We start from the raw sequence: 288358 nt of genomic DNA, 5'->3' as shown, positions 1-288358 counted from the left end.
CTTGTTGAAACAGCTTCACTGGCTGCTGGTTCATTTCTGGGCACAGTTCAAAGTGCTGATTATGATTAATACAGTCGACACAGCTTAGGTCCAGATTATCTGAGAAATCATATATCACCATATGAACTTGCTAGCGCCCTAAGATCTTCTGGTAAAGGCTTTCTTTTGGCACTGCCACCATCACATGCTTGCCTGATGAGGACACAAGAGAGAGCCTTCTCAGTGGCTGCTCCTGCCCTCTGGAATGCCCTTCCATGAGAAGCAAGGCTGGCCCCCTCTTTGCTTGCCTTTCGTCAGCAAGGAAAAACAGCTCTATTCAAGCAGACCTTGTGGCTTCGGTGTTTGTTATATAGGGTGGATACCATGGTTTTAGTGTGGTTTTAATGTCTATAATTTTATACTGTTTTTAGAAGATACTTTAATTGTTTTATTGTATTATGTTTTTAAATTTTATTTGTGAGCTGTCTTGGGTCCCTTCAGGGAGAAACGTGGGATAGAATTCAAATCAAATAAATAAAATAGTAAATAAGAAGGATTAGATAATCTGTAATAGAAAAAAAGACTCTTTTCTTATGGACAGATCCTTTTTGCAAGCCTCCCTAAAATAATTTGATAGGCTGCAGTCACAAGGTACCCATAGATTGAATAGTCTAAGTTTGAACTAGTCTAAATTGAAGTTTCCCAAAGTTTGTTCCTCAGGATGTTTTGGACTTCAGCTCCCAGAATTCCTGACTTTTGGCAAAGCTGCCTGGGGCTTCTGAGAGTTGCAGTCAAAAACACCCGGAGGACCAAATTTTGGGAACCACTGCTCTAGACTATCCAGGTGCTTGGGTAATTGTCAAAGACCACTCCCCTTAGCCAAGCTGTAGAAATATTAAGCATTAAGGAATTTGAGGTTTAACTTCTGAAAGCTCAGAGGACATCAAACTGAGAAACACTTTCTGCAATACTCTCAGAACACAAGGGGCAGTTTAATTCTTGTACATTCACAAAATGTGGGCAAGAGTTTATTAGTGAAAATTTTTAGAGCAATAGCTCATACAATAATGCTACCTAATGTCAGAGTATAATATGACATTTATAAAGGTAGAGGAGAAAAAATGGGAAAGGAAGACACCAAGTCACATACAATCAGATTAGAAAAGAAACCAAAGGCTCAGCATAATGTAGCTCGATACATTAATTTTTTTCCAGCAGAATTTTGGCTTTTAAAGCACAGGGATAGGTCCTTGTAGAAAAAATGGTCTGAGAGGTTTCACCTGGTCGACGGTTATAACAAACATAATGCTGAGCTGACAGTTAACATATTTATGGCAATCTGAGACCAGTATGACATCCTGTAAACAGAGAGAGACTGCTGTTTTTTTTCAAAGGTATTTGCAGATACATCTCTGGTGTACATATGCCAGTTAAGCCAATCATATATTTATTTAGAGATAGTTCCCATCTACTTAACAATACTGTCTTTGCACAAAAGAGTTAGTGCCAATGAATTGAGGTTTCATAGTGGTGGTGATGGTGGTGGAGGAGCAGCAGGAGGAGATTAATTTTAGGATATCAAATCAAAAGAACATTGAAATGAAATCACTCTAGTGGATGGTGTTGGCTAAAACGCTTGTCAAAACATTTTATATCATTTCCCCAATGTGAATCTCTCCAAAGCTGCTGTTCATCTTTAGCTTCATTCTACATCTGACTTTTTCTGTCATAAACACTTGTTGTGGCTTATCCAGTAAGCTAGACCTTTGTCTCCACTTTCTCTTTACAGTTCAGTGATTCCAAATACTGAAGGTTGCTGTGGAAGTAATGTTGTGCCTTTTTTGACACTGGTAACTAACTGAAGAAAAGAAAAGAAAACCTTCATAAATATAGCTTGACATTAAAGAAAGGCATAAAACTACAACAGCAGAGAGACATAATGAAAGCATAATGCATATTTTGTAAGTAAAAAACCCAAGTTTAAACCAAAGCATTCCCCATAGAAGGGTGGGCATGACTCCCCTATGTAAAACCCTGAAAAGCTGTTTTCAGTGAGTATGTAAAGGGGCCTTGTAGCATCTTTGAGATTAACTGAATGAAATAAATTGTAGCATGAGCTTTCATGACTTGGCCTATCTCCTTGGATGCATCTACAAAAGCTTATGCTACAATTACTTTCACTTGGTTAGTCTCAAATTATGCTACAAGATCCCTTTGCATACTGATATTCCAGACTAACATAGCTATGGAGATTTTCACATGGCCAAAAGTGATGGGAGCATAGTGGGATGCTCCCATCGCTATTGTGCAGTTGCTTGAAGATTAGCAGACAACGTTGTGCGATGTCGCCATAACCGTGTCATTATCCTGAGAACAAAGAGTAAATCTAGTGCTACTTTTCATTCATGGGACAAATATACTGAACACCACTATAATTCAAAGAGTCAAGTACAGGGGTGAAAATAATGCAGGTCTTCAGATGTTATTGGAGTCTAGCTCCAATCATTCTTCACCATTGGATATGTTGGCTGTAGATGCTAGGAGATGAAGTTCAACAACAGTTGTAAGACTATAGATGTCCTACCTCAGTCTAGTGTCAATTGTAGGATATGGCAGGTGAATAAATGGTAAAACCACTTTCATTCAGAACTTCATCCTGGATGAATATGCTGACCTGGCATATATCATACAGACCTGGCTGGAAGAGGCTGGGGGTGGGGTAACTTCCATCAGATTTTTCCACTGTGCTTTTCAGTAGAGCAGAAAGTGAGAAAGTGAGCAGAAAGGAACAGTCGCCTGCCTCGCCGGGCAGACCGTTTTGCCGCTAGACGCGGCTGGACTACAAGAGTGTTCTGGTGCTTGCCCGGCTCCCTATTGGTGCGCGGGGGTGGAAGGGTCGGCTCTTCCGCTCCGCGACACTCTGGGAGCCGGTCTCGTTGGTGCGGGGCTTCCGGTCCTCCAAGGCTGCCCATTGGTGGGCTGGGCCTTGGAGGCAGGGCCCCGCACAGCACGCAGGGAGGGAGGGGCCTAGGCCTATATAAGGCCGTGTTGCTGGCCCCTTCCCTCAGTCGGTTGCTTGGCTTCGAGCAGAGCGGAGCCATGCTGTGGAAGGGAGCAAGTCTTGGTGCTTCTCCCGCCCGCCCACCACTGTTGTTAGGTGGTTTTTAGTCACAACTTGGCGGCAGCATAGGCCAGGATCTGCACGTTGTGGTACCAGGGCTATGGAGCTCTGGTTTGGGAGTCAATAGGTACCCGGGAGCGAATAGGGCAGGCGTTTGGCCATTGCGGGGGCCAGAACGCAGGAGCGCCTCCCGGTGACTAGGGGCTTTGTGAATTGGTGAACGCAAGACAAGGTTTGCGGTCAAGTTGTGTTCCTTAGCCCCTAGGTCATCCCAAGCACCGGGTGGGTGCCTGATTTGGATAATCAGACTACATCGGGTGGTTTGATTGCACAGATCCTGACCTTATGCTTTGTGCCAACCCTACCAATTGTTTGCAAATAAAGTTGTGGCCTTACTTCCAACATGTTGTACTGTGGTTATTTGACAGCAACATCTGAGGCAAGTGAGACTGGGGTGGGGAAGTGAACTTGCATCCTGTGAGAATTCCTGCTCCCTGACCATGTGCCCTTTCCCCAATCTGCATGGTTGGAGTGTGTGTATTTAAAGCTGGGTGCCTAGGACAGAACAGGAAGTCTGTTTGTATACTGCCCACTTCACTGCTCAACAGTCTCCCTTCCTGAGCTAGTCAGGGTGGCCTTGGGGTTGTGTTAGACTCCTCTCATCTTGTGATGCATGAAAATAATCTACCCTGCCTCCAGGTCTTGCTGCTGCTTTGCCAGTGTCAGAGTCTGCACTGGGGTCCTGGAGGCAGGGTAGATTATTTTCATGCATCACAAGATGAGAGGAGTCTAACACAACCCCAAGGCCACCCTGACTAGCTCAGGAAGGGAGACTGTTGCCAGAGGCAAAGGGTGAGACCCCACAGCAGCCATAGCCTGACATAGGCACAGATGGAGATATAGACCTGGGGGTAATGGGCCCAGCAAGTATCATCAAGAGATGGAGGGGTGGAGATACTCTGAGACTCAGCAATCAAACAGCACCTGTGGGAGACTTCCAGACCATAAACAGCCCAGTATCTTCCTCAGGAATTTGTTGTTGATTACTGAATTTCTTGTTAGTAACACCATGTTTCTGTTTGTGCTTTTGACCTTCTCTGTTTGTTGACTATGCTCCAGGATCTCCCTTTTGACTGGATGTATTGTTGGGCTGTATATGACCTGGACTGAACTGACTTTATTGCTTCTACCTCCTTGCTGGAGAGACATATTCTCCCTGTGTTTCTCTTAGCTGTATATTTTCCTGTGTTCCCTTTCTGAGGATCTGATCATTTGCTGAGATGAAACCAAGACATGAACTTCAACATCCATGCTAAGATTTCCCTGTGTGATTGTGTCAGGTTCCTTCCTTGCCATTATGATTATGAGTCTGTCCCAAGTAGTATCTGGCCCCATTCAAGCATCTGGACATACCCTGGACCTCATTTTCTGTTCGGGGTTGAGTGAAGGGGATCTGAGAGTGGATGAACTGTCTATAACTGTGTTGTCATGGACATTGCTTTCTAGGATTTAGCCTTGCTTGCACTCAGAACCTCTACAGGACTTTAAATGAGGACCTCCTCTGTGGAGGTTTATGAATCCAGATAGGTTTCCTGGCAGCTCCTGGGAAGTTTCCAGCTGACATGGCAGGTGATTCTGTTGAAGCTGCTATTAACCGCAGACGTTATCAGACAAGGGAAACTGGAAGTATAATCCAATGGCAATCCAAACACAATCATGGGGTTTAACGTTATTGTGTGATAGCCTACCACACGCAATTTCGGGCATTGGGAAGTTAGTCCAGATGCAATCCTGGGGTTTCACGTTATTGTGTGAGAGGTGATCACATGCAATTTTGGGCAATGGCAAGCTATTTTCAGGCAATGGGAAGTCAATTCAAACACAATTCAAATTCACGTAAATTACCTGAACTAGCGAATTCACGTGAATGCATTCTGGCCCCACTTTCTTTTCATTCGAAATTAAGAGAAATTCCTCCTGTGTGATAAACTCCCACTAGAATTGAGAAATGACCAAAGCAATTGCTCCTGAGTGTCCTCTCTCACAGAGTGGAGCCAAACTAATCTCCATTTTCCCATAGAGCTAGTAATGATTAAATGAGTCAGAAGATAACTAGATTAATATTGGCAGAAAATTTGGAATGGGGACAATTGAACACAAGTGGCTAGGGGTCTTTTACTTATGATCCCACAAGAGGAGAATCCAAACCATTCAACAGCTCACTGCATTGCATAGTACTTTGCAGACAAAATTGCTTTGCTTCATTCCGATTTGTATTGTACAATGAATACAGATCAAGTGGATGTAAATTCAGCCCCTGTTGATGATGATGTTTCCTCCATTTTAATTCAGTATTAAAGCTTGAATTTTCCTTTTCATCAAACTAAGGTACACAAGTATGATTTTTTAAGAAACCCTCCAAACTGAACCATTTAATAGATTAATTGATGTTAATTGTAAAGGTTGAAGGCATATTTCACTTGCAAGGTGAATAGGTGATAGTGAATCTACAAGGATGCCATGTTTGTGCCCATGACAAAACGGGAGGTAATTCATTGTCTCTGTGAAAGACTGGATATTCAAACCAATGTGTGTGTGTGTGTGTGTGTGTGTGTGTGTGTGTGTGCACGCATGCGCACACACAAGATTGCATATTCAAACAAAGGTTCAAATACACAGCCTCAAATCAAGTGAAAAATTACCTGTACCTTAAAAATAACAATTCTCCAGGTGTAGTGGTTTGAGTATCAGACTGCAACGCTAGAGACCAGGGTTCGATTTCCAACTCAACCATGAAACCCACTGAGTGACCTTTGGAAGGTCACATGCTCTCAGCCTCAGGGGAAGGTAATGGCAAATTGCCTCTGAACAAATCTTGCAAAGAAAACCCCATAATAGGTTTGAATTAGGGTGACCATGAGTCAGAAATGACTTGAGGGCACACAACAGCAGCAACAAAATCCAGCTGGTAGTCTGAATTGGAATAGTCTCATTGAATCAAAGTGATTTTACACAAATGTAGATCTACAATTATCACAAGGTGGGTCATCACATTGAATACCCTATAACCCTGTCTTCTTGTCTCTGATTATTTTAATATATATTTTAATGTTTAATATGTTGATGTTTAAATGTTACTTATTATAATGTTTTAAGGGATGGAGGGAATAATCGAGATTACTTTTGTATGGTATGGATTTTATTGTAAACTGCCTTGATCCTGATGGAGAGGAGGGGTAAAAATAAAGATTATTATTATTATTATTATTATTATTATTATTACAATTAAGCAATTAATGCAGCAGATCTACTCTAGATGAGTAATTGGATTAAAAGACATGTTAGCAGCTGAAACATGTCCTTTTTATAAAGCAAAGTCATTGTGCCTTTGACATGCACAATAAATATTTAGGTCCCTTTTATAGTGAAGGTTATAGTGAGCTAGTTTTGAAAGTACACCACTGGTTGACCTGAATACAACATTCCATACTTTAATGAAGAGCCTGTTCAAATGAGCAATGTATCATCACTTGCTAAAAACCACTCCCTTCTTTTCCATGACCTAGAACTTGCAATTTTCCATTCCACAGAAGAGGCAGTCTTGGATTTTTCAATACACGGATGGCTTCAGAATATGATGTGAATGAGCAGGTTTCTCCCTGTGTGCTTTATGTGCTAATCACATTGCAAAAATAATCCAGTTTGAGACTAACCTTTAACTGCCCTTTCTCAGTGCTAGGGAATCCTGAGAAGGCTAAATGTCTCAGAAAACTAAAGTTCCCAGAATTCCATAGCAGTGAGCCAGGGTAGTTCAAGCAGTGTCAAAATAGATTATTTATGCAGTGTGTTTTGAACCATGGGATCCAAACTGGATCCACAAGGGATCGATCCCTAAAACCCTGGGGGGAAATGTCTGTGTTTTACTGACTTTGCCAGTGCCTCTTACTGATGGGTTCTTGTTTTTATGACGACCTGACTTTATGGTAAGAATGCTTGCTTCTACAGTACGCTATTTTTCAGCTCAGAGTCTTGATTGTATTCTTACACAATATTTGCTAAATCCATCTTAGTTATGCCCCTATTGTTGTCATGCTCTATGGGAACAAATAAAGCAAATCTAGCAATCCATATTGTGTATTTAACATCATCCTGGTATGGTCCTTCTCTAAAATCACTCTTCATGGTAGCTGTCTTTGGCAGCAAAAACAGACAGATGGTTAAGCAGAGAATCTGCCAATCTAGATAAGAACAATACAAGGCTGAGAGGAAGAAGGAAGAAACCCCTCTAAGGATGCTTGATCAGCATTACAAGGGCACTATTATTTAAACCCCTAGAACAGCCCAATTGCTTACATTTTGGAGGGGAAAGAAAGCCCCCCTTTAAACAAGAAACTAAAAGTGATGATTATGCCAAAAGGTGCTATTTTAATTAGCATAATTTCAAGTGTGCGACAAGTAGCAGTTTTGTTTATTACAGTAAATCTTTTGAGGGCAAAGCATTTGGGCTGAATCTGCTCATTTCTCTATATGAATGCAAAAAGACTATTTATCATCATAATAGATGCTGCAAACCTTGACATTTGAGGTTGAGGGAAGAGTGTTGTTCTAAAGGTTAATTGTGTTAGTAAATACTTCAAATGTGCTAATTTACTAGGCTGTTAAATGACAAGGCTCTACATTTAAAAAACCTAAAATAAATAAAAGCAGCTCCCCATACAATCTTGTATCTTTCTGTCATGCAGGAAAAACATATTGTACATCACTTAAAACTTGATTTAATGGTGAAATTGGTTTAGGAATTGTGGATGCCATGTCTCCCAAAAAGCATCTGCCCTAAGAACATTTTGGCTGAATCCAAATCTCTCTTACCTGCTAATTTCAAAATTCCACTGCATTGTAAAAATTACAGTACAGGTTGACAAAGCAGTTTTGGAAACTTATCACACACCCTCCCCCCCCCCCCCTGAGGATGCTCAGGGCCGCACGTGACCTGGAAAAAATGGATTTTATCGCACAGCAAATCGTCCTCAAAAGGGCCCAGTTCCATCCCCCGGCACCAATACGTCCCCATTCAGTGCTGAGGAGTGTTAAATGTTCTGGTCAGAAGTCTTCTGACTGAGGAAAATGGCTCCCCTCAGCACTGAATGGGGACGGCTTGGCGCCGGGGATGAAACGGGGCCCTTTTGAGGATGATTTGCTGTGTGATAAAATCTGTTTTTTCCAGGTCCCGAGAGGCCCCTTCCAGTTCCCATAACGAGGAAAAAAGGTGGGCGATAAGCTTCTTGGTTTCTTCTGATGACACATAGGACTAAGCCTGCAAGGAGTGAGGAACTTTACCAACCTCATTCGTGTTGTTATTTGCCTTGCAGTCATTTCCAACTTATGACTACTCTAAGGCAAAACTATCACCAGGCTTTTCTTGGCAAGATTTATTTAGTAGGGATTTGCCATTGATTTGCTGTGAGTCTGAGAGACTGTAATTTGCTCAATATCACCCAGGCAGAGAGAAGATTTGAACCCTGTGTCTGGTTTTGTTTTTGGTTAGCAAACCAGAAGGTTCAGAGTCCCAGCAGTTTTAAGGAGAGAGAGAGAGAGAGAGAGAGAGAGAGAGAGAGAGTCCGAGTCCAAGCTCACCAAAGTCTCAACTGAAAAACAGAGGTTCTGGTCCCAGATGTTTACAGGTCAGTCTTTAGTGCAGGCAGGCAGTCCAAAGTATTGTCCAGAAGAGTAGTCAAAGTCCAGGCAGAGTGGGAGTAGCTGCTGGGAACTGTACTACTGGGAACTTGCTGATGTCTCTGTCCCTATGAATGCTGGAGGCTCTCTGCTTGTGGTTGCAGATCTGGCATGTCCTCTGAGCTCTCTGGCTCTAAATCAGACCTTTCATTCTCAGATACAGAGTCTTTCCCAAGCTACTGGAGGTAGGACATGAAACCCTGGTCTCCCAGAATCTTAACCCAAAATTCATACTACTACACTACATTGGCTTGCAACTCCAGTTCACAATCTCTCCCCCTAAAAACTGGGGGAAATACCATGGAAAGCACACCTGAAATCTCTTGCATTTGGTAGAGGAAGACACATCCCAAAGCATCTTCTCAACATATTGCCAGAAAGAAATGTCTGAAAAGGCTTTGCAAATTTATGTTGGTGGATGAATGGTAAAAGGGGTTAACATATCAGGTATAGTGCATATACAAAGCATTTGCCAGAGCCCTTGAGGAATCTTCCTTGGTATCAAGATCAGGCCAGCCCTACCATAAGACTGTATGAGCCAACTGTCCCAGGCGGCAAATGCTGGCATAACTCTGGCTGTTCCTCTTGAGTCTTTATATATTTATTTATTTATTTCATTTTATTTTTACACTGCCTTTCCAACTTCTGCTAGAGTACAGAGTTGTGTGTGCCACATGATATGTCCTGATTCCCTAACTTGCAAGCTATGTATATTTATGGTGGAAGATACTGTCCAAGTGCAGCAGTGAATTAAGATTATCCTGGAGGACTGTCAGTTTTATATGTCAAATGGGATTGAAAGTGCAGACTTATCTCTATCTTCCCACTAGGACATCTCACTATAGGTAGTCGGATTTACTCCCAGGTAAATGCACATAGTATTGCAGCCTGAAAGTGACAACCATCAAATTAATGCAAGCCAAACTAGAAACTTGGTTTTACTTCTCCCTAATTGGCATCTCACAAGTTCAGGCTTCTAAGCTACTGCTGACATGTCTTTGGGATATTAAATTGATCATTAGAAGTGGGATTTTTGCCCTGTGGAGATGGAGCCAAAATAATAATTCATTTAAGATGAACAATTCCTACAAGGCAACACACAGATAACAAAGTCTTTCCGGTGGGTTAGTAACCAGTGGGAACAGCAGACACAGGAAAAAAATTGTAGGTTGATTGTCAAAATCAACTATACTATGCCTATACTATTTCCTAATTTCAAAGGACAGAAGAAAGCCTGTCATAGTAAAATGACAGTAATGCAGCTGATGCTCTTTAATAGCAGCAAAAAGAAATCTTCCCCACTCAAACCAATCATAAATAGGAAGCACAGAACAAACATTGGAAAACAAAATGATACATTCAAAGAGTATTCTTGTTTAAAAAAAGTAACAAAACTTCTTACTTAAGAATTAGATGAGTTATAATCAGCTGTCAAAGGCAGAATGGAAAAGGAAATAATGAAAAGCTCATGGATGCCTTGGAATCCATTCACATATACAAAGTTGGCTGTGAAGTTTTTACATTCAAGAGTTCCTCTGAGACCAACAGAAGTTCTGGGAAAAGACCTACAAAGATGTGAAGCTTCTGCTGTCTGCTAGGGATGTAATTCCTCATTGCATTAACAAAATAAGCAGCAAGGAAATTTTGCAGTTTTCTTCCAGTAGTAAGAAAATATTATTTACAAGTCAGGGATCATTCTGTGAAAATGTATAGATAGATAGATAGATAGATAGATAGATAGATAGATAGATAGATAGATAGATAGATAGATAGATACCAGCATTTTCTTCAGAGATGGTAGTAATTCTGCAAAGAAATATAATTTTCTCTCCAGAAAATGCTCTGTCCTGTACAGAAAATGTTGGTGTTCAAATTCTACACAAAATCCACGTAGGGTTTTTGTGGAGGGTGTGTGTGTGTGTGTGTGTGCATTCACAGCTATGTATGAGCTTTTGCACAAAATAAGTCCTAAACTTTGAAGATTCTTATCCATCCATGATTCTGCTTGGTTTTCTTACCAAAAGATATTAGATGCAAAACAAATCTAAATCAGTGCCATCCTACTAAAAATGTTTTTAAAAAGAAGTTCTACTAGTAATTCAACAGGATGTTAACATATCTATATTCTGAGCCCCAAAGTTAGACATTTAGTAATGTTATCCCTGAGCAACATAAAGAGTGAATTAGAGTTTCTATTGTAATTGGTCCATTATTCTTTGTTAATTAAAAATCTTCAAAACAGGGAATTTAGGCAGAAGAATGACTCACATAAGCCTTATTTGTAGTTCACTCTTCAAGTGAACGTAGCTCACCAAACTGATGTTGAGCTGAAGAATCTTTTCAGATCAAAAAGGAGTCTTCTTTTCCATTCCATTTCAAGAGTCTAGATGCTCCAGAAAACCAATCAGCTGGGTCCCCCCACCAAATAAAAATGATATCACATATACATAGGTCCAGCAGGCAATTCCATTTAAAAGTGGAATAGTAAACTTTATTAATAAACATGCAGAGAATTGAGATTTCATTATTATTTTGCTCATTATAGTGGGTTTTTCATTTTCACCTGCATTATCCTTACTCTGTTTTGCATAAGGATGTCTTTTTGAGATGATACAATTGGTATGATACAGAGAGAACACAGATTGATAGTATCCTGGTATACACAGTTCCTCTCAGGCACTCTTTTTAAGGGTTAGCTAAACCATGTTGTAGTCATTTGGGTTTTGAACTATGACTCTGGAAATCAGGGTTTGCCTTCCAGCTCAGCCATGAAACCCATGAGGTGACCCTGGCACCCTTTCAGCCTCAGGGGAAGCCAATGGCAAACCTCCTCTGAACAAATCTTGCCAAGAAAACTTCATGACAGGTTTTCCCTGGGGTGAAATGACTTGAAGTCACACAACAAAAACAATATGGAAGGGGAGAGTATCCTAATTGGTCCCTATCCATGACTGTGTTTCTCATATGTAGAACAAATTTGAAATGGAAAGCCTAATATGCATGTGTATGGAGAATATTCACATAATCCAGAAAGCTGAAAAATCAGGGTTCAGAACTGTATGGAGAGCTTCCAAGAGAAAAGACTTTCCTTTAAACCCACTTTTCACATACTTATGAGAGCAAAGAAGCAATGGAGGATTCAGGGCTGGTATACTTTCCGCCTCATGTGTTTAGTTCATGCAGACAGACTAAAGCTATCTTCTCTTTGCCTATTTGAACAAAACAGGTCTGAATTTCTCATCAGTTAATTTCTTAGAAAGCAAGTCAACCACTACTGGTTAATAATGATACCTTATAAACAACACACGCACATAAATACAAATGATAATTCATCCTCTCACTGCATCCTTTATGATCCTAATACCACTGCAAGTTAGATTAAAAGCAAGTTACTAAAATGGCTCTAAATTTAAACAGACTGTCCTTGTCTTCATGGGTTTCCCTTTGCACAGCAATAACTTTTCTGTACTTTTACAGAACACATTTTTAGTTTAAGATTTTTTTAAGGTGTGAGGATGGACGTAGCCAGTCTGAGATGGAGATGAGAATCAGGATAAAGTAAATGTGAATGATTGATAAATTGATGTGTTTCAAGGGTCTTTCATTGTAATTTATTTATTTATTAAATTTATATCCCTCCTTTCTCCAAAATGGGATTCAAGGTGGCTTACAAAAATGTAAAAGGTACAGTGAAACATTAATTTTCTAATGTTAAAAAGGAAGTAAATATAAAACAGTTAAAACACATAAACATAGATAAATCATTGTTTCAATTAAAATAAAAGAATTTGAAAACAACACACCATTTAACACATACTACAGTTCCATCAAATTTATAGAGTTGAATTCACACATGCACATTGTAACACTGGTATAGGTTACAAAAAAAAAAGAGTTAAAGCCTCATTTTAAGATATGTCCACCAAATTTCAAGTAAATCCAATGTTTGAAGTAAGACCAGAGCAAAACTGAATATAGGGTCAAATGTCTTTGTTACTTTTGTTCAAAAGACACAATTCAGAATAACATAATATCCTAAGTATCTTTAATAGACCAGATGTGCCAAAAGCATGGTGAACCTTCCAAGAAATGCTGGCCATGATTTATATTAGGAACAAAATCTCATTTTGTTACACAGTATTCACACAATCCTAATAGTGACAGTACAAGGCATGCTTCTTTAAGGTTGAGTGAGTGGATATTAGACAGTGATAATGCTCCTTCATCATACCAACCATGATTTATTGTTATATCGTTCCAAAAAGCACCTCTAGAGAAGGTGATAACTGATGAGGAATTATGCCACCTTGCATACCGAACCTCCAAATTTATGTACAGAACTAGCAGTGTATCACCAGCTCTTGGAGGCACTACTTATCAAATTAAAGCATGATTTAAAATGGATTTAATGATAAAAAGTAGTGGCCTTAGTGCTGTATTCTTCCAGCATATGGCCAATTTTTTTAAAGGTATCTTTTACTTTAATATGTAAATAGGATGTGTCTGCAGTATGTCAGAGAGTTTTGAAGGTGGTCCAATATACTTTCCGATATGAATAAGGTATCTCATCTACTAGAATGCAAGGGACAGTTGTTTGTTTGCATCCTTTTGAAATCCTCGAGAGTTCAGCAGTTCTACAAGCATATTAGAAACAGGTGTTAGAAAGGACTATTGGGGCACTGATTCTCGTCCTCTTTTAAAGGGTCTACTTCTGTTAGATTTTCAAAAGAAAAAAAATAATCAATACTAGAAAGTGGAGGGGGTGCAGGAACAAATACAAGAAAAAACAATTAATTACCCATTACATATCCCTTAGGACAATTTAGCCTTATTTCCAGCTCTAAAAAAGAAAAGAAAAAGTCAACACCCAACATAAGAAGCCAATTCTTTTCAACAGTAAATAAATCATATTTGGGGGAGGGAAAAACAGAAGGTCAAACTTTTCTGTCTCCCTTGCTCCTAAATCATATGTTTAAAATGGAGGACCAAACACTTCTTCCTTTTTATTGTTTGTTACCAGTTCCATTTTAGGTTTCTGCTAGAGTAACTGCTATTTATATTGATGCTTAGCATGCCTAACAGTTATTCTAACTAAAACCTAAAACCACCACCTGAAATGGCACATAGTGCATCTACACTGTAGAAATAATGCAGTTTGACACAACTTTAACTGCCATGGCTCCAGCCTACAGAATCCTACAGTTTTGTGAGGCACAAGCAGTCTTTGGCAGAGAAGAGACTTTATCACACTGCCTCTGGTGCTTGACTTACTTCTTCTGAATTTGAGCCAAATTCGGAAGTTGTGCTGATTTTATTGCACTGACTTTCCCCTCAAAACTGCTTCCCATTGCCTCCAGTGTTGAATTTGGTCCCCATAAGTCACTTCAGAGTCCATTTTTTTCCAAATCAGAAGCTTCAGAATTGGAAAAAATGGCCACTGCAACAACTTACGGGGCCCAAATTCAACACTGGAGCCAATGGAAAGCTGTTTCGAGCTAAAAGTCCATGTGATAAAATCAACATAACTTTTGAATTTGTCTCAAATTCAGAAGACATATCAGGCACCAGAGGCGGTGCGATAAAGTCCAAGGCTAAAGAACTTGTAAGCTACAAATCCCACAATTCCATAGGATGGAGCTATAGCACTTAAAGTGGTGTCAAACTGCAGTATTTCCACAGTGTTATTCAAATGTTTGCTAACCTCTTTATTCATCCCACCTGAGAACCTAATGAAGATCTCATTACTTTAATATGAAGTTTTCACCCCATCCCATGCATGGAAACCTCCGTTATTCAAGAAATGGCCACTCCGTGAATGCTTTGACAATGAGAGAGAAGCAGTACACCTCAATGACGATTAAGAAGCATGGCCGGCTATCCCACTGTCGCTCTTCAGGAATGCTTCTGGAACATTTTGGAGGCATTTTAATAATCATTAAGTGCCACCGTGTAAAAGCTGGTGGTAAAGGAATGGTTTTCTGTATTCTTCTTCTTCCAATCTGTTTGGTTTCTTGCACAGAAAGAAAGCCAATCCTTTAACTCTGTCCCTCTTCTCCCAGAGCATCTATAGAAGGCCTTATTCTTGTTAGCTTTCTAAGTGGCTCTTTACAGTGCAAAGAGCTTCCTATTCTCTACAGCCATTGTGTAGAAACAGATGTTGCTGGACATAGCAGGCTAATGAAAATCATGCAGGCTAGTATCTTTTGGGTGCATGTATGATGCTGTTATGTGCAAGTATATATCTATTTCAGCACCACATCTTCATACCTAATCTTCTCTGTGCCTTTCATCCAGCTTTGCTTCATACCTAATCACCTTTTGTCTAATAGCTGGTTCAAATCTTGCATGGAAGTGTGTGTGCGGGAGGGTGGAATCAAAACTCAAGTGAGCTGAAGTTCTGCTATCCCTATTTTTGATAAGACCTGTGTATAGTGCTCATAGATCACAAGTCTTAGAACCTAACTACATATTACACTAAATGTATCACTTGTTATAATGTCTTTTTCAATAATATTCATAGCAGCTACAGGAGAAATTTGATGTATAGGGAGCTCTCTCTCTCTGTTCCAAAATTGCTTTTTTATCCCCCAAGTATGTCCCAATGAAAATTTGTTGCCCATACCAAGCCAATCAGCTGCTTTTAGCAGTCAGATGAAAGCTCCCATTGGCAGTAAAAACCAAAGAATCTGGAATTGAATTTTGAATGAACATTAAGTGGAAAGAGCAGAAGTGTGATATACAGAGCCACATTCCTGTACACTTTCATTAGGTATGGAGGAGAATTATGTGTCACTTCATTGTTATAGGAACTTATCAAAAACTACGCATTTCTTTAGGTTTAAGGTGGAAAGATTGTGCAAAAATTCAAATGGCAACAACAACAGGTTTATTGATTAGTCAACTGACAACATCAACAAGGGAAAGCAAAATATCGAAATACTTACAAAAATAAAACTAGGTCACTCCTAAAACTCATTTAAAATTAGCTAGGAGATTAAAACACATAAATGTTGAATACAAACAAATTTGATAATAGAATACAAGATAAAATATAGAATAAAAGAAGCTAAAACAGGTGGGAATGAAGGAATTCAATAGGGGTGTTTAAATGAACTCATCTCCATGGCACAAAACCCCGTGTTGTGTGATAAACTGATCTTTCAAATGAGCAGCTTTTATAATACATTTTGCAATAGAACACATTAAATGTAAATTCTCCCTAGAAAAGAGGTGTGAAAATTTATCAATCAGATTCCAGTTGGACATTCTAACCAAAAAATAGTTGTAAGAAATGGAATCTCTCCTTGTCATATATGCAACAATCAAACAGGATATGTACAATGTCCTCTACGACTGAAGCACCACAAATATACGTTATATCTTGGCAGGGTATTTTTTGGAACCATCCTGATTTTACCATAGAATTTAGTGGCTCAAATCTAGCTCTGGTGAAAGCTGTTCTCTGACTCTGTGTTAGGTGCAACCTAAGATATTTTTCTAAGCCAAATGAACTTTTATTATTGGCTAACCATTTTAGAGATTTACAACCAGCCAATGATGCTATGTCTGTTTCAAATGGCAGAAATACCCAGAATAACAGATATTGTCCATCTGGATCCAGGGTTTTCAGTGTTCAGTTCTTAAAAATCTAGATTTGTATTCCTGTGTATTCACTTATGTACATTCTCAATTAGGACAGCCACCTCTTGTGACAGGGGAGACTTCTCATCTTTAACAACTATATAGCATAGTCATTTATATGCTAAAAATATCTGTAGCTGTAGAATTTGGTCAATGAGGGAGAATTCTGCCTCAGTTAATTTTGGTGAGGAAAAATATTAACATTGGACCTATTTCTTCACATTTGGATCTGGCAAGAAACTGAAAGTGAAAAACAAACAAACAAACAAAGTGCAACTGTCAACTATATTCATCCCTACCTATGCAAAAAAAAACCAGTCTTCATGAGTACAGTTCAGTGCAACTGTACTCCTACTTCCAGTTCCATGTGCATGGGTTTTCAGTCTCACTTTGAGTTCTTCTCTTCCAAACTTTTTCATCTATTTCATTTTAAAAGGCTTCAAAGTGCAACAGTCCTTATTACTGCTGTGGACTCATGAGGCTCTTCTGGAATTAGGTCACTGGATCATCAGCCTTATCCTAGTATTATCATCCTCACACAACTCCAGCAAGCTGATTTATGGCTGATCTCCTATTTTTTCTTGAAAGCTATGGCTGTATTTAAATTAAGCTGTGTCCTTCCTTCCTTCCTTCCTTCCTTCCTTCCTTCCTTCCTTCCTTCCTTCAAATTTTTACTGCTTGTTTCAGCCTTCTAGTGACTAATGTGGTTTACAAAAACCTAATATATTAATGCACCTCAGTGCATTTTTAATCTGTGATTTTTAACCAAGGAATATATACTTGTGTTCTCCTAACTTAGTAACTGAGTCTGAATAGGCTTTATGGCTGCCACCTACTGGAAAAAGGATTAATTATAGTTCCAATATCTATGTACTGTAGTCCTGTTCAGTTTAGTAGTCCACACCACACACCTAAACATACAACCCCTCTCACCACAAATCTTGGAAAAAATCCATTGAAGTCTTGACCCATATCTGTTTAAGGTTAAACTGTAGTGCTGTATCCTTTTCTCACAATATTTACAATACTTAAAAGTGTCCCATGGAACATCATCAGTAAAATCGTCTTGGCCACATATCTTCCTCAATGCTAAAGAATATGATTCTAAAACAAAACATAGCAGCTCATCAGAAATCAGTGCATGCCCACTTCAATTTCTCACAAAACAAACAAACAAACAAAAAACCTGCCTAACCTCCCTCTCCCTTCAAATCACCAGTTTTCAAGCATGAATTCATATCCACACATTTTTATCAATTTCATGCCACATTATAACTACTGTACCTATAGCAATAGCTGTCCTGAAGAACTGAGGGAATGATAATTCAATGACAGGCAGAGAATTCCATTAGAAATCACTTATAATCCTCCACATTATCATCTAAATTGTTGTTAAACGTAATAATAGTAACTATTCTGTTCTCTTATTCAATAGTAAACAGAACGATTTGTTTTGTTAGTGATGGCCATCCAGCCTAGATTTTTGGTCTCATGTCACATCCTTGCAAGGGGACCTGCTGATTACTTTTACATGACCTTAGCTATGCCCTTAGCCTTTTCCATGAGGATTTTTCATTCTTCGGGAAATGGACTGCCTCAAAACTGTTTGGTACATGAGGCAAATCATGATGTGATTCTTACATTCTATCTTATGTACAAAACTAGAATGGGAGATTAAACTTTTTCCAGTACTGGGGATCTGACAAACATCCTCCACTGTACCTGACAACAGTAAGCTAGATTTTGGGGTGCAGAACAAACCTTGTCGCACACATTAATTCTTCCCAACATTGCTGAGTGGGTTTAATGGCTGCACCAGTCCTGTTTAAAATGACTTCGAAACAGAGGTGGCAAATGGTGTCATGTCCGTGTCACCTCTTTGCTGGGTTTTATTTCAGCCTGTGAAGGAAAAACCCAAAGTGCTGGTCCTATTTTGATTATAGGATTCACTTCCTTAGACAGTTCTTCCAAAACCTGAAATATAAACCACACTTGGCTTCAACAAAATTCTGACAAGGAAACCACCATTTCCAAATCTGTAACCTTACATTCTTGCTAATGAATACTCCAAATTACAGATATTAAAGTATTTCTTATATTACACTATTTCATCTTTGTTTCTGTTTCTTAAAATGTGAGCAATTTATTCTACATCACAATTACCACATTTTAAATTCCAGTTGTCATTTTGTCTCAGCGATTTCAGTCTAGCCATATTAGCTTAAGCGTGTTTATGGACCAGAACCTTAAATGCAAATATGCAGTTTAATTTTATCCATATAGTAGGATTTACTTCCAGCTAAGTTGATTCTGAATTGTGTTCTTAGATGGACACATGAATGATCGATCTGCTTTCAAGCAATTATAGCACACCAACTTTGAAGAAACAAAGAACACTTCCATTAACTCTAATTGGCATTCCATCTCTTCTTCTTCTTTGATGTTTGAAACCAAAGCTTATGACTTACAGTCCCTCATTGTTTTAGTCAACTGTGGCTTTAGGATTCAGTCCCCTGTTTCTAAGCAGATGTCATGCTTAGGAACTCTACCCATCAAATGTTCCCAGTTATTGCAAAATTGATCTTTGATCTCTCCATCACAGCTATATGCTGGTGCATAACGCTGTATGATTGTCATATTCATGAGTCGTGTTTGAAATCTAGCATAAAGTAATTGACTGCTAATTGGTTCCCAGTGCATGAGTATTTCTTGTGCATCAGGGGCTATAATTAAGAGTTCTTCTTCAATATAATAACTCTTTCCCTTCCATAATATATAAAGTATGACTTCAATTACTTGATTTAAATTCATTTTCAAAAACTCTTTTGGATGCCATAAAGGCCAAATTCTACATGGGATAGTAATTTTGCACACCATCAAATTTCACAAGAAATATTTCTGCTGGCTTACTTTAAAATGTTTGAGAGAAAAGCATCAAGGAGCAGTTTTGACATAGCATTAAAGATCAGGAAATTGTGCATTATTTAGTTTGTCATATATTTACCACCAAAGTGGTGGGAGGAGTTGCATCTGGATTTTTTGCGCTAGGCAATAAAATGTCTTTGGCCACTTCTGAGTGAAGTTAATGGCTCCACATATTTGATTTCATCACATTCAAACATATGACCAAGATCCTGCATTGGGAAAGTTATTATGTCTCAAGTAGCTGTATCTACACAGCTATATCTTACAATGGAAACACAGTAGAAATAATCCAGTTTGAGACTGCTTTAACTGCCCTGGCTGAATGCTAGGGAATTCTGGGAACTGTAGTTTTATGAGACATTTAGCCTCCTCTGTCAGAGAGTTCTGGTGCCACAATAAACTACAGTTCCCAGCATTCCCTAACGCTGAGCCATGGAAATTAAAGAGGTCTCAAACTGGATTGTTTCTGCAGTGTGTTTTCGACTAATGCTACCACTCCAAAAAGCCACCTTGTAAGCTGTGCAGCCCTCACCAAACCATCAATTTTTGAGTTGTCATGAAGAGAGGGTCAACAGTGATACATCCAGCTATTTCCCTTAAGCTAGACAAACTGCAAAATCACCTGCAGAGACTTCCAGGAGTCCTTAGGACATCCCTGCAGATGACATATTTGCACCCTGTGCAGCTAAAAAAAAAATCCTCCCAGTCTGACCTCCCTGATGTCCAACAACCTGGAAATTGTCATGTTGGGAGACAGCTTGCAAGGTAACTTGGTCTGCTGTTGTATTGTCCAAAGGGAATTCTGACCTATACAATGACCAATAGCTGTGATGCATTAGTTGGGTTTATGCCATCACAAATCACTAACAATATGCCCACCACATATGTAAGCCTACATCTTTATAAAAACAGCCTTCAGAGCCACAGAGGTCCAGGTATACATGTTTAACACTCCAGATTCTCATATATCTGCTGATGTAGGAAACCTCCCTAATCCAAACATATACTGGTATAGTTGTTTTTCATAGGATTAGTGCCACTGATTAGTGTTACTATTGTAGATGTTTTGATTATCTTCTCCTTTCATTCCACACACCTCTGGCATCTCCTGTCTACCATAAGACACTGAGTAGACTGCACTACTGGTGTCTATGATCCACCAAGTAACTTTATATTCATCAATCCATGTGTTGTGTGGTCCACAAGGGGCTAGATAGCTCTTCTGAACTTTCCTGCCTATCTAGGGCATGAAAACATGAAAGGCTGTTAAACACCCAAAAGGCCAATATACTGTCTGTAGGACAAAACATATGGCCCCATTGCACTAGAACCACAGTGACAACATGGCCTGCTTCCAAAGTGCGTTATTTGAATGCCATGCCCCAAAAGCAGCTAGAAGCTGCCTTATTTGGCCTATATGTTCCAGGCCTGTGTGTGCAAACCTCCATTAGCAGCTCCTTGTTAGATTATCTTAGAGAACTTATATTTACAATTCTGTTACGATTGCAGGAGAACAAGTATGAATTTTTATCTTTATAGTCTGCTTTCAGGGCTCAGGGAATAGTCAAGGAGCATCTGATGTTGGAGCATAGTTGAACCTAAGCAAGTATGAATTTGATTAGTGGCTGAATACAGAAGACTACTAGTTTTCTGAACAGCCTGAATCTTCTTTGTGAAGGGAAAGGGAAAGTGGAGTATAAAAATATGAAATAATTGGAGTTCTGCTTAGAAAATTCGGACCTAGGACATTAAAAAAAATTCTTATATCTCCTGTACCCATTTGTTGATCTGGCCTAGAATTTCCAGAATGACATTTTCTTCTTTTGAAACATGACTACAAGTTTTTTCCTGCAAACTGGGAGAAGGAAAGGTACATTAGTATAGCTGGCAATAGTCTGTGATCTGAGAGCCCTCTCTGAAAATCTATACAGATAGACAATTCCCAAAGGAACAGGAAGTAATTGGTCTGCCTTTCATTCACCTCTCACTTTTCAGAGTTCACCATTGCAGGGCTGCTCTTTTCCCTTCTAATTTCTTTCAGTACCTTTTAAAAATGTCTCTTTTTGACAGAGACCTATCAGTTACACCCTCTCTCCCCTTATTTTTTGGTCTAGGAAGGGGGAAAACATTTGTGAACCTGGTTTCATTGACTACTTTCAACTTCTTCAACAGACCAGCTATGGACTATTACTGCTCTGTCCTCTAGGTTGAACTATTATCACCTCCAGTATTTTTCAGACCCAAGAAAATGTTTTAATTGTATTTTTTTCTTCCAGTGCATTCTTTCACTCCCCCTCCCCCTCCCTCCCTCCCTCTCTCCCTCTTGTCTACACTTCAGAAGACAATTGTTGTGGTATCAGTGTAGTAACCCATCTATGAATTATATCTCACTTGTCCATCATACCTAGAATTGATACTAGATCAAATCATTACCAGGAACTCAGCTCCTATGAGTTCTGTCTTGATATCAGCACTATTAGCTCTTTACACTAGGCAACTCTGTATGGTATCCACTTGCAATTTAATCCCCTCACATAATATTAAGGGCTTGTCGGAAATTTAAATGGTGCCTCAAAGCTAGTTGTCATTTACTGGAGCATTGTTATGCTTACCTCCTGGATAATCTCTCCAAGGTTTACTAATGTGCAAAGGAACCCCCAAATCTAGAAAGATAACTATGGCACAGTACAGACTGCCCAAAAATGGTGGTCTGCAGATGCCCATTTTAACTCCAGAGGGACGCTGCAGCCACCAGACTGTGTGACATCCCTCCAGAGTAAAAAGAACCCGGTTCCTCTGGGTTCTTTTATCAGCACCCAGATTATGTCATGAGTACGCCATTGTGCACTCGTGACTTAATGGTCTCGCGGCCATTTGTGGACACTGCACGTCCCTTACGTTAAGATGGCAGCGCCCATGTGGACAGGATGCCACCATCAGGCCACCCCCATTACATACTAGGGTTCTGGAATGTGCGGTTGCTGCACGGTCCGGAACCCTAGTAACGCCGCCGCCACTCCCCTTTTGGCTTGTCTGTCTCAAGCCTGTGATCATGGCACAGGACTTCTGTTATCTGCAGTGTTAAGTTTCACTGTTTTAAAAGAATACCCCGGCCCACCATTGCATGCACGGTCCTTGGATTACATAAACTGCTACAAGATTTGCTTAATGACGGACTCATCATGTTTCTGTCCACACTATTGATTAAAAAGTCCAACTGTTTTAGAAATGAACAGACACTATACAACTCAACTGCATTTTGGAACATTTATTGTGCAAAAGGAAATAAAAGTACAAGACAGAAAGAAGAAAGAAAATGATACCATGGTGCTATTTAACATAACTGAGAGCCTGAAATGAAAAAAAATAAAAATAAAAATAAAACAAAACTATGTAGGATTGAAGAAAACAGTTCAGTACTGTTCAGTATATTACCCTTAAGAGCAAATACCTCCAGTGGTGATACTGAGAGGCACTAGCTTTCCCCTTTATTTCATGTATGACTTTGCCCCAACTAGCTGATTCCCACACATGGCCATTGGGAGTATGTAGACTTATAATTTCTGTATCTTTCTGCTAAATGCACACCCTCAAAGGAAGTGAAAGGGAGGAGACTTCCGCTAACTTTCTGCTTATAAAAAAGGCACATCCTTGGCCCAAAAAAGGGCCCAGGGGTCTATAAATATAGCAAAAGAAGCCCCAATGCCCCCTACTGGGTGTTATGGGTTATCTGGGGTCAAAACCTTTTTTGTGAAAGGTGCAATGGGGAGTACAGTCCTCCAGTGTCTGGGGGTGGTGGTGGTGGTAATATGACCCCTTAACTTTCCATACTTGTCTGTTTCTGGTTTAAATAATAAATGCAACAAGCATTATGATTCACATGCCTTATAGTCTATAACTTTGTCTAACCACAAAACTGAAAGAGCTCCTTCTCATTTTTTTTCCTCCACCTTCATTCTTCTACTTCCTTTTTCTGTGCATAATATAGACCTTTCGTAGAGTTCCTGCTCAGTCACTAAGATGTACATTATGGGCCTTAGACTCTGACTAAGTACTTTTAACTATGGGCCTAACGTCTTTTCTTAAACTCATCCCTCATCTTCTATATTATGGAGAATCACCTGTTATGGAGAATAACACTTCTAATCTCAAAGGGGTATTGTGGAATTCACATAGTTTCCTCACACTGACTTTATATCATTGCCTGTGTCAGTTCATCCCACATATTTGTATAATATGTATAATATTGTATAATATGTATACTATGTATGTATAATATGTATAATAATGTATAATATGTATGTACAGTACATCTGGATCAGTCTGTGGAGCACATACATGGAAACCTCAGTCACAACATATATCTCAGCCATTGATATGAGTCCCAACACAACGAGCCTAATACAGTGGACCAGAAGTACTACTATTTCCTTATCTCCTGTGGTTTTATTCCAGGACTTGGGTGCCAAAATCTGTGCATGCTCAAGTACTATTAAATGCAATGGTATAGTAAAATGCTGTCCCTTATACAAAATGTGGAAACAAAGGTTTGCTTTTAGAATTTTTTAAAAAAATCTTTCAAGTCATGGATGGTTAAATTCATAGATGCAGAATCTGTGGATATGAAGGGATGACTATGTACACCTTATATTCTTCTGCTCAACTGTCCAAGCAATCCAGTTACAAAGGTCACATTTATTAGTTTGGTGGACATTTTAAAAGCCAGGGAAAAAACATGAAAAAAGATAATTTAATTAAAAAAGACACATTGCTTGATATATTTAACTGGTTAAAATGTGCATGCATTTATGGATTCTTTAAAAAAAAGGTGTTCTTACTTGTGTTATGAGCCATGACCTAAAGCTTACTGGTTTTAATACCCTAGGATAAGCAGCTATTTAATAACTTTTCACAGGAGTGTGTTACCAGGAATATAAAATGATCTTTTAAATGTTTCAGTGAGTGCATTTATATTTAACAGGAGATATGCACTTTGATTTTAAGAGTAAACTTAATTTAGAAATATTTTTTATTTGAAAGGGAAGGTATTTCTTTGCTTTTAGTTCTTTTTACCTCTTGGGATTTGTTAGCAATTTGCAAACAGAGAATCATTTTTATGGCTGCAAAAGGAGTAAGGGAGATGAGGAATTTGGTGTGCAAAATTATAATAATAAATTGAATAAATAGTACTTAAGTGATGTGGGGTGCAACTATGTGAACAGTTGGTCTCCGGGACCAGTATGAAATTAAACCAAATATTAAGCTGACATACAGAGGCCTGGCATGATATACCCGCAGTCAAATGACCTATAGAATGATGCTGAGGATAGGCTTTAGGGGACAACAAACATAGAGGCAACCAGAATCTTAGCAGAGTCCAGTTAGTCAGACTAGGGAATGAAACAGACCACCCTAAAGGGTCAGCTTCAAACTGCCCCTTCCAAAGCTGGATTGGGGCCATGGCAAGCACACGCCATGGCCCCAATCCACCTTGAAGCTGGCCAAAAAAGGAGAGGCAAAGACCTGCTCCTTTTTTGGCTGGCGAAAAGCTGGTTTTGCCCTCTGCACCACTGCCGAAAGCTGGCTTCGTGATGCTCCAGTAGCATGCGGAGTGTAAACACAGTGCCCCTGGAACACCCGGAAGCTGGCCCGTGACTGGATAGCTGGGCAGCTTGAAGCTGGCTTCTAGGTGGGTTCATAGCATGTCTCTTCAAAATGCTGTGCTCTGAAGCTGCCCGGGAGCAGGCTTTTTTTGCCCAACTATTTGGGCCCTATAATACATCAGTATTATATTAGCTGTATCCATGTTCATACTTAATTTGAAGTGCTAGTTTTAACCTGTAAATCCTTATCTGGTTTGGATCCCCAAAGATACCAGCTTTTAAATGGACCTTTTAAATGTGTACATTTGAGACTGCATTTTATGGAAATGTTGTGTATTTAGCTTGTGCAGTGCTGTATTTTAAGAGTTTTTGTGATGTCTTGGTTTTGACCTGCTGTGTATTTAATGATTTAAACAACCACCCAACTCTAGTGTCAACTTCTAAAAGAATCTTTACAGTGTATACATTTTAGACGGCATTTTATGGAAATATTGCATATTCAGCTTTTACAGTGATTTATTTTAAGTGGTTTGGTGATTTTATTTCCTATTGTGTATGTTATGCTGATTTATATAGTTTTTAAGACAGTGTTGTTGTTGTTGTTGTTGTTGTTGTTGTTGTTGTTATTGTTGTTTTCTAAAGACATATAACTCCTTATTGAAACAGCTTCACTAGCTACCAGTTCATTTTTTGGCAGAATTCAAAGTGATGGTCATGACCTATAAAGCCCTATAAACTTCGGTCCAGATTAGAAAGACCATATCTTCCCATTCACAACTGCAAGAGTCCTAAGATCTGCAGGGGAAGGCTTTATTTTTGTCCCACCACCATCACAGGCTTGCTTGGTCAGGATATGTGAGACAGTCTTCTCAGTACCTGCTCCCACCCCTTGGAACTCCCTTCTGCAGGAGGCTAGGCTGCCCCCCTTCCTGCTTTCCTTTCTCCGGCAAGTAAAAACATTTTTATTTAGGTAGGCTTTTAGTATATAATCATGCCAGGGTGGCTTTTATATGGGCTGTGTGCTCTAGTTATTTTTTTTTTTTTAACTTTTGTATGTTTTATGTCATTTTATACTGTTTTTAGCTTGATGATTTAGGCCTGGTACAGGATGAGAGCTGAGTGTCCCCATGCTCAAAGCCCTCACCACACTGCCCGGGCACCATTTTGGCATGCACCCATTTAGATGTGCATGTGATGATGACACCCCTTGATGTAAAGGGTATGATGAAGCCACATGGCTCCTTTTTGTGCTCTGCAGAGGCTGGGTTGGTGCCGCAGTGTGCATTTGCCACAGCACCGATCCGGGGCAGAAAGGGGTGGCATACCGCTGCCACTTCCAGCCCATCTGTACACCCCCTTTAACTGTTTTTACATTTTTATTGTAAAGTTTTTTAAATGGTTTTATCTGTGAGCCAGCTTGGGTTCCTTTCTGGGAGAAAGTCAGCACAGGAATGAAATAAAATGAAAAGAAATAAAGATTGCATGCAAATTTCATCAATACAGGCTTTCAAGTGACTCCTACAGACTCACCTGTTTACCTTAGCCTATATACCCCCAGAATGCTGTGTATATGCTACAGTCTGCATTTAATCATTCATTTTGTTTGTACTATATCTATATGATTTTACTATTGCTATTATTATTATTATTATTATTATTATTATTATTATGTTAATTGATTATTGCCTTAAGAGGGTCTTATCTTAAAAGGTGGATTACTAAACAAAGAGACAAACAAACAATGCTTTGTTATATGAAATGAATGATCATGGGTTGGAGGATGGCAATGACAATTAGATGGAACTACTGCATATCTGTCCAGAAGAGAGAGTGTGTGTGTGTGTGTGTGTGTGTGTGTGTGTGTGTGTATATAGCAGTTTGGGAGCAGATCTGTTTAAAGTATCCAGGAAAATGGAGCTAGAAGGCAAAATATCCATATTTTTATCCCTATCTTGCTCCTCTCCTTTCCTCCTTTCCTTTGTCTCATGCAGCTTTTTGGGAATTAAAAAATTAAGAACAAAAGGTGATGAATGATTAGTTGGCCAACTGAACAAAATCAGAAGAAAGATATTGTCCCATCATGGTACACCTGAAGACACACATCAATACATAGCTTTTTGGTCCATTACAGTGTAATATTCATTGAGCCATCTGGGATATGTATATAAATATACATTATTCTAAAGACAGTGTATACTTGATAAAACAGACTTCAGAATAATGTGTAAAGGTCTTATTGAAACAGCTGCCTTTATTCTGCCTGCTTCCTGTCTTACAGCATAGCTGAAGGATAGAGTCAAGGGTCTGTTAACAGATAGATGCTGAACCTGTGGGTTCACATGTTGTGCAGATCTGTTTTAAAAGAGTAGAATATGAACTGAGTTTTGTGAGTTGATTTTTATGATTGTAGAACTCTGTCAGGATTTGACAGAAGGCTAGATTTGTATATTTGTTATATGACTGGATTTAAAAAATGACTTGTATATAAGGCATTTAAAATTTTATCTTACCACTTATCAAAGAATGAATAAAATCTTTTTATTTTCTCTTGGTAAATTGTAAGGGAAAACTGTAATTGTGTTCAATGCCTCCAGCATTACACATGATCTGAGTATACTATATTCCACTGCAAAAATTTAAATAATAACCCCTAGGTTGGACAGGCCTGTTTAAAATTTCTGGGATTTTGACATGCAAATTTTGCTCCCAATAGCTGTTAATAGTTTCAGAGTTCTTCACATACATGAGTTCAGCTGATAATCTTGCTTGAGGTTAATTACATTTGAGTCATGATTTAGGCAACATATTACTTTCCTGAGAATATGGAGTAACACATTCCTTCTTAGGAAAGAAATATTAATTTGGTCTCACTTGACAAAAACAAAGCCAGTTTTTAATATGCACTATGTGAGTAGCTTACAGCTTTTAGGGACAATCACCAGGATTTTTTGTTTATTTGTTTGTTTGTTTTAAAGCATATTGAAATAAATAGTGTCTATATATTCCTGCCATTATGATTAATTTTTCCAATTGTATTTTAATAATTTTTGGTTTTGTACAATTTTCTCCCAGAAAAGCTTTTGGGTTGTACTGCCAGTAGTGTGAGGGAAAGATGCTTGTTAGTGATCTTTCTTTCCTTCATTCTGTCCACATAAAACCATCTACAGCTGATCAGGAGGCTTCTTAAACAGTTACTGTCCCATATGAAGCTGCCATGTAATGGAAAAATGACCTGAAGTTTAGAATGTCTCTGCTGAATTTCAGGTAATTTTTCATCGCATTTTTCCATTCCTATCTTTCAAATAAGTCGGAAAAGATCCATTGGAAATACTGGAGATTCTTACAGCTGAGAGGAAATTTTGTGATTTTCTGATCCCTTTGGCAAACCACCTTGGCTAGCTTTGGGTTATACACACTTTAGCTTGGATGAATAGAAGAGACCATCATCTGTCTTAGGATGGTCCTCTTCTTTCAGACTTGTTATGATTCATTTGTACCATCAATCAAACATCGAAGGACATCCATAGCACTACAAAGCTCATAAGAGAAAATCAAATAAGCAAAAGAATAGGACAAAAAAGGGGTTGGATGGAAGAGAAGCTAGAGAGTAAAAGAGAAAAGAACAATGCAGAATCCATAAATTCCAGATGGTCCTGCCTTCTTTTATGCTGCAAATTTATGACCATCCACTTTCCCTACCCAATATTTTTTTTTCAAATTGGCTTTTATGATTTATTTTTCATATCATGTTTCTTTGTCTAGGACATGCCCAGATATTTATGTCTAGTGTGGTCTTATCTTTTCATTTACCCCATGCAGAATCTTGGTTTTGATCTTTTAGCAACAAGCAGAAACATGAATACACTCACAGGAGACTTCCATCACCGACTAGGGTTGGATTGATCATTCTTACACAAAGTTCTCATATACTGGACAGCTCATTGTCTTTTTTTTAGAAATCATACTTCATAGCTTTTTCTGAAGAAGTGAGATCTAAAAGGTTTGATCTGAGATCTAAGGGCTTTTAGCTGTTGGTGTTGTTTGGTGGGTATCTACTCTGGGTTATTTGCACCAAGCAATCCTTCTTTGTAGTCAGCAGTTGTAGGATGCATGCTGTGCGGTAATGCATCTATAAGCCAACTCCACAAGCTTCCTTGCAAAAATGTGCACAATAAATAATTAAAAGGAATCAATGAGTTTGTCAGGCTGTAAAAGAACTGGAAAATGCCTACTGGAGTTGATTAGTCTGCAGAATTATGTTGAACACTTAAAAATCTGGGAAATAATTTTGTTGGCTAAAAATATAGGCCAGAATTCAGTAAGGGAGTTGGGAATGAGTAACCTGGAGTTACACATTTTTGACTAGTTTAGTGAATATGTAGGGGCTGTGAATGTACCTGGTCTGCAATTACCAGGCATCAGCCATTCTGATCAACAGGGGGAGGGGGGGTCTGTCAATTGGGAAGCAGGTGACTGATGTCCCTATCACCCCTTCATGTAAGCAATCTCTGGTGCAAGAGTGAATTGCAACACAGCCTCTTCTTCTGGCTGTTGCAGTGGAGATTGCTTATAGAGAAGGTGAAGGGGACACCAGATGCTACAAGGAAACAGCAATCTCAGGAACTGTTACCTGGTAGGTGGGGATTGGTGGGTGGTGGGTGGGTTTAGGCTGGGAGGTATTATGTAGCTATGTAACTATGGTGGTTATGTATATATAAGTACGTTAGAGAATTACAGCCATATATGCTTCACTAACCTCAGCCTTAAAATCAGTACAACATTTATAGGGTACATAGTGCAGCATTCTATGGTTAACTTAAAATTTGCATAATTCAAAATGGTGTCAGAGTATACTTCATATCAGAATAGACACTATGCCTATCAACATTTTACTAATAGGGTGTTTTCTTTTGGGGGAGGGTGAGGCTTTTGTTACTATTTTAGAGAAGGAGAAATTCACCACTGAAAAATTGTGACTACCAAGGCTACCCGAGACGTCCTTTCATGAAATAGGACCAGGGGTCATATTTCCAAGTAATTGTACAACATGATCTACTTCACTAATCATCAAAACTAGCAAGGAGAAAAACCTATTGTGATATCTTAATATCAAGTTACTAGGGAAATTCACACATCCTGAGACTGAATACTGTTATCATATGTGAAAGTATTTATTTGATCATGATTGCACTGTAAAGTAGTCCCACAGAAATGCATAGATGTTGTGAAATATTGAGTTAGATGAAATTTTCATGTAAAATTTAAAGAGTGGTGCTTATATTATTCCTATTACAGCTAAAGTAACAGAATGTTATGGTACAGGTTTTAATGGAGTGCAGTCCACTCGGCCAAAGATATTTTGCTGCCTAAGGCAGAATAACAAATGATACTCCCCCATACAAATATAAATTTCATAATACCTAAAATTGGAGAGGCAACTTTGGTACATGAAGTGGAAAATCCAATAAGCAACTCTTCCCATCCCTGGCTGTAAACATACAGAAAATAAAAATACAACAAGTTGTCTGAGGCAGCTGCTTCACTTTACTTAATGGTAAGGATGGCCCACATCTACTTTACTAATATAACTTTTTATGCATTTGGGGAAATGAACTGTAGTACCTGTGTAATGCCTATGAGTATTGCTTTGACCCAGTTGGTGGTAAAACCCACTTATGCAGGGTTATGCAGTTAAGTTCATTTGAAGAAGCTTACTCTGCCCTATATAAAATTGGGCTATGGTTGATAATAATGTTTGGTAACATTAGATGCAGCAGGAGAAGACAGAAACTGCATTATGCATGGTGTGACTCAATAAAGGAACACACAGCCCTGCAATTGCAAGACCTGAGCAGGGCTGTTACTAAGAGTGTCCCTTGGAGCTCTGATTTATAGGAACACCACAGGTCAATGGACAGCTCATAGCAACATACAGTGGGCCCTTGGTATCCACTGGGGTTTGAGTACTGGATCCCCTGTGGATGCCAAAATCTGTGGATGCTCAAATCCTGTTAAATAAAATGACATAATAAAATGGTGTCCCATATATAAAATGGCAAAATCATGCTTTGCTTTTTGGAATTTATATATTTTTAAAAATATTTTTATGCCATGGATGTCAGAATCTGTGGATACGGAATCTATGGATACAAAGGGCGGACTGTACTTGACATTCTTGACATTCAGTCAGAGAACCAAGCCAAATTATCAACATCAATTTTGCTCTTTCCCTTGTAGATTCTTTTTCCCTTTGCCCACCCTCTTTTTCTCCAGGTGGATTTCACAGCCAGGTGTTTTTTCTAGTTACTGTGGGAGTATGGATGAAGCAAGGATGGACTAATCGCCTTATTTCGAGTATGTTTTCTCCCTCTACCTTCCCCCTTGCTTCTTTTTCAATATCTGGCAGCAGGCTGTGCTCTCAGGTACACATCTGCTACCAAACATCAAGTTTAATTCTATCATGTCTGTCACAAGAACAGTTCCTGTGTTTATTCCTTTCTACTCCTCCCTCCATCCCCCTTTTTCAATGCATTTGGGGAGGCAAAATGCTGTTCTGATATCTGTATTATTGGTTAGAGTAGCAGATTACATATGCATTTTATGCTGTCTCCAAGTGAAGAAATTTTAAATATATTCTAATTGCTTAGTTTTACAGCTATGTAGGGGATGTTCAATTATAACTATCCTTTTTATCCCCAAAAGCAGCTTGCTTGACATTTACAAGCACACCAGATGCGTGCAGACATTTTTTCCTGTTGCTGGGCATAACAATTTTACTGTCTATATATGAACAGACGACCTTTCCATCTCAACTGGGAACTTCAATGTTCCTCAATAAAAATAAACAGATTCTTTACAAGAAGAGAACAACATCCGGACATAAAGTACCTGAAACATCAAAATAATGCAAACAGAGGGAAAGTGCAGACATATATCTAAAACCAGAATTCACTGTAATCTAGTGGAACCGTTACCATTCTGCCATTGGCAGAATGATCTCTTAAGGATCCAGCTCATGGGATATAGTTGTATTAGTTGGCTACAGGACCAGAAAAGTATTCATTTGGTTGCATCACTGGACTGTTTGGCTGGGATCTCATGAAAAAGAGATGCAATGCCCTCTATGGCTTAGAATCAGGCTCTCTGTAAGTGTATGTGCTTCCATATGAACCTGCTCATTATTCAATATATTTATCAGAAGGGTGCACAGTCAACCCACCATATCCACAGATTCAAACATCCATGGCTTCAAAATATTTCAAAAATAAATAAATAATGATAATTCTTAAAAGGAAACCTTAATTTTGTCATTTTATAGAAGAGGCACCATTTTACTATGTCATTGTATATAATGGGATTGGGGTGTGTGTGTGTGTGTGTGTGTGTGTGTGTGTCTTGGAACCAAACTCCAGTAGATACCAAGGGCCCACTGTATTTTTCCCCTTTTTGTTGTTCAATAGGAAACAAAAGGAAATAGGGTGCCCTGGATGTTGGCATTCTGATATTCAGTTGGCAACTTTTTGTGCCCCCTTAGGCCTCAGATAAAAACAATCTTATTTTTCATATTCTCGCAACATTTTAATTGGCTACGATTGTCTCTATGAATGATTTTATTGTTACTAGTTCCTGCTCCTAAAGGTATTTCATCAAAATTAGAGCATAACTATTAAAAACTAATAAAATTAAAAATATTTTAATTTTTTTTAAAATGTATTAATACATTCTAAAACAAAACATGACAACAAACACATATTAAGTGCCCCATTAGTTATACCTTACTTTAGCAAACACTCAGATTGAAAAAGAAAATCTTGTATGTATAAAAACATCTCTGCCAAGATTTTGAACCATTTCTTCTTTTTATGGTTTAATAATTTTGTTAGTGTAGCATGTGTACAGACTTAGAGGTTACAACGGCTTACAATGGCTCTGAGGTTTGATCTTCATTGTGAAAGTGTTGCAACAATATTAGTTATTTGATAGAAATTCCCTTTTACCTTTATCCATCTGACATAATTCAAAAAGTAATCCAAATAAAGTTTGAGAAATATTATCATAAAATTAGAAACTTGCCAATAATACCCTGTGATAGGTTTGTTTTAAGGTTGTCATAACTCAGAAATGACTTGAAGGGACACAACAACAACAACAACAACAACAAAAGTATTTTTTTATGTTGTGTCACATCACATGTCTTTGTGGTAATGGTTTCCTTTAACTAAATAAGTTAAATTATATGATACATATATTATTATGATTTAAGACAAGATTGTTATGTTCAATAGATAGATAGACAAGTTTTTCTCTATCTACTGCTTGACAACCTACACCATGAGGTTCTGTTGTTAGACATTCATTGTGGATGGCCTCTACAAAGAATCCTCTGTAAATGAATTTAAGTTCAACATCTTAATAAAGATGTCAGTTACATCTATTTCTGGAATCTTTATAAGCAACAAACATTATTATTTTTTAAAAAGACATCCTCAATCTGTGATCACCATTTAGTAATCATCCTTTGGCCCATTCCATTATCATTTTGTGTATGTAAAAACCATTGCATTTGAAGAAGAGAGCTTCTATGTCCATGGATGGTCTCCATGGAGCCAGAAGGTGTCAGGGGAAATCAGAGTTCTAGTTCATGTGGAGAACTGTCACAAGTAGAAAACTTTCTCCTCTTTGGATTTGTCATTTTCCAAGGCAGCAGAACAATGATGGAAAATATGGGACTAGTGTACCTTCCTCTTTGCATGTTGAGACAACACACTTAAGGATGCCTAAATCAGGCTTTGGTCTCAAATCCAGTCCTGTAAATAGACTGAAATTTATCTAGAGAATCTAGAGTGTATGGGATTGTAAAGCAACCATCTGCTTGATCACTTTGTCAAAGAAGATGCTAACTAGACTCTTATCTACCCTTGTACTCTCTTGAAATACCCAAGTAAACTTGAAACAATGCTTTTATCAGCATTCTGAAGCAGATGGAAAGTAATGCCATTATTAATAATATTTGCATTGTTCCAATGATTGATAATTGTTATCATTGTTGGCAAATAAGACCTGTGTAAACAGTTTCTGGACTACTCTGGACATTTACACTATCCATTCTTCAAACACAATGTTGTTGTTTTTTTAAAGCAAGGAAAATAAAATACATTGACCACAGGTTCCTATCCTGAGCCCAGTTATGCATGAAATCAATTGCATTGAAGCAAGCATAAACTGGGTTTGTGACCAGAGGCTCAGTGATGAACAGCTAAAACAGAGAAAGGTGAAAATTCAATACATGTATTTAAAGGCATTTCCTTTTCTGTATCACATTTTCCTTTGCTCTGTTTAGACCTACAGCTAATTACCAGTACTATCACCTGGAGATTTGGGGCACTGACATTTACATCTAACCTTTAGGATATGCAATTCTGTTCCAGAAATTAAACCTTTAAAAACGAACTTATGTGTGCATCATTTAAAGAAAGATATTAAGACTAGAAAATAGTTTGTGTCTGCTTGTGTGAATAAAATGCCTTCATTATACTGTGTGAGTTTAACTTGCTCTGAAGGCAAGATTTTTTTAAAAAAAAATCTGGTTAATTGTTTCCCCCCTATGGCACTAGATATCCTCAGCTTATTTAGAATAAACCTAACCTTCATAGAGGTATAGTGGTAGAATGTGTTAAGATGGCACCAAAGTACAAGCCCTACCAATGGAAGAACAACAGTGGTCTCTAGTTATTATTATGAAAACCTTAACAGTAATAGATTTATTGGTGCGTTACAGACGGGCCCTTCCAGCACCCGCGTCATGTGCTAGGGGTTGGCCGAGAACCTAGCGTCCACACCAGCCTCGCCCCAGCACATGACAGGGGCGTAATAATGGCCGGCGCCCTATACACACGGGTGCCGCCATTATTACATGCCAGATGCATAGCGTCCACACACCGTGCCCCGGATATGATGCCGCATCACAACCAGGGCACAAGAAGAAGCGCCATTTCGCTTCTTATTTGCAGCGCATAGGAGTTGCACGGTTTGGCTGGCTTCTGCGACTCCTCTGCGCTGCAACCAGCAGCGGCGTGAGACCTCCCCTTCTGGGCGGTCTGTAACGAGCCATTATCACCAATGATTCTGTGGGAAAAAAATACATCAAAGAAAGTGGGAAAGGGGAGGCTAGATCCAAAGTATTCCCAAGTATTGTATGGAGTTGTGCATAGCATCATGGCACCTTGGGGGGGATTTGGGGCATGTGTAATAATAATAATAATAATAATAATAATAATAAAAATTATTTAAGTTTCCCCGCCTCTCCCGGTGGATCGAAGCGGGGTTACAGGCTTATGTGAATACCATGTCTGACACCCACTGTAGGCGGGCCTTAATGACCGGTCTGAACAGGGCCTAAGTCAAATTGAATGCAGTGGTACTTTAATTAACTATGCATGAGATTATATAAGATGTTTTAGAGGCCCATCTGTTATATGTAGATTGTCATGGTAGAGCAATTTAAGGAGATACCTACACTACAAACATATTGGTTTTACACTAAGTTGATGCTTCCCAAAAGAATCATGAAAACGTTTGTTTGCTTAGAGTGTCTAGTATTCTTGCTTTCAGTTGAACTATAGTTCTCAGGATTGGTGGGGTGATTAATTTCTTCACTTTAGATCAAGCAGTTTAAGCTTAATATACAGGTTTTATACAAGTTTTGTATTTCTTCAGCCATAGATACCCAAAGTGAAAGCACTATCCAGTTCAAAGAAAATACTCTCTTGATAATGATCCTGTCCTTATGCTTCTCACTGAAGACAGTATTACAACTATGGTTTCTTGATTGTTTTGTTTTGGTCTTGTTGCACTGGTACCAGTACTAACGTGTTACCACATATGCATAAAAAGGGAGTACTGCTGGGCTGGTTCTATCATTAGTCAGAGAACAGTGACCACTCTGGCAGCAGTTTCTGGTGAGTGCCAAAGGTAAAGTGCTGAAGGTACATTTTTGGAAGTGTACCACATAGCCTTTCCTGTGATCCTAAATAGGATTGCTGTCTCAATTTGCAGTATCAGGTGTTGTCCCACTGCATGAGCTGATGTAAGATTTAACTGCCAGGCTGGTGAGCATCTGGAAAGAGGTTAGCTTCTTGTTCATGTAAGGAGCTATTGGGAAGCTGAGAAAGTAACTGCTAAAAAGTCCAAGATGTTTTAGCATGCAGATATTTTCTTTTACCAGGAAATGATGCCAGAGTCCATTTGATTAGAATTTTTTGCAGACTTTTTATTTTGTCTCTGATAAAATATCCACAGGCCAAATCTTGTTGGCTCTTTTGCTACTGTCATCTCAACTGCCTTAAACAGGGTCTTAGGCCAGTCCTAGTTTGCTCCCAATTTGTCCCTGCTGCCAGGACAGGGTTGCAGTGACCAGTTTCTGCTATATTTCTTGGAACTGGGATGAGGAGAAGGCTCTCTAACCTAAAGGCCACAGGATCAAGAATGAGAGAGTATAGGTATCAGGGGGTAGAAGGTGTGCAGAAGATATAACGTGAATTTAATTTTCCCCAGTTTTTTTCCATTATAAATGATTCAGTGCATTTGAAACTGAATCAAAACCTCTAGCACTGGCTGAGGTTTGTTTGTTTTTTAATGCACTATATACCATTTTCTCCTTTTTCTTTCAGTTCAGTACTCATTGCATCACAATGTGGAGATATTATGATTTTGCAATTCAGTTTGTTAACCTGCCTGGAGATATGAGCTGCATTACATTCTTCCACCAATCTTGTCTTCTCAAAAACTACTGGGAAAATGGGGAAGAACTATGTCACTGCCAGGGACAATACAATCTCAGCAAAATGTGCCCTGGACCCACATGTCAGAAACTTGGAATGTCTGTCATTTCATTTGCAATGCATACTGTTAGCTTTGGCAAATGTTGTGTCTGGTTTGCAACATATTCAAAATCATTTTATTTTCACAGTGAAATAATACCTCATAAGGACAAGTGAGTCAAAAAGACAGGTTGCTGTTTTACCTGCAGGAATTGATATATTGTGTGTGGCGAAGCCAACACTGAATGGAATAACAAATAAGTCAGGAAAAATGGAAGAGGATCACTCTATGGCAACTAACATTCTATTTTAATGACTATCCAAATTTCTAGGGGAAAGCTATCCTTTTCTTTTTGTTTGACTGATGGGCATATAAAATAATCAGTTTACCCAAGGGGAAATGTATATATGGTTAGTAATCAATCAAACTTAATGAAAAGGAGAAAATGAAAACCTATCATTAATATACTTAGGAAATAGCTTTCTCCTATCAAAAATTAGATGTCTGAAAGTGCAGACAGTTCTCAAACAGCCCGTCTCTGACTACATTCACCAGTGAAAAGACATTGGTTACTTCAGTCTGATCTCTGGACAAAATGAGGAGGTATAACTATGTACAAATGTCTTATCAAATGCCACCATTCAGTCTGTGGGCAGAAAAGGGTTTTTATTTGGGAGAAGGAGTGGGGAGTGACAATCTTCCCCATATTTTTCATGGTCTTGAATTTTCCCAACATTTTATTTCCTCATCTACCACTTTTCTGCTTTGCTCCCACGGCCCTTTAGAATTTCTTTTGCTGATTTTTAAAAAAGTGTTCCATAGCATTGCAAGGTTACCAAGGATACTGCATTTGTGTTTTTTTCCTTCTTTCTTTCTGTTATTCATCTCTTCATTACTCTGCAGCTTCTCTGTCTGCCCACACATCCTTATCTGGAATAGGCTTGTAGGAGGAGTTAGCATATAACATCTTCCTCTGGGTTTTATTTGAAGTGGGTAGCAGTAGTGGAGGCAGCTACCCCTGAGATGACTTTACATCAAATGCCAGGACATTTCCACTAAATAAATAAGGGCAGATTAGCGAAGGGAGGGAGGAAAATGGTTAAACATAGAAATGTAAATTTTGTATATGTATAAAAAAATCTCCAAAATTTTCTCCTCAGTTGGATTTAAAAAAAAAAAAAATTGAAAGAAATTTGTTTTAAAGGGGAAAAAAAAGAATGTTTTTTTTTTTAAATGTGCTTTTTCTCCCAGCGGAGCCTTAGATGCAGGGTATTGTCCTGCTACAGGTTTTGAAATAAGAGTCAACTGCCTGATTACTTTCTTAATGTGGAGTGTTGAGGAAGTGAGCATTTTCTCCTTTGCTTCAGACATCAAAATGCTTTACACCTTCTTTGGACAAAGACCCTTGAATACCACTGTTGGGGGGAGGAAAAAAGGTAGACAGTGGAAGGGACTTGTTGCCTTCATGCCTTCTTTGCAGGAATATCTGGCTACTTACCACAGGTAGTTAGTTGAAGCCTTGTCTGCATCTCTGCTACAGTTTGACACCAGTTTAACTGCCATTGCTGAATGATATGGAATTCTGTGATTTGTAGTTCTGTGAGATATTTAGTGCCTCTATCAGAATGCTCTGGTTCCACAACAAACTACAAATCCCAGGATTGTATAGGATGGGGCCATGGCAGTTAAAAGGTGGGTCAAAGTGCATTAATTCTGCAGTGTGGCAGCAGCCTATGTTTTGATTTGGCCATCTTGTTATATCTTACTTTTTGAATAATCCTCACTAATTTTGAGAATCACCTTAGTCTTCTTAAGTCCATATGTCTTCCTTTAGAAATGTTCATTTTTTTTCTTATGTCCCCTCCCCAAATTTCCCCTTTCTGCATTGGTTGTTTCTAATGCTTTGCCTTGCATATCAGTCTCTTTTACCTTCCTGTTGTCAGCATTTAGCTTGTAAATCTTGGGATCGGACATATGGATTGAAAAAAAGTCTTAAGTTGAAGGGTATCATATAATTATGTCACTTAAAATGCCACTAGATATCCTTCTCAACACAGCTTCTGCCATAATGAAAAGAGGAAAATGATTTGGTGAAATAAATAGACTCTCATAAATGATCCATTTCCACGGAGCTGGTGAAAAGAGCAGGGGTGGGAATGGTGCACCTCTCCGTGTGATATCATCAGCCCTAGCCAGCATAGTCTACAATAGTAGGAGTTGCAGTTCAACAATTTCTAGAAGATCACATAAGTCCCACCGGTGGTCTAAATGACACATGAGGAGGAAAGAAAAGTGGTGCTCTTCAGAAAAAGCTGGGTAAAGAGAAAACCTCTTTACCCAACTAACACACATTTTTACAGCTCTGGCAACAATCTTTACACGGAAAACACAAAGAGAAACTTTTAAATTCAGCTGATGGCTTTTTTCTGCATCTGACAATACCGATTCCTAATAGCTTCTGGGTTTAATAATAATTTGTTTTATTTATATACCGCTATTCCAAAGATCATAGCAGTGAACAGCAAGTAAGCTAATTAGCAAGTAAGCTAATTTGCCCCCAACAGTCTGGGTACTCATTTTAGCGACCTCGGAAGGATGCAAGCCTGAGTCGAGCTTAAGTACATATGTGTGACAAACAATGGATATTCAAAAGAATTTTAATGAGATGGGTTTATATACTGATTTGCTAATCTGATATCAATGCCCATTTTTGCATTGGTGCTATAGGCTAGACTCAACAAGCAGGGCATTTCATTGTCTATATACAGTATCCCTTAGTGCTTTGAGGATAGATTGCCTTTAATGTATTAAAGATATTTAGGGAAGTTCACGATATTAAATTTTGAAAAATAGCTACCTTGCATTCACAGTTGTTACTTTTCATAGCGTCCTTACATAATCTTGAAACACTCATAAATGTTTTATGAAGACTTGCAATGCCACATCCCTATAAAGTGTTTCAAATGTTCTTTCCCTGCAACTTCTCAGGAATATAAAATGAGGACTGCAATGTGTATGAAGTTTTGGCTTATAAATCTTCATCAATATTTCATCAGCTGCTTATATGACCTCACAGTCAATGGCCAAAAAGATAATTTCAGCTTCTAATGAGAGCTTCAGTAAACATTCCTTAAAGGGAGGCATAGACCTGTAACAAAACATTTTAATTAAATAGTTCCAGATCAAATTGTGCAAAGTGAGTTGCTTATATACTCTTTAGTGAAAATAAAAGAACGAAATGAAAGCCTTAGTTCACCCATACATGCTTATCATTTAATGGATATCATATTCCATAGTTCTGAATGTTCTTGAGTTGAACATAAGTGCCAATGGCAGTCCTTCCCATACTTCCTCAAGTCTTAAAATTTAAACTGGTGGGTGAAAAGGTAGTTATAGCTTGTGGAGACGTTCTTCAGATGTTGTTACCACAATTGTTCCTTTCGTATCCATATAGACAAGTCATTGAGAATGCAACAAAAATTGACTTCCTAGGACTTGGGAAATGATGGCTGAAATCAATGATTGCATGCTACTATGCTGGCATAGGTGGTGGTAGCAAGAGGATAGAGGACTGAAGTAGCCATACAGAAAGTAAGGCATTTGAAGAATGAAAAAGAGCTGCTTGGAGCCAGCAGGTTTCCCCTTTTCCTTTGCATTTCCACAGAACTGCAACGCCTACAACAGTGCACCTCTAGGATTATGGTTAATGTGTGTCACTTTCATACAAATTGCCAAAAAATGATATATAGAGGAAACAAAGGGAAGAAAATCATCCCATCCATTTCAGATACCCACTCCTGTCATTTTCAGCAGATGGTTCACAAAGAAGAGAGTATGTTCCCTTTTTAATAGCAGCACCACCCTGACCCAAAAGGGTGTGTGTGTGTGTGTGTGTGTGTGTGTGTGTGTGTGTGTATCCCTATATCCCTATGATTTTATTCATGGCTTGCCTTTGTCAGCCGATCAGTATATTTCTTGAGTATGAATATACACTAGAAGAAAATGAGCCAAATCCTCTACCTTCTGGTAAGCTGCAGGAAAATATCTACTAATCTTACACTGGCTATTTCATTGGCCTCTTTAGCTCTATCAGCTGCAAAATTAATATGTTGAACTGTCTAAATATGTTAAACTAGCCTTAGAGAAGAAGAAAGCTTTTGAAATCAAACTTCTAAAAACACGGACCATACATACCTACTTGTAGACCCACTTCTACCCAATTGTAGTCTGACTCAAAACCAATTTGAACCAAAGACAATTATTTTCTAAAGAACTGAATTTGAGTCTGAACTGAAATTTTGATCAATGTTTATCTCAGTTGGTCCTCCATAACCACAGATTCTTTATCCATGGATTCAAAGATCCATGGGTTGAAAATATTAAATATATATATATATAAATTCCAAAAATCAAACATTGGCCCTAGACAGTCCACCCGAAAATGGCGGTCTGCAGGTGCCCATCTTAACTCTGGAGGGACGCTGCAAGCTGCCAAACCACATGACGTCCCTCTGGAGTAAAAAGAACCCGGTTCTTCCGGGTTCTTTTGCGGCACGTGGGTTACGTCGCAAGTGCACCACTGTGCACTCATGATGTAAGTGACCAGGTGGACGCTGCGTGTTCCTTACATCAAGATGGCTGTGCCCGTGTGGACAGGCTACCACCATTAGGCTGCTGCCATTACATACTAGGGTTCCAGACCATGCGGTTGCTGCGTGGTCCGGAAGCCTAGTATTGCTGCCGCCACGCCACTTTTGGCGCATCTGTCTCGGGACACTGATTTTGCTGTTTTATATAAACAACACAATTTTACTATGTCATTGTATTTAATGGGATTTAAGGATCTACAGATTTTAGTATCCATTGGGGTGAGGGGGTTCCTGGAACCAAATCTCAGTGTATTCCAAAGGCACACAATACATACAAAAACAATCCTCAAATTTCCTTCCTTCCTTCCTTCCTTCCTTCCTTCCTTCCTTCCTTCCTCCATGCCTCTTTCCTGTCCTGTCATTTCCTGTCCTGTGCTGTCCTCCCGTAAGAAATAGATTTTTGTTGGGATAAGAAAGAAGTGGCAAAACTCCATTGATTTAAAACTAGAGTATGCTGAATGCTCTATAAAACTTCATTAACAAAGCCTGACACTTCCACATTAAAGGTCTCACATTAATACGTGTCCATTATGGCAATGTGGTCATAATTGTGGCACTTTTTCTCCATCAATATGATAGCTGAGGTATGTACAGAGGAAAGACTTTCACACTAAAATGACTATGGAAAGATGCAATGCATCAAGACCTTTTGCCCTCAGGATGCTCAAGACCATGTCTCAAGAATCATTTGTTTACATCAGAGGTATACTTAGGGCCACCACTAAGATTTAAAGAGGATCATGTGATGATATGTTTGGGTTGTGATTTAAAATTGCTCACTGGCTCTGGTGCCACAAGTTACCTTAGTCATCTGTCTGCTCATATTCTCCCAGCACAGGTTCAGTTTCTTGATCATTGTAGTGTGCACTGAATTTTCTTGGCAAAAATAAGAATACAAATAAATGTCAGGCTCCTGCTCCATTTGAGGTTTGAAGAAACAAAAAATTACAAAAGGAAGAAAACAGAAAATAAAATGATAGAGGGAAGGAAATGGTGGTGGAAGATATTTGCCTCTTAGGAGATTATTGCACGGTCATTTTTGTCCTGGCTGTGCATGGGACAGGATCGGGACGGAAAGGGGAAAATATGGGTGTTGGGGAGGCGTTACAAACCGCTGCTTTGCGGCGGTCTCCCGGCGCTGCTGTTTGCTCCGCGAGGGAGCCGCCGCAGCCAAACAGCGCGGCTCCCTTATGGAGCAAAAAAGAAGCTCCAAAATGGAGCTTCTTCTGGCGGCGTGCTAATGACGCCGCGAGGCGCCAATGGTGCACTCTCAACATCATTAGCGCCGCGTGACGTGTGGACGCACAGCATCCATTACGTCAAGATGGTGGCGGCCGTGTGGAACGGCCGCTGCCATTTGTTACAGACAGAGTCCGTAACAGGAATAGGGCGTCTGGAAGAGATGCCCCTTTTTTAAACTGGGACGTCCTGAGGATGTCCCAAGTGGCAGTTTGTAACCCGCCATTGTATAGAAAATTGCTGCTGCACTGCCACCTGACCATCACCTGTCCCCCAGGCATGCTCTGCCAGCCAATTTTGATGGTACAGAATTGCAGCAGCAATTTTCTGTGTGATAACACCTGTTTCCCCCCATTACGGCCTGATCCCATCCAGTGCATGGTCAGGGCAAAAATGGAGGTGCGATAATCTCCTTATCCTATAGAACTTGAAGGCCAACCATTCATTCATTGCCTTCATTTCCTACAGAAGATGAAGGAAGGGATTTGTCCCTCTCCCTCATTTCTCATTCTCACACAAGTTACTGACTTGAAAAGTTTAAAAAGTACTAGCAGACAGGTTTAAATACTTTAAGGGAAAGAAGCAGTATGCAAAATTCTGAATATGAAAACCAGAGGACAGCTATGTTCAAATTCCATGCAGATTCAGGACATGTAGTATTGGTAAGTATTAATTAAAATGTGAACTGAACAAAAATTTATGTCATCTCTATGCTGAGGGCAGAGGAAAGAAGGAACATGGCATAAATACCTGCAGAATTAATGCAGTTTGATACCACTTTAACAGCCATGGTTCAATGTTATGGAATTCTGGGAATTGTTTTGTGAGTTATTTAGAGTTCTCTGTCAGAGTGCTTTGGCATCACAATAGACTGCAAATTCTATGATTCTATAGGATGGAGCCATGACAGTTAAAGGGGTGTCAAACTGCATTAATTTTGGAGTGTGGCAGCAACTCTCCACTACCAGCCTGCTAACTTGTCTGCACTGAACACCTAATTCCTTGTCTCATAGCTATCAGGCTAGTTCTTTAAGCAAGGCATGCTTGGTAGTAAAGAAAGGATCTCTACCATAGGAATGGATGAGAATTCTACTTCAGTGATTTTAAATAAAATAAGAATTTAACAAAAGTCAGGATGTAAATAACCAAATAATTTAAAAAAATGAAATATAAGACAAACTCAACTAACAAGTTCATATGTCTAGGCCCAAGGCTTTGACTGTTCAATTCATAAAAGTATGGTTTTGAATTCCTGTGTATTCAGCCATGTTTATAGTGCTGAATTAAAGCTGCAACTTACTTTTTTCTGACAAGCTGCTCATCTTTAACAAGTAAATGGCGGTGGGGGGGGGGGGGGGAATATGATCTTCTCCATACTCTGTGTACCTACAGAATTTGGCCAGTAGAAATAGGGAAGAATTTTTACTTTTACCTTCAAAAATTCACACATTTCTTCATGTTTGGAATGGAAGAAGATCTGAAAAAATTAATAGTGGGAGAAGGTAAAACTGCCCTATCCTGCATTGGTTCAGAAACACATCATTTAGTGAATAGCATGTGTCATACATTAGCTTTAACAATAACATGTTGAGAATACAATAAAAGAATAATACCACAAAGGAGTAATACCACAAAAGATTAATACCTTTATTGGTAAACCCAAATGTGTAAATAATGGTATCACTCTTTTGTGGATTTTTATTATTATTTTTTGTTGTATTTTTGCTGCATGGCCAATTTATGGCCCTGGGTATGTTTTCTAAGCATGTTGAGAATTATATTAAGTACTCCATATGTGAATATAAAAAAAAAAATAATCAAGTGAAAAAGTGAGATTCTGCACTCCACATCTCAATCCAACAATGAAAATTGTGTATGATTCCAATATTACAATATATGCTATCACAGCTTTCAGGGATCAACTCAAACACAATACAGTACTGACATCCATACTCTACCTGAAGTGAAGAAATTCTCACCTGAAAAAGAAAGCATTCAGATTCCTTCCCACAGAGAGAACAAATGATGAGCTGGTTAAAAATATGCCCACAAATATAACTTCTGTAATTAGATGTATGTTAATGACTTGCACTGCCTTGAAGGTTCACTTTCTTCTTATCTTGTGTTCCTCACACTTTCCTGTTTTACTACCTATATAAAATTATAACTGATGCTATCAAAGTGTGTGTGTGTATATATATGTGTGTATGTGTGTAGCATTGCTTACTTTTATTAAAACTGAGTCAACAAATTTAGAGGCTGTGTGTTGTGCCTTCTGAAATTATAGGAAGGAGTTGCATTTAGTGTAAGTTATTATGCCCCAAAGGGTCTATAAACCCAAGTACATAAGATGAACAGCAGCAGTGGTAAATTAAATAAAACATGCAGTTTCTTACCTTTCATGGGTCAGTTTGGTATCCTTTCGATCATAGACAAGTGCTAGAGTGTATTTAACTCAAAACCTCTTGAAGAGTCCTGGTGGCACAGTGGTTAGATGCCTATACTGCAGCCACTTGCTCACAACCTTGTGAGTTCAATAGCAGCCTGTTTTCACCTTTACTCCTTTGGAGTAACAGTAATATTGTATTTCTTGTATATGTTCATGCTAGCATATGAAACATATTTAACTCAACAGCCTCTCCTGTACGTAGCCCTGTCTGCTTATTTATACTTCCCATTGGTAAATAAACACTAAGTTAAAAGGGAGAAAACCACATATCCACTTCTTCTTCCAAATACATTGAAAATGCCTGAGCAAAATTTTTTGTCATGGCAGTCCCCATGTCAGCGCTTTGGGAACATGGGAACAGACAGAAGCTACTCCTGTTGAGCTCAAAGTTGGACAGCACATATGGAGGCACATTTTGTGACAACCAGTAATTTGGAAGTTGGGAGGAGGCAATCTTCATGCAGTGACTGGTCTTGCATTTGTGTTACCAAGGTTGAACGTAACACACAAGGATTGACAGATAAACTCCAATCTGCTCCATTCACCTTCTGTGAAACTTTCATTATTGTCTAATGCATAATTTGGAATACTAATTTTTATCTCCCTACCTTTATTGACTACTTTAAACACTCTTTTTTTTATAAATGTCTACATGCATGTCCACACCAATAAAGAATGTTGTGTGCTATATGGAACTCTGTGCACAATATGCTACATTTCAACTGGCACAGATGAGACTTTAAAAATGTAAGTTGATGGAATCAAAGCCTTACTTTCTGATTGTACAAAACCATAGGCGGTCATTTGAAATTGGGTCCATGATGGATTTATCTACTTCCTCTGATCACACACAGATCTTCAGCATGATGGGCTAGTTCTATGCAAGTGGTGGCTCCAGTATCCTGGTGACTACCCAGTTCCATACTCACTGATGGTCCCGGTATGCCTCTGAAGTACTGAAGCACCTCATGGAAATTGGTCCAAGTGATAATAGCTGAAGATAGATCTAAATAGTATCCATTCACTGGTATGCCATTGATCAGCCCATAAACTGTGGACTCCAAACAGAGAAGAAGTGAATTTACAAGGCAGATAGGCTTAAATTATTCACACAAAGTCTTCCTACACACACACACACACACACACACACACTTATTTATTAGTATTTCTATCTTGCCATTTCCCCAGTATGGAACTCAAAGCAGTTTACAATGAATTTAAAATAAGATTAAATGATCAAAAAATTAAAATTAGATTGAAATCTATAGCATTCAAACCTACACACATATATAAATACAACAAATAGCAAGATCCAGCACAGTATTTTGGTGTGACAAGCCTGTCATCAAACTTCCTTCTGAACAGAAAAGTTTTTATTTGTCTGCAAAAAGAAAGTATGTGTGTGCCAGTCTAACATCTCTGAGAAGGGAGTTCTAGAGCCTGGGGCAGCTTCTGAGAAGGCCTTCTTCTGTATTACACACACACACATCTGCCATGGAAGAAATCAAAGATAATGACAGTAATAAAACAGAATAACAATGGATGCATTCAGATTATTCAGTAGAATGCCATATCTGTATTGAGGCTGCAGTGATACACAAGATGGCTCTGATCACTCAAAATTAAACTACCTATTGTTCTTGCAAAGGGATCTTGTAGTACTTTTGAGATTAACTGAGGGAAAGCAGTTGTAGCAAACGTTTCTCTGGATTTGGTCTACTTCCTCAGATGCATATATAAAAGTCTATGAAAGCTTGTGCTAGAACTTCTTTCAGTCAATTAGTCTCAGAGGTGCTACAGGATCCTTTTGTATGTTGATATTCCATAGCTGTGTCTTTGAATTATACCTAATGTACTGTTACTTCTGCCCGAGACACACCTTGCTGCTTAAGCCCTAGGCCTGGTTGTTTCTACCACAAATGTTAGATTATTGCTCTTCCAGACCCTTTAGTATGCTCTTTTGAAGCATCTCATTAATTCTCCACTGTTCATTTCTTGATGTAATTTAGGTTTTTGTAGCCAGTATGGCATTGTGGTTTGAGATGGACTACAACCTTGGAGACTAGGATTCAATTTCTCACTTGGCTGGGTGACTTTGGACAAATGGCATGCTCTCAGCCTAAGGAGAAGGCAAGGGAAAGCTTCTTTAAACAAATCTGCCAAGAAAACCCCTTAATAGGTTCACCTTAGGGTTGCCATAAGGTGGAAATGACTTGGAGGCACACAATAACAACAAACACGACAAAAGCCTTCCCACACTCTCATTAGCTTTTTATTCTGTTGATGTTCCTGCAACTAGAAAATGAAGTTCTGCCTTCTGTGGTGCTTTTTCTTACTTTCACTGAGATATATCTTTCTAGACATGACCCCTAAAACATTTTGGTGAGCTTTGACAATGCCATGTGTTCTCAGCTAGTGATGGTAGTCCTGAGTGTTCTTGCTATTAGGGCTTAACCATAATAGGATGTTGTCTGGAGGGAAAGGATAGAAAAAATTAGCTTCATTTTTTGAAGTAGGACAAAATGAATGCATTTATTCAGAAACCCCAGAAGGAATGTGACAGAAACGCACCGGGGTGAATGCAAAATCTGATTTTTGACGTACTCCAGTGTTATTTTCATTTTTTTCTTTTCTTTTTTACAGTTGAAACATTCTAATTTTAGAGAACAATTAGAAGAACTCATTTCAGCACTTTATTTAGTTTCTCCTACCATATTACCATGGACTGTGTCATGAAGCAAATTAGTTTATGAGTCTTAGCACTTACCAATCACTGTGGTAATAAATTAAAATAATGATATTTTCATACGGTGGTGACAGATATTCTGCTACTATGGAAATTACCATATTGCAAGGAAGATATTATCAAAGTCACTGCCACAAGACTAGTTAAAAACTGAACCAACACACGTATATTTCTTATGCAAAATGACACTGTTTGGACATTTAAAAATATTCCCTTCACATTCAGTGTCACTACTTAAAGCATTTCAGTCTGATATTATAAGGATACGTAACAGCTGGAGGTCAGCATCAGCTTCAATAAAACATGCAGTGCCATACAATTTGCTACCTCTTGGTTATAATTTCTCAGCAAAGGCAGGTTGAAGACAAAGGACCTTTGCACTATGTTTTTCAGAACAATTTTTAAATATCATTTTGATTATGTTTTCTAGACTTGGCACTGTATTTCTTTTATGCAGTTGTTATCTATGTGACTCAAACCTTCCCACACACAGAACATTTCTACATTTCCAGTAAAATTATTTTTTAAAAAAATTATTGTGAGGAAGCTGGATTTAAATTTATGTCCAAGAGATTGGGCTAGTCACTTTTAGCATTATTAAAATAAAACCATTTAAAGGCTGCTATGAAATACTGCAGATGCATTTTTCAGCATGTGATCCTAGCCCACTGAGTTTAGTGGGACTGACTTTTAAGCTTCATATGCATAGGAACTGGCTGCACATATATTAAAATTCCCCTGGAAATATTTTTTTCTGCTACTAATATACAGTTAACTTCAGTGAGAAAATAGAAAGCCAATAGATTTTAAATATACACATAAGTACATACATAAAGTAGACATAATGTACATACACACACTACATTTCCAAACTATTTGTAGCAAAATGACTCTCTCTCTCTCTTTCACACAAACACATACAAACACACACACTGAGTATATTAATGCCGTATATAATTGAATGAATAATTTTACATTCACATACTGTTAGACTATTGTTTCTCAGAATTCATAGCTGCATAAAGTGATCAGTTTCTTAAGCTCATGACTTTTCCAAGATATGGCAAGGATCATTTCTCAGAATAGAGGGCATTATTTGCATGCAAACATTCCCAGTTTACATCTTTCACATCTCCAACAAAAGGTGGCAAACTCTGAAGAACCATTGCCAGCTGAAGTAGACAGGACAAGACAAGACAGGTCCATGGTTTGACTCAGCGTAAGGCAGTTTGGGTCAGTAATAGTGATGAAAGATGAAAGAAAGAATTCAAACTAAAGAGCATAAAAGGCCTGTCTAATTTCTTGTTGGATATGATGTCTTCTAGGAATTGCACTGAAGAAATGACCTCACAGATGTAACTCACAAGAAGACTTTTATTATTTATAATTAGCACATCAGAGAAACACATTGAATGGCCTAGGATCAATGGAAAAGTCTTCTGCATCAGTAATGGACACCTGCAGAGATGGCAGTTTTTGACCCCAGCACACCCTGAAAGCTGCTCATGTGTGCCCAATGAGACTGGGAGTGGAATCACATCTTTTTTTGTCTGTGTGGCCTTTCTGGCCAATTTGGGGTATTTAAACGTTTTTTTTTTAGTAGTTTTGGGATGAAAAATAGCCAGCAATCTTTTTAAAGGGAGAATCTGGGGTTCTTTTGAGGCTTCAGGGGCCATGAAATGGGGCAGACTTTCCTTAATCCTGCAAAACAAAGGGGGATAGTGGTCCTATGGAGAAAGCTTTGGCAAAATCACCACCTACCAAAATAAAGTTTTCCCCATTGATCTCATGCCAAGAGGGAAAATATAGAAGGATGTACTCAGAGCTGTCTAGAGCAGTCAGGGTTTCTGGATGTCATAACTGCAAAGGAGGACTAGGCACTGAAAATGTAGGGCATTCAATAAAATGTGGGACATTCCAAAATAAATGCTAAAAACACTAATTTAAATGTAAATTTATGCTTCATCGGAGATTATCACACTGGCTGTTTTCTCCCAATCTGGGCATGGGCTGAGACAATGTATAAATGCATGTTATTGCACAGCTACATGCCCAGATTATAGTCATCCTGTATCCGATCAGGACTTGTCTCATACATAGCTAAAAACTGTACTTTTTTGTTCATTGCTAAGTATGGGACAAGTCCCGATCGGATATGGGATGCCTCTGATCTGGGCCCGGAGCTGTGCAATAACATCTGTTTATACAAAGTCTCAGCCTGTGTCTGGATCAGGGCAAAAGTAGTGTGATAATCTCCTTAGTCATGCTCAAAATGGAAGACATTTTGAAATTCCCAGACAAAAGGTTGAAATGTAGGACATTTCCTGGAAAAGGAAGACATCTGGTCACTCTGAGAGCAGTGCTTCTTAAGATATCTGATGCAGGATATTGGTGATCCCCCCTTTGCAGTACACCAGGGATCAGTACATATCTATGTCCATTGACTACACTTGTTTCATTCTTTTCTGGAAACTCTCTAGACACCAGCAAGCAATGGTTCAAGAACTGGAATACATCCAGGGACTACAACTTGGAGTAGCACTGAATTTCTGAGATGTTAGTATCCTTGAAAATTCACACATGGTTTGTTATTTTTGGAAATTCACCCATGCCAGGCCACAATTTTGATGAGCATTATAAAGGAAATGAATTCTCCTGGCTTAACTGAAGTTTACGAATTATTCTGTGAATATGCATGCCACCTGCCAGAGAGCATTTAAGCTTCAGTCATGTTAGACTTTGAATTACCAATTAACATAAATGTTCAAGACCTGGGGAGAGGCGGAAATAAGATGGGAGAAATAAAAAGCTGGAAAGCCATGCTGGGCAGCTGGCTAGTTGAATTCTAATAACTTCTGCCTATCTTTCCCCCCTTAGAAATGTCTAAGTTCTAAATAACTAAACTATCATATTTATTGGTGTAGTGTTCACCACCATGGCACAACTATAGTGAGTCACTCTCTGGAATAATCTGAACACGGACATTTTTCAGCTAGTGATTAATCTACCAGCTGTTCTTTTTCAGTATAGAAGAATCTATAATCAATAACAGCAGGTTCAGGTGAAAGACAGGTCCCTTTCAGAAGGTTAAGGGCCTTTGATGTCTGCTTTCCTTTCAGAGCCATACTAAATGGAAAATATTTGTGTTCTTCTTATCCACTTTTTCCTTTTCCACCTCCTGGCAAACTCAACAAAGGCAGACCCAAAATGAGGGGAAAAAAGATATTTAGCATTCTGTAGAATATGAACATAAGGAATTCTTCAAAACAGAGGAGGGAAACTTGCTTTGCGAATAAACTGTTGTAGGATAATCATCAGAATGTAACCTGAATTATTCCTTCAATGGCATGTCATTCCTCCTGGCATGATTAAGATGATCTCGATGGATTGTCAAAAATATTTGGAGCAATCTCTTAAGATTGTTTTGGGATGACCTATAAAATAATGGTTGGTCATATAGAAGGTTCCTCTTTTTAACCCTCAGAATAAATATTTCTTTAAAAGATTCTCAGATAGTAGAGTAAAATGGCTGTTTATTCCTGAGAACTTGAAGATCTACCAACCATCTGAGAAAAATCCACATCTGGACCAGACAGTAGTAATGGATACATTAATCTAAGGAAGTGCGTTAGTATAAGGCAGTTTTATAATTCCATTTGGTTAAAGACTGGTTACAACATACTAGAGTCACTACTTCTAACATTTATTACAATGTTGACTTATTTCCTGACAATATGAATCTTTGTCCAGCAGCAAATCCTCTTTTTGGAAGCCTCAGTTACCTAACCCTTCTGTTTATGCAAACAGTTTGATGTTAAAAATTATGTTTTATAAGGGTGTAAGAAAAATCTTCTGAATTTAAAATGGAAAACTTGACATTTGATTAAAGAAATGTTCCATGTGAGATATTAGTCTAGATGAATTCTCCTGCTAACTTTTAAGCAACTTCTTCAGAATAAGTGTCTGAAGACTATGGTGTAAGCTTTTAATGGTTCAGAATTTTTAATAAATCAAAACCAATCAGTTTTTTGTGGGGTTTTTGGGCTATGTGTGTCAGAGTATAGCAGAGTGTCTGGCGAATCTTTGAAGCGTGTTCACAGCCCTCAGTGAAGATAACAGCAGAAGGATGTCTTCCAGAAGTGATGGAATGCAGGTCACCGGGAACTGTCCAGCTTTCACTGCGAGGCTTCTGCTGATTAACGACCAGACAAGCCAAGCTCCCGAAAGTGCTTATCTTTATTTACAAAGTGCAAACCAAATAACCAATGTGACTTTTACTATACAGAACTCACAATCAACTCCTCTCTCAAAAACCCACAACAATTACCGGAAGTCCCTGAGTTTATATAGACACAATGCCATGTAGTCCTACAAACTCAGCCTCTTCCTGTCCCACAAAGAAACTGTCCCCTTGTCTAAACAGACACATGTTCATCTTCAGGCTTCCTGCACTCAGGCAGTAAAATGACCTTGTTGCTATGATCAGCAGCTGTAGCTCATCAGCTTCGTCCTCCGGGTGCTGATTGCTCATGGTCACCACACATCTAAACATCTCGTGTTAGCTGGCTTTTAACCCTTAACAATGTGGCCATCAATTTTGTTCTTTTTATTATTTTTTCTGCTTAAACCAATGGCTGCAGATGGAAATACGGAAATAAAAATATTTCTGCTTACTGTCATTATAATCTGAAGTCAGAAGACTGAAGGAAGAGAAGACATGTTGACAAAGAAGGGTTCAGTGATACCAGAATATACCAAATAATAGAGGTTATTATGATGAATATTAATACATCCTTCATGTATTCCTACTGATTTTTTACTTGAGTTGGTGTCAAGAGCACATAAAACTAGTTCTGAAAATCATCAATTTAGTGAACCACTTACCCTTCTGGTAAACCAGCAGGACTGAAGACACAGAGTTGTCAAAGCTATAAAGATGTCCTCCAAGGCTTCAGAATGTCTCAGCCTATTCAAGCAATCAGTTATCTTCTTCTGACATGGAATAGCTTCAGAGTCACATTAGTCCTTTTCCTAAGCATCAGATTTTTTAAAAAAGTTATTTGATCATATCTATTTTAGTCATATTATGAGAAAGCATGACTGTCTAGAAAAGATATGAATGCTAGGTTAGGCAGAAGGCAGGAGGAAAAATGGAAGAACTCATTACAGATGGATAGACTCAATCAAGGAAGCCATGGCTCTGAGTCTGCAAGATCTGAACAGGGCTGTTGAGGATAGGGGACCCTGAAAATATGTCATTCACATGGTAACCATAAGTTGACTTGAGGGCAGTTAACAACAACAAAATAAACTTTGCACTTGACTATATGAAGGCATGCTACGTTGCCTACCTATTGGATTCCTCTAAGGTTCTGTAAAGCCAGAATTGGCTTAAGTCATTTTATCTGCCTGAAGTGGATCAGGATATTCTACCCAAACCTCCTAATCATGTATAAGTTTCTAAAGCCAACCAAGCAGTTTCTGGCATCAACAAAGTAATTTTGACACCTGAGATAGAATATTCCACAAGAACATGTCTGTATCTTCCTGGAATTAAAACTACTGTTCCAATAAAAATACTGTCATTTGCTGTTATTATGTGTCACCAAAACTGACTTCAACATACAATGACACTATGAATGAGACACCTCCAAGATATACTGATGCTGGCAACCCTGCTCAGGATTTGCCAACTGAGGGCTGTGGCTTCATATATTGAATCAGTCCATTTGTCATGCAATATTCCTCTTTTCTTACTGTCTTCAGCTTTCCCCCACACTACTGTCTTTTCCAGTGAGTCACATTTTGATGTTTCCAAATTCTCAGTTTAGACATCTTTGCTTCTAGTTACATCCCAGGCTTAATTCTGACCCATTTGTTTGATTTTTGGTTTTCTTTCAGTTTGCCAGCCCTAAAGTTTACCTACAACACAATATTATCCTGTTTCCATATTTCATTAAAATGTCATGTGTATTGAAAGTGGAGGTAAATATAATTCTGAGGAGTGAGGGGAAACTGAATTGGAGAGGAATTCAATTTTAATTTTTGATTAAGTAGACTAACCAATTTTCAATAAGTAACAAGGAACAGATTTCATATTCTGTGTCACTGGCTGAAAAGCTGAAGTAATTTATTCTTGCTAATGCTAAACCAAAACCACTAATAATCTGAATGATAAAACATGATATAATGGGTGCAAATCATATTCTTATCTTGGATTATTTACAAAGAAGCCAACAAAGTATTGTTTGTAGTTGTAAATGCATTATTAAACAGAGAACAACGCAACATTCAGTGAGCATATGGCAATTTCAAAACTTGGCCTGCCACAGCTGCCATATTTTATTAGTGTTGTAATAAACTATTATTGCATTATAATAAAAACAGCATGTGGGAAATAATATTATTAGCTGAGATCCACTCTACTTTCAGTTGTCACTGATTTGTATCATTTTTCATTGATTATGTAACCTATCTGATGGCATCTTTGTGCTCAAAATACATTCTTAGTCAGGTCTGGGATTGTATTATGGTTGGATACCATTTGATACCATATGTTTACACATATGTTCTATGTTAGTTGATGCAAATAATTTGTATTATATATACCTGCCAAACAAGACAACTGGGTGGCACCACTATTGGAACAGCCAGTGTGCACCATGGAAAGAAGCTATCCCATATATTTACTTGACAATGACTCAATGACACCAGTAAAGCTGAAATGATATTCATGGAATCATAGAGCCGAAAGGCACCCAATGAGCCATCAGGGATAACATCCCTGATCATTACAGGATCTCTAGCTAAAGCATCCTCAGGTAGCTGTGCAGCCTCTTTTTGAAGACATCCAAGGAAAGAAACCCTACCACCTCTCTAGAAAATTAGTTCCATTTCTGAACTGCTCTCATTGTAATATGAATAGCAATCAGGTAATACTTTTTGGAATATTAAATACTTCTATAATAAAATATTACAACTCTACTAATGAAAAAATGTTACAACAGTGTAGGTATGACAAACTATAACATTTTAGCAATATAAATACAACTAACATTTTAACAATATAAAAAAAAGCAAACAACTTCATTAATATACTGCTTCATATTGAACTAACAGTGTCTAAGTGGTTTACAACTGTAAGCTAATTGCCCCCAACGATCTGGGTACATATACATGAAACATTATCACTGAAGTAGAAATGATACTTTCCAATTTACTGACAACCATGATGCCATTTATATCTAGGGTCTATGTTCACATCTAGAAAAGAAGAACTATCTATATATAGCTGTAGACCATGTTGATAATTGCAACACACCCTTCCTTCTGTAACTGTGGCCTGATACAGATGGGCAGAAAGGAATGCCGAGATGCCACCCCTTTCTGCCCTACATGGAGGTCACAGCAATCAAACACCGAGGCATCTGGGAGTCCTAAAAAGAACCTGCTCCTGGTGGGTTTTTTGTAGGGTGCGCGTGTGGCGCCATTGGCACCCTCGCACGTGCTGATGACATCCGCATGGCATGACACCATTTGAGTGCTGAGCCGCACGTACGTCATCATGGCGGCCCCCATATAGATGGGGCCGCACCATTATCACGTGTTAGGGCTTGGGAGCGTGCAGTCGCTCTGTGCTCCCGAGCCCTAATTTCAACTCCATTTTTTGCCCGTTTGTATTGGGCTTGTGTTTATGGAAATCTTGTAAGCAGTCCTTTAAGCAATAATTATGTTGGAGCATCCAAAAGTCACAGAGGCAAGTGGTTCATTCAAGGAATGGTGCAATAAATCAAATAGAAATCAAATAATTCTCATGTACTGTACTGCAGAAAATGTTCAAGCAGCCCATAAACCAAATAGCATGTCAAGACATGCAAAAGCAGCAAAGGTGAACAGCTCATTAGTGAAGCAATACAGTGAATGAAGTAGAGGCCATCCCACTAAGTCTCTGTTATACCTATAAAATCATATTTACCTTCTTGCACTAGGACTTCAAGCTCATCTTGTTTGTTTCCCACACTATGTGCATTGGTATATAGACATCTAAAGCATTATTTTGTCTAATTTTTTATTCTGCAGTTTTACTGTAGGTCCCATTCTCTTCCTTAGCTTCTCCGCTAGAATTCACATGCTTGTGTTTAGAGCGTTGTTTTGGATAGATGTTTAAGCTATCATCTCCAACCCCTCCAAGGACTGACGCCGAAACAGACAGCCAGAAAGAGGTGGCTTGAATCTATCCCTGCCCAAGATGCTGCAGGACCATGGCAAGCACACATTGTGGTCCCAGGGCACCCTCCCCTGCTGATCCAAATAGGAGCAGAAAAGATCCACTCCTTTTTGGGATAGGTTTGGGCAGCCTGGAAGCAGCTTCAATGTGGCTTCTGTGCATCTTGGGGGTGTGCATCATCTAATGGCCATGCCCCCAAGCCGTACAGAAGCTGGCTTTTTCAGTCTGTCCATTTGGGCCCTTAGCCTAAAGTCCTCTTGATGAGATTTTGCCAAGTTTTAAACAAAGATATTTTTCCCATGCCTTGTTTACACAGACCAGAAGACCTTCTCAACCCCACCCCCATTCTAGCATTGTCCTGTTCAGATGATGCACAAACCTGGGTTTGGTGCAAGCAGTCTGAATAACATCCATCATGTTCTACATCAGGACTAGAGGACAGAAGCCTTGAAGAAGTTTTCAAGAACATACCTGTTGCCCTGGATCTCCCACATGTGATAATCACTGAGCATCTTGTTCTGATCTCAGAAGTGAGTGACCGGCAGCAGCAGTGGATGTGCTGGGTGACTCAGTGGGATGCCTGTGCAGACAGCTACTGTGGTGCAGGAATGGAGGACCAGATAATGGAGACAGGTTGGGGCAGCTCTGGGGCCAGGATAATCCAAATTGCCCCTGGAGTATTCTGGCCCATGCACACAGGGCCCCAGTCTTCTCTTTTCTTCTTGCTGCACTTGTGTTTAGGTTGGCTCCTTCCATGGCATGCAGTATCACTTCCTGTTGATCTCTTGTTTGCACCTCTTCACTAGTTAACCTAAGCAAAATGTGGGAAGAGATTGCTTAGTTGTCCCTTGTACATAGTCTGCTCCTGATGGTGACAGTCCTCCAAAATGCTCCCTCAGTGTTACAGCCTTTTTCATTTTCTCTGGCAGTTTCTTCCTGTTGGTTCTGTAGGACCAATTCTCCTTTTGTTCTCTCCAGGAAGTCCTCATATTCTCTGATGTGTGCTGAAAAGTCTCAACATGTAGCTGCACTGACCCAAGAGAGACACCAGTTTGTACTTGCTGCAAATGTAGTCAGAGAGGTTTTCTGGCAAGAAGACAAACATCACACACAGGCAATGATAAAATCCTTCTTCCTCAATCCCTGAAGTTATAGACTAATATAGACTAATAACTTTTACAGATATGACTCAATGTGCTGCAGGACCTCAGAGACTGAGCTCCAAATACTTGGGGAGCTTTTGTATAGCTGCTAGCTCCCCCCCCCCCCCCGCAAGTCAATAACTCAGAAGAAGCCCCACCACTCAGGGACAGCACATGGCCAAAAACAAACAACTCTCCCCAAAAAAACCTTCAAAAACACACAGTCAAAGAGTCAAGGAAAACCCCTGAAACACAGCTCAACTTCTCCTCTCTCCTCATTTATATTAAATAAATGAAGAGAGGAGATACCATCACCATTTTTTGAAATACAAGGCCACTATATATCTTTGCATGATGGAATCACACCAGATCTTGGAAGGAATTATTTTCATGGAGAGCCTTAATGCCTCAACAGCCCTCAGAAAGTAATAGCTGAAGCTCCATATGGATTGCATAGAAACAGAATGTTCAAAGGACATTCTGGGTTCCCCACACACACACACACACACACACACACACACACACACATGGAAATTTGTGTAGTTATCCTGTACTCATTTTCCTTTTGGTAGTATCAGTTGCTAAACACCTTTTTTCCCCTGCAAACATTCCATTTCTTGGCAGTAAGTATGGGTTTTCAGCTCTTATCTGGGGTCCACCAAAGATTTCAAGGTCTGAGTAGCTCATATGGTAGAACCATTCTTCCACTAGCTGAGATCAAAAGTGCAGAGGGCTCTATAGGGCATAACCAGTAATTTGAATTATGCCCAGAAACAGACTGACAGCAAAGAAGCTGTTGTAACAAAACTTGTGGACTCCATGTAACCACCTTCAGTCACTAGTGTAATTATAGCTCTTTGGCCCAGCTGAAGTTTCTGAACACTTTTCAAAGGTAACCCAATATAGAATGTATTTCAGTATATCAAACAAGGTATAACTAAGGCATGTGCTAATTTATCCAAATCAGACATGTCCAGGAATTCTGCTGGTGCATTAATAATAGTTTTAATATGACAATAAATATAATCAAGACATGACTCTCAATATAGTGTTTAATGCTAGATCTTGAGGATTCAGCTTTTGCTAAATTTTTAATACATTCTATTTTTTTAAAAAAGAGAAAAGGTAAATTGTCTCCAGTCATTTCTTTAGCCCCATTAGAGAGCATGCTTGCAGATTAACGAGATGTAAAAATACCTGTAACATCTAAATTGCTCTTCTCAAGTACATGATTTTATTTCCACAGACTTTAGTAGATCATGCTGTTAGTGCAGGTTCAAAACACCGCTGTCTATTAATTCAGAAGTAGAAGCTGAATGTGCGACACTACTAGATAAAACCCCAGCTATATCTGAAAAAGTTCACTGCTGTTAGGATCGATCAAAAGTATTTCCACTCAAAGAATTAAAAGAGGAACAGTCATCCGAGCATGCATAAAAATATTTGGGCTGTTCTCATAAGATAATCTAGACCATCTGTCTGAAGCCAGTTTATAATGCATTTGTGCCCTTTATTCAATATGCACTTTTTGGAGTGCAAAGTATAGATAAACCTTGATGGAAATATAGGCAATGGGAACAGTTGTGGCTGCAAAGTGTTAGCTAACCTTCATTTAAATTGCACATACACACACACACAAATTAAAAGAAGTGATGCATCAAATTCAAACCATCATCTGCTATATCCCCAAACAGATTCAAGTTAAATGAGATTTCTAAAAGTTGCAATAGGGAACTACAGCTTGTGTCTGATTATCCTGCTGTACCAGTGTAGCTGCACAAGTTGCTGTGTGCCTTCAAGGGATAACTCATTTATTGCAACCCTATCACATAGGGGTTGGGTTTTTTTTTTTTTTTTGGCAATATTTGCTCAAAGATATTTTGTCATTGCCTTCTGCTCAATCTGAGAGAGTGTGACTTTACCAAGATCACCCAGTGGGTTTCTATGTCTATCTGGGCATTTGAATCCTGGTTTCCTGGAGTTCTAGCCCAACAGTCAAACCACTACACTACACTACACTGTCATCTTGTAGCTGTACTTACTGCCTTCTTTTTTTCAAGATGCAGCATCTAACCTTTCCAGGGGGGTCCCCCTAAATCACCTTGATATAATAAAATAATCATCTATAGCAAAAATATTCTGAAAGGGTCATTTTGAGATTAGCCAGCATTTAGTTCACCCCTTTCAAATCCCAAGGCAAAACAATGACTACACACCTCCCTTTGGTAAATGGTAGTGGGTATAGACCTCCAAAGGTAAAATGGTTAGTTACTGTTTTTCTGTGGCTGGATGATTGTATTACAGTACTATATCACTACTTATGGAAGCTCAAGCAGTTATTTATTTAATAAATTTATATTTTGCTTTTCTGCCAGAAATGGTAGCAAAGACAGCTGACTTTAAAAATACAGATTGAAAACAGTATCTTTGTCCTGTGCCCAAAGAGACAGGTTAGCATAGGGAAAGCAACTACAAGCAAACCAAGCCAGTGCACCTCATGCACAAGTAATCCAGGAAATTCACAAAAAAAGAATGGAGACACAGGAAGGTCTCAACCAGACCAGAATCTGTTATACAAAGCCAGTATTTCAGGTACCCAAAGCCAAAACAATAAGACAATGAAATGTTAAACACAGCCAGTACAGAAGTCATGAAAATTAAGAATTCATGAGCATAGAGGGCATCGCCAGCTGTAAAGGTTGTCAGGACAAGATTTATAGGAGCTGACTATGGACACCAAGTGCTTCATTACTCAGAATTTAAGGGACATTGACTCCCATGAGGTGGTTTCTATTGTTTTTGCCAGATTTCACAGGACTGGGGTATTTGATCAGGGTCCATCATGTCCTGATGAGAAGGGAGCCCCTCATCCTTTTGGACCCTCAAATTTGAAAGGGAGCATTCACCTGGAGCAAGAAAACCTCATGATCCAACTCCCCTGAATCAAATTCCTCAGATTCCATGGGGTGAGTTATGATAATCTCAATTGAAATATAAAAATAAATAAATTAGGATCACAATTAAAATTTATATAGGACTAAGGGGCTGGACAGATGGGCAGAAAGAGACACTGCCCCTTTCTGCCCCAGATGGAGGCCACAGCAGCCCAATGCCATGGCCTCCAGGAGACCTAAAAAGAACTTGCCCCCGGTGGGTTCTTTTTAGGCCACACATGGGGTGCCATTGCCGTGCTCATGCACCATGATGACATCTGCATGGTGCAGTGTTGTTTGGACTCGGCACCGTACGGATATCATCATCGTGCGCCCTGTCTGTTTGGGGACATACCAAGATAGTGCCCGGGGTGTGCGGTAGGATTGCTGAGTGTGTAAACGCTTAGCCCCCGTGCACTCTTAGTTCAGGCCGAGGCCGGTGCAAAGCTAACTGAAAAAAAGAAGCAGGTAGCATGAGCTTCCATAGACGTGAGTCTGCTTCCTCAGGTGCATTTAAGGAAGTTGACTTAAGTTTACAAAACCTCATGCTTCCAGTTTCTTTCTTTCAGTTAGCCTCAAAACCCTTTGCATACTGATTTTGAATTAAACCCTTTGAATTAAACATTTCTGTAATTAAATGAAAACCATCATCTAGCCAGCAAAATCCCTGCTATTCAATAAACTGGCTTAAAAACTACTTTGTATAAAATCATATTTGTAAGATGGCAGAAGGATAACAAAGAGGAAGCCAACTTGGCTTCCCTTGGAATGGAGTTCCAGAACCTTTGCCATTCATGAAAATACAAATGAGAGAATGGCTTTCACCCTGATTTTAAATCAAGATAGGTTCTGACAGGAAATTTGGCTTTTCAAATAGTTTAACCCAAATATATGAGAACCCGTGTGGGATAGTGGTTTGCATGTCGGGTTATGACTCTGGAGGCCAAAGTTCAATTTCCAGCTTGCCCATGAAACTTGCTGGGCAACCTTGGGCAAGTGACATGTGCTCAATCTCAGGGGAGGGCAATCGGACATCTTCTCAACTTTTCCTTGGGTGAAAACACCAGACTCCAAGTATAATCCAAAGGGGATTGGTTGCTACCTTAGCCTGTCATCTTTGGAAGGTCAAAACTTGGAGATCTCCCTCAAAAGGCACTGAACTTGATAAGAGGGGGGGGGGGGGGACAGATTAGCTCCAAGGATAGTCTCTTTCCCGCACACCCCAGTTGCTTACCCTATGGAGCAGTTCCAGAGACCAAAGTTCCACCACAATGGGGATGCCAAGGTGTACTGCTACCTGCTAAGGATGGAATATCTACTTAAAGACACCACCTCAAGCCAAGTAACTAAGTCCCAACAGATACAGGCAAAAAACCCCAGGTAATGGGGGGGGGGGGGGGTTCCTACTTTGCCCCTAGATGACCAGCAAAATTCACACTGCACTTAGGGGATGTGGGTAGGTCACAAAAATAAAAGAAGAGCTGATCTAGGTGGCAACAGCCTTAAATAGCCTTCTCATGCCCCCTATCATGTGGCACAGCTGATTGGACAAGATTTTTGCTGTGCAGTTCTGGCACCAAATGTGAAATATTAGATTGCTAAAAAAATAGTGGCAAAAATGTGTAGGTATGAATTGATTCTGTCAGAAAGGGTCTTAGTTTCTCTTTATTTGGAACAACCAGAAATAGAAACAACCTTGAGGGTAGAACTGCCACCACCCCTTCTGTCCAACAGTCAGAGGGTACATCTACACTGTAGAAACAATGCATTTCCACACCACTTTATCTAACATGACTCCATCCTACAGAATCCTGGGATTTGTAGTTTTGTGAGGCACCAGCACTCATTCACAGATTTCCATAGGATGGAGCTACAGCACTTAAAGTGGTGTCAAACAAGAGCCCGGGTGGTGCAGTAGTTAAATGCCAGTACTGCAGCCACTCACTCACAGTCTCAAGGTTGTGAATTCGATACCAGCCAGGGGCCCAGGGACAACTCAGCCTGGCATCCTTCCAAGGTTACTAAAATGAGTACCCAGCTTGTTGGGGGAATTAGCTTACACATTGTAAGCCACTTAGGGAGTGCTTAAGTGTACTGATCAGTGGTATAGAAATGTACTTCCTATTGCTATTGCTATAAACTGCATTATTTCTACAGTGTACATGCACCATGAGTCTTATTTAACATGGCTTTGGCTCCTTGGCAGAAGCAAAGCTCTTCATTATTTGTTCCTAGGTTGCAATCCAATTTTTAAAATTAATATTCAATAGCACTGGATAAATTTTAAACTGTATTCTTTCTAATCATGCACACACTAAAAAAATTAAATTCAGATTATATGGCAGCAAATTGATTTATGAGGATAGGGAAGTAAAGGAAATTACTGAAACAAACAAGATAGAGAAATCAGAGTAGCATTCAGGAAACCATACAAGAGGCAAAAATAAGAGACCTCATTATCCTAGCTCTAACATATTTCTGAAGCATAAGCATGGACCTTCTTGCTGAACAAGATTTAAGACCATAGTTTCAGTACAGAAATAAAAATGAAGGATCTAGGGGAAACAAAGCCAAAAAGGAACTGTATTCTGTTTTATTAAAAAAAGAAACCTGACCATAGCTCTGGTGCACTAAGATAAACAATCAAGTCCCTTAGAGGACTCAACGTTTGAAACTTTTGGCACACAAATGAGTTCTTTCCAAGCACAAAGCAAATGAATGCACACAAGGGTTTTGAACATCCTTGGATAGTTCACAAAAAAGAGATAATGCAGATATTTTAGGACATTATGTTATGCTGGAATAGTTTCTTGAAGGTTACATGTCTACAAGCTGGTACAATATGTAAATTACAGTTTAAAAAATTAGAAGAAAGACAGAATTTCTTTACATACACCAAATTAAAAAGGACTATTTACAAGTAGCACAGGAATGACAGGCTGAATCTACACAGGTGTTATTTCATGATTCACAGGTGAATAGGTAATGTATAGCTACTGAAAATTGTTTTTGTGATCCATCCAGTAATATGGGTGAGATGAACCTGTGATAGATAACTTAGATATGCAAAGTCATACATGATTATGGTGGTGGTGGCGGTGACATCAACTTATAAAGTCCTTAAAATTTCTTAGAATTTAATGGCAGTGACAAGAAAAAACAATCCTGTTTACAATCTAAAGTACATGAAACAAAATGAAAAGCAAACAGGAAGGAAGAGCAATATTACAACTAGTGAGCCATAAACAGTTATCTGTGAATCAGCCATAAGCCTACAAATAATTGTTGATGTAAGCAGTGTCACAGGTTTTTCCACAAGTTTTGAAAGAGAAAGCTTGGATTAATACTTAACTGTTCTAACTTTCTGATATCAAACCCCCAGGGAAAATGTGACATTTCTGTGATTCTTTTCATTTAATCAGTTGTAAAAGGTTTGTGATTTATTTCTGTTCAGAATATTCCAACTTAAGATAATAGCTATAGAATTGGGTTATAACTCTGGTAGAGCAAAAAAGATTTACACCCTCAATTCATAACCCAGTGAAGTTCAAATGCTTGGATCCACTGAAGATGAAAAGCATCTTCAGATATGGCACAAGGCACATGGCAAGAACGAACCTTTATGTAGTATGCTTATCTTCTCAATGTAGTAGGTGTTTTCAATGTGGAGAAAATGTGTCATATATACACTTGGACCAGTATGACTGCCCTGTGTGGAGGACCACACTGGTAAATTCAAGCATTTCATTTGTGAAATCCTAAAAAAGAAAAAAGGGGAAAAAAGACAAATATATCTTCATAAATGAAGTCTGGTCTAAATTGTAGATAAGGCTGTGAGAAGAAAACACTTCATTGTTTGAAAGACCATAAAAAAAATCAAAGGACTTTGAAAAAGAGGAGAGAATGGATTCACTATGAACCATAATACATTGCTCCAAACACTGTAATTGCTTTGTGATTCATATGTGGTCTTACCATGGCTGGAGACTACTCTAATCCACCTGTTCATTGCATTGTTGTTTGGGTTGCAGGGGAAGGTGAGCTGCTGCAATAAGTAATACCAGGAGAACCATTTGGCAGGAAAGGCCACAACTTTATTGAACACCGATGGCAAGTAAGATTGGACCAACTGGATAGGCATGGATCTGTCATTGACCAACCTGCCTGTTGTTCGATGAAGCCAATAGTCCGGTCACGACTGGGCTTCTGGATGACAGAAAAGGTAATCAATGGTGTGTCTTCACTTCCTTCCCCCTGTTCCGGAGTTGCCCCAGCAATGTCAACACCTCATCACTCCGAGCACCCCTGGGTCCCCTTCGGACTCCCGATCCTATGCTCTGCAGTACAAGAAACTATGCCCACCAGATCATGTGAGCACCCTAAAATTTGTGACAGCACCCCGGGAAAAAAAACATGGCCCACCTAGAGGGAAGGAGGGTGGGGAGAGCCCAACTGGAATGGTGAGGATTCACCCACCCACATGGCCCTATATAGGGCCGGCATCCAATCAGGGGCAATGTCAGGGGCCTCCCATACAATCAGGGGCCCCCATCTGGCACCAAAGGGGGGACGTCCAGCCATAAAGGCAGCTGGAATTTGTAGTCCAGCACGGTTGCCAAAAGTCCCTCCCCCAACAGACCCGGGCAACCAATCTGGACCCAGGAAACAGCTCCCAGTGCATCCTGAGAGCCAGCTAGGGCCTGGCCAGGCTGGGAGGGCAGCCCAGCGGCTCTCCATCTCCTCCCCAGAAGCAAGGCCAGCCTGGGTGAATCGGGCAGTCTCATTTTTTAAAAATCACAAATAATTCTGAAATTGTTACCTGTTAACATTAATACAAAGCTAATAAGGAGCTTTTGATCTCTGAAAAATTAATGTATTTAACTAGAATATGTCCTATTTCACTATACAAATAGCACATTGACATAATGGGTTGGAGATATCCTACAGAAATAAATGTGCCTTTTTAGAAGTAAATTGATTCATTGATTTTGCTGGGGTTAATGTGTGACTAAACACACCTAAGTTCCTTAGAGCCCATACAGACAGGCCAAAATAAAGCTGCTTCAGGTCACACTGGAGGTATGCTATTTGAATGATGCGATAATAATAATAATAATAATGTATTTATTGCCCGCCTTTTCCTTGAAGAATCAAAGTGGGTTACAGAATACAATAAAAATACAATAAAATTATCATTCTAGAGAAATTCCCTTCTCCAACCCCCATCCAATCATAAAAATAACAACAAATAAAAGAAAAAATAATAAAGAGGAAAAATAATGCTAACATATTGAGTGACAATATAAACTAAATTAAAACTTTAAATTCAAAAAAGAAAATGCATTCGTCCTAAAAGGCTGGAAACCATGCCAAAGCCACGCTTCAGTCCAAAGGACTGGAGCACAGCTTTGGAGCAGCTTATGGCCTTTCAAGGTGTGTGCATCATTTAAGCAGTATACCTCCAGAGTGACCCGAAGCAGCTTTATTTTGGCCTGTCTGTATGGGCCCTTATTTTCCAAATGTAAATGCTGCTGTATAACAAAACATTTTCAGGTTGAACAGGACAGAGGGTTTAATCTAATCCATTCTAATCTAATTCAGTTGTTTGTCTGTCTAGTTTTCCTTTGTAATTTCCTTCTTTGGGGACTTTGAGGTAAATCCAATATTGTATGTCCAGGAAGGTTAACCTCCCCATGTGGAAAGAAAGTAGAGACCCATTTCAATTATATTCCTATATGTGTAACCCAGTTCTAAGAATTTTGGGTTCAGACTATTTTACTAGAAGCAAAACTAATGTTAAAATACTTTGCAGATTTCTTTGAAAACCATTAATTACAATGGTAAGGTTGACACCATTTTCTAACATGTATTATTACTGTTGCCAAGCTATTGGTTGCATCCTTGGAGAAAAGAATGCTGAAACCACATATATTTCTAAAGGTAGGCAAACTGTTCAAAGCTGGTCTTGTGTTCTTGAATTTTAAACAAAAACAAACAAACCTTTTTAGTTCTGTTTAAAGGTCTCTGACGTAATATATTCTTTTGTGTATTTCTGTTTATATTGAAAAGTGCCACTTTCCTTCTCTAATTGCAGGAGTGATAATAGCAGGGAACAGTATATAAGAAAGCATGTTATTCAATTTGCTAAAAATTGCTAAAGACAATCATTTTTATTGTTGTTTATTTTAACGCCTTTTTGATCCATTAGATGTTCTTGAAAACTGTTTTTAAAGTTTAATCTTAAGAATGCTTATGCTGAAACAAATCCCAGTTCCTAGTAAGTGCAATGAGGTTTGAGACAAGCAAATATGTTTAGTGCCTCTGTATGTAAGAAACAAAAAAGCAACAAATTCAAAACAGTGATTGAAACAACAGTGGGTCAAAAAAGAAAAGTAAATAGTACAAAGGCCAAAGGTTTGCCAGAATAACATTTGTCTGCCTATAGTGGAACATGGGTAAAGGAGGGGAGATAAATCATCATCATCATCATCATCATCATCATCATCATCATCATCATCTGGAATCAACAATGTCCACAAGTTGGGTAATCTAACAGAAAATGCCTTTTTATGTGTCTCTGTCACTCACATCTCAAAGAAAAGTAAGCTATCAGAAATTATGATTATTGTTATTGTTATTATTCTTTCCCACCTCTCCTCAAGGTTTGAGGCAGGGTACAGTATATTAAAATATGAAACACAATTTAAAACAAAAACCCACAGTTAAAATGCAACACTATAAAATCATTAATATATTCACATAAGAATTCATATGCAGATTAAAAAATCATGATTTAAAATTGACTGACTAGGCCTGCCAGAACATATATGTTTTTTATGTTGTTTAAATGCTGTTAGCGTTTTCAGCTTTTTTATCTCTTTAGGCAAGTATTCCAATATCTGGGGGCAGAAGACAAAAAAACCCTCTTGGAAACTATTACCGGTCTAGTCCTCGCCAGTTGGAGCAAATATTTCCCAGAGGACTTGAGTACAGAGAGAATTGTATGGTAGGAGGCAATCCTGTACATAACCTGGACCCGAACCATGTAGGGCTTTAAAGGTAATAACCAACATTTTGTGCCTTGCCCAGAAACTAATTGGCAGTCAGTGGAATGCTTTTAAGATCAGTGTAATATGATTACTCCTTGATGTCCCTGTAACAAGTTGGGCTGCCATATTCTGAACCAGTTGCAGTTTCCAGACTTGGTACAAAAGTAGCCCAATGTAGAGCACATTGCAGAAATCCAGTCTTGAGGATACCAGTGCATGCACTATCATCCTTAGGTCCTCCGATTCTAGATCTGGGCATAGTTGGCATATCAGATGAAGTTGATAACAGGTGCTCCTGACCATTGCATCTATCTGAGCTGACATTTGGAGGGATAGATCCAGGAGCACTCCCAAACTGCAAACACAGGCAATCAAGGGAGTGTGATCCCTATCCCGAATTGGATGACACACCTCCAGCCCCAAATTAAGACCCTTAATAGTAAACATCTATGTCTTGTCTGGATTCAGTTTCAATTTGTTTTTCTTTATTCAGTCCATTATCTCTTCCAAGCATTCATTCAGAGGAGATACACTACCTAGCTGAAGTTGTTTCTGAAGGCATAGAGAAATATATTTGGGTGTCATTAGCTTACTAATACCATCCCACTCCATGCCTCTGGATGATCATTCCCAGCAGTTTCATGTAGATGTTGAATAGCATTGGGGATAGAATGGCAACTTGTGGTACATTATATAATAGATCCCTTTTGAGGAGCAGCTATCCCCAAGCACCACTATCTGGAACCTACCTGAGAGAGAGGACTGAAGCCCTTCAGGTGTTCCAGTAGGATACTATGGTAAATGGTACTGAACTCTGCTGAGAGGTCCAAGAATACCAATAGTGATACACTCCCCCTGTCAATGCTCAGGTGAAGATCACCCACTAAGGTGACCATGGCAGTCTCAGCTCCATATCCTGTGCTCAAGCTGGTTTGAAATGGTTTGAGCAAGTGTGTGTCATCCAAGACCACTTGAAGTTGGGAGGCAACTGCATTTTAGATCACCTTGCCCAAAAAAGGAAGATTTTACCACTGTCTAAGCACTGTCTCTTTTAAACAAGATGATAAGTTCCCTTCCCTATGAGATGCATTCATTATATTTTGTATTTGAAGCATCTTGTCCTGGACAGCCAGCCAAGAGGGGTCAAGAAATCAAGTTGTCTTCCTTACTTGCCCCAGCAGCTTGTCCACATCAACAGTATTCACCAGTTGAAACTGATCCAGTGTAATCCCATTCACTGAGTCACTGGACACCTCATTATTAACTTCCACTCCAAGATGGCATTTAAGTCAGTTCTTATGCGAGAGATATAGGAGCCCTGGTGGTGCAGTGGTTAAATAATGGTATTGCAGTGAAAAGGTTGTGAGTTCAGTTTGCCTTGACTCAGCCTTCCATCCTTTTGTAAGTTGGTAAAATGAGTACGCAGCTTGGCAATTAGCTTACAGATTGTAAACCACTTAGAGTGTGCCAAGTTCACTGATAAGCGGCATAGAAATGAACATGCTATTTTATCTGCAAAATAGTTATTAAAAGTGTCACAGTGAACTACTGAAGGCTCTAACATCAGGTTTAGATGTGTGTGTGCTTGAGTTAGACCTCTCACCACCCTGAATAGCTCAGCTGGATGTAAATTCACAGATGCAATTCTTGCAGAAAAGAAAGCTTTCTTTGCTGCACGTATTGCCACTTGTTGTGGATCGCACACCCCACTCCCACCCCTGTGGATACAAAACAAAGTGGGACCTCAAGTCCCATTCTCTCTTATGGTGGCATGATGTGCTTGTGTCTGCTAGCATGCCCATATGTACGTGTGGCCATTGGGGACAACAGGGCTTACCATCTATCATCAAATCTGCTGATGACAAACCTGCAGATACAGAGGTCCAACCGCATGGACAAAGTTGTTCTCTACATCATGTCTTGTTGTATAGGAGTTGAACTTTCCACCATTTGTGCTCTAGTCATTGTCCATCCCACTATTTCAATTCCCCAAGGAACTCTGTATACTGAGGAGCTTGTTTGTAAATGGGTCAGAGAGGGTATTTGGGGGTGACCATGTCAATAGCCCTGGTTAAATTTTTGGCTGACTTTTCTGGCTGGCTCAGTCTGCTGAAAAATAGGCAGTAGGCGAACACATCATAAACTAACCTGAACATAGAATGTTATTTGAAAACACTGAAATTCTGGATCATGCCAACAACTACCATGTCAGCATGGTCAGGGAGGCCATTGAAATCTACAAACACCTGGACAACTTCAACAGGAAAAAAGAAATACTGAAAGTAAACAAAGTTTGACTAACAAGTCCTGAAGAACACCAAAATGAATACTCACTTCATGCAAATGAACAGCACCCAGACTCAGGGGAGTTCCCAGCAGAAATTTGGATTGCTAATTAAATAGACATGCATCCACCTTGCGTATCTTCCCATGCTGAGGCTTGCCATTCAACAACAGACTAACACAGAGATTAACATGTAAATCACTTCCTCCCAACCAAGGGTCACAGAAGTATATATCTACCACAGACACTTCCATGTCACCACCATCTGAAAATGCCAGCCACAGATGCAGGCATAACATCAGGAATAAATTCTTCCAGAACATGGCCACATAGCCTAGAAAACCCACAGAAAACTATGGACGGCGGCCTTGAAAGCCTTTGACTTCGTCTTGTAAAATTGTTTTGCATCATTTCTGAGGTATTTTCTGATGCAAATTAGAGTATAAGGTACGGTATAAAATGCCTCATGTCTTAAAGTGTATTTCTGTATGCAGAATCAAATATGTTCTGCATAAAGTGATTTCTGTTTTAAACTGGAGTTCCCAGTAATTCAAAATAGTGGTTCAAAACACCCAGTGGACTCATTTAAGTCTGTAATTTCCCAGAAAACTAGACTGGCTGCCACATACAATTGTATTATATGTTACTGTCTTCTTTAGGCATTGGTTCTTGCAAATTGTAAGCTTTGAATTCTTTATATGGAGGATTGCGTTGTTTGTTTTTTAACTTGTTATATGTTTATATATGACTACTTCTATATTTAAAGAGGGTAATTTTATGTAAAGCTAATCAATTTAGGGCTGAAGTTCTTCATAGTTAAGTTATATTCATATCTTTGGATATGATATGGATAACTGAGTGTGGGTTTGAGAACGTGCTATCTTTTTTTCCTTGTTAGGAATCATATGGGTCTCAGATCTGGATCAGTATGACCATAAACAGAGAGTGGAAGGTAGTATTTTAAAAATATGTTCCAGTGTATTTTATACATGTACTGTATTGTAACAATCCTTGCATCAATCCTGATTCATGGTGACCCTGTGGATGAGACATCTCCAAGAATTCCAGTCTACTACTGCTCTGCTTAGATCCTGCAAATTCATATCTGTGACTTTTTTATATATATAAATATGTATAAATGATCATAAGTAAATAAATAATATTGGCCTAAATCTGTACTAGAATAGACCTGATAAATTAATTATTGAATGTTGAGTCAATACTAATGTAAATACCATTGCTTCAATATGTTTACTCTAGCTGGGGCTATCAATAGGGATATCAATAGGACTGAAGCCCTAAAGATGAAAAATTTCTTTCACTTTCTATCACAACCATTATAGGTTTTTTTTAAAAAAGTTCTTTAAATTATAAATATTGAAATATTTATAGATTTCGGTAAATTATTATTAAAAATATACTAAAATAAATTTCTCTTCAGTCCCTATTACTGTAAAGGATCCTTCCGCATTCTGGGAATGGAATGGAAAGAAGAACCTACAAAACAGAATTATTTCTGTGTCTATAACAAAAGGTATATTTTGATGTTACCTGGATGAATATATTCTCTTGCCCTGTCCTAAATACTCAAGGATTTAATATTTTGGAAAGTACAAAAGAACAACCACAGCAATAAAGCATCTAGAAAGGATAGCATGTAATGTCAGCACAAGAATGTATCAAACATCTTCCCTGTAATCTCTTTCATTATCAGTGAATATTTCCCCAGTTCTTTCCATGCCTAAGAGCTGAAATTGAAGTTTCCAAACTATTTATCAAACTTGCTTTTGCTCGGTGTTGCAACAATCCAGGCAATCTGTAGTTTTAAATCCATACATTATTCTTTATGCATTTTTCATGTGAAGATGTACTGCATCTTGGGTGTTGTGCTAATGATATGAAAACAGTAATCTCATGCATATATAGTATCCTGTTCTTTACTAGAGTGGACCAATAACACTTGATTTTCCATGCATTAACATGATGGTGGCTTCTTATGCTTAGCATGGGTTACAAATCAGGATAAACAAATGTTGTGGCATTACCATTTCTTTTTGAGCAATTGACAGTATAAACTGTAATTGGCAAATCCAAAATTCAGCAATGTAGGCACACAAGTCTTAAAATATTGATTATAGGCTACTTGAAGGGATTTGTGGTAACATAAAGACAGCAATGGCTGGAATACCACAGCTCAGACAACATCCTATTCCTTTTAATACATTAAGGAACCACAATGTTTCACCTGGAAGAGAAGCTAGCTAGGAGCTATTCATGCTGGTTTATCTAGAACAGTGGTCCCCAAACTTTTTGGGGCTACTCTCCCCCTTTTCTCTTGGAAGACAAACCTAGCACGCCCCAACAAGTATTTCTTGATCTTAGGTCTAATGTTCTACTGCAGATTCCAAACAGCCAATATCAATCTCTACAGCCTTTGCCACCAGGTCACCCTTGGAAGAGCAACCAATGAGAGTCTTAGAAATGACTGAGAAGCCTCTCACCTGTGCTGACCTTGTGGCAGTGGTATCATGACAGGGCATGCAGGGTGACACCATAAGTGAGTTGACCCCATGATATCAGGTGATACGAGTCCTAGTGACACCACTGCCTTGTGCCAAATGTCAGCCTTTTAGTCACTGCTCAGTCAGCTATTCAATTGCAGCTCCCAAGAAGACCAGGTGCAAAGGGAAAAGCTCTTCCTCAGTAAGGAAGGACTTGGGGATGGATGTGGGTACAGATGTCAGGGGGTTACAGAGGCCACATGTCCTGGACTGGAGATGAGCATGGATGGGGAGAGGAAAAGATTTTAACTACTGGAGCTGCTTCAAGGCAAAAGACTCTTTCCGAGAATAGACTCAGATATTCCTCCCACTCCTTGTACCTTCCCCACACAGCCTCAAGTACATTGTTTCTTTTGTGTCCTCTTCTCACGACCTGCCTGACAAAAGAAAGCAGAAACAGCAGTGCAACTCCAACCTGCCAACCAAGCCCTGGAAAAGCTCACAAAGCATAAGCAGGATCCCAAAACAGAAAGCTCCTTTTTGCTAGCACTTCTCACTGGCCACCATGAGCTCTAACATGTGGCTCCAATCAATCAGTCTGTCTCAAAGCCACAGAAGTGAAATCCGGCATCCAAGCCTTGTGGGAGTTTCCCAGCTGCTATTACTAGTGAAGGATGCAACTATGGAAGTGTGCTTGTGTGGGGAGGTGAAGAGCAAGAAACATGAGGCTGTTTTAAAGGACTCTGAAAAGAAGTTTCACGCTACCCTCATCCATACCATGGTTCTATAGGCTGCTGGTTATCCTTGTCTAATATTTTAACTGAAGGTCCCCTCTGCTGCCTCCCCTTTTCTCCTCACTGCCCCTCTGGATCTATTCACTGCCCCCAGAGGGGGTGTATTATCCACTTTGGGAATCACTGATCTAGAATTTAGTCAGAGTTAAGGAGACCAAAGAGAATGGGGAGAATGCATAGCATGCTGTAGCTCTGTGGTTTAGTGATACCCAATCTCTCCACTTATGAACATTTACAGCATCAACACAACTAGTCAGAGTCTATAAAATTTCCCTCAGTATAGAATGTGTGAAAATATTGAGTGTGTTGAGTGAGAGTACCCTAATGCTATAAACGTGATTATGAGCCCCCCCCCCCCCCCCATTTCCTAACATATCTTTGGTATGTAGCCAACAAATGTATCCTGATTTCAAATGGGTTCATGCTAAAGCTGCCATGCCTGCAACCCTCTAAGCAAAATAATGGTGAATGGAGCATGTAATTAGATATGAAGAAATAATTTCACCAACTTCATATTTCACTGAGCTCAAAGTCAAAAGCAAGAGAGAATTTATTTTTAAAAAACACATTTCAGTATTTTTATTTAATCTGGAAGTCAAGAGACACAGATATAAATTACTTGATATTGTTTCATATTTTTTTTAAAAAAATGAAATCATTTATTTTACAGAAATTTGATATTGGTATCACTTCCACTATTATCTATTAGCTAATCATCACTGGGACCATGATAGAGGTTATTCAGACACTGTTGTTTTTACCACAACTATGGAAATATTCACACTCATGCATTCCGGTTTTGTTGTTCACTTTTTTTTTATCAGAACTATATCAATGTGCATCTCTATGAGTTCTGTTGCTCATGTGCATCAGACTGTGAATAAAGAAGTAGATGATGTGGATGTATTCAAAACATGTTCAGCGCATGAAGAATTTTATCCTGGTTTATCCCAGGTCTATTCATATTGGTTATTCACACAGTTGACAATGCCAATCTTTGAGAGAAACTCGGTAAAAAACTGAGATTTATTATTCCAGGTTAAGTGGGGGTTTTTTTTGGCAGATCTCCCTCCAACTTAATTGGATGATTTGAAATGCATGTGAACAACAAACATTCACCCCACATTCTATCAGGATTATTTTCACCATCTGAATAACCCCATAGTTTCCTACCAAGGCCCAGTAAAATTAACTGGGAACACAATAGCTCTCACATAACTGCCACAGAGTTTTCCTTAATAACTCATTGCAGCATCGGCAATAAATGCCCTGTCTTTAATATTTGTTTTAAAGTGATTTTTTTTTACTTGTTTCATCACTGAATGGTTAAAACAAAATCATGACATGTGGAAATTCATAGTATAACTGCTATGGAACAAATCAATATTTAAAATGCAAAATTGTGATTTTTCTTCCCCTGAAAATGGGCCCATTTTCTCATTATAACAAAACACATAGCTTTTTTTCTAGAAACAAGGGCAACTCTTAACAGAAGGCTGTAACTGGATTTACTAGCTTGGTGATAAGTCAAAAAGAACTGAAACCGTTGTCCCAGGTACTTAGCATCTGTGCTTTACAAATAGGGTTTTGAAGCTGTAGTTTATTCATGAACAAGGCACAAAAATTTTCCTAGATGTGTTAAGAAAGTCATTCCTCACCTTGTGCCAACTGCAATAGTATGAACTTAGTATGATACTCTTTTGGTTTTACTTTGGAGGAAGAATAAAACTTCTTTAAACTGAAAAAAAGAAGACTTGGAACAAATTTTATGTATTTTTCCCACAGAAGCAGAGTCCTTTACTCCTCCAAATACACAATTTCAGTAAGAAAAATGGTCTGTAGCTTTTGTGTGTATCACTTTACAGTCTTTTGTGCATTTTATATGATGATTTATGAGCTGGAAGGCATTGCCATGCCATACTCTTTTCTCTTTTAGTTTCTTTTTTTTTTAAATATATTTATTTATATTTATAAACATAAACATCTATTTTTATCCAGATATATTTCTCTCCTAGTTTCTAACCACAATGTATTCATTCTATACACATGCTCCAATTCAAAATGCCTCTGCTCAGGTGAGTAAATGTCACTAAGCCATAGTCTATGTCGTGAGAGAATAGAATATTCACAATTGTCTACCCGCATTAAAAATGGCAAGCAGAAAGCTAAGTAGCACACTCCCTCTGCATTTTCTGTCTACCCTACTTATTGTGTTCTCCTCTATTGAATATCTCTTCCTACAACAAGAAAGTAAGGCCATAACACTAATTAATGGATCTTGCAGGAAAAGTCTTTAACCTATAACCTGATCCCGATCGTTGAGCATATGATTGATACTCCTGCTTATGACTCCAGCTCTTTGAATTTCCATTTTGTGGTTGTGCATTTTTATTGCAGTTTATGACCATGTAAGCTGTCTTGGAACCAGTTAAAAAGAATGTGATAGCTACACTTGTCAGATATCTCTTGATAGTAAGTAGCAAGCTTGATTTTTTGACTCAGTCCTTAAAGAGTGCATCTTTAAACTTTTCTCAGCAATAGATTTTCCACAGGAGTGATTCCTCCCATTTTTTAAAAAATAAAACATAACTTTAAGCCCTCAAAAATGCTCCCTAGGCAGTTTACATCCATGAAATTAAGTACCCAAATGCACACAGAATAATAAGGAAAGTTAAAAGAGAGTTAATATATTATTCTGGAAGCAAAGATCAAGAAAACATTCTGTCAGCAGGAGATGGCATTTGAATAAATGAGCACTGAAACAAACCAGTAGTTGTTGTTTTCTGGAAAGCATAAAGAGAATGGGCGAACAAGTATTTCTGGAATAGAAGTTTCCTAAACTGGGTGCTGCAGCCTATAAGCCCCTGCTCCCATAGTCATCATCATGCTATAATTATGGAGAAATTCACATTTGTTCACTGTCTCCTTTTTAAACAAAGATATGGCATATCCAATTCAAGGTCAGTATCAGAATAATAGCTAACCAATGGTACCACTTTTGCAATGGCACTTTTACATTTCTATACCACTGTGAACGAAGCATTCTCTAAAGCAGTTTACAACATGTAAGCCCATTGCCCCCACAATCTGGGTACTCCTTTTATTGACCTACAAAAGGATGGAAGGCTGAGTCAACCTGGAGCCCTGTGGATTTGAACTCACAACTTTGTGGCTGCAGTACCAGTATTTAACCTCTGTAATGGTGGGCGATATTCAAATTTCATTGGTGGAAGCAGCATAATTTTTAGTGTGATTGACAGGCTAATTATTACATTTATTAAAGATTATGCCACAAAGCAGAGGCTGCTTACCCCCTCTCCCCACTAAACACACAGTTCATCTCAAGTGTGTTATGTTTCTTTATAATATCCCATTATTAGGAAAGAAAGTATTATAACTATTCCAGGATAAAGAATCAGCTTCTGAAACGAAAAATGACTTGCACTTTTGGGCCATGTGCCCAATACCTGTGCCCATTTAATTTATTACTGTATTTAACTTGCTGCTTAGTACTAATATGTACAAATATATGTCTGCCCGAGAAACAACTATGTGATATCTGAAACAAAGAGGGAAACTCACACATCACTTTCTAAAAGTTAGCCTTGCTAAACCATAAAATATAATTGATGGTGTCTTTAAGTCAGAATACTCTGACTCCATGCAAAGACTCCAGATTATCAGTCAGGGCCATTTCACACATTAAAGACTAATGGTTCCTCACATTTTCATTGTGAGTTGATTATCTTTTTTCACCTGTCAACCTTTATAAAATGTTCAGTATGTCTGAGGGTTGAAAAGAAATACTTAATCTCCTATTTTGAGATGTCATGTAAAATGGGAGACACAGATGCTCTTCAGATCCCATAGAAAGAATGTAATGTGCGAAGCCGGCATACAGAAGCTCACATTTATTGAAATGTGGGAAGTTTATCTCTACTTATTTATTTATTTGGGAAAATACCTGTTCAACAACATTTCAGTTTACCAGAGTGGATTATAAAGAATTCTTCCTTAGTTTTCAAAGACCTACCTAGTTTCTGTACATTGTTTTACCTCCATGTATGATAAAGAAAGAAGTATAAATATCTGTAGTAAGATGATTATTCTCCATAGGCATGCTTTCAGAAAGGTTCCTACAGGTTTACATATAATAATACTATCCGAATGGAACACTTCCAGATTTGTGGTGATAATTTTACAATTCTGCTGAGTCTTGTTCACAGATCTTGGCTGCAAAAATTTACAGGGTTTTTAAACGCAAACATAACTTTCTCCTTCTGTCCTTTAAGGGAGGAACAACCAATGGGCATTGTCAGGCTGGAACTTTCCTTGAAGGATTTTCATTCCTGCCAAATGGTCATAGAGCAAGAAAAGCAGGAAAAAATGTGGTTATACAGTTATCAACCATGTAAAAGCAAACAAACAAACAAACATACACCTTAAAACAAGATAGGTTCGTAGAGGCTTATATGGGAAAAGATTGTGCTACACTTGCTGTCAAAGTTATCACCATCAGTCAAAACTCAGAAAAGGTGGGTAACAACAACGAGAAGATGGGAATGCAATGGAATAATAATAATAATAATAATAATAATAAATTATTATTATTATTATTATTGTTGTTGTTGTTGTTGTTGTTGTTGTTTCTTCACATGGATCAAGGTGGGGACTCTGCACTGTACACTGTAGAGTATGCAGTGCAGTCTCAGCATGGTGTGGATCCTTAGAAATAAATAAACAGGGTTATAGCATTAGCATGAGAGGTAAACATCGAAGCTTGTGTTATTAGGTTGTAACCCACAATAGATCCATTTGTGGGGATCCAGCTGCCAGGTAACGTCTGCTTCTAGTGGAAACATACAGCACATGATCAGATCCTATGATCAAGCCATCCCCTGGCTTAGAATAATAAAATCACAGAGTTGGAAGAGACCACAAAGGCCATCCAGTCCAACCCCCTGCCATGCAGGAACTCTCAATCCAAGCATCCCTGACAGATGGCCATCCAGCCTCTGTTTAAAGACCTCTAAGGAAGGAGACTCCAATACACTCTGTTCCACTGTCGAACAGCCCTTACTGTCAGGAAGTTCCTCCTAATGTTGAGGTGGAATCTCTTTTCCTGCAGTTTGCATCCATTGCTCCGGGTCCTAGTCTCTGGAGCAGCAGAAAACAAGCTTGCTCCCTCCTCAATATGACATCCCTTCAAATATTTAAACAGGGCTATCATATCACCTCTTACCCTTCTCTTCTCCAAGCTAAACATCCCCAGCTCCCTCAGTCGCTCCTCATAGGGCTTCATGATTTCCAGACCATGCATGGCTTGCTTTGAGCCTCTCACCATGAGCGGCAGGAGAGACTGAAAGTTGCTGGGATTCTCTTTGGTGTCTGGGCAAACTGACCAAAAATCAGGAAGAGGTTAGGGATGTGCCTTTGGGGGACAGTGTTGTTGTTGTTGTTGCTTTTGTTTTAGGACACGAAATATTTTAAGACATTCTGAAGAGCTGTGATATCTGCAATAATCCCGGATAGTAATTATTATTATTATTATTATTATTATTATTATTATTATTACACCAGATTTCCCCTCTCAAATTGAGGGTCCTCTCCGCCCCCTCCAGCCCAAGGCTGCTCTGAACATCTGCAGCCTTTTCTTGGCGGGGCGGGAAAGGAGGAGGAGGAGGAGGCTTCAGCCAGGACCCTGGCAGCTCTCTCTCTCTGTGTTTGTGTGTGAGAGAAGACCCCCCCTCACCCCCATTTCCCGCCTATAAAGCCAGCCCCGCCGCCTCCCGCCTCGGCCAAGGATCCCTCCTGGGAAAGGCGACGCAACTTTCAAGGGAGGAAGAGGAGGAGGAAGAGGAAGAGGGAGGGAGAGAGACTTATAACTCCAGGCTCTTTCCTCACTTGAGCGCTGCTTCTGCTGCTGAAGAAGAAGCAGCAGCAACAGCAGCTCTAGCAGCAGCTCTAGCAGCAGCCACCTGCTCTCCTCAGAAGCTGGTGCTGAAGCGGAGCTGGAGAGGGAAGGAGAGGAAGCTGTAGCCTCCCCGCCGCCATCCAGGAGAGCTTTTTCCCGCCATCCCTCCTTCTTTGGCCCCTTCTCCCCCTCAGCTCTCCTGCTCCATCTTCCAGCTGAGGCTCTGGGAGGTTTCTGAATTTCCTAAAAAAAAACCACAAACCTCCACCCTCTTTTTCCCCCTTTCCCTTTTCCCTTCGCCTTTCCCCAGAGGCTTGCTTCCTTGCCTCCTTCCTCCTCCAACCGAGGAAGGGGACATTGGCCTGCGCCACCCTTCCTCCTCCTCCTCCTCTTCCTCCCCTTCTTCTTCTTCTTCCTCCTGCTCCTCTTCTTCCTCCTCCTCCTCCTTCTCTTCCTTCTCTTCTTCCTGCTCCTCTTCCTCCCCTTCCTCCTCCTCCTCCCCTTCTTCTTCTTCTTCTTCTTCCTCCTCTTCTTCCTCCTCCTCCTCCTCTTCCTTCTCTTCTTCCTCCTCTTCTTCCTCCCTTCTTCTTCTTCTTCCTCCTCTTCCTCTTCTTCTTCCTTCTCCTCTTCTTCCTCCCCTTCTTCTTCCCTTTTTTCTTCTTCCTCCTCCTCTTCCTCCTCTTCTTCTTCTCCCTCCCCTTCTTCTTCTTCTTCCTCCTCTTCCTCCTCTTCTTTCTTCTCCTCTTCTTCCTCCCCTTCTTCTTCCCCTTCCTCCTCCTCCTCCTCCTCTTCCTCCTCCTCTTCTTCCTCCCCTTTTTCTTCTTCTTCTTCCTCCTCCTCTTCTTCCTCCCCTTCTTCTTCTCCTCCTCCTTCCTCCTCCTCCTCTTCCTCCTCTTCTTCCTCCCCTTCTCCTTCCCCTTCCTCCTCCTCCTCTTCCTCCTCCCCTTCTTCTCCTCCCCCTTCCTCCTCCTCCTCTTCCTCCTCAGGCACCATGTCGAACTCGAGCAGGAAGGACTTTGACGTGAAGCACATCCTTCGCCTCCGCTGGAAACTCTTCAGCCACCCGGCGGCCTCCTCGGCGGGCGGCTGCCTGCAGCCGGACAGCAGCTTCGAGCACTGGGGGCCCAGCCAGAGCCGCCTCCTCAAGAGCCAGGACAGGGACAGGGACCGAGGAGGAGGAGGCAGCGCCTTCTGGAAGAAAGCCTCCTCTTCTTCCTCTTCGTCGTCGTCCTCCTCCTCCTCCTGCGCTGCCTCCTCGGCGCCCCTCAACGGGGCCACCCGGCTCCTCGGGGCCCCCGGCTCTTCTCTGCTGCCGCCCCCGCGGACCCTCTTCTACGTGGAGAGCCTGGAAGAGGCGCCCGAGAAGGCGATGGTCCTCCGGCAGCTCAAGGAAGAGCCCGCAGCGCCCTGCCCCGAAGGAGGAGGAGGAGGAGGGAAGGCGGTGGCAGGGGAAGGGGCAGCCCCCCACAGGTAACAGCCCAACAAGAAGGAAGGGGCCGCTTCCCCACCGCTCCAGCTGCCCCTGGCTCCATGCTCTGGCCGCCTGGGCACTGGGGCTGGTGGGGGTGGCACCAGAGCTTGGCTTTGATACCATTTGGACTGGCTCCATGCTCTGAGCATGCTGGGCATTGCAGTTGGTGGTGCTGGCACCAGAGCCTGGTTTGGCACCACTTTTAACTGGCATAGCTCTATGCTCTGGCATTCTGGGCTTTGTGGTTGGTGGTGGCACCAGAGCCTGGTTTAACACTACTTTAACTGCCACGACTCCATGCTCTGGGATGCTGGGCTTTGGAATTGGTTCTGGCGCCAGAGCTTGGTTTGACATCACTTCAGTTGCCATGGCTCCATGCTCTGGCGTTCTGGGCACTGGGGTTGGTGGTGGCATCAGAGCTTGGTTTGAAACCACTTTTAACTGGCATATGGATTCTGGGCATTGGGAGTTGGTGGTGGTACCACAGCTTGGTTTGATACCATTTTCACTGCCATGACTTCATGCTATGGGATTCTGGGCATTGGAATCGGTTGTGGCACCAGAGCCTAGTTTAACACCACTTTTAACTGGCATAGCTCCGTGCTATGGGATTCTGGGCTTTGTGGTTGGTTGTGGCACCAGAGCTTGGTTAGACACCACTTTAGCTGCCACGACTCCATGCTCTGGCATGCTGGCAGCGGGAATGGTTGTGGCACCAAAAGCTTGGTTTGATACCATTTTAACTGTCATGTCGCCATGCCCTGGAATGCTGGGCTTTGCAATCGGTTGTGGCACCAGAGCTTGATTTGACACCACTTTAACAGCCATGGCTCCGTGCTGTTGAATACTGGGCATTGTAGTTGGTGCTTTGAGCACCAAACCAGAGCTGCCTCCTGAAGAGCTAGGAAAGAGGAGGAGAAGGAGGTAGAGGCACCTGGTAGCTACAATGTCCAGAATCCTGTACCATGGAGTCATGGCAGTTCTAGTGGTGTCAAACTGGATTTGGTGGGGGCATCCCAGTATTGCAGTATTTAGAGGGAAGGGAGTCTCAAATGCAAGCTGTGCCCACACTCCTTGGGATGGTCTCAAGGCTTTACCTCTTTGGGTTTGGGCTGGAGGGTTTTGATCTCCTCACAGCAGGGAAGCATTGGTAGTCACCCTTGATCTTCTACTGACTCCCAAACTCTGGCCTTCCAGGTGTTTGGGCTAACAGAATCCAAGACCATTAGTCACAATGGCTAAGGCTTCTGGGAACTGAAGTTCAAAGCATCTGGCAGACCAGAGTTTGGGAATTGGTGTTCTAACACGAGGCACTCCAAGTCCAGGACACTGAAGGATGGAGAAGGCCTATGTGTTCCTTCTTTATCCTTCCAGCAAGCCCTGCTGAAGAGAGTCTATAGCTCTCATGAGGCACTGGTTCTTCCTAAGTTCACTTCCTTGGCATGAACAGCTTGATGGTGTGTATATGTGCTGGGAAGCTGAACTCTGTGGGAGTCCCTCACAGGTAATTGCACACACACTATCGCAGACTTGACTGTAGACTGTGTTCAGTGGGGCATACTCTGCTGTGCGTGCACAGCATTGCAGCCTTCCCTGCTTTGAAATCCGTGGAACTTATACTAACTGGTCAGCAAGGATAGAAACTGGCTCCACATCCTAGTGCATTTAAAGGGAGGGATTTCAATTCATGCCTGGCAACCATGAAGGTAAAATTTGCTTAACTCTGACTGGGTCATCCCTTTATCCATTTATTTCCTAGCATTACCTCTGTGCCAAAAAGTAATAGCATGTTTTGCCTGCAAATTCTATCTCAAATGCACTAGTTCAACAAGACAGATACAGTGAGGATGAATATGTTACAGTTTACTGATATTGTAGGAAGTGAGCTGAAACTAAACCTAGAGAGATCCAGATACATGATGTGGAAGACTTTAGACTTAGTCCTGTTGTTACTGTCGGCTATATTTCTGATGAAGAAAGTGACAAAGCCACCATTGAGTATTTCTTGCCTAAGAAAACTCTATTCATGGGGTTGCCATTAAGTCCACAGGCAATGTGAGGCATTGCGCACATGCATGCACACTCACACACAGACACATTTGTTTTGTGGTTCTAAACTCACTGCATGCACTTAGTGCCCATTGAATTTCACACACCAGATGGATATAGAGTTCTTATGGAGGATAGTCCCTGCATTTAAGGGGTCAATATTTAACTAAAAAATATGACTGTCCATCTGATGCTGTATAATTTTAAATGAAATTACTTTAGGTGACAGTTAGGCTCATGTGTAAATCAATCCTCTTGTGAGCTGAAGGATTTCAAAGTGCTTAACTTTGCCTGGACTCTGCCTACTCTGATTTGCTGAGGATACTTAATTCTCCTCTCTCTCATAGGAGTTTTAGAGCAAGAATGTTCCATCTCTTTTAAATCATGCTGTAAGAATAGGCATCTTCCAAGAAAGGACTCAGCAGCATAACTCTTAGTCACAAATTCAGATGGCCAATGTGACACCAATATCTCTCCCTTTGTCCTTTAGGTGATGCTTACAAAAAAAAAGTATGATGTCTGTAGTTCAATTTTAGTCAAACTCAAGTGGAAACTTGCAACACAATTTATTTCAATTCCAAGATTTAGCTCTGGGACGCAAGAAGTAGTATTAGACTCCAAGTGAAGGAAAAGTGCACTTCTTTTTAATACATGCAAAATTCTATGAAGCGTGTAAAAGTTAACCTTTGGACCCCAAACTCCTGAAAAAAACATAGTCACCTGTTTCATCTCAGTATAGCCCCACAGAAGGACTAACATGTTAGTAGACATAGAGTGTATTGGCTCTAAGTTATAACACTCAGGGCCTAGAGACGTGGAACTGGGTGAACTGGACAAAGGGTGCAAACATGACTCATTTCTCATTAAACAGAAAAAAAAGCAGTGCTGTCTTTTAAATCTTTAGGCATGTTTACACATACACACACACAATTGCCAAGGCCATAAACAACCCAATGATTTGATCAGAGTTCTTGAATCTGAGCTTTCTAGATTAGACAGATGAACTCACTGAATAATATTTGTTTGTGGTAAAAAAAAATCCAGTTTTCAAAAGCTATCAAAAGTTATTAAAATCCAGTTATTAAAAAAGTTCCTCATTTTTTTCCAATTTTCACTCAGGAGCCAATTAGCATATCTTATTAAAAATCATAGTCTCAGCTATTAACAGTGGCTTCAGACATTCTATAAAATATGTAGGGCTTCTGCCAGTTATTCCTTAAGGGTACAATACCGTATTTTTTTACTATGCCACAAATACATCTGGAATTAATGTGACTTGCTTCATATATATGCTTTGAGTTGAACTTTACAAGTCATGCAAGTAACAAGAATGCACATTTTTTCATTTTGTCTGATTTTTTGTTTGTATTTCCTTTTGCTATGACACTCAGGTAATTGAGGACTGTACCTGGTTCCCTTTTAGTTTGCAAGATTAACAGGGGAGGAAACTATTTAATACCTTGCTAGTTATTTTAATTTACCCCAGTTAATTCTGGTATTGGGAAATTGAGTGTCAAATAAGGGGTAGATTTTTATCAGGCATCTGACAAGTGTCATTACGTCATGTTAAGCACATTTAAACTACTGTTTTCAGTGGCTAAGCCTATCCTTAGAAGTCTCATATTCAAATGAATTCAAATTAAATTCAAATTAAAGGTACTTAAATTTAGCTGTGCCAATTGATTTTTTTTTTGCGGGGGGGCACCAATTACTCAAATAAGTAAATAATGACTTAAGGTTCTTCAGTGCCACTATCAGTTTTTATTTTTGCAGATAGGTGCCTGGGAATTTACTATTAATCAAGACTGGGGTGACTTGTCAATGTTGTTGTTTTTAAGCCATTGTTCAATTAGACATTTTCTATCTGCACTGATATATAAGTGGGTTTTGTTCAGATATTTCACATTTGTTTAGATTGCTCCACCATTATGTCTAGGTGTCAAAAAGATATTTAGCAGGTCTTTAATGCTATCGGTGAAGCTTTGGGAGTTTATTATTGCATGCTTGCCAGATTCACTAATGTTAATCCCAGACCTGAAGTTATCTGCGTATCCTTGACAAACGTGCAACAGTTGTTAGTGTCCAATTCTTCAGTTCTTATTTTTCCATGATTTTAGATTAACAGAGATTCTTTCCCAAAAGGTTAAGGACATAAACTGCTAAGCTTCTACTTCTTGAATTCAAAATCTTTTTTTGTTTTGTTTTGTATCTTCAGCAGTACTCTATAGAATTTAGTCATCTTCACTCTGAAGACAGAATGAGGAGAAGTCTGTGTTACCCCATTTCACCTTTATATTCAGGCAGTTATCCATGCTGCAGTCTTGCATAAGTATAAGTAATGTTTAAGTCAGTCAGGAGGAAAGTTCCTGTACATTTTCAGATAGTAGTAATTCAGAGTAGAAGGTACTGAAACCAAAAGAAATGTATTGTGACACAATAATGGCTTGAACATAGGGAAATATTTTGGAGCTTCCTTCAGCATCATTGTCTTTTATGTGTATGAAACAGAAGTATGAAATAATGTTGTTTGTAAAGGGGAAAATGTCCTTCCTTCCCCCATAACAAACAACCATCCCTTTTTGTATTTTGCAGACTGAATTAGTTATTGGAAAATGTCAGACTGGGAGATGAATAACTTGTCACAAAACTAGGAGCACACCTAAGCAGTTATGAATGTGCTGTAAGTCTTGTAATGTATGAATTGGCTTTCAAGGTGGAACCACAAGTTCAGCAGAAAACTCAGGTTTCCCAATCATGTATTTCTTTCCATATATACTGTGTGGCTGAGCTGGAGGGAGAGGGGACATGGACATTGGCAATGTGAAGGTGGATGCTAAACATGCTGGCTTCCCCTTGCAGCTCTCCTTTCTGACACTTTTTAGTTCTTTTGCAGAAAACGTGCTTTGGAACCTAGGGAAATGGAGAAACATAACTTGCAGATAAAGACAATAAATGGAGAATTAATACATTCAAGTTTGTGGGGTTTTCCATACATTTCCCAGTAACCAGTACTATTTGGAGTGTGCATGTTGCCCTATGTATTTACTGTCATTGCTTTCATTTGAAATACAGAAATGATGGCTGACTGTCAAAGAGAGAGAACAGGCTTTTGTGGGGTAGCAGGTGGGAACCTGTGTGAGGTCCCAGCTTCATTGCTAGGCTACTCATGTGAGTAGAACACCTAGGTAAGCAGTTATTTGTGCCTATAACAAAATATGCATCAGTTTCAAAGCTGTGGAGGTGGGGAGTGGAATTCATACAATTTGACTTTTATGCTGGAAAGTTTTACAGGTATTCATTTATTTTTCATACGTTGGGAGCACCAGAGCATTTGTAGCTGTGGTGGTGATTTTGCAAAATGGAAAAGGCGAAATAATGGCTTCTTTTGGATTAGTTAGTTCAGTCATGTTTGAAAGCTTTGAATGTAGAATTCTCCTTCAGGCATAAGTATTTAAATGACCAGCACAATGGAATATGTTTTTACAATTGCTGGTTACATTCCTGGATGAAACTCCAGTCATAGTGTAAATTGTTTCGATTTCTGTAAGGGAGATCAGTGTACATACGCAAAACAAAGATTCAATCCCATTTTGCTCATTCATTTTCCCCTGTGTATGTCTCTGTCACAGTTAATGCTAAGACTGAAAATGTTATTGCCCACAAAAATATGTAAGGCTTGTAAAAGATGTAAAACACCATTACATTACATTACATTATGTTACAAAGATGTAAGTACCAAATATGCCAGAAGGACCAAAAATTTTCCCAAAGGATCTCCTCCCCAACTTTTATTCCTAAAGGTGCTATTGCCAACAGAAGAAAAATTGCTGGCTCAGGGTGAATGCCAACAGGTAAACTATGTGTAGAAAGAGTAAGATTGCCCACATCCTATGTTTCAGTCCTGATCCATATTAGGACCCACTCATGGCTTGTAGTTGTTAAGAAAGGACTATTTTTGTTATTTGCCTTCAAGTTGACTTTGACTTATGGTGACCCCTGTGGATGAGACACCTCAAGAGCACTCTGTCACCAACTGCCCTGGTCAGGTCTTGCAAACTCAGGGCGGTGGCTTCCTTGATTGAATCAACCCACCTATAGTGCAGTCTCTGTCTTTTCTTACTGCTTTCCACTTTACCAAGCATTGTAATGTTTTCCAGTTGATTATGACAAGTCCTAGAAAAGCTATTTCAAACTTGCTGTTATCATCATCTGTAGACTGTAGTTAGGCCTAAAGCCGTAGAGATGGGCAAATTGTTTCTTTCCTATGAATCACACTGGATGACATCTGACTGTGTCCTCCTCCATTTTGGTGCTGGAGGGGTGACTGCATGGCTTTCCTGGCTGCTCCTTTGCTGGGCTGCCTCCCGGGTGGGTGGGGGGGGGGGCTGATGACCGAGCAGCAGGAGAGGCAAACGTGTGCCTTTCCCAGCTGCTCTGCCACTGGGTTGCCTTGCTGGGCAGTGGAGCAGCCGGAGGGGTGAATGTATACTCTTTCTAGCTATTCTGTTGTCAGGCTGCCTACCTGTGGAGGAAGCCTAGCAATGTAATGACAGGAGAGCAAAACATGCACCCTCTCTGGGTGACACACTCCACATCAGGTGACACTCCAACCACTGGCATCACTAAGATTTGTGTCACCTGGCATGTGTGGAGAAGAAAACAGCCTTGCCCTCTCCTCCATCCAATAAGGCCACTGCAGCCCTTCCCAGAGGTCAGACTCAAAAGGCAGTGCCCCTGCCACAAGCCTTCTGAGTCCATGCTGGACTCGGAAGGCAGTGCCCTCCCATGTACCACCCTCTAGTGATGCCACTGACCCCAGCTAGTGACACCACTGTATCTACTGTTGTTCTGCATCTCCTCCCAGCCCTTTCCCATCAGACATACTGGCTAGGAAGAGCTAACTGAAATCACATGTGAGCATGCAGACATTGTTGCTTTCCAAAGGCACAAACTATGACTATACCATAGTTTCCAGTTTTCTTAAATAATGTTTTAAAGGTGGAAGCCTAAAGCTTGAATGACTAAAGAAAATAAAATTAGGTCTGTTTCTGCTTCTCCTTTGATAAAGTATGAGGCAAACATACCCTTGTTTTGCCTTATCTTGTCAGTGCCTTAAAATTAAATCACTTTATTGACTTAGGATGGAAATGAATTTATATCTTGTCAGTACCTTAAAATTAATATCTTTGTATTTGCTTAGGATGGAAATGAATTTGTAGAAACATCCTACTTTGGTACCTTTCCTGGTTGGTTGGAGAGTGCTAGTGAGCTCTCTTAGCTTTGTTTAAATTACTGACCTGTGATGTAAGTGTGTGTGTGTGTGTACAGTACACAGAAAGAGAGAGAGCAAGAGAGAGAGAGAGAGAGGTCCAAAACATACTGCAGAAGTAATCCAGTTTGAGACCACTTTCACCATCCTGGCTGATTACTAAAGAATCCTGGGAATTGTAGTTTATTGTGGCACCAGAGCTCTTTGACAGAGAAGGCTAGACATCTCACAAAACTACAGTTCCCAGAATTCCATAGCATGGAGCCATGGCCATTAAAGCAGTGTCAAACTGTATTATTTCTGCCATTCAGATGAGGTGTGTGAGAGAAAGGCAGCGAGAGAGACAGAGAGACAAGGAAGGAGGAAGAGAGATAGCTTTCTCTACAAAGCCTATCTATTTAAAATAGATAGGAATCTTTTGCTTTGCAAAAAGAGCTCTAAGTATGTTCATATCTTCATCGGTTCCACAGCAGGTGATCAGCTAATGCACAGCTTAAAGTAACTGTATATGCATCAAGAGTGTGGGATTCAGCCACCACTGTATTTCTTCTTCTTATTATTATTATTTTGAGTATTTATACCCCGCTCTTCAGCCATAATGGCTCTCAGAGCACCTTACAATTTTTTCTAATTATTCAGTTCCCTGCTCTAAGGCATACAATCTAAAAAGACACGAAGCAAAAGGATAATGGAATGGTGGTAGGGAAGGGATCAAGTTCATTGTTTCATCTGTTCCTCTGGGCCATGAGTGTATACTACTGATCAGTAGAAAAAGAAGCAAAGAGAGAGGCCCCCAGGGCCCCCCCCTTGCTTTAGTTCAGTTTCTTTTAAATTTTTGACAAATTGTAATTGCATAATCTCCTATATATTTTTTCTTGCTCTTAAATAGTGACTCTGTGGCAGCATTTGTGGATAAAAGTATGTGCGATTACTCTTTTGCTTGGCTTTCTAGCCTTTATATTAAAAATAAGATATAATTTGTTAATTTTTTGATACAGTAATATATCCATAGAGTGTAACCTGCCTATGAAAAACAGCCATTTGATGAGAATTAGCTTGACACAAATGTTAAAATTTGCAATGCTATTGATTCTGGAAGAAAAGTGGTGTTTAATTTGCTTGAAACAAGCATTTAGTATGCTTATCAATGAAACAATTAATTTCAGAGCAACATTTGCAGAAATAGTGCTAATAGAAACATACTAGGTGATAAGGTGTCTGATAATATTGTTCAGAATGAAAAGGGGAACACTTAATATGATGTTGGGAATGCAAACATTTGCGAAATGCATTTACATAATCTCACCTGTTTTTTTTTTAATAGCAACCATTGTTCTGATTCAGGAAGGGGCTATCCATGTTGCAGGGTAGAATCTCTTTGAATTAGTTGGATGTGGGTTTGTTGTTGTTGTTGTTGTTGTTGTTGTGTATCAAAATTAGTGTGGTTATTGGATTAAAATTAAAGTTCAGTGAGTGTTGGACTGAACCCCAGCTCAATTCCCCACTCAAACATGAGGTTTACTGTGTACTCATGAACTAGTCATGATCTCTTAATGTAACTTATTTCCCATGTTTATTGCCTGGAGTCCCTTAGAGATGACAGGCTATATGTGTATTAAATAATAATAAACACACTTGAAGATGCACATCTCCATTTAGGGCTGTTAGCTATTATATCTGATTAGTTGCTGACATCTAGAGATGTGCTGAGGCCAATAATAGAACTGTCACAGAGTAAAGAAATCAGATTAGTTTAATTCTTAAAAAAACCAAAAACCCTACCCTAAATATTTGTTGTTTTTGTAGTTGTTCAGCAGTAGCTGGATTGGCTATGCAGCGCAGTTCAAGGAAATCCAAAACCCAGAACCTTTATTGGCCAACCAAAATGCACAAAGCCACTCGCATGATGTATTTTTTTGCATTTGATTGGCCAATACATTTATTGTTCTTTTGTATATTTTGTATATTTTGCTCTTGATATTTGATATCTACAGAGTAACAAACAATTGAAGCCCCTACCTTGTGCTATGTAAATGTTTAGCTTACAGTTTAAAAACTGACATAAAGAATTCATTTTATTCAGCCCCATGTGCTTAGTTTTCATCTTTACAGGCTATGAGGACTCTTGTTTCATAAAAAAGCACATGAAGACAGAAATAGTAGATTAAGGCAACTTACACAGTCACCCAAATGTCTTGTATAGGGATCCACCTTTATTTGCTTTGTAATTTGACTTAACAGTTCTGGAAAGTATCTATCTTCTGACTGAAGCAAAGGACCCTCCTTAGTCCTGTATGGGAACGGCTTGGCACCAGGCCATTTTGAGGACACTTTGAGGTGCAGTAAAATGCATTTTTTCTCAGACTTACATGCCCCCGAGCATCCCCTTCCCATACCCATAACAGGGGGAAATGTGTCCAATAAGGTTCTGTATCTTGTCAGTGCCTTAAAATACCATGCAGTATTACAATCTGGGATACAAGAATCCCATTTCGAGAAGTTATTTAAGACTATTTCACTTCTGTACAGTCTCTACTGTTATAATTAGACATTGCATTATTTGGTAAATTTTGATTCCCAATTTACATATTATGGCTTGAATTATATTTTTCACTTGAAGGATTCTTGCAACATAATAATGAGTGATGCTGCCCATAAGTCTTGAGACTGCAGTGGTAGATCTGTATAATAAAAACATTATTGTAAAGATTTAGATTTTATTAATATTTCAATATTTTTCATTGATAACTACAGTTATCAATTTATGTTATTCTTGAAATATACATTATTATTATTATTACAACATCATCTTGCTGTTATTGTACCAGTATAAGAATTGCTTTATGTCAGTGAATATAACAGTTCGATTAATAGCATTTATCAACCACCTAAAAAGCCCATACATCTTTGTGTGAAAATAGATAGGATTTAAAGCAATATTGTAGATATTCAAAATAATCATATAATTTTTCTTTGAAATTATATAATTCTTCTTTGAAATCAGTATAATAGTGACTGTAAATAGACAAAAGACTCCATGACTAGTTTGGTAGTATAAAAAAGTACTGTTTCTTGTTAAATACATACATCTATTTCTCCTTATTCTTTTCTTTGGCTGAACAGGTTTAGGGATAAAATATGTCCAGAACTGCGAACAGAAACCCTTGCTTTTGACCTGTTCAGTAAACATGAGAAGATGGGTGTGAAATCAGGGCACTTCCATTGTCCCCGCTTGTAATCTCTATGCATTCAGCAAACTTTCAAATAGAACCTACATGCATGCAGACAATATAAGTTTCTCTGAGTGCTGTCAATGGCCTTGTGAAAATTAGGGTCTTCATTCATAGGTTCGGTTGTATAACAGTAGAATCAGGCCAGAAATTTAGGCAGTATATGCATAAACTGGTATAGACGTACTGTACTGATATATCTGGCTACTTAGTTATCTTTGCTGTCACTGAACAGCATATGCTATGTTGGGATAGAATGGTGTGAGCATTCAGATATTGTTGAACTTCAGTTCTTCACCATTAACTACATTGGCTAGCACAGTTGGCAGTAGCAGTCAAACAACACCTGGATGACCACAAAAGTCTTGCTCCTGTATTAGATACGAATTACACTAGTGGGATAAATGTTCAAAAGCCAAATGGTTCTGTCATACCATTTGCAGATTATGAAAAAGAAAGCTGTATTGGATGAAATCTCATGTCTGGTTAGGCATGCTGATCATTTATTCCTATTTGGCTTCTTCTCCAAAGAAAAGTTCTAAATAAGCCAGGTCCCCTTGTCCATTGTTTGTTTAGAGTGACATCTGAACTAAAACCCCTAGTTTGTTATACTCTTAACATTGCAGAGTCATAATCCAGGATTGTGCTTTTATGACTTCAATTTATTATGAGAGGAAAAAGACAAAAAATCATCACACTACACTACATTACACTAAACAAACCAAAGACTGAGTGCTCTTGCTTTAGGTATACCTGCTGGTCAGAACAGCAAAGTGGGTGTGATTGAGCAGCATGCATCAGCATACTTGCTCCTTTACAGGAAGCCAGAACACCTCATTATGATGTCCTGATACAGTCATTGTCTTCAGCTTGTTCTTGCTACAGCATTTTCCACATGGTTTTTCATGGGGAAGAAGGGTCTTCACAAACTGAAGAGCCCTCTTCCCTTCTGTCTTGGGAATTTAGAAACCACATAAGTTTATAATAACATCTAACTTTTCATTTACTATCTAGATTTCCTGTGCCAGTTACTCTGCCATGACTCAAGTTGTAGTATTGTGTTCACTCAAAAAACTGTGCATTCTGCTGTACGTGCTCTGATTTGTACAGCCAATTAAATCATAGTCGTCTCTATTTAGCAAAGACAGAAGCACTGATTTTTATTAATAAACCTAAGATAACATAGCTGAGCCTTCAATATGGTATATACACTTTTAGAGGGTAGACAGCCTACTGCTATGATCACCTAAACTATTCTTTCTTTTTCTGTTAATACATAGCCATAACAAACCTTTAGACTAAATGAGCATTCTTTATGTGCAGATATTAGTTTTATGTTGGCTTTATGTTGGGCCACTATATTTTGTTTTGGTTTATATACCATACATTTTTACAAATTCTTCCCAAACTTAGAAAACTCGCTTGGACAATTTTATTAATACAGCAACTTATAAAGACTCAGTATTCTACTGAAGAGAGAGTAGGAGCCATTCTCTTGAAATCATTGTTAGGTTCATTAGTACGTGCCTTCAAGTTATCTCTGACTTGTGGTGACCCAAAGGCAAACCTATAACAGGATTTACTTGCAAATATTTGTTCAGAAGGAATTTGCCTCTGCCTTCCTCTGACACTCGTTGGCTGAGTGGGGATTTGGACCCTGGTGTTCAGAGTTGTAGCCCAACACTCAAACCTCTGCACCAACAGTGACTCCCTTTTTGGCTTCACTGAAGAGATTGCTACACAATCTCTTAAATAGTGGTTGTACTTGGGAAAAAGTGGCTTTGGTGATATTTGTTGCATGGTGTTGCCTCCAACCAGTAGCTGTTGCATCCTGCAAGCACATTCATGATGTCCCTTTTTACTGACATGGGGAACCTGTAAATGAGCTGTCAACAGTGCAAAATGCTGCTGTTGGGGCAATTGTGAGAATGCCAATCACTTGGTGTCAGTAGCCACTCCTCTTCCACCCTTGCTATTCCCTAGTAACCCAGTTACCTCCTCCGTTCTTTCCTTCTTAAAAAAACAACTTTTTAAACCGACATCACTGTAACAGATATGAACTAAAAGAAAAATAAATAAAATTAAAATTAAAAAATATCAAAATGCACACTGGGTAGGCTATTAGATAGGGAGGCATGGTTAAACAGGACTCAGGAAGAGAGCACAATGACAGCAGCAGCCCCGGTTGCATGATTCTGAAGAAGTGCAATATTGGGGCTCTAAATGTGGTATGTTTCCTCCCCCACCACACACATGATTACTGAGAGAACATGGCTTGTGTAGTAAAGCGCTGAGATTCAACTAAAGATGAAATGTTTGGAGCATTGTATGTATTTGATCTAGGCTTCACTAAAAATTGTGCATAATTTTTTTTTATGGGGGATATTTGAACACAAAGCCCTAAATACCCTAAAAAGGCACTAGACCCCTTTTGATTGTGGAAACTAAGCATAGTCAGCTCTGGCTAGTGCTTGGATGGGAGACTGCCACCAAATAACAGGTGCTGTAGGCTGTATTTCAGAGAAAGGGACTGGCAAAATCACTTCTGAAGATTTCTTGCTTAGGATAACCCTGTAAAATTCATGGGATCACTATAATTCTCAAGGCAACTTGAAAGTACATACACACAGATTTGAACATAGGACTGCAATTTTATTTTATTGCCTCAAATTGCTTCAAATAAATGTGAGTTCTCATTGTAATGCAGTAGAACATTTGACTCTTTTCATCTCTGAACCAGCTCAACATTGAGTGTACATGCTTCCTTTGATTAGCTAGTTGCAATATATTTCCTTTTTCTCCCAACCAATTTCTTCCCTCCTTTTTGCTTTAAATAAATGTGGTCCCACTGTTCTCTCAACCTTATTATAGTAATAACCCAGCTCTAGTAACCTTTTCCATAGAAATTATTTCAAAGCAAAGATGCTTAGAAAAAGGGTTTTATATGTCTCTTCCAAATCCTAAAATGAATAAGGAAGTAAAAGTTAAAAATAAACCTTGGCTTGCTTCTTAAGGACTATCTGCCTAATTACCAATTCACTACTAGGTGTAGGTGTAATTTTATAAATAAGAAATTTCAACCATATAGATTGGCTTCTGAATTTTTATGCCCAGAACTAACTAAATAAAGTTGTTTGGACGTGGTTTCCTTCTCTCTAAAATTCATTTTAATTATTCTGAATATAAACTGCACTAGAAAAAGAAAAGTACAAATAAGCTTTTTCATGTGATGGAGGGTAGAATCATAGAATCATAGTGTTGGAAGAGACCGCAAGGGCCATCCAGTCCAACGCCCTGCCATGCAGGAACTCTCAGTCAAAGCATCCCCAACAGATGGCCATCCAGCCTCTGCTTAAAGACCTCCAAGGAAGGAGACTCCACTACACTCCGAGGGAGTGTGTTCCACTGTCAGACAGCCCTTACTGTCAGGAAGCTCTTCCTAATGTTGAGGTGGAAACTCTTTTCCTGTAGCTTGCATCCATTGCTCCGGGTCCTAGTCTCTAGAGCAGCTGAAAACAAGTCAGCTCCCTCCTCAGTATGACATCCCTTCAAGTATTTAAACAGGGCTATCATATCACGTCTTAACCTTCTCTTCCCCAGGCTAAACGTCCCCAGCTCCTTAAGTCGTTCCTCATAGGACATAGTTTCCAGACCTTTCACCATTTTAGTTGCCCTCCTTTGGATGTAGGATGGAACGTATGACTGGCTCATGGGTCTTGGAATAGGAACTTTGTGTATTTGCAACAGTACATCTATTTGCAGTGCAGCACAGTGTTCAGGCAGTAGTGGCATGGCATTGTTTTTGCAAAATTGCATTGCTACAATTTACCCCATCTTCAGCTTGTTTTATGGCACAATAAAATCTTGGATACACTTTAGCTTGATTCAGTTTTGATTCTGGCTTTCCATGCCATTGAAGCCACAGTGATTAAATGTGGATCATGCCATAAATCTTATTCTCACTATAAAGTTTTTCTAATATCAGGTTTAAAGTCAAACTCAGTATTTTATCGTATCTTCTTAAATAAAAAAGCAATCTAATTCTAAAATGTTCCATGTACATTCAAGTCCAAATAATTGGGGCTTATGCTTAGGGGAGCAATCTGATGATCACAATAAATCCTGTGCCAGAATATATAAAATTATCTTGAGCTAAATTGTTTTTTCTCTGTATTTTTGGATGCTCAGTTTGGTCATGCTCAGTTTGCAGAGTTTTTTTAAAAAATAATTATACTTTTTGAAAGCATAATTACAAACTAAAAAGGGGGGGGGGAGAAAGAGGAGGAAAAGGAAATGGAAAAAATAAGGGTGAAGGTAGTGCATAGAATATGAACATGGACCGCTTAATGTAAGATGGTCATATTTCCAAAAGCACACTTTCTTGAAGTTGTTTCTATAATATACACATCCACACATAGTTCAGTCAGTAAGATCTTTTGATCATTGAATAATAGAAAGAAGATTAATCTTTTCAAGCCAGGAGTACAAGTACTCTAGCAACAGTTAGAGCATGCAGGGAAGCCAGTGTGGTGGAGTGGTTTGAATGTAAAACTCTGACTCTGGAGACCAGGGTTTGAGTTCTGTAATAAAGATTTTTCACAGTCTTCTATTTAGGATTCTCCCATAGAGTGAGTTTGGAATGACCATATGGATAAATTATAATCGACAAGATCAAATGCCAAGCTACCTTGGCAGTGGAAATTGCAGGTGGTACCATCCATTCTTCCTTAAAGTAGAAGAGCTTGAGACAATTAATCCAAAAAGAAGATTCCAGATAAATAAGTTTTAAGGCTGTGTGTGTGTATCTGATTTGGGTTGTAGTTCCTGATTATTTATACAAATCAACAGATATGCCTTATGTTATAAACTGAAATATCCTTCTTCCAAAAATGACAGTTGCATCTTTTTGAGTAAATAATGAGGCAGTGGAGACCTCATATACATCTATTAAGTACAGTATTAAGTTTATGAAAACAAAGCCAACTCTTTTTATTATACTATGTTTTTATGCACTCTCTTATTGTTTATGTTCCACTTTATTCTTTAAACACTTCTCTTTAAAGAACACTCATTAGTTGCCCAAGGACCCTCTCAGTCCTCGTTTGGATACTTTGTATAACCTATTCCTAAACCAGCCACCAAGGCTCTGTCTATCACTCAGGATACTTTATAAGAGTAACTCCCCCTTGGAGTTCTGCTCTTTACAGAGTCCTTCACTAACACTAACTATCCCTCACTGGACATGACAGAACCTTCTTGGTTTGACACCAAATCCTTAACTCTTTTCTAGCCCTCAAGCTAATCCTATCCCTCAGGATATCAAACCAGCAACTCTCTCACTTGTAGTGCTGTATTGGAACAAGTCCTTCACTCCTGAACTTGTTCCCTAACCCAGAGCTAAGTCGTTTCCTTCTCAACTTTAGCTCCCACATTTTAGTGGCTGGATCTCACTGACTGTTGATTTGCTGTCTCTAGCCTGGCCTAAATCTGCCTGTTGTCACAGTGTGCTGCTAACAGGTGAACTTTTGACAGGGACAAAGTCTGCTGGCTCTAACAAGCCAATTGCTCCCGTTACATTACTCTCAAGGCTCTCAGGATGGAGTTTTCCCTCTTGCCACCACTGCCTGCGTCAGCATAGTTAAACTAGTGTTCTTCACTAACAGGATTGTGACCAATTACTCTGACTTTCTCACTTTTGTTCATTTTGTGTTCCTCTCCTTATAAACTAGATGTCCACTTAGGAAAACTGTGGGGAACAAAAAGCATTTGGCTCTCTTGCTTTCTGTTTCTCTTGCATCTCTGGAATTCCAAAGTCACTCCAGTAAGAAAAAAAAAAAAGCTTTCAGACATTTTTTCTTCCTTCTAAATAATAATGATAGTAAATGCAAACATGTTTTTTTCTTGAAGTGTGCCTGGAAGCCACACATTCACAGTTTTGCTTCTTCTCCTTCTCACATTGCATCTTGTCTCAATTGTTTATTCTCCAGTATTTTTTTTTTAAATGGAAACATATCCAGATGTTCAGCGAGAGTGTGGTGGAAGTGTGGGAAGGTTTTTCTCTGCTTCCTATCCTGTTTTAAATTAATTCCCAGGGAGTAAGACAGAAGTAAAGGAACCCAGTGCCAATATGGGAAACTTTTCTATGGTCCCACTCCACTCCTCTGGGCTGGATGGGACCCCTTGGGATCACCTTTAATCACCAAAACAACACACTGCCACCACCCAATGATTAACCTGTTACACCCCAGCAATGCATTGGGGCATTGCTGGGCCTTCTACTGGTAACTGATAATCAGAAAAGCATTAGCTGAGCTAAGGCCATTAAAAGGAATGAAGAAAGAGGCAGAGTACTGAAGAAAAATGAATAAGGAAGTAAAAGTTAAAAATAAACCTTGGCTTGCTTCTTAAGGACTATCTGCCTAATTAACATTAAAGAGCAAAACATGGAGGACAACTGATCCTCCAGGCACAAACTGAAAATTAGGTTACAAAATAATAATCAGCCAAACATAGCTAAGCCTGAATCCCTGACTAAGAGAAAGGCCAACAGCCAAGGCTTTTCTTTCCCTTGGGTCTTCTTACTTTCAACTCCTCAACTGTTTCAACAGTCTCTCTTCAGCAACCATCCAGAAGGTTCTTTTCTAACTTCCACATGATTGGCTGGTTGCCCTCACAGTATTGTTATGTCATAAGTCCTCTTATGTTACAGTACCCCATCCCACAGGAGAAAAGGCCCTGATAAATGAAGGGACAAAGTGTCTATGTAAAGAAACTCTAGGTCTTAACAGAAGGAAGTACATGGCTACTTAGAGGCATCTATATTAATGGTAAACCAACATTGAATGAATGGATGCAACACTGAACAAAATACATAAAACAGACCAAGAGAGATTGCAAAAGCAGAGTGTGCATAACCTTTGAATTCCTCTAGAATTCTTGCATGTGTGAACGCTGGTTATTGATATTTGATTATTTTAATCATCATCTCATTGCTATCTCAGCTAGAAACCTTCGAACATGGCAAGTGTTTCATTTTATATGTCAGATTTTTTTAGACAAATATCACTGTCAATTTGAACTGCTAGTTTAAATTTCTTTTGTTTTGATCCTTTTATGATTTTATGAAAAGCAGTGTGGGAGAAAGTAACGGAAAGTCTCTTTAAATGAAACGTTTAGTTAAGTATGAATTTTCCGTTCTGGCATATAAACAGATACTTCCTTTTAAACTGAAGATTGCAGACACTGAACCACAAAGTTAAAAGTTTATAACCTTAAGCTTTATAAAACTTTAAATTTGAGAATAAAATTTTAATTTAGCCCACAGAATCCATGTTGAATTGAAATGTTTTGAATACTTCTTAGCACAGAGAAGAAGGCATTAAACTGGTTTCATTTAAAAAAAAAAAAACTTCAGTTTGCTTATTTATTTATCTGCTATACATGTATTTATAGTGCCCTCCAGATACAGGACTTTATCACATGTTTGGAAAATTGGCAGTTTAAATGGGTATTATCCAGTGATATTCTTGTGATCGGGTGAAGATTAAAGATGGCTTATTCTGGGAATAACCAGGGAATAAACAGCAACAAATCATTCAAGTAAAATCCTGTGAATGATTTGTTGCTAGTTATTTCCTGGTTATTCCTGGGATAAGTCATCTTTAATCGCGATGGTGTGTGAAAATCTTTCCTGTGATTGCATGACTATCACTGCATAATGCCCATTTAAACCCCTGATTTTCCCAGTGTGATAAAATCCATATATTCAGGATGGTTCTGTTGGGTAGTTTTGATCAGATAAAAGTATAATGTTAGAATATGCCTTTTCCAGGAAATATATCTAAAGGATTTTCTTCCATAATGAAATAAAAGGAAAACATATCTTTAGAATCACAGCAGAATAACATCCTTACTATTTAAACTGCAACTTTTCTTTTTCAAACTCTGGTTCTAGGTTGAAAGAGATCCTACAACTGTACTAAAGCAGCATGAGAAATAGTGTTAACTTGTTTTAAGGCCTGCTTCAGACTTTATTTAACTGATTCATTATCTCAGATTTTCAACTTCTTGTCTATAAAATGAGAAGAGTAACTTACCTCATGTGACTGTAGAGAAGAAACAAGGAAAAATATTGTAAATAAATGTAAACAGGTGGATCACAGTTGTTAGTATGAAACAAGTTGTTAGTCCCAACTAGAGTAGGGCCATTGTATCAATGAAATTTACATAAGTGTTGCTCTATCAAGTTCCTATTGATGTCATGAACACCATTTAGTTGGCACCAACTGTAGGATTTAGGTTTCTTTGTTTTATTTTTCATTGGGAACTTTTTCCTTATATTACTCACCCAGTTTATCGTCCCAGTGTTCAGAGTTTATTGCTATTTGATTTTCTTAAACCCTACTTCAAAAGGTAAAAGCCCCCCAGCCCCCCGCTCTTCAAATTACAATGCCTTCTGTAAGGAGTAAGGGAGAGGTGGCATGGAGGCTTTGCAAGATTGATCCCAACTTGTAGTCTGATGGTGGTACCTTCTTGGATCAGTGATGACGAACCTATGGCACGTGTGCCAGAGGTGGCACTCAGAGCCCTCTATGTGGGCACATGTGCTATCGCCCCAGCACAGAGTTTGCTAGAGTTTGCTAGTAGAAAGCCAGAGGGACATGGCACTTTGCAATAAATAAGTGGGTTTGGGGTTGCAGTTTGGGCACTCATCCCCTAAAAGGTTCACCATCACTGTTCTAGGTCTTATTTTTAAAGCAGTATTATGACATGCTTTATATCTTGTTCCTGCCAACTTTATTGAAATTAATGTTGAGTCATGTTGACCCATTTCTGGATTTCAATAGTATTCTGTTCTAATTACAAGTACATCCCTGTACATCATGTGTGTGCATGTGTATGTGCGTGTGTGTGTGTGTGTGTGTGTGTGTGTGTGTGTGTGTACATGCCTTCAAATCATTTGTAAACATATCACAACCCCAGATAGTGAGTATGAGAAATATGGTGTGGAGACAAATTGATGTTGTGAATTGAAGTGCCAGAACAGATACTGAACAAGATGAGGCAAACAAGTTATATTCCTTGTCCCTAAATGTGAACATTTTCAAATAAGGTCTTTGTAATTGCATTTGTTTTAGTGAAAATATACAAGCAGCTTGGAGTCAAAATTTTGCTTTCATTGTTTTAGTGTTCACTGCAATTTATGATTAATGAAATTCCTAACATTTTTAATGGCAGAATTATTTTTTGCAGTATTAAAGTAATTTTGAAAAACAGAAATATAATTAAGTATCAACAACCAGATAGCTTGTAAAATATTAATGCACAGCAGATATGATCAGTATTAACACTGAGCTTATCGTTTTCTTTGCTTGGTGTATTTTTGCTGATGTAACTGCATTGGAAAGTGGTTCAAAACAATGTCAGGGAGCCACAGCTCCCTTTCCATCTCTAGCCATGACTTGAAATGAAACTTTGGTCAGAACTTCTCATCCATGCTACAGTACCAGCAATGTCTTAACTAAATATATTTCAACTTAAATGTTATTGTATTATCTTGTGCTACAGACTTAGAATTTATTTATTCTTGTCAGGATACAAACACTGGCATAGTAATTTCATGGTAAAGAACAGTTTTAATTATACATTTTTTTTAAAAAAAATGTTTGTTCATAGAAAAGGAAAAGGGAAAATTATAAGAAAAAACAACAACATAAGAAACTGCCTCTATTTTTCAGTCTGCTCTAACTCGTAATGGGCTTCAAAGGTTACAGAAAAAAATAATTGCTTATTTTAGTTGCCTGAAATAATTTTAGTTTGAGGTGCTGCAGCTTAGTCTGGAAGGATATAAAGGTTGAGTATCCCTTTTGCAGAATTCCAGTATCAGAAATCCAAAATTGTCCACATGTTGGCTGAGATAGTGACAAACACTATTTCATATACGAAATTATTTAAAAATCATTTAAAAACATTTAATTTAAATTAATTAAATAAGAGAAAAAACGCGGATGCTCAAGCCCCATTCAAATGAATGGGAAGCCCCATTCAAATGAATGGGGCTCGTACCCATGGCGGCGCAGCAGCGGTGCAGTGGTGGTGCACAGGGCGCATGCCATGGGAGTGCACCCTGTTCATGCAAATGGGACGCGCCACCTCCGCGTGCCCCGCACGGCTTTGAGCATATGCTCCAAGCTGCATATAACGCAGGTGCACTGTATTCTGGTGGAGCCACATATCGTTCACAGGTCTACTTTACTCAATAATAATAATAATAATAATAATAATAATAATAATAATTGTTATTGTTATTATTTATATTTCGCTTAATCACTTGGAATTCAACCGGATTACACCAATAAAATGAGATACAGTTTAAAATTCTAAAAACCTCTATCCCTGCCTGCCAGTTATAAAAGCATAGTAATACTAAAAAGAGATTAAACCAGAAAGACATTCAATAGTATAAAATAACAGTTAAAATCAATAGAAGATTTGTAAGAAATTTATAGCAGGGTCCAGATAGGATGGAAAAGGGGATGGAGAAAAGAGGGAGGGAGGCAGGTAAATAGAGGTGGACCTAGTCTGGAAAGGCCTACTGGAAGAGATCGTCTTAATAGCCTTCTTAAAGGTTTCCAAGGTGGTAATCTGATGGATCTCATCCGGCAGGTTGTTCCAGAGTCTAGGAGCAACTGCTGAAAAGGAACTAGACAAGATAAGCAGAAAGGATTGTACTGTCACCCATCCACATTCTGCTGTTACTGCTGCTAACAATGGAAAATAAATTTCAGTAATCTTTCTCGGAGGTGCATGTGTTACAGCTGCTAAACACTATCTACAAATAATAATAATAATAATAATAATAATAATAATAATAATAATACCCTCATTGTTAAATATCAAACAGTGAAGTTGTGATGGACTTGGCTTTGAAACCCCAGGGATTCTATAGCATTGTACTGTAGTAGTCAATGCTGGGTTAGACAGACCAAATTCTGATTACTTGTTCTCAGAGATGTGTGGCATGGGCCATGTCTGCATGGGCTAGGATAGTCCGGGGGCAGCCCAGAGAATCTTGGTTCTGTAGCTGCCCTGACATGCCCCAATTACTTGGAACTCTGTGTCCATGCCACAACAGCTGTCTGCGTAAGCATCTTACAGAGCCACCCAGTGCATCTGCCACAGATTGCTCACTTCTGACCTTAGAATGAGCAACTTGCAATGGCTGTGGGTGCACCAGTTGGCTCAGCAAGGTGCCTATGCAGACAGCTGCTGCAGCACAGGAATTGAGGGTTCCAGATCTTCCCAGGTATATATAAAAATAATGGGTGTATTTTTAAAAAGCATTTTAAGGGTGTTATTTTCTCATTTGAGTGCAGAATGTGATGGACATCATCCAGCTAACTCATACCAGAACTGGGATTTGGGCCATGCATCATCTGAACAAGACAACACTAGAACAGGGAGAAAACAGGCCTTTTAGCACAGGCATAGTTTTCCTCATTTTCATGTAGCTCATGATTTTCTTGTGAAAAGAAAGGCACATCCTTTCCTTTCAAATTTGTTTAAAATAAAAGATTTGAAGAAATCTCTAGGTGGTACTGAGTGTTAGTTTTTATAATGTTCTTCTATTCCTAACTGTTCATTATTCCCTTTAGTTAAAACAAACAAATAAAAGCAGTAAAAAAGACTTCAAAACATAATAGACTGGATTAAAAGACTAGCAAGAGAATTATATAATCAAAACTAATTACCTCCTCATAAGTATGATGTAAAAAACAACAATAACACCCTAAGATTTCTTCATGTTTTAATCCTATTTCAGTAGATGGGTCTAAGTAGAGAAGAACAAATGATTAATCGTAACGATGATAACAACAACAACAACAACAAAACATTTATTTCTTACCCACCTCTCCCCATGGATCAAGACAAGGAACAATAGCAGTTAACAAACAACATAGGTTAAAACCAATCAGTCAAAACACACATCAATTTTAGAGGAGGTGACAGTGAAGATGAAACCCGGGAAAGCCCCAGGTCCAGATGGACTCACATCTCAATACTTCAAAGTCTTTGCAGCAGAATTAACATTGCCACTATTCAGAACAATACAGAAAGCCTCTCATGGGGAGACTCCAGAATCTTGGAAGAGTGCAATGATATCCTTAATGCACACGGCAGACCAAGATCCAACTGAGGTCTCGAATTACAGACCTATCTCTTTGCTAAATATAGATTATATGATCATTGTAACAGTACTGGCAGAGAGATTAAAGAAAATATTAATAAACTGGATACATTAAGCTCAATCTGGTTTTCTCCCCAGAAGACAATTAAAGAATAACACAAGGACAGTATTGGATATAATAGAATCTTACAGAAAATACAGTGAAAAGAAGTTGGCAATGATCTTTCTGGACACAACAATAGCCTTTAGTAATCTAAGATGGGAATTTATGAAACAGGTTTTATCAGAGATGAAGCAGGGAGAGAACTTTCTTAAGTGAATTAATAACATCTACTCATAATAACAGTGACACCATTATTAATACTAGCAGAAAACCTCCCAGAACTGGAACAACTACTAAGAAAGATCAAGGGGAAAAGTGGAAAAGCAGGCCTATTGCTGAACATAAAGAAAACAAAAATAATGACAATGAAGAATCTTGAAAAATTCAACCTAGACAATGAAGAAATAGAAGTGGTAAAGAGTTCTCATATTTGGGATCAAACATTGATAAACATTGATGCAACTGTCATCTTGCAGCCTGAAGGGAGTGAGGGGGCGGGAAAGGGCTAATTTGAATTTTTATTATATTCTGTATGTATTTTTATTTCTGTAACCCACCTGGATTCCATGTGATTGGGCGGGCTATAAATAAATAATTTATCATTATTATTATTAATAAAAATAGGGACTGCAGCCAGAAAATCAGAAGATTAAGAATGGGAAGAGTGGCTATGAAAGAATTAGAAAAGATTCTAAAATACAAAGATATGCAACTAAACACAAAAGTGAGAATTGCACAAGCCATTGTATTCCCTATTACCATGTATGGGATGTGAGAGCTGGACAGTGAAGAAAGTGGATAGGAAGAAAATCAATTCATTTGAGATGTGGTAGTGGAGAAGAGTGCCTAGGATCTCATGGACAGCCAAAACACCAAATGAATGGGTCCTGGAGCAGATCAAGCCAGAGATCTCCCTGGAAGTCAAGATGACAAAACTGAGGCTGTTGTACTTTTGGGCACATCATGAGAAAGGAGAAGTCACTGGAAAAAACCAATAATGTTAGGTAAGGTGAAGGGAAGTAGAAAGAGAGGAAGGCCACATGCTAGATGGATGCACTCTATTAGGGAGAACATGGCTATGAGTTTACAGGACCTAAGCAGAGCAGTGGAGGACAGAGAGTCTTGGAGATGTTTCATCCACAGGATCCCATGGGTTGAGATTGGCTCAAGGGAAGTTAACAACAACAACAACAACAACAACAACAAACCAAAGTAAAAATGCTCAGAACCTTGTAAATGGGGAAAAATCTAAAAAGATGTGAGATAACTAAAGGCACATGCCAAGGCTGTCATATATCCCCACTTCTGTTCATAATAGTCATTGCAGTTTTAACTAGGAAGATCAGGAAGGACCAAATAATCAAAGGGTTAAAAATCCAGGGTGAATCATATAAACAAAAAGCTTTTGTAGATGACTGTGTGGCTGTACAAACAGCCCGTTCAAGGGTAGCTCCATGCCACCCCAGAACGAGCTGGATTGTGGATGTGGCAGCTGCTAGCTACACCCCCAACCCACTGGAAAAAGAAGCCCCCAAAAGTAGTTTCTTTTCCTGGCATTACAGGGGTGCCATAAGGGCCATGGTGCACCCATATGACGTTCGCATGCACAGCGCCATCATGAGCAATGTCATCATGATGTGCACCATCTGTGCGAGCACGCTCCAAGATAGAGCCCGGGGTACACGGTAGAGTTTCTGAGCGTATAGAAACTCAGCCCCTGGACAACCCTACTTTGGGCCCAGGCGAGCACAAAGTGCCAGTCTGTCCAGGCCCTTAGTCATCTTTTTAGATGGTCCATGTGAGAGCATCATCAAATTAATGATGCTGCTAAAATAATTTGGAGAGATGTCAAGAATCAAGGTGAACAAGTCCAAAAGCTGAATCTCACCAAAAATCTGAACAAAGAAGAAGAATTGGCATTAAGTGGAAGATCAGGTCTGGAAATAGTGGATAAGGTAAACTACCTATGTTTACTAATTACAAAGAAAAAATTATAACTGTTTGACAGTAATTATAACAGAGTATGGAATACAATTAAAAGAGATCTAAAGAAATGGACAAAACTGAGCTTATCATTATTAGACAGGATCTCCGTGATCCAGATGTGTGTACTGCCAAAACTATTTTATGTGTTCCAAAATATACCAATAATAACTAATGACAAACCATTCCAACAGTGGGACAGAGAACTTTCTAATTTTACATGGTGTGGGGAAAAAACAAGAATCAAAAGGAAAACTTTACAAGACAGTAGAAACAGAGTTGGTTTGGGACTCCTAAATAAGAAGATATATTACCACGCATGTGCACTCTGTTGTATTAAAGAATGGATCATGCGAGAGAATAAGAGATTGTTAAAATTAGGAGTGGATTTATACTTCAGCTGGCATGCTTTTCTATGCTATAATAAGCTGAATGCCAACAAAGAGTTCAATAACCACTACATGAGGAAATCCCTCTTGAGAATATGTTACTAAAGAAGGAAGATGGAAAATATCAAATAAAGATAAGAGAAGAACAAAACCTAGAAGGACTAAATTGGCATTGATTTCTTCACTGTAAATTGCTAGAAGACTTTAGAAGAGATACCAAATTAGACGGAAGAAAAATAGGGAAAACGGAATGGACATACTTTTACAATCTGAAGACAAAAAGATGATAACAAAAATTTACAAATTATTCATGTCAATAGAAAACGAAGAAGAAACAGTGAAAACGAATACTGTGTCCTGGGCCTGGAACATCAGCGAACCAATTCAATTAGAAGAATGGTTTAAAGTCTGGAATAAGAACTTGAAGTTCTCAAAGAGAATTATTGTACAGTCTTCCATAGGTGTTATCAAATATCAACCAAACTAACAAAGATGAAAAGAGTCCAAATCCACCTGCTGGAAATGTGGAAAAAAGGAGGGCACCTTCTATCACATGTGGTGGCAATGAGAGAAGGCAAAAAGCTTCTGGAAAGTTATATACAAGAAAATAACTGAAACATTAAAAATCAATTTTAAAATGTCACCAAAGTTGTATCTCCTAAATATGCTGACAGGATAGATGGCAATTTAGAAAGGAGATAGAGGAAAACTTTCTTTATATGGCGACGGCGCGAGAATCATACATGCCAGAAAGTAGAAAGAACAGAAGATCCCTAGCAGTGAAGACTGATTTATAAAAATGTTAGATATGGCAATAATGGACAAAATTTTAAAAACCATCTAAATAACAACCTTACCAAAAATATGAAGATAAATGAAAGAATATAATCATGTTGTGGGAGAAAATTCCAGAAAACCCTTTGAAATAAGAGCTAAAACTGTAAATAGAGGAACTAACATAGAATCCAAATTCAAAATAAAATATAAGAAATAGGAAAGAAGGCTGTAAATTAAAGATGATAGATCTCTTTTGGGTTACTGCTGTTATTAATATTTTTTCAATGTTAGTGACAAATGATAAGATATATAACTAAAGACAATATAACTTCTATATACAGGAAATAGTCAACCCAGGTCAATTGAGCCAGAAAATCTTTGAGAAGGAAGGGGTATGAAAGATGGTGTGATTAAAAGTAAAAGGATATGGAAGATGACGAGAGTGAGTGATTTCAAGATTGATTATCAAGGGGTGAAATAGAACGCCTCTTTGCACCACCATCCAGGCAGCTTCAGAGTGCAGTGTTTTGACACACATGGGCTGTCCTCCGAGCGTCTTAGGGCTGTGGTGGTTACACACCACAAGCCCCCAACATGCTGGGAAGCCACTTCAGTGCTGTGGAAAAGCCGCTAAAAGCAGATTAGGGCCTCAGCATGTGGCTGCCATGGCCCCAATCTAGCTTTGTCAGAGGCAGCTTAAAACCACCCATTTGAGGCAGTCTGTTTCACCTCCAAAACTCTTTTGTCTACACAGCTACAATGTAATGAACATTGTAATTTTTTTATACAGTCATATGTGGGCACGCTATATGTGGATTTGAGCATATGCTCAAACCTGTATAGAGCTGCGGGGGCACAAGAGGTGGCACATCCCATTGGAATGAATGGGGCATGCGTCCGTGGTGCGCACGTGCATCGCTCTGCCACATGCATGAGCCCCATTCATTCCAATGGGGTTTGAGCATGCGTGGAATTTGGCTTACGCGGGTGGGGGGCATCCGGAACGGATCCCCCACATAAGCCGAGGGCGCACTGTACTATAAAATATATAAACATTTATATTAATTTAAAAAAACCATCAATTTAAAAGGACAAATAAAATATACACAAATTAAAACAATCCACATCTAAAATTAGTAATTTAAAATACACAATTTAAAAATAATCTCGATAAGCTTGCTAGAACAGATTACTTTTTAATGCTTTAATGCTCTTTTAAATTCAAACCGCATATTCAGCTGTTGAATCTCTTACGGCAGGTCATTCCACAGTCTAGGGGCAGCTGAAGAAAAAGTCCTTAGGCTGACAATTACCAGATCCTGGCTGACTGGAGTAGATGTCTGCTAGAGGACCTGAGTGTATGGGACACATTATATGGGAGGAGGTGATCCTGTAGATAACCTGGACCCTAACTATGTAGGACTTTAAAGGTAATAACCAACACTTTGTACCTTGCCCAGAAACTGACTTCTGGTGAAGTGATTTTAATATTGGTGTAATGTGGTCACTCCTGGATGTTTCAGTAATCAATCTGGCTGCCATGTTTTGAACAACCTGAAATTTCCAAAATTGGTACAGAAGTATTCTAATAAATAGGGCATTGCAGAAGTCCAACCTTGAGGTCACCAGTATGTGCACTACCATCTTTAAGTCCTCCAGAGATAGGTAGGGACATAACTGGTGTAACAGCCAATGCAGATAGTAAGCACTCCTGGCTGTCACATCTATCTGAATTGTCGTTTGGAACAATGGATCCAGAAACACCCCCAAACTGCAAACACGGTCTTTCAGGGAGAGTGTAACCCCATCCAGGACTGGTTAACACACATCCAAACCCAAGTTAGGACCTTTGACAGTAAGCACCTCTGTCTTGTATGGATTGAACTTCAATTTATTTTTCCTCATCCAGACCATTACATTGTCCAGGCATTCATTTGGAGGAGACAGAGGAGCTGAAGCTGTGTCTGAAGGCATAGAGAAATATATTTGAGTGTCATCAGCATACTGATATCACTCCACCCTATGCCTCCAGATGATCTCTCCCTGCAGTTTCATAACACTGGGTATAGAATGGCACCTTGTGGTATATCACAGAACAGCTCCTTTTTTGAGGAGCAACTATCCTCAAGCACCACCATCTGGAACCTACCCTAGTGATCTCACAACTTGATTACTGTAACGTCCTCCTGGCTGGGCTTCCTCTTTCTCACCTCCGTCCTTTAATCTCTGTTCAGCATTCAGCTGCACGCATTATCACTTCCACCCACCGTGCTGACCACAGCTCTCCTGTGTTGGCATCCCTTCACTGACTCCCCCTCCCTTTCTGCATTCAGTATAAGCTCCTGCTGTCGACATTTAAAGCCCTCCATGGACTGCCCCCTCCTTACTTATCAGACCTTCTTTCTCCTCACCTTCCCACCAGGGCCCTCCGTTCTGGTAGTCAAGGTCTGCTGTCCCAGCCCAGGATTTCCTCTACCCTATCCCGGATTCGCCCCTTTTCACTTGCTGCCCCTCACTCCTGGAACCTTCTTCCCCCACAAGCAAGAGCCATCACTTCTTTAACCAGCTTCAAAACAGAGTTGAAAACCATCCTGTTCAGAGAAGCCTTCCCAGGCATTGCATAATTGTCGCTTACTATTTGATGTTCTTTTGGTGCCTCTTTATCAAACCATTTCATGTATTGCTATGTACTGTATATACATTATCCTACTTGAGAGTATATATTTTCCCTGGAAAATGATTAACCATCCATTATGAAGCCAAGCCCTCCCTCCAGTCCATCTGCCTTGGTCCAGGCCTTGGAGGTTGAGAGGAACTGCTGGACCTCTTACCCTTTCCCTCCACCACTCCCTTCTCCTTCTGTGTCATGTCTTTTTAGATTGTAAGCCCGAGGGCAGAGATCCATCTAACTAAAAAGATTGCATGTACAGCGCTGTGTAAATTTACAGTGCTTCATAAATAAAGGTTAATAATAATAATAATAGGGCTGAAACCACTGAAGCACAGTGCCTCTGATACCCAAATCCCCCAGGCATTCCAGAAGGATACCATGGTCAATGATATTGAATGCCACTGAGAGGTTCAAAAGCACCAGCAGGGACACATTCCCCCTGACGATGCTCAGACGGAGATCATCCACTAGAGTGACCATAGTAGTCTCCTACTCTGAAGCTGATTAAAATAAGTCTACATAATTTGTATCATTTGAGAATGTCTGGGATTGGAGGCAACTTGGAAAATCAACACTTGTATAAGTTCTGTTCATTCACTTAGTTGACTCTAGTTGGGACTATCAAATAGATTTGACTGTAGTTAATTTTTTTCCTGCAAAAATGTTATGGCTTGATAAGAAAAGACTTCACTAGTTTTCGGATGGGAGGGAATGCAAACCTTTTTTGTGCAAGAAACTTTCTGGCTTGTTGTTTCAAGGTGGGCTGCATGTACACTGTAGAATTAATGCTGTTTGACACTGCATTTAACTGCCATTTCAATGCTATGGAATTCTGGGATGTGTAGTTGTAATGACTGGGCCTCCAGTCATTGGAAGACTTCTGCCAGGTAATAAGTGTAAGTTGGAAGGGAGGCACATGCAAATAGGTAATGACATCACAGCTGACGGAAGGCTCACTTGACCAATTGGTGAACAGGAGCGAGAGTTTCTTCCAGAAGCTTCTAAGAGAAAAAGCCTCTGAGACCAGGTGACAGTTGGAGAGTGAGTTAGAGAGAGAGTCTTCAGCAGTTAGTGGTTTCCACGTTGAGAATTTGAGAAGGAAATCTCTCCCTTGAATTAGTTTTACAGGTTAGGAAAACTGTAGTGTTGTGCCTATAGCAAGAAGGCATAATTCAGGCAGATAGGTCTATGCTATGCTAAGACCTGTAACCATATTTCAAAGCCATCAAAGCCAGCATATTATATCCATATATCAGTTAGGTGAGAATGTAGCAGATTAGAACGTTTAGGCCTTATTTATTATTTTTCCGGTTGCTTGCATGAAATGAATACTTTTGGAATTACACACATTGTACCTGCATGGCCTTTAGGGTTTTGAATGATTTATATCTTTTTGTTCTGTTTTGTTTAATTATAATAAATACTTCCTTAAAAGTATCTGCTACTTCTACACTCCTTTACACATGTCCCAGCTCGGTTGATGCTTGAGAAGATTAGCAAGAAGTAGAACTAGAAGTCCTTAACAAGTACCAGTGTATGTTAAGGGAAATCGAATACGAATTCACTGCGTAGTGGCACCGTGATTCGAGGATCTCCAGAGGTCATCTTCAACTTCACAAGGAGCAGGAACATAGACTAGGAGACTCAGGGAGAAGCTAGGATCTGCTGGGACTAAGAGCCAAGGCGGGCCTGCTGTTTGGCTGCTTAGACCACAGGGGAATCATCACAGTAGTTTTGTGAGATTCCTTTCTGGAATCCTCTCTCCATCTGCTTGTTCCTGGACTGAAGAGTTGCAAAGAGATATTCCCAGGAGATTGGGCAGCAGGGTGGGTGAGGTGGGGTGGACTTGCCTCCTAGGAGGAACAAAAAACTCCAGGACAAGGAATGCTCCAGGTGCTTCCCCAGCTCTTGTTTTTCTATTCTCCCTCATTCATTTTTATCATAACTGTTAGATGATGAGCTTATCTTTGTCTCTTTTATCTTTCAGTTTCTGCACACTTAAAGGGTTTTAGGCACTTTTCTAGTCTTAATATATTTACTGGTTCCTTTCTTAAGGCTCCACCTAATTAATTTTATTAGGATTACAGATTAGTCATAAGAAAGACAAAAACAGAACATACCAGAAAATCAAAGGTTTTTTTGTAAGCAACCCAGTTCCCAAGTACAAGAATTGCTGTAGACAAAAGCATATCTCAGTTAATGTAGGCTCTGACAAAGAAGCTCTTTATTCTGAAGGTGTTTTTTCCCCTCTAAGAAGAAGTTTTTTTCCCTAGCTGCATTGGCATTGGGAGAATAGCGAAAGAGGATTAGAGAGAAACAGACATTTGATGACCAACCATGAAGTATCAAGCCCACACAAGTAAATGAGGGCTACTTTATTTAACTAAATTTGGACCTGGGGGTTAAAACAACATGGGTGTCCACATGGCTTGCTCCCAGTATGGGATGAACACCTACTGGCAGTCCGCTCCATGAGACATCAAGCTACACCTCTTTGTTTTAATTTTTGTTTTCTGCATTCCCACCATGTATGTGCACCATTACCCAAACATTGCACCTGAGACTGGCAATTACCTCCCTCTTCCCACCCAGTTCCTACACTATTGGATGTACTGTGCGACTAGCCACAGAGTCACATAAACAATACACCACCCACATAGTGCATCAGTGCACCCAGCAACACATTGGCAAGCACAATCATGAAGGCCTGCCATACATGCCCACTTCATCTCCTTTCACCTCATGCACCCCACTGGACTGTCTTGTTTGTGTATATTTTAATTACATCCATTTCATTATTGACAACCAGCCCATTTTGGACTGTGGCAGTGACCGCTTCAAAGAGTGGGGGCGAAGTAGCTTCTGGCTGCTCCTTCTGCCCCCAGCAACAGCTTCTGGACTGGTTGACAGTGACCCTCTTTTTTCTTTCTTCATTTTGCTGGATAACCTCTGAGTGACCTGGACCAGATTAACTACCCAAAAGCTCTTGCAACTCCATCCTCCTGATTCCTGGAAGACAGGACAGTAAAACTGTAACAAGTGACACAAACATTGTGCATTGACTATAGAATGCATTAAATGTATCCACTTCCAGTACACGTTTCCTCAATAAGAAAATTTACTTCTTAAAAAACATACATAGCAACTGGAATCATTTTAGAACATAGATTGGAGGTCATATCACAATCAAAACAGAACATAAATTTGTTCTAGATAATCTGTAGACTTGTCAAAAAATAAAGGAATTTATGTGGATATCAGAATTATATTAACACCTGATTTTACAAAAAGCTGACAACGACAGACCATTAGGTTAGAAGAGAAAGTTGTTACCTATCGTACCTATTTTTTCAGCTGTGCATTGACTAAAAGGCAAACACATTTTTAAAAAGAATGAAATTAAACTCTTGTGCCTGTGCAGCTGAAATGATATATACACACCACTGTGGAAATTGTTTTGCTATTGATGGGATAGTAGGGTGATGGGGATACTTTTTTCTAAGAGAAATCCATTTGTTCAGTATCAGTGTAATGTTGTCTCATTGATTCGCAATACTCATTGTCAGCATTTGTGTAGGGCGATCAGTGATGTCTCGGTGTTGTAAACAAGGTGCAAACTTAAGAATCCAAGAGAAGCAGATTTCTTTGCTTCTCTAGGAGCTCTGACTCATTGACTCGATGAGACTCAAAAATTCCTCCTCCTCCTCCCTTCTCCTTCTCAAAGTCTCACATTAAGTAGATTGGTTGACATTAATTAATCTTGTACACATATTCACATCATTTAGAATGAGCTGTGTAGTATTTTGCCCATTAGTGCTGGTCCAGACTCCAGACATCCATTGGAAACTGCAAATAGAACTGACGCGCATGCAATGAAAATCTTATAATAGCCTTTTACATCCATACAAGTTGGAAACAGGGTGGCTCTTTTCTTAGTTTAGGATGAATACATGTGTTTAGGGGATGAGAGTAAAGTGTCTATTCTTACTTCCTTATCATTTTTTCAACCATCCACAGAAGTGCATCAAACTGTTCTAATGTGATATAGGCCCCAAACTCAAAGAATTCCTGTAGATAAAATCCACATGGAATTAGAATCCTAGTATGCTAGAGTTGGATGGAGCCTCATGGCTATTAAGTCCAACCCCCTACTCAGTGCAGGAGACACTAGCACCTCTCTAGGCAATTGGTTCCATCGCTGAACCACTCTTAGAAGATTCTTATTGTCTTTAATATTATTTTAAGGTTGGACCACTCACCTTTTAACTTATTATAAAACTGAAAAAAATGTTCTGACACATGGACTTCCAAGCATATAACATGATGGACAGACAAAAAAACAGTTTCATGCAATATATCTTCCTTGAAGAACTCGCCAAACAGATTTCATCTAGATGTCAGGGAAACCTGTTACTTTCATTTTTTCAAGCAAGCTGAGGCATATGGTTTATTCAGCTCCAAGACAAAATTTGTTTGTTTAGTATAATACGAGTGTGCTGCTGTTCTGAAGGGAAAACAAATATACTTTTCTAAAACCACCAGTCTGTTTCCCACATGTTAATGTTCACTACTGCAGTGTCTACATACTTCAATCTAAAAGAGAAAATATATACATACAGTAAAATAAATAACTGATTTATTTTGAATAATGTGTGGGCATCCAGTTAAGACATACACATGCACAACTAAACTTTTGAATATGAATACTGAACTTTTGTTGCTGCTGCAGGGAAGACTTTGTAATCTCACTCACACAAAGACCACATCTTTAAGAGAATTCATCTTTTTTCAGTGGGCCCCTCTTCATAGCCATTTAGTGGCTGATGGTATATGGGAGGCATTGGGAAAGCATTTGGTTATCTTCCTATACCCAAGTCAGAATAACAAAGGCATCCTCTGGGAAAGGATGGTAAGTCTGCCGTTTGATTTTACTACAGGGAGATATCCAGATGCTTCTCCAACACTAAACCAGCCACTAAATGGCCATGGAAGGTGCAGGAGGAAGGTGAGTTATATGAGAAGGGAGAAGAGATATGCATGTTACATGTGAAACCTGATGAACAAGGCATTGAACAGATGAATAAGAACTGAGAAGTGATGTGAAGATGGAAGACTTTGGTAGAAAGTGAGAATGAATAGAAGAATGGGCAAAAGAAGTTGAAGGAAATCAAGAAAGAAAGAGGGGAGGCAGAACAGGGAGATGATTATTAAGATACACTTTTAGTTGTATCTTAATAGAAAGGCTCTGTAAGGAGTAGGCAAAGAGATTTTGTACCCTTCAATTATGGTTCATAACCAGTTTTCTTGTTATCTTGCCTACAGAAAAGAATTGAGAGTGCTGGTGGGATTTTTTTTTTTTAAATTTATTATAACATACACAAATACAAATTCACAGTACAATCTTCCTACAAACAAGAAAAGACATACAAACATAACAAATAAGTACATCGAATACTGTATGACCGTGTCGGTGTTTGTTCCACTTAAAAGTACTTCCACACATAATATGATACTTTGTAAATATAATTTAAAAGACCATATTCCCATATCTGCAGTTCAAAAAAAAGTTCACCAATGTTATACATCTAAAGTAAACGCAATAAACAAATTCAGTTATATATACCAATCTGTTGATAATTCTTGAAGATAACATAAGACAAATAAACTGTAATAACAACAGGTTGAAATTCACCAAGCCTTACAAATCTATGGCATTATGAATCCACAATATACATCTAAACATTCCCATTTCTTATAGGTCTTTTCCACATCCTTATTCCTCATCATATCAGTCAAAATATCCATTTCTTTTGCTTCCCTCAATTTGGCTATCCATTCTTCTTCACAAGGTATTTCTTTCTTTTTCCAAAATTGTGCATAAATAATACGTCCCAGTGTGACCATATATAAGATCAGCGATGATTTTTCTTTTAGCTTTAGGTTTTCTAAAGTACCAGTCATATTTAGCAAAAATAAACGAGGGTCCAGTGGTAATTCTATTTGTAAAATATTCCCCATTAATCTATGTATATTTCCCCAAAATTCTTTTGCCATCTTACATTCCCACCAAAGGTGAAAAAAGGATCCTTCATGCTTTTCACATTTCCAACTACATTGTTTGCAGTATTATACAATTTCTTTATCATAACAGGAGTCATATACCATCTGTATAGCATCTTTGTATAGTTTATAATTTTGACAGACAGTAAATTTTTTAGTATCTTTCCAAGACTTTTCCCACAATTCTAAGTCTATCGAACATTGTAAGTCTTGAGACCATTTTACCATTGAATGTTTTACTGCTTCATCTTCCAATTGTCTTTCTTTCAAAATAAATGTTTCTTTCCCTCATCCATCAAAATTTTATCTAAATCGTTAAACTCTTTATTAACTCCTCTCTGTTTTAGATCTACTTTAAATCTTTCTGTAAGTTGGAAGTACAAGTACCAATCTACAGAATTAGATGGAAAGTCTTAACGGATGAGGTACTTAGAGGAGGCTGTGTATTACCTAATCGTGCTGGTGGGATTTTGATTGTTTGTTTCTCTTGCAACTTTTATTCTTTAATGCTAAAATTCTGTCTCAATCTTGTTCCAATTTGAAAACCTGAAATCTGTACTTGGGCCTTTCATTCAAATGAATAGTGAAGAGTGTCACTGGAGGAATGAAAGTGACGTTTTCTAACACACACTCCTCCAGTATGATTAACTTTTGGTTGATTCTGATCTTGGAAAACCTTTGAGAAGCATACCATTAAGAAGGGGATGGGTACTGATCCATTCAGTTTCCAAATGTTTAAATGACAGAAGGAATAAAACAAACAAAGAAAGAAACACACCTTCCTCCTGAGACTTGGAATGCTTGCATGGTTCAAAGTCTTATGTTCATGTTCCAGATTCCTAGGCTATATGTAAATATGGAAAAGAGAAAGGAAATAATATGGAGATGGCAGAATCGAGGGATAGTTAAAGGACATTTGTGCAGGAAGGTTAAAGTGTGACTATGCTGTTCTATTCACATTATAATAAAATGTATGAAAGATGCTATCATATTTCCAGACAGATTCCAACCAAAGAAAAGCCAATTTTCACATGGAAAAAGGAACAAATGTGAAAAAGCTCATAGTCTACAGGGTCATTTTTCAAAACAGAATTCAATACCATTGAAAATAGCATTTTGCCTAGAGTTGCTCAGTAATCCTTAAAACAACCTCAACCTTTTCCCATTTGCTCCCATTTTTGGGGTAAAAACTTGAATCATACTGGTAGCTCCAACTTGAATAGAACAAATGAATTGTTTGCTAAATGGTGAATAAATACTTCTATAAATATCATTGAATTTATGAGATCCCAACCCTGAGAAGGCTATACTTGCTGAATATCTGCATGTGTTACCTCTGTTAGAGGTATAAGAGCTCTGTGAGGGAGAAAGGTAAAAAAATAGCAATAATGAACTAACCACCTTGTTCTGAAGGCTGTGTACTCTTGTATTCAGTACAAATAATCTAAGAAAATCCTAAGTTTTGTTGTTGTTGTTGTGTATGTGTAAAGTAGGGGTGTAATTCTTCACTAAGTTTTTTTCTTTTTGAAGGAAGCAATGAGCAATTTTAGCAGTTTCCCCCCACTGCAAGACACTCTTTGAAAACCATGTAGTTATTGAACCCTAATTGCAATTTGGGACTTATTCAGTGCAAAATTTGCACATGGTTGCTTTGACCCACCCTTGGATACCAAGGGCTCACTGTACCTGATAGGGACAGTGAGGAGAGGGGTGGGTTAATTAGCACCAAGTTGGAAGGTAAGATGATTGAAAAATAAATAAATAAATAAATAAATAAATAAATAAAGCAGGGGAAAAAGCACAAAGCAGAGCAAACCCCCTGGATGAAGATGATAAAGTTGGAAGGAATACTGGAGCTGAGAAAGACAAGTGGGAAAGAAAAGCAGGGATAATGAGGAGAAGTAGGACTGTGGAACAATATGAGATTTTGAACTAAAGTGATGCTGCAGCTAACTTTCACTTATCTGTCATAATGAAAGGGAGAGAAAGTGAGTCTCTGTTTCTACACATAGATTCAAAACCATGTAACCTGGACATTCAAAGCCAACGCAATATTAAGTTTAAAACATATAAATCATGAGGCTGGTGCAGCAAAAGATGAACCTGTAAAAGAGACTAGAACTGCATCAATCAATTGTTTGGTTAGCAGATAGCTGCCAGGATTGAATCCAAATGTTCTTCTCTTTCTTAATTAGATGACAAGTGACATTCCAGATTTTATAGGGCTGCAACACTGTGGTTACTGGGTTGGACAGAGGTTTTGTGCAAACACTTATCTGTGTAGCTAAAGACAGACACACAAAAGTCTGCTTTCCTGCATGCTTGAGTCCAGATGGATTGGAGCAGTTGGTTTTTTATTTAATTGGCACTTTATGACTCATTAATAATAACACTGAAGAGTTTTAATTCCATGTTCTTTTAGATTAACATAACATCACAGTAAGATACATACATATTTCTCACTATCATCATACCCCATTTTGGAAATGATTTAACTTACAATGGAGTTGATTGCATGCACTTTATCCTGCCGTTTTCCCGAGGGGATACACGTGCATTTAACTTCAAAGACTGGTCTTACCTCATTCTCCCGTCTGCAGCCATATGCAGCCCCTTATGCAACCCAGGCTTATCCTGTGGCTTTTCAAGGATGATCCCATCCTTGAAAAGCTGCAGGATAAGCCCAGTTTGCAGATGGGCTGCAGACGGGAGAATGCAGTATGACCCACTTTGAAGTTAAATGTCCGTTTATCCCATTGGGAAAATAGCAGAATTAAATGTGTGCAATAATCTCCAAAGAGGTTTCCCTATTGTAAAAATGAGAAAAGGCATGTTGAGTCTTCCTGAAACAGATTTAAAATTGCATGCTTAAGTCATTTCTCATGGAGACATATAATAACACCTCTTTTCTCCCTGTTTTTCTCCCCATATTTGGGGTTACAGGTTATCAGCAGGTAGCCTACCTTTGCCATCTCAATATGATATGGACCCTAATAGTTCTGAGGAGTTTTATCAGGCTGTACACCATGCTGAACAAACCTTCAGGAAAATGGAAAGCTACCTGAAGCAACAGCAACTCTGTGATGTTATTCTGATTGCTGGAAGCCGTAAAATACCTGCACATAGGTGGGTGATTAGATACAGTGTTTATATTAATAAATAAATACCTTGGTCATGTGGACTGTATGTAAATGGATGGTGATTATGTTTGATTCTAGCAGATGTGGTCTTGCTTCAGAAATTGCTTTGTTATCTCACAAATAATACCTAGTTGACACTATAGGTACAGTTGGCCCTCCACACTTGTGGGTTTAACTATCTCAGATTTAAATATTCATGTTTGCTGAGGATGGAGAGTGAGCAGATGGGTGAGCAGGCAGCTGGATGCAGGGCACGAGGACCCTTAATTACTCCTGAGGACTCTCCATTGCCCCTCTCACCTCTGCTACCATTGGTGCTGCAAATGATGGCCCTCAGAATGAGCCTGTGTCTCAATCACCCACTAGTCCACCAGGCATCCATCCATCTGTATTGTACCCTCAGCTGTGCTGCACTCTACCCACCTGCCTGCTCACCCAACCCTGATCTCTTTCTCCAGGTAGCAGGCAGAGGTAGCAGCAGCACCTGCCAGAGAAGAGAAGGAAGAGAGTCTTCTCCCTGTGTGCCCCTTGTGGCCTCTCTATGGGCCATCCCCAGCTGCCCTCCTGGGCTCTTTCTTGTCTCTACAGCGGGCCCCTCCATATGTGCCCCTGCCTCAGGAGAGAGAGGCAGGAAGGACAGGTGCAGGACTCCATATCTGAAGCTGGAGTGAGCCCGCCAGTGACCACAGTGGTCCTGGAGCCCCCAACTACACTCTCTGACCCATCCTCAGTCAAATCTCTAAGGGCAGCTAGAGATATTTGCATCCCACGCCCATTTTAATGTGGGTCCTGTGCCCCTAACTCCAATAAATGTGTAGGGCTGACTGTGTATATATATTTATTCAATTTTTTTAAAAGATCAATTAATTTTTCTTATGCCATTTCTTCAGACTTAGACTCACAATATGATTTATAATGGGTACAAAATAATAATAATAATAATAATAATAATAATAATAATAATAATAATAGGATTTGTTTATATTTTCCACCTCTCCCTGCAGATCGAGGCATGATTAGAACAGAGATAAAAATACAAAAAAGCATAAAAACATAATAAAACATATATTAACCCCTAACCTTCCCACCATTACAAATAGTAAAATTCAATAACAGTTAAAAATTACATCAATAATATATCCTAAAATAAACAGGATGGAGTGGGCAGATTGAAGGTGGATGAGGCTATCTTTCTTTATTTTTTTCTTTGTGTGGTCTGTCTGGGAAGGCCTGCCAGAAAAGATCCGTCTTGACAGCCTTTTTAAAGGTGTTTAAGGTGATGATAAGGCAGATCTCTTCTGGTAGGTCATTCCACAGTTTTGGAGCAGCAGAGAAGAAAGTCCTCTAGGAAGGTGCAGCCAATCTGGTCATCTGTGGCTGCAATAAAGTCTTCCCCAGAGGATCTGAAAGTGCATACTGGATTATATAGGGAGAGGCACTCCCTCAAGGAACCTGAACCTGAGCCATGTAGGTCTTTAAAGGTAATAACCAACACCTTGTACTGCACCCAGAAGCTAATTGTCAAATGTACAGCAAATTAAAAATGAAAGAATCATATGTGGTGTAAGTTGTTTGAGGGTTGGACTAAGGGGCTGTATAGACCAGCCAAAAGGGTTGGCATCAGGGTACAGTAGGAGTGTGGCAACCGCACGCCTCACACCCCAACTCCACCCCCAAGCTGCCGGGAAGCTGCCAAGCCGACCAGACAGCAGGTGGATCCACAGCATTTCTTCAGCACAGTGTTTAGACATGCTGTGTCCAAAAAAATATATTAAAAAATGCAGTAAAAGTGCCACAGAAGCAGCAAAAGCAGTTTTTTCCCCCAAAGGTGCAACATTTTGCTGCTTCTTTTGGGGGCAGAAAAACGCTGGATTGGGGCTGCAGAATGCAGTTGGCTGGGCATGACATTGCTGCACCCCAATCAGGCAAGCAAAGGGGCAGCGGCAAGCCGCTCCTTTGGAACCATCTTTACAGCCCCTAAGTCTCTGGGAGACCAATGTTTGTAATAAATAATATAATAGAACTTTTATTTATATTCCCCTTTTTGTAAAAACTATCAAAGCAGCTAACAACATGTAAAATCATACAATAATATAATATACACAGTACCCCCTTAAAAAGAATTAAACAATTTGAGATTAAAATTACATAAAATATTAAAATATAAAATCAAATAATTGTGGGCATAGATGTCATTAGTGTATGGGAGTGGTCATTATGTGCTTGTTATATATATGCCATAGAAAATCACTGGGTGACTGGGTGACACTCTTACAGCTTAAGAGGAAGGCAATTGCAAACCTCCTCTGAATAAATCTTGCTAAGAAAAGCATATGCTAGGATCACCATAAGCTGGGGCCACCTTGAAGGCACATTAGAATAACAACAGCATTAAACATTTTTTTAAAAAAACATGGCACTTTCCATTATCTGATCATTATTTAATTTCTTTTACTCTTGTTCATATTCCACCCCCTTGTCATATTGTTTGACGATATTTTCGTGGTCTTCAGTCTGTTAATCATGACCATCTCAGTCAGACCTTGGATTCTTCTTTCTCTTCTCTAAATCTTGGGGACTGCTGATTCTTCAATGTCTTTATTTAACTCCACTCTTTCTTCAGCTCTTAACAGCTTTGCTCCTCTATTTGTATGTGCATCTTCCTTCATGACTAGACCTCACCCCTTGCTTGCTCCCACAGTTGGGTTTCTCAACTTGTTCTTGTTCTCGAGTAGCTGAAAAGTTGTGGAAAAAGTCAAAGGAGTGGGCTGATTTTATTCATTATAAATTTATTTTTTCTCCCATTTCATGTTCCCTGTCTATGATGAAACAGAACTAATATAAATTATTGATCTGTGCCAATGAGAGGCACCCGCAGCATTTGTTTTCCACTTTCAAGACTTTGCTAAAACTTTCTCCTCCTCCTGTCTCTTCATTATTTTCTCCTAATGATTTTGCTACCTATTTCACCACCACAATTACTACTATTCATTCTGAGATTGTTCTTCCTGATTTTTCATCTACTACTAATCTTCAATCACTTTTGACTGAAAAAATTTCTGCATTACCTTCTGTCTCTGTGGATGAACTCTTCCTGTTTCTATGGATGAATTTTTGATTCTTCCTTATTGTGTATCCCCAAGATTCAGGCCATAGCCAAGGCATGCAGATATCTATAATATCACTAAATCTGACCATTTCTTTAAGCCTCCACTGCCAAGATTCTGGTCTATACTCTTGTGGTCTTGTTACTGGATTTTTGTAACTTCCTTCTGGCAAGGCTTCCTCTTTCTCACCTTTAATTTCTGTCCAGCATTCAACTTCATACATTTTCATGTCTGCTCACTGCTTCGATCACATTTCTCCTTTATTATCACTCCTCCATTGGCTCCCCCTCCCTTTCCATATTCATTATAAACTTCTGTTGATAGCTTTTAAAGCCCTGCATGGCCTGGCCCCTCCTTATTTATCAGAGCTTCTTTCTCCTTACTTTCCTACTCATGCATTCTGTTTTGGTAATCAAAGACTGCTGTCCCAGCCTAGGATTTTTACTGCTCCATCCTGGATCTGTCCCTTTTCACTTGCTGCCCCTTACTCCTGGAACCTCTTTCCCCCACAAGCACCATTCATCAGCTCTTTAACCAGCTTCAAAACTCAGTTAAAGACAATACTGTTCAGGGAAGCGTTCCCAGACATGACATGATTGTTATCCAATTTTATTTTAATTTGTCATCAGCTATATTTTATTGTTTGAATGTGAATATGTATTAATATGTATTATGTTTAATTATTTTCATAGTATGTATGCCATAGGCAGGATTATTTTATCAATTTTAATTGATTGTTTGTACAGTGCTGTGTAAATTTACAGCACTTTATAAATAAAGCTTAACAACAACAACAACAACACTTATTAAAAGGACTTTCTTTAGCAATAGACATTGTTTAAGGCCTGCCTGAGTAAGAAGGTTGGAAGGATAACAGGGAAGAAGCCAGCATAGCCTCTCTTGCAAGAGATTTCCTCAGCCTGGTTGTTTCTGTGAAGGAGATCCTCTCACTTACATCCTTGCTTACCAAACATGCCTCTGAAAGTGGCATGAACAGCAGAAGAATTTTCTCCTCAGATCTCAAAGCACAGGCAGCTTTCACTGGAAAAAAAAACAGTCTTTCACTTATAGGACAGAGTTCTTTCAAGGTAATTAATGTACAATTAAATCAAATTAACAATGAAATAACAAAAATAACTAACTTAAAATGAGACTCAAAGAGAATACAAACATTAAACACTGAACTCTTTCCTGAATTTTAAATATTAAATGTTTACACTGAAAGAGTTTCCACCATGGAGTCCCATAACATACCACCAAGAAGCAGCATCCAAGCGGCGATTCAAGAGTTAGGGACCGTGCACCAACTGCATGGTCCCTAACCCTAGGACGTCACGGCTGCGGCGTAAAGGTAGACTCCTGTCCATACGGGGGCCACCATCATGACATAAACAACATGCAGCATATAGGTGTCACCGTGCATCGCTTAAGTCACAAGTGCACCAATGCCGCATTTGTGAAGTCCATGTGGCATCTGAAGAAAAACTTTTTTTCCGGATTCGTTTTGGGGCAGAGGAACACCGCACAGTTTGGCTCCGGAGAAAAAACAGCCACCTCTAGCCCACCCTTTTGGGGCGGTATGTACTGGGCCCTAGTTACAGAAATGTTCTAAAGCATTGTAAATATAAACTCTGATCATTATCATCATTAAAAAGAATCACTGACCAAGCAAGTCAACACTGGTATTTTGAAGAATGCCTGACATTTTTCTTTTACACTGAAAGTAATAACTCTACATATCAAGTAAACTGATTATTGTAACAATATTTGAAATTGTGATAAGACATAACTTAGGGGAAATTATTACAAAAATATTTGGCATCTATGTTAAGTGTGCAGCAGGGCTAGCTTAATATGATCTTGGTAGATCTTTGTAGAAATGTAAGTAATTTCTCTGGATGTTCTTGCAAGGTAGGAAAAAAATAGAAAACTTTATATTGGCAACTCCATTTTAGGATAGGAAATGAAATAGGCAAAAGATGTAAAAGTTGGTTAAAAGTTGGCTCTTGTGTGGGTGTAAGCCAATATTTATTGTTGGAGTTGGAGCGCATGAATACTCTCTTCCCAGACAAAGGCAACAAAGAGTCTAACTTCTCAAGAGACAAGGGCAAGTGATGTCTGGAGGTAAGAGGGAAGCAAAAGACTTGAGTGTTTAGAACAAATAAAGATACAGAGAGAGTGAAACAAAGGGCAGCCATTACCTAGACTCCCTGCTCCCCCACTCACTTTATACAAGTGTTGATGCCTCTTTGCTTCCAACAATTTTAGTGTGGTATTGACCGTCTAGAGAGCCACTGTAGTGGGGAGGTTTGAGCATAGGGCTATGACTAGTGTCCAGGGTTTGAATCCGTCTGGATGGTCTTGGGCAAGCACACTCTCTCAGCCTTGGAGAAAGACAATGGCAACCCCTCTGTGAACAATTCTTGTTCATAGGTTCACCATAGGATCACATTAAGTTAGAAACAACTTGAAGGCACATAAGTTGATTGTCCAGATTGCTAAACTAGTTGTATCTGAGAATGTATCTGAGGTCTGAAATACATTGCAGAAATAATCCAGTGTGAGACTGCTTTAACTGCCCTGGCTCAGTGGTAGGGAATCCTGGGAATTGTAGTTTGTTGTGGCACCAGAGCTCTCTGACAGAGAATGCTAAATGACTCACAAAACTACAGTTCCTAGGATTCCCAAGCATTGAGCCAGGGCAGTTAAAACAGTCTGAAACTGGATTATTTCTGCAGTGTGTTTTGGACCTCAGTCAAATTTGTCACAGATTTTGTGCAATCATTTGGAAAACATAAAATAGCATTGAATTCATGGGTATCTGATTGCTTGGCTTCTATAGTACATAGCAATAGCTTTCAGAGTTATTAGGCTATTGCAACAAAAGCAAAAAAAAGAGTCTTCTAACATTATAAAAACAGGGTTTTGCTGTTTTTATAATGGCATAAGGCTTTGTTGACAACAGTCTGCTTTCACTTTAATGTCACTTCATGCATCTGTTGAAGTGGACTCCAATCCACACAATCTTATACCATTAAAAAATCTTAGCTTTTAAGATCTGTTGGTTTTGCGGATAAAAACATATTTATTTGATTGAGAGCTCTGGGCACAATGCTACTCAATTGTGTGTAGGCTTGCAAGATTCCTATTTCCTTTGAACAAGCATTTATTTATTTATTTAAAAAAACTCACCAGCCTATTTTTGAAGAAATACTTCTTTCCTCCTCCTCTGCACTCGAATATGTTGTTCACTTTGCTGTCCAATTACTGTACATATGTTTATCGCTATAGTTTTGCTTTAAAAAAATGCCTGATGAGAGCCTGTTGTTTGACAAAATAGTCTTAACATTTCTCAGTGGCAGTGACCAGTGTGTGGGAGCTAATAATTAGAGACTGAAAACAAAATGCACAGTTGGACAATGCTTTTATTGGAATGAGCTAAATGGTACACAGCTTTTTCAGAATTCTTCATCAAGCTAGGTGCTACAAAATTAGAGGACAGAGAAAGGAACAGCAAAGTCAGACAATGAGAAAAGGTCTAGAGCAGCATTTCCCAAACTTTGGTCCTCAAAGTGTTTTAAACTTCAGCTCCCAAAAGGCCTAGCGATTTGAGTCAAATATCAGGAATTATGGGAGCTGAAGTCCAAAACATCTGGAAGACCAATGTTTGGAAAACACTGGTCTAAAGACAGCCACAATCTTTTCTCTCTCTCTTATGAACCAGTACAACTATGTTTTGTGACGTTTTTTAGAGGGTGGTTTCTGGGTAAAAGTATTTGCCTGGAGTGTTGAAATGGGAAAACTTCTGTTTAAGGCAGGTGAAACACACCACATATCAGCTAAACTGAAGAAGTGTTTTCACATTTGTGAGTGAAGGAATGAAGCAAGAAGTTTAGGAAAGTGCATAGAAAGGTAGCTGGAGATAGAGAAGAAAGCAGAGTAACATGAAGTTTTAGTTTTAGGCTGCTACTGGAGACCTGGTATGATGCTAAGAGGCTCCACAGACGGCTCCAAAAGGGTGGGCTGGAAGTGCCCGTTTTTGCTCCCTAGGGCCGCAGCAGCAGCCAAACTGTACGGCGTCCCTCTGCACCAAAAAGAACCCAGAAAAATTTAGGTGTGCGCGGCCAACGCAATGAGTGTGCCATCGGCACACTGTTGTGCATTGATGATGCGAGACTGGCGGCGCAACGTACAGATACTGGGGGCATTTGTATGGACTAGGATTTGGGAGCTTGTGGTCGCTGCATGCTCCCAAACCCTAGAAATAGGGCCAGGATGGCACTTCCCCCTGTTTCTACCAGGCCAAAGATACAGGATCTGTTCCATACCAGGAATTTTGCTTTCCTTTACTTACTCTCTACAGAAGCAAGTAAAATTGAAACTACAAAAATACCAGTGCTTTTTCCTCCAAAGGAGGTTGAAATATTGCACTCCCAATGAAAGTCAGTTCAGATATATTTGTTATACAAATTATCTGGCTGTATACATATCCTTATGGTCTTCTCATGGTTTGCTGGTTTCCTTCTAGGTTTTTTTTATGTAATCTTTATTAATTTCTTCCTTTAAAATTACAAACAAATAGACAAAAACAGAAATGTTGCTTAATTTGAACATAATATATATAATAGTATAATATGCATCCCCCCTTAAATATCTTGATTTAGCTAGTTTATGTTATATATAAACTCAAGCATAATTAATTGTTTTCCTTTTGTTTTATCTGTCGAGGTAAATTATTCTTAATTTGTTTGACTTCACCTTCTTTTTTATGTTATTATTATGTCTGTTTTTCTGTCTTATTGTGTAGTTTTGTGTATAATTACCTAGAAAGGTTGATTTGTTTTTAATATAAGTTCTTGTCTTTCGTTATCTTTGTTAACTCCATTTTTCTTTACAAAAAGTCAAAAAAACTTTTAATTCTTTCCCATCTGAATAAATGTCTTCTATTGATCTTGTTAGTTTGTCCATTTCAATGGCATCATACAGTTTGATCATCCATTCTTCTATAGTTGGAATTACTGGAGATTTCCATCTTTGTACTGCGAGAATTATTGCCAGTGAGACCATGTATAAAATTATTTTCCAGTATTTATTTCTATCTTGTATTTCTGTAATGTATTTTAATTTAATTGATCATAATTAGCAGGTAGATTTCCGGAGTCATCCCGAATCTTATATTAGGAATTTTACAGATATTCTCATCATTTTGTTTCCAGAATCTACTTATGTATGGCCAAGCCCACCACATGTTTCCAAGTTTCCTTCTAGTTTTCTGAAGGAGAAAAAGAAAATGACACAACCAAATCTTCTGCTCAGAGCTGATACCCTTATGCTTACAGTTTACAACATGTGTTGTAGAGAGGCATCAAAGGTATTTAACAAAGTCCACAGTTTAGGGCAATGTTATTATTTGCTCTAACCAAAATACAATCAAATCTTTCTCATAACTCTTAATTGTACTGTGTATGTATATGTGCCTTCAAGGTTGCCTTTTGAATTATGGTGACTCCATGAATTTCATAGAGCTTCCTTAGTCAAGTGATACTGAACCAAGGAAGATGATTTCACCAGTTCCTTCCTACATAGTATTTAAAAATGATGAGATGGGAGGAAAACATAAATGTCCAAAATTTACATCTGTTGGGGCCATGGATTCTGGTAGTAAACATTATCAAAATGAAGATGGCAAGCTCTTTACATCTTTGAAGGGTTTGAAGAATTTGAATTCGCTCTTCCCCAGTATTGTACCACTATTTCAGATTATGATTGTGGGCTACAAATTAATCCTATATGTACAAAAATGAAAGTTTTGTTTGGGGTAGATTTATGCTTACCAAGTTTTTTTTTTCACAGAAAGGAAATAGAAAAAAAAAAATACCTAGCCAAACATTGGGTATGCTATAGAACAAAATACTAGCGGCAGTATTTTAAAAGAGCAAAACTACTGTACTTGTAAGCTTTACATGAAATGACCTCTGGCATGTGGAAGTATACCACTTCCAAAGACTAGATTAAATATGTCAGACCCTGGAGTCATTCTTTTCATCTGGACCAACACAAGACAAGAACATAAAATAAAGTTGCTTTCTTTTCATATTACCTCTCTGATTTATTTTAGACAGTTCATAGTGGCTACATCATATGTATTTGACAAGTTTAGACACTGTGATAAAGTGCTTAGCAAACAGATAGGAAAGACACAATTTTTTTTCTTGAGGTGGGAGACTCATACATTCCATAGGGGGATATAATTTCTAGCACAAGTTTTGCTCAGAAATTTAATGGAAATATTTGCATCCCAATGTATCCATGCTGAATTTGTTTTTATACTTATTACAATTCAACAGAAGCCAAATCTTTTTAGACCAGAAAAAGTGGCTTAATAAATATAAGGTTGAAATAAAAGGTGAATTCCTTTTTTTTTCTGCTAAAGGATACAGACATGCTTATACATTATTTGTACATTCCATTTTATCTGTACATTCACTCAGATGTATTCTATCAATAAACAAAGTGTACACCAACCCTCAACTCCCACTCAAATTAGATTGTTAGGCTATGGAATATTACACAAATATGTCTATCAAAACCAATAGGGAAGCTTCTGGTTTCTCCTCAAACATTGATGACTTGTGATTGATAAGAGGTTCAGGACCTACCCCAATTGGTCTAAAACACTTTGCCATTGGTTCATACTCCAATCAAGCCCTTTAACAAAAAGCAAATTCATTAGCGCCATTGCTTCCCCACAATTGATCTAGTAGAGATGGAGCCACTGAGTGCTTTGTTTTTTAAAACATTTCTAAAACTATTGTTAACCACTGGCATCACTGAGGTGTGTGTGTTTGTGTGTGCAGACAGCACCAGGTGACACCTTAAGGGGGGGTGACACCACTGATCCTCAAACATCTATATTTTGGCAGAAACATTGTGGCACTTGCCTGTATCTCTTTAAAATGCTTTAAGAGATGGTGGGAGTGAGGTGAAGCTCAGTGGGAGAAGAAAGGAGGGCCCCCAGAATTTTTTTAAAATTAAAATGTCAAATTTCAAAATTATTTTTTTTAAAATTGATTTTTTAATATATTATCTTTAAATTTTCTTTAAAAACATTAAATTTTAACCAAATCTTCACTATGTATATGTAAATAAATTTAGGTTATGCATATGATATTGTAATTTGAAGGTATAATTTTAATGTTGCTAGTTGTTTATGTCACAACTATTAGCATTATATTCATGATATATGAGAATTATGATTTATGAGTAACATTAGAGCAAAAAAAAAGCATTACTAAGGATTCTGTATGATGTTAAATGAGAGGGGGTCAATGGGGTGGTGGTGACACCATGCATGCCCACACTGGGTGACATCAACCCTAGGGATGCCATTGCTGTTAACCAAAGTAGCCAGGAAGTAAATAGAACAATGCATAAAAATAGTTCGTCCTCACATCCATGAAACAGTCCCTTGTCTTCAGTCATTCCCATCTGAGAATAACTGAAATGTTTAGTAAATAACTCTTAAGGATATTCCAAACACCCAGTATTGCAAATATCCTCCCTCCCCTGAAATGTGGTTGCTATAAAGGATGAAAGGAGGCAGTAGGCCTTGTTCTCCTGCATTTTTACAAGATGCTTGATGGAACTGGAGATCAACTTGGTTGAGTCCACATTCTGAAAACAGGAATAAATAGCAACTTGACTACAGAACCACTGTATGATACAAATGATTGTATACTACTTTCCTTACTCCAAGATAGTCTCTGTTCCATTAAAAGTTTCATGTCAGGAAGAAAGTCAGGGGTGCATATTGTTCCTGTACCACTCCACCACACTGGGACAAATTATTGATTTCTAATAGATAAGTGCGGAGATAAATGTTTTATTCTTGCAATTATTAACTTATATTTTCTTCTGACATAATTTCCTGAATAACATTTTAATCTAGGAAAAACAGTGCACAAATAAGTATACATTGTAGAAGATGTCTGGCAAATTCTAGTTGGCATTTCAGATGCTAAAATAAACAACATTGCTACTTATTTGAAGCAGAAGTTATCATTTTTGAACTCACTGCAAATTTTCTAGTCCTAGCAAAAGCACAAAGTCACAAGTTGTAAAGCTATTGTAGGTGGGAGAGGCTCATTAATTATAGAAGTGCAACTGACCGCTGTGGTGAAAGGTTTCTTCAGATGTGATACAGAAGTTCAGGAGGAATTTTTTTTACTTCCACTGGCTGCCTAGCTTTCTTTTTCATGGTATGTCAGTTTCCTGCCAGATTTGTTCATAACTGATTTTTATTCAATATACTGTATATTCAGCCTTCTGTGTTATTTAAACTGAAGCAGGAAGGACCAAGCATCCACCCACCAATGAAATTATTTTTTTACAAGAAACTTGGAGGACTATACTATCCATATTATAATGTATACCCAATAGATTATTATGATAACTATATATTACAGTATAATATTAGTTGATCTGTATATTCTGATACAGGTGATCAATTCATACATTACAGGCATTTCCTCGCTTCAATTGCAGCTCATTCTACAAGAAAACTCGTTGATTTAAAATCCTAACACTTCCTTATAAAATCCACAAGTAAAGGATGGGTTGGCAAGGCCAATGTCCTTTGAGACGTTCACTTCTGCTTGACTAATAAGAGGTTGTAGTGATTTTCCAGTTATCGAAAGCCTTAGGTTCAGCTTTGGCACAAACAAAATAGTGCACATGGAAGCACAAACTTTAATTAGATGCTGACTGAAAAGCTAAACCTGTTGTGCTAATATCCAAATAATTTCTCATCTGAGGATTATTTTGCATTAAGACATAAAACCCCATGGAGGAAACATGGTTCATTAGGTGATTCTAGTAGCATTGCAGGAATTGGAAGTAAGAAAATGACATCCAAGACACAAATGACCTTTTTGCTGAATAGGTCAGTATGCTTCAAAGCCAAGATTTACTACCACCTGCAGCTCTCTGAGGTGCAGAAAGAAACAGTTCATTGCTAATTCAGTTATTCCCAAGACATTCTTATTTTCTTTTTGAATATAGGATGATTTAGCATGATGTCATCTCTCAAAATTAAGATTAACTATAAGTCATTTTCAACTTGTTTTATCTGGTTAGATTCTGAAGAAAATAGCTGTAGTAGCAATGCATGTTTCAATATGTATTGCTTTTTTCCTGGTTGCTGATCATATCAAGAAAAAAGGGAGGGAAAGATATAGAAAGAAAAATTCAATTTGTATAATGCATGAATTTATAAAATATATCCTAAAAAACAAAACAAAAACAAGGAACACCACAGCCTTTGCTTGCTTGCATGAGTGGCACATAGAAAAAGACATGAGCAAGTTGCAAAGAAAATATAGACGTTTGCTGCATTCTTGAACATTTCTGCCTCTATACAACAATGATCAACCAATTTCACACTGACTGTAGATGGGATGAAGTCCCATTTATCATCATGAAGAGATTAAATAGAAATATGTGATTCATAAAATTTTAGTTATTGTACCGTTCATTGATACATATAATCACACAGTCTTTTTTCATAACACTGTAAAATTGACAACATAGGGTCACAATTAAAAGAAATGAGTCTGCCTGTCTTTTAACATTGCCATCATAGTCCTTATGCTGTGTCCCTTTGCCTTCAAAATGGCAATAACTGGTTGTTAAAATAGGACCAAATAATAAACTAGTTATGGTGCCGTTCTAGGGGGTTTTGGTTTGTTTTGTGGGGGAGGGTTGATCAGGTTTTTGGTGGCTATAACTTTGTACTCCGCTCTTGGAAGTGGTTTAATGTTGATTTGGTTGAGTTCTTTTTTATTTCATTCTGACATTATAGTGATTTTATGCTATAATGTAGACCACCTTGCGGGAAGGTGTAGCTGAAGGGCAAGGTATACATTAGGGGTATGAATGTTTTACAATCTCATCACTGGAAACAGGAGCCATCATTTTTCGATGAACTTTTGTCTAAAAACAATTAAATTCTATTAATTCTTACCTGTCTTAAAAAAAAGGGGCCACCCCCAAATTAAAAAGATCAGAATTCACGATTTTTCCATAAAGACAACATAATAGCCTATTTATCACATAACAAACATGGTACTATTTTACCATAAACATTTAAATACTATACCTTTACAAAAACCAACATTTTTTTCATTTCGTATTACTTAAGATGAACCATAGTTGCAGTTTGTCCTTGTCTTTGCAAACTTCATACAGTTCTTGCATCACTTTAATAGCTCTTTCTGTGCACTGATTACTTTTTGGTATTTCTGTAACTGATGGCTCCTGTTTCCAGTGATTCGTCAATGTTTGCAGAGCTTTATTGTAAGGTGTCAGTACTGCAGACAAGTTCTCAAAATCACTGTCATTATATATTTGATCTGTGAACCAATAATCTGCCCACTCATATGAAATAAATCTGCAAACTTTCTGCAAAGTAGGTCTTGTTGATGGTATTAAAATAAATGTCAGCATAACAAGAATTGCTATTGAATTCCACTTGGCATTATTGATGTTTGGGATTTTGTGAAAGTTGATCAAAGGAAAATTACCTTTTTCTTTGTAGAATCGGAAAACCCATGTTAAATTAAGCAAAAACTTCATATCGTCTCTCCATCCTGATGTATCTATGATTTTATCTGTACCATTAACAAACTGTTAATAAAATATAAAATAAAATAGGAATTCTTTAAATGTATAAATTATAAAATTATGAATAATTGAATATAATGGTGTATAATGTATACTTGTATAGCCAGTTATACAATACTGTATATACTACACTACATAATATACCTCGTATGCGCTAATACTGTAATACAACATTTTGATTTGGGAGTGACTTTAAAAAAAACACAGGGGAATTATCACTTTTTTATTTGTTTTTAAGCAAAAGTTCATCAATTTATGATACAGGAAATATATATATATATATATATATATATATATATATATTTATATTTATATTAAAAAGGTCAACTTTTATATGCCTAGTATACATCCATTTAATAAATCATAACCTGACAAAAAGTGTAGCCCAAATGTAAACTTGGCCATGAGATAAATAGAAATAAATGATACTACATGGCCAGGTAAAGGTTGATAGATGCCTGAATCCAATTAATAATGCCATCTCAGGCAGACTCACTGAATAAATGAAAACTTGCGAAGCTAACACTTAGACAAGCTTCTTTAATGGAATGAAGTTACTCTAATTGAGACTAACCATTGGATTTAGGCCATAGATGGGAAGCCATTTTAAGTTCCATCAACACATTTATAAAGAAATATAAGTTACAGAAAGACAAGAATGTTAAAGAAACAATCTTTCATGAATAGTGAGATGTTATGAAACCATAAATGCTTTAAGGATAGAGTACATGAAGGATTGCCTCCATACAGATAAGACATTCTATGCTCTAAGATCTCCAGAACAAACTGTGGTTGGAACAATATACCAAATTTCTTAAAGCATTAACATGCAGACATGTGTTCAGTGGGGTTTACACACAGGTAAGAAGATGTAGGTTAGCCATCTGACTGATTTCAGTAGTTTTTATAATAATATCTGCTCAGTTTTCATGACAATGCCTTTACATTCCTAACTTCAATAATTTATATCAACTTGCTGCTAGTTGAACACGCTGAGAACTACACTGCTGAATATTAACATGAAATATAATAAATTAATAGATGCATATGTATATATGTGGTTTCCCCCCCCAGACTCGTTCTAAGTTCCGTTTCTGATTACTTTGCTGCAATGTTTACAAGTGATGTTTGTGAAGCAAAGCAAGAAGAAATCAAAATGGAAGGCATTGATCCAAGTGCACTCTGGGAACTTGTTCAGTTTGCATATACAGGTACTGTAGTGCATTATATTATATTTTTTGTTATGAAGACTGGTACTTTTGTTTATTTCTCTTTAACCACTAGAACATATTCTACCATTTCAAATTTGTCTAATCAGAAATGATATATGTTAGGAATGATGAACATGGTAAGGAATGGTGTTGTGTGCCTTTGTGACATGGGCTGCATTAGCGACCCCCTCCCCCCCCCCCCCGCCACAGGAGACTTTGGAGGACTACAGCCTCCTGATGCACCCATGGGCACAAAAAGGGCATTTCCACCATATTTTTGAGGCCGGGGGGGCGGGGGGGTTTAAACGACAGGATGTCTTGTCACATCCTGTTGAGTTCCTTTGTTTCAGAAGAGGAATCTCTTGTGATGGAAATGCCCCTCCTCAGTCCTCTAGGGGCAAAGGTTGTTGTTTTTTAAAGCAAAACAATTTGAAAAAAATACTGTTAGACCCCACCACCACCACCAGGGGGAAGGTGGGCTGAAGATGTGGTAGAAATGTTGTAGAGGGCTTTGGGGGTGTTTTGGAGCAATATTCTTTGATCCTAGGGGGCCCTGGAGACTACAAAAATGATTTGAGGAGGCCTCATGCAGCCACTCCTTCTATAAATGGTTGTTGCACTGTTAGGAGAATTTTGTATCATTATGAATCTATGGAGACAAATTTGCATTGCTGCTGGGGCTAAAAGAGTAGTGAAACTGGTTTCCATTAATGTAAAATATGTGCTTAGATAATTAAGTCTACAGTTTGGATCTTCGTTTTTTTATGTTTTCAACATTGTCCCACAAATTAAACATAAACTTCAAGGTGACCTAAGTCAAAGTTGATCAAAAAGAGTCAAGTTGTAACAAATACAGCTTGGTGGTTAAGGGACATATTACAAATGTGAGTTTATTATGTAATCATGCTAGAAAGAGGTCTGCTTACCTTCCATGTTTTCTGAAACAACACAGAAGTGAATTCTACTTGTTTCCAGTTCTCGTTTCTATCATGGTCTTGCAGCCAAAGGAGTGCTTCTCATTCTCAGTTCTAGAGTTATAAAGTGCACCAGGTTAGGGCTGGAAAGAATATTTCCTGTAGTTTACTTCCTGGCTGTGCTGGCCAAATGGCCGTAATAAAGTTATTATTATTATTATTATTATTATTATTATTATTATTATTATTACTTCCTGGCCAGAAAAGAAAAGAAAGAAGAAAAGAGAGGGGGGGGGAAAGAAATTTCTGATGTTTAGGAAACCCAGTTGGGAAAAAATAACACAGAAGTGAGGATTCTGTACAGTTTTTGCTTGATATCTGTATATCACAAATCATTTTGGAAATTGTTTCCATGTAGACATACACACACATTTCCAGATCCCTATGTGATTTCTTTGTGAACAATGTATGTGAGTGTTTTGGGAGTGGCTCAGGAGCCCCAGATAGCCTTGTTCAGTGATCAGCCTGTGCAGAAAAGGAGACAGAGTAGCACAGTTCTGGTGCAGGAAACAACTTGCGGTGCTCCATGTGAAAGATTCCTGTGACAACATCAGGAGGAGCCCAACTGTTGATCAGCACATCCCTCTATCTGGCTTGTTTCCCTGGCTTCTGTCTGACTTTCTTGGCTTCTTGATCTTGGACTGTAACCAATGCACTCTGTGGCTTGTCACTCAGCATAGTAATTTGTGACATTGTGGGGCTTTTGGCACAACAAAATCCAGCAATTTTGCACAGAACTCTCACTAAAAATAAATTGATTCTCCATTGTGCGAAAAACATATATTTAATTCAAAAGAGCACAGTTCTCAAAATCTCACATTGGCATCTTTGTTCAAAATCAGTGTGGGGAGGGTGGATTGTACCCCAAACAGGAAGTTTGCACACCAAAATGTGGCTATCTGGAAACAATAGATTTTTACCCACAAATTTTGTGCAAAATCCCCATATACATTTCTATAAAAGTCTGTTTTACACTGCAGATTAATATCTATATAAAAACACAGAATAACAGTGTCTTTGCTGAGATGCAAAAGGAATCAGGAGTCAAACACCTACAATCTGCTTCGGGTCTCTTTGGAGGTATGCTATTTAAATGATGCATGGGTCCCAAGAGTCCGGAGTTTGCACCGAAGCCACACTCCATTCCTAAGCACCGGAGTGCATGTGTGTGTGTGTATAAGTGTATATAGGCAGAGGTTTATAAAGGGAGCTGTGTGTGTGTGTGTGTGTTTGTATCTGTTTTAATTGTTTCTCTAAGAATTGAGAAAAGGTGGGAAGCTTCATTCCCTCAAATTTATCTTGCTTTTCTGTAATTTCTACCTAAAGGAGAACTCTGGTTAAAACACTTCATCACACAGCACAAACATTCAAAATAAACCACTAATAAAATTTCACAATAGTGTTTATAGTGCATGACTGTAATCCTGTTTATGGTTATCTGGGAGTAAAATCCATTGAACTATTTATGACCACATAGACTGTACTGTAGAGCTTTAACAAAGATATTGCAGTATTGCAAAGATATATTTATGTATGTTGCACTTTTTATTTTAACTAATTTTTCTCCTCCATTAAGTGTTTTAAATTAGTATTAAGATATTTGTTGAAACCTTCCTTTGTTACAATAGGATTACTATATATTATTTTATTATATAATATCAATTCAGAATTTTTATTAGGACATAAATGAAATTACTGTTTCACTAGGACTGCCAGTTTAATTCAAATGTTATGTATTATGCTAATATGTAAGTAACATTGCTGCAATGTATTTTTGCTTTCCCTTGAATACCAATTACCTAGTCTTGATTCAGGCAGACCAAGACTGGCTAGTTTAAAAACTAGGCAGTTTGCATCCAGTACTGAAGATATAGCAAAATCTATTCACGTGCAAAGTTGTCCATTTGTAGATCAGTTATTTAGATTTGTCATGTTTAGTGGACTCAGACCTCAGAAACCAAGACAGCATGGTAGTGTAGAAAACTAGAGCTTTATTTTGGATTTAACCACAGGCTTGGCTGTGTCAAATCTGTATTTTCCCCAAATGGACTATCCTTTAAGAATTCCACCTTTCCAACCCCTCGTTCCCAGTCTGCAGCCCCTGGCTTTGTCCCATATCAAAGGGTCCTTTGAACATTCCTTCTTTCCTCAATTTCCTCCTCTTAATTATCATATAATCTGTCCCAGGAATGAAGGTGTCCTCTGTTTACCATTAGTGTTCTACCTCAGGAAACAAACAAGGTCATAAACTGTGGTGCACCACATTTCATTTGCTTCACAAGTGTCCCCCGATTGCTGCCTCCTTCCTTTAGTTAGCTCTAGCATTATTTCACCATATCATTTTATTCCTATTACCTTCTATTCCTTATCTTGACAGATCCATAGACAAATGGATATGCCATTTCCTCATGGGGATGCATGCCCAATGATAATTTCTCTGAATCTTAGTACCAAATACCTTAATCAGTGCTGTCTCAACTGGCATTGCTTATAAACAGTTTTTGGAGAGGTAGCTAGTATCATGTTACAGTAAATAATAAGGAACCCTGCACTACTTTGAAGGCCATGAAATTTATTATAGTATGAGCTTTGAACTGCCAAAACCACAGATACATGCTTGGAGAGCAAATTGAGTCTGAAAGCCTAAAAATGACTAAATTGGGGCTACCATACTTTGGACACATCATGAGGTGGCATGCTTCATTGGAAAATATGGTAATGTTTGGTAAAATGGAAAACAGTAGGAAAAGAGAAAGACTACAGTACAGATGGATATATCCAGTCAAAGAAATCACAGCTCACCTCTGACCAATGATGTTGATAACCAGGGCTCTAGGCTGTCATCGAGTTGCTCTAAGTTGAAGTTGAATTGAAGGCAAATAAGGGCAACAAAACTTTTGTGAATGCTGGCCACTTAATCAGATACAGTACATGAAGTGTTGCTTTCAAGTGGGCAGATTCTCAGTATAGAATGGGGATTACAAACAGTACAGTCGGAGGGAATTCATCAAGACTCAACCATATATCTTCTGGTCTGAACCATGATAATGTTTAATGCAATGTTTTGTGTTGTCCAATATTTTGAGAATCAATATTGTTAAAGTAATTATTACTGTCTGTACTTACCTACATTTCAGTTCCATTTTATCTCATTCTTTAAAATCCCTATGAGTCAAGTATGTTTATATAGAGCTACCAACATGGGATGAACATGTTTTTTTCCATCTGATGTTTTGGACAGAATCCATGAAAACCTATGCCATAATGCAAAACAACACTTTATTTTGACATGCACATGAAGAAATGAGAATCAGTGAACCTTTGGCTTGCACATTTATCATCCCTTCTACTCTTTCCACATGGTCAGTAGCACCACTAGATGGGTGTTAGGGGTTCAGCCATACCAGTTGACAGCATCACAGGAGCTTGACACTGAAATTACTGTCTATAGACATAAAATTTGCAGGGTTTGTGGACTCCCTGCATTTGCAACCAATATTGAACTGGGATAAAAACATCCCTGAACAATTGACCAGAACTGTGATGAATGGCAGATCATGTGCCCAGAGACCATCTCCCTCCCATTCAGCTGCCATCAAGATCCTTCCCCTTTTGTGGAAATAATAATAATAATAATAATAATAATAATAATAATACCAGTGTGATGCTGCTCCTACCCAGTGCCTTGTCTGCCAGTGCAGTAACACAACTGAAATGCAATATTATGATGTAACTATAACAGTCAGCTGATCCCCTGCATTGGTAGGTAGGGAGGAGTGAGGAAGAGTAGGTCCATGGGAGTGACAACGTGAGTTACCATGAGCAGCTGCACTGGGTGACACCAAACCTGGTGACACCACTAGCCAAAGCTTTTACTTTTGGTCAAGTCTGGCTTGTCATACTGTCTGAATCATTTTAATTTTTAATTTTTATTTTACATGTACTAGTTGTAAACATGTGATGCCTATGTTCTGGGAAATTTTTAGGTTTCATTTTTTATCCTGACAGACAAAGTTTCATTGGCTGCACACCAATCAATAGGGCACTGAGTTAAAACAGATTTTCACAGCTTGTTACCTATCAAGATGAATAAGACTGCCACATCAGGTAGATTTTGCAGGCACTAGTTTTGTTGTTTGCTTGAGACCATGGAGTGGGGAGGAGGGGGTTCAAATACTTGACAGGTCATAAAAATTGGTTGCTGGGTTATTTGACATAGTGGATCAAATATGGTGCTAGGCAGAGTTAAAGCAAGAATTGCCTAATAACAGCTGTCATCAAGTACTTTTCTTGCTCTGAAAAAGCGAAAGGATGGAATAGCAAGTGTAAAACATCTGGTATGAAAATACATTTGGCAACAAAAAGGTACACAAAGGAGGCAAGTTTGTTTGTCTCCTGCCAATTTTTATACTTTGATGATTTTGGGGGGGATGGGTGGGCATTAAATTTGTAGGAATAACTGGCTAAGATTACAGATGTAAAGAATATTCACAAATGTTTTCCCTTTTTTTAGAAGTGGTGACACAGCACATGGAAAAAATTACACACTTTAACATAAAGGGATAGGCTAAGTCAGTGTTCTGCTTATGGTTATGAGAAACCTTTGGAAAAGGAGAAAAATATATCTTCATTCTGGGGATTTAAAACTTGAAGTTTCTACAAGTAGAAAGGGATATAAATCATTTAAATAAAATAAATGAAAAACCTCATTAGTTTATTTTTACAACCAAAACCAAAATGTTTTCTTCACCCACTGGGCAAGATTATGAGAGTCTTTGTGTAAATTGGCATTATTTTTGTGCAAACAATTTTTTTGTTTAAAAAAATCTTGAAATGCAAAACAACAACACCAACAAACCAATAAAAAGTCATGGTGTTTGACCTTTATTTATTCTTTAAAGGTGTCTCAATGTGTTGAGGTACCCTTTCTTGAAAAGGAATCGAAAAATGAATGCAGTCTTTATTTTCCTGCTCCATAATAATACCACAAATATGTAGCTAAAACACCTTTAGGTTAAGACAATGACAGGAATGTATGCTCTTGACAAGTGTTCATCTAGCTACTGCAGTGTTGGTAAAGGTCTATAAAAGAAGAGGTCTTTTAGATAACTTGCTTTCATTCTGGGTTCTAAATCCCTGGCAAAAATTGCATTTAAGAGAAGTAAAGGCAAAAATCCTAGTGACATCACAGGAGTGATTCAGAAGCTCCCCAAAACATCACTCAGAACTACTTAGAACACTATTCTGTCTCACGGTTATCAAAATCAATGAACTTCATTTAAAAATTCAAAAATAATTTTCAAGTATCTGGCATCCCTTCCTTGCAATGGTCTGCTCATGACTTATGTTGAGGAGCTTAGGTATTTGAAGTGACACCAACAAAGAAAGTGTATACAAAGCAAGCTGACTCTGTTGATGTGAAATCACTGTGAAAAATGTCATGATCTGAACCAGATTGTCAGAAGTCGTATCAGTATATGGGGTGGCACCTTTTATAGCATTTATATTTAATTTATATTCTCGCTAGATAGTACTGCTTTTATTTCATAATCATATCAGTTTCTAAAATGTGTTTATTTTCTGCCCATTCTCACACATACAGCCCTTCATTTATCCCATTCATAGATCACCTGTCTGACATTAAACATACAAGTCAATGCTTTTTTATTTTTTAAAAAATCACAACACAAAATTAACATAGCACAGTGCATATTATAAAACTTCCACAATTATAAAATGCTACAGAATATTATAAGACACCATAAAATGGGAGCTCGACAACCTCAATAGGTCCACACACCAGTTTTCCACCCTTGGGAGCCTTTAAGGTCTACACAGACTTTCAGAAATGGCAAACAAAACAAGCAAGCAAACAAACAAATGAGAATGGGAAATAGATGAGATTATATTTCTGGATTATATGGATTTGCATTTGTTCCCTCAAAAAACAAAGAAAGCAACAATACCCCAATAGTTTGTTTAGGGCCAGTGACAAAAAACAGTTCAGTACCTGAAGGCTATTATTTCTATAACTAATGTCAAGGTGGGGAAAAAAAGTTTGCTCAAGTGTACATTTTCTCAAGTGTACATTATTTATATTATTGGATTTTTTCCTAATGTTGCTAGCTAAATATGGGAGTCAACATGTTGTAGTTGTTTGAGCATTGGACTAAGACTCTGGAAACCAGGGTTCAGATCCCTGCTGCATCCTGAAAACTAAGACTCTGGAGACCAGGGTTGGAATCCCAGCTTGGTCATGGAAACTAAAACTCTGGAGACCAGGGTTGGAATCCCTGCTAACCCTTTGGATGACCTTGGGCAAGCCACAAACTCTCATACTCCCAGCAAGCCACATACTCTCATGAAAAAAGCCTCTGAACAAATCTTGCCAAGAAAACCCTTTGATAGATTCATCTGGTTGCCATAGGTTGGAAATGACTTGAATGCATGCAACAACAACAACAACATATTTACTATTTAATTTGTTTGACATGCATAGGTATACTGAGGTATTGAGAGGAGAGCAGAATTGTGTCTACTGAGCTGGCCTCTTCTTATCACTATTCCAAATCTGGGGAAGAAGTCTGGCACACAGGCATTTCATTTTTACAGGAAACACTGTACAGATACAGAATCTAAGTGTGTACAGTTTATGTATTCAAACGATGTACAATGCATAGCATAGTCCCTTTCTTCCCTATTCATGCATAGATATGACAAAATATGTCACACAAGAGTAAATAGGGAGAGGAATGTGAATAATCTAAATAGAATGAGGCTATTCACATAATTTGGTAGTGGAGGAGGTATAGCTCTTTCCTATTTTCAGTGAAATAATATTTATAATTTTCTATAAAGTTTTTGATTTCTTCAGTAAACACATACCATAATCTGCCCAATCTGAGGCAATATTACCAATTACAACTCAAGGATACTTGCAAGCAACCTTTTCAAGATTTTGTCTGAGTGGAACCAGTAATCTACCAGCTGCTGACAAGAGGTTTTAGTGAGATACTGAGTAATAGCACAAGAGTCAGGTATTTTCATTTCATACTTATCTCATGCTTTTTGAATTATAAGCATTATTTTAGTTACTTTTTTAATAATGTCTTAGTATTCATTTCACTTTCTGTGCATTCATCAGTTTATCCATCCATTTGTTCGCTCTCTCTTTGTATCTGCAGGTGCTGTAAAAGAAGTGCATTTCTATAGACAATTCACTCTTTCCCTTGCGTCAGTCATTGTTATTTACTGTTCAACCCAGTGGACTCACTTGAGTGAGCAGTTATTTGTGAAGTAAGTTGTGTGCAGGTATGTGGGCTGCAGTAATGCCAGTGGTGGCACCTGCTTCTGTGAATCTTGTAAAGCTCCTAAGCAACTGAACAGCTAAAAGAAATTAGAAAGTCTAGCTAGACAGTGAGTGAAGTAATAATAATATAAGGCAGAGAGTACATATTAACAGATATTGATTACCTTAAGAAACACAAGTTCACCATTACATTTCTCCTGAGATAATATAGATGTGGAAGAACAGAGTATTTTGAGAAAATAGGCAGAAGAGTACTTCTCTCATGGAAAAAATATTCACAGCTAGAAGAGGGTTGTCTGTTTGCAGCTTTTGTCAATTTAAAACAAACTCCTAAATGCTTCCATTCCAGAATCCCACCCACCAGGCTATATCTACATCATTCACACTTAGGGACTGTCTACATGTTAATGTATCCCTCATGCTATGTGGATAGAATGTGATCCAACCACATACAATTTGCACATTTGGGCTTTTTGCACCATCATCCCCCCCAACCCTCCAAAAAAACTCATGCAACTTTAGTGCACACTAGAGTAACTTAAACTCATGTCTTGGCCTTCACGTATGGAACATTTGTTACTGTATTAAGTGATTTCCATTTGCCTCCTATGCATATCATTAATTGTTTTTAATATAAGAAATATTGGAATGTAAGGTGATAGATGTTACTGACACAGTTCTTCCTGCCTGTCTATCTGTCTCCATCTATCCATGCTTTGTATATTTATTGGTATATAGGTGTGAGTGTGTGTGTGTGTGTGTGTGTAGATATGTTACAAAATAAATATGCATATATTTGAGTGCTGGGGACAGAAGAGAAGCTACTTTACCATCTGTTTGAGGGAGAGTCAACAACATCTTGAGGCCCACACAAAATAAGAGATTTTGTTGCAGGGCAAAGTAGAATGGTCTAGAAGTGGTGATTAGCTAAATTCATTTCAAACTAATTCTGTTGGATTGCTTTTAAGCAGATAGGCAAGCAGCTGAAATATTTATTATTCTTCTGATTAACCTAAATTATGCTTTGGTGACCAGATAAAAATTAAGTGATTGCTCGGTTACTGCCAAAGTGGAGAAAAATTTATCAACATATGTGAATGCTGAATAGCATATATTTACTTATCATGCCCAATAAGTCTTATCATACTTAGAGCACATGTCTCATTCTTTCTTCAAGCCAATCCTTCATTATACTGTAATAAATCCACCTTTAAAGCTACATTCATACAAGCATATACAAATATATGGAAATGCTGAAATAAAATTTACTGTATTTGATCTATACCAAGAATAGACCAAATGAAATACCCATGACTTAAGTTATAACTTACTTTAGTTATAACTAACAAAAATCTCATTTTTAAGTGGATGAGTTATACTTATGACTAAACTATTGACCCAAATGTAGGGTAGTAAATTCCATTTAAATCAATGGAAAAATTACTACCTGGTTCCATTGCTTTCATTGGCTGCATTACAGAACTGTGTTTGTTTTAGAAATGAATTGAAAATGAACAAATCTCATTCACATCATCAATGATTAGAAGAGCAGGTGGACCTTCTTGTTGAAAGCAATGGTCACCTCACAGGATGAGTGCTTTTATTATTCATTGGGGACTATGCTGCTGGTAACATGCAAAGGAGTTCAACAGCCATCCTCAAATTTCTTATGACAAGAGGAGGCCATTATATCCCGGCAGGACACAAACTCTCTGAAGCCAAATTGGTTGCACAACTGCTTTATGGGTCCCCTCCCCAATTCTGCACCATTAGAACTTGTGCAATCCAAATTTCTAAGATGAGCATTGCAAGATGCATAGTGGGTCTCTAATGCAATCCTGAGACTGGAATCAGGCTTTATGAAAATGGAGGCCAGAATGTGAGTGACTATATTCAGCTACTGCCTCAGACTATCCTTCTTTCCCACTGGCGTTGCTCCACTTACTCTGACTGATGAATTCCAGTATACGTGGAAACAGACTGCAATGATTAAAATTTCTTCACTGGGTTTCTCTATGGATCTTATGCTCAACATGGGATATGAAAAGGCTAAAGCAATCATCAAACAATGGGAGGTGGATATGGAGTGACAGTTAGACCTAGGTGGCACTGTAACTTTTATTGTTAGTGACTCCAACAGATATTTAACTTCACCTATGGCATATTTAGAAAAACTCAAAGTACCTAACCACGGGAGAAGTTTCACATTGGCATGATGCCATGCCCTTCCCTCAGCAGTTCTTGAAGGCAGATATAAAAAGATCTCCCTTTCAAACAATGTCCATGCGACTCTGGCCAAATAGAGACAACAGAGCACATATTACTTCAGTGCTCATACTAAAGGGACATCTGCCTGAGCTTTATCCTCTACTGTATAAACATCAAGGGCACACCAGTCAATACTACACTTCTTTGCTGCTTTCGGACACCATTCCAGATATAGCATATGATGTTGCCAGATTCTCTGCAGCTATGGTTAATATCAGCAATGACCTCTGTTGTAGGCTAGTATAAATCTTGCCCTACCACACTGGATTTTATAAAGATATTTTAAATACTGTTTTTACCTGGCTTTTACCTTGCTTTTACCATTACCACAGCATGGGGGGTGCTTCTGGATCTGTCGGTTCAAATGACAGCTCAGATAGATGCAATGGCCCGGAATGCTAACTATCACCTTCAGCTGAAATGCCAGCTGTTGCCCTCCCTAGAGCTGGAGGACTTAAAGAAGGTAATTTTTAGGTCCTCCAGCATTAGGAAGGAGCACATCTGGTGTATCTGCTGAAGCTGATGTTGAAGTTGTTCAAGTCCAGTGGGCTAGGGGTCAGAGTAACTGTAGTCTACAAATAATATCTTAATGTGACCAGATTAGCTATTAGGCAGCTATATCACATTGATTGTGTGTACCTGGGCCTGGACAGCAGGAGTAAACTGGGGATTCTGTTAGTGCACCATCAACTCTGCTGCCTAGCAGACTCCCTGGCTGAGCTCATGAAACTGATGTCAGACTTGGTATTGGAGTCACCCAAACTTTTGATCTTGGGCAATTTCAACATCCCATTTGAGACCAGTCTGTCAGGAGCAGATCCAGCATCCATGGCACCCATGAAAAACATGGGTCTATCCAGATGGTTTCAGAGCCCACAGGTCACATTTTTGATGCTGTCTTCAGCTTGAAACATACAGACTTGTGGGTGGAGGTGATCTAAGTTGTCATGGAGAGATAATTTTCTGGTCAGAGTTACTATCATAGCTACTACCATTCCTGCAGGAGTGGTGGATCTATTAAGATCGTCTACCCTAAAGGCTAATGGAACCTTTAGGATTCCAGGAAGCCTTAGAGGGCCGTGTGGCTGGTGCCAGTAATGATCCTATTAAATTTCTGGTCATCAAGAAGAAAAGATGTCAGCCACAAATGCCAGCCTGAAGATGCCAACCACAGATGCAGGCAAAATGGCAGGAATAAATTCTTCCAGAACATGGCCACATGCCCCCCTCCCCCCCCAAAAAAACCACAAAACTTCTGGTCAACAGATGGAATCTGTTCCATGACATGATTGTTCCCAAACGTCCTCTCTGGTGTGAAGTCAAAGGCTTTCCTGTTTGGGTTTTTTTTTGGGGGGGGGTCTATGGGGCCATGTTCTGGAAGAGTTTAATCCTAATGCTGACATCTTCAGACCTTTTACTAATTGGGCCCCATGGTATACAGGGGACTTCAGGAAGCTGAAATGAGAAGGAGTATGACTGAAGAGTGGACTAGACTTCTATTAGACAAGACATACTATAAGGTGGCAATACATGCAGCGAGAAACTCAGGCACCTTCCCTCCTGAATCCAATTCTAGACCCTTCAGTAGTTCATTGTGTTGCTTTTAATGATCACTTTACAGATAGAATTTCTTGGATGAGAACTGGCTTAGATGCCATCATTGTAGTGGAAGTTGACAATTGGGTGTCCAATGGACACCCAATTACAGTTAGTTCCAATTGGTGAGTACCACTGATGTGGACAAGTTGCTGGGACATTAAGGAAGACAATTTGTCCCCTTGATCCCTGTCCTTCCTGGCTGGTCATGCAAAGTGGAGATGTAATTAGATTTTAAGTACAATATATTATCAATGCATCTCTCAGGTGAGGAAATTTTCCATCTAGTTTAAAAGAAGCAGTGGTATGGCCACTTCTAAAAAAAAAAAGCCTCCCTGGACCGCTCATCCTTGAGGAGATCATAGATTATATGATATTTATTTTTAACTGATCTGGCATTACAAAGGGGCAAGGTCAGATTTTGTGGGTGACTTGGCTCTCTCTCCAGGCTCCAGATGATGGCAGAGTGACTGGAAAATAAGACAGGTCTTAAGTATCTCTCTCTCCTTCCCCTGTAACAACATGTCACCCTGTCCTTGCCATATCTCTCTCTGCCCCAAACAACTGGAATTGCTGCCCCATTTTCTATACACATTACACTTTAAAATAGACGATAAAAGCTATAACAATTAAAACTACAACAACTCTAAAAATCTCTAGTCAGTCATTACCAATTTGTACACACTGGGTTAAAAAGCTAAGTAGTTGGCTAGTCCAGCATAACCATAATCTCAATTCAGTCCTACAGCTGCCACTCTCACTGATAGCTAATCTGTTATTATTTATACCCAGTTGTATAAAGTTTCTTTACAATATACACATGGGATTCCAACATACTACAACAACAACCATAAATACAACAGATTAAAGGACACAACATGAACTATGAACCACCCATTCTCATCACTTAGTGGTTCCAACCATTGTATGACACCATACAGCTACTGAATAAGCACCAAACAGGTGATGCCCTTTGGCACCACCCTTTGCCACTGCCTTGGGCTTCTTCTGGTTGATATAATCTCTGCAAGCAGCTAGTTCTTACTCCTAATAAATAAGGTGATTGGTTCCTCAGGCAAGGCTACTGTAGTTCTACTTGCCTCCACCACCATATTCTAGATAATATTTTGCCACACCACCATGTTTTAGATAATAAGGTACTCTGAACTGAATGCTGTTCTGGTAAGGAGGGCCTAAAATAGCATGGCAGATACCTAGTTTATTAATGTTACTAGCAGAAATACCAGATTCACAAAGTTTAGAAACCTTTTAGTTCTCACCCTTTCCTAGTTTTCTGTATCTTTTCCTCTACTATTTCTTCTATTTTCCCCACCTCTGCTCATGTTCTTTTCTGTATGATATTTTTCTCTCACCTCTTTGTATATGTGCTCAGTCTTTCCCCAACTCACTCCCTATCTCCCACCAACTGGCTGCTAGTGCTCCCCTCCCCTTCCTTGAAATGTTTGATAATAATAATAATTTTTTAATAATTTATTATTTCTATTTCCCGCCTCTCTCTACGGATCGAGGCGGGATAACAACAAACTCACATACAATCATACAAGTATCAAACATTAAAATTATCTCAAAATAACCCTCCTATAACATAAAAATACAATGTAGTACAGTACAATTTAAAACAATATACTTGCTGAACCAGAGTTAGGATTCAGATTCATCTCTTTACACAGTCAGGAGTAGAGAAAAGGATGAGCATGTGACTCAAGTCAGCTCTAGTGGGAAAGGCCACCGGAAGAGATAGTTCAGCTGCATTGGAAAACACTATGGGAAACTACCTTGAGGCTCTTGTTAAGAAATGAATTTCCAGCTTTGTCTCTAGGGAATGGCTAGCAACTAGTGGCCCGCAATGAAAAAGCAGGCTTCAAAGAGATTCTAATTAGCTAAAATTAGCCTGTTTTTAAAAACCAAATAGCTCAGAGACACAGGCCCCCACATTCCCTTGGTGTACATGCCACTTTTGTGTGTCTAGGTTCTTTCCTAATGCTATGGCAGAATCACACAATCCCATTTATTATTATTAGTTCACTTAACCAACTTGGGATTTGTGAATCAGCATTACAGAGTGAAATTAATGGAGAAAATGGCATTTGGTATCATAGAACAAGTTTATCCGATGTTTTAGAATCTTGTTTCAGCAAGACTACATGGCTGAAAACATTGAAGTTGAAAATGAAAGGTTATAATTTAGCAACTACCTGCTCTGGTACTATTTGGTTCCTAATTTATACATCTGAATATTAAAGCAAAGACATTATGAGTTTCAGTCTTCCCCCCAGTTTTCTCATCAGTGAAAGAAAAATGAGAGTAGAAATCTCAGAGTAATTGATCTCTCCAAACTTTTTTATTTCATTTGTTTCACATTACAATGCAAAATACCTTTGGGTAATATTGTATGCCATATTCTGTGCTGCATTGGACCCCCAGTGAAATACTATTCTCTTGGAAGACTAGTGTCTAGTAGAACTAAACTTAACTGGAAATACATTCAGAAACATAACTTTGTTAGATTGGAATATCAGTATTTAAATGGTTCTTGTAGCACCTTTGAGACTGAGCAAAGACATTGTGGCATAAGCTTTCATAGGGGTGAAACAGACTGCCTCAAAGGGGTGGCTTAAAGCTGCCCCTAAGAAAGCCAGATTGGGGCCGCTGCAACCACACACTGCAGCCTCAATCTGCCTTTTTGCCGCCCCCCCCCCCCCCCAAAAAAAAGCAGTAAATAGCCATTCCTTTTTGCACTGGCAAAAAGCCAGCTTTTATGCCCCCCTGTGGATGGAATCTGGCTTTCAGGTACTCTGGCAGCATGTAGCATATAAATGCTGCACCACTGGAGCAGCTGGAAGCTAGCCCACATGTAAGCAGCTGGGTGGCATGAAGTCGGTTCCTGGGTGGATTCAGATCATGTGTCATCAAAACGCTGTGCTTTGAAGCCACCCAGACGGTGGCAGAAAGGGGCAGTCTGTTTTGTCCAATAGACTTGGTTTCCTACCTCATATGCATGGAGTGAACTGGTGCCCAGGAAGGACCTTTATAAATGGAAAATTGGGAGGAATAGCTGATGGTGTTACATCTTCTAAAACTTTCCTAACTTCTGTAAAGTTTATTTTTCATCTATCATAATAATGATAAGAAAATTTTTCATTCTTGCATCTTTGTTAAACTCACAGCTGCCTCAATTCGTTCTGAATTGGCAAAATTTTCATCTGTATCTTAATCTTCTGTATATACAGGTTGTCTGGAACTAAAGGAAGATACCATAGAAAACCTCCTCGCAGCTGCATGCCTTCTCCAGCTCCCTCAAGTAGTTGAAGTCTGTTGCCATTTCCTCATGAAGCTTTTACATCCATCTAACTGTCTGGGAATCCGGGCATTTGCAGATGCCCAGGGATGCACAGAGCTTATGGAAGTGGCTCACAACTATACCATGGTAAGGCAACCCCATTATATCTTATTGCATATAGAAAAACATAAACTAAATAAGTGAACTTTGCCAGCATTCCAAGTTTTTTCTTGAGATTCTGTTTTTATTCCTGATACCGTCTCATGAATAGTTTTAGAGGGACTTTTAGTTATATATGAAAAATATATTAAGAATAGGGCTGCTAAATAAATAATAGAAAATCTGCTAAGACATTCTTCATTCAGATGGCACTATGTGAGACAGTGTTATTTGGAGCTGCAGGTTTTTTGTGCTGTTTTGTTTTACCCTTAAATTAAACTTTATATTCCTGGTGTTAGTTTTAAAGTAATGTACTGGATTAAGTAGAACAGCATGTTTCAAACTACAGGATTCTAGCTAGGCTTATTTAACAGGCTCATATATCCCAGCTGTGGGTTGAGATGCAGGGTGATTATACCATCATCTAACAAAGTATTTGACTTTCAGAAATCATAAGAGGTTCTAGTTTTTGTCTGGCAATACTCCAGCTTTGAAAGTTGCACTGGCACCCATGCCCCTAGTTTTTCAGTGCCAGATGAAAACAATAGTTTCTTATAGACTTTGAATAAGCAGTCAGATCTATACTCCACCCTTCTCCCACTATAGGGACTCAAGGCAGCTGACAACAAATTTAAAACGGTACTAGTTAAAAACAATACCAAAGCATTAAAATGTAGATACGACATATAAAAAGTAATTAAACCATTTTAACAAGTTTAAAAGATTATTAAAAATTAAAATGTATTAAAAACTCTATACAAACCTTAAAATATAAACTACACTACATTTAAAAGACCAACCTTCATCATTTAGAAAAAGTCTGACAGCACAAGAATGTTTTTCCTGCCAAAAGCATATCAGGGATGTGGCCTCTCTGGATAGGGAGTTCCCTGATTCTCACCAAATGAGCTTGAGTGGCTGGAGATACAAAGGCCCGGTACATATGGGCCCTGAAGCACAGTCTCACCATGTGCTAAGGTTGCCTCGGGATGGTGCTTCTAGATGCCCCTCAACGCTAGCACATGATGAGAGCATCAAAATGGCGGTGCCCTGTACACATGGGCACCACCATTGTTACGCAAGCGCCGCACGGCATCCGCACGGTGCCACGCAGCACTTGCGTAACGGTCAACCTAGTGATACCACAGCTGCTAGGAACTGGTTTAGCACAAGAATAATTTCCTTGGTATTAGGTGGAAAGCAGTGATACAGCTGGGTATCATCAGCATACTGGTGTCACCTTACTCCAAGACTCTGCACAACTTATCCCAGCAGTTTCATGTAGATATTAAATAGCATAGGGGACAACACGGAACTACAGGCTAATGGCTAAGGAGTCAAAGAATCCCCCAGCACCACCCTCTGAGAGTGCTCCTCCAAGAAGAATGGATCCACTGTAGAACAAACCCCAGAGTGGCAACTCAAAAGGATACCATGGGTTGATGGTGTTAAAAGCTGCTGAGAAGACCAGAAAAACCAACAGGGACACATTTCCCCTGTCCAGTTCTCAGCATAAGTCATCCACCAAGGGTTCCAAAGCTGTTTCTGTCCCATAACCATTTCTGAAAGCAGACTGACATGAATCTAGATAATCTGTTTCATCCAGGAACCCTTGGATGAGTGCCATATACTGTATCTAAATGTTAGATACTGACTAGTTACTATGAAGTTTTGTATTGCATATTGTGATCTGCCATGAGATTGTTTAAAAGTAAAAGGCATGGTATGAAGCTAATAAATAAGTAAATAAGACTTTAAATTAGTGGATGTATCCTTTCATACACATTACTAGAAACAATGTTGTAACATTGCCAGCTATGTACAGTAGTTACAGGTTGGAAGTGACCAGATTTTTACCTTGGGAGCTCACTTAATTGGAAACAGATTTACTTGTTAATAAATCGGTCCATTTATCATTGAATGGATGCCAGGAATTAAGAATTCTTAGTCAGTTTAGGGTATGTATCATCCCAATGGAGAAAGATAAGCTAACAACATCCGTATAATATAGTTTAGAAAGTGACCCTTGCAATGTCATAGTTTGGAACAAGAGTATACATAATATAATAGGCAGAGATAAATAGTTTTATGAAATAAAGTCAATTTAAATGAGCTTTAAAAAATAAAGTAAATATTGACACTTTTTCAGCACTTTTATGTTGTACTTGAACATGTTGAGTTTGGTTTAAAAAGCTATGCTAGTACATTTTTATTCATAAAAAAGGAGTTAAAACAAAACCCACCTCTGTTGGAGTGACATACCACATTGTATTTGGTACAATGGACCACTTGGACATTGGACATACCACTATACTCAGTGATAAAAAACAGTTAATAAAGCAAGTTATATTGAGAAGTTCCAATCACAGAAAGGGATTTTGGATATGCTTGAATATGTGGAAACAGGTTGACATTTGGAATAAAGTGCCTCAAAAGCAATAATAACAGAGTCCATGTATGAAAAACATGCACACACTTTAATCCAATTTAATTGTTCTTTGTTCTCGGTTAGGTAATCTTATAATATTTAAGTATCACTAATTGCAAACCCTGACTTAATAAATACATGTAACAAAGTAACTATTCCAGCTAAAACACTAATGCATTTATTGCACCCAGTTCATTCTGTATAATTTGAAACAATATAATATTTGACCTATGAAGTTTAGCTGAGGTAGAGAAATCAAAGCCTTTTATGCAGAGAGAGAATCCTGTCTTTTGGTCTTGGCTGAAATTATTCCTGGATACAAGCCTTATAGAAAGTTGTGATGCTTGCTAGACTATTTCCAACACCAGTGCTGTTGACCAAATACATAGAGAGGTTTTTCTTTTTTGAAAATACCATTGGATGACCAATACAAATATTCTAGAATGAATATTTTGGACATGTTCCTATGAACTATAGTCCTTACAGTTACAATTTAACTAATTTTAATTTGTCTAAACAGGTTAATTTAATTTAATTTTAACTTAACAAAAGTTATTTATATAATTTTTAAACAACATTATCTAATTCTGATTAGATTGTCTGCAAGCTCTACTTTAGAACTTTGACTAAATGTCATAAGGCAAGTTAACGCTAAATGAATCAAAATGAGGTAATTCTAAATGAATCACATAGAAAATATAGGCAGTGGTCATGATATAATCATTTAGGAATACTCATGATCACTGATTTCAATGGGCTTAAGTGCTCTTAATCTTGTGTTATATTGTGTGTGGTCCATGATTGCTATCTTTTTTATTCCAAACAAATAGTAAATTATAGCCTATGACTGGGATCTCAATAACATAATTTTAAACAGGAATTGGGCAGCTATCAGGAATTACCTTGAAGAGCTGAAACTTACACACACACACACACCATTTTATTTTGTTTCCAAGTCCCCCCCCCCATACACCTATGAAAAATGGGGGTAGTTTGAGACTCTCTGGTCTTGTGCAGGGAAGCATTTTTTTCTTTCAACAGGAAATTACTCAAAAGTGAAACTGGCCTAGGTTTCAAAAACATTGTGAAATTGCCTCAAACACCCCAAGAAGGCATTCTGGAGAAGGAGAGGAAAGTACTCGTTTTTTTGTTTTTGTTTTAAATTGAGGGTACTGAGTTATGGGATCCTAGGGGGCAAATATAGCCTGCAGATTTTACTCTCCTTGCCCCTGGTTTGAAGGGTGTGTGGATCCTGAAGCAAAAGAACCTAATGAATTAAGTATTTCTCTTTAAAAGACTTTCATTCTGTCTTCATAGAATAGGTGTAGATGTGGGGAAATTTATTCAGCCCTCCATATCCATGGATTTTTTAATCCATGAATTCAAGCATCCATGGTTTGAAAATATTTTAAAACTATGTAAGTTCCAAAAAGCAAACTCTGGCCCGTTATAAACGGGCACCCTAGCACGCCCCTAACCCTAGTACGGACTGAGTCTGTACGAAATGGCAGTGGCTGTTCCACACGGCCAGCGCCATCTTGACGTAGCGGACACACTGCGTCTGCACGTTGCACCCTGGAAATGTCGCCGTGGGTGCGTGCTTCGGCACTTGCAGCATCTCTTCCGGGTAGCAGGAAGGAGCGCGATTATCGCACTCCTTCTTTGCAGCATCTGGGAACCACGCCGTTTGGCTGCTGCGGTTCCCGGATGGTGCAACCGGCGGCGGCAGCAGACCGCCGCTTTTCGGCGGTCTGTAACCTGCCTCTGATTTTGTCATTTTGCCACTGTACAGTGGGTCCTTGGTATCCGCTGGTGTTTGGTTCCAGGACCCCCCAATGAATACGAAAATCTGTGGATGCTCAAGTCCCATTAAATACAATGGTATGGTAAAATGATGTCCCTTATATTAACATGGAAAAATCAAGATTTGTTACTTGGAATCAACATTTTAAAAATATTTTCAAGCTGTGGATGCTTATATTGTGAATAAAAAAATCCATGGATACAGAGGGCTGACTGTATATCAGAAAATGGATCTGTTTAGTGTAGCCAGAACAAAGACAGATGGGCCAAGTTATAACAGTAACATTTTTTATGGTTGACTGACTGCTTGAAGGCTGCATGTCCAAAGGAGCTATGGCCCAAGATGATTTTTTTAAAATGTAAACTTTAATCTATCAGAATTTAAAAAATAAATCAGCTTCACAAGTATAAAGTAGATAAAGATACATAAAGATATATGAGTACATATTTATTTAAATATAAACATATACAATCAGTTACTTTTATGTTTTCAAATAAAAATAGCAATAATATACAACCACAGCAGCCCACTAAAAATGTTCTAAATATCTGAGGATTCTCCCTCTATAACAGAGTCTCTCTATACGAGTCTTTCTACTTGATTGTAGTTGATTAGGTTGTCACTGGGATTGTGTAGTTTCCATTTATGCTGTAAATTAGCAAGATATTAAATTAGGCTATATCACACTGTTCATGGATTCAAGGTTCACTGCCAAATTTTAGTGGCACATTTTCTTTAAAAATGCTGTTTCATTAGAGTGCACTGAAAGTATTGAGTAACCTGTGACTCACATCTTGCCCAATTAGATCCACATCAACTAGTAGTTTTGTTTAAACTTTGTTTAGCCAGGTTTAGAGATTTCAGAAGTTGAACCTCATATTTATTTACTTGCATCTAAAGCATTTGGTCTGTCACTGAGCTTCCCCAATGCACAGAAATCACCTCTTTGACAATGTGCCTAGTTTCAGTGAAACGTACTCCCCCCCCCCCAAGTTTCTTTTCATTTTCATCCAGCAGGAACCTTCACATTTAAATTGAATTGTGCTCCAGGCAAAACATGGGCAGAGCAATGGGATGCCTAGACCCTATCAAACCTCTTCCTGAGAAATGCTGCTATCTCTACTGAGCGTATTGTTGATTCTGTAGAGGACTTTCCAAATTTACATTGAATTATAAATATTTTAAGAATGAGTTGCTTGGATTCTGGCACATGCAACTAGGCTTGCAGAAGTTGACTTTATTGCCTCTTTCTCCCCACAGAATTTTCTCTAGTTCTTTAAAATTATTTCATTATGGCTCAAGAGACCCTGGTCCAAAACACAGAAATAAAACCACTTTAACTGCCCTGGCTCAATGCTAGGGAATTCTGGGAAGTGTAGTTTTGTGAGACATCTAGCCTTCTCTGTCAGAGAGCTCTGGTGCCACCATAGATTACAATAGATATGGTGTGTGTATGTTGTTGTTTTGTCTCTCAAGTGAACTTTGGTCTGAGGTGAGTAAAGTCAGGGGAAGTACCTTGAGTTCTTTTGTCAGTCCAGACTGCTGGATCAGGTCTAATTTGTCCAGTCCGATTTTTCGCATGCCAGGTGTCATTCCCCTTCCCTATACTGAGCAGTGTATGGAAAGGGGATGGCTTCCTTCCCTGCAGAAGCTCTGTGAACAAGCTGCCTGACATGCTGCTGCTTCTCCTGAAGGCAGAATGTCTGCCTGTGTGTTCGATGAGAAGAGAGTGTAAAGGGACCCCTGAACACATGGTTGGGACCAGAGAATCCAACTATATGATGGGGGGTCTGTTTACCCTCTCTTCTCATTGACTGCACAGGTGAGCCTACCATCAGGAGAAGTGGTGCCATGCTGGGCAACCTGTCCATGGAGCTCCTGCAGGTAAGGTAGCAGCAACAGCACCTCAGACAGGGCTGCCATGCCAATGCGGTCTCATCCCAGCTGTCCCATGCAGACAATGCTGTTCTATTTCACCAGGTTCAGCCCTGTGTGTACAGATGCCATTGTGGCTAATCTGGGGCCAGTGCAAACAATGCCTAGGAGGAGGGGAAATCCTTTGCATTTTGTGCTTAAATAGTAAAAGCAATGTAGGAAATAGTTTTGAACAGCTTCACAACTTTAGATATGGCACATTAATATGCAGATATACATCATGGGCTATATATACAGTCCACTGATCTGATATCCAAAAAAACAAAACCATAAAGAGATCATGAAAAGAAAAATAAATAAAAATAAATGTGAAACTATGAAGGGTATATTTGTGGACAGACTAGACGGTGTATTTTATTTTATTTTGCAGGAAGTGATACAAAAAAGAGAGAAAGAAAAATAATACTAATAGAATAGCACACAGGGAAAAAAATACAAAATAATAAAGGATGTATTTACATCAATCAAAGGGGTTGAACTATCCAGATAAATAACCATATGGACAAGACAGAGTTAAGTATCTGATTGGAAAAATAAACTTTGCAAAATTTAGTGCCTGGAACACACTGTTGGCGCTAAATAATTTAGTGGTTGTAGTACCTAATAATAATAATAAAAATTCAATAAAAGGAAACCTAAGCTGGAAAGTGAACTAATGGAACAAAACCTACAGTTCTGAACATATATAATGAAGTAGTATCTGTGAAAACCCAGGCAAGAAAATACATTCATATTCATGTTCTGTTGCCTGGCAGCTTTGAGAATAACTTGAAGATATATGAAAGGATCTATCTTTTTTCCAGTCAGCTTCATCATTTTATGCAACAAATAAACATACACGTGTGTGTGTGGGGTGTATGTGTCTTCCTTGAATGTTGTACTTGTTGGTAACAATACCACATTTTCTGAGTATTAACATTCAAGCTTGTCTTACTAGTAAAATGTAATACTTCTCACAGGATAGTGCATCCATTGCTATTGGTATTTCTAGGAGGAAAGTGATTACATGCGTTCAGGGACACTTCTTGCGTAATCTCTGTGAAACAATTAAAAACAAGCAATATAACTTCTTTCCTCCTCTGTAATTTTGTCAGTCTATTCTGAATCAAAGCCTTCAAGCATCTTGGCTATATCACCAGTAATTCCCTAAGTATGTGCTTATTTGCTGTGACAGGGACCTCAGCTTGCCTTGAAAATCACTTCATTGGTTTGGGTGCATCCTCAGTTATAGCCCCATTTCACAACTTAATTGGATATTGGTATCTTCGAGCTTAGAAGAGGAGTCAGGCCACTGGTTGCCCTACTCCAAACATTATATAACTTCTGTATCTCTTATCTGACACCCATGTGTTGAGAGTGGTTACATGCTGCAGGGAAGTCTGTGTGCATAGGGTTCAGCTTGTGCTGGAAGGAATCCCATGCAATCATTTACCAGTTTGCATGAAAGTTCAGCTACTTAGGAGATCTACATTTATAGGTTTTCTTAGTGAGTACACCAGTCCAAAACACATGGATAAAATAAAATAAAAAGTTTTATTTAAATAAAAAATAAAATAAAATTTAAGGTGTTGACAAGTGGGCGGGGGGGAGAATGCCCCAGAATATTGCATTCAGCATGGGATCACAGTGGCTAGTGAAGGATTTGAAGAGTGACAAAACACTAAAATGAAACAGAATGCTGTGACAGAGAGGAAACATGCAGCTCTTTTTTAACCACATCTTGCTGAATAAATGTTCATAGAAGTCTTTAAAGTCAGACTGTTCCTGAGTTGAAGAGCAAATGTAACAGTTCACTATATGAATGCAGTAGTGTCAGTGCCATCCTCATACACGCCTGGAACTTGTCACATATTTTTCAGTATACATGGAATTTCTACCTAATAAAAGGTTCATATTGAACTTGAAATGTAATGTCGTGCAAATACTGGAGAAAAAAACCTAGATACTATCAAAGTCAGAAGAAAGGGAAGGAGAAGAAAACTAGGCAAACATTTAACATAAAAGAGGAAGATAAATGATTTCAAAGAGAGGAAGACAGATGCGCCCAAAAAGGAGTAAAAACACAAAACAAAGAAATGCAAGCACCTTATTAGAAATGATAAAAATTGTCTAAGGGACAAAGCAGACAGGTAGTTTGGAGCAGTCTCTGGATGCTCCAGCCACAATTGCCTCATGAGCAGCCGGGGACAGTGGTAACCAGACGGTCCATTCTGATAACGGGTTGCCACTGCAGTCCCAAATGGGCTGGCAAGGAGCGGACTTTCACCGCTCCTTTGGGTGGTGGTTTTAGGCACACCATGCCTCAAAAGTGGCTGGAAGCCACACCTTTTGGCCCATCTATTTCAGGCCTCTGAGGCTGAGGATACATCAAAAAGAAAGGGTTAAAGATGCCAAATCCTTAGATGCATCATATATTTTGAGAATAAAGAAGGTTTCATTGCAATAGTGTGATCAAGACAAAGTGATGGCATGCTATGTTTCACTTATTTTGGTGGGAAAGATATGCAGGTTCTTGGGGCTATGATCCATTTTTAATCCCATTGTGGCCAAAGGTGGGATGTAAATCCATGCAAAACATAAAATAAATACAAATAAATAATTACCTGACATAAGTATTCACACACACCTTTTCATTTTCCCATGGTTTGTTTATTTGTTTGTTTGCTATGACCTGAAACTGGCATTCCTACCACTTGATGTACATAAAATGCTCTGCATTATGGTGATGCCAGAGGTTTTTATTGTAGTACAAATGTTAAGTAGACAAAAACAAACTGGCATTATTGATTGCATACTCCCTTTGGTGTGACACACCTAAATTAATTTGAATGCAACCCAATTCCTCCCAGAGGTTACAGAAGTAGTTGAATGGAGTCAATTCTGTAAGCAATTCTGCTACCCACATAATCTTAGGTTAAATGCATTTGATTCTGAAAAGCCTCAGATTTTGCTGGAGAGCACAGCTAAACAAAAGCATAATGAGGATCAAGAAGATAGCAAAACAACTTCATGCTAAAGTTGTGCAGAAGGATCAATAAGGATTACCAAAAGTGATCTATGAACATTCCCTTTTCAGGACTTTATTACAAAATTGAAAGAATAGGGCTCAATCATGACTCTGTCTAGAGAAGGCTGTCTACCAAAGTTCATTGACTGCCTACGGAGGGCATTAGGCAGAGAAACAAGCAAGGGTCCAGGGTTACTCTGAAGCAGTCAAAGAGATCTTCAGATGAGATGGCAAAAACAAAACAGCCATAGGACAACTATCACCTAGGCATTCCACCAAATGGCCTATTGGTTGAGCAATGAGACCAAAGACATAGAGGCAAAGCAGACAGGCCAAAATGAGTGACCTGGGGCAGGTCCAGCTGCAATCAGCCTGAGACCTCACGATGACACAGCCTGTTCTTGAAGTGGGCCACCACCGTGGTCCCCAATGGGCCACAAGCAAGATGGATTTTTTTCCTTTTTGTGCTGGCTCTTGCAACCTTGGCATAGCCTCAGAGTAACTTCTGGTTGCTTTGGGGGCATGTATCAGCTGAACGCCAAGCCTCTAAATTGGCTGGAAGCCTCTTTCTTTGGCCTATATATTTAAAACCAGAGTTGGCAGGAGGGACCCATGAAGTTTGGTTTTGATGTAGAACTCACATGTAAAAAGGCATGTCAGAAACAGAGAAAATATATTGGAAAAGTTTTTGGACTGCTGAGACCAAAACTGAACTTTTGGACCTAGCCGTGAGTCTTCTGGATGCATTATGAGAAAATATGAATGATGATAATGTTTGATAACCAGAAGGCAGTAGTAGAAGAGGAAGACCACAGGGATTGATTCAGTTAGGGATGCCACAATCAACAGTTTGGAAGACCAGAGTATGGCTGATGGTGACTTGAGGCTTGTGGAGATCTCTTGTTCATAGGGTTGCCATTAATCAAACTAACTCTCAGAAAACAACACAAAATGCTGTATGTGGCACAAAGTCAACAATGCTCATTGCCCTAAGAGCACCATCCTTACAGTGAGGCTTGGTAGTAGCAGCATCAAGTTTGGGGGTGCATTTTCTTGGTAGGGACTGGGAAACTAGTCGGGACTGAGACCGAAATGCATGACTTTAAGTACAGGGAAATTCGAATGGCAAACCTTTTCAGTCTGCACAGAATTTGTTACTAGGACAGAGGTTCACCTTCCAGCAGGACAATGGTCATGAATGCAAAACCAAAGAAACAATGAAATGGTTTTGCAAACTCCACCCCTAATGTCTTACAATGGCCCAGTTAAAGTCCAGACCTCACTCCAACTAAGAATCTGTGGCAAGTTGATGCCCACCACCAGTCCCCATCCATCCAAGAGAACTGGAATGATTTTGCCAAAGAAAACTAGACTGAAATTACAGAATTCTAATGGGCAAAGCTGATAAAGACTTAACCAAGAAGACTAGTAGTTGTACTTACTGTTAAAGGGGCTTCTACCAAGTTGAGACTCAGAGGGCAGCTTAGATAAGGAACAAGTTCTAGTTTGTGTTTGTTTGCTGTAATTTTGTACCACAATATGAATATTTGGTAACTTCACAGTATTGTGTATCTTCATAACAATGCTAGTTCAATCAATTTCTATTCCACCTGGTACCACTACTAAATGGGAAAAAATCAAGGGGAGGTGAATACTTTGGCCAGTCACTGTACATTCCATTTAACCTAATGAGTATTGAGTAAACCACTGAACAAGCACACATAGATGTTCTAATAAATAAATATGGAAATGTTCAATAGGGTCATATCTCTGGTCATTATGTGTCCAGATAAGAACAAATTAGTTGTAAGAATAAATAATAATAAATAAAACTTTTATTTGTACCCCGCTTTTTGTTAAAATAATCAAAGCGGCTTACAGTGTTAAAAATGATACAGCAATATATACAATGTATCCCCCTTTAAAAGAATTTAACAATTTAGGATTAAAATTACATACATAATACATAAAACAATTAAAACAATAATGGTGGGCAGAGTCATTATGTGGCTAAGTAATTTATTCTGGGAAGGCCTGCCACAAGAGATCCATCTTGACAGCTTTCTTGAAGCTGTCTAGGTTTGTAATTTGATGGATCTCGTCCGACAGGTCATTCCACAGGCTGGGAGCGGTTGGAGAGAATGTCCTCTGGGAGGTCACAGTTAATCTGTTCTTTATAGGCTAGAATAAATTCCTCCCAGAGAACCTGAGGACACGGGGCGGATTATATGGAAGTAGGCGATCCCTTAAATAAGTTGGGCCCAAGCCATGAAGGGCTTTAAAGGTGATAACCAACAACTTGGACTGTGCCTGAAAACTAATAGGCAGCCAGTGGAATGACTTTAGTATTTGTGTTATGTGGTCACTCCTTGATGTTCCAGTAATCAACCTGGCTGCCATATTCTGGAGCAGTTGCAGTTTTTGGACTATACACAAGGGTAGCCCCATGTAGAGCGCATTACAAAAATAAAGTCTTGAGGTTACCAGTGCATGTACTACAGTTTCAAGGTCCCCCAGTTCCAAGGAAGGGTGCAGCTGGTGGACCAGGCGCTCTTGACCATCACATTCACCTGATTTCTTATGTGAAGTGAGGGATCAAGAAGCACCCACAGACTGCAAACACAGTCCTTTGAGGAAAGTGTGAACCCCTCCAGGACTGGAGGTTGCAAAGGTTTAGGAGCCCCTACTGTAAATACCTCCGTTTAGTCTGGATTCAGTTTGAGCTTGTTTTCCTTCATCCAGTCCATTACTGCTTCCAGAACCACTATTCCCTGGTACTTACCTCTTCAGTCACATAAGAGGACTTTTTTTTTTCAAATAGCAGATATATTGCTCTAGGTTTATCTTTTCTAAATCTGAACATAAAAGGACAACTTTTCTATGAAAGATAGACTGCAGGAGATTTAAATGTATTTTAACAATAAGCAGGCTTTACAAGAACACAAAAATAAGCATGAAAGCAAAACCAGTCATGAACTAAGATTAGCACTGCAGCAAAATAACCAAAATAGCTTGTTCTCTATTTCACCTTAACATATCCTTACATCTTTCTCAGCACTGCACAAATAAAACTTGCCCCATATATTTTTCAGGATGTGTATCAAGATCTATTTCATATTGGTTATAACATTGCAATAACTTCCTTTTTAGCATTTCTCTGGGTAAGAAACTCTTAATTTTGAAGAGAATACAATTGCCCACTTTTTGATAACTTAGGATAATAAGACAATAGAAAACCATTGAACCATACTACCAAAGAATACTACAGATTGTGCAAATTTCCATACACTTGTCTTGTTACAATTACTCAGCACAGTTTACTATTCTGTGGTGGATTTTGTTTCTGTCATTCTGAGGGCAAAGGAAGTTGTGCAGGCCACCTTTGTATCACCCTTAGCCACTGGCTAATGTTATACAGTCAAATTTCCTAGCTTCTAAGATTTCACCTGGCATTGCTCTCACAATGCAAAACATATTTTCAAATCTTTAAAGGCTTGTAACACACTGAAAGGGAAAAAAACAAAAAGAAGCTAAGTCTCTAGGGAATTTAAATTTTGCATCCAGTATGACATTCTGAAAGTTTGTTTCCTTTTCAGCATACAGAACACATACAATGAGAAATCAGTATTTTTGTAAATGTGTGTATGTGTATCCAGAAGGAATGATAGTATTTTGAATATTTTGAAGATCTCAGATTGACCCCCATTGACACATAAATTAACAGAACAACTCTAGCAAGGTTCAAGTGAACATTCGTGCAGAGCTCTATGAAACTGGAACTTCTGCCTTTCCAAATCTGATGACTCTCTGTAATCATGTTCAGCCTAACATTGTTGTAGCTCCGTTGCTGACCTTTGCTGACAAAACTGATTGCTGTAAATAGCCCTGAATTTGTTACTGATATTTCGATTGATGCATTTGATAAAATTGATTAGCATTTTATCATTTTAAAGATATTTGGTTTCCAACTAGAAATTTTGAAATGAATTTCAATTTTTCAGTTTTCTCTTGGGTTTACAAGTGATGTATGTTCCAGTTTGTATGTGTTTTCCCCAGTCTAGAGTACAGATGGGGAAAGGCCAGATCACTGTATTCCAGCCACTCCAAGCCTCTTTTTGAAGCCTCTAAAGTTGCCTGAATCCAAAAAATATTTTGACCCAATTTCCCCCCAAATTTAACTAGTCTTTTATCCACACTAAGCAACAGGCAGAAAAATATAATTTCAGACCTCTTTAAAACTTGCAAAAATTTAAATCTAACTCTAGCCTTCTTGCTTTGCCAAATGAAATTTGCAATTTCTGCAATTGCTTAAAAGGTATTTCATTGATCAAATGTTGAAAGAGAAACATAACCTGTGGTAAACCATTCATCTTTTCTGATCTATGTCTTGAGGCTTTGGCATATGCAATGAAGCAAAATGTTGCAAATTTGGGTGCATACCTAAAAAATATCAATCTAAGACAATTCTGTACACTGATCATGTTTTGTGGTTTAGATCTAGCTCTTCCTCACCAGAATGAATAAAATTATTGTTTTGAGACTCTTTCAGTAAAATGTCCAAAGGTTTTTGGGGACGAAATCCTTCAAGAAGTCCCAAGGAAGCATTTTAGCACCCTCCCTGTAACAAAAAGTCAAAAAGTAAGCACTACATGTTGCATGGGGAAATTATGGCATTTTCCAATTATGACATTATTTGTAAAAAAAAATAATTATCACTATGCCCTTATCACCTTCAAAATTAATTTGTAGCATATAAATTGGTGCATGTTACATACTGGCCTGAATCCTATTGTTACTCATGACCACAAGAGGCCCAATGTATCAAAGGGATATTGACTCTTAATGGGTCTACTTTAGGTAAACCTAACTAATAAAATTCTAACTATTATATCCAAAAACAAGATAATTTACAAACAAGATAGTAGTGTCCTTAGTGAGCTCTTGAGGCTTCTACAAGTATATTGGTTTTCATATGAAAAAGGGGAAAGGGGGAAATGTACTAAGGAGGTGCCATAAACTTTTTCTAGCTGTTAAAAGTTAGAGTAACTGTTGAAGAAATGGGAAAAGCAAAATATGTGTATGTGTGCACATGCATGTATATGCACAAAACTAGAGTTGTTGAAAGAGTGAGCTATCTAGAAACCTAGCTACCTATAGCGAGAGAGAGAGAGAGAGAGAGAGAGAGAATGACCACTGAAGCACTCAGCTTTAGTTTTGTCACCTATCACTGTTCATAAACTCTGTAAACCACTTGTGGGCAATTTGGACACACTCTCTGCAGCATTCTGGAGAACCATGTTCCTGACTGACCTATCCTTTACCTGATCAGGCATTGCTGAGGGGATCAGGAAACAGATTGCACAGACCTTTTGACTTATATGTTAGCCATTCTTAAATAAAACAGTAAAGGGAAAAAAGTTACACAAATAATGTGTATAGCTGGTTGGGATTATTGCATTGATCATTCCCCAACTCCCTTCCACAAGGCCAGGTCACTGGACACATGCCATATAACATCTTCATGTTGCCACTACTATCTTCTTCTTCAGCCAGCAGTTCTACTCAGGAACAAATAGGAACAGCCAGTTGACTTCCAGAAAACCAGTCATTTCCTTTCCTTCTTCTATGCAAATTATTCTGTAAAGTGTAACACACTGTAGGAATTGGTTTAACACTTGGAGATTCAAATGATCGACCTTCATAATCCCATTAAGTATATTTTTAGAAGTAAAGATAAAAAGAATGGGGGAGTAAAATGGTGAATATGCACAAGAAGCAGAGTGGTGAATATTACACAGGAAAATGAATTCCAACCTGTCTGTGCTGGGTTATCTAAACCCTTACACTGAGTAAGCTAGAAGAGCCAGTAGGCTTATAAGCAATAGCAATAGCAAGTACATTTCTATACCGCTTATCAGTGCGCTTAAGTACTCCCTAAGCACAGAAAGCATACTAATTGCCCCCAACAATCTGGGTACTCATTTTAGCGACCTCAGAAGGATGCAAGCCTGAGTTGAGTTGAGCCCCTTGGCTGGTATTGAACTCGCAACCTTATGGTTTGTGAGTGAGTGGCTGCAGTACAGACATTTAACCACTGTTCCATCAGGGCTCATATTAAGGCTCCTTTGCCATCCTTCTGTGTAGCATCTTGACTAGGTCGTCATGGATGGAAATGAGTGAGGAAGGGCCCTTTCCCCAGAGTTGATGGTGTTTGAAGTGGCACTAATTGACAACCAACACCTCCCAGCAGGAGATTCCCATGGAAGGGGGAAGAGGGAGCAAGGTGTCAGTGTTAACCTTAGGAAGGTAAGAAGTGTAAAGAACAGGCAGATCTTTTCATGTTAGATGGCTTTGTGTATCTGAAAGGCTGCAGGATGGACATGACAAGAAAATTCACACCAAATGGAGGCTGCTGTTCCAACCGTTATAAAGAAAGCTGAAATGACAGCCTTGTCAAATTCTGGGATAGCATGGCATTGACATTTATCATAAAAGCTCTTTCTCTTCTACTCTCTTTTGTTGAAATCAAAGCTTTACCCTTTTCTCCTGGAACTGCTATCAGGGTCTCATTATCCCCTTTCTTATCAAAGATGCTAGCAGTGAACTCAGACTACGTTTGATTAACCAATGTATATGGCATTGGCATTGTTTGTTAGCATTCATTCTTATTTATTTTTTGGGAAGCAGAAATGGAAGTGGTTAAAGAGAACAGCTTGAAAACTGAGTGATCATGCATGATTCAAATCAGTGACCTTTTAAAATTGTTTATCTATGGTGTTTTATTATTTAATTATTTAAGGTGTTTTATTATAAATGAGTCTGAAATTCTTCATTTAAAGTTTTGTATACATCTGCTGCCATTTAAATATGTGCTCGTTTATTTTTTTTTTATTTTTGACAGTGCTGTCCTCACATTTTTTCCAGTCTTGTGTTGATATTATTAGGCTACTAATGAAAAATTTCATGTAGAAATTTTGCTTTTAGAGAACCAGATTTGGTTTTGTTTTAACTGCATTATAACTTATTTCTGTCAAGATCCTGCATACTGTTTAAACCCTGTTTATTTTCTCTCTCATTTAAATAACTAAGAGGTAGATTAAAAACATGTTCTTTTTTGTTATCTTTATGTTGGATCTTCTACAGAAATTATTGCTCTATTTACTGGCCACAGTACCTTGGAAAAAAAGACCAATTTTTCTGGTAAATACAAGACTCGATTTCCCACTTGGCAATGAAACCCACTCAGCAAACTTTGTCAAGTCACATACTCTCAGCTTCAGGGGAAGGCAATGATGTTCTGAACAAATCTTGCCAAGAAAACCTCATGATAGGTTCACCTTGGTCATCATATGTCAGATATGACTTGAAGGCACACAAGAATAAAACCAAACCTACTGACAGATAAAACTGCATGGGTGTTATTAGTAGTCAGATTCAGATTTGTGGCAGTGAGAACACTAATGATTTAAAACACTGGAAGGATTTTTTTGGAGATCAGAAGGGTACAAATTACCTTAGATCATTTTTGATTCTATATTAGGCTATGGTGCTGAATGCACATTCAGGATAGGATGGGCCAGCCCCATCATATCCTTACCAGGGCTCTGATGTGTTCCTGCTCCTGCCACCTACCTGGTTCAGTGTGGCGATGGGCAGGTGTTCTGACACCTAACTGTCACTACACTGTAGAACCACTACTGCCATCTCACCTGCCATTACTGATGTTCTGCTTGCAGGGTCTGCAAGTAGGACAGTGGTGGAAGCATGGATGTAGCCAGGATTTTAGGAAGTGGGGGTCCAGACTAAGTGCCACCATTATAATGGGGCTTGGACGCGGCGGCGGCGGCGCAGCACACACCATTCATTTTTCTAAGGGAAGGGGTGGTCCGGACCCCAAGAACCCCCCCCCCTTGACTACGTCCCTGGTGGCAGTAGGTAAGGGTCATATGGCTGAGTTTCTGGGACTGCACTAAGGACAGGTTGGGTTGGGCTTGGGCTGGATCTGCTGGAATGGCATCCCCTGCTTGTCCCTGGCCCAGGTTGAGGGGAACACGGACCTTTTCGGCCATGTGTACAGCCCCTATGACTGCAGATTATGGTTTGAATATCTACTTGGCCATGGAAACCCACTTAGTGACTTTGGGCGAGTGCACAACAACAGCAATAACAACAACAAATATTTATATTGATGATATCTATGACATAATACATTCCTTTTAATTATGATTACTGCATCTACTTCAATTTTATTTCTAAAATGTCACTCTAATATATAAATGAATAAATAGATGTTAGTGGAAGTACAAAAGAAGAATGGATAATATTCCACAAAATTGACTGCATATTGGCTATACAGTGGACTCTTTATATCAGTGGGCTGCTAATGGACTGCCATATTCCATATTATTCAATGATGATATATGTATGCAAATGCACTGATGAGTTGGTACACATGTTGCCACCATTGAACAATATGGGGTGCATCCATCCACATTTTTGCCATCTACAAGGGGCCCAATAACTGAGCCCCCCCCCCCCAGATGGAAGGGTCTGCTCTAGTTATAATTATGTTCAGCTACTCTTTTATCTAAAGAACAAAAGCTATATACTAAAAATGGCAGCCTTCAGTGTATTTAAGATTAGGGATAGAAAGGAAATAATGATATCAACATCTGTTCGCTAATCAAACTTTCATAGATCAACCAAAATGACATTTTCCTCCGGGTGTAAGACACTATCAAAGCTGTATTTCTTTGTGTTCTTAATACTAAAAGAGGGCTCAAATTGCCCTTGTTTTTGATATGCTTTTCCTCCACCTCTGTTTTTGCCATAAACAGTTATACTTCATAAGATCACTGCTTGTGGTTTGGCTATCTGGAGGTGCTTGTTTGAAACGAATGCATATAACTGGTGCACTTATCACAGTGTGGAACTGTTTTATGATAAGCTTTCTCTAATATACCAGTGATGCTACAGTGCATTAGAGTATCAGTTCATCAAAGCACAGTGGGGGAAAGAGATGAAGTAAAAACATTTAAGGGACCAGCATATGGACTATAAGTCAATTAGCATGTATATAAAGAAGACAACTGCTGGTATTGAAATGCCTCACATTCCATACAAAAAGTAGTTCGGTAAATAGTCCATAGTGGATTAGTCTGCAGTCTAGTGTGTAATTTAACTCCAAGAATCTCCACCCTTGCTGCTTCACAGCCACAAAAAGAAATGAACATGCTACAAAATAAGACTGAATTACTATGTAGATACCATTTGTTCTGCTGTTTGAATGAAGTTGCTCCTTTCAGAAGGAGAACACACTGAAATTAAGTTCAGCTTTCATTGTGGAGATAAACATGTGTATGCCATTTCTTCCACCCTAAATGGAAGTGTCTTGACAATGTTTTCCACACAGGTGAAGCAAGGGTAGGGGAAGAGAGAAGAATTCTGTTCCATTTTATTATCAGGGACTCCATAGGAAGAATCTATGAAGAATCTGTAGAAAGATTAGGGTTATGCAGTCAGCTGCTGTGATTACAATCCCTAGCTTTACCAGGCCTAGTATAAATGCTTGGTATATGAATGTTCTGCTCTTCTCTATTCAACTCCTTACTGCTTTCTCCCCCCCCCCCCCCCCGAAATTTAGTTTCCATAAGTTTTCCAGATATATAAAAAGTAAAATAACAAGAATATCTAATACATAAACAGAACATAGACATAACAACAACAACAAATACAAATATTTAAAAACAAAAATAAGAAACTAAGAAAGTAACTTCCAATCTTCCCTTCAGTGGTTTTTTTTTAAGTATATTAGACTATAAGAGTCATTAATACCTCTCTCATACTGAGAAAACAAACACACATCAACTTCCTTTGTATATTTTTCTTTGTGTATTTTGCATATCCTTTGTATAGGTTATAAATGTTAATTCCCAATTAAATCGTTTACAATCAGAAAGTCAATCAAACATCATTTTATTTTTATTATTGTTAGTTATCTTTATTATCTGTTTTTATTTCTTCTTTCTCTTATATGTAAAATAGTTTAAGTTGCTCGCATAAAAATACTGTGTGGCTTTTTAACAAAATTAATCAGAAGAATTATTAGATATACATGCACAGACATGTTAGCTTACATATCTACAGATGTGGATGCACACATACACCAAAAAGGACTATATACATGAATATATAGTCATGTGTACAATCCATAAGAAATGTGCTATAGATCAATCTTGTAACATTCCACACTATTAGCAGAGGCAGCGTGGTGTATTAGTTTGAGCTTTGGACTAGGACTCTGAAGAACTGGGTTTGAATCTCTGCTTGGTTAAGAAATCCACTGGGTGATCCTGGGCAAGTCACACTGTCTCAGACTCAGGGGATGGCAATGGGGACCACCCTCTGAAGAAACTTGCAAAGAAAACCCTATGATAGGTTTGCCTTGGGGTTGCCATAGCCCAGAATGACTTTAAGACACATAACAACAACAGCAACAACCTAATCATTAGCAATTGCACTCCTCCTAGCAATTAGCCAGGAGTGGTTTTGCCCTCCCTGCTTATTGGCAGGGAAGTGTTGGTTCATGTGTGCTTCTTGAGACTTCTCCTTGAGATCCCAAGGCTTCAATGCAGCCTCTTTTGCTGGCAAGTCGCTCCTTCCCTGCATGATGAGATTCAGCTAGTAATCATTTGGGGCTGGGTTGGAATTTTTTACCATGCCCTGATTGGCTGATGGAGATGTTGCTGTTTTGTTTTTTAAAAAACCTTTTTTTGTCTACTCCATGATGATGCAATTCATTATCACAACCTTTTGAAATTAAGTGTTATTTGATATTTTGTCACAACTGGCAGAGTGGAGGCACTCACAGGCTGTACAGGCCAGTGATAAATGCCAGCCTGGGGTCAGAATGGAGGCATGGTGTCCACATTACGCATGTCCCAATGCTGCCTTGACACCACTGTCACACCATGTACCCGACCACATGGTGGGTGGTGTCACGCTGCTCCTCTGGTGCTGCGTCTAGATGATGCAGCACCAAAAGAGCACCAAAAAGCTGCAGCGCCAGTGGCTATGGTGCCCTTTTTTTGGTGGCTCCTTTTTGCACTGCGTTTGCCGCAGCCCCGATCCGGCTAGGAAAGTGGCAGCATCCCTCCACCCTTTAGGGGCTGTCTGTAAAGCCCTTAATTAGTTAATTTGGAACCTTGCCTACAACCCATTCAGTACTATCTGGCTTGACAGGCCAAAAGACCTAAGTTCATCTACTCAGGTGTGAACACCACCTCAGAGTGCCAGCTTACTCCATTGAGGTGGATTGACTGGGTACCTACCTAACCTTCATGGGACTTATGCAATGAAGAATCATGGGGAAATATCAAGTTGTTTCTATCTGGAGGAGTCCCCATGTATCCCATTTGATTCTAGCTTGCATATTCTTGTTTGATAATAAAGTAGTGGCCAGTATATCCTAGTGCTGTTCTTCTGCATCATCATTCTGAGTGGGAGGGCAATAGCATTTCAAATTATGTAATACTGCTTGATCTGAATTATATTATTTTCACTAGAAAAGTAACACTCTTGCTTGGAGGATATTAGACTTGCACTTTTCTGCTGGCTCTTACAAGGCTCACTCTCCACATCACTCTGATTGCTGCAGAAAACCAGTCACATGAAGCAGAAATAAACAGGTTCTAAATCCTAACCATAAAGGTGATGTGCATTCTATGGTGAATTGATATAGTATATATTCCTGTAATAACTGGGAAAGCAGTTTTCGTCCTGGTCCATTAAAGTTGATGCGGATATCATTTTTTCTCATTTAACTATTCTATATAATTGGGCAGAATTTATGTTATTCTAAGTGGTTACTTGATGCAGAGAAACAGAAGGAACTATATTTTAAAAGAGTTTAGTTGTTAAAATCTTCAATCATCCAAAATGTTCAGACATCACTGTGATGGATTCGTCTGCTTTACCAGACAAAACCTGAACAGGTTCAAACCTTTTCTTTCTTTCTTTCTTTCTTTCTTTCTTTCTTTCTTTCTTTCTTTCTTTTTTTTTCTTTGAAACCTATTCTTTCTTTCTTTCTTTCTTTCTTTCTTTCTTTCTTTCTTTCTTCCTTTTTAAAATGTACTTAGCATCATTTTTTATATTAAAAGTTGACAGCTATGGCGGGATGCAGACCGCCCCTTTGGGGCGGCCTGCACCCATCCCTTTCCCCAGCGGATCGGGGTCTGAGCTGCCACAGCGGCAGCCCCATAGGCCCTGATCCGCCGCTTTTCCTGACCTCAGGGAAGCGGCAAAAGGCCGCTTCCCCACGGCCTGGAAAGGGGTGTCCCTGGGGCTTTATGCCCCAAGGACACCCCAACAGCGGCAGGGAGAGAGAGAAAGGGGCCAAGTTTAAAGGCCCATTTAAAGGCCACGCCAACGATACGCGCGGCAGAAGGCGCTCCAAAACGGAGAGGCACCAAGATGTAACGGCTGCGCCGCGCCATCTGGACATGATGCGGCCATTACGTCAAGATGGCGGTGCCCATGTAGACAGGGCACCGCCATTTTTACTTACTCAGTACGTACTAGGGTTAGGGAGCGTCTAAAAAGGATGCTCCCCGGCAACCCTAGCACATACTGAGTACGTGCTTAAAGGCCCATGTAAACAGGGCCTATATAACTCTTTTATGGTAATAATAATAATAATAATAATAATTTTTATTTCTACCTCGCCTTTCCATAAAAAATGATCAAGGCGGCTTACAAAAGTTAAAAACAATACAATACAAGATAAAACAAGACAATATGAAGTTAAAAAACATAGCTACAAGAGATAAGAACAGGAATCAATAAATTACATATATCAAGGCAAGAAAGGGAAAAATCAATTTACAATGATCCGGGGTCAAAAAAGGAAGGGGGACAGGGGCAGAGAAAACAATTAACTAAGGTGGGAAAGCCAACCGAAATAAATGGGTTTTTAGATTTTTCTTAAAAGAAGCCAATGAAGCGGCGGAGCGGAGCTCTACAGGGAGCTTATTCCAAAGGGAAGGGGCAGCGATGGCAAAAGCCCTCTGTGAGGTCCTCACAAAGTGTGACCTAGGGACCTCCAACAGATTTGTCCCGGATGTACTAAGAGTGCAGGGCGGATTATATGGTGGTGTGTATTTCACGTATTAATAAGACAAGCAGTCTTGCCCATCAATTTTTTAACACTTTCAGTAAAGTTTAACTGATTATAACTAAGGCCCTGTACAGACGAATCCTTTGTGATGGGCCCATGACGTGCTAGGGTTGCCTCGGGTCAGTGCTTGCACATGCCCTGCAACCCTAGCATGTGATGACGGCGTTGCAGCTGCGCAGCACCACCCACACGGCATGCACAGCTATGACGCTGCAGCTGCGCAGCATACAAACAGCGCTGCGCAGCTGCGATGCTATCAGGATATCTTTTTGTGGCAATTGCACCACAAAAAGGAGCTGCTTTTTAATGCTCCTTTGTTGCTGCCTAGCAGCGTCACCCAGTTTGGTTGCTGCTGCAGCACTGCTGCCTCCGCGGTGCCTCTTTCTGGCGGTCTGTACCCCTCCTGAATTTCTTTCGTATTCTATTGTTATTATACCACATTTTACCCCAAAATGAAGCGCAAAAGCAGATAACAATAAAATGAACAAAAATGCTGTTAATATCGTACACATGCAAATAAATCAACTAAAAATAAAATATATACCTACACAGAATTTGGCAGTTTAGCAGAATCTGGCAATTTATCTGCTTAAACCCTATTTGAATAAAAAATTAACTGTGCGATGAGAGAATGGTGGCAAGGATAAGGGCAGCCCAACCTCGCTTGGTTCAGAATGGTTTTGTAGTGGCCACTGTGAACTCTCTCTCTCACCTCCAGAGTAATGACCCCCTGATCTCAAATTGAGATGCAGATTTATATGTCAGAATATAGTCTTTCTCATAGTTTGGACTCCAGTGAGATTTAATTAAAGCCTTGCACCTTTTTGAAGATCGTAACTTGAGGTCTTTTTTTGGTTCTCGTAGAATTGAATTCCAAGATGAGAAGTGGTAGTGCTACGTTCACTGATCAAAGTCTATGCCAAGAAGTAGATTAAATAGATGAATGATTATTGGGTAAATCTTGGATGAATGAGATGATTCTGATGAGGAATATATAAAAATATTTTAAAAATCATCCTGTTGGGTTTCTTTCTCTAATCTAGTAAATATAAATGTATAGTGTTTTTTAAAAACTTTGATGTGAGAAAGATAGAGTGAAAGAAAGAAAGAAAGAAAGAAAGAAAGAAAGAGGACAGGAAAATTGTTTCCCTTGCTCTGTCTCTCTAGTGGAACTGACTTCCATAGAGAAAACAATAATAAAACAGAAATAAGCACCAAGTGAAAAGGTCAGCTGTAAAACCACCAAGAGAAACCGAATACAGCCTCCAACTACAGATATACTAAATCCATATGACACAGCAGAGGCTTGCCAAAATAAAAATGTGAGAAGGGTCTGACAAAACCACCTCTGAATATTTCTTACCCAAGAGAACACTATGAAATTCATGGGTTTGCTATAAATCGACAAGTGAATTGAAGTCATGCACGTGCACACACACACACACACACACACACGTACACATTATTTTGAAACTTAGCACTCTCCATTATGTTTGATTTCCCACTAAGCATTTCTGACACATGACATATCTTTAGTGACCTAAACCTCTGAGGGGTTAACTGATCAGTGTACCATTGGAGGTAAATTGATCTTGTAACGATCTGACAGAGACAACAGTCATATAGAAAAGCCACCTATTAGATCATAAATATTCTGAATCGATCAGAAGAGCAAATTAAATGGGTTATCCTTCATCTGTGGAGAGTCTGGGGGCAGCCTCTCACTGCCACATAGAGATCACAAATAATGGTGACCAAAACTTTGCAGACCAAAACTTTGCAGACCAAACTTTAACACTGAAGCCATTAAGCACAATACATTTTGATGTTTTAAATATCTATAATTTTTTGTGGGTTTTTCAGGCTATGTGACCATAGCAGAGTTTCTTTCTGACGTTTCGCCAGCATCTGTGGCTGGCATCTTCAGAGAATGCTTTGCCTGGAAAAATTGAGTGTATATATACTGAGTGAGCCTGGGAATGCAGGAGTGATTTGCATGTGTATTGTTCTGTGTTGATGGCTGGCCTCAGGCTGGAAGGCTAATGCAAAAGAGGATTAATGTCTGCTAACTGGTGATCATTATCTGCTGGGAAAGCCCCTGACTCTGAATGGTTTCCCATTTGCATTTGCTGAGTCCTTATTTTGCTATTCCTCACTTTAAGGGTTTCTTCTTTCCGGTTGAAATTGTCCAGGTGTTTGTGGATTTCAATATCTTCCCTGTGCATCCTGACATGGTAGTGGTTGACATGGTCCAGAACTTTGGTGTTTTCAAACAGTATTTTATGCCCAGGGTGGTTTGTGGCATGTTCTGCTACTGCTGATTTTGCTGGCTGGCCCAGTATGCAATGCCTCTCGTGTTCCTTGTTTCTTGTTTGCACACTGCGTTTGGTGGTCCCTATTTAGACTTATCCGCAGCTGCATGGCATGCGGTAAACTCCCGCGGCTGTAAGAGGGTCTCTCTGGTCCTTGGCTGAGCGAAGCATTTCCTGGATTTTCTTCATCGGTTTGTAAACCATTTGAAGGTTGTGCTTCCTCACCACTTTGCCAGTCATCAGCACAGAACAATATATATGCAAATCACTCCTGCATTCCCAGGCTCACACAGTATATATACACCCAATTTTTCCAGGCAAAGCATTCTCTGAAGATGCTAGCCACAGATGCTGGCGAAACGTCAGAAAGAAACTCTGCTAGAACATGGCCAGACAGCCCGAAAAACCCACAAAAAACTATGGATGCCAGCCATGAAGGCCTTCGATTTTACATTTTAAATATCTGTTTCAACATTTCTGCCAGCTCAGAGAGGCTGCCACAGTTTGTTGCTGTTGTTAACTGTCCTCAAGTCACCCCTGACTCATGGTTATACTGTGGACGAGGCATGTCCAAGACCCCCCTGTCCACTGCTCTGCTGAAATCTTGTAGATTCAGGTCTATGACCTCCCTGATTGAGTCCATCCATCTGGCATGCAGTCTTCCTCTCTTTCTACTGCCTTCCACCTTCTCTAGTATTATCTCCTTTTGCTGACCAAGCCAGTGAATAATGACACCAGACACAGAGAACTGGGTTATAAAATGGGCAAGTTTATTTAACTCAGCTTAGGCCCGTTCCACATGGGCACCCTAGTACGTGCTCGACACATACTAGGGTTAGGAAGGGGCGTCCTTTCTGGACGGCCCTAACCCTATTACGTGCCGAGTGCGTACAAAATGTCGGTGTCCATTCTACATGGGCGCCGCCATCTTGATGTGCTGAACGTTTAGCATCTGCGCGTCGCGGCTCACTTATGATGCCGCATGTGCACCATTGGCGCCTTGCAGCATCATAAGTGTGACAGAAAAAGAAGCCACTTTTTGTGTCTTCTTTTTCTGCCACCGGGAACCCTTGCCATTTGGAGGCTGAGGCTTCCTGGCGGCGGAAACAGAGGCACTGGCTGACTACCCTTTTTGGGTGGTCTGTAAAGCTCCTTATTTAACTTTATTTCTTCGAGATCTGTAAAACAAGGGGGAGCAACCTCGTGTGGGAACAGCTGGTGGATGGTCTCCTCCCCAGACCAAATCCCTCGCCTCCCCTGAGTGAAGCACCTGAACCCCAAGGGCAATCCAAAAGTGGGTTGCTCCCCAGCCATCTTGCATCTGGAAGGTAAATCCAAGACTCCCCCACTTAACTCACAAGACATAAGGGAGGGTTTAAATCTCAGGCCAGCCCCAAGACAAGTCTCTTTCCCGTTCTGTTTAGTCACAGGACCTAAAAGTCAGTTCCAGAGACTTACCTTCAGCCTTTAGGAGGATGCCAAGGTGTTCACCTGAACCTCTGTCTCCCCCTTCTATGTTGCCAGAGACCCCCCCCAAAAAAAGGTGTGGGGTAGGGGGGAACCCTTAGAAAGGGGAGGAAATTCCTAATTAGCCCCAAAGTGACCAGGAATGTTTCTCACACTGATGTTGAAGCGGGAGAATGGGCCGGCATTTTTCCAAAACTGAGAGATGGCTTGGCCAGCTTAACATGGGCTGTGCCCCATCCCCAGTTCACTCAGCAGCTCGCCTGAGAGAGCTGTTTGTTTACAAGTGCTAGTCTCTCTACTGAGAGGCTAGCAAATGCTCCCTCCCCAATCACTAGATCAGGGGAGACACGTTCTAGCTGGTAACACCTTCTTGTGATGTGGCAAAACTACAACAACCTCAGTTTTATCGCCTTGCCTTCCAGGGAGAGTTCTGGTTTAATCTGTTCAAGGACACATTTGTTTGTCTTGTCCACAGTATACTCAGCACTCTTCTCCAGTACCATATCTCAAATGAGTTGATTTTCTTCTTATCCGTTTTCTTTATTTTCCAGCTTTCCCATTTCATATATGGTGATGAGTAATGCAATGGCTTGGACAATTCCACCTTTAGTGCACATTTGTATATTTTTACACTTTAGGATCTCATCTAGTTCTTTCATGGTTGCCCTTTGGATTCCTAGTCATTTTCTTATTTCTTGATGGCAATCTCCATTTTTATCAGTGGTTTGAACCAAGGTACAGGAAATTGTACATGAATGTAATTCTGATTCTGCCCCTCGCATACAACATTAGAAATACATAGTGAAAACCAGACCTGTTTATGTTCTGAGTATGTGCTGTAAAGAAGTAGTCACTGTGAGTCAGGGTAATCCCAGAACTCTGTCTTCCACCACAAAGGTGATTCTGGACCATGTATGTGGCCACAACAAGCTTGGTCAATAGAGGTTCTTTCAATTCATATACTGACTCTCAATAATTCCTACCACGTTTGTCAGTTTATTTTGTCCAGGAATGCACATGCCTTTTGTTGTGGCCATCTCAAGGTGCATGTTTCAAAGCATGCTTGTCTCCCGAAGATTTATTTCTAAAAATTGACATTAAAACAAAGAAGAAATAACAATTGCTTGTTGAAAGGCACCTAATATTTTTTATGCAGGAAGCTGTACTCCTTCCTGTTTTATAATGCATATAAAAAAGGCACACTGTGCCAACTAAATGCTGAAGCAGCATCAATTTCTTTAATTGGCATTCAGAGATACAGTTGCCTTTTATGTACACATTTACATTGGTCAGAGGTCATATGGCCTTTCCAGCTAGGAAAAAACCCTCATAAAATCTAATATTTCTGCTTTACTTATTTTGTTGTAGCTCTAGAGTGTTATAGATGATATTATTTGCCCTTTGGTTTATTGTTTAAATTTAAAAAAGAGGTTTGGTTTATTTTCTCATCTTTATTGCTGTTAAACCAATGCAAGCATTTTTTGTGAATTAGTTTTTTTGGGGAGGGGTTGAGTCTATGTGGACATGTTCTAGAAAAAATATTCTTGATGTTTCGCATTCATCTATGGCTGGCATCATCAGAGAATGGTGGCATGAAAGTGTGGGGGGATATATATTGTGTGCCCCTTGGTTGAGAGGAAGTGATATACATGTTAATCTGTGTTTGGTTCTGTTGTTGAATGGCAAGGCCTTAGGGTGTCTATTTAATTAGTAATTCATTGTCAGCTGGGAAAACCCCTGACCTCAGGTGGTTTTCCTTTCCACTTGCTGGGTCTTGATTTTGGTGTTTTTCAGGACTGATAGCCAAACTGTTTAAGGATTTCTTCTTTCCTGTTGAAGTTGTCTAGGTGTTTGTGGATTCCAGTGGCTTCCCTGTGCATTCTGGCCTGATAGTTGTTGGCATGGCCCAGCATTTCAGTGTTTTCGAATAGCATTTTATGCCCAGGATGGTTTATAATGTGTTTCCCTATTCTGTCTGTGACTCCTTTGATGTATGGTAAATTTGTGAATTAGATTTTGCTTTTTAGGATTAAGATTAGGATAGGACTATAAGAAATAATAATAAAATAACCAATAGAGATGCAGAGCATAAAACAATGTAACAATTATTTTCCAGGATGGTGAAAAATGGGGATAAAGTACATTTTGAAAACTGGTATCATTATAGAACTATATCTATATTTTAGAAAATATCCATTTAAAGGATTGCTGTAACATTGTAGTGAATTTGTGGCATAAAAAAATGAAGTTTAAACCAGGCACTGACTAAATATGATACCTACATGTAATTGTTTATGAACTTTTATCTTACTTTTCTCTTTTAAAAAGGGGTTGCTCAAAGCAGTTTACAAAAATATTTTTAAAATAACAATAACCCATGATGTAGCTGTTTCATAACAAGGTAAAGACAGCACCAAAATACAACAAATAACAACCATCAATAAATAAAATAAAGGGGTGAAACAGAACACCATGAAGGGGTGGCTTCAAACTGCCCCTGACAAAGCTGAATTGAGATTGCGGCAACTGCACACCGTAGCCCCAATCCACCTTTTTGCCGGCCAAAAAAGGAGCTCTTTCTTGTGCTGGCAAAAAGCCGGCTTTCCCACCCTGCTGTGGAGCATGCAGCATATAAATACCATGCTGTCAGAGTGCCTGGAAGACAGTCCCTGTGTAGCTTGAAGCTGGCTGGGCATCTTGGGGGTTTGCATAGTCTGCATGCCCCCACCATGCACACCTGGCTGGAAGCCGGCTTTTTATGTCGGTCTGTTCCAGCCCAACATAATAGCAGACACAAATGTTTCTTTTGTAAAAAAAATTATAGTGGCAAAACTTACCTTAAAAGGATTTTGTTTTCTAGTGAACCACACCATGAATTTCTAAAATAAATGTTGTGGGATATTCTAAATACACCCTAGAAATGTACCTAATGTCACTATAATATTTTTATTTTTTTACTCTCAGACTTTAAGCCTGTATAGATCAGCATCATACACCGGCATGGGGAAGCATGGGGACATGGCATACACATGCCGGCCACCCCCACACTTCCCCCGTACTAGAATCACACTGTGGTGTCGGGCATCATGGTGCTCTGTTGGTGTAGCATTTAAATGCAATCTGCCAAAGGAGTGCCGAAAAGCTGCCACCACAGTGGCTAGGATACCCTTTCGACAGTGCAAAAAGGAGCCATTTTTTGCAGCTTCTTTTTGTGCTGCGGAAAGGCCAGATCAGAGCTGTGGTGTGTAGTTGCTGTGACCATGATCTGGCGAAGAAAGGGGCGGCTGCAGGCCACTCCAAAGGGGTGGTTTGCTGAGCCCTTTAGTCTTTTTTTCTTTAAAAAAAATGGAATCTCTAAGTTCACTTTGGCCATGTTCCCACTTATGGAGAATTCGGTGCCTGATTTTAATTGATGAATCAGCACAAAAATAGTTCCTGGTTCCCATTATGTTTGCGCCAATTCTACCAATTTGGAACAGGCAGTTTGGCTTCTCCTAGCCCCACCTGTCCCCAGCCATCCTCCTTACCGGTTTCTTCTGGCCTCCTTTGGCCTTTAACTGGCTTCCCCAGCTTCCCTGTGGCCTCCTTCTATTCCCCGTGGATGGGGAAGCTTGCAGAGAAGCCTCTTCAGCTTCTCTGCGACCTCGTTCCCAGTTTAACCCTACCCCCTTCCGTTCCCTGTGCCTGGGGAAGGCAGGCAGGAGGTTGCAGGAAGGTCGAAGAGAAGCTGTTGGCCCAGGTATGGAGAGGCAGGGAGGCCGGTGATGGGTATATGGCCGGGGTCATTGCAGCTGCCCCCCATCACTGGCAGTGGAATCGAATCTGCCACACCTAGTGCCCACTTGGGCTGGGGTGGATTCGAATCCTCCTGTGGTTCCCACTGGGATGAATCGATTTATTTGAGAATAAATCGATTCATCCCTAAAAAATCATCCCTTTAACTCAGTGTCTTTTTGAATCAATTTAAGAATAAATCAGTTCATCCCCCCAAAACACCCCTTTAACCCAGTGTCTATTCTAATATTTAAAACAGTAAAAACCATGGCCCCTCTTTCCAAATCGCTTCAGTGATTCGAATTAGGTGGGAATTATGGTGGTTTAAACCGGATCATTTCAAATCACAATCTGATTTAAACGATAGTGGGAACAGCCCCTTTAAACAGTATAGTTAGAGTCTGATTGTAACTTAGGGTTGGGTGAGAGCCTTCTTGCCCTTTGAGAATATTAAATTTTGCTCTGATGTTAAATTAAAATTAAATTTTCTCCTTACCCAAGGAGAAATATCTAAAATCACTTAAGGCAAAGGTGTGGTGGTGTATGTTGGAAATATATGGTACTGTACAGACCGGCGAAAGTGCCGGCCTGCATACATACTAGGGTTGCCTTGGAGCGCTGCTTATACACGCCCCGCAACTCTAGTACGTAATCTATATGTCAAAATGGCAGCGCCCAGTACACATGGGCGCCGCCATTTTGATGTGGCAGATGCTTAGCATCTGCACATCCCGGCACCATTGTGACGCCGCAAGTGCACCATTGGTGCATTGTGGCGTCACAAAGGCGCCGCATAAAGAACCCGATTTTTAAGGGTTCTTTTTGTTCTGCAGGGAAGCCCCATGGTCTGAAGGCTGCGGCTTCCCCGTGGAGAAAACTAGGGTGGTGGGAGACCGCCCGCTTTGGGCGGTCTGTATCCCACCATATGTTAACCTTTTCTTTAGACTTTAACTTTATGTGGCCATATGTGAAGAGAGGAGCATACTATCTGCCATCTTTCTGTATAGTATCATACAGATGACCCAAAAGAAGTGGTTTCAGACTGCTTTGGGGGCATGGTGTTTAGATGACATATGCTCCAAAAGTGGCCGGAAACCATGCCACAGCCACACTAAGGGGGAAAAGCTGGACTAAAAAGAAGCTGAAAGAAACCCTCCTTCCCAGAAGATGTGCACTTTCAATCATGTCTATAAATGCCCCAATGTCAGACCTGTTCCAAAGGAGCACTCCCTAACCCTAAAGTGACATATAAATGCACCAGTACAGGAGCACATTTAAAAAGGATGGAACTGGTGTTTGGGGTGGCGATGTAAAAAGGGAAATGTGACAGCCCTAATGGCTATAAGTAGAACACACACACAAATCAGACAGTCCAAGATGGGGCATGGGATGAAGGGGGCATGTAGGAGGGGGCAGGATTGTGCATTGCCAGTGTTTTACTGGGCACACCTCTGCTCCAATGCCTAGCAGAGGGTCACAGGTGTGACTATGTGCATGATCAAAAGGGATGGCCATCCAATGGAATGGCATCTAGGTAGGAGGCAGTCACTGGCGGCGTGCTCCTGTGACGGTGTGCATGGATGGTGGGGGGGGGGGTAAGTAAAAAAAAACAGCAGCGTGGCTTGAAACTGCCCCATGTGGTCATGACACATGTGGATCACCTTGCGTGACCTCTGTGGATGCAGAGTAGTGGCCTAAGAAGGAAAGCCTGCTCGATGAATGGAGGATCTTGGTGTCATCATTAATCCTGAGAAATAAGGGTACCTAGTTGTGTAGAAAGGCTTCACATATTGGGTAGGATATCATGCTTCAGACTGTCACCCTCTACATGGTGGGGTGGGAGGTAATGATTATAGAGTAGTAAGAATAGTGTGTTTCCCTTGTAATATATTGATTTAAACATGATAACAACTTCACGTGGGAACTAATGATACTGCAAGACACAGCCTTCAGGACATCAAAAGGGATTACGAGGCGCATGGTAGAAAGGAATTGATGTACAGGTTGTCATCTCGTATCTTCTGCCAGTTGAAGGGCATGGTCCAGGAAGGGAGAGGAAAATAGCAGATGTGAACAACTGGCTCCGCAGATGGTGCCGCTGAGAAGGATTTGGATTCTTCGATCATGAGCTGTGGTTCCATGAGGAGGGACTTCTTGCAACGGATGGGTTGCATCTCACGCAAGTTGGAAGAAATGTTTTTGCCAACAGTCTCAAGAACTTGATCAGGAGGGCTTTAAACTGAGTTCCAAGGGGAAGGGAGACAATATTAAGGAAGGCGAAAGGGATGGCGAAAATAGTCAAACTGACATAGAGGAAACAAGAAAAAAAGTGCAAGGACCCAACAGTGGGAGGCAAAAAAACTTGCACAGGCAGCAAGTAAAAGGGACCAATGGTCTGCGATGTCTCTACACTAATGCACAGAGCATGGGAAATAAGCAAGATGAACTCGAACTCCTAGTACAACAAAGCAAATATGATATAATAGGCATCACCGAAACCTGGTGGGATGAGTCTCATGATTGGAATGTGGAAATAGGGAGGTATAACCTTTTTAAGAGAAATAGGCCAAATAGGAAAGGAGGAGGAATAGCACTATATGTCAGAGATATTTACACCAGTGAAGAGATCCAGGACATCAATCCTGGAAGCCAGGTGGAGAGCATCTGGATAAAAATTAAAGGGGAGGGAAACAACAAGGATGTTATGGTGGGAGTCTACTACAGACCCCCAAGTCAGACTGAGGAATTGGATGATATCTTTCTAGAACAGATGACCACACACTCAGAAAGGAGAGATGTAGTAGTGATGAGTGACTTCAACTATCCTGATATTTGCTGGAAGTCAAACTCAGCAAAATCCTCAAGGTCTAGCAAATTCCTCACTTGCCTGGAAGACAATTTCATTGTCCAAAAGGTGGAAGAGGCAACAAGGGGGTCAGCTATTTTAGATCTGATCCTAACCAACAAGGATGACTTGGTAAATGGGGTGCAAGTGGTGGGATCATTAGGTGGAAGTGACCGTGTTCTCCTGGAGTTTGTAATACAGTGGAAAGGAGAAGCCAGGCATAGTCAAACACACATTCTAGATTTTAGGAGAGCGGATTTCAGTAAACTTAGAGAAGTATTGAGGGCGATACCATGGTCAGAAATATTAAAAGATAAAGGAGTTCAGGACGGATGGGACTTTCTCAAAAGGGAGATACTGAAGGCACAATTTCAAACAGTTCCAGTGGGGGGAAAAAATGGGAGGTGTCTCAAGAAACCAGGATGGATGACTAATGAACTTTCAAACGAGCTAAATTTGAAACGGAACATGTATAAGAAATGGAAAAAGGGGGAAATCACGAAAAAGGAATTCAAAGAAAGAGCAGGCATGTGTAGGGGTAAAGTCAGAAAAGCTAAAGCGCAGAATGAACTCAGGCTTGCTAGAGAGGTTAAAGACAACAAAAAGGGCTTTTTTGGATATGTCCACAGCAAAAGTAAGAAGGAAATGGTAGGGCCACTGCGTCGAGAGGATGGCAAAATGTTAACAGGGGACAGAGAAAAGGCAGAATTACTCAACACCTTCTTTGCCTCAGTCTTCTCAGAAAAGAAAAAGGGTGCTCAACCTGAGGATAATGGAGCAGAGGACAGAATAGGGGAATTTCAGCACAGAATAAGTAAAGAGATAGTAGAGGAACACCTTGTTAATCTAAATGAATTTAAGTCTCCGGGACCAGATGAACTCCATCCAAGGGTATTAAAAGAACTGGCAAATGTAATATCGGAGCCATTGGCAATAATCTTTGAAAACTCCTGGAAAACAGGAGAGATCCCAGCAGACTGGAGGAGGGCAAACGTCCCCATCTTCAAAAAGGGAAAAAAAGAGGATCCCAAGAATTATCGGCCAGTTAGTCTGACATCAGTACTAGGAAAGATTCTGGAGCAGATAATTAAACAAAGGGTCTGTGAACATCTAGATGGCAATTCCATAATCACAAAAACTCAACATGGGTTTCAGAGAAACAAGTCATGCCAGACAAATCTAATCTCTTTCTTTGATAAAATTACCAGCTTGGTAGATGAAGGGAATGCTGTGGATATAGTATATCTTGATTGCAGTAAGGCCTTTGACAAGGTTTCCCATGACATTCTTGCAAACAAGCTTGTAAAATGTGGACTAGACAAGGTAACTGTTACATGGATTTGTAACTGGTTGACCAGCCGAACCCAAAGGGTGCTCAACAATGGCTCCTTTTCATCCTGGAGAGAAGTGACAAGTGGGGTCCCACAGGGCTCTGTCCTGGGCCCAGTGCTATTCAACATCTTTATCAATGACCTGGATGACAGAATTGGGAACATACTTATCAAATTTGCAGATGACACCAAATTAGGAGGAATAGCTAATACCCCAGAGGACAGGATCAAGATTCAAAATGACCTGACTAGACTAGAAATCTGGGCCAAAGCTAACAAAATGAAATTCAACACGGAGAAATATAAGGTATTGCACTTAAGGCGGAAAAATAAAATGCACAGATATAGGATGGGTGACACTTGGCTGAATGAAACTATGTGTGAAAGGGATCTGGGAGTCCAAGTAGACCACAAGTTGAACATGAGTGAACAGTGTGATGCGGCAGCTAAAAAGGCTAATGCAATTTTAGGTTGCATCAATAAAAGTATAGTGTCTAGATCAAGAGAAGTAATAGTGCCACTGTATTCTGCTTTGGTCAGCCCCCACCTGGAATACTTTGTCCAGTTCTGGGCACCACAATTCAGAAAGGGTATTGAGAAACTGGAGCGTGTCCAAAGGAGGGCGACAAAAATGGTGAAGGGTCTGGAAACCATGCCCTATGAGAAATGACTTAGGGAGCTGGGGATGTTTAGCCTGGAGAAAAGAAGGTTAAGAGGTGATATGATAGCCCTGTTTAAATATTTGAAAGGATGTCATATTGAAGAGGGAGCAAGCTTGTTTTCTGCTGCTCCAGAGAACAGGACCCGGAACAATGGATGCAAGCTACAGGAAAAGAGATTCCACCTGAACATTAGGAGGAACTTCCTGACAGTAAGGGCTGTTTGACAGTGGATCACACTCCCTCGGAGTGTAGTGGAGTCTCCTTCCTTGGAGGTCTTTAAGCAGAGGCTGGATGGCCATCTGTCAGGGATGCTTTGATTTGGATTTCCTGCATGGCAGGGGGTTGGACTGGATGGCCCTGGTGGTCTCTTCCAACTCTACGATTCTATGATTCTGTGATTCAGAGTATAGCTGTTGTCAGCATGCCCAGTAAGGGGTCAAGAAGATGTAACAGGAACCAGTGGTATCCCAGAGTGTGAATGACTTGTGGGAAGTCCTAGCCCTGGATAGTCCAAAGTCCAAGGTTGGTATGGCCAGAGAAACATTCCTCCTCCTCCCTCTCCTCTCTCTCTCTCTCTCCCTCCCCCTAATCTCTTTTAGGGGCAAAACATACTCCTCCAAAGGGGAGGCTTCAAGTCACCTCTGAGAAAGCAGCAACTACACACTGCAGCTCCCATCTGCTTTTTTGCCAGTCCAAAAAGAAGCAGCAAACATCAGGAAGCAGACTTTAAGGCACTCCAGCTGCATGCAGCATGTAAATGCCACTCTGCCAGAGCTCCTGAAAGCTGGCCCCCATGTATATGGCTGGGTGGCTTCTCAGTGGAATGGGAGTATGCAGTGTGTAAACACCGTGCTCCCACACTGCCTGGAACGTGGCACAAAAGGGCCCTTTGTTTTGGCCCTTAGTCTACTCTCTCTCTCTCTTTCAGTCATTGTAAGGACTTGTTGCCTAGTCTACAAAGCTTGGTAGATAAAGGGAATGCTGTGGATATAGTATATCTTGATTTCAGTAAGGCCTTTGACAAAGTTCCCCATGACATTCTTGCAAACAAGCTTGTAGAATCAGGGCTAGACAAGGCAACTGTTACATGGATTTATAATTGGTTGATTGGCCGAACCCAAAGGGTGCTCAACAATGGCACCTTTTCATCCTGGAGAGAAGTGTCCAGTGGGGTCCCACAGGGTTCTGTCTGCGCCCAGTGCTATTCAACATCTTTATCAATGACTTGGAGGACAAAATTGGGGATATACTTATCAAATCTGCAGATGACACCAAATTAGCAGGAGTAGCTAATACCCCAGAGGACAGGATCAAAATTCAAAATGACCTGAATAGACTAGAAAGCTGGGCCAAAGCTAACAAAATGAAATTCAACACAGAGAAATGTAAGGTACTTAGGGCGGAAAAATGAAATGCACAGATACAGAATGGGGAGACAGCTGGCTGAACGAGACTACATGTGAAAGGGATATAGGAGTCCAAGTAGACCATAAGTTGAACATGAGTCAACAGTGCGATACGGAAGCTAAAAAGGCCAATGCAATTTTAGGCTGTATCAATAGAAGTATAGTGTCTAGATCAAGTGAAGTAATAGTGCCACTCTGTTCTGCTTTGGTCAGGCCTCACCTGGAATACTGTGTCCAGTTCTGGACACCACAATTCAAAAAATGTGGAGAATCTGGAGTGTGTCCAAAGGAGGGCTGCTGGATATGTTTAACCTGGAGAAGAAAGGTTAAGAGGTGATATGATAGCCCTGTTTAAATATTTGAAGGGATGTCATATTGAGGAGGGAGCAAGCTTGTTTTCTGCTGCTCCAGAGACTAGAACACAGAACAATGGATGCAAACTGCAGGAAAAGAGATTCTACCTCAACATTAGGAGAAACTTCCTGACAGTAAGGGCTGTTCGACAGTGGGACAGACTTCCTTGGAGTGTAGTGGAGTCTCCTTCCTTAGAGGTCTTTAAACAGAGGCTGGATGGCCATCTGTCGGGGATGCTTTGATTGGGAGTTCCTGCGTGGCAGGGGGTTGGACTGGATGGCCCATGTTGTCTCTTTCAACTCTATGATTCTATGATTCTAAGTCCAGAAAAAACTATTCATGATTTCTTTATTCAAAACTAAGGCCCCATACAGACAGGCCAAAATAAAGCTGCTTCAAGTCACTGTGGAGGTGTGCTGTTTAAATTATGCTTGCGTACTAAGAGTCAGGATGTTGCGCCAAAGCTGTGCTTCAGTCCTTAGGACTGGATCGTGGCTTTGGCGTGGCTTCTGGACTCTTAGTACGTATGCATCAGTTAAGCAGCATACCTCCAAAGTGACCTGAAGCAGCTTTATTTTGGCCTGTCTGTATGGGGCCTAAGTTGAAAAATGAGAAATAACTGCATGTTGCCTCTTGTTGACAGTATACAGTTATTTGGTACTTCTGACAAAATAGGGCACAATGTGTTTTTTTAGAGTGTACAATTTGCAAAAGACCAATAAAGCAGGTGAATCTGTCAGTTTAATCAATATAATGTGCCATGTGAGAAATGTTTTCCAATCTCAATTTACCCTGAAATTTATCTGTGGGGATCAGAGAGCACATTAGCAAACTTTCAATGTTCAGTGAGCAGTTTGTAAATGTTCTGTCAGGATAAAACAACTTAATGTGACAGATTTCCTGTGACTTGTATCATAATGATCTCCTCAAAAATGCATAAGGCTAGTTAATTTGAGATGAAGTGACAATACAAACTGCAAATTGATCTTGCAAAGGAAAAGGGGAGAAATTCTTATTCAATTCTGTAATAGTGACCATGGTATCTTGCTGAGAATAACATTCCTGTGAAACTGTGTTTACATTTTAGGTATTAGATGTTTAAAGCATCAGTGTAATCTTTACTGGTAGTTCTAGTCATTTTCAGTTGTTTGTTTAAATAACAAACCTTATTATATGTTTAAAATCCTGTCCAGCACAACGTGTTCTCCATGCACCACTTCATTCCTACAAGTACCCTATGGAGGAAACTGATTTGGCAAATAGTGATAAATTGTGCAGGGTCAGCATGAAAATTTTTTGAGCAGGTACTTGAAACTAAGTGGATTTGGTTTTCTATTTAGATGAACACCTACACACCATACTACAATGGTTTCCCCCCAAAACCACAATTTAAACCAGAAACTCAGTTTTATCCCTGTAGCATTGATGTGCTTGTCTGAGCAGTAAATCAAAAAATAATATTCCTACTCTTTCTATAGACAGCTGGTCTGTTACCAGTACCCACACTACCCATGCCACACTACAGTACCCATATCACAGTAGAGAAGTACCCATACCACAGTAGAGAAGTATTACTTTCATTTGCATTGTGATAGATCACTGAAGTCTCATATCCTATACAGTCGGCCCTTCTTATACACATATTTTGTATAGACGAATTCAAGCATCCACGGTTTGAAAATGTTCCCAAAAGTATACATTTCAAATATCTAACCTTGATTTTCCATTTTTTATAAGGGACATCATTTTGCTATGTCATTATATTTAATAGGACTTGAGCATCCAGGGATTTTGTTATCCACGGGGGATCTTGGAACCAAACCCCAGCGTATAACAAGGGTCCACTGTACTAAGGTCATTAGCTTATGTATTATAAGCTGTATGCTATTTTATTTAGGATATACAGAGGAGGAGGAGGATCAGTAAACTGTACTGGATTAGGGGTGTTTGTTTTGATATTGGAAAATGGTGTGAAAAATGCAGAGTAGAAGCATCTCAGTAGTAAAGTACTCCTGCTTTCAGGGCAGCAGGCAATTGGAAAAAAAAGATATTGCATGTAGGGGGGGGGGCAATTACAACAGGGTTACTTTTCAAAATCAAGCTTTCTACTGCATTATAAAATAGTTAACTTAAAAACAATTAGAGCCAATTTGAAGGTTTATTGACTTGTGTGAATAGGATATTCATCTTAAGGTGTCTTTTGAAACTAGGCCTATTAAAGGTGTGCTTTGGAATGTACCTTTAGGCTTATTAGTTTGTTCTGTGATCCTGTTGAGTATCCCTTACTGAAATTTGCTTGCTGTGAGAAACAGCCCCACTGTCAAAATTACTTTGCTTCACTAAGTGTAACAGTAGGGCGGGATCTTTGTGTGTGTGAAGGTTAATGCTGTCCTTTGAATAAAAGCATAATTGTATGGCCCTAGTGATTTGAAATAATTTAAATATGGAAACAAATTAGAAATAAAAAAGCTTGCTATTTCTCTTTTTGAACACATAAAATATTCAGTCTTATGCTCACTGATCTAACACTACATTGGCTATACTTTCCCAATTGTCTTTTGCCTTTTCAAGTGGGAGTCCCTTTTAGCAGTTATAATGTTGTGCTTTTGTTGTGCTAAACAGATGTGTCATTCCAGTCCAAAGCTTTCTACATTTCAGTAGTAGGAGAGATTATGATTTCTATCTTTACTGAAATTAACTCTAGAGATAAGTACATGAGAATTTTTTTATTTTGTTATTTAAATATGTATGAAGAAACATATCAAGCCCATTCAAACCGTCTTTTGAAGTAACCTTAAAACTGAAGGGAAATAAAAGAGGCAATCATGGGGTGGTGTAATGTTATGAATAGTCAATTGGAGATTGGTTTTGGTATAGGCCTCCTGCTTAAAGGGGGCTCGTGTGGGAGTGGAGAACAAATTTGCACTCCTTTGGAGCAAGCAAATTAATACATTCAGTCATTTGTTTTCAAGTTATCTGTGCAGGCAAAAACCAGTTCGCAACTATGAAATAATATTATCATGTGACTAGGGAAAAGAATTCCATGTGTGGGCGATACTTATGGAGAAATGGTGCTGTGCAGGTAGGAGTAAGCTTGCTTCACAATGACTATGGTCACCAGAGAATTAAGCAGGTTATTCTGGTGGTATATCCCACAGCACCACTTAATGTTATTCCGTATAATGGATGGCTGCTATTCCATTCTGTTGGGAAAAAACATGCAGTTCTACTGCATGAGGGAAATGTATGCCTCTCCCATTCAATCTGCTGGTCTCTTCTTTACTTGACTCTAGACCCAGATGCCATGTGGCTCTGAGTGCAAGACAAAAAGTGATCCTTTTACTGGTAGATTGTGGTTCTGAAAATAAGAAGTCTGAACATTTATTTTTCTTTGTAGGAAAACATCATAGAGGTTATTCGAAATCAGGAATTTTTACTGCTGCCTGCAGAAGAACTCCATAAACTTCTTGCCAGTGATGATGTGAATGTTCCTGATGAGGAAACCATTTTCCATGCCTTAATGAAGTGGGTGAAGTATGACATGCAGAGGAGGAGTAATGACTTGAGTATGTTACTTGCCTACATCCGATTGCCGCTTCTTCCACCACAGGTACAGTTTGGTTGAGTTCTGCATCCTGAAAATCGATGTGCTTTTTAAAAACAGATATTTTCCTCTTTTTCAAAAAAAATATGTAGCATTGCGATCTCCCAGTGTTTTTACATGAACATTTATAACAACCATGATGACAATATTTGATCCAGGGTGGGGTGGGGTGGAGAGAGATAGTATTTCCCCATATAATTGTATTTAATTTTGAAAAAGTTAAAACTACAATAAACTATAAAAGAACATGTATAACAATATAATGTTACTAAAACTGCAGTTCTGTGTATGGTTCCTCAAACATCATTCATGGAGATTATGGGATAAATCAAAAGATTGGAAACAGAGGTCTGATCTGAGAGGAGGGACCTGAGAAGCCTACCTCCATCCTGTGAGAAAATCTGTACTCTCCATTGGAAAGACAATATAGGCAGATGGCCAACTCTGCTGTGGCAGAGCAGGAGTGGTTTAGGATCTGTGGGATCCAAAGCTCTTGCAGCCTTTGACCAGCCTTTTATACCTGTTGTTAATGTATAGGTTTATATGATAAAGAAATAAAGAAATATGCTGAGTATTATCTCAAGCATAACATACATGGTTTGGAAGAAATAGTGTAAAATATCCTAAGGTCTGGGAACCCTGAAGAGACCACAGTGAGGTGTAGGGAGTGGGGGAGAAGATAAGGAATAAAGTGTGCTGTATATTGTGTGTTTGTGCATGTATAATCAGAAATGGTATAAGTTTATAAGATCTAATTAGTAGTTCCCCAGATTGGGGGCAGATTCCAAGGTACTGAAAAGCCCAAATGGTCTTGAGATTCTTTGAAATGGGTTTTGCAGTAATCAGGAAATGCTTTGAAGTAGTTTTCCAAAGTGGTAACACTGTGTTGTGAATGGGCAACAATGGGCGTGCATTTCCAGGCAGAGAGGATTAGTGTGCAAGATTGCCAGTGCTTTGTTTATATCAGATCTGCAGCTCATTGATCAATAGTCTTGGATTTCCTCAGCTCCTCCAGATGTCTGGAATAGATCAATCAAAGCTGGGTGGGGGGGCTTCATGTGACTATTCATGCTAGTTTACATGCTGAGGCTGCTTTCTAGTAATGGCATTTGCATCAGGGTTATGAAAGGGTCACCCAGCCTATGCTTTATTAAGTTTATGATATAAAAGAGAGAAGAGGTGATGAGAGACCCCCCTCCCCCCCATGGGCCTAACAGTAGCTTGCTGCTATCATAGAATTACCCTTTGTTTGAAGGGCAACATCTCCATATAAGAGAAATCACATTTCATAGGACAATGTGTCCCTATGGTTTCTCTCAGAACAGCAATCATGTTACTCAAATGACATACATACATGTCCCAGCATGAGTTGGTTTGGCCTGGAACAGTTATTAAGAAAAACAACTTATGACACAACTGTCAGAATCTAATCAGATCTGACATAAGTTGTGTGTATGTGTTGTGTTAATTTGTTATATTGGTTAATATAGTATTATAGTGTTTATAACTTACATTGTTGGGCAATTATGGAGGTACAGTGCTGGTGTAAATGGCTAGTAGAATGTGCAGATGTCTGGGGAAGGTTTTCTTTCATCAGGACTTTTATTATTATTATTATTATTATTATTATTATTATTATTATTATTTTCTTGTATCCCACCTTTCTCCCAATATAGGGACTCAAGCCAGTGAACAAGTATAAAACAATACAATTTAAAAACAATATGAAATATTAAAACGCATAATATACAATTTAAAAAACAATTAAACAATTTCAAACATCAAAACAGTTATAGATTAAAATAAAATATATTAAAAAAGAAACCATTAAAATTTGGGTAGCCCAGCATTAAAACCCCAGTGCTTCTCTGCTTGATAGGCCTGCCTGTACAGGAATGTCTTTACCTGGCATCGGAGGGATAATAAGGATGGGAATGGAAAGCATGGGAATGGAAAGCAAAGACAAGACTAGAAGTATATGATGGGCTGAGTGGACTGGGCTGGCATGGGTGGAAGGGCAGGTTGGTATTGATGTGTAAATGAATCAAAGTAAAGCCTTCAAAACGTTAGGGCAGGAGATTGTTCATTTTATGCCAGTGTTTATGGGTGATGGCAGTTTGGTCTGCAAACATCTTGCTGACAATACCTACAGTTACTTGAATAAAATTCTTGCTGTTTGAAATACAGAAGGCTGGCTCACTGAGGTTTTTTTGTGGGTTTTTCAGGCTATGTGGCCATGTTCTAGAAAAGTTTCTTCCTGACATTTCGCCAGCATCTGTGGCTAGCATCTTCAGAGAATTGTTGTGGTGGTGGGGAGGAATGGGCAGTTCTTGATATCAATAGACTAAGGGGATGCCAGTGTGACATAAAGTGTAAAACTGTCAGATTCGAACAGAATAAACTACTTTTCAAATCCAATTTACTCATGAAGCACACTGGGTGATCTTGGGACAGTGACTACTTCTCAACCTTAAGCTTTCACCTGTAACTTTGGCTGATATACTGTATATTGTCTACACTAAAAGGGATTTTTTTGAGAATGTTCTAATGTTCAGCTGGCTATCTTTGCTTTATATCTGGCCATGACATATACCTGATCTGGTGACATACAAGCAAAGATATAAAGAATATTCACAAATTAGATCCTGATAGATCATGAGATTTCTCAGTGATTTTCAGTAGATCAGCAAGGATTTCTGGCTTTAGTTATTTAACAGAAGCTGTGATGACATTACACCCAACTAGGATGTAATTGTTTGCTTATTTTTGCAAAAAAAAAAAAAAAAAAAAAAAGGAAGGAAGGAAGGAAGGAAGGAAGGAAGGAAGGAATCAAAGGTTTTGTCTCCTTTGGCAGAAACCATGAGTATTTTTTCTAAAAAAATTCTTTACATCTCTACTCCACATCCTGTCTTAAATTATGCTGTCTTCCCCCTCTTTCTTTCTTTCTTTCTTTCTTTCTTTCTTTCTCTTATGCAATTTATTGTATTTTATGCTCCTGTGAGCTCCTTTCAGCTCTTATACTTAGACTCCTTGCTCACAATTCTTTATTTCTCTGTGTACACCTTCCTTAACAGGCCATGAATGGATTATTGTAAAAACAAAGTAGATCTTGTGTACAGATACACTTTAGTTTTTATCCTCATCTTAAATACATTTGAGCACAATTAATATGTTACTGGAGTGGTAATACACAGGCTGTATACAGACATACACACAGAGGGGGAGACAGTAGGATTCTGATGATGGCTCTCAAAATTATGGTAAAACTTTTTAAAAAAATCATAATCACACTATATCACAATGGCCTGTTACAGACAGGCCAAAATAAAGCTGCTTTGAGTCACTTTGGAGATATGGTATTTCAATTATGCATGCGTCCTAAGAGTCCAAAAGCCACACCAAAGCTGCACTCCAGTCCTTAGAACTGGCGCGTGGCTTTGGCGCGGCTTTTGGACTCTTGGGACGCATGCATCATTGAAATACCATACCTCCAAAGTGACTCGAAGCAGCTTTATTTTGGCCTGTCTGTAACAGGCCAATGTGACCCTGAGACCTAAAGTCTACCAGCTCCTGGGCTGGTCAGCTAAAAAGATTGGATGTCAAAAAGATGTATTTATTTGAAAATCACATTAAACCAAGTATGGAAAGTGATAACAGGGGACCTGTTATACTAAATAATATTGAACAGCTTAATAGATGGGCTCATTAAATCATAATCTTTGGGGAGGTGTTAATGATGTGAAAATAGTTTCAGCTTAATTTGACTTATTACAGATGCTACCAATGAATGTTTTCCCATACCAATAGCTTAATTTGCAAGGTGAAAGGGAAAAAAAGAATCAGATTTTGTCTCCCACAGAAAGAGTTTTCTGTATCTTCCTCAGAAAGTGTGTGTGTGTGAGTGTGTGTGTAGTGAAGCCTTGCCTTACTTACAAGCTTCACATTGTCTTCTTTTTGAATTTCTCACTTCCTGATCATATTGTGAAGAAGAAATTGGATTGTTAATTAAGGGCCATTATACCATGTGTTTTCTCAGCCTTCCTGACATTGGCAGGAATAGAGGGAATGAGTGTTAGATCGAACAATACTGTTCATATTGAGGCTGACTCCCATGATTTCAGTGCAGCTCTTGCTGCATGTAGCCTGATAACTCCTCCATTCCTGCTTCTCAGCCCTTCCCCACAGAATACTGAGCACTCAAAAATATTATCTCAAAAATGGAAAATTGTATCCAGGGCCAATGTCCCATTTTAGGATTATTTTGGGTTTCTCTGATCTTAATGAGCCTTTTTTTTCTTTCCAAAACTGGAAGTGACCACCCAATCACTTCTACTTTCTGGAAGAAAAAATAGGCAGGTGTGGCCCATGGTACAGGACTAAAAAATGGAATGTGTGCACTTGCAGCCTAAACCCATGACTGTTCTACAGTGGCTTTCAGGCAGACCTTCAGTTGAATTTTATCTTTGTAATAAATAATTTTGTAATTTTATTTTTGTAATTTTTTAAGAGTTTGCCTTCAGTATAGACATTCACAGTACAGCTCATGATTCAAGAAAGAAAGAAAGATACAGTCGGCCCTTCTTATACACTGATTTTTTATACATGGATTCAAGTACCTACAGTTTGAAAATATTCAAAAAAAGTATAAACTTCAAATATCAAACCTTGATTTTCCATTTTTATAATGGACACCATTTTGTTATGTCATTATATCTAATGTGTCTTGAGCATACATGGATTTTGTTATCCATGGGGGATCTTGGAACCAAACTCGAGAGTATAACAAGATTCTGCTGTATATGCAACTAAAAACAGCAATTGAAAATAATTTAGGAGCTTATCACTCAGCATTTAGGAGCTTTATCACTCAGCTGGAGCCGGGATGCAGGATGGAGGCAGGGATTATTGCTCACTAAATCGCCATCAAGCCGCCAGCCACCATCAACCTGGGTCCCAGCTGGATCCAAACTGTGCCCCGCCAACACTTTTTAGAAGTTGGAAAGCTTTCCGACTCCTAAAAAGTGCTGGTGGAGCGTGGCTGGGACCTGGGATGATGATGGTCAACGATTCAGTGGTAATTTAGTGAGATAATCCCCACCTCCATCCCACATCTTGACTCCAGCCGGGAGACTAAAGCCGTTTTGAAATGCTGAGTGATGAGCTCCTTAAGAATTAAACTCTACAGAAATAAAAAGATCTTCACTCGACACTGGAAAGTTTACTCAGGCTTCATCTGCACTGCAGAAATATTCCATCGTGACACTGCTTTAATTGCCTTGGCTCAATCATATGAAATTCTGGGAAATGTAGTGTGTTGTGGCTCCAGAATTGTCTGACAGAGAAAGCTAAATGTCTCACTAAACTACAATTCCCAGAATGTTATAGCACTGGACCTTGGCAGTTAAGGAAATAGCAACCTGAATTACTTCTGCATTGTCAATGCAGCCAAAGTAGAACTCAAGTAAAACATATTGGCTGGAAATTCCACAGTAGGGATATCCCACAAGTGAAAAGGTTCTTCCCTAATTTTGCACTTTTCTCTCCACTGAGGATGGTGATTATGTGGATAAAGGCCTCCTACAATGGGACTGCTTGGGCAGGCTAGTGTTGAATTGACCATTCCTTAAGTACTCTGGTCCCAAACGACATGATGATTTCATGCTATGTTTTCAGGTAAAAACAAAACAGTACACACACACAGGAACCCACACAGGCATACAATCCCCAGCTTAAGCTTTATGTAAATTGTTCCTAGACATGAGAATTTTTATTTTTTTTTGAAAAAGGAAGACAAATAGACAATAAGTCTGATTTTAAGAATTTTATTTTATATGCGATTACATACATAAAGTGTTATATTTTAAATTCTTATCCAAATAAACCCACTTAATGCTTTCAGTGAAAAACTGCCAACTTTTAATTAAAATAGATTCAGGCAGGGATTGAAAATAATTACATTGGATTTATTTAACTGCTAGCAGACTAAATCAGAATATTGGTTAAGGTAGGGCTGAATCAATTGGGATCGTAGAGACAATTTGCATTTCTAATTCATACCCCAAGAGCAAAGATCTGCTTATTTGGTTCTTTACACTTGTCTGGCATAAAATCTTAAGGAATGGTCTAAAATATGAAGTTTTTTCAAATATTGGTACTGAAATAATAGGTTATTTTGTCAAAAAACAAGCAGTTGTTTGTGAAAAAGTATGCAGTCAATATATAACTCTAATTAAAATGTATATTATGGAAAAGTTAATGGTTCTGAATATCTTAAAACTAAAACCATTGGTCCATTTTAATATATGATTTCTTTCTTCAAAGCATTTTTTTTAAAAAAATATCCAAATATAGCATTGCAATCTATTGTTTACAGTTGGCCCGCCATATCCATATATTCTTCATTGACAGGTCCAACCACCCATGGCTTGAAAATATTCCTCTTCCTCCTCAATAAATAAATCCATAAAACAAACCTTGATGTTGCAATTTGTATAAGGGACATCATTTGATTATGCCATTTAATGGGACTTGAGCATGCATGGATTTGGGTATCCATCATAGGTCCTGGAACCAAACTTCTGTGAGTACCAAGGGCCCACTCTTCTTTAGAATAGGTAATGGTTTGAAATGGTATGTATAGCATAGGCAAGAGTCAACATTACTCATCACTGTAGACTTATTTCTTTACTGGTTCCAGTGGAAATCATTGTATCTGCTGAGATAAAAAAAAATATGAACCTGTATCTGTGACAAACAACACTGTGGGGATGTTATGTTTTTCATGATCTCTAGGGACAGAGACCAGAGGTGGTGGCAAGTGGTAATGTGCACAAAGTTGCTACATGTGATGGTGACAGAGATGGAAAATATTTAATATCCAATCACTCTTTCACAAACCCTCTTTCAATTCTCAATTAGTAACCTACCCTGCAGTCTACAGTTCTGTATGAGCTTAGATGGTCACTCTGGGGCCAGGCAGGAATTTTATTTCCTTTACCTGTTTTGTTTTGTTTTGTTTTGCCTACTCCATACTGTACCTGGAAGACTTTGATAATTGGCTAATGGTGGTGCCTATAAGTAGGCTGTCAGTGGCAGGTAGTACGGTAGAACATATGAGTTTAGTGAACACCATGGCACCCTTCTGGTGAAGGATAGGCCTCTGGAATGGCCTTTATGGGTCCTGGGACCCAAGTGGTGGTGAAGGACTCTACCCTTGATGTTGACTTTGGAGTTTGCTCTCACTGTATAGAGTCCTACAACTTGGGTGGGAGTGCTCTGGGTTTACATTCCAGTAAATGGCTGGCTGAGGAGCCACCCAATTATTGGATTCCTCTCAGGCTTAGGTATTTCATGCAAGGGCAAACTTAAGGGGTTGACAAGGGTTTATCAGCGGCATCACCTGGATCTACATTTGATTTCACCCCCTTCTTGGCCTTTTCCAGGTTAAATATAAATAAAATAGTATATAGGTCAAATAAAATGACCCTTCATGAGCCCAGTTTCTTGTGTCTGGTCTTGTTATTTCATGGTTGGTCATCAAATTTTGTCTATAGAAATCAATGTATGATGATTTGTTCATATACTGTATGCAAGTCACTGACACTATAGTCATGATGAAGTGACGTACTTTCCTGTGTATGCTGGCCGATGTAGTGTATGTTGGCCCATGTAAGCCCACTTGGAGAACTTCTTGATAGAAAAATGCAGCTGTTTAGCTTTAGCAGTAATTCCTACTTATAACCTATGCATTAGATATAATGATTGTGTTTGTGACAAATTACTGACATTTTGATGTGTGAATCAAAAGTACCGTGTCTGTTTAATGGTTTGTATAGTTGAATAGTTGATATAACATTCTATGGCCAGTCATATTATATTAATAATAGATAGAGTCTATGTTAGATTTCAGATGGAACTGGAAAATATAAAGTATTGTCACTCTCTCTGGGAAGTAACACTGTTTCATTTAGAAAGCTGATTCATTCCCAGTATTTGGAATGCAGTAAAATACTGAATGACATATATAGCATAGGCAATATGCCTCAAAATGTCCCTGTAAACTTCCACATCCACCTATGAACATCTTAGCCACTAATCCACCCACCACCACACTTCTTCCAAAATAAGTGTTCATCGGATGTGAGTTGCAGTGGACATTACAGTTTATAAGCCTTGTCACCTGAGAAGGGATAGCAAATCTTATATCTCTTTAAAGTATAAAACATGGGTACAAATCATACCTCCCTTTAAATGTGGCTAAACTACAGATCCTAAAAGCTTTAGCCAGAATAGCCAATGGTGATGAATGGTTGGAGCTGCAGTTCAACAAAATCTTCAGAGTTACATGATTCCCAAGCTTGATGTAAAATAAAGTTTCAGTAGCACTAGCTACTTGAATGAGTTATGAATGCATAGCATAATGGTATAAATATCCTGAAGGCAGCAGATGCTGTCTGATCTTGGAAGCCAAGCCAGGTCAGCCCTGGTTAGTATTTGGATGGGAAACTGCCAATGAATACCAGGTGCTGTAAGTTATATTTCAGACCCAATAATTTCATAGGAAGGAAAACGCAAAACCACCTCTGAGTGTTCCTTGCCTAAGAAAATGCTATGAAATTATGGGTTTGCCATAATGGATTTGCCATAAGTCGCCAGGAGACCTGACTGCATCCACACTGCAGAAGTAATCCAGTTTGAGACCTGGCTTAATGCTAGGGAATTTGGGGAACTTTAGTTTTGTGAAGTATTTAGCCTTCTCTATCAAACAGCTCTGGTGCTGCCAACAAATCCCAGGATTTCCTATCACTGTGCCAGGGCAGTTAAAGGGGTTTCAAACTGAATTATTTCTGCAGTGTGTTTTGGACCTTTGAGGCACATACACATATACTTTTTTTTTCATTTTCTCTAATTAAATTTTATTGAGTTTTTACAGTAAAACACATAAAGTCTGTAGAACAATGACAAAAACAACAACTAACTACAAGGGTCAAGGGTATGTATCTGATAAACAGTTATTCTGCAGCTGAATAAAAAAAAAACTAGATAAAGCCAGATAGTCTGGTTTGTCAAGTTGTAGCACATCCATTCAAAGGTCCATCTGTAAAGCAGGAGGTTGGATCCAGTGGGAGTGATCATTAACATAGTCAATGAATATCATTCAGTCATTTTGAAATGTGTCAGTCCTTTGGTGGCCAATGCAAAACCTCATCATAGCAGACAGTTTCTCCATCAACAACATACCCCAAATTCTAGTCTACAAGTTTTCAATGGAGAGGTCACCTGACTACCAACATTTGGCTACTTCTAATCTGGCAGCAGTAATAAGAAAAAGATATCCATTTCCTATGTTTCAAGCGCACATACACATTTTTGTATCATTCAGGATGTCATAATTGCAATATAGTGAAACACTCAAGAACAACCCATAGTCACAATCAGGATGGATACAGAGATATTGCTTTCCTAATATTTACATTCAAAGTAACGAATACACTCAGTCAGTGGAATACACTGCTTCTGATTATCGCATTAGCTTTGCTACCGGGATAAGAACTGGGATGTAACTTTCTTAAGGTGGATCTTATAGCATTAATCCATTGCCAGGCAGTATTTATTTATATTTATTTATTTAGGTATTTATATCCCGCCCTTCAGCCCTAATGGCTCTCAGGGCAGCTTACAATATTATTTTTAATCAGACAGTTCCCTGCCCTCAGGCTTACAATCTAAAAGACACGAAACAAAAGGAGAAGGGAATGATGGAGGGAAAGGGGATGAGGTCCAGTGGTTCTTCTCTCCCTCTAAGGCCTGGACCAAGGCAGATGGATTGGAGGGAGGGCTCTTCCTTCTTCCAGGCTAGTCCTGATGGAACTGGACTTGCCTGGTGAACTCCCTCTCAGTATGCAGACCATCTTATCAAATTTGCAGATGACACCAAATTAGGAGGAATAGCTAATACCCCAGAGGACAGGATCAACATTCAAAATGACCTGAATAAACTAGAAAGCTGGGCCAAAGCTAACAAAATGAAATTCAACACGGAGAAATGTAAGGTAGTGCACTTAGGGCAGAAAAATAAAATGCACAGGTATAGGATGGGGGACACCTGGCTGAATGAGACTACATGTGAAAGGGATCTGGGAGTCCAGGTAGACCACAAGTTGAACATGAGTGAACAGTGCGATGCGGCAGCTAAAAAGGCCAATGCAATTTTAGGCTGCATCAATAAAAGTATAGTGTCTAGATCAAGAGAAGTAATAGTGCCACTGTATTCTGCTTTGGTCAGGCCCCACCTGGAATATTGTGTCCAGTTCTGGGCACCACAATTTAAAAAGGGTGTTGAGAAACTGGAGCGTGTCCAAAGGAGGGTGACTAAAATGGTGAAAGGTCTGGAAACCATGTCCTATGAGGAACGACTCAGGGAGCTGGGAAGAAAAGGTTAAGAGGTGATATGATAGCCCTGTTTAAATATTTGAAAGGATGTCATATTGAGGAGGGAGCAAGCTTGTTTTCTGCTGCTCCAGAGAACAGGACCCAGAACAATGGATGCAAGCTACAGGAAAAGAGATTCCACCTCAACATTAGGAAGAACTTCCTGACAGTAAGGGCTGTTCGACAGTGGAACACACTTCCTCAGAGTGTAGCCCTGTTAGAAGCAAAGGAGTTCCATGGATTTCAGTGACCTAACTATATACTGGGCAACAGCCTCCTATTTTTCGGACCTAATATTTGTAAAACTACAGTTATAACATTAAATTACATTTTAAAAATCCAGCCTACATTCTTGTATTATTTTCATAACATTAATTATCTTATATTCTTTTGTGAGGCCACAGAAGAATGCTATGCATTCACAAAATGATCTGCTTATACCTAGAACACAATCTACTTTGTTTGGAATGTCTGGCTTATTGTGCTATAAAGTATTTTGGGATTATCTTCCTTATTTTACTGTTGAGTACAACATATCAATTAGATTAGTGAAAATCATAAGAAATTGCCAAATGACTAGTAAAGCACATTGGAAGAGCACTGAGTTATTAAAATAAGATGTTGATATAATTTTGTTCAGGAAATTGATTTTTTAAAATCACATAAAGGAAAGTTTAATTTGAGGTTGGAACAGAGGAGATATATGTCAGCTGTTTGTATATTGCTAATACTATTACTGTTTGTATATTGTTAATGTAACAAATACATCTGCCTTCCATCTGACAGAGTCATTGTTTCTCCTTAACAAAATGTTGCAAGCAGTGATTGAAATTCAACATTAGCCATACTTAGAGAAGACCTTACTGAAATTAATTGGACTAGTTAGTCATAATAAAGTGTATTGATTACACTGGGCCCACTACAGGTAGAACTAGTGGTTGAAATAGACTTCAACACTAATGGAGCTAAAGGACCAGCTGGCATAGTGCAATGGTATCTGCATGTTTCTCTTTTTACAGAAAGAGAAGGTATTTAACTGCATGGAAAATGCACTGTCACTCAGACAACAGGGACTTATGGGAGTTTTTTGCTATGACTGGATCAATGGAAAATTTGGATTTATATATCATCTGTAATATTATGCATAAGTGGACAGTGGTCTGATCAAGAGAGAAAAGTTTTAGCCTGACCCTAAGGTGGTAATATGCAACCTTGATAATATACAAGAAAATTAACCCAGCTGAGAATTTATTTTTCTTTTGTTGCATTAAAACATTTACATCCCCACATTCTATTGCCCCCCCCCAAAAAACTTTTCAGATCCCTTTGGAAGTGCAATACTTATATTCTTTCCTCCCTTTTCTTTTTAGATAAGGGGTGGGAATTGTATGGCTCTCTAGATGTTGGAATGCAACACCCAGTAGTCATTACCTTTGGCTATGCTGGCTAGCACTGTTGCAGTCCAGTAGCATCTAGTCAGCAGTATGATTCTCATCCTTGCTTTGGACTCTAATGCTTAGATCTTTACTATTAATTAAAGTTATTCTCTCTCATTCCTGTACTTGTTAATATTAGAATAGTGCATAGATACAGATCTTTATGTAGGTAGGAATGTTTCAGATGCATTCTCCTACTACAAGGACTCAAGGTAGTGAATCTCAATGTACTGCATGTTATCAAAGACCCTAATAACAGGGAAGACAAGTAGAAGAATGATGTTACCCTCATGTCTGATGTAGGACCTTTTCTTAGGCATCTATCTGGGCACCAAAGGAACAGCTTGCTGCTCCAGAAAGGCCTTGGGTCTAATCCAGAACAATTCCTAATGTACTAAACATAGGAGACTAGATATCGAGGTAGCCTAATATATGTATAAAAAGTTACAAAATTTGATCATTTATAAAGAAGATAATGCTGAATTTGAACAAGAGGGGGATAAATTATCCTGGATAGGATAATTTATGTCTGCTGTTAGGAAGAGAATATTGCCTAATATTTACCTTTGATAATTTATCAAAAAGTGTTACATTGAACACAAAGCATCACTAAGCTATTTAGGCTTCATAAAATCCCATTTATAATGAGGGAAAAAATCCATCACAGCATGATAGTTTATGAGAAGGATTATGTGCCACTAATACCCTGAAAAGTTACTATGCAGATGGCCTGACAGCAATGTGTCAGTGATTTGATACCTCCAGCACTTCTGCGCAGTGGGAAGTGGAAGAAGATGGACCTAATTAGCCATTAGCCCACCTGGCCATACTTGGAAAAAAATGATTGAAGATTAAAAAAAATAGATTAAAGGTTTAGTTATTGAGGTTTAGAAAAAGTATAAAGCTTAGTATGCACCTGCTTTACCTCTCCTGGCATTAGCAATATTTTATAGTGCCTTTAAAAGTGCAAGAAGGTAAACGGGGTGGATCCATTGATAGAACTATTCCATAAGCAGAATTGGGAGGGGATGATTCCTTCCTCTCTCTGTAGTTGCCTTCAGCTACATCTGCATTGCAAAAATAATCTGATTCAACACCACTTTAACTGCCATGGCTCAATGTTATGGGATTCTGAATATTGTAGTTTTGTAAGACATTTAGCCTTCTCTGTCAGAGAGCTCGGGTGCCACAACAAACTATAATTCCCATAACTCCACTTCGCTGATCCATGACAGTCAATGTGGTGCCAAACTGGATTATTTCTGCAGTGTGGGTGCAGCTCAGTATTTGCTTCAGAGAAGTAGGAAACCCACCAGAGCAGATTTCCAAATATCACAGAGAGCTGAGGGTGAGAAAGGAGAGAGAGATTTGGGCCAAAATACAATAGATCAAAAAGTAGCAACAGAAGCAACAACAATAAAAAAATTCACCATTATAGGCACATGGAATACCAGAAGGATAGAAACATCCACAATTTTATCCACTGTGAGAATGAGCTGTTCCAAATGGGCACAAAAATGAGGCAATAACCCAATTTGCTTACCCATTTTTCTTCCTTATAGCTAATTTTTATGGTAGGTATCTGGAGCCTGACTCTGACTATAAGCCTCATCAGTAAATTAATTATTTTAAACCCTTTTATTTGGTATACCCATGGTTGCTCAAATATCAAATATCTTCTTGCAGGAGTGCAATGCCTTATGAGATCCTTGGGAAAATCCCATTGTGCTAATGGACTTCTTATAATGCATTATAGGATTTAACTCCAAGTAATTTAGCTATCTGAATAACTAATAGATTTTTTAAAAGAAATGTTTATTTATAAGATCTTTTGAACAACAAATCTATTAATCTCAAGATACTTTAAAACAATCAATAATTTCTCAAACATTTCAATATATGTTTTTAAAGGCTTCAATAACCTAGGCCAATCCTTACGTAGCATTACATCTTCCTATCTTTAAAATCTAGTGAGAACAAACCAGAGTACATAGAGATTTGCAAAAAAATCCTCTGTAAGATTAAATAACTGAAGAAGGATTTACTCAAAAAATGGACCTGATCATACTGAGACTTGAGGCACAAAAAATGTATAAACTCTAATGAGGGTAGGATTTGTGGAACAACCTAACTCACAGTCACTGTTTTTAAATAGTAAAAAACTAGAAGTGAAGGACACTGAGTGCAGCAATTGACCAGGAGAGATAACAGTTCTCAGAAATGCCTGTATTTATTAAAGCTTGGCAGATTTTGGAAAACATATTTCCTTCCTTAGGGGCATTTAGCAAACTGTAAAATTAAACCCCTTAGTTCTCTCATTATGGCAATCAATTTGTTTTTTGAAATGCATCAGGCTTTAATAAACCAAGGCACTTCTGAGAGCTGTTTCTTCCCTTATCTTGTATTCTTAAAGCAATGAATTCCTTCCCTAGTCGTTAAACTCACATTTCACAGAAAATAATTACAAAATGATCAGTAATTGGTATTTTATATCAATAAGACTCTGGAGGATAAATAGAACCATTAATAGGTTGTGTTCAAAATGTTCTCACATGGGTGAACCACCCAGATATATCTCTGCAAATATTTTGGAAGTAAATTGGAAGGATATTGCAGAACGTAACCAAAATACTATAGAGCAGCATTTATCCTTCTCATTTTTACTATTCATTTTAATATTACTTCTATCCAAGATTGCATCTGAAAAAGATTTAGCAGTTTAGCTGTTCATAGGCTGATCACAACTTGAGTCTTGATCATAAAATGTTAGTGGGAAAATGGACTCCATGTTTGAAGAAATGAAATGTCTGAAACACTGCACTTGTGGCACTGTTCAGGTCTTTTGTAGGTGGGAAACAGAAGGACAATTTTTTAGTTTCAGGAAGAATGGCATTCCTTTATTCAGTTTTGGAATAATAAGCAGTATGAAACTGTAAAAATGAAAGGATTCCAATAATGATTATTGTATTTGTGTATGTATGTGCTTGTTTGTGTCTGTGTCTGTGTGATTTGGAAAATCTCTCTACACGGGAATCCATTGAACTCACTAGGACTCTGAAATATTCAGTGTCAGCTGGTAGCTGCCTTATCAGTAGGGTGATAAATCTATTCTGTGTTTTATTATGAAATTTAAAGAACTTTAGGAGAAGGATTGGACATCTTGGATACTTGGCAGTTCAGTAATTATTTTCTGCAAAATTTGCACATAGTGTTTTCTGCTGAGAAAATAATAGTTCTTTGTAGAAATAGTATTTTCCACACTGAGAAATAAAATTTTCTGCACTTTTTATTCTCTTCATAACATGCAGCCCTCTCTTTTGCAGAAGATGCTGTTTTCTGGAGGGAAATGTGCAATTTTTTTGTGCAGAATCTTGAATGGCAAGTCTTGAATGTCTTCAAAAATTGTGCAATAATGTTCTTTCAACAGGAACAGTATGCTAAAATTGTTCATTGTTTCCTTCAAGAAGAAAACTAGCAAAGAATTGCTCCCAGCTTTAAAGTGCAGATGAAAATTCAGACCACATTCACTCTTTTACTGACATGAAAGCCACCATCTCCCATGGGAAATATCAGTTTTTCTCTTGATAACACTTTTCTTCACATTCAGACTTTTCTTTTTTAAGTATTGCATATAGTTTCCACTCCTGTATTCACATCAGGTCCTATTTGCATAGCTGGAAATGGGAAGACGGGAGTCATCTTGGAGTTCAGTAAAGCAAAAACAGAAGGATCATTCATCTTGTGGGTACCTTAGTTGAATTCATGCTTCTTTTGGATTTGTATCCCTGATTAGTTGTTTGGTGTTGTTCTTCATGTTGTTGGTTTGCAAGTGACGCTTGCCTTTGAGTTAAGTGTAAGGGCCATTCCATAAAACTGTACACATAATCCATGACTTTTCACAGCTGAATACTCAAAAATGAGCTGAGTTAGTTCCATTTGGTTGATGAATTTATTTATTTTTGATGTTTATCACATAACAGAAAACCAAACTTGCCATTGTACATTTTCAGCATAGAGCTCAGTCCTTGAAAGAAAAATAAAGTGATTTTGTTTTCCCAAATTACTAACAGCAAAATGTTGGGATGGCTAGGGATGATCTGAAAAGTATTTTAACATGTGAGACCTACAAGGGATATTATATCATCATTACAATTACCAAAAAAGAAAAGAAAAGAAGCTATACTCCTTTTCTTTTCCAATGAGGATACCTTCTACATCTACTTTATAAACCCAATGAATTATATCTGATTCCATGCATTTTCTTTCCATGTCAAAGAAATATAATCTATTGAGCTAGATGTGTTTGTTCCATATTTACAAGATTAAAAAAACAACCCGGAAATGTGTATGTACTTCAAACATTACAACTGTAGCAGGCACAGATCTATTTAGCTCAGGAAGGATAAGCAAATGTCACCATCTCAGCTGCACTTTTTTCTTAATATTCTCTTCTCTTTGCCTAACTAACTAAAGATTGATTTTATTAATACTTTATCCCTGCAAAGTTACTTTCTTCTTCTAAGACAGACAAATTGAGCTGCTTAAGTTTTGTAATTAGCTTTTGAATCATTATCCACATCCTCATCTGTCAACCTATATCCTATTATGGTATGCACTGCTGTTGAAAGAGGTTGCAGTACTTGAAATGATTATAGAAGTACTCTAATCTCATAGCACCTGTTCATGACAGCACATTTCGCAGTCTGAGTTTTAGGTTTTGAACATATGGGACAAACACCACTAAAAGTTCATATTGCCACAATTGAAGTCCCAACAGAATTGTGCATATCTTGAAGTCTCCTTGGATGTTGTCATGGTTACTAGTATGCCTGGATGTTAAAAATTTTGATCGAGTGAATTTCATTGTTAACTCCTAGCTATATAAAAAGAAATACAGCACATATTTTCAGAAATATCATTCCACTGAGGATGAGCAACAAGGAATAGCTGCTGTTGTCAAAAGATGTTTTTCTATTTCTTTAAGCCATTTAGCAGGTATATCTTGGACGAATGAATGGTGAGATGGATGGATTCTCAATCTGAGCAAGCATGTGAAATCATGTATTCCCATTTTTATGGTCCATTAGGTAGAGAGGAGCAAGTGTCCCAGCCCCTGCTTACATTATATTGATTCAGAAATGATCAGCTCCCAAACAAGCAAGCTCACAATAACTTGGCTTGTTTTCTGAGCATATTACAGTAAATGTGTCTTCCTGCCCCACCAGCTAACATACAAAAGGGCAGGTTGCAAAGATAAATCTCGCTGCAAACTGTTATTGCTTCCAACAGTTGGAGTGAGTAGATCTTAAAAAACAAAAACAAAACAGAGAGGAAGAAAATGAGGAAGTTGTTTGAAGGTTAAGGAAAGAATGAAGAAGAGGGGAACGAATGCTACAATCACCAGGCTTTTATTCTGTGTCAGAATAATTTGGAGATTTATAAATATCACCACTTTCTTGAATCAAATTTCACAAGATCTCAGCTCAACAACTTTTTCTATTCTTTACAATGTTAATAAATTAGATATAGGAGCAGTGGAAATCCTGCTTGTGGCAAGCTGGTGGAAATTGTACTTGTCTCTTCTATGTAGAAAATGAGGGAATGATTGCTAAGGCTGAAACTACACATTACACAAAATATGTGGCTGTAAGTGGGAAAAGGCAGCTTGGTGTTTCTTCTTTTCTGCTCAGAAACATGTAAGGGCTCTTTCAGGCAGAATAAACATTGTTAATCATGGTAGTGTTTGTTGCTGTAGTTGTCCGCCCTCCTCCCATCAATTGACCAGATGATGTTTCATCTGTTGTCCTAGACAACATTGGCATTCCCAGCACCGGCAGAAATATTTTAATTCCTCCCAGAGAGTTTTTTCTCCTGAAATTCTGGGATATATTAGGACAAAAAGTCACTATGGGTTGTGTATGGTGTAATATTTTCAGTTCATACTAGGATTTTTTACCACTAACTTTTCTTTGCTGCTACTCTGGAAGATGTGATGTGGAAGCACCTAGAAGTAGATGCATTCTTTTGAAGTTTACATAAAGGATTTTAGATCCTTAAAGGATGAGGAGGAGGAGGAGGAGGAGGAGGAGGAGGAGGAGGAGGAGGAGGCATACCAATACCATATCTCTCAACATCTAGAGCATATAATGAGCAAGGGGATTGAAGAGATCTCAGTGATAATTTAATAATAATAATAATAATTATTATTATTATTATTTATATATATATAAATAATTTTGCTTAATCACTTGGAATCCAAGCAGATTACAATAAAACGAGATACAGTTAAAAATTCTAAAAACCGCTATCCTTTCTCCCCGGTATAAAAACATAGTAATATTAAAAAGAGATTAAGCCAGAAAGACATCAAAACAATAGTATAAAATAACAGTTAAAATCAATAGAAGATTTATAAGAAATTTATAGCAGGGTCCAGATAGGATGGAAAAGGGGATGGAGAAAAGAGGGGGGTGGAGGCAGGTGAATAGAGCTGGACCTAGTCTGGAAAGGCCTGCCGGAAGAGATCTGTCTTAATAGCCTTCTTAAAGGTTTCCAAGGTGGTAATCTGATGGATCTCATCCAGCAGGTTGTTCCAGAGTCTAGGAGCAACTGCTGAAAAGGAATGCTAGATCACTGCCAGATTTCTTAAAATGTCTGCAGTGTCATCAGATCAGAAGAATAGTTGGTCAAGTTGCCTATAATGCTCCATTATTCTCACACCCTACCAGCTTTTGCAAGGTCTAAAAAAGACAGAGGTGTTTATCACACTATACTCTTATAGTGCTACTATTCCACTTTAACTGCTCTAGCTGCCTCCTGTTGCATTCTGGGATTTGCAGTTTTAAGGAGGGGTATTTAGAATTCTCAGGCAGAGAACTTCTCTGCCTGAGAATTCTAAATACCCCTCCTTAAAACTGCAAATCCCAGAATGCAACAGGAGGCAGCTAGAGCAGTTAAAGTGGAATAGTAGCACTATAAGAGTATAGTGTGATAAACACCAGAGAGTCTGTGAGTGGATGTAGAGTAACACCAAAAGACATGAGTTGGAAATAAACTAAGAGCACTGTTGCAACATATCATGATTCTTTGCAATCATCTCAAAGAGCCCTAGAACAACTTTCTTGTGTCTTAGCATTGCAGTGTGTGCTTTCTGCTCCATGAAAGTGGTGGTGAATAGCAGGGATTATTGGCAAAAACATAACAGTGCAATGTCTGGACATGTGTGTGCTGTCTGAAATATTACACACAGAAGACCAAAATACAGTTTTCCCCCTTGATTGAAAAACTGTCAGAGATACATAGAGATAGGCTCTTGTATTATTTAGTCCTGAAGAAGCCACTTGTTGAATTCCCCTCAGGCTACATAACATAGTAGGGAACTTTATGATAGAGCTAGGGCACAAGCTAATTAAATTTTAGTTATTTCATGTAATACTTTGGGAATATAAACTGTACAAAGGAAGGAGCCTAATATTTGCTTTGCTGGCTTATTGAACCAATGGTGTTGGTTAATTTACTATATGGAAGATTTTTATAGCATCAGCGACAGGCATTATTTTTTTTTTAAAGTCTCAGAATGTACTATTCCAGAAAGAGAATAAAAGTAGTTACACATTTTTTTCCAAGAATATGTTACCGTAGTTGCTCTTATTAAAATTGCTTATTTTGAGAATTAATATTAGTTCCCAGATATATGCCTTTGGCATGTCTCAGACTGAATCCCTCCCTAGCCTGTTTCTTAACCATGAAGCATTCCTTGTGCTATAGGAGATTATCACACCCAGAAATCCCACCGGGATAGACGCGGGATTCAAAAGTCAAACACGGGTGTTATTGCATGCACCTGTGGCTGGGCGAGTGCAAGCTGTATGTAGCATGGACCCCAGCCATGCATATCCAGTGGCTTTTCAAAAACGGGAGTTTGCCGTTTTTGAAAAGCCACTGGATAAGTGTGGCTGGGTCTGGGCTGCATATGAGCTACACTCGCCTGGCCACGGCTATGTGTGATAACACCCGTGTTTGACTTTTCAATCTCTCATCTATCCCAGTGGGATTTCTGGGTGCAATAATCTCCTTAATGAACTTAATATCAAATGTTTGGGCTTTGAATTTGATGAATCAGAGTCCAAAGCTCTATTCAGCTGTTGATTCATTAGCTGAACTAGAGCTTTACTGAACACCCCCATGTTGAGCCAATATGGAAAGGGGGATAGAGACTTTGGACTGTGGATGCCCACTAGCCAAATGAGTGACCCTCATTTAGTCATTTTTTAACATTACCACCTTACAAGCTTTGCTCTGTTTAATGAGCCACTATGTATTTCATCCAGAGTGCCTTGAAGAAAGGGAAAACTTAATAATAATAATAATAATAATAATAATAATAATAATAAATAAAAAGATAAAAAAGTAAAATAAATACATTGAACTATTGCTTACCAAAAAAGGACAGAGATTGTAAAACACATCTGCTACAAAATATTATCCACGTTTTATAGGGTGGCATCATATAGCATGGCTATTCCAGTTCCAGTGCTGAAGGCTGGTACAGATAGTTGGGAATGGTGGCATGATGGATTGATATTATCAGTTCACATGCCACATGAATCCATGGTCATCTGGCAACCAGGAGAAACTGCTTCTGTAGCATCAGGACAAAGATGAAACTGGATTGAAAGAAGGTGCATTATATAAAATGGCCTCATATGTGTGTGAGAGGGGAGCAGCTATAGAGATGCACAACTGTGTTGTGTTCTCTGCACAACAGATGAAAGTAGACAAGGTACTTTGTGAGGTGTTCTGCTGATACTATTGAAGCTGTAGAACAGCTGGGCACATGGGCAGGGGGCTTTGCTATATTTTTGTGGCTGGAGAAATGGTCCATAACTCTGCAGGACCTGTGAATAGCAGAAGAGTTTAGAGGATTTCCACTTCTTCCAGGCCTAACAAAGAACAGGAGAGATGATTACTTGCCAAAGGATTTTTCAGGTCTCCTTCAGATTGCCTACTTGATTAAGACAAAGTCTAGGAAGGGGTTTCTCAGTCCATGCTGAACACAAAATATTGGGGGGTGGGACAGATGGCTCTGAAGGGGTTGCTTCAAGCCACCCCTTCTTAAGATGGATTGGGGCCATGGCAAATACATGTTGCATCCCCAATCCACTTTGAAGCCAGCCAAAAAGGAGCAGCTAAGATCCGCTCTTTTTTTGGCTGGCAAAAAGCTGGCTTTTCTATCCTGATGTGGCCTGAAGCTGGCTGCAAGCCACTCCAGCAATGTGTGGTGTATAAACGCCACAACACTGGAGCGTCTTGAAGCCACCCACATCTGGGTGGCTGTCCAGCTACTGGGCAGTTTCCGGGCACCATCAGGGCATGCAGCGTGTAAATGCTGTGCTCTGATGATGCTCTGAAGGCATCTCTTACAGCAGGGGTAGGCAACCTGCGGCCCGCAGGCCAGATGCAGCCCGGCAAGGCCTTGGGACCGGCCCCAGCCTGGTCCTGCCGCCAATTGCTGCCGAGGCCTTTGGCCTCTCGCGCGCAGGGGCAATTGTCTATAGAAGCCTCAGAAACATGCATTTATATTAACATTTTTTTAAAAATCAGCAAATTTTTTCGCGTGTCCTCTACTTTTTTAAAAGAAGTGTCCACCATTAGAAAATTTTGTCCTACATTTGTCCCAGTTTATTTATTTATTTAAATTTTAAAAAAATTATTTAATTATTTATTTTTTGGCTTCAGCCCCCCAGTTGTCTGAGGGACAGCAACCTGGCCCCCGGCTCAAAAAGGTTGCCTACCACTGTTTTACAGACTATCTGTTCTGGCCCATAGTCCTCTAAGAAGGGTGGCAGGAAGAAATGTGATTGGTAGGTAAATCACCTGACTCTGTGGACACTCTAGAAAGGTTTCCAGTCCTCTGCAAGCAGGGAGTTGTTGAGAATGTCATGGACAGTATTTGCCTCATCTGATGAGCTTGAAATGTGGACTGGTGAGCTGTACTTAACTGATGCTATGACCTTGGAAAATAGATTAGTAAACCTCACTTGTGAGACTTCTATGAATAAATGAATACCAAAGGGCAGCAGAGTGATTGCGGTTTGAATAGTAGTGTACAACAAACCAATATAAAATAATAGTATACTACAAAAAATGACAAAATCAACAATAAAATCATAGCATAATGGCAGGATAACATTAACACCATGAAAAGCAACTTAAAAGAAAAAGTAAACAAGTTGAATTCTTATAAAACATTCTCAAGGAAGTTCTTTACTCCATTACTTCTCAACTTGAACATTCTTTCCAGCAAAACATTTTCAATCTGTTTTCATCACTCCTGTTTCCATAAGAACCTGGCCAGGATCTGGCATGTGAACTCTTCTAAATGCATATGGTGATATATATCTAGAAGAGGTGATATGTATCTAGATCCATATCTCTTCTTTTAGATACATGTCCCCAATGACTCAGTTTCTTCTTCTTTCTATAGGCTCATGTTCCATAATTTTTAACCAATGACTTTGAGAAAAGCAATCTCCATTAGAATGTACTGGTATCTAGGCTTACAGAATGCAAATGACATTCCACTGGCATGTAAATCTTACTTCTAAACTGAGGTTGTTTGGAAATCTTATATTCCAACTTCTAATCCACCATATGTTTGGGATTTTACATGCTAGAAAAGGGAGCTGTCTGTATCTGAGAGTCTCATTTGGGTGCTGGCCACTGGCAGGAGATACGTGTGTTCCAGATATAAGACAGACTGCTTTATGCTCTGCCTCAGCTTCAGCAGAATATCTCATTACTGAGCCCTCACTGATCTAAATCAAATTTTCCACCATTAACTGGAAAGTTCAGATAGTACAGAAGTAAACTTGTAAAATTACATGTTTCAACAAAGGATGTAAAGAATATTTGCAAATGGGAGAATATTTTCAAATAAACATCTCCTCAGTGGGAGATGCCTATTGAAAAAATTACTATAGGACGTAAGAATTTTTATCCTTGAATATTTCTCCCCCCATTTTGAGTGGGGTCCTCCCACCCATGGCTGAGATGTTGTATTAGGAGATGTAGTTACAATAATGGAGGTCTGTCATCGTAGCTACATCTTCCAACACAGCCGCTCAAAGCTCTCCTTAGAAGCCAGGCAGTGACACCAACAAAGACATTTCTAATGTACTGGGGAGCAGGGTGGTGAGTGAAGCAAGGTATTTTCTCACATGTAATCATAGGCACCTTGTGGAGTTGCAACTACTTGTTGGGAACTGTGACACTGTTGGGAGAGGAGGTAGTTGTTTCTTCATAAACTGCTCCTCTCCCCCAGGACCTCAGAAATCACTGTGTTGGTGGTGCTTCCTGGCTTTTTAGGTAGGTTGGGAGGGCACTCTAATTAATTCAACATTCACGTTTTTACATCCAACTTACAACACTGAATGTACCGAACAGGATAGCAGCTAACTTTTTTTATGGCAAACCCCACTATTTTCTACACACACACACACACACACACACACACACACACACACACACACACATATTTGCAGGAATGAAATTTTCACAGAAGAGTCCTGCAATGTAACATATCCTAATCATATGCTAGAATCCACATTATCTTGCCAAGTAGGAAGAAAAACTTGGGCTTTCTCCCCCAGTATTGCATGCAGTGAAACAAGCAAAGATTTTCACTTCTACTTCAGTTGAAAGGTTAATTTAGAAATGTTCAGGAGCATAAGCATCTCCTATCATTTTTGAGGATAGGCTATAAAATTCGGAAGAAATTATGCTCCCCAGAAATTATTGGGGAAAGACAAAAGGATGGTGAATTACAAATTGAAAATTAGATGTTCCTATCTTCCAAAATTACCTCATTTCTTACATATACTCATGTACATATAAGTCTAAAACATTTAGTCAGCATATAGACCCAAAAAACCTGGGCCAACTTATACACATGTTTATGTAAGTACCATACATTAATGCTCATAAAAATGGAACCATCCCCTTCTCTAGTAGATTGGCAAAAAGTGAGAGCTTAGTCTGTCCCCAGAGAACCTAAAATTATCAGGCACCAACCCCCTCTACTCTCTCCACCATGGTGCTGCTTCTGGCCATTTTGAATGCCTGGGAAGGGAAAGAAGCATTGAGAGAGTAGAGGAGGTCAATGTTTCTTTTAGGTCCTCTAAGGGCAGACTGAGCTCTCATCTTTCACCACTCTACTCAGAGAAAGGAATATTTCCTTTTATGATACGAGTTAATACCGTACCTTAACTCTTGCCCTTAGATCTTTTTTGACATGTCTTCTTGGCCTGCCTGCCCCTGGTAGCCTCCCTCACAGATCACACAGCCACCATTTGCTCCTCATCTTTCAAGCCTTTAGGATGAACAAAAACAGTTATGTCTCCTTGAATGTTATAAGTTACTTGACTTCATTGTCTCTTGCTTTGTCCTTTACACCCTTTGTTATATGCCCCTAAATTATACATTTGATTTATCCACAGGTCATATCAAAATCCATAAGTTTGCCCCTAAAAAGTGCCTTTGACTTATATGTGAGGTTGACTTAGACATGAGTATATACAGTAAATTTCATGGCATAAAAACATAGCACTGAATGAGGATCTGATTTTTATCCCAGTGCAGTGTTTACTGTTTTAAAGTCTTGGATTTTTTTCATTTAGAAGAACATTGGTCACCTCAAGAAGCATCCTTCCAACATACAATTTCACATGATGATACTCAAGATTTCATAGAGAACCAGCATGGCTTTATTCAACATGCAGTTTCAATTAATATAAGCACATGACTGTTTCAACTACAGTCAAAATGATCAAAAATGATCCATGATACAAGCCATGATGTTATCTGTATAATCTGTGCTGATGTTCTTATGGATTTTATTTATGTTTGTTTATGAGGCTGCCATCCTTAAGGTCATCTCCCAGCCCAAGTCCTATTTATGTCACTGAATTTTGCATATGCAGAGGACTTTGGGGATTGGGAGATAAGGAATGGGAATATCATTACTAAATCCCACCTCATATAATTTACAGATTTTAGCTGACCTAGAAAACCATGCACTTTTTAAAGATGACTTGGAATGTCAGAAGCTGATTCTGGAAGCCATGAAATATCATCTTTTGCCAGAAAGACGAACTCTTATGCAAAGCCCAAGAACTAAGCCAAGAAAATCCACAGTTGGAACCTTGTATGCAGTTGGAGGAATGGACAACAACAAAGGTACTTATTAACAGGTTTTTAAAAACACACTTGGCAGAATATTTTCCCCTTATGATATTTTAAGATAACAGAACATAATTGAATCACTGTGTAGCAGCCCCTTTCTGTTATTTGCTCAGATGAAAGAGAGAACTATTCAATTGAGAAATGCATGGTCTGTAAACATTTAATTTCCTAAAGCCATGACATAATTTTCAAGTGCCTGGTCTACAAGATATTAAGTTAACAAGCTGCATATGGATCTACCTGGATTTAAATGGCTTAGGTAGGAAAAGGGAATGGCTAATTCTTGAATAACATATAAATGGCAATGGCTAATTCTGGAATAACATATCACTTGGAGAGAAGTAGTGTCAACAAGATTATACCTGACAAAGCTAAGGCAGTAATACCAGCAGCCACCCATACACTATCCCTGGAAATGCTTCTTCTGTCCCCCAAACATTTAATGTATTAAGAACCCCAGTGTGGTGTAGTGGTTTAAGTGTTGGACTAGGACACAGAGAGATTAGAGTCTGAATCCCCACTCAGCTATGGAAACCCACTGGATGACATTAAGCAAGTCACATTCTCTCCACCTCAAACACAGGAAAAACCCCTCTGAACAACTTCTGCCAAGAAAATTCCACTATAGGTTCACCTTAGGCTTGCCATAAGTTAGAAATGACTCGGAGGCACACAGGAACAGTGCCCATATTAGCTATGCCTAGAAGGCACCAGTGATCTCACGGTATGTCATAATGTGTCACTATAGTGTCACCCAATGAAGTGCTCATGTAGCGATCTACCAACAGCAGACAGAGGGAAAGAGACAATAGTGCCTTCCTATGCTATAGTACAATTAGGGTTGGCATAATTGTCCACTAAAACCTGGGACAAAATGTGGAACAAAATCTAGACCAAACTAACTGCAGGACAAAACTCAGCCCAAAATGTAGGACATTTAAGAAAAATGGAGGACCTTAAATGTCCCACATTTTGGGCTGAGTTTTGTCCTGCAGTTATCCTACAGCTTGGTCTAAAATTTGTCCTACATTTTGTCCCAGGTTTTAGTGGACAATTATGGCAACCCTAAGTACAGTGGTTCCCAAATTTTGGCCTTCCAGATGTTTTGAACTTCACCTCCCAGAATTCCTGACTGCTGGGGCTTCAGGGAACTGAAGTCCCAAACACCTGGGGGACCAAAGTTTTGGAATCACTACATAGTGGTATGAGGCTGTATAGAAGAAACTTAGAGGGGTCACAAGAATTTTTTTAAAAAATAATTGTTTTAAATTGGTGTTTTATTAAAGAAGATTGTATGTAATGCATTTTTAAATTGATTTATAGATTCTTTTTTAACTTTTTAATGTAATGTATGTATGTATTTTTAATGTATGGTGCAAGCCACTTTGGGTCTCATATGGGAGAAAAGTGGGATATAAATTAAAGAAATAAAAATAAGCAAACAGATGCTCATTAGGGATCACTTTGTGAGTGACAGTGAGAAAATATATTATCATTTGATTAATGCATGTCACCAGCATGGGTCAAGAGCCATTCCACTGCATTAACTGCCACAATACTGAATATTTGCAGCAAGGTGTTATAAAAACAAACAAACAAACAAACAAACAAACCAAACAAAAACACCAACAACATACCTTTAAAAGCAAGCACACAGGGAGCACATGCTTAGTTTTTAAGTTTTCAAGTTCTTCAAGTGGAGATAATATGAAACTCTTGGTGAGTTCAGTAGAGACTAGTGTGTTCTCCCAAACCAAAAATTGGTTATCCCTATCTTGGTACTTTTTTCATTCTACGTCTGTTAGGCTGCATTCACACTCTTCTTGCTTGCTCATCTCTAAGGTTGGAGCCTTTTTTTAAAACAGAAAAATGAATCATGAGAATTGGGCTTTCTTTAGCAATAGGTGGAATAGAATGTCTGGTGATCACTAACAAAGGCAGCCATGCTTCTATTTTCATTTACTGGTGCGTGATTGGATGCAATCCCCATTATAGGGCTTCTGGTCCTTAAAGGCAATTTATGTACTTCACCCTGTTGCTTATGATGGGGAGATCATACCAACAAGGTTCAAAGAGTGGGATTCAAAGACTGAATTTCAAAGTGTTGAAAGATTGAGGACATCTGTTTAACATAAATTAAAGATGCATCATTGAGCAGAGTCTTGGGAAGTCAATTGTCATGACAAAAAAAAAAAGGAGGACATGAAATAGCTTATAAAGCATTGTTTAAATACTACATAGAAATAACCATTAATCAATCATATGATAACAATTATTATACAAATTAACCAATCATAAGTTAGCATTCATTCCAAACTAGGCCTGTCTAACTTGTTCTTCATTTGCACATACCACCTGAATGTGCTGATTATTTATGCCTTGTGTTTTCACAATATAAGTGGCGTGCTGATTCATATTAAGGATCATAATTAGGTGGAATATCTTATTTTTCACTACCTAGTTGTTTTGCTCACATCAGTGGAATTTTCCATTAGCTTACACGACAAGCTTCCTTCACTTTAAAGGCTTCTGAAGAAGCCTCTCTATAATTTTTTCTTCCTTCCTCTCCTCATTTAGCCTTCTCTAAAGTGGGCTATTGCAATTCAGTATTTGCAACTTCTCTCTACACTGTAACAAACTTGGTTGCTTGCTTTTTCTTGATCCTGAAAGGTAAGCACCATTTGCTGTACTTTAGCATTTTTGTGAGTGGGGAGAGTTTGTGTGTATATATGGATTGAGTTTCCAAGCATAGAGCATAAACTAGCCTAAGAAGCATGAAATGAATCCATAACACTTTCACCTGTATTTACAAAAGTATGCTCACCCTAAGAGGACTTTGAACATTGATCCAGTATGGGTTTTTTTCCATATTGCAGTAGGCTGAATTGAAGAATTTCTTTCTCCTGAGATGCCTGTACAACTGGAGTACGGGAAGAAGTATGGAAGGCATAGAGGCTCTTTGTCTTAACATATGGCCTCCTTTTCCCTGACAACTTTCTCTCTATGTGAAGCTGAAGGATTTCATGGCCAACATCCATAGTTTTTGTGAGTTTTGGGTGCTATGAGGCCATGGTCTATAAGAATTTATTCTTGATGTTTCACCAGCAGCTGTGGCTGGCATCTTCAGAGAAAGATGCCATCCAAGCTGCTGGTGAAACATCAGGAATAAACTCTTCTGGGACACAGCCTCATAGTCCAAAAAATCCACAAAAACTTTCTTCCTTCTTGCTTAGCAATGCATGGGTGTGTCAGTCTTGCAGCTCCAGTTACAGTAATGGAATTGGTATTCTTAATGGACCTTGACTCCTGACACACATACCCATAAAGCTTTTTAGGAAATATTTTATTCATGTCATATCCTTCTTATTTTCTGTCTCCTTAGTTGTTATTTGTGAAAAGTACTCCCTTTGCCCACGTTCACTTCTGTTGTCTATTTCTTTCATTTCTTTTCTCATCTAGCATGTGGTAGCAGAATTTCTGTGTGCTAAAATAATTTCCTGTATTTAAGTTCCTGTTTCCTGTAAAAATAATCAATCAGATAATCATTTACGGACCATTGTGGAAAATCAGAAAAACACAATCTCATTAGTTCAGATATTCTGTGCATTATAAGAACATAAACTAAAAAATATGTAAGCTCTATAGGTTTTCTGGCTGTCCACCGGTGAGGAAGATTTGCTCCATACCAGTCCACTCCATCACACTTTGGACCTTGAGTAGTGGGTCCTGAGTTAAGGGCAGAGTTGTGAATATAAAGAGATTTGGAGTTTCTTGGCATGGTTATTTTAATTTTTTATGAAGATTGTGAAACACTGACTTCTTTCAAAGATGTTTTGGAATCCCATAGGCAGAACAAAATCTACAGAGTAAATCATATCAGGAACCTAAGCTGTAAAATTATTGGAGAGGAAAATAAAAGTTGAAGAGCAAAAGAGATCTCAATAAATAATTGAGTAGTTTGATATAAAATGCAGAATACTGATTGATCTTCTGTCAGGTGTTTCAACCTGCTTCATTGTTCTAGGAGAAGTAACACCAAAGGGATAAGCTGGATGCAAAAAGGAGGGGAGTAATAATGTTGGAGGTACTGTGATTGAAAAGGAACGAAAGAAAATTCTGAAACCAGAGCCCTAGGTTATCTCAGTTTACAATGAATCATTGTCTAGAGTGAACACAGAGAAAATAAAAACAACTCAGCCAAGAAATCTAGCTTTAAGAAAAAAATCAAACATACAAGTAATGGAAAGAGATAAAAGATGGTCTGCTGAAACAGTAATCAATGTTATTTAATCTGCATATTAAATCTAAAAATATTCAAACAAATTAGTTTTCAATAAACATAAACAGCATGTGCATTCAGTACTGGATGGTTAGAAATACGAGCACCCATAATATCTGTGGAGGTGTGGAAAATGTTTATACTTTTACACCTTTGAATGCAAGTGTGTTTTGTCTTAAAATACCAGTAAATATTTGCCTTTAATCAGTTTTCCTTTGTTTATAACTGTGGAAGTTATTTCATATTGACTTCCTCAGGAGAGTATTCAGATTGTGAAAAGATAAAAAAAAGTCCTTCTAGGGAAAGGTTGTTATTGTATACCTTCTTACTGTGTGTAGTCATGCATTTGCGTGTGTTGTGTGTTTTCAAGTCATTCCTGACGTATGCTGGCCCTATGTAAACCCTATCATGGAGTTTTCTTGTCTTTGCCTTCCTCTGAGGCTGGGAGTTTGTGACTTGCCTATGGTCATCCAGTGGGTTTAATGGCTGTGTGGGGATTGGAATTCAGGTCTCCAGAGTTCTAGTCCAACACTCAAACCACCACACCATGCTGTAGTCGGTAGTAGCTGTTAAACTGCACTATAATAACAATTTGCTATAAAGTCCTATACAGATCTTCTTAGAAATAAGCCCCATTGAGTTCAGTAGGACTTATAATGAGGTAAGTGGATTTAGGGTTAGAGTTTAAGAGTGGTTATGATGATGACTGTGTATGCTTCATGACATCCTTAAATTGTCATTCTAAAATGAAATATAAAAACAACCATTAGATTTATAAAGTGAGTATGTGTGTAGGTAGAAATGTGTTGTGCTTCAAACTTGAAAAGAGAGAACCAAACTTTCTTATATAATACTTCTAAAAGAATAGCCCAAACCAATGTTTTCTTATATTACAGCTGTAGGATCAACTGCTCCATTTATCAAACTTGAATGTGGTCTTCTTGTATGTGGAGCATCTGTGGATGTTCAAGTCCCATTAAATATAGTGGTGTAGTAAAATGGTGTCCCTCATGTACAATGTAAAAATCAAAGTTTGGTTTTAGCAATTTATATATTCTTTTATTATTTTAACCCACAGATGGTTGAATCCATTGATAAGGAATCAGTGGATGGAGGAAAACTGTATTACTGAAAATTAGGTTAGGAAAGATATTTAGCAAGAAAGAAGGGGACATAAAACATAGATTTAATCCTAACTGAAAGTAAAGGGACTTAAAATGGTTATGGCTACTTTGTGTCACTGGTTCCAATAGATTCATAACAACTAATGCTGCAGTCCTAGCTTGATCAATGGGCTATCCATAAACCTTCTGGTGAGAGAGGAGGTGGAAGTAATGGACTTTTTCTGCCCCTCTTCTTAGTTTAGTGCGACTGAAAAATATAAGCCAACCTGAGTATAGGTGACTGGAATGATTTTGGGCCTGGCTGGAGACCAAAGTCACAACCACCTGACTCTCAGAAAGCCTCATTTCAGAATCTTCCTCCCATTACTGAAAGACCACCCATGAAAAGTGTGTACCTGTGATCCTCTTTGTGTAAATGTACACATACCACTACTACAGCTTTTCTCCAGAGCATAATAATCTTCTACAGCCTCTGGATCTAGAAGTGAGGACTGCCCTGAATCATTAAATGAACAGGTCCTATCCAAAGACTATAAAAGTTATCGTTCTCTTGACTTTTTAATGTGTGTTGCAACCATTTCTGGGGGAAAGTATTGTCCAATGAACACATAAATAATGAATTACATTTAATTTTTAAGGCACTTTAATCTCTTATATGCTAACTCATTTTTCTGGGATTCTGTTTTGTCATTTAAGAATGCTTGGTTTGGATTTGTTGATTTGACCAGCAACTTAACATTTGTGTTGAATCTTCTATGAATTTATAAGCTTTCCTTCCTCAGTTCTGGGGATTAGTATTTCTGGTATTTCTGATTCTGATTGGGGATATGGCTGCACAAAATTGTCTGGCTGAATTTATCAGCACCGGGTAAATTAAATGTGAATAGTGTTCAAACAAACAGGTTTTATATAGCTATAAAATTACAGTTAAGTTTGATAGTCATGTATAATTTTATTTTTATTTTTATTGGTCCTGTAGATATAGTTTCTGACTATGTACCTAGAGAGGTCGGTGAATAGACAAATTGACCTTGGGCAATCTATACATCTCCTGAAGAATAAATCCAGATCTAATTTGTTAAAATTATTGAAACTTTAAGTGGTATTCCATACATAAAAGTTGTAAGTTAGAACTCTTTGAATTATAATTAAAAGAAACACCTTTCTATTTACTTGGAAGTCCTTGGTCTATTGTGCTATTAAAAATATTTTTTATATTTCATATCCTAATAATTTAAAAGGAGAGATCTTACGGAAGTACGTTAGGGTGTACTAGAAATGCTTGCAGCAGGGACAAAGTAATAAAAACATATACAAAGGGAAAGAGAAGCATTCAAGTGGCTTTCATAAATATTTCTGACACAAAGAAATGAACAGTATTCTTAAGGGCAATGCACTGGCAACATTGCGGTCAGTATCTGCACCCCCTGGATTAATCCATTTGCTTTTGTGTTTGTGGTGTGATTCTATGCAGTGTATCTTATAAACAAATTATAGTAGGTCAGCAGAACCATGTCACATACACTGAGTTGCTGTGCACATATAAGAACCTCCCACTGCAGTAATCTAAATCAAGGAAATTTTTGAAAATTTCCAAAGTGTGCTTTTGTCCCCAGCTCCAATTCCTCTTTTGTTGCTTTGCATGCATAGAGGTTCCCTTGATGGACTACCTCTTGGAAAACTAGAGTTTAGAGCAACCTCCTATGGTCAGAAGGACTCTGTTGTCTTCCCTTTTACTATCTGAAATTTTAGAGATAGGATGTCTTCAAAATTGTGCATGAAATCATTGAACTGTCTCAGCTGCTTTGCACAGAAGGCTGGTTTGAATGAATGGTCTTTGGGAAAGTTCTTATTGGTTTAGACATTAATTGAGCTATTTTCAGATTTTCAGGGGGAATAGTTCAACATTTCTGGGCCAGTCATACATGAGCAGGTGAAAGAAGAATCTCACTTGTTTCTGTTCTCTTGAAATAAAATATCCAGAAATAAAAATGTCCATAGTATTATAGAGAAGATGCTTGTTCAGTTTATGGGACTATGTCTTTGGTCCATTTCATATTATTAAAATCCTTCACTTATGCCATAGTTACCCAAAATAAGTAAGTTGGGGCATTTTTTTACGGCACATGGAACACACACACACACACCCTTCACCAAGCATCAAGCAATCTATAACCAACCTACCTCATTACTTATAACCATAGACTCTCATTGACACTGCTTTAACTGCTGTGGCTCAGTGGTATGAAATTCTGGGATTTGCAGTTTTATGAGATAATTAGCTTTCTTTGTCAGAGAATTTCAGTACCAAAAGAAACTGCAAATCTCCATTTTCCATAGCATTGACCCATGACAGTTAAAGTGGTGTCAAACTGAATTGTTTCTGCTTGCAGATTAAGCCTCAGTCTCAGAAGCTTATCTCACACATTATTTCCCCCATTATGGAAATGGAAAGGGGACTCTTGGGGCCGCACGCAACTGGGGGAAAATGGATTTTATCGCACAGCAAATTGTCATCAAAATGGTCCTGTTCTCTCCTTCGATGCCAAGCCGTCCCCATTCAGTGCTGAGGAGCATTAAATGTTCGGGTTGGAAGTTTTCCAACCGAGCAAAATGGCGCCCCTCAACACTGAATGGGGATGGTGTTGCGAAACGGAATGGGGCCATTTTGAGGACAATTTGCTGTGTGATAAAATCCAGTTTTTCCCAGTCGCGCGTGGCCCCGAGCATCCCCTTTCCCTTCCCATAACAGGGAAAATAATGTGAGTGATAAGCTTCTCAGTCACCTGTTATTATTATTATTATTATTATTATTATTAAGCTTTATTTATATAGCGCTGTAAATTTACACAGCACTGTACATAAAATCATTTAATTAGACGGTTCCCTGCCTTCATGCTTACAATCTAAGAAGACACGACACAAAAGGAGAAGGGAATGGTTGAGGGGAAGGGGATCAGGTCCAGCATTCTTCTCTCCCTCTGAGGCCTGGACCATGGCAGATGGACAGATGGAGGGATCTGTATCTTAAGGATAGGCCTGATGGCATTGGCCTACCCTCTCTCCCCCTCTGAGGCCAGGATGGAGTTGGATGCCTTCTGAGAGGGCGCAGTTCCTTTAAGGGAGGCCTGATGGCAGTGCCTCGTCTTCACTTGCCAGGATACTCCAGAGGCTGCCCAAAGTATCTGGCCCTGCAGCTGCCTTGACCTGCCCCCATTACCTCAGCCTCTGTTCCTGTGCCATGGTGGTTGTCTATGTGAGCATGCTGCTGAGCCATTTAGTGTGTCTGCTGCCAAAGTTGGTTGCTTGCCTCTGAGGTCAGAATAAGTTGCCTAGCAATGGTCTCATGGCTCTGACCTCAGAACAAGTGACTTGTAGTGATAGAAGATGGCATGACACAGGAATAAAGGGGAAATATGGAGCAACAGGTATGTTATTTTACTGCATTCTAAGACTGTCATAGCCTGGTTCTGGAACATGCTAGATGTTCTTCAGATTGCTTGCTCTGGTACCAGGGCTTGGGACATGCATTCTAGAATGGGTGTTGGTGTTGGTGGTATGGGCCTTTTGGCCCAGGCAGACAAGATCTAAGTCCTCCCTACAAAGTCTAACAGGCACATGGATTTACCTCCGTAAAGGTATATTTGAGTGTTAGGTTGGTGGCACCCTATTTGCACACCTAGTAATAGCAATAGTAATATAACAATAACAAGTACATTCTATACTGCTTATTAGTGAACTAGCACTCCCTAAGTGGTTTACAGTGTATAAGTCAATTGCCCCCAACAAACTGGGTACTCATTTTACCAAGCTAGGTACTCATTTTACCAATCTATGAAAGGATGGAAGGCTGGGTGGACCTTGGCCCCCTGCCGAGGATTGAACTCACAACCTTATGGCTGCAGTATTGGCATTTTACCACTGTGTCACCAGGGCTCCCTAGTAAGACCATCACTGGGATGAAAGTGCCACACAGATCAGTGGAGCTAATCCCCAGATTAGTTTACATAGGACTGCAGTCCTACAAGAGTGATTTAATAGCAATTAATTAGTAACATAATGCCACGTTTTGTGACATACCAGCATAATGTTCATGCTTAAGCGCAAACAAAATAAAGAAGCATATTAAAGGTATTTAAGTTGCTTCAGTGTTCACATTTTTTGAGTATGTCATTATTACTTGAAGGTCTTGAGTTGCTTTTAAAAAAATTATTTCTGTTAGGTCTTTTCTAATGCCAGTTCTGTTCTCTATGACTGATAAAACATTTAATACAGTAAGCGTTTGATGGAAGAACTGAACAATATTCTCATTTTCCAATAGGCATGATATATGAGACACTTCTGGAATACACAGAGAATAGTGTGGATTTTCACTCTCCAATTGCTCTCCAGTGTATCATTTTACCCCAAACATGAAAGAGACACTAATTAGTTCTTCCTAACTTCATATAATAGCCAGGCTTTCCTGCTATGAAAGTTTATCACAGCAAGCAATTCTTCATGCTTGTTTATAGTTCTAAAGAAAAACTAATTAATTTAACTACATGCACATGTGGCTGCTCTATTGGAGGTCTCAATGTGGCCCAACATCAAAATCTACTTTATACTAGGTCAAGTAGGTTATGGATTCACCAGATGGAGTGTAGGTACTCAGGGGATAGGTGAGAAAGCCATTGACAGCAGGAAAAAGAAGATAAAATGCATAAAGTCTTTAACAACAGAGGGACTTCCTAGTTTCAGCAGGTGGTTTAAGCAGGACTATAGATGCCTTTCTAGGGGAACACACAAAGGTTTGATCCCATTTTGAATAACTAACACAGGCTGTATAATATTCCATAGAACGTGTTTTATCTTTTTCACACTGAGAGATGGAAAGGGGAGTGAGACTCTTACTCCCTTAGTCCCCTGATGAGATAATAATAATGAATCAACCAATGTTTTCCCTACTATGTGTGTTTGTGAGGGGCGGGAATTGTTCTCACAAATTAGTCTCTGGGGATCCGCACTTTAAAAAACCTGCCTGAAATCTGAATTTCAATTTTTGTAGCTTGCATTAGACACTGTATTTTGACTCTGAAGTGAATTTGCATGTGTTCATATGGTTTTCAGTATTTGGTCTTGAGGTGAATGAGCAGAGGAACTACAATTGAGAGCAATCATTAGGCCACAGCGGTCTTATTTAGCTGACTTGTTTTCTCTATCCTTACTATATTTTCATCTCACCTCTGAGACCAGAAGCGTTGGGGAGAGGGATTCAAAGTGTCACAATCTGTTGTTATGAAATCATGTTTTAACAAGTTGTCTTATTGGTGGCCATTTTACTCCAGTTGCATTGTCACCACCAATGCTGCTACTAAAACCTTGTGATAAATGAGAGCCCCTCTATTTATCAGGGCCTTCTCCGCACATAACAAAGGGTTAATTATAGGAGGGGGTACTGTTACTTTATGAGGAGAGTTGACATCATCGGTGGTGTGAGGGCAACTCTGAAATCAGATGGCCACGGAGAGAAAACCTTTTGGAGTGTGCTGACGTGAAGTAAAGTAAGGAGATTATCATATGCATGAAAGTAATGGAAGCAAAGCAGGACACTCCCATCACAATCACACAGTTGGGGCAAGAATATCAGATGACATTGCATGACATCGCGATTATCCCGTACTTGGGACGGGATGGGACAAGGATGGGATATATATTGAAGCTGTGCAATTGTACTATTGATTTAGGTTTCAGTATGATTTTTCACTTTCTGTCACAATTAATGTTGGACTGATTCAGACTCAATTCAAATTGAAATTTAGACTCCCCTTTTTAATTTTAAATTTCCACTACTTCCACATTGCTGAGCAGTTTTGTCTGATTATGATTTGGGATGAGGTCTAACACGGTTGATCCCCCTTTTGACTTCCCCCACTGTCTGGAGAAGGAAATTGTCAGCAAGACAAGTGAGAAATTGGTTGGAGGTTACTTCACATTATAACACTGTACAATTTGGCCTTCTTGAAAGAGTTTGAATAATATGTTTGCTGATTCACTGGACTCTGATTCCCCTTTTTTCTAGACTTGCCTGCCTTCTGTGTTTCTCTGATCATTGTATCCCTGCTAATTCACTTTTCATCCCCACCAAGTCTGTTCCTCTCTTGTCATCCTCTTCTTCCGCTGCCCTTTCTGGACTGGTCTGTTTATTTATCTATTCACGCACAACTTGCTCCCTGAACTCTCTGGGCTTTGAGTCTGCACTCCTTTTTTCTTGATTTTCCTGTCTTTCTTGACTTGCCTCCAATTCCCTTATTCCTTCTTACTCCTGCTAATTCACTTCATCCTCACCAAGACTGCTCTTCTCCTGTTGGTCCCTTCTCTGACATTGTTTCTTGGTGTTTTTTGGAAGTGGTGGTGGAAGTTTTGTTTTGTTTGGGTTTTTTTTTTAGTGCAACTTGCTCCCTGAACACTCAGAGCTCTGAGTCTAGTTAATATACTCGCTCAAATAAACAGCAAATATATAAAGAATAAGGAAAAGTAGGTATGATGATAGAAAGGGGTTAAAAGAAAAGGTTTTAAGATTGTGAAGTCGAAGGCTTTCGTGGCTGGCATCCATAGCTTTTTGTGGGTTTTTTGGGCTGTGTGGCCATGTTCTAGAAGTGTTTCTTCATGACATTTCGCCAGCATCTGTGCTGGTGAAACGTCAGGAAGAAACTCTTCTAGAACATGGCCACTCAGCCCAAAAACCCCACAAAAACTATGGATTTAAAATTGATTGCTGGTAGGATGAAGAATGAAGAATTCCAAGTTACAGCTCACACAAAACTGCCACCAAGCACCAATAAGGCTCTTTCAGAAATGTTCTTGCTGCTAACAGAACCAAAAATACAAAAGATAATTGAATATATTCTCTTTACTATAACTCTCCATAAACACCTCATTGGAAGATAGAAACATCAGTGAGCAAAGTCCAGTTTCCCTTCTCCCCATGTTGGCATTTCCTTAAATGGTGCCCTTTCGCAACATTTCAAAGAGAAAGTTACTGGTTTTCTTTCTGTGTGTCTTGATATCATCTAATTGGCCTTAATTGCTTCAGAGCAAATCTGTCCAGACCAATCTGATCTAGTTTGGGCCCAATTTAGATTGGTTTGAATCAGCCCAATCCAGTTTGGGATTTGGATGAATTAGCTGTACAGCTCTAATATTCAACATAGAAATAGCTTCAGGGTGAATCTCTTTGCAGTGACTGGTATTGCAATAGATTCTGTAAATCATTTTACCCCAGAAGCCCTTTTGCTGATTCTGCTACTGCTGAAGTTGCTGCTGACATATACCATTGACCATTTTGTTCAAGATTTAGAGTTGCTGCTTCTGAGTAGGTGCAAACTGATGACCTTGGCCTAGTGATCTGCAACGGTATCTGTTGAAATAAAAAGAAATCTATTGAGGTGGAACAAATGTGATTGAACTGGGTTATTGACACAGATATGAAGGAGAAATTCTTTAGGGGAATAAAAGAACCTCGGCAGAAGGAAGAGAAAAGGTTGTGGGCTTGCTTTTTCCATTTGCTCTGCAGAGAGTCAGATTTCTGCAAATAATATTACAGGCAGTATTGTGTGTGTTTTTCTAGTACACTTTAAGTATACTAAAAACACATAGCCAAGAATCCTATAATATTAGATCATTTACACGGCGAAATAGAGCAATAATACTGTAGTTCAGGATTCTACACACACACACACACACACACACACACACACACACACACACGGAAGCAGGAGTATTGATGGCAACATGAAGCAGTTCACCAGGGTCAAGGCACTATAGAAGTGGTTGCTTCTACTTCTTTCCTCTTCTTTTCCTGTTGTTGCCACTCCCTTCCCCTTCTGCATAATTACATCAGTAAAAGTAATGGAATATGTGCACCTTTCCTTATTCTTGGTACAGGATGTCCCTCCTACTTCCACTATACTATTGAATGCAACTAATAAAAAAGCCTTGTTAAATGTACATCAGTTCTATGCAAAATCTTCCTCAGAGGATGAAGAGAGGAAATATACTCTACCACTATGAAAGGAGAAAGGATAAGGAAAAAATGTAAGGATATGCAAACTATCAGTGAGAATCTTAACACATCTCTTGCCAAATAACCGGCCATAGATACTAAGGAGACACAATCTGTCATAACTGCATTTCCCTAGTTTACTAGATTATAGGCAAGACCACACAAGGTGAAATGAAAATGTATGTTTGGTGTGGAGATTTTTGGTGGGGTGTGATGACTATATTCTTGTTATATGAGATATTATCTAATCCTTTGGGTTTGACATACACATGCATGTTTATGTACCTAAATACTCTAAAGGCACCAGATCCCATCTGATCATGGAAGCTAGGAAGAGTCAGTTCTGGTTAGTATTGGGATGGGAGACTGCCAATGAATGGTGCTATAGACTATATTTCAGAGGAAGAACTGGCAAAACTACCTCTGAGTATTCCTTGCTCAAGAAAACCCTATCAGATTAATAGGGTTGCCATAAGTCAATGGAAGACTTGAAGGCATACACAGACACACACACACACATCTTTTATTTTCCTTTAATTTCTATTAAATATTTTACTTGTGACAAACATCTAGATTTAGATTTATCTTGATATGAGATTTAAGTTGTAACTCTAATAACACTTTTTCATGAAATTGTTCATACCATGACATTTCATGACATTTTTCTTGTCATGAAAACATTTTTTTTGTAGAATGAAATCATGTTAGATTTCATATTCTATGAAAAGTGCTTTGCCAGCCTTGTGTGTATGCAAACAGTGCTCACCAGTAAGCAACACTTTCCCAATCTAAACTCCTAACTAAAGAAACCCATAGTCAAACATTTTGATAGTCAGGGGGATACAAAATACCCCAAATATATATTTTCATATGCAGAGCAACTTCTTTCTTTCATCTTCACTGGGTCACAGGAAGGCATGCAAGAGAGAAAGAGAGAAATATATTCACAAGTAATTGCAAAGGTTGGTGAATAAGTATGGTTTAGATTTAAAAAAAAAAAACAAAACCGATTTCCCAAAAAATTCAGGATCCAGTGGACTACCTTTTTCTGGGATACATCTCCCAGGAGAATCAAAAGTGAAATCTTTCTTTTCCCCATACTTCTCATACACCGCACAAAATTGCTTTAATGAATAACCTTCTGAGGCTAACTTTTGAGACCACTGAGGCTGCAAGAGGGAAAAGGGAAAATTTCATCACCTTTGCACATCAAACCTATGGCATTAAAGTTAAGCTCTAATTTATACATTATAATACCAAAACTAATTCACAGTTAAAATGTTTCAGTTGTTTAGCTATTTTGTATTCAAAATACACAAAGACACAACTTCTAGTTTCAGTTGTTTTGCTGTCTTTAAAGTCAAGAAGTTAGTCATAGACAGCACAATTCATGAAACTTGCAACAAATGTGTATCATGTGCATATACTTAGCCGTACAATAAAAAACTAAACTAAAGAGTGTTGTACTTGGTCTGTTCTAATTAGTGAATTAATTCATTTGTATAAAGTTTCAGTTTTGAATTAAGGGCTGTGGGAAAAAAACACTTTAAGATAATTGAATGCACAAATCAGTTCATATTTCTTGTAGCCTAGCAAATTAGAAGGGAATTTAATACATCCAATTGGGCATCTAGATTATTATTGTGCTGTTACACTGGGATACAAATAGAATTCAAATTATACTTTCTATTAAAAAACTTTAGCTTTAACAAAGTTTATTTTTGCTTAGATGAGTGCTGCTTATTTTCTAAAGAACCTTCATTCTAAAATATACATATATTATACAAAATAACTTTTTATCACTCTATAAGGAAATAGATTAGAAACCTTTAATTGCAAACTATAATGAATGCAGTTTTCTCTGTGGGGCAATTAATGGTTGGAAAGGAAGCATGGTTTGGATGTGTGAGTGTGAAAACAAAACACATAAGGAGTTCAGTTGATACTAGTCATCCCCCCTCACTGGAGTATTTTAAATTCAGCTCATTTAGATATCCTTCCTACAAAAATGTGGAATGCATTATTTTATTTTCTGTTAATTGAGACTGTGAATAGGTTCTAGCCACTTCTCATCTGCATTTAAACCATGAAAGTAGCTGCAACACATCTTACATTTGCACCAGTGATATGAGAAGCCCTGAGTCAAGTGGGTGGAGCTGTAGCAGGAAAAAAGGGATACAAAAATCTTTAAACACAGGCTTTAGATAGAGGTTCAAAGGCAAAGGAAATATGAGGAAAGAAGGGGCTTCAATGAAATGTGAATTCCATCGTTTTAAATTAAACATAACTACTGTCTTCCATATCCCAATTAGCTAGTTTTCAAGAAAAGGTGGGTAGTACAATTTACAAAGTTCAGCTTCTGGACACTGAAAAAAGTCAGAAAGTTTGTGTGTGCTATTATTTGGATTCAGAATTTTGCCTGGATTCAACACCACACACACACTTCTATATAAAACTAAAACATAATCATATGTTATCACATACATTGTTTTCTCAATTGAAAAAAAAAAAGGAAGAGCTGAATTGTATTATTGCTTCTGTCTATAAACCAGGTATAGAGTTTTGTGCAGAAATGCTCCTATTAATTACATCATTGATGTTTCTTAGCAGGTGCTACCACCCTAGAGAAGTATGATCTCAGGACAAATATATGGATCCAAGCTGGAGTGATGAATGGCAGAAGACTTCAGTTTGGTGTGGCTGTCATTGATGACAAGCTCTTTGTTATTGGAGGCCGGGATGGTTTAAAGACATTAAACACTGTTGAATGTTACAATCCAAAGACAAAGGCATGGACTATTTTGCCTCCAATGTCAACTCATAGGCATGGCTTAGGTAAGTGTTATGTTTCCAAAAGTTTTCTGTGATCAAAATGTTTAATATGCAATGGAAAACCTAATGGTCACCATCACAGCCTGTAGTTACATTTGTACAAACTGAACAAGAAAGTTAAATGGAATCTTGTGGCAACAACACAAACAAGGATAGTGCAAAGTCTTCTAAATTTTATTTGGGGCCTGATTCATTTATTTGGATTGGGTACCAATTTGATTCAGACTCTGGCCTGATTCCAATTTGAATTGAACCTGCATGAAATGGAAATTTCCATGCTTTTCATCAAGTACCACTAGGAAATCAAAATGCTCATACAAATTTCAGTTTTTCACAGACCTGCATGGAAGTCTATGGAGGCATGGTAGCCTCCTCAGATGGTATTTGCACAGACAAATGGATACAGAATGTTTTGCAGCACCCTGTTTGGTTTAATATTTTAAAATTAATCTACTGCTTTTGTCTGCTATCCTGATGTCTGTATGTGTGATGTTTGTGTGCTAAGTCTTACTATATATATTTAACTGACCAAAGGGCATAAGAAAAATCTACACTGAACAGAAAACACTGACTGAAATTTATTTATTTATTTATTTATTTATTTATTTAATCAATCAATCAATCAATCAATCAATTAATTTTTATGCCACTTTTCTCCTAAAAAGGGACCCAAGGCATCTCATAAGATAAAAATACTTTTAAAACAATTAAAATAATCTAATTAAAACAGTATAAAATTAAGATTAAAACATACAAAAGTTTAAAAAACATAATCTAAAAAACATACCCCATATAAAAGCCACCCTGTCATGATTTTAAAAAGCCTACCCCAGTCTGCATTCTGATTGTGGCATTTTGACCCCACTAAGTTTCCCTACAGTTTCCAAAGGAAGCCCCAAGTGGAGTATATTACAGTAATCCAAATGGAATGTAATCAAGGCACATGTCAGCATAGCCAGATCTGATGTCTCAAAGGAATGGGCACAGTTGGCACACTAGTTTTAGCTGTGCAGATGCACTCCTGGCCACTGCTGAACCCTGGGCATCCAAGCTCAGAGTTGAATCAAGAAACACACCTAAGCTATGAGCCTGAGTTTTCAGGACCAGTATAACCCCATCCAATGAAGGCAAAGTCCCTATTCCCTGATCTACCTTACGACTGACCAGGAGCATCTTTGTCTTCTGGATTAAGTTTCAATTTGTTTGCCATCATCCAGTTCATTGCTGACAGCAGACATTGGTTCAGTACAGAGACAGCTTCCTTGGAATCAGATGGAAAGGAGAGATAGAGTTGAATGTCATTCACATACTGGTGACACTGCACGCCAAATTTCCAGATGACCTCTCCCAGCAGTTTCATGTAGAGGTTAAATAACAAGGGGGCAAAACAGAACCCTGTGGGACTCCACAAGTAAACAGCACAGGAGTCAAACAGGAGTCCCCCAATACCATTTTCTGGGTTACCCCTCCAGGAAAGACTGGAACTACTGAATAATAATAATAAGTCCCATCCCAGAAAGGTTGCTCAGAAGAATACCATGGTACATGGTATCAAAACCTGCTCAGAAGTTTAGCAGGACTAACAGGCACACACTCCCCCTGTCTTTACTGCATATGTCATCTATCAAGGTGACCAAAGCTGCTTCTGTCCCATAGCCAGGTCTGAAGCCAGATTGAATTGAGCCACCACTCACTCCAGAATGGAATATTAGAGACTGGTCAATAGTTATCCAGAATTATGGGATCCAAGAAGGTCTTTTTTCAGTAATAGACTCACCACAGTTTCCTTTAGGCAGGATGGAAATCTGTCTTGCTGCAGTGAGGCATTCACCACACCCCTTACCCACTTGGTCCTCTATCTGCTTTTAGAAGCCAAGAAGGGTAAGGATCCCGTATGCATGTAATGGCCCTCACTTCTTCAAAGATCCTGTCTACATCAGTACAATGGACCCTACTGATTCACTGGAATTAGGGACAAAGGACCTATTCATTTAAGAGACCTTCAGTGGGAGGGAGAACTGGAGCCATGGCATCAGAAGCCAGAGATAGGGAGTCGAGCCCAGGAAGAGGACAACTTAGAGGGAATGTAGTCAGACGAAAAGGGTCAACAGTGGGAGCAGGGGCCTGGCCCAGCCATATATTAAAGAAGGCTGATTGGAAGTGGCAGAGAAGTGCTTTCAAGCTGCCATTAATCTTTGAAAATAGACGGTTCAGAAATAGAACGTGGACTTTGCTGAGTTTTGCTCATTTGTTGGAAAAGTCTGAAGGAAGACCAGCTTTATGTTTGGAGTCTGAGAGGTGTTAAAGTTTGTTGCTGCAACCAATGCACATGTTTTTGTTTTAGAAGAGTATGGAGTCATACAAAACCACGCCCATCTTGGGGGGAGAGGATCCCCTTCCCCTAAAAAGTCCAGTATAACTTGGATCTGGCTAATTTAAGCACCAGACTGCCCATATTTTTTGTTCTTATTTTTCTTGGTATCATTACCCTCCAACGTCCATTTGGTAGGGAAGCAAGAGAGAATTTTCTTAATGGATCATCCCAAATTCTGGAACTTCCTGTCAAGAGAAGTTAGACTGGTTTGCTCCCCATCTTGATTGTTTGCTATTTTATTTTTTATTTTGTTTTTTTGTTGGTGACAAAAGTTGTTTTAATTTAGTGAATTTATCAACTGATTGGAAGGAGCTTTTAACTAGATGACTACTATGTGTTTATTTTATTCACTTTTTAAAAATATTTTGTGCATGCAGTTATTTCATGTTTTAAGTTTATTTCTTTTACCCTGTTTTATTATAAGCCACCTGGGTTCTAGTAAGGTTTTTAAAATATAAAATAAAACTTCCTAAGCTATGCTCTCACATACTACTTTCCGAGGACAATAGTTCATATGGTTCCATTTCAGTTAGAGACTGAAATATGGTTTACAGAGCTGGTTTCTGTATCTGCTACTTAAAGCCAGCTTTTCTATTCATTTCCTGAAGGAGAGGTGACAGTTCAGTCTGCATGGTTCAGATATACTGATACTATACATAGTTTCTTATCCTCTGGTTTTGGTGTTTTTTTGTTTTGATGTTGCAAAAGCTACTGTAAAAAGTGGCAGTCTTAAAAACTATTTGCTGAATATGGAAGAAGCCCCATTGTATGAATTCTGATGTCTTCAAAAATGCTGCTGTGATTAATGGTCCACAAGGATAACAAGAGGCTAGAGTTAATGTTTCCTTTGTATTTTGCCACTCTGATCTTGCAAATAATAATTATAACACATAAATTTGAAAAGGGAAATCAAGACAGAAGAAATGAAGAACATCTAAGAATAAAATGTTAGAGAACAAAACATATGTTTTCATGCTATAAGCATTCTGCTGAGTGACATTTGGTTGGTTAAAATTTGTGTGATGACCCATGACCAAGCCAAGTACTGAAAAGTTGCTATTGTCTCTGAAACATAAGGTTAATAATAATAATAATAATAATAATAATAATATGGTTTATTTATATACCGCTATTCCAAGGATCATAGTGGTGAACAACAATAATACAACAGTTAAAACATCATAGATCACAAATTACAACCCCCCTGTACAAACATCATATGCTATAAAATAATTAAGAATACATGAAAACACCCCTATACAAATAGCAGGGGGGGAAAAAAAGTTCCGCCCGGTGGCGTGGGGGGTGTGGCAGCGTCCCTCAGGAGGCCAGGGAGCTGGCTTTTCAGGAGGGGCCTCTTTCACTGACCCCTCCCCCCTGGTAAAATGCCGCCACAGCGGCAAGACAGTCCTCTGCAGTTCTGGGGAGCTTCTTCCCCGGTGACATGGGGGGCAGCGGCAGAAGTAGTCCTCCACCAGCTCTCCCAACTCCTTCCCCGGTGGCGTGGGGGTGTGTGGCAGCGTCCCTCAGGAGGCCAGGGAGCCGGCTTTTCAGGAGGGGCCTCTCTCACTGACCCCTCCCCCCTGGTAAAACGCTGCCACAACGGCAAGACAGTCCTCCGCAGTTCTGGGGAGCTTCTTCCCCGGTGACATGGGGGGGCAGCGGCAGAAGTAGTCCTCCACCAGCTCTCCCGGCTCCTTCCCCGGTGACGTGGGGGGTGTGGCAGCGTCCCTCAGGAGGCCAGGGAGCTGGCTTTTCAGGAGGGGCCTCTCTCACTGACCCCTCCCCCCTGGTAAAACGCCGCCACAGCAGCAAGACAGTCCTTTGCAGTTCTGGGGAGCTTCTTCCCCGGTGACATGGGGGGGGCAGCGGCAGAAGTAGTCCTCCACCAGCTCTCCCAGCTCCTTCCCTGGTGGCGTGGGAGGTGTGGCAGCGTCCCTCAGGAGGCCGGGGAGCCGGCTTTTCAGGAGGGGCCTCTCTCACTGACCCCTCCCCCCTGGTAAAACGCCACCACAGCGGCAAGACAGTCCTCCGCAGTTCTGGGGAGCTTCTTCCCTGGTGACATGGGGGGGGGGCAGCGGCAGAAGTAGTCCTCCACCAGCTCTCCCAGCTCCTTCCCCGGTGGCGTGGGGGGTGTGGCAGCATCCCTCAGGAGGCCAGGGAGCCGGCTTTTCAGGAGGGGCCTCTCTCACTGACCCCTCCCCCCTGGTAAAACGCCGCCACAGCGGCAAGACAGTCCTCTGCAGTTCTGGGGAGCTTCTTCCCTGGTGACATGGGGGGGGGGGGCAGCGGCAGAAGTAGTCCTCCACCAGCTCTCCCAGCTCCTTCCCCGGTGGCGTGGGGGTGTGGCAGCGGCAGCGGCAGTTGGCTCCCTGTAGCTAAGGGGGAAAACAGACAGGGAGAAAGGGGAGGCTTCAAGCCACCCCTTCTGAAGACGGATTGTGGCCACAGTAGCCACACACCGCAGCCTCAATCTGCCTTGAGCCAGGGCCAAAAAGGATCAGCAAAGATCCACTCCTTTTGGGACCGTGGAAAAAGCGTCTTTGGCAGCTGTGCCATGGTTCTATAGCAGTCTTAAAAATCATTTGCTGAATATGAAAGAATCCCCATTGTATGAATTCTGATGTCTTCGAAAATGCTGCTGTGATTAAAGGTCCAAGATACTCCAGTGGTGTCTGGTGTCTAAATGCCACACTGCCAGACCATCTTGAAGATGCCTACCTCTGGGTGGCTGCCCAGCTTCTGGGTGGCTTCAGGGTGTCATCAGAGCATGCAGTGTGTAAACGCCACATTCTGAAGACGTCCTGAAGGCATCTTTTAAGGGCTGTGTATTCCAGCCCTAAGTTCAGTTTTTGTGTCTTCCATGTTATAGAGAAAGCATATCCATGGGTTGGCTTCACAGCAAAATACAACAATATCCAAAATCCACAAAACAGTGATAACTTTATTGGACCAACCAAAAATACAGAAAATACATGATGCAAGCTTTCAAAGCTCCATTGGATTCTTCATATTCTGAAAGCGTTATAGAGGAGCTTTGCCTCTGACAATACTATACATTATATACATTATATACATTCACAGTTATACAGTAACTTATTCATATGGAGATTATCACATGGACATTTTTACCCTGGCCGTGCTTGGGATGAGATCAGGTTGCAACAGGGAAAAATGGGTGTTATCACACTGAAAATTGCTGCTGCACTACTGCTCAACCAATCACTCACCCCCTGGGCACTCTGTGGTGGTCAATTTTCGTGGTACAGAAAGCTTACGTACCACCAAAATTGGCTAGCAGAACATGCCAAGGGGATGTGTGATGGTCGGGCGGCAGCACACCAGCAATTTTCTGTGATAACACCTATTTTCCCTGTTCCACCCCGATCCTGTCCCGTGCACCGCCAGGACAAAAATGGCCATGCAATAATCTCCTATAAATATATAGAAACGGGAGATGAGGCCTTGGGTTCAAAGTCTGGAGAAATGATGCTGATTCTTTATTAAGTAGAGATGGAACATATACAAGCCTCTCATGCTTTTCAAACTATGAATCTAAGCCTCGACACAGTTTGAAATGATAGCTAAGGGAAGGTAGGCAGGCAAGGAGACCTGTCTCGGATTATACTAATGGGAACTCAAATTGTTTGTTACAGATTTTGCAAGTTCCTTCTCAGACATAGGTTTTATTTTAGTTGTTCGCTGTTTTTTTAATGGAAATTTATTTCAGTGATTGAGGACATCTATTCACAATTTGCATTATAGAAAACTTGACACTCCAGGCACAGGAATCAGTGAATTAAAATTCATAGGGATCTTTCACCTCCCTCCCCCACCCCATGGCTTCAGTATTCCAGGACAACTACACCACAATGCTCTTTCTGCTGCCATAAATTCCTTCCTTTTATAAGTCTGTTTCAATTAATTGGCAGTAGATAACTTTCACAATCCTTTCAATCTCTGCAGGAGAATTGGTATTGCATTTTAAATCAAGGTGTAATGATAGCTATGTTCTTATTCCTTTTCCTTATTATTTTAATCACAGTCTATAACAGTTTAACAACAGGACTGTCAGTGTTTGTGGTGGATTAAATCACTGTGCAGTGGGAACATAGACTAATAATTTCTATCCTTATCAGCAATTTCATTAGAGTTCAACAGCATTTTCTAACAGAAATGTGGATATAATCCTTTCTTATTATGCTGACTCAGCTAGAACAGATTGTGGACATTAGTAAAGAAACAAATGGCTAAAATACTTACCTTTAGCTTTTTGTAGAATATTTTATACTATTGAACCATACTTGTTTTCTCTTTGTATGCTTCATTAATTGTATTTGTATTGGTCAATGGATATGTCCAAGTAAATCAAGATAAAAAGTGTGCAACTTAATTAAAAACCAAATGATGGACTTGGCCAAAATAGTCATTTGCATTACATATTCCACTGCTAGTTGTGAGCAACAAAAGGGATGCTTTATCCCACAGTGACAAGAAGAAGAAGTACCACATGTTCTGTTCTGACCATGGACCACCAGTGATGTATTTAATATCAGAATTATCTTATTGATACATGCCAAGACATGTATCAATAAGCTTGTATCAAGCTTATTGATACATGTATCAAGACATGTATCAAGCTTGGAAACATGGAGGTCATGCACTCCATGCTAAACTCCACAAACTCCTTGTGAGTTGCTGGGAAAAAGGCGAACTGCCATCAGATCTCCGAGATGCAGTCATCATCACCCTGTACAAGAAAAAAGGAGCAAAATCGGATTGCTTGAACTACCGAGGTATAACACTGCTCTCCATTGCTGGAAAAATCCTCGCAAGGATACTGCTGAACAGATTAGTTCCTGCCATTGCAGAAGAACTTCTTCCCGAAAGCCAATGTGGCTTCAGAGCTAATAGGAGCACTACAGACATGGTATTTGCCCTCAGACAACTGCAAGAGAAATGTAGAGAGCAGAACAAAGGACTCTATGTAACATTTGTCGACCTCACCAAAGCCTTCGACACTGTGAGTAGAAAAGGTCTGTGGCAGATCCTGGAACGAGTAGGATGCCCCCCCCCCCCCAAATTCCTCCAAATGGTCATCTGGCTACATGAAGGCCAGCAAGGTCAAGTCAGATATGGCGATGCTCTCTCGGAGCCCTTTCTAATAACTAATGGTGTAAAACAAGGTTGTGTTCTTGCTCCAACTTTATTTACAATCTTCTTCAGCATGATGCTCCAAAGGGCTACAGCAGATCTCAAAGAAGAAGACGGCATTTACATACGCTACTGTACTGATGGTAGCCTGTTTAATTTAAGCCACCTGAGGGCCCGCACTAAGACTCTAACTATCTAGTCCGTGAGCTGCTTTTTGCTGATGATGCTGCCCTAGTTGCCCATACGGAAGCAGCTCTGCAATGCCTAACATCTTATTTTGCTACAGCTGCAGAAGTCTTTGGACTGGAAGTCAGTCTGAAGAAAACGGAAGTTCTTTACCAGCCTGCACTACAGGAAGAACACTACCATCCCCACATCACCGTAGGCACATCTGTGCTTAAGTCTGTCCAGCAGTTCACCTACTTGGGAAGCATCATCTCCTCAGACGCCAAGATTGATAAAGAGATCGATCACAGACTGGCAAAGGCATATAGCGCATTTGGAAGGCTTCACAAAAGAGTCTGGAGTAACAAACACTTGAGGCGAAGCACAAAAATCAGTGTGTATAGAGCCATTGTACTGTCTATTCTCCTCTATGGGTCTGAAACATGGGTCACCTATCGCCAACACCTACGACTCCTTGAACGCTTTCATCAGTGCTGTTTACGCACAATTCTAAATATACACTGGACTGATTATGTGGCAAATGTTGCTGTCCTCGAGCAAGCAGGGATCACCAGCACTGAGGCCATGCTATTGAGGGTGCAGCTGCGCTGGGCAGGACACATTTCTAGGATGAAGGACTATCGCCTCCCCAAAATAGTATTCTACGGTGAACTCACCACGGGTCAGCGTAAGAGGGGCTCCCCAAAGAAGAGATACAAGGACTCCCTGAAACAACATCTCAGGCTTGGCCAGATAGATCACCAACAATGGTCCTCCCTGGCCTCACATCGGGAGGCATGGAGACGCACTATCCATGACGCTGCAGCCTTCTTCAAAAGCTCATGTCGAAGAAGCCTAGAAGAGAAACGACAACGCAGAAAGAACCGCAACCTGGAAACATCACCCAAGGAGACTTTCTGCTGTGCTTTCTGCAACCAGACCTGTTTATCCCGAATTGGCCTTTTTAGTCACCAACGCGCTTGTACAAAGCGTGGGATGAGTCCTTCCTGAATCTTCGTTCGCGAAGCAAAGCCAGAGAGAGACATGCCAAGACAGTAAAACAAATTAACATCTCCTTTTGGAGGAGATATTTTTTAAAAATGAAAATAATATTAGGAAACTCTTTTAATATTGAGGTGTGGGGGGAGAGAAACTACTGCTACCAGAAGCAGCTGCCCAGATCTCCTTGCTGGAGCACATTTCAACTGTCACAGGCACCTGTAATTTCAGAGAAAGACAGAATACTGTCTATTTTTCTCTCTTATAAATGGCATGTCAAGTTGAGGCTTACCTGTGCATTATTTTTGCCCCAAAAATATATTATTTGTATGTGTGTGTGTGTTTAATTATTTTAATTTGTTTATATTTATTTTACTGGCCATGTTCGGTGCACCTACTATCCCAACCTAAATCTGGCTCCACATGAACTTGCTAGACTGCTGCTGAGAGGCAGCCATTTGTGCCAAGTTTGTGGTGACCTTTCTGCTCCAGACTTCTTCTTGTACTCAAGGCTACATTAAAGTTTAATACATAATTGCATATCTGTGTAGTCTATTTAGAGGGTGGCTGTGAAAGTATGCCTACACTTTTAAATATATTTTAAAGCTGCACCATTAACACTTTTATCATATATATGCTTGCCTGTGATCAATGGGATATCTGAGGAAACATGACCTACATTACACTATCAGATATAATTCACTTATAAGATGGCAGAAAGTTATCATGAGTTGTGTTGAAATCCAGAAACTCCTAACATTTTTCTATTTTATTAAAAGCAACTAAAGGAAGGTGATAGATTTAAATCACGCCCAGTAAGATGGAAGAGTTCCTCATAGTATAACTCTGATTTGTTTGCCTCCTAAAGCTATTAGATATGATGGGAAAATCAGAACTAAAGTACAAGATTAAAAGTTTAGACCCCACTTCCCAATGGGAGTGGCCTAGATCCGTCTCCTTCCTCACCCATCACTGCTTTCAAAAAAGATGTCAGGAGATATATCACATATCTCTGATGTCACAGTTTGTTTAATCTTGTCCCTAAGAAGGGAAAGAATGATCCTGTATTTTTAATGACACTTGGGATTTTGTGTGTTCTTCTGAACAGCAAAAACTGTTTAATGAATTTTAAAAGTACAAGGAATCAATGAGAAACTTCAAATTTGCTATTTTAAGTGATATTTTCCTCCAATACCTTTCATGGTTTTCTATGCCATCATTCAAATGCCCGTGCTTTACCATATTTGAGTAAATTTGGTGATAAATTTTGTTTTTCTCCTTACGCTTTCAAACAGCCATTCTATTTTATTCCAAAGTAGAATGTATTATTTGAAATCACTAGAAGCTCTTTAGTTCCATTGGGGACTCAGAAACAAGTACTTTACATGGAATTGTTAGGAAAGCTACTCAGGCTGAACCTGATTTCAGAAATCAATACTAATGGCCTAATTTTAATATTAAATATGAATTTTATTAAGCAGATCTGATGATTCCTCAAAGGCCCGAAACAGAAGGGACAAATGGTCCACTTTTGGACTGTGTTCAGGACATGGCGTTTATACAATGCATGCCTGAAATGCAGCCCAAAGCCACTCCAACAATGTCCCAACCAGGAGCCAGCGTGAAAAAGAGTGCTGAAAAACTGCTCCTTTTCAGAAGCTGGTTTAAAAGTGCCAGGGTGACCCCAATCTGCCCTTTTGGGGCAGTCTATTTCACCCAAAGCATCTTTTTGTGAGATGCTTCTAGTGCATTGTAAGCCTTAAGAGCTAGATCTTGAGTTTTCTGAAAGTAGGTCTAAACCCCTCCGTCAAGCAGCCCATTTCCAAGGCTGAACACTTTGCAGTGGCAAAAAGCAGCACCACTGTTTTTATTTTTTTTGGCACCTTCCCATCATTCACGCATACCATCACACAAACACACCACCTGCAACTTCCAATTGCCTTCCATGTTCTGCCCCAATGCCATTCCATTGGATGGCAACTCCTTTGATCAGCCACACAGTTGCACATGCAATGCTCCACTGGTTCAGGGCATTAGTGCATTGGTGTATTAGTGATACATTGCCAAAGCACAGTCATGGAACCCCCCCCCCCCCCCCAATCCATAACCCTCTGTTGGACTGTCTGGTTTGTGTACAGTGTAATTACATCCATTGGAGTTGTTGCACTTTCTTTTCCTTTCCTTTCCTTTTTCTTTCTTTCTTTTCTTGCCACAGTCCCACACTGATGCCTGGCTGTTTATATGCAGGCACAAAGATGCACACTTTCCCCAGCGAGCTGGAGTATCCAGCTTCTTTTTGTTCTGTTTTTTAGCCCAGAAGTGTGGCTTCATTTCAGTTTCCACCTGATTTCAAGGTGTGTATCTTATAATTTCACCTGCCTTCAAAGCAGCTGGAAGCCACTTTATTTTCCCCATCTGTTTCACCCCTGAGGAGGGGGGGGGGGGGGAGAGACTTCTACAATTATCTTCTATAACTAGGCATGATGATGTCATGACCTCTTCTCATTCTTCTGGAGTATAGGCTGAAAACATCTTCTGTGTGACACTCCAAAGCAGAATTCCTCAATCAGGGTTTCCCAGAACCCTAAAGTTCTATTAGAAATCTCAAGGGGTTTCATAAGAGATCAGCCAGACCAAGACAAAGGCTAATCCCTTAAAATGGGCAGAGATTTGCTAAGTGGAGGAATTGGAAGGAACAAAGACATGGAGAAGTGGAGTGACTCTGTCTTTACCACTTTGTTGCTGGTGCACAATAGGTACCAAGATAATTGTGCAGTCACATTCTTCTCCTCTGTGCCCTCTTGTGGGATGTGAGGGAAGATGGGAGCAGCCAAGGATCTGTTGCTAATGGTGGTGATGGTGGTGCCTTCCATAACCCAGTGCTTCAGTGTTATGATTATGGAAGCACAACTCAGCTTGTCCCCACAGCAGTGAAATGTGAGACTATGAGGACAGGAGTTGCATATTGGTTGCATCTGGGAATCCTGGAATGTGTTCCCTTGGGTTTTAACAAACATCAGGAGCAAGACAGAAAACATCTCATTTCAGTTGAAGATGAAATCTGTGTGTACTTATCTTATGTTTGACCAAAAATTGATTATATATGAAGCAAAAAGCAATCACAAGCTTCACATAGTAAATGTTATTCTTTCTTTTTAGATTAAGAATAATACCTTTCATGAATATATAGACTTATACAAGAGATAAAAAACAAAGACATGTGTAGAATAATTTTGTAATTGCTAGGCCTGTCTTTGAGCCTGATGTCAAGCAGAAAGAATCCCCCCCCCCAAAAAAAAGTCTTTTATAAAATTGTGTCTAAGCCCATTTTTTCCATATTGCTTTGCTTAATGATTTTAGTAGCTTTACAATTCAACATTATCAAGAAATTTCCATCTGGTAAATAATCATTAATTAAAATCAAATTACAACCATTATTTAAATTACATCTACACAAACCTACCTTTGGAAAAATTACATCCCATTTTGGCTTAGGTCAGTTATTTAACAGACATTTATTATGTTTGCCTTATGAGTTTTTAAAATTTATGAGAGGAAAAGAAAGAAATTAATTTCAAGAAAGGTTAGCTAAGTTTACCACCATATTTTAAAAAAAGAAAAGTTGACTTTAAAATCTTTTTTTGGTTTCAAACACAGAAAAAATGAGTCTTGCATATACCATCACTCATTAGCATTGCAAAATATAATTTTAAGTTCTTTGGCGTATTGCAATAAGGTTTTTTTTTAAAAAAAATCTAGTAAGAAATTCAAAAAAGAAAAATGGAAGTTTCCTCTGCCTGCACTAGTTACTCATATTAGACTTGATACTTTTTGTGAGACAGGAGAAACTCACAAAAAGAGTAGACCAATAAACTGGCAAAGATATACAGGTCAAGAGAAAACTATTCTGTTTCTCTCCCTAGTGGAAATCATTCCACTGCCCCTCTTGAACTTAGGTTTTATCACTCTTAATAATCATGAGAAGAATATCTTCCAGTAGGAAATACAAAAACTATAATTTTGTTCACTGAGGATGTTGTATTGGATTGCTGAATGTTGTCCAGAAGACATGAGTGAGAGATATCAGAATAACTTTTTTCCTCTCACTGATTTCTCTTTTAAATTGTAGTGAGATCTGAATTGAATTGGGAGATATCAAGCAACCACCACATGATGATCCACTTATTTAGCAATCTTGGTTGGTTGAAAATTGGTACGTTCATGTTGGCATAGCTGTGCAAATTCATTTCCATGCAGATCTCAACACAAGGCTACCGAAAAGGGGTTTCATACAAAAGAGAGATGGATGTTTTAAGGTGATTTTTATAGAAAACTTAAAATACTTCCAAGTAGATTGTTATGCTTATAGCACACAAGTATTGTTCAGAATATGCTGATATTTTAAGGGCTCCCTGCAAAATGATCCACTCTCCTTTGTACATAAACTCTTACTGTTCAGCCATTTATTTATTTATTTAGGGTATTTATACCCCCTTTAGTTCCTCAGAGAGACTTACAAATTGTTAATTTGACAATTCTCTGCCCTCAAGTTTACAATCTAAATAAGGGCACACAAATAATAAGGAATGGCTGAGGATTAAGTTGAGTAGATACTGCCTCTTCTTCTCTCTCTCTCTGCAGCCAAGGCAATGACATTTGGGAGAAAATAAGAACTAGGTTTTTAAAAACTGAAATATACCAATTCTAACCTCTTTCCAGCTATCCTGAACTATGGGGAGGGGGGAGATGGATATCCTTTGCTATTTATTTGTGTGTGTGTTGGGAGGGTTTCTGAAGTTAAACATTGGCTTTCAGGGAAACAAAAGTGTCCTCACCGAATTTCCTAGTGAAGCGAAATGTAACTCCATGAGTTCACTAAAGTGAGATAGCCATGTGGTTTTTGAGGTTCTTTCTTGGAAAGGAAAATTTTGAGGAAAAACAGGAAAAACTGAGAGATGGTTTCAATAAAATAAGCAACGTTCCTCAGAGCTGTAATCCATCACTACTGATAACCCTAATCTGCAATCCAGTACATTTTTTAAAAATGTTCAAATGTTACCATTGCCTTATATTTTAACTCCACAATTTAATTCTGTCATGTAAAGAACTTCATTTAGTATTTTTGGACATACTTTATTTATAATTTTCTTCTCTCATTACATTGAAAAATCCAGACTTTAACCATGACAAAATATTAATTCAAAAATAAAACATAATATTTCAGAATTCCCCCCACCAAACACAATAAGGACATTTAAGTTTAAGTGTTCGTGTTGCAAGGTTTTGTTGTTTATTTGTTATTTAGTTGTTCATTTCAATGTTTTGGCATAGGGACAGGCTTCCAGGATTACTGCTTTTCAAGTGCGCTATCCCTGGCATAGAAGCAACAATCCCAACCCGGAGCACTGTAGAGAGAAGAAAATGTTTAAAACCACTGTTTCCACGCTGGTAAACAGCAAGGAAGCAGTAATCTTGACTGGACATGCAGAAGGCAGAAAGTTTTAACCTCTCCCTGCCTAAAAAATCCTGAAACAGCCTTTCTTACCCAGTGATCTTTAACAGGACCTCTATAATGGGAGCAATGTACAAACTTATCAGGCCATTTTGATTTTATGCAGGATTGCTAGAATGAGAGTAAATTAAAGAATCACACATCACTCTCTTTTCTCTCCAGGGCAAATTTTCCTTGCTTTTTTTCCCTTATTTATTTAAATCAGCTTTTCTTTGATCTGCATATTGTTTTCTTATAAACACTTTGAAAGCACAGATTGAAAATGGAGCATCATGCACACAATCCAAGATACAATTGCTTAAACCTACAGATGTGCAACATGAACTTTCAGTATGTTTGAAAATGAAGGTCCTAGGAAATTTTTACAACCTCTGCAGGTTTATTACTTTCCAAAGAATGAAGATGCTTCTTTAATTTATTTTTAAAGCCCTAAGGGCTACATATTTAATAAAAGCTGCTTCCCCCAGTTTTCAGCAACATTAAACTACCCTTAATTAAGTTTTCTTATTAAAATAAGAAAATCTTATAAAGAGTGTCAGCCCCTGAAACCTGTCCCATATATATTCTTGGTGGGATAAAAACAGTGATGTGTAAAGTGTTGTGCAATTTCTTCCCAGCAGGCTGCTAAATTGTTTACATACTGACCTTGTGAGCCAAAATATGAAAGGCCCCTGACCACTTGAGACAGCTCTGCTGGATGGCATTGTGAGGATACCATAGTGGCAGTGAAGAAGGATTACTGTTACATTGCCATGGTGCAGGGTTTCCAATGATTCTGTCCCAAAATCTGACAAAAAGTCAGATTATTCCAAGCCTCTCATCATGTTTCCATTTATGTCACTGAAAGTGCCACAGGGTCTGACCATCTCTCCAAAGTGTTCCATCAGTCCCCAGCTGTAACTCATGATTCTCTATTGATTTGCTACCATTTGAGCACAAGTCTGTTGTTGATTTAGCAAAGGTATCTCACAAGAAATATCCATCTGTCCATTGTTGTTAATTGCTGTCAAGTTGCTTTAGACGTATGATGATCCCATGAATAAGAACCATCCAAGACACTCTGTCATCAACAACCCTGCTTAGGTCTATCCACCTGTAATGTGGTCTTACTCTTTTCCTACTGCCTCCATGTGACAAACCACTATTATATTTTTCTATCATGTCATCTCATGACATGTCCCAAGTATGACAGTTTGGTCATTTTGGCTTCTAAGGATAATTCAAGTGTGATTTGCTCTAGGATACATTTGTTGGCCATTTTTCCATTCCATGGTATATGTAGAGCTGTCCTTCAGCACTCTCCATCCTTATTTTTCCTAGAACATTATAACAGCAGCACCCAGGTATCAGAGAATATGGGAACGATTTTTTTCCCCAAGGGTGTTTGATTTGTCTGTGTCAGTACACGATGGCTGACGTCTAGCATATTTGGCATCAAAAGAAGAACTCAAGTGCCCTGGGAAAAGTTCAGAGCACCAGAGGAGCAGAGAAAGGGGGACCCCTCTAGCTGAACTTTTTCACCTCTGCTGCTGTTGTCACTGCTGCTGTCAGACAAAATTATAGTAGGCAAGCAGGCAGCCAAGAAAGAAGAATCCTTTTCAATTCAATTTACAATATGATTAGGAGAAGCACTCTAGAAGCCACATTGCTACCCCATATTGAAGGAAACCAATATTATTTACTGAGGTTCATATACTAAAGTAAGAATCACAATCTTTGATAATATGACCAAATGGAAACAACAACAATAAACCTGTCTGATTGCTGCTGAAGACAGGACAGTCTAATAGGCTCTATCCTCTTCCTATCCTTTTAACCTCTATGAAATATGCAATCCATATATTTAGCTGTAAGAAGATAACGATGGGGAGAAAAAATATTCCTTTTTCACAAGAAAAGCACTGCCTCTTTAACATTCAGAGAAGCCTGGGAGCTGTATGTTCATTTGACTGCTCTTTTCCTTCTTGTCTCACCTAGGGTGTATAGTTTGTCAATAAGGCCTGAGACACAAAAATTAATAATACTTACAATAGTAAAAAGAAATTTATTGCTGGTTTGTCCTTCTCAGTTGGTATCATTCCAAGTCACCTGGATCCATTGGTTTCAAAGGGGGGGGGGGGGGGGTATGTGAAAGGAAAGTAGCCACTGGACAGTTCATGCCAGAAAGGAAATGGAAAATAGAAAATTAAAAAAACCTAGAGAACTCTAAATGTAAATAAAGTATGATATGCACTAGGACCTCAACTAATAACGTTGTTGTTTATACATAGAAAATGAAGTCAAAAATGCATGGATGGCAAATGATTTATTCAAGAAGTGAACCATATTCTGTTCTTAGAAATAAGGTACTTTCAGTGCAAGAAACTAGAGCAAGAAGACTGGAATATTTAAAAAATAAAAGCTTTGTACATGGTGCAATAAGTGTTGTTGTTATTCTTGTTGATACAGCAATACCTTGAAACAATGTTATAACAACTTATAAAGTCAGACACATTGTGTTCTCCCAGTATATGTCACACATGGCTTCTTCTATGCTGAATTCTAGTGCCTCCCAAAGAAGAAGCCTACTCTGTTTCTCTGTTGGGCCTGCTCACTGTATGTGGAAAGGAGTAGCCATGTGGCCTTATCCCTCAATTAACTCTCCCAAGGCTTCAGATTGCATCAAATTTCCACTTATATGTTGATTAGGCAAGTTTGCCATCTAGTGACTGAAGCTGGTACTGTTAGCTTCAAATGAAAATTAATTCATGCATTGTTAAATCTAAATAACCTAAAGCACACAGATTAAGGAGCCAGTGTGGCACAGTGATTTGAGTTTTGGACTACAGTTCTTGAGACCAGGGTTTGAATCCTCACTCAGCCATGAAAACTCATGGGGTGACTTTAGACAAGTTATACTTTCTCAGTGTCAGAGGAGGGCAAAGGCAAACAGAACAGGGAATAGGGATTCAGCTGAATGGCGCTACACTCCCCCTAAAATCTCAAGTTAGCAGTTTGGGTATACTCCTGGACTTGGATCTGTGTCCAGGTGTGTATTTGCACTGTTTAAACCAGTGTTCAAGTTGCACCTGTTCCTTAAGATGTCATATCTGGTTGTGGTGACATATGCCTTGATTACATCCTGTTTGGACTACTTCAACATGCTTTACATGGGGCTGCCTTTGGAAATTCTTCAGAAATATAGATCTAGTGAGATTTCGATAAAGTGACATATAAAAACACAGGATGGGAGATTTCTGTTAGGGTGCATAATTATTTCCATTATCTACCCCTAAAGAAGATTCAGAGATTTGTGAAATATAAGTCCAACTGTAGCACAAAAGCGCATTTCATTTATCAGATATGTGGAGGAAAATAATATCTGCATTTTGTCATAATGCTATTTCTGTAAATAAAAGGAGTCATACTTCGAAGGGTTCAAGGCCAAATCAGAATTGTGTATTCAGCTATCACTATGTTCACAGTCTGCAGAATTAGAGGGGCAGTCTATGAATAAGGATGAGAAATTTCATCCCACATTCCACTTACCATTAGAAGCATCCGTATTTTATTTATTCTGCACACAAGTGGCTTGTGAGATTTTTTTATTGTTTGTTTGCAGAAAACAACATTTCATGTGCAGGAAATAGCACTTTCTCTCTTTCTCTACACACACACACACACACACACATTCTGTGCATACAATCTATTTTCACAATGAAAAATGTGGCTTCCTGTGCAGAAAATGCTGTTTTCTTCACAAAACCATCATGTATGAATTTTATCTAGAATATCCTGGAGTGCAAAGATTCTTATCATGGCTTGATACTTCTTGCCAGGTTTTCTTGATACTCAAAAATCCCCACTTTTTTGTCATCTCTCACATATTTTCAGATAGTCTTTCCATCCCTAATATATATCCAGTGCCTCATTTTCTGAGCTTAAAAAATCAAAAGAACTTTCAACTGACTTCTAATAAAACTGGAGATTCACAAATAGTAACAAAAAAGAATTAAAATGGCTGACATAATGTGCGGCTACCACTATCAGTGAATCTAAGAAATATATGAAACTGAATTTGGAGGAGGAAATCTAGTGAAGCAAAAATTAAAGTGGGATAAGTGTTTGATAAAGGAAAAGAGACTGGCCAATGACCCTATAGGCAAAAAAACCCAAAAGCTGTGTCTTGCGTAGTTTGACAGAACAGTTATGCTAAAGTATGTAAAAAGAGGTTGCACGTTTAGTTTGATAATTTCATTCTTTGTGTTTAATGGAAGGACAAAGCAATTATTGTGCCTCAGTAGTTGAATTATGTAAAAAAAATATAATACTAATCTTACCATTCAGAATACTGCTATGCCATGAATTATTGTGCTGATCTCCCCACCAGATCTCTAAACAAGATTAAGATGATCACACTTTCCCACCTGCCTACATTTGCAGCATACCCTCAACACCAACCCCCACTTTTGTTCACAGTGAATGGTCACAGGGAATTATATATTCTTCTAGGATAGAACTATTTTGCCATATTAATATACTATTAAGATATTATCAAACTCAATATACAACTGTATTACATCTTTCAGCCAAAAACCTCTAATAAAAATATTAATAATAAAAATAATTAGATGTTGTCATGGACTCTAGGTATTTAGTAGCTGCTAAAAGGCTGCTGCCACACTGTAGAATTAATGCACTTTTGACACTGCTTTAACTGTCATGGATACATCCTATGAAATCCAAATATTTGTAGTAGTTGTGGCACAAGAGCAATCTGACAGAGAAGGTTAAATATCTCTCAAAACTACAAATCCCAGAGTTCCATAACATTGAGTCATGGCAATTAAGCCAAGGTCGCAATGCATTAATTCTGTAGTGTAGATGCAGCTAAAGCTTGGAATCAAAGAGCAATAGTGGAGGCAGCTAGCTTTTTTAAAATCCCACACAAGTCTGTCTCACTTCCAGGTGTACTTACTAGGCTGTGTGTGTGTGTGTGTGTGTGTGTGTGTGTGTGTGTGAGAGAGAGAGAGAGAGAGAGAGAGATATTTATATAAAGTTGTACATTTGGTCATAGAACCAAAACGCATCCATGTGCTAATAGGTATGACAGTTTGACATTCCACTGTAGGTTTCACAAAAATAATTGGAGTTCTGGCTATTTAAAAGAAATGAGGTGAAAAGTTTGCTTGAAGAAAAGGAGGATTTTTAGACTTGGTTATCTCTGGAATAGTTGGGTCTCGTACTACTGCTTTGCCTCAGAAAATCAGGCCTGGAAGAGATGGGCTGAATGCGCCGTGCTGGTGCAAATACTAGGGTTAGGGACCACACACCAACCACATGGTCCCTAACCCTAGCATGGCGTAGCAGAGGAGTAATGACGGTGTTATGTCCATTTTGACATAAGCGACACACAGCATTGGCACATCGCCAGGCATTGCTTAAGTCACGAGTGCACCAATGGCACACTCACAATGTCACTCCATCGCTACCAAAGAACCTAGAAACACCAGGTTCTTTTTACTCCAGAGGGACAGTGCCCAGTTTGGGGGTTGTGCCATCCCTCCAGAGTTAAAACGGGTGAATGTAGACTGCCGGTTCACGGCGGGCTGTACCGCCCCTCAATCTCCAGCTGGCTCAAGGAGTGAGATTTGAGATATATTTAAAGCTACCAATGCCATTAACATTATAAAAGTTGGAATTCTTTAAAAGAATAATTCAGAACTCGTGACCTATTTATCTTTAAGGAATTTGTCACACAGGGAAAATTGGGTTAAAATGGTTAAAATGGTAAGAACCTATGATTAACTCACAATTGCACAAATAGTTTTCACAATCAAAATGCTGTTATCATGTGCAGAATCCAAGATTAACCTGTACTTGCATGCAAATGAGGGAATGGGTTTATGCACAGGAGATGAACAGGAGAAGCGTGCAGGGTGTGATAATCTTCCCACCGATTGCATTATTTCCATGATTTAATCAAGATTTAATTATGCTTGCCTTCCTTGTGAAAAATTCCTATGTCTGCGAAAAGGTGCCTCCTGTAAGTGCCACAATATGCATACTTGGGAGGGGAGCTGAAAACACAGGACAGACTTATCCAAAATCATCAGTCATAACACATAAATGGAACTGCCATGTTTAAAAAAATATACACCTATAAACAGTAGATCCTGGAGACAAATGACAGAACAAACCATTACCTTCCTTCCTTGATTGGAAGTGACCTAAAGAATCTGGTTGTCCCCTCCTGGAAAGAGAACACTGGACTTCTGGCTTTACTTTTATCCAGCAAGAAAATTCATATGTTTTTGATAGAGCTGTTGTAACACTTCAAGGAGTGAAGTGGCCAGAAAACTGAGCTTTCTCTAGTCTCCATAGTTAGACCTCTCAGAACAGGGCCTGACTCAATTCATGACCTGCATCCTGCCCCTATTGCCTCCCACTCCTTCCTCCAAGTTCCCCATCCCATCTTTCCAAGTTCCCCACCAAAAAGGCCTTACATGAGGAGAACAATAGCAGCACTGGTAAAATTATGTTACCTGTAAGGATGGTGGACTGAGGAACTTCCAAGGAGAATCAGTTGGAGCAGGTTTCCTGTGCTTCACGTGTTGATGGATCTCATTTAAATAGTTTTGGAAATATATAAAAAGGGAGACACACAGAGCTATGAAAGTTGCTTTGAAAAGCCATTTGTTCTGTTATTTACTGCATTTTTTAAAAGTAACCTATTCCTAGTACTTATTCCTAGGATGATAAAGTTAACTCACTACATTACTTGCACACTGTTCATTACTTTTCTATTTATTTTTACACTTTTTAAAGGGGTATCCCTTAGGTTTGATAAGCAAATAGCATAAACCTTGAACATTTCCTATCAAAACGCCTCTTAAATAGCTCTTAAAGGGAATGTTGGAAGATAATTAGCAATTGCATTTCATTACACCAATAACATAACTTAGCTTTTTTAAAAATATTGACTTTAAACTCTGACTTTGTTTCACCCCTAAGTAACTAATTACAGGAATCAGGTTTAACTTGTAACTTTTTAATCCAAGCTTTGGAGAAACTGTAGTACAACTTGCAACTTTGCATGTAAGAATGGCCTGTATATAACTACTGTAAGAGTATTCCTTAAAAAGGAAATGTTCAAAGTTTATGCCATTTGCTTATCAAACCTAAGAGACACCCCTTTAACAAGTGCAAAAATAAATGGAAAAGTAATGTTGTAAATAATGCCATGCAAATCTTGTAAAGATGAACATGCAAGTCATAGTTTATACTGGCAGTTCCTCCATGTTAGTACACTGGAACCTTCCCATCATTGAAGGTCCAGTGCTTGGCTCCTCCATGGATGGGGGGGGGGGGGGAATGCAGTCAATCATTCACCATATTATTCAATGGATGGTGACATTTGCACATCTGAATACATACATCACTATTAAATAATATGGGGCATAGAGATCCATGGGTGATCGAATCCATGGATCAATAATCCGCTGATACAGCAAGCTGACTGTATAGCATATCTATTATTTCTGTCATTCTGTGCATTATCAAATAGGGACTGAACTACCATGCATGAGACAGCTTGACTTTCTGTCTTGATATCTCACACACCTGCCACTTCTTGGTTCCACTCTATAAATCTTTTGTTTGAATTACTTGATATATGGTTGTCTTTTTTTTCTCCTTCTTTCTCTTTTCTTTTCAGGTGTTACCGTTCTTGAAGGACCAATTTATGCTGTGGGAGGCCATGATGGCTGGAGCTATTTGAATACGGTTGAGAGGTGGGACCCCCAAAGTCAACAGTGGACATTTGTAGCCAGTATGTCTATTGCTAGAAGCACAGTCGGTGTGGCAGCATTAAATGGCAAGTGAGTAGAGGGGATAAAATTGTAATGAATTTCAAACGTTCACATCTAAGCATTTCTGTGTTTCTTTCTATTGGCCAGATTTCAGTATTCACCACCAGTTTTCTCTGGATGTCAACACTCAGTGTTCTTTTACATGCACAACTGAAATAGCTTATATCAGGAACATAACCTGGAGAAATGTAGTTTGTGGGTAATTGAAAATAAATCTCACAATTGTTTTTTAAAAGTTTGAAGGGATGTAAAATTTGGCTAGATGAAATATAGTTTGTACTATCATCTTTCTTCATTCCTCCTGTCCCCTCAGTCTAAACATTAAATCCTACACTACTTGATGTTCCATCATATTGATATTTTCAAGAGGTTTTCATATGCATACATGGAGCACAAGATCACACAAAGTGTATCGAGCAGCACAGAGATTCTCCTTTCATGGCCCCTTTCAGGTGTTAATGTCTGTTATATATCTTTACCAGGCATGGTGTGTGCAGTTGGAAGATGGGTACATGTTGTTCTATTGGTGCCGCCTTTACTTTACTAGCACGATGACATACAATGTGGTATTATGAGGGCTTTTTGTTTAGGACTATATAATAAAACAGTACTTAGCTGTTAGTTCTTAATGATAAATTTATCACATACCTAATAAATGTATTATTAAGCACATAACTTTTAAATTCCACCCCTTTCTTTTTAAACTGTATCTAAAAATAACTCTTCTCTTCCTAGGACATTGTGACTGACCTCATACTGTCCATTCATCCATAAACTATAGTTAACTTTCTAATTGACATTACTCTACTGCACGAAGTCACCATGCTGCTGAAATGTTCAAGAATAGCTCAAGTGGACAGATCTGCTTTGACTGCACAACTTTATTCTTGGCCTAAAAGAATATTGTTCCTATAATTTTTTGACCATAAGCAGCCAGTCAGCTAAAATGTAGATTTACTAAATGATCTCATAAGTACATTGTTAAACCCTCAGAAAAATTCTCCCTTTGTTTTGGGTTTTGTTTTGTACATAGCTAAGCACACTGAAAAACTGTGAATTTAATAGGTAGATTTTAAAACATATGGAAATAACTTGATAACTTTCGTCCGTGTGGATGTGAGCATACATACAAATAAACTGGTGTTCAAGGTCAGTTTTATTCCATATTTTAATGAGGAAAAAGATTTTTTTTTTCTAAATACAGCACTGAAGCATAACAAAAATCTGAAAACAAAGCATCATTGAAACAGAAAAATGACTTGACAAAATTGTTAACTTAACACTCTCAAACATAAAACATGAAAGGCACATATAGCAGGTTATCATTTCTAGTGCAGTTTCCATTCCAGTACATGTTTCTTAGGAGTTAAGTCCTAGGGCTGATCCAAAACACTTTGCTTCCTAGAACAAGCATGATTCCCCTTTTATTCCATGGACACAAAATTACAGTTACACTGCAAAAGAATGGAAGGGGCTGTACATACAACCCTTAAGGGGTAGCGGGACATCACTCCTTTCCTAGCAATAGCAATAGCAAGTACATTTTTATACCGCTTATCAGTGCACCTAAGCACTCCCTAAGCAGTTTACAAAGTGTAAGATGATTGCCCCCAACAATCAGGGTACTCCTTTTAGCAACCTTGGAAGGATACAAGCCTGAGTCGAGCTTGAGCCCTTTTGCTGGTATTGAATTCACAACCTTATGGTTTGTGAGCAAGTGGCTGCAGTACAGACATTTAACCACTGTGCCACTAACTGGATCGGGGTCATGACAACTGCATCCAGTGGTCCTGATCTTGTCTTTCGAGGGCATAAAAAGGAGCTTCAAAAAGCGGCTCCTTTTTGTGCCCTCAAAAGAGTGCCATAGCTGCAGCGGTGCAGCTATAAGGTGTTCCTTCAGGGCTGCGTTGTATGGACACCACCAGAGGAGTGCCATAATGCCTCATGCCATGTGAGGCAGCGTGCGGCATCATGGTACCCTGGGGGTGGTGTTGGGGCATGTATCATCTGGAGTTATCTCTCATTAATTTATAATAATAGAATATGTGCACCTTCAGTTTTAGGGAATGGAATTAATTACAAATATTTAGTTATTTGGAACTCTCAAGGTCTCCAAATACACCCACCCAAGGAGAATCCAAAAATTCAGGTGCCTGTGTTGAATCATATCAGTTACAGTGATTTTTATCTCCAACAGGGACACATCTTTTATAAAGCCAAGAGGTTTTAATTGCCACTCCAAAGCCAAGCAACCACCAGATAATTCAAATTGCAACGGTGTTAGTTCATAACATGTCATTATTACTATAAAATTTAACTCTGCCCTATTCTCCAACTTCCAGCTATTTTAAGGATAGCAGCTAACCTCAGATGGGTGGAAAGTCCTGATGCTTCAGCACTGAAAGCCCTACAAAAGTATTGTGTCTTTTTATATCTCACTCACTGTGTAACGCGAGTGAACTTCCCATATGATGACTTCTCCATATAGTGCTATTGCTGGTTTGTATGTTTTTGAAAGGGAGGTGCCCACTAAGCATCTTAGGAGGTAAAAGGCTGTTCAAAATGGAGCTACAATGAAGTGGAAATACAGAAGACACCTGCTTTTAAATAATTTGCTGTTCAGTGAAACATTGACATTTAAGGGGAAAAGTGTTCTGAAATCACTCCACTTTCACAGTGTATTTACTCACCTGATCTTTTTTTCAGTAGAGCAAATAAGGCTGTAGGAAAGGCCATAAAACCCAGAATAAAGTGAAGGGGATACATTTTTTTCAGAGAGATTTAATTATTAAAAGTTCTGCTTATATCAAAGCGATGCACATTATTACTTTACTAAATCTTCCTATTATGGTGCTTTAAAAATGATCTATGGTTTTTGAAACTCCCAATAGAATGGATTCTTTTTCCATTCCATTTTTACCTAATTTTGCATATGTGCTTTTGAAAGTAAAAGAGCTCACCTTTATCTTGTTTTAATGAAGCATTGCTGATAGAAATTTTGAGCATAAATAGCTTCTAGCTTCTTGACCATATGAAGCAGACCGGTTTCCTACTGGGTGAGGGTTTGAAAGCCACAGGTATGATGCATTTTGCAGGAGATCTCCTCAGTTCCCTGTCCTTCAGAATCACTAAAGAAAAAAACTCTGCCCTTTATCGATCCATTTCATCTCAAAGATATGCTTTCAAGTATTTTATAGCCCTAGAGGCAGTTAGTGTTTTATGAAATATGAGGGGTAGGTATTGATTACTGCCCAAGTAAATGGGCATGCCCTTTTCCCATACACAGAGGGGATGGTTCTCCTTCAAGCTTTGTACATTATTTGCTTTGGATGTATGCAGAGCTTTAATATCTTTGGGGCTGAATTCATGGATGCTCACACACTGGCTGCTTTGTATTGGAATCTCTGCCCAAAATGGGGGAAATAGGCATGATCTAGAACTGAAGTTGCCACTGCATTTTGTTTAAGAAAACTGTTAATTTATTTATGAAATGCATTTATGTCTTATCTTCTTCCAGTCAGATTTTTTGAGTGTACAAATATCCCTGTGAGGTAGGTCAGGTTGAGAGAGAGACTGCCCCAAAATAATCCTGTGAGCATTGTAAGACAGTGGATACTAGAAGTGGGTTCTTCCAAGTCCCAGTGTAGTTTGGTAACCATTATGCTACCATTGTTTTCAATGGTAATGCAGATTTAAAGACTTAGACTAATAGAATCTTAGAATCATAGAAATGGAATAGATCACAAGGGCCATCCAATCCAAACTCCCAGCCATGCAGGAAATCACAATCAAAGCACCTCTGACAGATGGCCATCCAGCCTCTGTTTAAAGACTTCGAAGGAAGGAGACTCCACTACACTCCGAGGGAGAATGTTCCAATGTCAAACAGCCCTTACTGTCAGGAAGTTCCTCCTAATGTTGGGGTGGCATCTCTTTTCCTGTAGCTTGCATCCATTGTTCCAGGCTGTGTACTCTGGAGCAGCAGAAAACAAGCTTGCTTCCTCCACAATATGACACCCCTTCAAATATTTAAACAGGATTATCATATCACCTCTTAACCTCTCCAGACTAAATATACCCAGCTCCCTAAGTCTCTTTTTGTAGGTCATGGTTTCCTGACTCTTCACCATTTTGGTCATCCTCCTCTGAACACGCTCCCGCTTATCAACATTTTTTTTTAATTTTGGTGTCCAGAACTGGACACAGTATTCCAGGTGAGGTCTGACTGAAGCAGAGTAGAGGGGCACTATTACTTCCCTTGATATAGACACTATACTTCTATTGATGTAGCCTAGAATTGCATTGGCCTTTTTAGCTGTTGCAACACACTGTTGACTCATGTTCAACATGTGGTCTACTAGGACTCCTAAATGGCTTTCACATGTACTGATGTCAATCCAGATGTCCCCTATCCTGTATCTATGCATTGCATTTTTTCCTGCTTAAGTAAGTACCTTACATTTATCCCTGTTGAAATTCATTCTGAGACAAAACTTCCAAGTTTCAAGGTCAGCAAAGCATCCACTCTATATATTCCCTCTTTAGCACAAAGTTAGACAGTACTTAGAAGCAAAACATTGTTACCCTCCTTGATCCAAAGCTGCATATAATAGGCTCCAAGGAACACCTGCTAGTATGGTCTCTCCTCTTTTGTTATTGTTTGAAAGATTGTATGCACTCATAGTGTATGAAAAGTTGGCGAACATCATAAAGAATGACTTGGGTAGTATGTAGACAGCGAATGGATAGTACATGCACAAGATCTTGAGGTGGTATATAAATAATACACCATCATAGTATTGTCTGTACAATTTTAGCCATTTTTGGAATATCTGTTAATTATACAGAAGTAGCAAATGGCTATTATGATATTGTTGTGCAATCCTGCACCTGGTAAACTAAAGGAAGCTTTGCTTTTAAAGTCAGCAGATGCTGAATTCCTTCACTCTGTAACCTGTGGCAGTCACATTAACCTTTCACAAGGGTCAGAACACGATTCTATTTGTGTGGTTGCTCTATAAAAGGAATTTGCTGCTTGGGAGGAAAAGAACAGAAATTGCTTTTAAATGTGTAAGGGCAGGTATGGGCAGATGTTCCTGCCATGAACTGACGAGATGCACATTTTGGCCGCATGCCATTTTCTTCCCTTTATCATTTATCATATTATACCCTTAAGAAATCATCTTTCCAACCTTTTTGGTTCCCTTCTACTGTGTAGGCTAATAACTCCACATTTAATATATATGCACACACATAAAGTGAGGGCTTTCCTTCTATTACATCATTATTTTCCCCTTGCTGTTTCTCACTTCTCCCACACTTTCAGTTCTCTTCCTGCTGCCTCATTGTCACATTCTTTTAAAAGCTTCTTAGAAAGTCTGTGTCCCCCTCTTCCCCCCCCCCCCCCACTAAAGATCTCTCTGCTTTTACTTCACAAAAATTCCTGAAACTAAACTGAACTAAAAGGTGTTTGTGGGACCAGGGCTTTCTCAAAACATTTTCTGGCACTTAAGAATAATGAAACTCCACTTTAGCAGAGCACATAGTATGTTTTTCTGGACCTAATTTTTATTTTATTTTATTTTAAAGATTAACCAAAATGCCACAAAAGTATGCAGGTATTACGAATCTCAGGCTAAGTAGCATAGCTGTATGTGTGTATTTGTGTGTGTGGTGGTGGTGGGGGGGAGATATGTTTATCTCTTTGTCAGTGATATACATTGACATATCTTTTCCAGTTCTTCATATGCATTTGGGTTGCCAGGTCAGGAGTTTTCCATTCTCTGAGAATTCTGAACCATAGTCCAAGACAAGAGGGAAGCTATGTTGAACTCACAGAGTTGTGCTATCAGACAGTTGCATAACTCTGTGCGTGAGAGAGGGTGTGTGTGTGGATTTTCTATAAAGGTTACATAAAGGTAGTTCCTTGACATGAATATCTAGTCATAACCAACTGTAGAGGGCAGTGTTCATCTCCATTTCTAAGCTGAGGAACCAGCATTGTCCGAGGACTGCTTTGGTGGTCATGTGGCCATCATGACTGCACCGAATGCTGTTACCTTCCCATTTAAGTGGTACCTATCTATCTACTTGCATTTGCATACTCTTGAACTGCTAAGTTGGCAGAAGCTGGGACTAGTGACAGGAGCTCACCCCATCATGCAGCACTCAGGCCTCAAACTGCCAACTTTCTGATCTTCCAATTATCAGAGCTGCTGTCTTAACCACTAAGCCACCACATCCCTTATTAAGCCATCACATCCCTTTTCTATACTACATCCTATACTATCTTCTTTTCTATACTACCTCCTAAACAAATGTTATATACAAGAAATAGTTGGTCAGGGCCTACTAGCAGACTGGCTAATGCTACTAATAAATACATAATAATTATAGTGTGCTCATAGAGCTGTACACCAGTTATATACTCTTTTCCTAAATAATGTCACCCTAAAATAATTAAATTCAATTTAGATTGCATCCACACTGTTCAACATCCAGTTTGACACCACTTTAACATTATTATTATTATTATTATTATTAGCCCGCCTCTTCCCAGAGGATCGGGCGAGTTACAATAAAAATAAAACATAGTAAAATAATAACACAATCCCTAATCCACAATTTAAAATACAACAGCATAAATATCAGTTATTAAAATCACAATAAAAATTACAATAAAATTTAATCCCCATTACAATGAGATGGTTTAAGGGAGAGTCAAAGAAGGCATAGTTGTGGGACAGTGGAGAGGGTCCATGTCGGGGAATGTGCACTGGAAGAGATCCGTCTTGATGGCTTTTTTTAAAGGCCTCAAGAGATGTTATGTGACAGAGTGTTGAGCCATGGCAGTTAAAGTGGTGTCAACCTGGGTTATTTCTGCAGTACAGATGCAGTCTCAGAATATGCTTACTTTAACTTACATTTTATCTATTAATTTATATTAATAGTTAGTTTAGAAGAATAAACCTTTGATAACAAAAATGTGAGGCTGGAGTACCATAGTAATTTCGAGAGACTTCAGCTAGTATCCTGAGAACCGGCAACTATATGTCACAGATGAATATATCTTGTGACATGTATAACTGTTCTCTAGATAGGGTGAAATATACCCCACAGTTTCATAGCAAAAGTGGTGAAATCACCACAGAACCCCCACTGTAGCAAGCATGCATATGACATGGACACATAACACATAAGAAAGCATAGACTAGTATTTTCAGCAATCTTTATTTAATTGTAATCTAGGTGTGAAATAAATTAAGAAATGTAGCACTGAAAAGTGATAAATGTTAACACTACAACTAAGAACAATGAAAAACATCTACATTGTGGATATAGTTGTTTGTGCCTCAGTTGCAACTAGAAAACCAGGGGGAATACATTTTGTTTGGCTTTGTGCCTGGAATACACTTTTTAAAAACATCTTGCAGGGTTTTTTTCCCCTCCCAATTGTAGGATCATTTAAAATGTCAATCCATCACCACCATCTGCATTCTGAAGTAATACAGTGGGTCCTTTTTATCTGCTGGGGTTTGGTTCCAGGAGCCCCCATGGATAACAAAATGTGTGGATGCTCAAGTCCCATTAAATACAATGAAACAGCAAAATGGTGTCCCTTAGATAAAATGGAAAATCAAGGGTTGCTATTTGCAATTTATACTTTTTTGGAATATTTTCAAGCTGTGGATGCATGAATCCGTGGATAAAAAAATCTGTGGATAAGGAAGTCATTGTGTTTTAATGTTTGCACTGACAGATTTTTGAATTTATTGTACTATTAAAATACTATATGCCATGCTGGGACAAAGGCAGGATATTAATTCATTAAGGCCTGGTTTTATGAAAATTGAATATGTTGTTCATTTTGTTAATTTTTTTTTTTTTGGGGGGGGGAGGAAGACATTGGTCAGTCTTGAAGTACTAATATTTTTTATCTACACGGTTGCATAAATGGAAATACATGGTTTTTTTCAATATAAAAATAGTGTTTAGCCTAAGAAAGCAAGTTATTGTTTGTATTTTAAAACACACACCATTCTCTGCTGCTTTATGACCGATTGCAGGGGTTTTGCTTTTCTGCCTTCAATTCATCATATGATAAAAACCTCTGGTGACATTTACTTCTAACTGAATCATCAGGGCTCATTCATAATTCAGTGGGTGAGCTTGATCTTTAACACCTTTTCTCATAAATGCCTAAACCTAGAGTGCAGATCCTGAAAGGCTCAGTGTGTGCTCAGTATAGTCTTCACATCATATCTTCTTTCTGAATGAGCAGATTCTGAGTGGAGCTGAAACCTGCTAAGCAAGCTATCTACAGAGGCAGTAAAAGAGTCACTGGAACTCTAAATGAATGAATGGATTTTTCTCCAATGTTATTTTGGATTGGGGTATGAGAAAGAAAATATTAAATAAGGCCTTACATCCTCACAATGAGTGAGAGCTTTTGTAAGTTAACTGGAAGGTTATCTTATTCTGAAATCTTCTCTCAACTTACCTGGAGCAAAGCCTGAAAGGAACTTGCTTTTGACACATACAGGTTCATGTTTCCATCATACTCTTTAGATATCACCAACACTGAATCTTGAGGAGCATGGCCCTTGAAAGGTGCACTTTCCTAACATTTTGGACCTTGAGGCCCTGTCTTCATGGGCCAAATAAAACAGTCTTCGTCCAGCCTCTCAGTGGGGTGACTAGATAATGCATGGCCCAAACCTCACTTCGGTGCAAACAAACTGGATAGTGTCCATCCCATTTGGCACCAAAACCAGATATACCCCTATTAAACCACATTTTAAAAGCTTACTAGTAGCTTTTGTGTATGTTATACTGTACTTTGTACAGTGTTGGGAACCTGGGGTCTTCCAATTAACCTGAATGCTCAGAGATTCAGGTCAGATGAAAGGGAACACTTATTCACATACTACAAAATTAACTTAGTGTGTTCCCTACTACAGCGTGTAACAAAGAACATTTAAAATTGAATTAGACATACTGATGGAAGATAAGGCTATTAATAGCTACCAGTCATGAAGGCAGTGTATTGTCTTTAGTGTCAGAGGCAGCATGCCTCTAAATAACAGTTAGGGAATATGGAGGGACAGTACAACTGTATTGTGCTTGTTGTGGTTGTTGCTATGCACCATCAAATTGATTTCAGTTTATGATGATTCTGTGGATGATAAAACCTCCAAGATATTTTATTAACCACCCTTCACAGGTCTTGCTAACTCAAAACTGTGGTTCCTTTGTTGAGTCAATCCATCTATATTGCAGTCTTCCTCTTTTCCGTATGCCTTCAACTTTCTCCAGAATGTTTGTGTTTTCCAGTTAGTTCTGTTTTCCCATGTTATGTCCCAAGTACAATAGCCTCAATTTAGTCATTTTAACTTCTCCTTCTTGGACTTACACCTTAATACGGTGAGGGGATTTGAGAGTGTCATGGGAACTGAGAGCAATAACATCAGAGTCTAGACTCCTAGTTGGGTCACCCAAGATTGCCCATGTTTGTCTCCCCGTGTATGTCCATCCTCTTCAGGGACTAACAGCACATCAGTGTAAGAGAATTTATGGTTCCAGTGATGATGACAGAACTCTGGAAGGGAGACCTCTGGGCAACACCAGTCATGGGAAGTGACATTAATGAAGGATCTCTTATAGACAGAGGCAGAGGTCCAAAATACACTGCAGAAATAATCCAGTTTGAGACTGCTTTAATTGCCCTGACTCAGGTCCAGGGAATCCTGGTTATTGTAGTTTATTGTGGTACTAAAGCTCTCTGACAAACAAGGCTAAATGTCTTCCAATACTGCAGTTCTTAGAATTCCCTGTCATTGAACCAGGGCAGTTAAAGTAGTCTCAAACTGGATTATTTCTGCAGTGCATTTTGGACCAGGGAGACTCTTTTTAGCACTGAGCAGAAGATAACACTGGTAAACAATATTTGAATGTCTTATATCTTGGAAACTCAATGAAGACACGATTCAAAACAAAGCATGTCCTGCTTCTGAGCAGCTTAAGGCCAGTAGGTTGTGGAAGCACAGTGGAAGAGTAGACATTCCTTTGATGTGATCCAGGATGGCCTTTCTTATGCTCTGAAGTACATCACCTGTATGCCTCACTTTTCAGAGGGGGGATGAAAAAGAAATCCTTCCATTGAAAACCTTTTAAAAAAGGTTCTCAATAGAAAATGATGTGCTCAGTGTTTTCCCAAAGAACAAAGAGGATGACAATTGTATCCAAAATGACTGGTCTGCCAGAGAATAAAATCCCTGAAATGCCTTGAGGTAGCTAATGATCTCTTATGAAATGGAATAGACAGATGATATGTTTGCTTACAAAAACAAGTATAAACAAGCTGCCTACCACCATGATGTAAGGAAGGAATCTGTTGTAACATGCTGCTTGGCAAGTAACTCTCAGCTTATTAATGGAGTGATTCCCCCATTCAGCTTTTGAAGAAGAATTCTATAGTTTTCCTTGTTTCAGTGTTTATTGTACAAATCTTATAATGATAGATTGTGAAATGAGAAGACATGTCTACTAAATGAAAACTAGAAAGAGAGGGGCCTATTCAACTAGTTGAATACTCTCCAAAAATATTGATTTTTGAGTTGTCTTCAGATCTCATGTTTCCTTTGACTACAAACACTATTACTTGGGAGGAAGCCCCTCTGAATATATTAGGAATGTCTTCGAAATAATGGTGTCTAGGTTCCCATTGCTAAATGTGCTTGGCACTTTTGAAAGCATCATTTCAAGAGCAGTGCATGTAATTTCCAGTCATTGCCTTCATAAATTAGCAATATTTAGAAGAGCTCTAAAGAATCCAACAAGAAGTCTGAGATGCTGCACTCTTTTCTTATTCTAGAGCTCTTAGATTGTGTGAAGAAATAGTTTTGTTGTGAAGGGAATTTTTAATATGATAATTATTTTAGCTCTCTTGTGGTTCTATGATTTGTAAATTAACTTATCAGTCAGTACACTGGCATGGCAGTGGTTTGGGTATTGGACTATGATTCTGGAGACCAGTGTATGATTCCCAGCTTGGCCACTGAGTTACCTTGGGCAAGTCACATGCTCTCAGCCTCAGAGAATGGCAATGGCAAATCCCCCTCTGAATAAACCTGCCAAGAAAACCCCATGATAGGGTCGCCATAAGTTGGTAATGACTTGAAGGCACACAACAACAACAAATACTGTTAGGTATCTCTTTCAGATTTCTTGATTTCAGTAACTGGTATCTTCTGTATGTGGAAATAAAACTGGAATGCATCTTAGCCTATCATACAGCCAGAAAATATTGTTTAGTAGCAGTTTCAGTAGTTAGAGCAGCAGGAGGAGCAATACAATGGTAGAGAGTACAGCTTAATTAACAATGAAATGTTACACGTGCATTTAACTAGCTCAAAATTCATGATGTGCATAGGACAATAAAAGCTTCCAAGTGTGTCAGTCTTCTACTGTTATAAAGCTTTGCATCCCAAATTGCTCAGTGCTTGGACTTTTAAACAGTCCACATTTCTATAACTTCTACTATTTTCTAGGCACTGGACAATAGGCAACAAACTGTGAGAGATTTCTTATAAGAAATGTATTTCTTCTGTCAACATAGAATGCAATCAGGATAATTTCTGCATGTGCGCTGATGTAGGAAGGAACCAGTTATGTTTTATTTACCTGGGAGCTAGTTTCCAAATGGAATTAGAATTTTAGTTACTGGGTAATTTTATCACTGCAATACTAAGTAGTTGTAAGTGATTTCTTTTCTTGCTTGCTTTCTTTTTTCATGAATGACATGTAATCCTCCAGTACCTTGTCACAAAGTATGTCACAGGGTAGATATAATGAATACTAATTTCCTTCATTAACCAATTAAAGTGAGATCTGGTATAGTATAAGTGATTTACAGTGCAATCCCGTACATGTATACTCAAAAATGAGTTCAATAGAACTGACAGGTGATGTGTATAGAATTGAGGCCCAAGGGATTCAGTGGTGGATCAGGACTTGATTTCCCTTCCACAAATTCATTAGATGCCCTAAAGCAAATAACTGGCACTCAGCCCCTGTCCTTCATCTGTAATGTTGAATTTATTCTCTGGGTGTTGTTCCTTATGAAGACAAAAAGCCACCATTTCAACACAAGAGGGAATTGCCTAGCAGCTTGAGCATTTCCCAAAGTTTATAGAAATTAGATGAGCATGTATAACATTACCCCCAACGGACACAACAATTATGTTAGATATATACACTTTTAGTGTATGAATGATTTGTGCATCACTTATCAGAAATGGCTTTGTAGGTGTTTGTATTCCACCTTTATGCCTGGCATTCTAGTGAGTGGTGTGATGTCAGCCTATTAGCAGGATATTGGAAGCCACAAGAATAATTCAAAGCCACACATTCAGTCATGAGTAACAAAGCCTGCTGGCTAGTTTTCTGTCCTCGGTCAGGTGAACAAGAAGTGAGTTGCATGCAGATGCGCTCCTTGTTTTTGCAGATGCTTTTGTTGCTGCCGTGGAACACTAATAATTCAGTCAGTCACCTTCATCTAGGCCAGGACTATGTTTTTCTGGGTTGGTTCTTTCTTGCCAATTTGCAGGTCTGAGAAGTAAAAAGAAATTGATGCAATACAATGTCAAACCTCAAAAAGCACTCCAGTTGTCAGCTGAAGCCAAAAGAAGAGTAAAAAATGTAGCTAAGGTTATATGCAGTGGAGATAAGAAAACAAGAACGCAAGGTCTGTGTTAGGAGCCAGAAGAAGCTGTAGTCATTCTGAGACATCCTCTGACTCGTGAATAAATTGATGTTTCTTTCACCCTTATTAATATACTTTATTAACATGGGTCTCCCTGTGTCCTTTGGTGCTGATACCCTCTCACAATGGGTGAATGTACAATCTTTTTTACTCCATGGCCAAGGAAATTCCTTGGGGGTGATATCCAAGGCTTGTTCCAGGTATTCTTTTTCTGAGGCACTAGTTGGTATCTCTAGGATGTGTAAGGAAAATGTAGAACTTGTCGAGTCATGCAAGTCTATATGGTAACTTCATGAGTTCCTGAGGGTGATTTCTTCATGAAGGAAGCAAATAATAGTTTTAGCAATTTTCTACCCACTGCAAGAAAAACTACACAGTTTTCAAAACCTATGCACAATTTGGGACTTGTTCAGCACAAAACTCACACATTTTGCTTTGTAGAGGAAAGATCATTTTATGGGCTGGAAACAGCATTGTATGCACATAAAACAATATTTATGCATGGAAAAGTTATTTTCATGCTGAAAATGCTGTTTTCAATACAAATCAAACACGTGGCATGTCCTCAACTGCAGCATTTTATGTGTAGGGGAAAGCTTTTTCTGTACAGAATGCATAAATGTTGTTTTCTGTGGGGATTCTGTGATTCTGTGATTCTGTGAAATGTTGTATTCTGTGAATAAAATGCAAATTTTGTGCAGACTAAATCCTAAACTGCAAAGATTTTCTTTACTCCAGGATTTTTCTCCTCAGGATTTCTTCTCTCATGTTTTTCATTCATTTTTCAAATCTGTTCAAATATTCTTTTCATCCCTATTCTAGAATAAAAAATAATGATTTCAACCACCCATCCCTTTGTTAAAACTATGTGGTGTGAGTTGCTGATTTTTTTAATTTTTTATAGCATATATTATACCATAACTAATTTGTCTTCTATCGGGAAGAATAGGATATGGGAAGATTAGGGAAGAGTGAACAGATGTATATGTCTTCTCCCTATTGTGTGCTATACAATTAGTTTTCAAGTTTGAAAGAAATATCTTTTGTATTAGGAAACAGGTTTCCAGATTCCTCTTTTCCTCTCCATTTTGAATGATCCCCATTTGTAAGGAGCAAGAATAGGAGATGAGAAGTAGGCATAGAAGGAAGGTTCACTTGAGAGAATTCCCATCTGATTGTACATTTATTTTAACAAACTAAATTCATCTAAGTCTTCATGCACAATTTGGTTTCCATTATTTCATGTTATGCTTAGAAATGTATATGATTTATTTTAGGTTATACTCTGTTGGAGGTCGAGATGGCAGTTCTTGTTTGAGTTCAATGGAGTATTATGATCCCCACACAAACAAATGGAACATGTGTGCTCCAATGTGTAAGAGAAGAGGAGGAGTTGGCGTGGCTACCTGTGATGGTTTCCTCTATGCAGTTGGAGGGCACGATGCCCCTGCTTCTAACCATTGCTCCAGGTTGCTGGATTATGTTGAAAGGTATCCATCCTGTATGTGTTGACATATGACATTTCTAAGTGGAAGTTATAATATATATACCCATAAATATGACTTTTCTTGGGGGACATATTTATTTGTTGTTTACTTCGGGAAAATAAGAACAAAAACCATAGAGTCTATTAATTTTCTTATTCATATTGTCTCTGCCTTCTACATTTTTAATAATTGACTGTTCTACATTCTGTGAAGGCATTAAACAGAATTGTATTAGTGGCATATGCCAACATAACATTGATTTGTGGCTTTTGTTTGTTTGTTTGTTTGTTTGCAAAGGGAGGAGGTCATTACCTTGCTTGCAGAAATCCCAATCCTCACAAAACCTTCCTGCCCTATGCTGTCTCAGCATCAACCAATTTTCTTATATCTAGAATCCAAATGATGAAAGCATTCTCCAGGACTTTCTCCTTAGCACTCACTCTCCAATAATCACTAAATAGCCATAGTGGGTGGGATGCAAAAGCAAAATGAAGCCTGGGATAGGGGTAGGGACAAAAATAATAGTCAAACATATTCTGAAAATGGTCAAAAACACGTTTTGGGGTGCTGATAATCCCTGACAAGAAGATCTCTGGACTGAAGAGAATCTTTGCAGTCCAGGACTTATTCTGCACAAAATTTGGATGTAGTTGCTTTGCACAGAAAACAGGATTTCTGCACAGGAAACAACATTTTCTGCATGGAAAATAATATTCCAATGCACAATATTAATCCTTCATGGAAAATGCTATTTTCTTTATAGAAAATGCTATAATTGGGGGTTGATTCTGTATAAAATTTACATGTGGGTGATGTATATAATGGTTATTTTCTGTGCCAAAAACAGCATTTTCTGTTCAGGAAGCAATATTGCAGCCTTGAAATATTATTTTCCATATGGAAAATTCTGTTTTCTGTGCAAAACAACCATGTGCAAATTTTGTACAGAATAACTCCCGAATTGAAAATGGCCTTGGAAAACTGCATATTTTTCAAATACTTTCCCACAGCGGAAACAAATTTACTGAAATTACTCATTCCTACCTTTGAGAAGAAACTTAACCAATATTTATATGTCTAGGAGTAGGAGTTAGGGTATAATTCTGCCTGGGTGGAACTCTTACGTTACATCTCCTCATCCAAGATGAATTGTTTTGTGGTTGTTACTTTACTTTTTATTTGCCCTTCAACTAAAGGCTAAAAAAGAAAATTGGCTTCAAGTTCATTGTTAGGTCTGTGGCTAATGGGCATTGTACAATTACCATTAGCAAATGTTTTATTTTCACATGCCCTAGTACTGTAAACTTTAATTGTGTTGAGACTGTCTTTCAGCTGACAAGAGCCAAGGTGAATGCCTGCAAAAACACAAAAAAGAAAAACACTGTCTAAATAAAAATAACCTTTTTTAAAAAAAATCATTTTTAATAAACAAATATCAAGGGACTAGTAGAATACTTAGAACTTCCCAAAACAGGATAGAAAAGAAATGAGTATAGTAGTTGAAATGTTGCCTTCATTTTGTAGTGTTATTTCTTCTGCTAAGAAAATGGCAGTACGCTTCATCTTTGTAATAACTTGATGTGCCCCAGGGTGAAACAGGAGATACTATAAAGTTCCTGAATACAATAAGAAATCAATTTTGAACTGCTGGGCTGAAGGCAAGGGGGAAAGGCTTTGGAGTTTTTCATTTCTTAAAAGCCCTCATAACACTTATCGTCATATATATAGTGAAGTAATTGCTATAGATGTCTAGCAAAATAACTTCACATTAATATTCATTTGAGATTTGGATTAATATTTGTAAAATATTGACAGTTTTATTACAAGGCTGAGGATTAAAAATGTCAAACATCCAATCCAAAATTAATAATGAAATGAGAAAAACGCTTTAGGTAGTAATTACATCATAAAATGAAATCCAAATTATATCTTCGTAATGTATTTTCTGAAAGTAGATGATAATTTTGATAATTAGTGTTTCATGTATGCTAAGAATACTAGGGTATCTCTGAGATGTGCATCTTTATCTTGTTGGAGAGATTCAAAGATATAGCCATGTTAGTTTGAAAATCAGTATGAAAAGGGATCTTGTAGCACGCTTAAGACTAAGGGCCACTCCTATTTGGGCTGGCTTCCATGCACTCTGGCAGCATGCGACCTCTAAACACCATGCCCTTAGATTGGCTTGAAGCTGACCTCATGTGATCATGCTGGCCAGCTTCTGGGCATCATGGGGCATGTGGCATCCAAATGCTATGCCCCCAAGATGCATGGAAGCCAGCTTTTCAGACCAGTCTGTTCCAGCCTTAAAGTTGCATCCACATTGCAGAAATAATACAGTTTCACACCACTTTAACTGTCCATTCTCTGGAATTTTGGGAACTGAGGTGTGTTGTGGCACCAGAGGAAGTTAAATGTCTGACAGAGAAAGTTAAATGTCTCACACAACTACAATTCCCAATATTCTATAGCAGTCAGTTTTGGCAGTTAAAGTGATGACAAAATGGATTATTTCTGCAGTGTGAATGCAGCAAACTGAAAGAAAGAAGCTGATAAGTATAAACTTTTGTAGACTTGAGTATATGCTCAAGTGTATCAAAGCTCATACCACCAGCTTCTCTCTTCCAGTTACTCTCAAGGGTACTACAAGTTCCCTTTACATGTTGTTTGAAAAATGTGAAGGTACTTTGTTGCAACATAATATTTTCATACTTTTAAAAATACTTTCATAATTTTCTTTCCATACTTAAGAGATGTCTACCAAAGGGAGTTTATATTGAATGAAAATCTGTTTGGGCCGTACAGCAGGGGTAGCCATACAATAGGCATGTGCAGGAGAGCAATCTCTTGAGCACTGTATTGTGTAGATTAACTAGGTTTCAGTCCAGGATTCAGAAATGAAAGAAGTTTCCTCATTACCAGAATCTATTTGCAGAATTCACTATAACAAGATACAGGGTTGGATTCACAGTTAATTATTCTTAGAACTGAACAGCACTGGAGAACGTTCAGTTCATGGGCTGCATGCTACCCCTGAATTAGGTTGTTGTGATTGCCAAAGTCCATGTCCAGTCCCCTTGAACCTACCACCCCAATTTCAACTGAACATTGATCTAAAATGGTGACCAAAAGGGGCACACCAGTGACAGACCATGGAGGAGTTTTGGGGCAGAAAGTTAGCACCTATCTTCTGTGCCACTGCCCATCCCACAGTATTGATTTCTGCAGCAAGTCTTATTTTCACGTAGCACTAACTGACACTATAGCACATAAACTCTTGAGTCTTGACATCTTGTACAACTACACAGAGAGAGAAAGAGATTCTTTTATAATTAACAGGGAACCAGCTGGATGCCAGCTTCACTCAACATAATTGATAATGTAGCTGTGGAAGGAACCTTTCTCTATTAGGTGGCAAGGGAAAGATATAATTAGTGAGTTAGTAGTGGTGGTTGCAGCTTAAGATGTATCCCATAAAATAGTGATAGGCTAGTGGTAAAAGTGTTTCAGTGAATTACTTGAATTAAAATACATAAATATCTCATGGTCAAACTAGAATACAAGGAGAGTGTTTATTTCTAAAACACATCTACACAATTAAATTTCTCCAGAGATACATACCTCAGCAAATTAAACCATGGTTACTATCCAATAACCAATAAAAAAGCAGGCTAATGCAAGCATGTAGGTGAGCAAAACTACATGTTCTGACAAACAAACATATTTCCTCCTTGGCGTATATCTTGGGAGGTAATGGATATATCATCTACTTTGATCTTCAGTGTATTGGCTATTGGGGTGTGGCATTGCCACTTGTTACTAAAGAGGCTGAATTTGGAAAGTTGTTCACAACAAATCTATTGAATTAATGGAACATAATTGCTTTTAATGTTGGAGAGTTGTCTTCTTCTTTTTTTGTACAGGTATGACCCCAAAACTGATACTTGGACAATGGTAGCACCGTTGAGTATGCCTCGTGATGCGGTTGGTGTTTGCATCCTTGGTGATAAATTGTATGCAGTAGGTGGATATGATGGCCAGACGTACTTGAACACCATGGAGTCATATGACCCTCAAACTAATGAATGGACACAGGTATCTATGGTTTCAATCTTTCTGTATATTTCACAAAGGGTTGGGTGGTGAGTAGCCAAGATCCCCACAACAATGTAATTATAACTGGGTTTAAAAAAAATCCTGCAACTATTGTAAGACTTTATCCAACGCAGTCAATATTGTTTCCTAGGTAACAAAATAGGTACACTAAAATGATGGATGTTTTTTGTTATCCATATAACACTATGTGTATTTGTCTCATCTCTTGCTGAAGTCTTTTTTTGTTGTTCTTGATTTGAAACTGCCAATACTTCAGCTTGAAAAGGCATCAGGTTTTTTAAGGACTTATGGTAAAATGAGCCTTTTTTCCCCCCAGTTGAAATGTACAGTTTCCACTTCAATAGCTTTCCTCCCAAGGTTCCCTTAACCGTAAAACCCTACCCCTGATGTTTTCCCAGGACTCTGGGCTATTTTTTTTAATACAATGTAGTGAAAACAGCAAAAGGGTCACTAATTCTCATGGAGTCAAAATGGCCCATTTCAAATAATTAATTGGCTCCTGGCCATTGTATTGATAAAATATTATTTCAGTTATGGAGCTTATTCCTGTTCATGTACTTGTACAGTAAGAGTATATTTTCTAGAAGACTCTGAAAATGGATCAGGAGGGCTTTAAACTTAGTTAAATGGGGGGGGGGGGTATCTCCATTCTCTATCACAAACTGTTTTTGAAGTTCTCCTCAGTTTTAAAGCCAACTTGTCATGAGGCTTTCGTGGAAAGACTGTGGGGTATGTATGTTGAGACAGGAAAGGGGGAGTCTAAATTCTTCATTTGTTCATGGAACTGGTTTCAGAGTGATTGGGAACTTGGCCATTATTAGCAACTGTATAACTCATTGATACCTCAAAAAGAAGAGTATTAGGACAGCTTAAACACAGATTGACCTCAAATCACAACATTCAGGCAACTCTTACTGAAATTTATGTTGTGTAGGCTGGAAGCTAGCTGTAGTTAAAAATGTTCATAAGACAGTTCACTAATCAAAACTTTGCTGATGTTTTATGATTTTCAGGATAGTCTGCCCCTCTGTCCCACCAACAACTGAAGTGCCTTTTAGGCTGCAATGTCCCTAACCTTTTACTGTTGACCCAGCTGTTTGGGTCTTCTAAAATTTGATGTCTGAAGCAACAGAATAGCCAGTGTTTCCCCATCTCTGAACTAGACCAAATACTCAAATCTTAGCCCATTGCCTAAATTTGACACATGCTTCCATCCACCATTAATAGGAAACATGTAACAATATATTTATTGTTTGAACAATAATACACTCCTGGATAGAAATAATTCACTCCTGAATAAAAACATTCAAAAACATTTGTTTCTATCCTGCAGATGGCATCTCTAAATATTGGAAGAGCCGGCGCCTGTGTTGTGGTGATCAAGCAACCTTGATTTTGTCTGCACTGGATTTTATTGACTTCTGGGTGGATTTTTCTGTCACACAAACAAGAAAGAAAACTTTGTTGAGCATAAGGATCGATAGACACACTCAGCACTCTGTTGATCGCAAACTTGAAGTAGTTTCAAAATGGGGAGACAAAAAAAATGAGGATTTGATGCCTTTTCCAATTATTAGACACTGCTCAATGACTGAACAGCAATAACAAGAAAATCAATCTGCTGTGGGAGTCAATGTACGAACATAAAAGGAGGAAGCTCAGGTCCTGCTCTACAGGCTGTGTAATGGAGGCACAGCAAACTATCAGTATCCACAACCAACTCTTCATAGAAAGTGAAGCGATCTAACAAACGGTTTTCATAGCACTAGATATTTTAACTCTGGAATGATCATAGCACACTAAGTCACTTTTTTAAACCATAGTTTTATTAAAAGAAAATGTACATAACTCGTTTATTCCCTCTGTCTCTTCCAAAGCCTTATCTACAAATGGTTTTACATGCTTTACCATTTACACAGGCAGTGCAAGATAGGCAGGAACCTCAGTTTCCTCCTAAAATTATGAAACATTGTCAACCTTTAGCCTTTTCTCTTCATCAGAAATTATTCAAGATGACCAATGCATCATGACTGTTTATCTGATATCAGACTATACCCTCCCACTATAATTATACATCATTTCTGGTTACAGTAATCTTGTATTTTGAGTGGGGAAGATCTGAATGTAGAGGGAAGACTGACCTTTTTGGACTGTTATGGCTTCACTACAAGAAAAGAGATCCAAAGGAGAGTTTTCTCACAAATCCACCAAACCCACAGTTGTTAGAGTGTTCTCACAAATCCACCTTGACTTCTTGTTCAAGCATGTGAATTCTTGTCTCTTTCCAAGCTTTTGTGCTTCTCCTGCATGTGGGAAGTTTGTGGAAGGCAGGGCAATGGCAGCTTTTACTGCATTGCATCATGTAACAGGCAACATGCAACAATTCCAAGGCAATATACCATTGCGACACAGAAATGCAGTAAGAGAGACAAAAATATTATAATGCTTATGTGTGTTTTCAGATCCCATCGTTGTTCTAATTATGTTCAATGTGGTTTTATTTATCATTAAAAAACCTATTTCTTCAGGTCATTGGAAATATGGGCCAAATTAGCCTTTAAACAACAGAGGTGCATAACAATCTATCAATAATTTTTAAAAGGTGAGTATCAGCCACATAAATGCTGGTTTGAGCAGAAAAGGGCAGGAGAGAAAAAAGGAACACTTTGATCCAGTGGATTTTTTTTCCTGTTCAAAAGCTGCTCTTGCAACAAGGGATAAAATGCATAGTACTTCTTTTTTCATGGAAGGAAAAATACAGAGATGCGAGGGGGGGGGGGGGGTTGTGTTTGAGAGAGGAAGAAATGCCAGGAACTTATTAAGTATCTCCTCCCTGAAATTCTTCAAATCAAATTGGCAGCTTTTCACATTTTCCCTTCTTTTTTGTTTAATGGAGGATTGTTACATAGGTTTGCTATATACTATCTAATTTGCACCCATGGAATAATAGGCCAATGTGTACAAAACAAACAAAAACAGAACAACACATCAAGCTGTTTTTGGCATAATGTGTCTCAATAGCAGAGCATCTGCTTTGCATGTGTGAAACAAAATTTGAAATTATATGAATCTTTCTTTCCCCCAAAGATCTGCTGTGCATACGAATGAACCACAGAAATCACTTTGTGGACTTTACATAGATGTCACTGTTGGTTGTGTTAAGTCATAAGCATGGTTAAACTCTCACGTCAAAACACCAAAATAAAATTGGTTTTACTAGAGTAAGTAGAACTGTTAATTCATGAATCACCTCAATTGTAGCAGAAATAAAGCTTTCTGTGAAGCCTTCTTGAATGCTGCTAGCGAGTTCTGTTGTTAAGCAAGTTTGGCAATGAGAAAAACTGAAGTGTGAGGTTTTGCTCTTCAAATCTATTTGGTAGCTAAATAAAGCATTTATGTTCCAATGACTCTAGTGATCTTAACTTCTTCCTCTTTTCTATTTTGCAGTCAAGTGCAATTGGTAAATAAACAGTTGAATAGCAAGATATGAATTCTGTGATTCATGCCAGGTCTGAATGGTATAAATTAATAATGAACAATCAGTACATATCTCTGTCTTATAAAGCTAGAAAGCTAAAACATGGATTATGCACTACTTCTTTTTGTGTAAAAATAACATCTCTTCCAGCAGAAATCTAGAAGGTCACAGAATCCTGAGACTGCAGCTCTTTGTGAACTGTATTTTCTCATTAGGATTTCATTCCATCACATAAAATTACTCATTACATCCTTCAAGAAGAAGATTAGTGAAGAATTACAAATTTACTATAGATTTTGCAAGAAAACTGTGTTTTGTGAGAGGTTTGTGAAATTCTACCTTTAACATGTCTCAGAGTGGGATTCAAACTATTATTCTTTGTGACATCGCCTGCCCCCCACGTATTGTCGCTGACATCAGTTCATTTTCTACTGATTCCAGAACTGTCTGGACATTCATATTCTGAATTCTCTCTTGAATCTGACATGGGAGTTTATCACATGGAGATTTTTAGAGCTTTTGCAGCTCAGTTCCTATGTAAGTGCGGGTCCAACGATTCGTATTCAAGTCATAACGTGAATGTGTTTTCAGATGTGATTCCTTTCTATGAGCACTCCTTCTGTGGGGCTTCCATAGTGATTCCAAAGTGACCCCTCATTTTGGTGAAATCGGGAAAAAAGGGGAATTCACAGAATTTGCTTTGAAGCTCACTTCGATTTCACTTCGAATTGGTCAGGTGTGGAAAATAACTCCGACGTCACCTGCTCCGTCACCCCCTCTCCTCCTGCATTCCCCATCTCTCCCCCTCTGCCACCCTGCCACCTATCCCATCATCTCCTGCTGCTCCTGCATCCCCATCTCCTCCTCTCTGCCAACCTGCCACCTATCCCATCATCCCCTGACTGCTCCTTCATCCCGATGAAGGATGACAGCTAAGGAGGGGGAGGGAAGGAGGAGCCACATTGAGCATGTGCAAGGGTGCCGGTTTGAATCATTGAACCCTCAGATTATGTTCTGGTGTGATAATACAATGTGCACTCACCCTACTTTGCTTGAAACCGCATCATGTGACTTGCTTGGAATTAAATTGGCTCCGCTTCCCCCTCAATTCGGAAGGGCAATGGAAAGGCAACCAGGTGTGGTAAAACATCATGTTTTAATGTGAATTCGCATTGCTAGACAGGAGTAACTTTGGATCTGGTGTGAAAAAACATCATTTTTCACATTGCTAGAACAGGAGTGACTGCAGATCTGAGCTGCAAACCCTTCATGTATGATAAGGGCCATGGCTAGACTAGAAGACAAATATTAACACTGGAAGTACTGGCACAACCTCATTGCTGTCTTAGGTATTCTGAGATCCCTGTCAGAAGATCCTGGTGTAGCATGCTAGGCATGACTGATAAGTACGGCATAAAATGCACAGGACAGGACAATATAGATTATATGCCAACAGATGCAAGGAGGCGTAATGTTCTTGCATGTGCAAAAAAGGGAAATCATCATGAATCCCAAAGGAACAATACCACAGTTACTTACAGAAGCTCAGGTAATACATAAACCCTGATTTTTGGGCCTAGCCCAAGTAAAATGAAGGCCCCTCCCTCCAGCCCATCCACCATCATCTCGTGTTAGAGGGAGAGAAAGGCAGGCCAGCTCCATTGAGCCTAGCCCAAAGTGAGATGAAGAGCCCTCCCTCCAGCCCATCTATCATGGCCATGGCCCCAGAGGAAGAGAAGAACCAATGAACTTGATCCTTTTCCCACTACTATTCCCTTCTCCTTTTGTGTCGTGACTTTTTAGATTGTAAGCCTGAGGACAGGGACTGTCTAATTAAAAATAAATAAAATTGTAAGTCACTCTGAGAACCTGAGATTAAAAATACTCCAAATAAATAAATAAATAAATAAATAAATAAATAAATAAATAATATTCTTATAGTAGGTAAATGTATGTGATGAACTGGAATGATGGGGTTTAAACAGAATTTCCAGTTTTTAAAAGATGATCCAAAAATAGGCTGGCAGAAATAAATTAGGCGTTTGAAAGGGGAAATGTTCTGAGGTACTAAATAAGTTTTCTGGCATCTCAGCCATAGTAAATGCAGCAACAGAATTAGGTCAGAAGCATGGAAAATTATATACCTTAACCAAAGCTAGCAAGAGTCCTACAATTTAAATGTAAAGATCTTGAAAACCTGCAATCAAATCTCTCATGTGTACAACTTGCCTATAACTTCAGAGATTTACCAGTATCAGTACATAGCTAATCATATTCAGGGAATCTTACAGTATTTTTACTGCCACCACTCCATATTTCCCCTCTTTTTCTGGTTAGGCCAAGGGCACAATAGGCAAGGTCAAGGAAAGGGTGTTTTTAGGGATGTCTTTGAGAAATGAGTCTTTGAAATGCATCTGAGGCTTCACTGAATATTTAAAAAGGACTTATTTATTCATATTTTGTTTTTTAAAGGGCAGGATTTCCAGGTGGATGAAAGGAACAACATACAAAATATATTGTGACTTTAAGGAAAACACCTTTTTGTTCATATGGACCTTTGGCAATTGGCTGCTGGGCTTTTAACAGGGAGGGTTCTGTACTTCTAATTGATATGCTTTTAGATTATTTTAAACTCAAATTAAATTTTAAATCATTTCATATTTTATTATTGTTTTGTTTTAATATTTATACTTTGGCTTTTCTTACCTCTGTCTTTTTAATCTTGTCGAGTCTAATTTCATCCCAATTTGGGGAGAAAAATCAAATATGAATCATAAGTAAACAAACTCAGGAAGAGAAGAAATAACAGCTATAACTCCTACCTGCACTAACTCTCACCCTGTGGTTATTTAAAAAATGGGACAGCTAGAAATGTATGACATGAACAGGCTTAGATTTAACCCACTATTTTATTTTTCAGGCTGTCGTTGCCCTCTTACCTTGAAAGACAATGCTGGACTCAGGTATGATGCGATAAAAGTCTACAATTTTATTATGAAAAGAAATTTACAACACAGCAGGAAATGAGACTTGCAGGCACTATATTTGGGAAATCCCATTAAGCCAAATCCATGGGATTGGATTTCATGGCTCTGGATGGGGAATGCTAGTACCTCAATTCATCATTGCCTATACCCGTGGAGGGAAATGGACGATCCCAGGTGAGCTCCCCAGGCAGTACTCTCCAAAGACAATTCTCATCTCAGGCAAGGAATGATCTTACTTTTCCCCTCAAGCCATTCAGGGCTTCAGAATGGTGATCAAGAAAGCAAAGACTACTCAAATGCTCATCCTCCATCCCAAAACAGAGCTGGGCAATTGTCTGACCTCAGTTTGCCCATTGATGCAAGAGGTGATACAAACATGGTGCAGGTTCCTGAGATAAATGTCATAATCCTTGGAAGAAAGTGTCATAATCCTTGGAAGAAAGAGGTAACCCATCTGTCCTGTAAAGCTATGGCTTGCCATGACAAATGCCCAGTTACTGCAAGTGAAACTTTACTTGCAAGATCTAATTGGACATGCTCCTATTCACACTCCATTAAGTTCAGTCTATGCATCCAGGAATAAGGGCTCACTTCCATATGTGCCTCCCCAGCATCTCCAACTATACAAGGATCATGTTGGGAGCTGTTGCTGGGATGCTTGCCAGATCACCATGAATGACTATGAATGGCACAAGAATGTGACCAGTTCAGACCAATGTAAATCCCCACTGTCGGACTATGAAACTGAAATATGGAAGAGCTAGATCAATCTTGAAACCAGACCTCATGAATTGCTTCTACAAACCATTATATGACTAGAATTACTCAGTTAGTTCTGGCTTCAGAGCTCTCTGACAGAAAAGGCTAAATATCTCACAAAACTATAGATACCAGGATTCCAAAGCATTCAGCATTAGCAGTTAAAGTCTTTGGAGGCAGATAATATTTTGGATTTCTTAATTCCTAAAGCTCTCAGAAAGATTTCTTTCTGTTTCTACTTCTGCATCTGAAACAGATTTTTGGGAAGACCCACATGGCATATATCCAATGAATTTTATGAGAGCTAAATAAAGAAACCTCACAGTGTGCTTTATTTTCTTCTTGTAATAGGAGAAAATTTATGCAGCATTTTTCAAGATACCTCTAAAACGTTTCAGACCCTTCTGAAATCTCAACTAAGATACTGAACATTGTTTGCAAAGCTGACATTTCCTATAGGTGTAGGTTCCACTTGGAATTGACTGTAACTCATAAAGGTCAAGAGCGGATTGCTACATAATCTAGTTGCTGCCAGTCATGCATGTCTATTGCTCACATATCCATGTTTACATCAGAGTTATTGTGGAATAATGCCAGCAATTTTAATAGATAATATAAGAAGTGATTAGAAAGTTATCATCATGTTACAGCTGTGGTAGCTTATTAAACAACAATTAACAATTCAACTCAGTGCATTGCCCATCCGATTAAAATAAGGAATTCAAATGAAGGACAGGGAGGTTTGTGTGGGCAGTGTAGGTCATGAAATAGAGTACATTAGGAGACACGGGACTCCACAGTGAAATGAATTTTCAGGCACAGACCATATTAACAAAGTGATCACAGTCATTATGTTCTTCAGATTTTTTTTCAAGGGTTCATCCACAATTTAATTGGTCACAAATGTCTTGTAAAAATGTGTGCCATTTCTTAAAGAAGAAGTTAGGAAATCAGGATGACTTTTTCAAGAATGTATTATACTTATTTCATTTGCCTGAAATTCCATGAAGACTCTGCTCATGATAAAAGCAAGATGCTGCTTGTCACTTTTTTCTTTTTCTTTTTCTGTTCTTCTTGCTCTCTGAGTCCAATTGTATCCTTCTATGGAGGGTCTTTTCAAATTGGGCTTGAAAGGCATAGAGAGTTCTCTACCTGTAGCATTTATGATAAATGAGGCTGTGATTGATCTGGCAGTAGAAGTGTACTGAAGGGGCAATAGAATGAGGATAGGGAGGTACAAGGTATTGTTGCTAAGCATAGCACTATTTTCTCAGCCCTAGAAATCATTTGTTAAAATTAGGTTTCTCTGAAGTTGTATCTGAAATCAATGATGTGGTGCATATTAGCACTGTCAGCATGATCTGCTCCACCAGACAGATTCTGAAGAGTAAGTGTCTCAGCAGAAGTTCAAGAGGAACTCAACTTCCTAGTGATATCTGGTGCTGCCCAAATTACTGTGGCTCTCTGAAGCAAAAAGACTCAGCTTTAATTCTAGGTGATAGATGAGAAGGCTATTTAGGTTCTTCTGAATTCTCCACCAAAAAGGGATAATTTCTGCATAAAAGGCCCCCCAAATGTGATAAGGGAAAAACTGGAAATGCTATGGCTAATAACCCTTTTTACATGATAAACTATGCCCCTAGGAAAGATGTGCCTCGGTCATCTTCAGCCTATTTCCAGAAAGCAGTAATAAAGAAAGTTTGGAGTGTAGTGCTGAATTACAGTAGTCTTATTAAATCATGATGCAAGGGTGAATAAGGATGGTAGGCCCAGTTATTCATTTTCTGTTTCTTGGACTGGAGCATGGCTTTGGTATGGCTTCCAGACTCTTAGGACACATGCATCATTTAAACAGCATACCTCAAAGTGACCCAAAGCAGCTTTATTTTGGCCTGCCTATATGGGGCCCAAGCCGCTTTTCCATTTACACAAGTCATGTTGTGATTGTCATTACTGGAGCTGCTTTGTTTTCCTATCAGGGTTCATCCATACCTTTCCACAATAACAACAAAGATTGAAGTGGAGAATAACAATCAATAATGTAACATCATTTAAAAGAGCATATAAAACACACACACACACACACACACACACATATATAATCCACCATTAAAGATATAATTTAAAAATAATATGGATAGGCCTGCTGGAAGAGACTGCTGATTTAAACTCAGACCACATCTTGAGTTGACAAATCTCTTCTGGTGGGTCATTCTCTTATAGTGATTAGAGAAACCCATGTTTTTCTTCTCGTTAACTGAGAGCTTGAGGAGAACTTTTTTAAAAAATATTCGTTCCACAAATCCCTCTTTCAAAGGGTGATTTCTTCTCTCCCTTTCAGCAACTAGCGAAATATTTTTCACAGATTTCTCTGAATGACAATAAAAGACAAGGCGAATAATTCCGCTAATTACTTTGCATTTCAAACTCAATTACCATGTCAAAAGGAAGTTTGGCAGAGGTTTAAAGAACATTCCTATGCTTAAAAAAACCTGAAGGCACACACACAAAAGGCAAAAAAAGCCCAGTGTCAACAAATAAACAGTCCCAACAAGAAATGCTAGAGTTGAGGGGACCCTCAAAGACTATCCAGTCCAACCCCCTTCTGCTATGAAGTAATACATAGGAATACATGGCATACTAGAGGACATGTATTATTATTATTATTATTATTATTATTATTATTATTATTATTATTAACCTTTATTTATAAAGCACTGCAAATTTACACAGTGCAGTACATACAATCTTTTTAATCGGACGGTTCCCTGCCCTCACGCTTACAATCTAACAAGACACAACACAAAAGGAGAAGGGAGTAGTGGTGAGGAAGGGACCTCTCTAGTAGCATGTCCTAGAGGACATGTAGTCTGACCCCTGTTCAACATCAGGATGTCAATGGAAGATGGGACAAACTGAGGGTTTTCTTGGCATAAAGAGGAGTTTTGCCATGGGATGCCCCTCAAGCTGAGACAGTGTGACCCACCAGGGACGTAGCCAGGATTTTGGGAAGGGGGGGTCAAGACTAAGTGCCACCATTGTGAGAGGCTAAGAGCCCCCCCAAGACACAAAAAGAGGGTCGAGTGTTTACCCTTGACACCTCGATGGCACCACTTTAACTTCCGTTATGTCTTCGTGCTATGGAATCTTGGGATCTGTAGTTTTGAGGACCTGTTGAGTCATCTGTCAGGTTCCACAACAAACTACAAATCCCAGCATTTCACAACATGGAGCCAAGGGCAGTTAAAGTGGCCAGCTGGATTATTTTTTCAGTGCAGATGCAAACTGAGTCCTTCCTCTGAAGGTGTTTACATCAGATAAATTCATCTCGATCAAGCAAAGTGCAGCTGCTCGAGCAATGAGTGGCAGCCACTCTGTTCATGCTCAGAGGCACTCTGCTCATGCTTTCAGACACTGTATTCCAACTTCTGAGCTGAGTTAAGAACCCAGGCTGCATCCACACATTTCATTCCCACTTCCAAGAGGGATTTTTAATTTTAAGACACACACACACACACACACACACACACACACACACTTTTTAATTCCAAGATCTATCTATCTATCTATCTATCTATCTATCTATCTCCCTACGAACCATATTTTTTAATTCCAAGCTATTATACGTTCCTTTCTTTTTATAATAAACAAACCCCTTTAAGAGAATCCTATTTTGGGAGAAAGGCAGGGTATAAAATCAATCAATAAAAAATTATAGTGCAATAGTCCATCAGTGCATGGCTTGCATTATAAGACTTTATACCTTTATACATTTAAAAACAATTGAAATCACAGTAGGCTCAGAGTGCTATAGAATCATGGAATCATAGAGTTGGAAGAGACCCCAAGAATGGCCATCCAGTCCAACCCCATTCTGCCATGCAGGAACTCCCAGTCAAAGCATCCTGAACAAATTATGTAATGGAGGTGTCCATCTACATTATAGAAAGATATACTATAGCCTTATTAGACTGCAGTTCCCAGCAGTCTGTGGTGCTCCTCTTTTTTGTTGTTGCAAAAATCCAGAAATGACTGTTTTTGAAAACATGAGTCCATTCTCAGGAGAAATGTCCAGAGTAGAGTCTGAGTCTCCTTTCTCTGGACTTCTGAAACCTAAATTATCAGCTCAGTGTGCAGAAGCACAACATTATTTTAAAAATATTGTGCATTAAATTACCTTCAGTCTATGTCTATGAGATGCATATGAGACATACATGGATCCCATCTCCCATTATATGCCATTAGACATACTGTATAAAAATATACCAAACTCTGAAAAACTCCAAAATACATCTAGTCCTCAGCATTTTGGGTAAGGGATATTATTATTATTATTATTATTATTATTATTATTATTATTGCATGACCTTAGCATCACCATGAGAGAGGTGCAGAGAGAGAGAGTTGGTCATGTCTTGCCTCTGAGGCTGAGAGAATGTGACCCTCACAAAAGAGAATGTGGGAGAATGAGGATCTGCTGAACTTTTCCCCTGCCATTCGCTTCTCCTTTTGTCTCTTGTCCCTTTAGATTGCAAGCCTGAGGGCAGGGAAATATCTAGTAATTTGTAAGCTGCTCTGATAGCCTTTTGGCTGAAGAGCTGGGCATAATTATTATTATTATTATTATTATTATTATTATTATTATTATTATTGGCAAGGAGAGTGCAGAATTTCCAGGAATGAGAGAGTGTGACTTACCCAATGTCACCCTGTGGATCTACATGGCTGAACTGGGATCCTCCCAGTTCACCATAGAAATTCACTGGCTGACCTTGGGCAAGTCACATCCTCTCAGCTTCAACTCCAACTCCTAGGTATTCCTTCATGGTAGGTTTTATTCATGGCAGAATTCTTGCCATCACACCCTACTCTGCTCCTAATTGAGGATTCCTGCTTGGCAGAAGAGCATTGCCACTTGGCACCCGACCCCTTCCCTTCTCATCTGTGAGGGTCACACTATCTCAGCTTCAGGGGCATCCCATGACAAAACTCCTCTTTATGCCAATAAAACCCTCGGTTTGTCCCATCTTCCAGTGTCATCCTGATGAGACAGTGTGACCCACTTGGCTGTTGATGTTTGTTGCCTTCTGGTGGGCACTCTCAGTGCTTTGGGAGGACCCTGGCAAAACGGGGCAAGAAGGGGGGGGGTTTGTGGTTTTTGTGTGTGTTTAGAGGGCTCTTGCAATGAGGACATGCCAGTGTCTTCCTCTGAGACCCAGAGAGTGTGACTTGCCCAAGGCCTCCCAGAGGGCTCCTATGGCCATCCAAGCCCTGAGCTCCCTTTCCCCATGACCTCTTGGAAACATGGCTGTTGTCGTGTGTTGTGACTTTTAGGACTCTCCTGGCATGCAAGGCTTGTTGGGGGGGGGGCAGTGCCTCCCTTTGAGGCTGAGAGTCTGTGCCAGGGATATAAGAAAACAACAACAACAACAACAACAACAACAACAACAACAATATCTGGGTATTGTAGTTTTGTGAGACATTTAGCCTTCTTTGTCAGAGAGCTCTGATGGCACAACATACTACAAATCCCAGGAGTTTCCATAGCATTAAAGTATTGTCGAACTGGATTATTTCTGCAGTGTGCATCCTTATTAGACTGCAGTTCCCAGCAGTCTGTGGTGCTATCAGAGCAGCTTACAAATTGTTAGACATTTCCCTGCCCTCTCTCTCTGCACCTCTCCCATGGTGATGCTAAGAGGTCATGCAATAATAATAATAATAATTGGCACATTCTCTCAGCCTCAGAGGCAAGACATGACAAACCTCTCTCTACAGCTCTCTCAAGGTGATGCTAAGGCAAACCTACGCTTATTTTGCATTGTGTGTGTGTGTGTGTGTGTGTATGTACTTGAATTTCTTGGCCTTGGAGAACCCAAATCAATGTCTCCACTGTAAGGTAGTCTCCAGATCATAGTGATGTAACTGTATTTCATCAAAGTGATTAGTCATTTTTTTTATCATCAAAATACCTGTCTTACTCCAAAAAATTGTGGCCAAGACCTTTCCTGCTAAGTTTTGAGATTTCAAGTTCTTCTCTTCTGTGAGAATTTGAATGTCAGAGCATGGCATAAAGGGCAGAAGCCTCACCTTTTGTTATCTTTTGTTTTTCAAAGCAAAGCTGTGATTAAGCAAAGTTGGAGCAAATCACCCTAACAAAGGAAATAGCCTCCAGGATGAATGGTAGCTTTTCTTACACAAAATATGCAAATAGTGGCCATCGAGAGTCAGATGAAGGATTCTTCTCTCCCCATCATTTTGAAATGACTAACCATCAAGATTCTTACTCATTGATCAAGAACTGCTCAGAATTTCTCCTCTCTAAAATGTTATAGAAATTGTCGAATTAGGCATATTTCTCCTAATTTTCGAATTTTGGAGAATATTCTTTACATCCCTAATCTCTTATCTGGGTGTACCCCCAGCAAATGTCCTCTGGCTTTCAATCAGCCTAGTTTTGACTAACTGAAACTGATGTCTCCCAGAGGTACTGAGCATATGGGGCAGATTATAATGGCAGAAAATGATCCTGTAGGTAACCTGGACCCAAACCATGTATGGCTTTATAAGTAATAATCAACTCATTGTACTTTACCTAGACACTAATTGGCAGCCAGTGGAATGATTTTTGTATTGGTGTAATATTGTCACTCTCAGATGTACCAACAACCAATCTGGCGGCCATGTTTTGAACTAAATGAAGTTTCTGAACTTGGTACAAGTGTCCCCCAAGGTACAACCAGGGACGTAGCCAGGATTTTAGGAAGGGGGGGTCCAGACTAAGTGCCACCATTATAATGGGGCTTGGGTACAGTGGCGCAGCAGCACACTTCATTCATTTTTCTGATGGAAGGGGGGGTCCGGACCCCAAGATTCCCCCCCTTGGCTACGTCCCTGGTACAGCGCACTGCAGAAGTCTAGCCTTGAGATTACCAGCAGATACATATCTTTAGGACCTCCAGGAAAGCATGCAGCTGGTGTAACAGCCAAAGCGGATAATAAGTTCTCTGACCTTCTATCTGGACATTTGGAGTGACAGATCCAGAAGCACTCCCAAGATGCAAACGTAGTATTTCAGGGGAAGCGTAAACCCATCCAGGACTGGTTGATACATCTCCAACCCCAAGTTAGAATCCTTGACAGTAAACACCTCCATCTTGTCTGGATTCAGCTTCAATTTGTTTTTAGTCATCCAGTGCATTACCTCCTCCAGGCATTTATTCAGAGGAGACACATAGGAAAGTGTGTGAAGAGTTTTGGTAATGAATACATCTCTCTCTCTCTCTCTCTCTCTCTCATTCTCTCATAGCATATATGAAAATGGCTTGCATAAAAATAAATCTAGCATTAGGGATGCTGGATCTAGCTCATGTCAGTGAACCCTCTATGGGAAATAATGTCATTAGAACTTCTAGAAGGCTTTCAAGAGAACACCATTAGACTCACAGCTTGGATTTTATGTGGGGGGAAAATAAAAATAAAGAAAATAATCAATAAATAGAAGTCAGATATGGGATCTAATAATGGACTTTCTAAGTAAGGGGGTAATGCTGCATTAGCACATAGCTTAGCTTGTTACTCTCATACATCTGGGAAAGGAAACTCTGGCAGGTGGATTAATAAGGAACATAGTGTGCTACTTGGGGCAGAGATGATGATGGAAGCTCTGAGCCCACCTTTCCAGAGTTATGGCACTAAAAATAGCAAGTTGATTTTAAGCATTATGCAAATGATAATAATAATAATAATCTGCTAGAAAGTATGGTGTTAAAATAGAACTGTGTTCTTGTGATAACAGCATTGTTGTCTTCCAACTACTAACAATAAGCTCTGTGTCCAATTACATCCCAATGTTCCCCTTTACCCATATTCAAATGTTTCTTCCTGATTTGAAACCTAAACCCAGTCTATTATTTCATTCTCTAGAGCACTAGAATTTTTTTTCAGCTGTGGGAAATTAGAATAAAATCCTTGACAATAAGGCTTTGGACAGAATAGCTTTGGAAGGCCAAAGAAGAGAAAGAAAAGAAAAGAAAAGAAAAGGAGGGGGGGGGGGAAAGAGATTTTATTAGTATCATTCAATCATGAAAAAAAAAAATAAGCAGCTCAAATCAGAATGTTCACATGAGTTGTAAAATTATTATTTGAATTAATTGGGTGGATGGGATATCGATAATCAGTTTCTGCCATTTGCAGTGAAATCTATTTTAGGAAAAAATCTGGCTTTGCATATTTCTTCTTTAGGCTTGTATGGCTGTGTGTGTGTGTGTGTGTGTGTGTGTGTGTGTGTGTGTATCCATGCATTTGTTACTGTACTCTTACTATGACAGTGACTGTGGCAGTCCTAGTAATTTCCTGGTAAAGTGTATCATATTTAGAAAATAATGATTTATTTAGTAGTGGATAGCAGAGCCAAAAGGGCCTGTCCTATCTGTCGAATTACTCTGTCATAGACCTCTTAGCATTGAGATAGGCAGCTGAGGGGAGAAGAAAAGGAATGGTTTAATAGTTTGATTGGAGATAACACTGTGGTTGGAGTGTCTTAGAGAAGAAAAGAAGGGGGGAGGTAAAATTCAGGAGTATCATTCAGATGATGTGGGGGGTAAGGACCTCTCTGAGTGACACTCCAGAAGGGGCTGTACACCCAATGGGGCGGTAAACCTAGTAGGACTAGCACAGCTTCTGGGTGAGTGAGAAAAGATGTCACTGTCCTTTCTCACTCACCTAGCAGCCATACAAGATCCTGAACAGGCCATCTGGAGGCCTCAACTGGGAAATGGTGCCTTTCATTTCAGGTCTGGCAGTTTACCCAAGCAACCACGTCAGACTCTGAATGGGCTGTTTGGAGGCGTCAGTACCACTCCTGCTCAGTGATGGTGCCCGCCACTTTGGGTCTTGTCTAGTATTCACCTAGGTAGCTATACCAGACCCTAAATGGAAGACACTGCCCCCAGGAGTGGTCTGGCTGTGCAGCCTGGAGTTCTCTATGAACTCTAGCAGTGATGGTATTGTGGTTGGTGTTATGCGGTGTGGAGGGGAGGAGAGGTACCTGGAGTTCGGCTGCCATTGCCACTCCCTCCTTCCTGCCGTACCCCCACTCCCACAGCGGGTTTAGGAGAGGGTTTAGGAGAGGGGGTAATGTCAGCAACAGGAGCCCAGAATGCAGAACTCGGAGAGGGAAACACAGACCTAAAACCCTTGTATGGAACCCCAGCAGGGACATAGTCTACTTCTAGATATTTCTTGAGACCATAACAACATTGAGGTCTTTTGTAGCAGAAGGTACAGTATTTGAAACATTAGCTAGTAAGTCATGCAGATTCTTGAGGTTTTTTCTCAAACTTGTCCCATTTAAGGCCAGCACAGACTTCGGAGTTTCTTTGTTCAATTAACCTGCTGGTGGAGCATCTGTGCCAGTGGACCTTTTCCAGTGGTGTGCTTGGGGACTTTAGGTAGCATGCCATCCCAGTGGTGGGTTGTTGTAGGTTTTTTGTCAATGGGGCAACATTTATTCTATTTTCTGAAGCACTTCAACCTCCTTGCTTCACACTTTAAATTATTTAGATGCAAAAAACAAAACAAAACAAATAAAAAACCCTGAGTGACACTCTCCAAAGTTAGGGCTGGAAATACAAGATAGAGAGTGGTATCAGGAAAGGGTAAATTACTTATTTCCAGTGTTTAATCTGGGTAATTAGCGGCTTTGCCTACAGGTGGAATTTTCTAATATTTTGTCATGCAGCACATGTAATTATCTCAGAAAATTAAAATGTGTGCACTATTGAAGTTTTAGTTACAACTCATCTGACAAACCTTATATCTTGCTGCTTTGTATGAAATTAAATTCCTACCAAAACAGCCTGGGATTCTAACAGATGTCCAAGCTTAGCTCTGGCTTAAAAGCCCCCTGCAGGATTCCCTGTTCTTCTCTTCCTTTCCCTTCTACCAGCCACTCCAAAGGAGCATCAAAGGAATTTGAAGGGAGAACATGGATTGTATGCTAATCGTGCATTCTCATTCCAGCATGCTATGCCAACTGCACCCAAAAAACTTAAAGAACCATCTCTACTTGAAACACACAATAGTGTATTCAGACTACATGTTTTTTGGAAAGTTAGGACTGAAAGGCTATAGTGATGACTGCTGTTAGGATAAATTCTGTGCAGGTAACTTTGTAACAGTGATGTTTTTATAGTGTAGTGATTTTCTTTTTAGAAAGACAGACACAGTTATTATAAAAAGAAAGTAATCACTCACTGTTAACTTATGGTTTTAGTAAAGAAGACACCTCCACAACTCAGAAAGGGTAATGCATACTTGATGTTTAAACTCCAGGCTTCTTACTGTGTTCATTAATTTTAATACCAAACCATTTATATTTTCCATGTATTTATGCATGTGTGTTATTACAAATATAGCCCTCCCTAAATGAAACATAATTGAGTGGACTACAAATTGTTCTCTTTTTCAAACTATTAGCCCAACTATGTGCAAATACTCAACATAAATGACCCCCCCCCAAAAAAAAAACACCCTGATA

At 39.0% G+C, this 288358-nt stretch overlaps 1 protein-coding gene across 2 annotated transcripts; it reads left to right on the top strand.

The window, feature by feature from the left end:
• Nucleotides 1–79740: 79740 nt before the first annotated feature.
• Nucleotides 79741–272920, top strand: KLHL1 (kelch like family member 1). 2 transcript variants are annotated; one of them, XM_089507962.1, is made up of 11 exons: nucleotides 79741–80219; nucleotides 117882–118064; nucleotides 132940–133076; nucleotides 148475–148671; nucleotides 188580–188792; nucleotides 213703–213889; nucleotides 229953–230177; nucleotides 252075–252237; nucleotides 266269–266481; nucleotides 270402–270573; nucleotides 271928–272920. In XM_089507962.1, exons 1-11 carry the CDS (start codon nucleotides 79741–79743, stop codon nucleotides 271985–271987), a joined length of 2229 nt encoding a protein of 742 aa, XP_089364088.1. In that variant the 3' UTR covers nucleotides 271988–272920. The 2 variants fall into 2 exon arrangements, with proteins under 2 accessions (XP_089364088.1, XP_089364087.1); XM_089507961.1 differs by having other exon boundaries at nucleotides 229950–230177.
• The last annotated feature ends 15438 nt before the right edge of the window (nucleotides 272921–288358 follow it).

Source organism: Sceloporus occidentalis, unplaced genomic scaffold, assembly GCF_023333645.1.
Source record: "Sceloporus occidentalis isolate IW3139 unplaced genomic scaffold, rSceOcc1.0.p SCAF_2, whole genome shotgun sequence".
Classification (NCBI taxonomy): Eukaryota; Metazoa; Chordata; class Lepidosauria; order Squamata; family Phrynosomatidae; genus Sceloporus; species Sceloporus occidentalis.
The sequence above is the reverse complement of the archived record's forward strand: the minus strand, read 5'-3'. Positions and strand labels throughout refer to the sequence as shown.

Excerpts from the sequence above, each read along its gene's own strand:
- KLHL1 (XM_089507961.1), top strand. The coding sequence starts at position 79,741 with ATGTCGAACTCGAGCAGGAAGGACTTTGACGTGAAGCACATCCTTCGC. Across the intron at positions 118,065-132,939 it reads CGTAAAATACCTGCACATAG|ACTCGTTCTAAGTTCCGTTT; the intron begins GTGGGTGATTAG and ends TTCCCCCCCCAG. Across the intron at positions 213,890-229,949 it reads AGGAATGGACAACAACAAAG|CAGGTGCTACCACCCTAGAG; the intron begins GTACTTATTAAC and ends GATGTTTCTTAG.